General features: G+C 38.9%; 1 protein-coding gene across 5 annotated transcripts; it reads left to right on the top strand.

The window, feature by feature from the left end:
* Positions 1 to 83,096: 83,096 nt before the first annotated feature.
* Positions 83,097 to 240,740, top strand: ATP2B4 (ATPase plasma membrane Ca2+ transporting 4). 5 transcript variants are annotated; one of them, XM_087719995.1, is made up of 22 exons: positions 83,097 to 83,595; positions 162,580 to 163,150; positions 185,490 to 185,687; positions 192,644 to 192,901; positions 194,257 to 194,382; positions 195,344 to 195,469; positions 198,024 to 198,059; positions 200,180 to 200,341; positions 200,945 to 201,159; positions 202,988 to 203,230; positions 204,631 to 204,872; positions 205,932 to 206,166; positions 210,824 to 211,003; positions 211,928 to 212,015; positions 212,616 to 212,722; positions 213,440 to 213,631; positions 215,020 to 215,233; positions 221,334 to 221,545; positions 223,312 to 223,419; positions 224,567 to 224,749; positions 227,695 to 227,887; positions 235,114 to 235,281. In XM_087719995.1, exons 2-22 carry the CDS (start codon positions 162,955 to 162,957, stop codon positions 235,137 to 235,139), a joined length of 3,540 nt encoding a protein of 1,179 aa, XP_087576121.1. In that variant the 5' UTR covers positions 83,097 to 83,595; positions 162,580 to 162,954; the 3' UTR covers positions 235,140 to 235,281. The 5 variants fall into 5 exon arrangements, with proteins under 5 accessions (XP_087576121.1, XP_087576122.1, XP_087576123.1 ...); XM_087719997.1 differs by having other exon boundaries at positions 83,098 to 83,595; positions 227,695 to 227,784; positions 235,114 to 240,740; XM_087719996.1 differs by lacking the exon at positions 198,024 to 198,059.
* Positions 240,741 to 246,804: the final 6,064 nt, after the last annotated feature.

The raw sequence follows: 246,804 nt of genomic DNA on the forward strand, positions 1-246,804 counted from the left end.
TATTTTATGGTTGGTGTCTTATGTTATTGGGCTTTATGATTTTATTTCTGTGTTTATTACTCTAAGCCCCCAGGAGTAATGTTCAGAATCCAGCTGAGATAAGCACAATAAATATATTTTAATTGTATCTTCCTATAAATGAGCTTTCAGTTACTTAGCACCTTGAGTCCCAATTGTCTTTAAAAGCCATAGAAGAAGAACTGGCTCAAGGTATTTTCTTGCCTATGGTTAAGGACAAAAAGGCACTCTACCTCACTTCCAATATAGTATTGAACTCATAGAGAACAGAGGAATCTCACTTCAACATTGTCAGTAAACTATATTATTCATTATAGATGATGGTAGTAGTTTAGCTTAAAGGCCTCAGAGCAAATGGGAAACTGTGCCTACTGATCTTTCAGAATGTTTTCTTTTTTATTGCCAGCTATCTTGTGTACTACATGGAGAGAAAAGGGGGCATAAATTAAAACATAAAAGAATAAAATAATTTGCTGCTTGAGATACAGGCTTAATTCTCCCTAATGGAAAGTCCAGGTCATAGGTGGGCATCAAATAATGTAACAACCAGTTCACCCAGCACCAAAAATGTGAGAGTGCATGCGGGTGCTTCGCTCACGCATGTGGCCATACATGTGCATGTCTTCAAAAACAGGGCAATATAGGATGGAATAGGGCCGGTGGGCTGAACTGCCGGTTCACTCGAACTGGTCTGAACCAGCAGCTGCCCACCTCTGGGCCCGGTCTGCTATTGGCCAACATTAGAGGGAATAGTCTAAACCATTATAACAATGGAACCTATTTGTTTTCAGATCAGAAATCTGATTGCCACTATATCCCTGGTTGATCTAGGACAAATCTCTTTAAACTGGTTCTTTGTTAAAAGTTTATTCAAAACACCTTCTGAAACTGATCTCTGTAGAATAGGTTGTTATTACAGCCCTCCCTTGTCATGTTACCTAGCTTAATGAATTGAATTTTTAATGATGCACAGGAGAGAGGCAACAATTAGAGCTTTCCAGTTTGATGCACCCCAAAAGATTCTGTTAGATTTATTAAATCCATAAAAGCAAGACTGTGCAAGGGCTGCGTTCTCAACTAGAATACTTAATCATTGCTATAAAAACTGTGTGTGAGAGAGAAAGGTGGGATTAGCTTTGCTTTTTATCACAACTCTCCTTAAAAACCAATCCCAAAGTAATAAATACATGAAAATTAGTATAGATATAAATTTTAAATTGACAAAAGAAAATTTATTTGCTGATGCTTGTAACTATACTTACATTTTGTGCTCCTAGATGGCAACAAAAATCACATCTTCATATCCTCCACCTCTCCTCCTCCTCTACCACCACCATCTGAAGGCCCAGCCCAGAGCTTCTTACAGGGTCTGGTGAACAAAAGGAATAAAAATACAGAGAATTGGAGGACAGTTTAACCTACAATATATAAACTGATTGATCCCCTGAACGAGGACACTCAATATTTATTCTGATAAGCATTAAAATTTTTGCATTCTTTTGAGATGAAAGACATTTAAAATTTGTAGCCAAAACTGAAATGAACTGTCTAACCTTTTTAAAAAGATACTGTAGTTCTAGCCTAAACCAACTATAATGTAGCTTGCTCAACTAATCGGAATCACTGTCCATTAAGTAAAAGGATAAAGGGGAAAGGAACGTTACAGCATTTTCTTCGCTGCAGTCCAGGTCTCATAAATTATGATGGCAATATGTCACAGTGAATTAACTGGGTAGTAACCCATTGCATGGAACTCAGTCTGGGTTTTCCAGTTAAGTTGAGAAAGTATGCTACACGGCAGAATATAGTCCTACCAAGGAGCTGTATACAAGCCTGCTTAATAAACCTGCCTGATGTCTGAATCGGCAATCTGTGTTCAACAGATACTCCATGACCAAAAGCAAATTTCACTAGCTACTGAGTGAATGATTGCTTTAAGACATGCTGATTCTTCAAACTGCCAGCTAAAGTAGGGCTTCCTTGACACTGATTTCATTGGAGCACCTCGATTTTATATTCCTTATATTTTCCCTCTGTGGCTGAATGTAAGGCAGTAAAGTATTTGGAGGTCTTTAGCCACTGATGTGTCAAAGTGTTCTCCACCCCACCTTAAGTTGGCAGAAGACATGTAATTTGTCATGGAATTGCTGATTCGAGGAGTTTTTGATGCTCTCTAAGCTTGGTTGTTTTCTTGCAGACATTTCATTGCCCAAACTGCGCAATATCATCAGTGCTAGTAAGGAGTAAGGCTTGCTCTCCATTTATATTCTAATGCTTGCCCTCTCCGTGGTTGTTGGTCCTTACTCTGCTAGTGAATCTTTGTTTCAAGACCCTGCTTTTAACTGATTTCCCTCTAAAGCATTTGGTGACAACACCCATCAGGACCGACTTACCTAGAGGCTTAGAAAGTGTCAGAAAATATTACTTTACCAGCAATACAGCTTCAAGTTGTCTGTAAGCTGAGGGTGAGATAAAGGAAGCATCATGGGAACATTACAGAAAAAATAAGTTGCCGAAACATCTTTGTGCTATAGTTATATGCAAGGGAGGGAAAAACAGAAGATAGGGCCTTTGGTAGAATTGGGGAACAACACTAGTTGTCCAATATAACAAATACAAAGTAAAATTAAAAATAATCATGAAATTGTAACTAAGGTGCTGCAAAACAACTCATTCATACACCAACAGGCATATACTAGGTTCTTTAAACTCTTCAGATAGAGTCAAGCCATTGCTATGTTGATATCACTCCTAGCATATCATTAGAGATCAATAAGATGTGACAATCATTCTCAGTGCCTATAAGCCCTTTATCCAAAAGACTCATGAGTCATGCACTGCTGCAAAATTACAGAATCATACTTTTGAAAGAGACCATTTAGGCCATTAAATCCACCAATACCCACACTTGATACAAGAATTCAAATTAAACAACTCCTAACAAATGTAATGGAAATGAATATAAGGACAATCAAATTAAACTTGGTAGTTTCTTCTTTTAAAAATCAGTTGGAAAGGCTGCAAGACACAGACATATTTTCTTCAAATTCTGCTGCTAATATGTTTGGGCAATTCAGCAATTACTACTCATAGTGTTTTAAGGTTGTCATGGAAATCAAAAAGCTTCTCATATGATTTCCTTTCCTTCAAAGAGAAGAAACTTTCTGTTGTCATTCTCTGGCTTATTTTAGTATTGCACTAACAGGAACTGTACAGTACTTTTATCTGTCTGCTGTCAGCTGTAAATACAACACACATAGGCATGCACAGGCATATGCTTACATGAGCTGTCTCTCTGAAGAAGGGAGGAAAAAAGAATAAAACATTTTGCTCAGGGAGAAGAGGAGAAATGAAACTGTATATTACAAAGAAATTGCATCTTCTTAGAAGTCTCATTCCATCAAGTTAAGATGATAGCTCTGTTCTATTATCCACATGCTTATTTGACAAATTCAGGAAAGTACAAAAAGTACAAAAGCATCCAGTGGAACTGTTGGCTTTTTAAAAAAGTTTCACCTTTGGACTACCTGACCTTCTCAAGCCATACCATGGATTGCTTTTTGAAAGTTCCCCTGAGGTTGTAGTGCTGATTGAATGGATCAATAATATCTCTTTGAGAGAGGAGGAGCCAATGTCATGATGAGACGACATGCAATCTCAATGCTCTGAGATCGCTGCCGATACATTTGCTTCTGGGTGGTCCAAACGGACCTAAACCGTCCCGCAGAGCCGGTGAATGGGAAGAATACGTCCTGCTGATCTCAGAGACATTGCAAAGTCCCTGATTGATCCAGGAGAAGTTCTTCTAGCTGGCGACAAAAGCACAGCCCCATGGCTGACAAAGTTGGGGCGGCTCTGAAACGGAAGGATACGAAAAGAGAAAGTGTTTTCAGCTGGTGAGGAATTTTTACCATTTTAAAAGAGACTGCCTATAAAAAACTTAAAGTTAATTTAAATTTGAGAACAGAAGAAATAAGCGGCGGAATTAAGCTTTGAATGGTTTTGGACAGTGGGTTATCTTACTTTTTAAATGCTATTTTCATGGATGGAATTTATGCAAGCCTTTTATAACGAATGGATTAAGTTTTCTTCTATCTTTTTATTATTATTATAATTTGCAACCTATGGACTAAAATTCTCCTTCTTCATTACTGCGTGTGTTTTTCCTTTTTTCTTCTCTATTTCATTCAAGAATTTGACTTTTTTAAACTTGGAATAAAAAAGATACAAAAGGCAACAAAGAAAATTGTAACAACAGAGGGAAAGATGACACTGCTACTCAGAGGCTGGAGGTTTGTGTATTGGAAACAAAACACTTTTACTTTCCTCGCTGATTATTCTGGCTTGGCACTTCAAGGTCTCACTGTTTTGTCTATAGAGAGTGATAAGAAAAGCATACAGATGTTCCTTTGATCTTTAACCAGAGAAAAGTAAAAATAAGACTTTATCGTGAATTTATGCTTAATCTTGTAAAAACGTTCCAAGCCAGAGCAGCAGTGTTTGTCAGCTGGAGATAATGGCACAATCTCAACAACAGAAAGAAACTTTAAGTTTGTGAAAGTTATTGTTAGAAATTCAGAAATTATCAAACACATTTGAGAGGACAGAGAAGAAGTTGGAAAATCTAGAGCATCTAACAGTAAAATATGATGAAGAAGTTGGAGATGTTTATCAAGTGGAAAAAGTGGAGGTTAGAGTCCTAGAAACCAAAGAGAAAAATGACAAGATGCAGGGTGGCAAGATACAGAAGAAGAAAAAATAAAAGAATTTATGGATTTAAAGAGAGAAATTTTATTAGCAACATCATTGAAAACACCACTGACAATTAAAGATAAGCTGATCAATGAAACAGAAGAAGGGCAACAAAATTACAGGAGAGACTTAATAAGCAATGAGTTGCAAAGTGGAGTCCATACAAATTTGATTAAGGAGATGATTAGAGGACTGATGCCACAAATGGCAGAAGACATGAGATTGTTTTGCTACTGGAAAGGTACAGGTTGATAGATGAAAGTGTATAATCTAAAACTAGTTAAACTTAGTGAAATTTAGTGACAATAGATATAGTTAAATAAATAATTGATAATGATAACAATGTATATATATGTATTGTTATGATAAGTAATAATTGGATATGAATATTGAATGGTACCTATGAAAGGAACATCAGACATTTTCTGGTTATATATAAAGGTTAATAAAAAAAGAACTAAGTTAAATTTAATTAAGTGTTGATTATTAAAGGGGGAAATGTTATGATAAAGGATACAGTCAAACAAAGGAGGGATAATGATTGTGTGTGTGTGTGTGTGTGTGTGTGTGTTATATTTGTGCTGATAAATAAATAATATCAGCACAAATATAACACAAATATAACAAAGGCAACAGTAAAAATATTGGGTTTCTGTCGTGATGGACTCTTGCGACGAGCCGATTGACAGATAATGGAAGCAGTTAGCTTCCTCCCATAATTGGGGCATACCAGGGGTTGTGACACTATATATGTGTGTGTGTGTGTGTGTGTGTGTGTGTGTAACATCTCTTTGAGAAGCATAGTCGTTGCCTCTCTAAAGTATAATTATTCATGTCTAAGATCTGCAATATTGTTGGCATCATTATATTTTTCCAGAAACAAATACTTTTTCTTCCTAGTATTTAGGTAAAGGTTCTCCTTGCACATATGTGCTACTCATTTCCAACTCTAGTGGGTGGTGCTCATCACTGTTTGAAAGCTGAAGAGTCAGCGCTGTCCGAAGAAGTCTCTGTGGTTCATATGGTCGGCATGACTAACACCAAATGTCCACAGAACACTGTTACCTTTCCACCAGAGGTGGGTTGCTGCCGGTTCAGCCCGGATCAGCTGAACCAATAGTAATGGTGATGGGAGTCTCCACCCGCCCACCCGGATGCTTCTGCACATGCATAGAAACATTGTGTAAGTGCATGCAGGAGCACGCCTGAACTGGTAGTAAAAAATTGGCAACCCATCTCTGCTTCCCACCAAAAGTGGTTCCTAATTTTTTTTTACTTGCATTTTTACATGCTTTCGAACTGCTAGGTTGGCAGAAACTGGGACAAGTAACAGGAGTTCAAACTGCTGAACTGCTGACCTTTCTGATCCACACGCTCAGCATTTTAGCCACTGAGCTACTGCGTCCCTTTTCCTAGTATTTACAATATATTAAAAGTTGGAGATTTGAAGAATACGTGGAAGATTATCTTTCTCTATAGCTATTCTGTGCTCTTTTGCCCAATACTGTATTATGTCCTATTCCATCCATTCTTGAGATAGTGGGAAACTATACCAATTGTTGTCCCGTTGCCAATTCCTATCTTGCCTCTATTGCCTGAATACACAGCCGCTGAAGGTTACTCAACTTCCCCCAGGCTAATGGATGACAAAGCCTAACAGATCTTGAGACTGTCTTTGGGTGAGGTCAGAATAAAAGAGGAGGAGAATACTCCTTTTATCACTGGCACAGTTAAGGATGACTCAAGCTTGTCTCACCCCTGGACTGAGGACAAAATGAAGACAACATTGTGGGGACAGAATAAAGAAAGAGAGATTGCCAGGGACTATTTGTGTCATGGTTATCCGCAAGTGGAGACCTAGCCCGGGGCAGCCAAAAGATTCGGTATGCTTAGTAAAAAGAAGCTCACAGTAGCTTATGCTGATTGATTTCCATGAACGTGTATATAAATGCATCTTCTAAATGTTATAATCCCACATACAGCACAGCAGGTTTGTACTTACATATTTTATAAATCATAATCCCCTCTTTCTTCTATGAATAATCAAGTGCAATAAAGCTTAATATAGGCGATGCGTTCAATCAGAAGCTAGTAGAACTATCAGCCTATGTTTTGCCCACCATTTTTCTGCTGAGGGAGAGAGGGGAAACTAATAAGAAATGCAACTGAAAGCCCAAGAGTGACTCTTCAAATCATTTTAAATGAAGGCATCTTGTTTGGGAGAAAAATTAATCACAGCTGTCATACAGATAAAATGGAGCTGTTCCATTTTACTATTTATTTTGTATTTCATTTTAAACATATCCTGCCTACAATTGTTTTAGGTTCCATTGAAGTTCTGAAGAATATTCTGTAGATCATTTGTTCAACCAGTTCCCCATTATCTTTTAGAACTAGAGACACCAAGAAAAAGCAATTCTAAAAGGGTGCTCTTTAGTGCAAAAGATCTCTTATTGTGTACTGAATATGTACATTTCAGCAAAACTGGGAAGGTGAGATTAATAAATTCCTTCCTTCTCACTCCAGAATTCTTTACACTACAACAATGGGCCAGGGTCAGTCATATTTTTCAATCTTTGGTTGTGAATGGGAAAGGTCTCTCGCTGCTTACCTATGTCCACCATCAAGATGTCAGGACTTTATTTTACTCTTCCAGTGGCAGCAGTCTATGACTCTTGGGCTAGAAGAAGGGCATGAGAGAAAGGCTGTGTTTCATAATATGCTTGTCTGCTTTTTCCAAAATCTGGAAAGGCTTTTTTTTAAATTGTTATATATATAGAATTTAAAAAGCATGGGAGATACAACAGAAACTTGAAGTTCTGTAAAAGCTATGGGCTTTTATAGGCATCCCTCCAACATGACCTTCTGACTATGCACCAAACCAGAAAAACTTGAGCCATTATATGTATGTCCATAAGGATATCATTAAAGGCTACTGAAAGATCAGGAGTTGAACTAATAAGAGGTTAATCAAGACTCTTTTAAATATATAATAAGAATCACTTCTGGCCCAGAGAAGCGCTAATTCAACTGTGGTAGATTTTAATATTGAAAAGACACTATTTAAAGAATCACATGGGAATCTCGAACTTCTAGACAGTGTATACATCTAAGGCTGCAGAAGATGAAACCTATCCAGACATCTTTATTACCATATATAATGTCCCAACTGAATCAGTTTCAGAAAATAGAATAGTTTCCCTTGATTCAGCTATCTATTGGTTGTTGAGTTAGCTGGAAAAATATTTGCTGCCTTCACTGCCAATTCTTCTCTTCCCTCTAAATGGTAAATGGTGGTGTCCTAATTTCAGTTTACAAAGCTATTGATTAAATCTTGTGGTGGTGTTGCTCCTTTTTTTCTGAATGCCATCAGCAAGCAAGGAAACCATTTACCTATGACAGTATTGCAAAATCTGTACTTAGCACAAGCTCACTGCCCAGGTGATTCCAAAGAGATGATTATCCAGTAAACCCATTTTACCATGCAGCTCCTCAAACCCTACAAGAAGCAGAATATCTATACCCAAGATACATTTCTATACCGAGTTACAGGCCAAAGTTTAGTACAGAAACTGCATTGGTCATGCTTGTAGATGACTAGAGAAAAGAAGATCAGAGGAGATGGCTTATCAGAGCTTTTGGGAGTGGGCAGCATATAAACAAAGTGCACAATAAATAATAAGCTTTTGGCTGAGCGTGATATTTTCATCCAGAGGAAAAGAAAGAATGGCACCAAAGGAAATTGACAGGGACCCAAGGCCAATGGGAACACCCACTCCATCCTGAAGTAGCCAATGGGCACCAGGCTCTTTTTATCCTGTCTGGGACATTTCATTTTTTAGAAGTGATAAAATAATGGGCAAAGGTATCAGATTTGAAACAGTTGAAACGGATTTAGATTTTTGATGCTATTTTAAGTGAGGGAGTTACTCATACCCAAAAACAATCAAAGCAACTTCATGGCAGAATAAAGAGGTTGACAAGACATGTTCATATACTGTGTTTAGGTGTTCATGGACAAATGTTCTCTCTCTCTCTCTCTCTCTCTCTCTCTCTCTCTCTCTCTCTCTCTCTCTCTCTCTCTCTCTCTCTCTCTCTCTCTCTCTCTCTCTCTCTCTCTCTCTCTCTCTCTCTCTCTCCCTCTCCCTCTCTCTCCCTCTCTCTCTCTCTCTCTCTCTCACTGCTGGTAGGATTATGAAGCATACTACTGTAGAATTAGATATAGTTTTGATTTACAGTATGTCTAATATGACATATAATAGTAAAAGCTGGAAATTTTTGATTAACTTGGATCTGAATCATGGGAATAAGTATACTAATTTGCCAGATTAATTCTACATGTATCAGTTTGCATCTGCAAATTTCTTTCATAGACCTGATTTGTAGGAGATCTAGTTAAATCAATGCAATACAATAGCAGAGTTGGAAGGGACCTTGGAGGTCTTCTAGTCCAACTCCCTGACTAGGAAGGAAAGTTTATACCATTTCAGACAAACGGCTATCCAACATCTTCTTAAAGATTTCCAGTGTTGGGGCATTCACAACTTCTAGAGGCAACTGTTCCACTCATTAATTGTTCTGTCAGGAAATTTCTCCTCAGCTCTAAATTGCTTCTCTCCTTGATTAGTTTCCATCCATTGTTTCTTGTCTGCCCTCAGGTGCTTTGGAGACTAGCTTGACTCCCTCTTTTTGTGGCAACCCCTGAGATATTGGAACACTGCTATCATGTCTCCCCTAGTCCTTCTTTTCATTAAACTAGACATACCCAGTTCCTGCAACCATTCTTCATATGTTTTAGTCTCCAGTCCCCTAATCATCTTTGTTGCTCTTCTCTGCACTCTTTCTAGAGTCTCCGCATCTTTTCTACATCGTGGCAACCAAAACTGAATGCAGTATTCCAAGTGTGGCCTTACCAGGGCATTATAAAGTTGTATTAACACTTCATGTGATCTTGATTCTATCCCTCTGTTTATGTAGCCTAGAACTGTGTTGGCTTTTTTGCAGCTGGTGCACACTCTGGCTCATATTTAAATGGTTGTCCACTAGGACTCCAAGATTCCTCTCACAGTTACTACTATTGAGCAAGGTACCACCTATACTGTACCTGTGCACTTTGTTTTTCTTGCCTAAATGTAGAACCTTATTTTTTTCACCATTGAATTTCATTTTATTAGATAGTGCCCAATGTTCCAGTTTGTCAAGATCCTCCTGTATCTTAAGCCTATCTTCTGGAGTGTTTGCTATTCCTGCCAGCTTGGTGCCATCTGCAAATTTTATGAGTTCTCCATTTATTCCCTCATCCAAATCATTGATGAAGATGTTTAAGAGTACTGGGCCTAAAACAGAGCCTTGGGGTACTCCACTGCATACTTCCCTCCATGTAGATGCAGTTCCATTGAGGACTACACTTTGAGTGCAGTTGGTCAGCTAGTTACCAATCCATCTGGTGGTGATGCTGTCTAACCCACATTCTTCTACTTTATCTAGTAGTAGGTTATGGTCTACCTTATCAAATGCCTTACTGAAGTCCAAGTAAACTATATCTTTAATTTTGTCATTTTCTCAAAGAATGCAATAAGATTAGTTTGGCATGATCTGTTTTGACAAACCCATGTTGGCTTTTGGCTATTACTTTGTTTACTTCTAGGTGTTCGCTAATTCGTTGCTTGATTATCTTTTCCAGAATCTTTCCTGGTATTGAGGTCAGGCTGATAGCTCTGTAGTTTCCTGGATTTTTTTTTCCTTTTTTGAAGATGGGAACCACATCAGCTCTTTTCCAGTCCTCTGGCAGTTCCCCGGTGCTCCAGGATCTCTGAAAGATATTGTTTAGTGGTTCTGAGATCTTGTCTGCCAGTTCCTTCAGAACCCTGGGGTATATCTCAGCATATAGCAGTGTTCCATTTTCCAATTGGGAAAGTATGAAGTAGGAACATGTGCATTCAGATATAACAAAATGTCTTCTATCTCAGAAAGCAAAGATAATCTCTGCAATAATTTCAGTGAATGGAACTGAAGGTATAAAATCATTTAAGGTCATGTTTTGTTTCTTGTTTTGTCTCATTCGTTGTTTTGCCAGTTGGGAAAAAAGACACTTGTGAAGAGATGTTCATTATGTAGACCAGTAATGTATATGTTTGAATTATCCCTACTTCTCTCATAAATTCTGAAAACATACTCACTATTATAGGTTTGGCTAATCTGCATTACAGCCTCAATATTATAGATTTGGCTAACTGTAGTATTCCTTGTCTCTTAGCTGCATTTCCTTTCCTTTAATTAAAAATATTTTTGTTGATATTATTGTTTAACAGAATTAAAAATGGTACAGATTTTGAATTAAAGAAGAAAAGTAATAATAAAGTAAAAAATTAGTAGAAATAGAAAAGAAAAAGGATTCTAAAGAAGTAGTTTCCAATCTTCTTGACAGTATTTATTGATACATTTAGATTTTATTCTCTCTAAGGTTAGGTTACATCATAATTTCTTTCTTACCATAAGATATCCTTTCTTACCTTCAAATCCATAAACCACATGTTAACTTTTCCTTTTTCAGAAAAAAAAAGTCCATAAGGGTGTTTCCAGTTACTAATAAATGTAGTTATTGATATTTCTCTGAACACACAAATTAACGTTGCCATCTCTATTTGTTCTGTTAGCTCTATTGGCTTCAATTCTTTTTGTCTTCTGGATCAGGGTTGTAACTGAGTTCCAGATATTTTGGGTTTTGAAGTAGCTGTGTGAGATCACCAGAAGGATCCCTGTGCATGAATAGCACCAATGGCTAAGCTCACTTTGCATCATCTGCCACTGAGTATTAGACTTTGGGCTTCTCTGTACTGGATCCAACTACGGGGGAAACACTACTGCACCAATACACATTTTCCTCTCCTACTTTCAAAATAATATTTTTCTACTTCTGTCAACTTCTGCTGCCTGCTGGGCTTATCTTTATACTAAGCCCCTGAATTTTGAATGGAATCCAATAAATTCTGAAGTGCAAGAATGCTTCTGGATCACATTTTTTCCTACTTTTCCAGAATAATACCAGCTGCATGTATTCCTTAATAATGATAATAATACTTGTCTTACATAAAGAATATTCTTGTGTTTTAACTGCTATTATCCACCCAAAGTGGTTGTACTATAAGATAGGTGGCCATATAAATTGAAATAAAAAATAATAATGATTCCGACCCCAGCAGGAAGATGTTTTAATGACTATTTTTTTATTTTTGTGATCCACCTTATTTTATCCTAAACTGTTGTATTAATAATTCAGTGGTGCACTGTTTCATCATTTTCCAGTTACCTTATTTAAGCTGACATGAGTACAGGAGAGGAGTAGTTTAAGTGTGTATGTGGATATAGTTTTAGTATCACTTCCCTGCCTGTTGACTGCAGAAATCAATATGGAAAAGTGGAAAAGTCAGTTGTTTGTGTCCAATAAATTCAGAAACACAGGAATTCAATCTCATTAAGTTCCACATCCCATGTTCTCATTAATTGATACCTCTATATTCCAGTGAAGAACATTAGTGTTATTAACTATCATCCCAGGAAAATTAGCAGCTATGTCACTATGCTGAAAAATATTTATAGTAGTAAATAATCTTTTTTAGAGAATGAAATAAGCTCATACCAAAAACAAAATCTATTCTTGTGCCAGTATAGCCTTTCATTCTGAATTAAATCTACAGATATAGTAAAAGAAGAATCTTAGCTATTCCATGTATGCTATAGCATGGCCACATAAACCTGAAATTTGTGTGTGTGTGTGTGTACATGTGCGTGCGTGTTGCATTTGTGCCTGATAAATGTAACAAGGCAACATAAAAAATGGCTTTCTGCCTGGATGGTTCCTAGGGTGAGCTGATAGACAGAAAAGGGAAGCAGTATGCTTCCTCCCATATTTGAGCATACCAGGGGTTGTGACACAATACACACACACATACGTGTGTGTGTTTGTGTGTGTGTGTGTGTGTGTGTGTGTGTGTGTGTGTGTGTGTGTGTGTGTATCTGATAAATAAATGAAAAATGGTTTTCTGCCTGGAAGACTCCTAAGGTGGAGCTGAAAGGCAAAAGGGAAGCAGGAGAGGAAGAGTATTGATATCTTTGAACTTTGATATTAGAGAATATGCATGAGAATACTATGGACAACCAAGGAAAAAACCATTGAATCAATGACTCAATGAATCATTGAACAAATGAACTCCAATCCATACCAATCCCTAAGGGAAAGGCTCTAATTGTTAAAAGCAGGTCATGTGAAACAAACCTTATTGCTTTCTTTGATAAAGTGAAAGCAATTAGGAATTGCTCTGGATACTGTGTACGTAGAGACTATATTTCTATTTGATAAAGAAGACCACAGCCTACCTCTTGGTAAGATAGAACAATGTAGACTGGACCATCACCAGGGAATATTATGACTTGCACTATTCTGATCTTTGTACACACATCATAGTATCTATAAATTGTTTCCAAGGCTGCTCTACCAAGTAATGGTCTGCCACATATTTCTTGCTTGATTCTTTGTTGTTAATGGTTGGTCCTAAAAAATAGAAGCCAATCCATCACTTTAATATCTTCATTGCCAATTCTAAGCCTGCTTGTTCTATTACTTTGGAAGAAGGTCAGTTGACTGCAGTAATTCAAGAAAGTGCACCAGCGTGCCTACCATTCCTGTCCTGTCCCCATTTATTCATACCCATTTCCTGTGTTCATGTCTATATTTATACTTATACCTGTTATCTCTTACATGTTTGACAAACTAAATAAGTAAACAAAATAAAGGCAGGAAAACAAATTTCATTCCAATATATATTTTGCCAATTTAGGGATATCTGGATAATTGTTTCACTCAGGCGTGGGCAAAGCCACACTACAACCAAGCTTTTCAGTCATTCCATTCCACACTGAGTTAATACATAATGCAATTTATTAACCAACATTATGAGTGAACCCCAAATGCTGTGACTTATTGCCAAACAATGATTGAAGTAGATTATAGCATAGCACGATCTGTGAACCCTACAATAATTATTACAAATTGTACTACCCTATAAATGTCATACAGAGAAAAGGATGCCTAAAAAAAGAATAGCATGATCCTGGGTTAACAACACCGTCGTCTCCAAAAAATCTCTAAGTGATACAGTACAAATTGTTGAAACCTGCCCTTCATAACACTGCAAATAATTTTTGATTGGTCATCTGAGAATGACATATTTTATACATTTTTTTAAAAAAAGATGCATAAAATATTGTGACTTATTGTTTGGCATTTGTTTATTCAATTCCAAGAACTGAAGGTAAGATCAGAGAACATTCTTAGTGAAAGGCACACAAATATACGTATAGTTGTCTCTGGGTGAATACTTTTCTCAGTGAGACAGACAAATAGCCAGATTCTTTCAAGGCAAATAAAATTAAGGAGCATAAAATAGAGACAAAATTTGCAGCTTTCATAATGGACCTGTCATCTTTCCAGGAATATATTGAGATTCTTAGCATGATCTGTCCAAATAAACACTGTTGCATTTACATATATTGATAATTTATTATCCCTTTATTGTTGTTCTGGCAGAGCACGACTAACACGATTTGCTGCTGAAGGTGAAAAATAAGATAGCAACCTTCCTTGTTCCATGTAGAAATGCCAATTGGATTGGTGATGGAATTTTACTGGCTGCATTTGTAATATTCTCTCATTATAATTTGTGAAACACAGTAAGAAGCAGCAGCAGCTAAAGCCATTGTGGCAGTTTAACAAAACAAATTGTAGGTACTGAGGCCAATTCCTGAGTTCTGCTCCTCTATTTATTATGCCATGCTAAGCCTTGTTTGCCTAACCATGGTTTATTCAAGAAATCATAATTGACTGGAATCACACAACACAAGGCATAAAACATGGTTTACAAACCATAAGGGCCAAATTCATATAAATCAATTAAACATCATGGTGGTTTGTCAGTGTGTGTGAACCCTGCTAATAAATAGTAATGGTCTAAATAATCCAAAATTTGTTAATTAGCATAAACATGATTTTAGTGTTTTATTGCCCGAAATAAAGCAAGGTTTCTTATTTGTAAAGGTACCACACTTCACATTAAGCAAAAGAAAAAAGAAAAAAAGAAACCACGTTACTGCTTAATGTTATGTGCAAGTTTGTTCTCTGAGAGCAAAACATAATTTTAGGTGGCATAGAGCAGGCACTTTAGGAGCAGCCTTATCCCAATAAAACAGCCAGGTTTTAGTACTATTTACTACGTGCTTTTCCAAGGAGTAAGCCTCCTCTAAGGAAACATGTTTAAGGCTGTATGGCATTTGTAAAATATTTTCCGCAAAATGCCAAAGTGATTAAATTTGCTTGTGCAACATCTTTCCTCACAACAGTCTTTCCAATTTCACATCCTTCAGATGCGTTAGGTCATAAATCCCAGTTAGTGAGCCCAACACTGTCGTCTTAATGTCGTATTCCCCCTCCCTTGGTTTACTGTGAGCCGCCCTGAGTCCCCTTAGGGAAAAGGGCGGCCTACAAATTTCAATAAAACCTAAACCTAAACCTAAACAGACTTTTGACTAAGACAATAGGAATCATAGTGTATATATGGAAAGCACCATATTGTCTTCCCCTACCTTTAAAAATCAATAGAATGAGTTTGTACTTTATGTTCTTGGATTGTACTCAGAATGTGTCAAAGTAGTTGTTTATCATTTTGCACATTTTATACAGCTCTTTCACAAATGTGAAATGTAGACAGAAGTTGAGAGGAAGAAGGAGTGTGGTTTAGTGATTAGATATGTGGCAAATAAACTATTGTTAGCCACATGTTTCTAGACTCTCAGTTTCTTGCTAGTGACTATATCGTGTAGAGCTGGGGAGAGTCCAAAACATCCTATTGTCCTGTCCTACGCTGAGCAAAGAGAGAGGCATCCTGTTGTCCTCTCCTAGGCTGAGCAGTAAACAAGGAGAAGACAATTTGCATGTTTCAATAGTTTTACAATCCTTTGACTATAAATCAGTTAGTTAACACTAGACCTGAGGGACTATTAATTAGGAAGAGAAAGATTTTTTTTCCCTGCAATTCATAACCAGAGCTAAGAAGTCAAGGTCTCTTGCAATCCAATAGTCTAGACACCAACTATCTACAGTATCCAGTTCAAAGATTTTAAATGCCATTTGCAGGGCAAGAACTCATAAGAAACCAGGAAAAAAAGGCTAGAAGAACACAGATTCAGAAGAGGGAAGTTATTTTGAATGAGGGAATGGATTCTAGAGTTTTGCTTGATGTAATTAAAAGAATTAACACCCTTTCCAGTGATGGGATTCAAAAATTTTACTACCGGTTCTGTAGGTGTGGCTTGGTGGGTGTGGCAGGGGAAGGATACTGCAAAATCCCCATTCTCTTCTGATCAGCTGGGATTCGGGAAGCAGAAAACGGGGGTGCAGCCAGCCAGAGGTGGCATTTACCGCTTCTCAGAACTACTCAAAATTTCCACTACTGGTTCTAGAACTGGTCAGAACTTGCTGAAAACTACCTTTGACCCCTTTCCTTTCAAAGAGTCATGCCAATCTCTATTGCTTAGCCCTCCTTAGATGGTAGTATAATTTAGGACTTGGCACTATACCAAAGTCAGGCTCTGACTCCTTGCTAAATGAAGCAGCTACCTGTGCTAAGCCTGGCTCAGTTCACTCCTGAGTGTAGACTAAGGGTCTCTGAAGCTTTCCTCTAGAACAGGATGTCTGTCACACTCATGTCATCACAGCAGCATCACGTGATGTATTGGGTTTTCCCCCCTCTGCTAAACCTGGCATGGGTGTGGCCAGTGTGTGATACATCTGGCCCATGGGCCAGGAGTTTCACAGCCCTGCTCTAGAACCTCAGAATCAGAGGCCATCCACAACACAATGGGCAATAATTTTCATTCACTTTGCTGAAATTCCCTGATAAAATTATTATGAATGATATTCAAGGTCAAATTATGACTGAGGCAGATTATTTTATCTTATAAAGAGATTATGGTTCACCTGTTCATTCTAAGGCTATTCTATAGGACAGAACAGAACAGGACAGATTATAGAATAATAGGATCCAGAGACGTCTCCAAATGTAAGTACCATCAAGGAAGAAAGGATTTATTTATTTAAAATATTTGCATAGCTGTTCATCTTAAAGCCAAACTTTGGGTGGTTTACAATCCAACCATCAAAACAACATATACAACTAAAACCCAAAACAAGAAAAACAAAACAATGTGGTACCACAGTTATTCCTGATGCAACCCTTCACATTCTCATCCTGCTCTGGTGTCATCCAATCCCAGTGCCTGGGGGAAGAATCAGTCTCAAGTGCTCTCTGGAAAGTTAAAAAGATGGAAGCCTATCAGATCATCAGGAACAGTGTTCCGTAGGGCAGAAGCTGCAATGGAAAAAACACATATCTGAAGGCTCACAAGCTGACAATGTTTAAGGGAAGGGACCTAGAATGTGTTTACTTTATCTGATTTGGTGGGATGGGCAGATACTCTCAGGAAGAGGCAATTCCTCAGGATCATAAGCTACCACAGCAAACCAAAATTACATCAAAATTACATATGTGCAGTGATGTCCAGATGCAAACTCACTCATATATATTTGCATACAAATATATATGTATGTAAGCATGTAAATAATATATTTTGCATCATGATGCAACTTTGTCACTTGCCCTATTTTTGCACCCCCATGGACACTTTTGGGGGTATGAATTAAATGCACAAACTATATATTACATGCAAAAAAATTATATCACATATTCCTTTTGTTTAATAATAGTAAGGATGTGCCTCGCAGTGAGATCCTAGGATGCAGAAGTTCTGATATTCTGCTCACTAGTGGCATTATACTTTAGATCTATGGGTCTTTGGTATGCTGACCTGGAAAAATACTTGCACTTAATTTTCCATTATATATAAAAACACCCAAGTTTCTCTATGTCATTGCTAGAGAATTAAACACACATGAACTCTTCACACCTTCTTGTACTATAGTGGCTTTCAAATACTTTCCATTGTTATAGGCTTATGCTCAGGTCAAACAAGCAAATATATGTCAGCAAGCATCTCTCACTTTACGGAATTTAATCAAAGCTGTGCAAAAGACTAGACTGGAAGCTACGTAGCTTCCTTACTGAGTTTTCATACTGATTAACTGGAAAGACATGTAACAGAAATATTTAACTGCTTCTTCATAAAAAAAATGGTGTGTGTGGGGGAGTTGAAACTCAAAGATCAAGTGTTTGAAGAAAGGAAAAGCAAACTAAATGGAAGGAAGGAAATTTGGGCCCAGAAATATGAGCTCTGAAAGGCAAAGAAAGGGGATCTGGTTTGCAAAAAATAAAAAGATAATTTTCTTCCTCCTGTATATGGGGCAGCACCAGAATACCACAAACAGCAGTCCTAGAACCAGCTGAAACCCTGAAACCCTTGGCAGCTGCCCCCCAAAACAATTCCAGAATTTGGTTCTCAATTATAATTATTGAATACATGAATGAACAACAATGTTAAATAATGTTAAATTGACATTTTTTACTAACTCCAACCAAATTTAGCCAAATAGTTAAATAATTTAAATCAAGTGAATAAATAAATTAAAACACACAGAGTGAAGCTTCTATGCTACTGTTCAAAATCAGCTGCAATCTCACGCTGAAAAAAAGCTGTATACTTCTGACGATTCCCTCAAAACAGAAGACTGTTTTCTCTCAAGAAGTGTACTCCCACAGATGTAACTTGTTGGGAGCCACATTGTTTACTAATGCCTCACAGGGCTGGTGTAACAAGAGGCACTGTGAGAGACAAATGTAAAGGCGGTTTCTATTTTCTCTCTTTCTGTGCCTCTCCCCCCACTCCGCCTCTTTATATTGGCAGCCTGTTCTCTCACACCATTCACCTCCTCTCACAAGAGCATTCTGCCAGAGAAGAGAACTTTTGATTGTTTTGAAAATGAGCCTATAGACTGCATAAATTAGGACAAGGGCTATAGGTTTCCTACCGTCCGCACATCTATCACACTCAATAATGTAATTCTAGCCCAATATGTTGGGCAGCCACCATGTTGAGGAGGGCTCCACTACAGACTCTAGAATGAGGTCATCCTGTATCTTCAGGCAGGGATTATTTCCACATGGCAAACTCACAAACAAAGGCATCTGATCAATATGGCCATTAGGACTGTACAGTGCTTGGGACTCTATCCCAAACACAAGCTATGGAGGGCCACAAACAGAGGGTGTGTATGTAGTTCCTTTTCCTGGGAATGTGCAATTGCTTTAAACAGTTAGAGGCCAGAGTTATGTTTGATATGCCCCTCCTCCTCCTTCATCTTCATTCTGAAGCATCTTTCTAGAATCAAGTCCAAAGTGCTTCATAGCTTCATTGATCATATCAGTAGTGCATTGAGGGAGGCAAGGATGGTTAAATGAAAAGCAATGGCAAATAAAGGATAAGGAAATGTGCCTTGCACACCGAATGAGTGATGTAGGATTCTCCTCTAGAAATGTTACTAAACATACATTTAAAGCCTCAGGAGATGGATATTTAATTTCTAAGGAAGGCAAAAAAGGGTGTTTAGTAAAATATCTGTTTAGGTGCATGAAGTCTGATTTAGAAATATTTTTATTACTTCAAGGTGAAATAAAGAAATGAAGGAAGATGAGAAATAAAGAAAAGAAGAGAAAGCAAATAAAGGGGTAAAGAGTAAAAGAAACACAAGCATAATATGTTACATATAGGAAATCATTCTGCCTAATTTTTAAAGACAAAATTAAATCTCAACCACATGAAATAATATTGATCACTCTTTCCATTACGTTAAGAGGCAACAGTTCAGATAGAAAAATTCAATGTATACTGCTGATCCGAAAATATTAATCTCAAGTTTCATTGTCTTTCAAAACAACAGTAAATATAATCTTGCTTCCTGCTCCTCCCCTGCTCTTTTCATTCAATTTTAAAAGTTCCCCTTGGATAGAAACTGGAAATCATAATCATTTGTTCTATTATTAAGATAGGCACCTTGTTTGCCAGTGTTAAATGTTCCCTTTTTCATTTTGGTGAAATTGAGAATTAATTTGGCAAATGAGGGAAGAATTTGTACTCCATTCACACAACAACAAGAAGATGGAAGTATTAGGCATTTATATGCTTCCTCTTGGCTATCTATATTTTACAGGACATTAAAAGATGAGCTTGATTTTAAAGTCAGCAACTTTTCTTGGGCTTCTAAGCATGGTCAAAGATACATGTTTGTTGATATCAAAAGATGCTTAGAAAAGCAAAAAGGGGCATACTTCTCTATGTGCATTTAGATGAAATGATTTTATTAATCTAGCTAAGATAGTTTCTACTATATGTAGAAACTAAACTGTGATGGAGCTAAATAAACAGATAGTCCACCTCTTCAAATTGTATAAACAGTAGAGGATCTCCAACAGCTTGATAAAGTATTATCCTGATTACTTTCAACTTGTCCAGAATTATGATATTCAAGTTCATGAGACTATGAGTAATTTTATTTGCACTATTTGATATAATTTAGTGTATTATCTTATAACCTGAATCTAAATATGTATGTATATCAAATAAAAGAATTGTAATGACAGTGTAGATAATATTTCTCAGCATCTCTAACAAATGTTTTCTTATTTATATTTGGTGGTGCTTACTGCAGGATTTCATTATTTGTAGAAGACTACAGCTTTACAAAATAGCAGGGATTTGAAATACTTCAATAATTGTATTGGAAGGGACCAGAACATTGGTTCATTGAGAATAGAACATCACAAGCCACTTCTACAGAGACAAGAAGTAGCCACAAAATTAAACTGATCCAATATTGATTTTTCATTTCTTTTTCATTTCACTTTTTCAAGATTACTTTTTATTCTATAGACTGGGATTATAACCAACATGCTCATTTAATTTTAAAAAAGGTTAGATTAATTAAGGGATTAAAGTGGGAATGACAGTCACAGGTGAATAAGTCTTTGGAACTTGGTGATATGAGAGAGGAAATGTAACAGATGCTTGATTCCCTTTTAGAAACAGAAGAAGTCAAGACGCATCACTGATCACATGTGCAGTTCCTTAGATTACATAGTGTTTAATCAAAATTATACATGCAATGATCCGTTTCTTGCTATCATCTATTACAGAGCAGACTTAGTTCTTGCAGAGCATCAGATAGAATAGTGCGTGGAATGGTTTTCCCTCACATGGAAGTAAGATGATTAGTGACTTACTCCAAAGAAGGAGTTGCCAGAGGATAATAGCTTTCTCGCCCTTTCTTTCATTGCTTAGACCATGTCTGGACTACTTAGCCTTGAGCTATGGTGTGGATGGAAATGAATAAGAAAAAAATGAAACACACTTTGAATAAGCATCCTTCATGCATTTGTTAAGAATGTTAAGTATGTCATCTAATCTCATAAGATTTCTTTGTATATTTTTATATAGTCAGGCTGCTGTTTATCTTTAAAATCATTACATACCCATTACAATTAGGTTCAACATTGAACCATTCTTTTTTTCTAATCCTGTCTTTTGTTTATATAAAAGAAGCTTGTTTTGGAAAGGATACATTAAGTAGAAGTTCCTTAAGTGAACTTGGGGTCATGAAGATTCCATGCACATCCTTCACAAAAGCAGCGCCTATAAGAGCATAATTTGCCTTTAGATTCAAGATAAGTATTGAAGTTTAAGACAAAGCTAGTTAGCCTTATCACCTGTAGAGTTTATTGAAGAAAATCTTGAAATAGCAAAAATAAAATGGAATTTTTATATACTTGTTCAATTTCCCAGTGTTTATTACTCTAGATATTGCAAACTTTGAATATTTCAGAAAGCTAATGCGTTCACTCCAGGGGTGGGTTCCTGCCAGTTCTAACCTCTTCTATAGAAGAAGTTCCACAAATCTACTGTGCCGTTTAAAACCGGTTCCAGCTCCCTCCCCCCTGCTCATCTGCACATCATCAAGATGAAGAGCGAGAGGAGGATTTCTGGGAGTTGAAGTCCACAAGTCTTAAAGCTGTCAAGTTTGAACATCCCTGGGGATTTTTTCTAAAGGGTTAGGGGTGCAAGGGTCTTGTAACTTGACAGCTTTAAGACTTGTGTGCTTCAAATGCCAGTTTCTGAGCCAACATTTTGGTTGCTAAGCAAGAGCGTTGTTAAGTGAGTTTCACCACATTTTACAAGTTGGCCACGCCCACCCAGTCACATGGCTGGCAAGCCACTCCCACTGGTCACATGGTCAGCAAGCCACTCCCACCAGTCACATGGCTGGCAAGCCACTCCCACAAAGCAGGCCACACCTACAGAAGATGTTCTAAAAAAAATTGAAACCCACCACTGGTTCACTCTACCTGAGAATTTTGGGTTATGTAGTCCAACATAATGGCACATTCCCAGGACAAGGCAAAATTGATATAATCTGTTAAAGACCTAGGAGTACTCTTTTCGAAAGACCTAAACCGCAGTGTAACAACATTGTCAAAAAAGCATTTAGAATGGTCAACCTTATTTTATGTACTTTTCTCTCTGGTAATGCTTTGCTGCTAACTAGGGCATATAAAACCTTTGCCAGACCTATACTTGAATACTGCTCACCAGCCTCAAACCCACACTGCATTTCAAACATTAAAACATTAGAGAGAGTCCAGAGGTATTTTACAAGAAGAGTACTCAACTCCTCTGCTAGTAATAACATTCTGTATACCACCTTGAAATTTTAGGCCTGGATAACCTTGAACTACACCATCTACATTCTGATATGAGCTTAGTGCACAAGATAATCTGCCATAACATCCTACCTGTTAATGACTACTTTTACTTCAACTGCAATAACACAAGGGCTATCAATAGATACAAACTAAATGTAATCCGTTCTAATCTTGATTGCAGGAAAAACAATTTCATCAATAGAATAGTAAATGTGTGGAACACTCTACCCGATCCTCCTGTTAGTTCCTCTAACCCCCATACCTTTTACATGAAGCTGTCTGCCATGGACCTTATGCATTTCTTAAGAGGTCCCTAAGGGGGCGTGCATAAGCGCACCAGTGTACCTACCATCCCTGTCCTACTGTCCCATTTATATGTACTCTTTTTATGTATTTATGGCTCTGTTTTGCTTATTTTTATCCATTTATTTGTGCCATTTTTTCATGTATTTTTCCTACTTGTTTCCTTGTACTTGTTGACAATTTAAAATAAATAAATACATAAATACATACATAAATAAAATAAATAAGTTGAAGAATGTTTCCAGTTGTCAATGAATACTTCTGCTGGGTCAGAACAAGGACCATCCAATCTAACATTCTATAACACATTGATATGCCAATGGGAAGGAGGACAAAAAAAGAACACAATAACTCTAGATTGGAGTATTTAAATATAACTTTGAATCTCTCTGTTCAATCATAAACCCACTGAATGAGCCTGATTTAATCTTCTGCTATCTCTTAGAAAGTCTTTTTCCACCATGAGTCAATGTTACCCATCCATCCTTGAGTCAATACTAAACTATCCTGGTTTGACATTTACTGCCTTCATTGGTAATCTCTATCTTGCCTCTTTTGCCTCTGTTCCCAATCACTGGCAGACACCCCCCCCCCAGTATAATGTCTGACTAAGCCTAGATTTTACATGCCTTTGGGCTGAAGTATTCTGATAATAGGAGAACTATTACTTTAAAACCAGGAAAGCTAAAACATGACCTAAGATTGTTTCACTCATGGTCTGGGGACAGGATATGCAATGCTATAATGGGAATAGTATATAGCATATAGTTTTGCCAGTGTCTGTGTGTGGGCAAATATTCTTAATTAAGTTCCACAGAATCCCATCCTAAAGAAACATTGGTGCCCTTTCTTCACAAGCTTATAAATGAATATATTGTATTTAATATACAAAATCTGCCAGTAAATTAATCAATAATATTTCTTCTAGCAATATTCCCTATTACTTGCTCTATAAACAAGGGAATTTGTTTAGAATAATTTATTTTCAGAATGTCTTTTAGTCGATAAACATGAAATAGTTTTCAGCCATTGTGACAAGGAATGGTAATAACCATGACTCCTTTTTCTAATCACGTTCTTACTTCTTTTTTCCACTCTTGTGCTCTCGGGTATCTAGTTTACCAACTTAAAAACAATATAAAACAAACACAGGTGTTTTCCTTATAATAAGGACAATTGCATTATTTTTACTCCCTCAAAATTAGTGCTCAACATTTCTTTTATTTCCAAATATTTATTGGAACATCTAAAATTACTTTATATTTTGTGTACTAATGGGGTAATACTTATTGTACTTTTCACAAGGGTGCTCAAAGAGAACGTCAGAATCTTTCTAAAATGGCACTGCAAGGGATTAAACAATCTGGCAGTTTGGATCAAACAACCAGGCCTTCTCTGGAGAGGTGCTAGTAAGCCATTGCATCCTAATTGAAGAAGCTGCTCAAGCTAGATAAAGGCTCCACACAGGGGAGAGATTTAAGCTCTAATCATGAAGGGAGGAAGGAGCCATTCTGTATCTGAAATAACCTGCCAGACACATACAGCCACTGCAATGTAATTAGTTGGCTTGGACATGTCAGACTCTATCTTCTCTTCCATTACACAGTCATCAAAAGTTTGAATTGGAAAGCATCTGATATAACTTCTAACCCAACCTCTTGCTTGCTGCAGGAAGCAATAAAATATCCTCAAAAAATTGGGTTCTCTAAGGTATACCTCTTCTACTTTCATTGTAATACAGGTGCTAAAGGGACACATGCTATCTAAGAATGTAGTGATAAGAACATCAAGTCTAGTTCATGGAAAGCCATTTTCCTACTCTGGCCAGACCTCATATCGCATATTGTATCCAGTTTTGGTACACTGTTCAAAAGGAAGAGTACAAATCGAAGGGGGTGGACTTATTCTGTATTGCCTTCCAGGAATAATCAATTAAAATTACAAGGACATACAGTAGATTCACATAGAAGTAAAATGAATTTTCTGATTGTACAGTATAAGCTGTTAGCCAGTGAAGAGACTGCCAAAAGACGTGGTGAATTTCCTTTCTTGAAGCTCTGGATTGTCATCTGTTACAGATGTTCTAATGCAGGGGTGTCAAACTCACATTTTTACATTGTCATCAAGTATCATATCACTACTTTTTCTCCCTTCACTAAAATAGGAGTTGGCATGGCCTCAAACCATATGAGTTCAACACTCCTGTTGTAATGAGTTATGCCCTATGTAGGGGGTTGTATTAGTTAGCTTTCAATCTCTAAAATAACTGACTACTCTACATTTCTATAATTCACTGTATTTATGCTACTACTACAGTCGTGGGCAGCCTACCAGTCTATGAAAGCCATTCCATTGCTTAATAGCTGGTTTTGTCAGGAAACACTTCCCAACATTCAGATTAAACATCACTTCACTTGTTCAAGTCTTGCCAACAGTTCCAATCCAAGTTCACCCCATCTTGCCTGTAGTTGCAGAATTCTATTTTAGGTCGCTGCAGAATTCTATTATATTTGTTCAGTTTTGTCTTCTGCAAGCCCAACTCCTTATATACGGTAGCTAGCATGAAGTGTCTTCATGATACCAACCCTGCCCTTTGCGTGTTTGTGTGTGACATGCAATACAAGTATGGCAGGGCAGAAGTTGTCTTGTGACTCACAATGCACATTAACATGATTAAGGACAGCCATGCTTATAGCATTTGATTTCCTCATAGAACATAGTTCCACAGCTCTTCTTTTTTTTAATCATGGCAGTTCTCCTCTGAACTTTGTTTAGCAACAAAGATGATTAGGGGACTGAAGGTTGAAACCTATAGAGAATGGTTGCTGGAATTCTTTAGTCTAAAGAAAAGAAGGACTAGGGATGACATGATAGCAGTGTTCCAATATCTCAGGGGTTGCTACAAAGAGGAGGGAGTCAAGCTATTCTCCAAAGCACCTGAGGCCAGAACAAGAAGCAATGGGTGGAAACTAATCCAGTAGAGAAGCAACCTAGAACTAAGAAGAAATTTCCTGACAGAACAATTAACCAGTGGAACAACTTGCCTCCAGAAGTTGTGAATTCTCCAACCCTGGAAGTTTTTAAGAAAAGATTGGACAACTGTTTGTCTGGAATGATATAGTGTTTCCTGCCTGAGTAGGGGATTGGACTAAAAGATCTGCAAGGTCCCTTCCAACTCTGTTATTCTATTCTATTTAACCTGTTCCACCAGTTACAATCCCCCGGAGCAGAATACTCTCTAACCATTTTTTCCCCAAATGTATCATAAAAGACTTTATTATACACTTTACTGAGATTAAATTATACTACATGCACAGCATCAAGTCTTGATCTGGGAAACTGGTGGTGACCTAGTCATAAAATTATAAAATTAGATTTGATCTTGACAAAAAAAAAACCATGTAAAATGAATCCTACATTTTTCACAGGTTTTTTTATTTTAAATGTGGACCCAAGTAGCCAATCTGGCCTTTCTTTTCTCCATTTCCCATTATTAATCTTAACTGCTTCAATTAACCACAAAGAAAATAGCTAAATAGTGGGTACGCCTGTCATGGAAATTATCAATGGAGCCTGAATAAATAATGATAAAGATAGAAATGCTGTTCAGAGAGAAAAAAAATCAGTCTGAGAAGAATTTAAAATGGGTAGTCTGGTACCATGCATTTATTTCCCTACTCCACCACTGTCATCATGATGATGTCCATACAATGCTGTAAACAACATTCTGACTTATTTGGGTGGGGGGAGTCATGTATTAATGGATGCTGTTCAGAGACACTTGCCTGCTGACACCTCCAGCAAGAGGGAGAAGTGAAAAATCATGCAATGTTTGTGTTTCACATTATTTTCCCCAAACTTGGGATCTGGGAGATGCTTGGATTTCAACTGCCAGAATTCACAGTAATGGCTCGTACCCAGAGGTCATTTAGGATCAAGAAGTTGATGTAGCATGTTACCCCAACCAAAGTTTTTTTCCTCTTCTTGGAATAAACTGTAGGGAGAGGGAGAGAGAGAAGTACTGTAAAGTCATAAAAATAACTTTTCCCCTTTGTTTCACATTCCACTGTTCTCTGCAGGGCAGGGCAGGGGCAGGAGAGCAAGTGATGAAATTCACATCATAATGCAAATCTTACAGTTTATGTTCTTTCATTCAATTTTTGGCACGCAAGTACAAAAGGGCAAGGTGTGCACTGTGATGTTATCGTGCATGTGTTGTCATTTTTCCATCACCTTGGCTATCTGCAGGTGCCTCTGCTAGTTAAGTAGCAGCCCCGGGTTTTTTTGTTTTGCTTTTAATGGTGGTAGACTTTAGATAGAATGACATTGTCTGGGACCCTGAAAAGCTGTTACCTGTCAAGAGAGATACCACTTGGCAGAATAATTGATTTGACTTCACTTTCAGTATTCATTGACTCTAGAGCTGGGGTCTGAATGGCAAAATGTTCCACTTATATTCCCAGTTTATACTGCATACTCAGTCATTTGGGAGAAAATCAGATTGAAATAATTTTCAAAATACTATTATGTTTTGGCTATTTATTGAGGGTAATTAGATTCAGGTTCTCATTATAATAACCCCCAAACTGGTTTACAATAAACATAACACAGAATAAAAGTAGATTAAGAAGTTTCACACCACCAGCATTTCCATCACCCAGTTCCTTAGAAATCAAATTTGAGGTTTGAAATAATTGATCATTATCATGCCTATATATTTGCAATTGTAATGCTCATGAAAAGCACCCATGACCCAATCAATAGTTAAGGTGTCCCCCCCCCCACATGTGTGCTAATCGTTCCTGACTCTAGGGGGAGATGCTCATCTCCATTTCAAAGCCAAAGAGCCAGCGCTGTCTGAAAACGTCTCTGTGGTCATGTGCCCATGACTAAACGCCAAATGTGCATGGAACACTGTTACCTTCCCACCAAAGGTGGTTCCTATTTTTCTACTTGCATTTTTACACACTTTTGAACTGCTAGGTTGGCAGAAGCTGGGACAAGTAACGGGAGCTCACTCCATTACGTAGCACTAGGGATTCAAAACGTCGAACTGCCGACCTTTCTGATCAACAGCTCAGCATCTTAGTCACTGAGCCACCATGTCCTCTTCCAATCAACACTTATTGACTAACAGAATGCTATCTATTGTCCCCTTACCTACTACAATGAATATCATTCCCCCCCCCCAAACTCCCACAATCACGGTATAACAAAAATGTAAATAAATGGCTACTGTCCTTTACTACAAAATATTTGATTTTCTATTCTTGGATCTGAGGACTAAGGATGTGATTTGGAGAAGCAATGCTGAAGGACACAGGGAGCAAAAAATGGAAATAGATCCATTGGAAGTTCCCCAAACCTTTCCACTAGCCAAGGTATGAACACACAGTTGCATTAAAAAGCTTCTGTGACTTGTGAAAGTAACACAATAGCATGTTAGCACTTATACAACAAAAAGATTTTTGCATTAGTTATGACCATAGATGTATATTGTTATAGTGGTTGAATTTGGGTGATGGGAATAAAGGCACATACATTTTAAACAATGTACCCACTTAGAGACCAGTTGCAGAAATAGCACAGGGAACCTCTCTTGGGGAAGAAGACAGAGACAAGTTTCATTGTAGCTGGAGTCGAGGTGGCACAGTGGTTAAATGCAGCACTGCAGGCTACTTCAGCTGACTGCAGTTCTGCACTTTGGCTGTTCAAATCTCACCGGCTCATGGTTGACTCAGCCTTCCATCCTTCCGAGGTGGGTAAAATGAAGACCCAGATTGTTGTTGGGGGCAATATGCTGACTCTGTAAACAGCTTAGAGAGGGCTGAAAGCCCTATGAAGCGGTATATAAGTCTAACTGCTATTGCTATTGCTATTGCTAGCTGTTGTGTAATGGCTAAGAACTAGGAGTAAAGCAAGAAAAAAAATCCTACTATGGAAGAACAAATCCTGGAAACTTCACAAATCAAAAGAAAAATTAGCTTAAAACCAATTCAATAAGCTGGAGCAAATTCAGAAATAGCTCACAAAAATAGATGACATTGTGGGAACAATCTAGTTTGAAGCTGAACAATCATTAAAACCACAGATGTGGGGTTTATAAGCACAAGGTGAGGGTTAGAAAGACCAAGGTCAGATGCAAATAGTCTGAGATCAGACGCTTCTGTTATAATAACACTATACAGATGTCAACCACATCTATAGTGTTATTATTTTCCTGAAAAATAACCAGTTCTCAATCCACTGAGTATATAGGCAGGAAACATAGATGTTAAGATTTCAGACTTGGGATATAAATACATATACACAAAAATACTCTATGTGTAATATTCTAATGGGTCTTTTCTGAAATTTAGAGTATAAAGCATTACTTGTTTGTTTTTATTTGTTTGTTTATATAAGTATGCCATTGTGCCTTTTTATCTTTAGCTTTCCATTTATATTTTTTGGTAGAATTTTGGATTGGGGTAAGGAGAAGTATTAACCAGAATGATTATCTGAAGAAAACTCTAATGGACAATCAAGTTTACAAACGTGATTTTGGTACACTGTGGCACACACATTTACTTCACAAGCTGTGTGCTAGAAATTAGTGCTAATGTCTGATCTAGATAGCTTGTCAGGGAAGATCCCAGGGAAGGCCAGGGATGCTTTGCAAGTTGACAGCTATGCATGATAGCCATAATTAGATACATAGAGATTCTATGCAGTTTTAAAACAGAATATGGAAGCATTGTGATTAGAAAGGAATCTCATTCTCTATTTTTTTTTTATAATGTGAAAATTCTTTAAATTCTGAAATGGCCCATTATTTTAAAACCCACCACTGATTATTGACTCCTAATAGCTCTGATGAGCTTCAAATCAAACAGTCCCAAGAGAAATACAGCTATATTAGTCCCCTTGCCTGGCCTGCTGCTGCTATTTTCATTATCTCACTTCTGCTCCTCTGTTTTGCTTCACACTGTTACCTGGAGACATAGCTAAAGCCTGGCCCCATAGTGAAGTGATAATGGAATTGAGCTGCCTCATGACACAGCTAGAGGGTGGATGATTATAACATGGAGTGCTTTCATACTGTTGGGTTAAAAATGCTCAAATAAAGAACAATCAATGGAGACTGCCTTCATTTCATTAATTAGGAATCGAATGGTAAGTGAGCCTCAATTCTTCGGTCAGGACTATTTATTCTACTCTGTTGATGAAACATCACATTATTTATTGGGAGTGAACATAAATCCCACACTTTTGATGTTGCTCAAACTGTTTTTTGTGTGTTTAATTTTTTTCTGAACAAGTAAAAAAATGACTCCTTGCTATATCTTTTGGAAGATATCAGCATCCAGGTGGGAGTTGTTAATTCAGACAAAGTGGAGGAGGGAGGGAAGGAGGGAAGGAGGGAAGGAGGGAGGGAGGGAGGGAGAGAGAGGGAGAGAGAGAGGGAGAGAGAGAGAGATTCCAGGAATCAAGGGAGTGCACACATGGATATCACATCTCTGGGTCTATAATAAGAAAAGATGCAACATAAATGATTACAATTAGCAATATGTTTTTCTTCATTGTTGGACCTCAAAAACATGCATTGCAGTCAAAACTATTTTTTTTATTTTTGTATAATTTCCTTATGATTTCTCTCTTGTGCCACATCTCCATTCTGAAACTGAACTGATTTGCCACACTGTTCTTGTGACATAATAAGCTGTGCCTTTTGTTTTCCTGCATTGTCCAATATAATTCTTCCAATTTTCTTTATGTTTTTCAATTGCTATCTCACTTACTTCTATGGTATGTCTTTTATTACCAACTAGCCAATAACCCAACGTTGCCCGAGTATTTATTTATTGAGGGAAAACATCTGGATCAAACGTAATTTCTAATGTTGGATTTTCCCCCTTACCAGAGGGAGAGCCCCCTTGTGGAGTACTGTCAAACTGTTACCATGGCAACTCCACTGCATTGTACAGTAGAAGCCGTTTTATGGCACTACAGTAGCAGCCATTTTAAAGCACAACAGGCTATATCTTAACAGAAACACACTGCGAGAGGTTTTAGGGGTGTCTTACCCCACAGTACTTGTTTCCAGAGAGTAAAATTCTGATCACATCTCTTGTCTTCCTCTATTACGCTTCCTTTACTATTTACAGTCCCAGTACTTTGGCAAGATATGCCTCCATTAATCAAACAATATCCAGCTAATGGCTTACAATGCAAACTATTTTCATATAAGTTTATGCCAGTAGTATTCTATCAGTGGAGAAGGAAATGTTGTTCCAAACAGCAAATGTCATTTCAGACATAGCAATGTATCTGTGCTGTATATTTGATGGAATGACCTCTGCTCTCACTAGAGGAGAATTTGGGTTTGCTTCTATCTCCCAGATCTTAGAGTCTTGCTGGCACAATCAGGTAAAGAGGACAAAATCCAAAATTACCCCTACCATTATTAGAGGTTTGGAAAGCAACAGAGATTCTTCCTGCTGGAATACACAAGGACCCTGGCAGGGTTTTCTCTTTTTTTCTGAGTAAAAGAAAAAGGGAGCAGAATGGGGCATTCAGTTACTGGCTGACAAGGAAATATTTATTGACTGCAGTGTTTTCTGTACAGTATTTGTTAGTCAAAAAGTCCTACTTTGGTTGGCTGGTGGTTCTCTGCAAACAACCTGGCAGCCTTCTTTAGGTTAAATCACTACACTATACTGTTTGAGTAGTGTAGATAAAGGAAGGTAGAGGAATTATTAGATGGCACCATAAACATTGGGTTAGTTGACAAGGCAGCCCATTCTCTGCAATGGTCCAATGACTGGTGAGGTGAGCCTGCAACAAACCAAAGCATTCTATCTGAAACAGAGAATAAGACACAGAGTAACATAAGAGGGGAAACTGTATTTCAGGAGTGGAATAAAGAAACACATATTGAGGTCACTTTGAAGTTGAAGGACTGATAGAACACAAGGTTTGTTGGTTGTTTCTTTCCTGGATACACAATTCCCGGCCTGTTCTGCTGAATAGACAACTGGGCAACACCAGGAGGGGCCCATGCAATTAATCCTAAAAATTAGGAAGGAGTTATGCTTCCCAATGTGATATGCAATCTAAAGAAGGGAACCCCAAAAGGAAAAAGAAATCACTGGAAGGGTTGCCCACACTGACTACCTGTCCCCTGCATGGATAAGAAAGGTGAGAAGCAAGGAAATAGTGCTGTTATGGCCATAGTTCAGACTGAGCATCAACTCAAACTTTTGCCAAAGTGCTGCAATCCAGACAGATATTTTTAAAGCCATCTTCAGAAACAACCAGAAGCAGCATAGGAAGGAGCCAATTTCAGCTGCCATGCAGAATTACCCCAAGTCACATTGTTTTATAGTATCCTTCAACCTAATTTATGATTGTGTCAGTTTGACAAAACATTCTGGGCCAGCTAGTATACAAGCAGTCTTTCAGAAGCCATTTGGATTCATATTTCCTTATTGAATGTAGACCATATTTCTTGAGGGGAAAAAAGATATTTTCCTGAATCATCCTCCAAGTGGTTGGGTACCTCGTAAAAATTCTCCTTTCAGAAACTCTGAATTTTTATCTCTGTTTCTTGTTACACACACACACACACACACACACACACACACACACACACACACCATGAGTCTGTCTTTCCATCATTTAAATGGCTAGACTTTATTTATGCATCCATCTTGGAGGTTGTGGCAAATTAGTATCTGGCTATATGTTCGTTATTTTGTTTCTAACAGAATTCATCATGCCTCCAGTCCATTTTATTCTCTCGTAGTTCTACCCTGCCTTCATTATACCTTTGCATTCTCCCCCTGACATGTATCCATCTTATTTTTCATTTGTCCAGATGTAGCTGGATGTCTTTGTGGACACATACTTTGTATTCTTCTTTTGAATATTGCAGTTCCCCAATTTGTCATCCCTTTGTGACTCTTTCAAGAATGGTGAGAAAAAGGAATAGTTTCATCACTTAGAAAAATTCCCATTGAAAGGAATATGTTTCATTCCATTCCTTTACTTTAGTACAATGAATTCACCAGGAGATTCTGTACAATCTGAAAATAGACAGCATCAAACTAGTTATAAAGTTAAGTGTTTGACAACAAGCATCTCAGCCATGTCATCAGCCTTGTCACTCTTCCTAAGTATAGATCAGCTGCCAACATGGACAGCCTGTGCTATCCTTGAAAGTTTTCCTGGAGTTTGTTGAAGAGTGCTGTTGCTCTCTGCACATGAGAATCACAAGACCTAGGATACTTATCCCCATTCCAGGCACTTCGAAGCCATATCTAGAATGACTAATACAACCACTAACAACAAACAGTGTTTTGTATACTGTACCCCTGAATTTCAATTCTTCCATCCAAGAAATATTCTTGCTTTCCTTTTGCTGTCCTTCCTCATAATTCTGAACCAGAAGATGGGGCAACATTTGCAGCAGAACAGATGTACGCCTGTGGAGCTTTATGGAGCCTTTAAATTGGGTGGTACTGATAATAAAAAGGATGGCAGTAGAAGCAGTAGAAGCATATATGTGCCAGTGAAGTAGCTTTCTCTACCTCCTTGCATTTCAGCACACTCAACGGAAAGGGGAAATTAATAGTTTATTTTTTAACAATAATTCTTAGAATAATCTTTTTCAAGTTCACTGAAGGGGAGCATTTAAGACTATTTCCCAGTTATCCTGTCCCAAATCACTATTTCTCAGCCCCTAAACATAAAACTGTGCTTTTTAAATTAAGAGCATTAATCTGGTTAGAGATTTGTGGATATAACCTATAGAAAATTCATCATATTTACTGTTCTGAATCAAATATAAACATGTTCCGCTTTAGAACAACTTTTATTTTAATGAAACTACACCCTAGAAGACAAGGCCTAAGTATAAGCAAAAAAATACAACCCAATGAACTGAAATCAAAGAGTTTATATGTCCAAAAAGTTAATTGGGGCAAGTATCTTTGTTCTTGGACTTTGGCTCTTGAAAATTTAGAAATGTTATTCCTCTATTCTATCCAAGATAGAAAAGTTAAGTTCTTGATAGGAAACATGGAGATCAGCATCTACAGGAAATCCTGGGAAAAGCAAACCAGATTCTCAGATAAATATTTGTATGTAAGACTTTTTGGCTATATTGAACATGGAAGTAACATTTCCATAAAACAGATGCAGCCTGAGCTGCATGTCATGGTACAGAGAACTACAATCTGTCTTAAACAGGAGGTGTTTGTTAAATAAGATGAAGACAAATGCTGTCACACACTTTCACACACTTTGGGTTTAAATCTTGTCTTTTGTATTCAGCAGCAACAGCCCAGCACTGGAATTCACATATTTGAACAGGAAAAAGCAAGAATAAAAGACAAAAATATTAACGAGGCAGTACTGTATTATTAATGAATGGCAGTCACACTCCTGGAGACTGTGACTTGGTTCTCTGGCAGTGTGAGACTACAAAAAATATTTATGTGATACCATTTCTCATGCTCATCTTTACGCACTTACAGATATATAAATGTTATCTCAATTGGGAGGAAAAGTAACACTATAAGATCTGGCCTGGTCCTTGGGGGTTCTATTAATTATCCTTGCTCTAGCCTTTTTTTTCTTGGATACATTTTTATGGGGATGGAGTGGGACACATACACTATATTGCCAAAAGTATTCGCTCACCCATCCACATAATCAGACTCAGTTGTGAGCGAATACTTTTGGCAATATAGTGTATTTCGTTGCATGTTATTAAATAAGAAAACATTGCAATATTCAGATAAGGCCGGTTAATGAAACCACTCAAGGAGATGCTCACTTTGAGACCTACGAGCACAAGGAGACCCAACCTCTCTCTTGCCTCTCTTCTTACCCCTGCCTTTAATTTTTTTTTTTTAAGTTGCATGAGGTTCCAGTAAGGACCATAGCAGTGGAGCAAGAAAGTAGAATGGAGGGAGGAAGGAAGAATCTCACACTAGTAAGCCCACCAAAGCAGGGCTGCAGAAATCTAAACAAACACTAGCAAAAAAAAAAATTAAATCCACTTTCTCTTTGCTGATAAGGTACACTGATACTATCTCTTCCACTGCTATTGCTACCCAGTCTGCTATTGACATCAGTCTCCTCTTCCATATCTTAAGGCATATATAGATGGCTAACTCGATGTGCCTTCTCTTAGTCTATGAGATGGCATAGAGTATGACAGGATAAGCTTGCTCTGGCCTGATGGATGGCTTGCACTCTGCTTCAGACATGAGGATGATGAGTGGTGCTCTCTTAGGGGACCGCTTTAGATGCAGTAAATCATGAATGCCTTTCTCCTCCCATCAAGAGTTCCACATCCAGTTGCCACTCACTGTCCTTCATGTAGTGGTGATATGGAGCCATCTTGACAGCTCTATATTTCTCACTGCTATCCTCCAGGTGGAAAGCTGCCCCAGCTTTGAAGCACCACTTGTCATGTAGATAGGAAGGCTTCCGTTGGGACATAATGGAAAATAATACTTTATAATGGATCAGAAGCGTCCAGAATCAGCTGGTCACAAACTAGTGATGAGAAGAAAGCTGCACCATGTGGTTATGGCGGAATGTTCAGGCAGATATTAAGAAGATATGTAGAATTAGGATTCCGGCAAGGAAGGTATAATTTATGGTGACTAAAGGACTAAGGAGATGGCGCTCGGAGCCAAAACTTCATGAGGCTCAAGACCACCTCTATGGCCTTGGAGAAAAAAACAAAGATGGCCCTCCTCCACCCTTTCTCTTGCACACTCTCAATTGTGGTGAGGGGAAGACTTGAGCTATATTAACCATCTGACAGTAAAAAAGATTTACTGCCTTTTGAGGAAGATTTTGTAATTTAGCTGCTGAAACTAAACAATCATGAAGAATTTAGCAGGAGTTGTGTGCTAATTCAGCAACAGCAGACATAGTAGAGTAGCTGAACTGCTCAGCTGTCTGTCCCTTGTCACATCAGGTAAAGCAGCTGTAGCTGCTTGCCTTGCAGATTTGGAAGCCATGATCTATCCAAAAATTAGAGCAGAAACTTATGCTGCCTAGAGGACATGCGTTTGGGGGAGAAAGTTCCTGTATGACAACCCTTTTCATTAACTCAGAACAATGTTCCCTGGTGCCAGCCTGGGGAATTCTGGGAGTTGAAGCCCACCCATCTTAAAGTTGTCAGGGTTGAGAGAGAGCAACCTAGAAAATCCACTTTGATAATATTTAAATATTCACTTTCATGGTAAGAAGTACAACTTTCTATCCTCAGTGGCAGACAGAAAATGTGGTGTTTTTAACATTCTCAGCTTCACTAGGTTCAGGTTTAAACATATTGGCCAATCTCAATCTCCCTAAAGCTCATCTTGCATTATATTATTAATGAAGATTTCATGCTGGAATTAATTGTACAAGTAGGTGAGTGCTAGCTGGGCCGACTAGCTATGCAGAATTAAACCAGAAGCATCAGAAAAGAAAATGGATTTCTGCTATCAAGACTTTGAAATTAAACTAATAAACCTGTCTGTGCCGAGTGCAACAAATAATGCAGATGACAAGAGCTGCAATAAGAAGAGGAGGAATAAAACTTAAATGGTTTTCAGAAACAGGACAGAACAATGCAAAGACAACTGATGGACTGAAAACAAAGCCCACCTGAAGGCGCTCTGCTTTGAACAACTCAGATTAGCAGTGAAAAGGAAGTACATGGGGGGGGAGAGAAGAGTTATGGATGGATTTTGAGTTCAGTTGTATAAAAGCATCCTGGCTTCACTGGGATTCGAGCTGAAAATATCACTACAATCACTGCTGTGCTTTAGTTGCTGACATTGTTAGCCCGGCCGGGATCATTTCCCACCATCTTTTCCTTCATAACTTGCGAACACGCAGGTTTTCTTCCTGCATCCACTTGTTAATAGCTGGAGATGCAAAGATTCTAAACAGAAATCTCCAAATGAAGAATGCCTATCAGACATTTGGTTAAAGGCAGGGGATATCATAAAAGGAATTTTAAAAATAATCTCTTTCCTACATAAGAATCAGAGAACAGGTTCAATATATAAAAGTACAGAGTGAGAAAATAAAATTGAATTCCAAGACATAAATGTCCTTAATGTCAGAGAACATAGCACCCTAAAGAGGATGCCAGACTGAGGACCCTTCTATTTTTTCTGGGGACTACATTGTTAGGGTCCTTCCAGAAAAGCCCATATTCATATGGTTGGAAAAGTATTGTAATTTCCAGTTTAGTTTGTATCCAGAACAATCCCAGTCAATTCCAATATCCAAATCTGAGATTGCATATACACTTCTCCAGGGGTGGGGTGGGCTTCAAAAATTTCAGCAACAGGTTGGTTGCTTAATGGGCATGGCCTAGTCGACCTCCTGCACCAAGGCAGGAGGGGTCGGGCATTTTCACCTTCCCCAGGCTCCGGAGGCTTTCCTCAAGCCTCTGGGAGGATGAAAACTTCCTCTCCTGGGCTCCGAAGGCCCTTCCGGAACTTCCAGGACAGTGGTGGGTTCCTATTGGTTCAGACCGGTAGTGGTTTGATGGCCTGAGTCTCTGGAACTGGCAGCGACACCGACCTGCCACATGGCTCCATCTTGTTTTTTGCTTCTGTGCACGCGCAGAGCAATTTTTTGGTACTGTGCATGTGCACAATGAGCACCATGTATGCGTGCACAAAGTGTCCATGAGCAAACTGCCAGTAGTGACTGCTGGCCCAACCCCTGTTCCAGGAGGCCTGTTTTTCCCCCTCCCCAAGCCTCTGCATGGGCCCTGCCCTTACCATGCATCCAAAATGTGCCACATGGAGACTTTTGGGAAGGGAAGGGCGGGATTTGGAAGTTCTCTGAACCGGCCATAACATTAGCTACAGGTTCTCCCGAACCCAGGCGAACCCATAGCAACCTGCCCTTCTCAGATCACTCATGACGTTATCTTTTAAACAATAATAAATATTAATCAGTTAACTGGAAAAAAAGGATAAAAGGAAGCAAACACACATACAATAGGAAAGAATTTACATTATATTTCTATATCAATGTAAATCAAAAGACAGAAAACTTTCCAGAGTCTCTGGAAACAAAGCTGTGGGTTATTAACATAGAAGACGCAAAAAAAATTGGGTTATTCTAGCTTTAACCTTTATTTTTATTTTATTTTTATTTTTTGATCATAGAACAACAGAATAAAAGTGGAAAATAGGATACCAGGTGATCTTTGCTTTATTCTGTTCGTTTAAGGAAACACTCCTTTGGCTGTAGGTGAGCTCCCCTTAATGGGTTGCTAGAAGTGGATTGCTTTCTTGGAGTTTAATTTCATGGAAATTTAAACTCCAAGTGATGTTACTGATGTTGCATAGTCTTTCTTAAACCAACCAGCGCTATACACTATGTGTTGAATAGACTTGCTATTCCTTGTAGAACAGTTACTGTTCCCAAGAACTGGTTTGGGCTGTGGTCATGTAAACATATTAAAATGTCTATATTCATTCAATAATTCATGAACATGCTGGAATGAGGCCATTCAGAAGAAAGGTGTGGAAGCAGTAACCTGCCCAATGCAATTACTCTGTTCCCCTGAAGAAATCCTACTGAAGTGACAGGAACAATGGCTGATGGATTGTGCTTTTTGCTATGTTTCAACTTAAACCTTAGGGTAGCTATTCATTTTGGTACATTTCAGCTGCACCGAACATCAACCGAAGTTTTAAACCCCAGTTTATAGTCCACAAAATTTTGCCAACATTTTGGATTTGAAGACCTCTTTGTCAAGATAAACTCACTAATGAAAGACTGCACTTGGTCCTCTCTTGGTAAGTACATACCAGTAGGTTTGGAGACTTCACAATCTGCCCTGATTCCTAACATATTTAAAAGTAGTTGTTTAAGATTAGAATATCAAAACTAATTAATGTATTGAAATCTGTCTTTTAGTTTCTGTGTTTCCACCTTATTCTTAAGGTGCTTGGAAAACCCTTTTTCTGGCCTCTTCAATTATAATGATATTTGGGAATGACCTTCGGAGACCAGGCAAAGAGAGGCTGCTTAGAGAATGGTCAGATAAGAGGAAGCATAACCCACAGCTGCATAGTGGCTGGAGCAAGAGACTGAGGAGAGACTCCCTAAATTATAGGGCTGTAACGGTGACAGTGGAAAAATTGTATTTTCAGACTTCCAAGATTCTGTTAGTATAGCTTTACTATAGAGTAAAATTACCTTCTCTGACCATGGGTTTTTTTTGGTCTATTTAGTAAGGTTGACATGAATATACATATTGTCCAAGATCTTTCCATCCCTCTATTGCTTCTGTGGTTGTTCTCCAGCCATTCAGCTTCCTAGTCTGAAGACCACAGAAGCAATAGAGGGATGGAAAGGTATTTTCCAAAGGCTGAACAGGCAGCAGCTTCAAAGTGCCACAGCCCATCAGAGAGACTGAAGCTTATATCTGCCTGGCCCTCTTCCATATTTCCATATCTAAAAACAGCAAAAACAGAGAGGGTACAGTCATGCAAAGTAAGGCATCTAACTCCAGAATCTACTCTATTTCCAAGAATGTTCCATCACCTCTAAAAAAGATTTTTAGAAAATAAAAAGAAGGAATTGGCATTGCTCAGTATGTGGTGTGCATGTATACCTACTAACCAGAATTTTTTTAAAAAAGGCAAAGATGCCTTGGAGAGAAATATTATGAATGGAAAGTGACTAGATAGAGTGGAGAAAAGCAATTTTACCAGTGTGTCTTCTTGAAAATTGATATTTGCGATTGATCATACTTAGCACATCAAGTGTGCTAAGGTATTCATTTTCTTTATGTTTCTGCAATACACTTAAAGTATCAAACTGACTCAAATCATTTTTTAATTCTGCTATAGCACCGTCCTGTTTTGTTCCTGGTGTCTATTCCTTTTCTCTAATATTTCTTCCTTGTAGTTTCCTCAGGGCAGGGATTTGTCCTGTACAAAATGCAAAAGATGCATGTCATAATAATAACTATCTTTGTCAGGATAATACTGCAAATGTATTTCATGGGTCTGATGAAATACCATCTGATGTAATGCTAATGCCACAAACATGGATGTTTTTCAAAGTGGTCTGAAGCAGAGGTGGTATTCAGCAGGTTCTGACTAGTTCTGGAGAACCGGGAGCGGAAATTTTGAGTAATTTGGAGAAGCGGTAAATACCACCTCTGACTGTCCCTGCCCCCATCTATTCTCTGCCTCCTGAGTCCCAGCTGATCAGGAGGTAATGGGGATTTTACAGTATCCTTCCCTGCCATGCCTACCAAGCCATCTCACTCCCACCAAGCCACACCCATAGAACCGGTAGTAAAAAAATTTGAATCCCACCACTGGTCTGGAGGTAAGATCAGCTTAGGGGTGGCAATCATGAGGACTCTATATTATCTTCAGGCTAGGGGCACCAAACATCAGTTGCAGGGGAATTGTTCCTGCTTGTAAGCATCCAGATATTAAGATACCTGGTTAATCACTGTGAGAAACAAAATGCTGTGCTATGCAACAGGTCTTTGCCTGCTTCAGCAATTATATTTTTATGTTCTTATTTAGAGCAGATGCCATCCTCATTGTCAAGCTATTTATTTACATTAGATCAATCAAGTTGTTTTGATCCGTCTGAAACAGAAATCTACCAAGCCTCTCTCCCTTTTCCTGGCATTAGGGAATTTTGGCTCTCAGGTAGGAAACTGTTGAGGGCTATTGCTTTCATGACCTAAGAATGATACCGTTTAACAATACTTTATATTATTATTAGCACTCTCTTAAGTCATGCCAGACAGCTCTTATTTATGGAACATTTCTTCACAGCAATCGCAAGATGTGTCAGTTCCACCTACAGTCTTCCAAAGCATCTGCAGTGATTAGCAAGGTGCTGATGGCATGCCTCAAATCTCTTCAAAGAAACAAATTAGATTCCCATCCAGTGCAGTTTCTTTCTCCCACCTAGGAGCACGCACACACACACCTCTTCGCCTGTGCAAGTGCATCAGAGAATCCACTTGCCAGTTTGCTGTTTCCTGTGGTTAATTTATTTTAGCAGTTTTATTTTGGGCAATATTTAATACTCAGCCATGCAAACATTTTCACTTCATTTAAAAGAAAGAATGAATTTTGAATACACTGGAGCTCCAGGAAAAAAAAAATCTTCATATGCATTATTTGCTATGATGGCATATATTTGTTTTTCCTTTCTATGAAAAATATCCAAAACAAGGACATGTTTGTAATTTTCTTCAAAATGAAATACATTTACATATTACCTGCATTTTATCCACTGATGTATCTATAATGTACACTCAGCGCAGATACGCACTACATAATTGCCTGAGCCAGATGTCCTTCTTTTATCTTTTACATTATTCTTGTTGACTCTGATTGCGGTGAGTCACAAATTCAAGAAATCTATGTTAGAAGAGCCCTGGCAAGCAGCAGAGAGAACCAATCTGTTTCAAGTGGCATTAAGGAGAGAGGGAGATTACAGGAGGACTCATTATGTTTAACGTTGGTCCTGCATTTGGCAAAACAGTTACTTATGAAGGAGGGGAAGTGCTCCTACTATATATGGACCTTTCAGAAAGATACTCAAAAACACTCAGCCAGTTTTTCTTGTTTCTATAGTACAAGAACTCTACAACTTACAATCGTTCATTTAGAGACCAAAGTTACAACAGCACTGGAAAAAAATGACTTATCGCCATTTTTCACACTTAGGACTGTTACAGCATCCCCCCAGTCACATCATCAAAAATTCAGACACTTGCCAACTAACTCATATTTATGACGGTTGTAGTGTCCCAGGGTCATGTGATTCCTTTTTGCAACCTTCTGACAAGCAAAGTCAACGAGGAAGCCAAATTCACTTAACAACCAGGTTACTAATTTAACATTGGCAAAGATTCACTTAACAGCTGTGGCAAGAAAGGTCATAAAATGGGACAAAACTCACTTAACAACTATCTCACTAGGCAACAGAAATTTGGGACTGAATTGTGGTCGTAAATCAAGGATTACCTGCATGACGTTCATATGGAAGATTTGTATTAAGTCTACAGGCCTCCATTAGCTTCAATAGCCTGAGCTATTCAAAGTTGCTCTAGGCTCCACATGAACTCTGGGTGCATCATTCTCTTCATCAGACTCAAATAAGCAGTAAGGCACAGATTATAAAAAGCTATTTTCTTTACTCCCTTTTATAGGTTGTGAGAGTTTATTTGGTGCAGTGCTGATCTAGAAACCAGGAGAATATGAGTTCTAGGCTTCCCTTTTGTTATTAGGTAAATGTAAAGATTCCCCTCACACATATGTGCTAGACATTCCTGACTCTAGGGGGTATGTGCTCTTCTCTGTTTCAAAGCCAAAAACCAGGGCTGTCCAAAGACATCTCCGTGGTCATGACTAAATGCCAAAGGTCCATGAAACGCTATTACCTTCCCACCAAAGGTGGTCCCTATTTTTCTACTGGCATTTTTTACATGCTTTTAAACTGCTAGGTTGGCAGAAGTTGGGACAAGTAATGGGAGCTCACTCCATTACGCAGCACTAGGGATTCGAACTGCTGAACTGCCGACCTTTCTGATCGACAAGCTCAGTGTCTTAGCCACTGAGCCACCACATCCCTTTTTGGTTATTAAAAGGATATTAAAAGTGACTTTGGGCCAGTCATTCCTTTTCAATTCAACACACCACAAAGAACTGTTGTTGTGGGAATATAAGAGGCAGGAGTATTGGATACATAAAGCCACAGGGCAACTCCACACAATGGCATAAATTGCCTGCCTCCCATGCTGCTCTTGGATGTTTGTTAAGCCAACTTCAAAAAATCCATTCTGGATTGGAGTGAGTTGGCACTGGGGATGGACTGGTGCTCAGTCTGGCCTATGTCCACCTCAAGACTTGATTGGTCATTCTGTTTCTCCTGCACAGGCTACCTCCTGTCTGAATCGGTCTACCTGTCTTTTCATTTAGGGGATTGTTCCCTTCTTACTAGTCCTGATGCCTGCTCTTTGCTTTCCCACACGGAGACATGCAAAGATGCCTCCTACTTCCCTGCCCTCCTTTAACATGGACTCTCTATTTTTTCTATATTCCTCCCTTATGTTGTCATAGCGGTTCTGATGCCTCAGTGATCAAAGAGACAGGAAACAAGCTGTTCTTTTGTTCCAAGTTCCTTTGTAGGTCTATGGAAACTTTGTAGGAAGAAAGTCGGTTTCAAAGAATCAAAGTAGCCATGTTCTTCTGTTGCAATTTAAATTGCAATTTAAAGATGTGTAAAAAATAAAGGTAAAGGAAGGGAAAGCTTTAGGGAAGCATGTAAAGAGAAGCATGAGCTCTTTGTGTTGAGGATACTGTAGTTCACTGACTATTTTTAAGACAACCACAAGAGTGTGTGTGTGTGTGTGTGTGTGTGTTTAAATTATCTGTAGACTAGTAAAGGACATAGTAGTTAGCAGTCCGGCCCAGCTACTGGAAGAGAGGGTTAGGATCAGGGCTAGCCACTTGGAGTGGGACTGCTACTGGAATACTTCAAGGAACCCTATAGATCAGGGGTATCAAGCTCGATTTCCATTGAGGACCGCATCAGAGTTGAGTTTGACCTCAGGGGGCTGGGGATGGCATGGCCAGCTCGACATCACACCTATGGTGGCCCCACAGCTCTCTGCCAATGAAAACAGACTCTAATGATCTAATGCAGGGGATCCAGCCCATGAGGTACTTAGATCTGGCCACCATGCAGGGCCACCATGGAAACAGCAAAGGACCAGCCCACTGTGCTTCTGCCCAAGCTCCTAGGCTCAGCCCTCCTGAGCTCCGTTTTCACAGGCAGAGGGTTGCAGGAGGCTGTGGCAGCCGAAAACAGAGCTTGGGAGCCTGTTTTCGCTGGCCAGTCCTTTGCTGTTTCCAGGGCAGCCCCGTGGGCCAGATCTAAGTACCCTGTGGGCTGGATCCAGCCCCTGGGACTTGATTTTGATACCCCTGTTAGAGATCATCATTTCTAAAGTAGATATCTGACTTTACAAGTGAACTTTCATACTTTTCCCTTTAGAAATTAGAACTCTGGCCCCTGTACAAAGTACTAGAGGAGCCATCTTGCTCATTACTAGAAAAACATTGAGATCTTTTGTTTCCTCCCTGGGGGAATTTTTTTTTTAAAAAATGGGATTGCTCACATTACAAAAAAGAAGAAATAGAATAAGAGATAAAGAAAGGGTTTTTTCAAATATTTATCAAATCCATTCTGCATTTATTGTTTAATTATTAAATAATTAACAATAATTATTATTAACAATTAAATAATAATTATTAGATTAGTATTCATTATTTGTGTAGGTGGGGGAAATTTCTTCTGTAGCCAATATAGTTGAATTCCAAAGAGCTATGTATTATTGTATGGATCACTCCAGTACTCCTGATAAAGTTGCAAAGAAAAACCAGAGGATTTTTCCTTATTTGCTTTTAAATTCGTCACAGATATATACCCTTTTGATCTCTTTTTTTCCCTGCTGTCTTCCCAACTTTGCCTTCATCTTGTCCCCAGCTCATGCGTGAGAGGCTTTAAAGCAGCCTTTCTCCTCCCTTTCCCAACATTATCCAAGGGCAGTATCATAGTATATAGAATTTGTACATTTTGCCAAACCAAAAATGAGGTTGCTGGGAGGGATTGCAACTAATCATCAGGATGGGTTAATGGGGAGAGGGACTTCCCAATAAAGCAGGAGATGCTCTCATCCTTTTAAAGACAGCTCAATAATCCCATATGCGTAAGCGAATACCAGATTTTGACAGATGGGTCTAGCTATTTATTAAAACGAGCTTCCAGTCACAGCAATGTGCTCAGGAGTGGATGATTTCCTGCTGACTGGTGACATTGAGAAAGTTGGAGGACAGCAAAGCCAGAGGGCCTAATCAATGACTTTGCTTAATATGTCCTGCATCCCCCAATTGAGGACATCATCAGAGGCAGGCAGGTTAGGGTTCAGCTGTGGAGGCAGGAAATTTTATGCCAACTTTATGTGGCTCAAGAGCCAGGCTAGCATTTATTGAGTCATAGTGAGAGGGCCCGGGAGCCATAGAAATAGGATAGGAATCAACAGTGGGGCAGGAAATTTCATGCCAGTACAATTTACTGCTGACTCAAAAAGGGTGGATAACATTTCAATTCAGTAGTGAGGAAAGATGTTAGATTAGTTATTTGTGAAATGTGTGTGCGTGTGTGTGTTTGTGTGTGTGTGCGAATACCCGCTACAGTACTTAGAATCACATCGCCTTAATCCAACACTTCCACTAACTTGAAGAGGCATCTAGGATGCCTATTGGAAGTGCTGAATTAAAGCTGAAAGCTGAAATAAGTAAATGAAGCTACTTTGCTTTGTTTTTAGAAGTAGGGGATCATTGCCCATCTGCTTCACTGAATTACCCATTGAAGGTAATCCACCCTGCTGAAGTTACAGAATCAAAAATGTGAATTGTTATTATGCACAAACTCTGCACAGCCAGTGTACTGTGTGCACCTGAAACATGAGCCTTGTCATTGAGAGAGAGAAAACTGCAAGTACTGGAAGATGGTAGCTAGAAATACTTGTTAGACTTTTCCAGCTTGATGCTTCTGTTCAAAGCCATAATAGAAGAATTCTGCCACTCTCATTTTTTACATAGTAATTATAAATGACTGAAAGGTATTCATATCGAGGGAAAGGAATCAGGGATATGGAATTCCACATAAAAATCCTACCATTTCTCAGTGTCTAAAATGGGAAGCAAGGGTGGGATTTTTCACTGAATAATCACCCTTTCTAATATAGCCTAGAGGAACGCAGTGGCTAAGATGCTGAGCTTGTCAGTCAGAAAGGTCAGCAATTTGGAAGTTCGAATCCCTAGTGCCACGTAACAGAGTGAGCACTCATTACTTGTCCCAGCTTCTGTCGACCTAGCAGTTCGAAAGCATGTAAAAATGCAAGTAGAAAAATAGGTATTACCTTTGGTGGGAAGGTAACAGCGTTCCATGCACCTTTGGCATTTAGTCATGCCGGCCACATGACCACAGAGACATCTTCAGATAATGCTGGCTCTTCGGCTTTAAAATGGAGATGAGCACCGCCCCCTAGAGTCAGGAACGACTAGCACATATGTGCTAGGGGAACCTTTACCTTTACCTAATATAGCTTTTCCATTACAATTGAAAAAATGAGATGGAACTACTGTTCCTGCTCCTGGGCGATATACTGTGTATGCTTTATGAGGGGGAGTATAGGGTGGTCTGCTAGGAGAATGGAAGGATTTAAGATTGTATGAAACCACAGCTTGACTTAGTCCTTGGAACCTCCATCTTGATTTCACCTGCCTTCAGAGCATCAGAGGCTGGTTAATGAAGTGGTGGGGTTTTCCACTTTACTTTGTGGTGGATTTCATCACTGGTGAAGGAGCCCTAGAACATCTACAACCTCTCAACAAAATTTTGCAGAGGGCAGAACTATCCCTTACTTCCTAGAATATTTCTGCAAGTAAATCCCAAGCAGTGACGTGTAAATCTAGAAAAATACCCCAGAGACAAGATGGGATTTTTAAGTAAAAGCATATTATGTGGTATTTATACAGATGGTACGTCTGTATGCCTATTTTTTAAACTAAAAGAAGATTGAAGGATGTTTTTTTTTCATTTTCTATTACCATAATCTTTCTGAGTATCTAAGCCACAGTTGCAAAGGTTCTTAAGCACTCTTCCATCTTTGAAGAATATCCACTAATCGAACTTAATTTTCTGAGGTATTTTCCCCCACTATACAATCAATTTAGCCTTGAGTATAAAAAAGTAAGTTCTCCACATTAAAAAGGGCTATTTTTCCCCTCACTATTATAACTACATTTCATCCAAATTATTTAAAATTGACTAACAGCTTTCCCACTGGCTCTCAGTCAATTAAAAAAATCCTGATACTTTAAAAATGAATAATTTGTTTCCTGGCTCTGTACCTGATAAGATTTATTATTTGGCAGGAAATCAAATGACCAGTTGATATTTGTAGTTTGTCGAACACCCACTGGCCATTAGTTGTTGTATGTTTTGATGAATAATTAAAAAGAATTGATTATTTATGAATTAAGGTTCCCTGCCTTCCAAGAATGCTTGGATGAATGCTTCTGTACCTACATTATCTAATTATATAATCATAGCAGCAATCACCTAGCAGCAGATAGGAGAAACTTAACTCAGATCTTGTTGAGAGTCACTTCCTAGTCATGAAACAATAGCACTTTGAATTACAAGCTCCACAAGTATTTCTTTATACAATGCATCGTAATGAATAATGAGCTGGCTTGTTTGCTTTTCTGTGTTTAAATAAGAAACTAGTCTGGGGCTGGGTAGTGAGGAAACTTCTCCAAGCACATCTATTTGATGCAAAGTACACGTAAATTTAGTATTCTGTTTTTAAAGCTTATCTTTCCATTGCTAATATTTATGCATTGCTAAATTTCTAATGCTTTTAGTAATTATTTGTTTTTTGTACAGAGTCCCAAGTGAACAAGAGCTCATTCACTTGTTTAATAAGAAGTTCTTCTCTGCCGAATACTTGTAGAAAGTCAACCTGTCTTCCTCCCTACCTTTTTTTAATAAAATATTGGGTCCCTCTTACTGAGCTCAGGAGAAAAGAACTCGCTTTATCAGAGGAAGGATGGAAATTATACACTGAAATTGAAGAAGAGCGCCGTAGAATATTTTACCCATATGAAGCCATATCTGCACAGGCAAACTAAACAGGAATGATTTGAAAGACAGCAGGAGAGGAGGCGGCATTCTAACAGTTCATTCACATAAGTAAGTCTTGCCAAGCATCCCTTTACATGCTTTGCTGAGCCCTAATTTACAGTATATATGAAAATTAGTTCATGTGAATGTGATATCAATCTATGTCCTGCTTTGATATGGCCAATTGATAAAAGCCACTATCCCTCTATCAACAAATATCAGCTACTATGCTGTATAAATCACTGGGTCGGGATTTTTTCTTGACAGACATTTTATATTTCATTAGTTTTTGTTAGATTCTGTAAAGTGGACAAATTTAATGCAATGCAAAGTATTTAAATGATTTAAATATTGTAGTTAGTAACTTTCGTCTTCTTTCACTCCAGTATTTCCTCTAGATCAGTGTTTCTCAACCATGGCAACTTGAAGATGTCTGGACTTCAATTCCCAGAATTAAATTCTGGGAGTTGAAGTCCAGACATCTTCAAGTTGCCAAGGTTGAGAAACACTGCAGATGGATACCAAAGGCTACACACAAAGCAGGGAACATTGGAACAGGTGACAAGCTGTCCAACAGTCTTCCCTGTGCACTCCTGCTTAAACCATTTCTCCATTTTGCATAATGATATATAATATGGCTTGCAATGACAGTGATGGTCTGGCCAATAGGAGGAGCAGAAATTCTATGGACTCTATTTTTCTTTGTTGTTTGACTTTGCAAATTACAGGTTTAACACAGATACTTGTACTTATTTTTTGTGTGTGGCAGGCTTAATAGTATCATTTTAAATTATTTTCCTCATCTGTCACTGTGATGCATCTATTTAAAGATAAAAGAATACTAAACAGGAATTTTTTTATCATATTGGTTCAGACGCCACTGGATTCTTCTGTAAGCATGAGTAATTCTGTTGTATATATTTAGAAGGGCATTGCTGCCTTGGTATAAGAAAGCTCTTCCCCAATTTACATTTTCTCTGTATGTAAGACTGTAGCCTTTCCAGTTCCCAAAGAGTATGGCTGTTGTCTGTGCTGGCTTGAAATTAGGGTTTTCATTGAGAGGTTGTTATCCAACTGTACCTAATGGATGGCCAGCAGTTTGACACCCTTGCTAGGCCATCCATTCCCATCTAGTGCAGCTGAGGTTGGCGGGAGTAGTGACTTAACATACTGATAAACACCACCCTACCTTTAGGGAAAGGAAGATTACACACCTTGCCAAACATTCTCCATCCATGCAAATTTGGGGAGGGGGCTTTTTTATGTTGTTTTTTAGCAGCAGTTGGTGTTCTCTTTGCCCCAGCATGCTATAATTTGGTAAACCAATCCTTAATAAGGCCTCTCCTTCATTCTCAGTCCACAGCAGAAATAGATCTGTTTTTTGGCAAGACAGGATAAACACATGGTTAAGCTTTGTCCAAATAGGGCGTCTCATTCCTCAGCAGCACTTGGTGCCTGATACAGAAGTCATAAAAGAAGCCCTCTTTTCAAGACAAGTCAAAAAGAAAGTTCTTCAAAGATGCATTTAGAAGGGGCAACACTCACATCTGTGCCATGTGCCCTCTTTTATAGAGAAAAAAACTTCTGTTTCCAAGTCCTTTCAATTATTTATTAAATTTACAAGAAATATAAATTATATATATAAATATTCTTATGTATAATATAAAGAATATATTAAGTTTTCTTAGTGTATCCAATTTAAAAATAAGATAGGAAAGCAATCAAGTCTTGGAGATAGACATTTATAATAGAATGTGATAGCAAATTGGGCAAGCCGCACATCATCAGACAATGATGAAATGGACTGTTTTCATTTAAATGATAATATTTATTAATGTTGATTTATAATGATCTCTCTCATTATAATTCCCCTGTTGTGAAATTCAATATTGGTCCTGTGGTTGAGTTTGCTATGGCATTGCCAGGACCAGATGATACCAATCTTTCCCCTTGGTCGCCCAATAACATCCTTATTCATTTTAAATATAAAAACAATATTTACCACCACCCCAAGCTAACACCTTCACCTCATAGTTTCAAAGTATATTAAATTTCTAATATTGTGTCAGTCTTGATCTTGGAGGCAAGATCAAGTGATGTATGATAGATGAGATCAGAACTGGCATTTTGAGAGTTTAGGAAGATGTGGGCATACTACTTGGTTTCTTTCCCAGCCATTGTTACTTCTATAAAGTACATTAAGAAAGCAATGCCATTTAGGCCCATAACTACTATTAGAACAGTTATAGTAACAGACTCTTGCAAGTCTGAATTTGCTCCCCGTCCTCCCTGACCTTATCTTGTGTGAATTATAGAGGGGCCTCTCTGAGACATTACCCAAATTAATTTCTTGCAATGAGTTCAAGATGTGATTTTCTGATCATTGACTTAGTAGCAGCTCTGTTGTTCAAGGCTATTCCTTTACAACAGCTGAAGACAATGACATTTCTGATTTACATGTACTGATAAGTGTCAGTACTAAGCTGTTGCTACCAACATTTAACAATTGTGCAATTTTAAACTGTTGTTTTATTTTTTTTATATCCCCCTCCCCCCTTTTACTGTAAGCTGCTCTGAGTCTCTTTTGAGAGTGGGTGGCATACAAAATTTAATAAATAAATAAATGAATAAATAAATAAATAAATAAAAGTATTATTATAAACACCCAACAATGTAGAGGTGAAGTAATCAATATGTATATCGGTAGAATAGTTATCAGGACTGGGAGTTTTTCCTGTATTCCTAGATTTAATAATAGCTATCATTCCTTGAAGAGATAACAAATTGGCTAGACAAAAAACTTGGTCATGAATTTCAGATTTTTTTTAACATGATTATTTTCTTCCATGGTAACTTTTGACTTAGTATTAAAAAGTCAAATATAAGCATAAATATATAAAAGTCTGATCTATTAAATCAAAATCATATTAGATTTTGCCTTGAGCATTGTTAATAAGAGAAAAATGTCAAATGCAGGTCATCAGGAACCAAAGTAGTTCAAATGAATACAGGTTTGTTGTATGCTAACACTCTATATGAATCTGAACTACTAATGGTCAAGGAGAATTGGTGGTAGATAAGAGTCAGCAGAATTCAAGGTAGACTGGACTTAGATCTCTTGTGAGTGCAAAGAGACACGAGACGGATGATGCATTTGACCCCTTCCTCGCTCTCAATCTGGTCCTCTCCTACAACATTATTTTACTATCATTATTTTGATGAAAAGGCCAAACATTTGCCAGGCCTTTTTCCTCGCTTCCAATAACTACTTTTTCATTTTAGTTGTTAATTTCTGTTAACACAAATTAAATTTAAAACTCTGTTTTAAAATATTTTGGGATTGATATTATTAGGCCCTACTTGTAACTTAAATATCGTCCAGCTATCACTGAGGTGTCTTTTTGTATTACTTTTACCTTGGCACAGCAGTGGTTGGATTACTCTTTAAAAAAAAACACCTAAGGTCATCCATGGGAAACATTCCAAATAAAAATTTGACAACTGTGGTGAAACCGGCTAGAGTGGAAGTTTCATTTTATTCTAGTTACTTATTTTTCAGGCTGTGTTGCTTTTAGCCTGAAGGGGAAAAAAGAATTGCCTTTCTACTGTCTGGCCAATTTTCATATGGACTATGCAGGGAATATTTGCACCTGAAATCTTTACCCAGGACTGAATATGAAATCCAAACCTATGATTGACAGTCACTGTGCATAGTTCCCAAGTGAGTTTTTCTTATTTCTGATCATTCATCCATTCATTTTTAATCAGGACAGAGTGACTCGCTGCTTTATAGCTGCTCCCCAATCATTTTAAGCCAGTGAGCATATTGGAATTTTTAGTATATGAGTTATCTCATAAAAGTCTGCAGATGAGAGCCAATCCCAAAATAGTTGTCATAGGGACAAAATAGCACTTTTCCAGAATATGTGCTACTGCCTCCTCTAGTATATGATGCTCCTCCTAGCTACTTTTCCTGTGATCTTTTCTGTAAACAAAATTGCACAGACCCACATTTATTCAACATTTTTTAATTGTTTAAAAAGCCTATGGGTCTTATAAAAATGATGGATGACAGAACTGGGAGTTCTCATTTTAAAAAAAATGTTTTAAAAAGTTTAAAAAAAATAGTTGCACCAATAGGAGTGTTTATAGTCATATAAGTATTCCTCAGCAATGTGTTTAGACACCAGCCTTAAAAATCAAAATTATAGGTTTACAGTTTTTCAATTTACTGCTTCAGATTATGATTACTGGTTTCTTTTTAAATTTTCATTTGTTTTAGAAGTACTTGCTTTAGACTGTTCTTGTTTCATATGTAATTGAACAGTCAAAATATTTTTGTTTTTTTAATTAACAATATTTAATAGGCTGCCTTCATCCAGAGGAATTCTGAGTGGTAAACTGTTATTCCAAAATACAATCATTAAAACAGAAGCAGAAGTAATAGCAGTGATGACAGCTGTTTTACTGAGTACTGTCCTTGTGGTTCACATCTTACAAGAGTTGTGTATCAGCATCAATTTTTCATATAAATATTGTAACACTGTAAGAGATAGGATATGTAAACCGTGACAATCAGATAGATTTCTCTACAGAATAGTCACATACGTAGCTCGTTTTGCTACATAGATCAGCAAAAAAGAATCACTTTAAATAATTCTTCCTGTTTTTCAGAGTGGAAATGCATATAAGAAGACATTAGCCACAGCAGCAGAATATCTTGAAGAGCATCTACAATTCACCAGCAAATAGGAACGGATGTCTGCAGGGCTATGACGCACATACAAAACAGGAGGAGCTTTGATTGCATGATTGTGGCCACCATCTTGATTCTTCCTTTTTTTTTTTTTACTATGTCCTGCAGGCAGCTGTAATGGGAAGATTCTAGGCAATTTAACCTATGTCATTCATTACAAATTATTTGGAAATTAGTTCCTAGGTTGTTTTTAATGAACAGATGCTTGCCATGTCTTCAATGGTTGAACTGGAGTCACAGCTGCCTTTAGTTTTCCCAGTCCTTCCCCCTTCCCCCCTCCCAACTTCCAAACCTCTTTCTTTGATACTGTGGCAAAGTTTAATGCTTGAATGAAGTTCAGTATCTGTTCTTCACATCAGATGGCTGGACAATTATATCTGCAACAAATTTTTAACTTCCTAGAACAGAACAGTTGCTATTAAGGCCTGTGAAGAACATTAGAAACCCTGCTCCCCTAAGTTACATTGTGACTCAAGCTCTTCCATTTTAAGAAAGACTAGATTATTATATCTGAAAAAGGATGACAGAATTTCAGAGAGTGCATCACTGCTTTATCAATCAGAGACATCTTTCAGGAGGGGAGGGGAATCAAAATGGATCCACATGTGAATGGATTATGTATACAATAACAAGTTCGCCCTATATTGAATTTTTCATGCCACACACAAATCATGGTTACAGACATGCAGCCTGGCTAAGAACTATTAATTGCTCAATTTATACATGGCCTAATCCTTTAAAGCGCTCATTATTAATCAGCTGTGAATTCTGTTTTTTAATTAGCACGCCTGCTTTGGCAAGAGCTCTGTTTATATCATATGATAACAAAATTGCCTCCACTTCACCCAGCTGATCTATTCTGCGAGAGCTTCAGTTAGTCCATTTTAGTCTTTATCAGTATCTAAAGACAGAGTTCTCAAAATCCTCAGCCAAGATTGTCTATGGTCACACATTGAATAGAATTTGAATACGGCTGGATGGCTCTAGGTTGGTCTTCTTTAAAGCGGAGATGTGGGTTGAAAAATATTTTGTACCTCAGACAAGTTTGACTACTTCAAATTAGTACATTTGAAAATATTTCAGGTATTCTAAAAAGATGAAGCTAAATGAAAACATACAACAGCCTATTGTCTGTTGTTTCTAACAATCCACTGAAATAATTTTCTCAAAGCTTCTATTTTCTTTATTGTTGAAACTTTGTAAAATAAGCTTTATATATATTCCACATCTTTGGATTCTGAGAGGTATAGGTTCACTTAAATAATAATCATGTACTGTCTAAAGGGTTTTTTAAAAAAAATACCTCCCCTCAAAAAAACCTACCGTATATTTGTTTTAAGCCTGTTTAAATTTGGCCCAATCCCATAGGATTGCAGTATCTCCTATTGCCACATTCTTTATTCAATGGAAATAGAACTCTGTATGGAAAAGTATTTATGGATGTTACTTTGCATGCACCATCAATCAGTAAAGTTGTGGTTCTATGGCTGTTTCTTTACATGCAGAAAACCCCAGATTTAGCCCAGTCTTATATCCTCAAAATGTGGACTCTTAGCATTTGTAGCCAATAGATATCTTCATCAAATTATGATTATTGGATTTTTTTTCTGGGCAGAGCACGTGAGTGATGGGAACTTAAACTCAGCACTGAGAAAAGACCCTCTTAAACTCAGTTTCCTCTCCTTCCTCTTCCAGAGATACATTCAGTTAACTGTTATAAATCAGCAGGCACTCTGACCTAATATATTCCATATTTGCTTCCTTTTTTGTTATTTCAAAGCTTCACAAAAGCAGTCATCAAACTTTTTTTAGAGGCGTTCTGACTTATTTTCCCAAGTGCCATCGATACTCTCCCAATCCAAACTCCCTCACAGGGATATTATCATAAAAGCCTGGTACTACTACATATAAGACCCTGAACTTCCAGAAGAAAGGTGGGATTTGTAACTTTTTGTTTCTTTCTGTCTGGAAATAGATTTCCTTTTCCTGATTGAATTGATGTGCTTTTCATAACAATGTCTAGCAAAAATTCAACAAGTAAAGTCTTTCCTAGCATGCATGCATGTGCAATGCATGTGATCGCTCTTCTGGAAAACTGCTGAATTACATTTAGAAACCAATAAGGTTGCCAGATGGTCATCAGTGGAAAATGCTGCCTATATTTAAAGGATTTAATGCTTTTATGCGTCATTTTCCACTGATGACTATCAGAAGACGAAATTCCTTAACTTCATCCTACTTCCTTTAGAGTAAAACTGCTTAGTCCAAGTTCCATTTATGTATATGTATATCTGACTTTAGTGACCAATGACTTAAGAAAGAAGATGTCAAATCTATATAGCCTTCTTTCCACCCCCAACATTTTAAGTTGGAAGGACCATAGGAAAGTGTTTTGTAATCGGGCTATTTGTCCACCTAGTCCAATCTTCTCTAGTTACTAATAGAGTTAAAAGATCTCAGAGTCATTTTTCACTAGTTAGCATTTCTTGCAGTGATGGGTTTCCAAAAATTTTGCTACTGGTTTGATGGGCGTGGCTAGGTGGGGGGGACATGTGACTGACTGGGCATGGCCAACTTGACGTCACTCAGTACATGACCCATCACCACGCTCACAGGAAAAGGTAGGAAAATTTTGAGAATTTCTACCTAGCTACCCCTGTCCTCCCTTTGCCAGTCACCCACATTTCACCCTTTAGCAGCCTTGGCCCTAGCCCTGCTGCCTTCCCCACCACTGCCTCTTTGTTTGGGCTGCTTACGTTCTGAAGCAGTTGGTCCAGACTCCAGAAGGCATGCTGACCAGAATTTTCGGTGGCCCTCAGCCAGCCACTGCTGCTGGGAAGCCTCTCAGCCGCCTCCTCTTTGAGAGCCGTTTTGTGCTGTGGCAGCTGGCCACAGGCTACCAAAAAGTACCAGAGGTCAGCAAAAAAGTTGCTGCCATCGTTGCCATGTTCTTTGTGCCCGGGCATCCCATTGCCTTGCAAGTCCAGCTTGGGGCGAGTGAGTAGCTAGCAAGTGGGCAGGGTGAGCGAGCAGTGACTGGGCAACTGGGCAACAGGTTTGGGGGCATAGGCATCCAGCCATCACTACCGGTTCGCCAACCTTGGCCAAATTTCCACCATCGGTTCATGCAACTGGTGTGAACCGGCTGAATACCATCTCTGATTTCTAGTTGGGGATCCAAACTGGAATTATCCTGGCCACTATTTTTGTTATATTTACAACTTTGTATTTCAGAACTGAGAAACCTGTAAAATTATGATGATATTGAGATGTCCTAAAAAAAAGGTGTTATCTTTCGAACTGTGAGATGAGCAGCATTTCAATTTAATAAATAAATAAATAAATATTGGTACAATATGAGTTTGGAAATTTTTCCTTAAGCCATGCAGTTTTCTACTTTTAAAAAGCAAAATGGCCTCATTGTTTTCTATCTGTCAGTCTTTCTGGCATTTCCAATGAACTTTGGAAGTACAGGTAGTCTTGGACTTAACAACAGTTCACTTAATGACTGTTCAAAGTTGCAATGGCACTGAAAAAAGTGACTTATGACCATTTTCCACACTTAGCACAGTAGCAGCATCCCCATGGTCAGGTTATTTATATTTGGATGCTTGACAACCGACTCACATTTATGACGGTTGCAGTGTCCTAGAGTCATATGATCCCCTTTTGCGACCTTCTGACTAGCAAAGTCAATGGGGAAGTCAGATTCACTTAACAGCCCTGTTACTAATTTAAGAACTGCAGTGATTCGCTTAGTAAATGTGGCAAGAAAAGTCGTAAAATGGGGCAAAACTCGCTTAACAAATTTCTCACTTAGCAACATAAATTTTGGGCTCAGTTGTGATCATAGGTTGAGGACTACCTGTATATACAAAACATTAAATCTCTTTCAGCTACTGAGTGACATGAAATTCTTCATAGAGGCAAATCACATTTCTGCCCTCCAATGCAAAACATCATATGGAGACAAATTGCAGCCACCATATAGAAGCTTAGTGTGTCATTCCATTTGAGATTCCAATGATAACAATTAAATGTTTCAATATTTGGAACTTAACATTTTTTAAAAAGATTGCAGGAGTTATGGAAGAAACAAAGCTGATTTGCTGCAAACAAATCCATAGTGTAAACTGCAGTGTAATCTTAAAATGCACTTTAATTTGATAATCTCTTGATATATCTTTAGAAACTGGTATACTTAATGGGAACATTTTTTCTCCTCATACATACACTTGGAGAATATGTCTAGAAAGATAATCTTATCAGAATCATGTAAATATCAGTTACACACAAGGTTGTCTTTTCAGTCATCTACGTATAGCCACACTTCATTTTACAAATACATCATTAGGTAATGCAAATACAAGCCATATATAATACCATTTTCACACAGTTGTGACACCTCCACTTGTTACTATGCTGTTTGCTTACCCTGTCACTCATCATGACATATCCATTCACATATACAGTATATGTATAAAGAATCGCAACATACCCAGATTCATTAAAATACATTTATTTACATAATGAATTACACAGACATTTTTGACATGGGAACAGATACATAAAATCAATCCTAGCCATTAGTGTTATAGATTTGCACCTGAATATTTGGAGGCTGGAGAGAAATATGTATCCCAATATTCAATCTTACCTTTGTGTATGATTTTCCATTCCTGGTTTAAGAACACAATAGTCTGTCTGGTATCTCTTTACCAGCAGTGGCTAAGCAGATGCCAGATGGAAACTTAATACAAGACATGAAGCATTCTATGTTGCAGATTTCTTCTATCAAAAGTTATAAAGGTAAAGATTTCCCCTGTCCAGTTGTTTTTAACTCTAGGACTTTCTTAGTTAAGGAAACCAGCATTATTCGAAGACATTTCCATGGCCATGTGGCCAGGATAACTATACATTGAGGTTCTTGGAATGCTATTAGTTTCCCACCAAAATGGTACCTATTTATCTACTTGATTTTGCATGCTTTAGAACTGCTAGGCAGGCAGGATCTAGGACAAGGATGGAAGCTTTCCCCATTGTGCAGTGGTGGGGTCTCGAACCCAAGCTATCAGCTTTCCCGCTGACAAACTCAGCATCTTCAACTGCTGCACCATGGTGTCCAACTCCAAAGTTATAGTCCTGCTAAAATTTGTGCTATTATACGATGAACATTTTAAGGAGTCATTGAAACACTTGTCCTCTTTCAATTTTACACCCACACACCAAGCTGGTGTTTATATCAGACAAAAATTGCCATTAGCACCCATGGCAATTTAACTCCCACTATAAGCATCAGGGTAAAATGTTGTGATCTTCCCTTGTGTATTGCAATTGCAATAAAGAGTTTAGAAAGTATAATACTTGTGACCCTGATCATGTTTGCACTGGGATTGGAATATTATATTTTGTGTTGCCTTGTACACATTTTTCTTATCACCCCAACCCAGCAATAAAGAGATAAAGAATAATTGCAGTTATTATGTGATTGCATATGTTCCAAAGTTGACTTCTGTTTTACTTTAGGAGTATTTTCTTCTTATCACCATAGCTTTCACGCCCCAACATGGGAGCTATTTTCTCAAAGAGGAACAAAGGTGAACAGATCAGAAATTTCTAAAGTAACTCATAATGCCAGAAAAATGAACCAATACTGTCATAAGCATAGATCTGTGATTGTTCCCCCTGGCATGACGGGAACATAACAGTGTCTTGCTGAATCCAGTACTGATACTTAATGAAGACACCAGAGAATTTATCTATAGTATTGAGCCCCTTTAGCTAAATAAAAGTGAAGATAACATTAACAGTCACCTATATTTTGAAATTTTTTTCATGTCATACACCTATTGGGGAAAAAAACCATTTCTTCAATGCATTGCCTTGTTAAAACCTTCATTCTGTTGGCCATCAGGTTCAATGGAAATAGTCAAATTTAGTGTAGGTATTTTCTTCTTTAAAGAAGAAAATTGCTCTTTTAACATGGAAAACTAGCATGCCACTAACTGATTAAACTGATACCCTCAGACTGTCATGTCTTTTAGTTATTACTTCTTGTTCCCATAATGTATCTCTCTCCCCCTCCCTCTCCCTCTCCCTTTCCTTCTGCCCCACACACAAACGTTGCATGGAAATGTCATATCAGGCTCCTTGTGGACTCCTGCAGCAAATCATATGACTGATCATTCTTTTCTACAGAATACAGTTAGATCAGATACTTGGACTTTCTATTTAAAAGTAATTTCCTAGTGAAGAAAGATTTCCTTCTTGAAAGAAAGAAAAGCATCACTGTCTAGAAATCCTTCTGTGAATTGCTTTATTATTCTTATTTTTCTGTGGACACATACAGTATTCTGCCACATAAAGCTAGTCCTGCAGAGACTACCCAAGCTTTTAGGGGGGATAGATTCCTTTGCGCAATAAGAGAAACAAAGATCGAGACATGCCGAATATCTCCCCAAAGTGAGGGTGGGCCATATTAATGGATTAAGAGCTGCAACTCTGAGTCTCCATCTTCTGAAAATAACAAACAGCTGTCTGGTGACACTAATATCCTCAAAAGTAAAAGGCAAGGGTTTTTTCTGCCCCTGTGCAGAAAAGCAAAGCTGTCCTGTAGAATTCTTGGGAGTTGATTTCCATCAGCCTGCCTCCTCATCCTGGTCTTGGTTGAAGGATAAATTGGACTGCAATGTCCATTGGACCTCAAACATCCATAAATAGAAGAGAAGAGAAGAACAGAGTTGGAAGGGACCTTGGAAGTCTTCTAGTCCCCCTGCTTAGGCAGGAAACCCTACACTACTTCAGGCAAATAGTTATCCAACATCTTCTTTAAAATTTCCCATGTTGGAAGATTTACAACTTCTGGAGGCAAGCTGTTCCACTGATTAATTGTTCTAACTGTCAGGAAATTTCTCCTCAGTTCTAGGTTGCTTCTCTCCTTGATTAGTTTCCACCCATTGCTTCTTGTTCTGCCCTTAGGTGCTTTGGAGAATAGTTTTACTCCTTCTTTGTGGCAACCCCTGAGATATTGGAACACTGTTATCATGTCTCTCCTAGTCCTTCTTTTCATTAAGCTAGACATACCCAGTTCCTGCAACCATTCCTCATATGTTTTAGCCTCCGTCATCTTTGTTGCTCTTCTCTGCACTCTTATCTATACACACACACACGCACACGCACACACAGTGTGAATTAACTACATGATAATAAAATTATGTTGTATCTTCAAAGTGATTTGATTGTTCTAGGTAAACAATATTTTGATCACAACAGCTTCCATCAAACAGAGCAGAGAACAGCAATGCCAGAAATTAGTCACTCAATTGAAGCCCATTTCTGGCTGCCTTCTTCCTGATTTGAAGCATGACCAAAAGAGTGTGTATAACTTCAAAGGGCACATCTGTCATACAAAAGTCTAGTTATATTATATCTAGTCCTTCCCCCATATTCAAAGGGGTTACAACCACAAAGAAGCAGAAAGAAGAATTCACCACCAGGAGAACAGGGTAAAATGAAACTGAATCAGAGGTGCACAAATGAAGAAGTCAAAGATAAGGAGAATCAGTGCTGAAATGTATTACAAGACAAAAGTGTTTTTTATGGCTTCTGTATAAAGAGTAATATATATAATAAGTGAGGCACTAATATTTAAGAGTCCTGGTGGTGCAGTGGCTAGAATGTGGTACTGCAGGCTACTTCTGCTGCCTGCTGCCTGCCTTCAATTTGGCAGTTCAAATCTCCCCAGGCTCAAGGTTGAATCAGCCTTCCATCCTTCTGAGGTGGGTAAAATGAGGACCCAGACTGTTGGGGGCATTATGCTGGCTCTGTCAACGGCTTAGAGAAGGCTGTAAATCATTGTAAAGCGGTATATGTCTAAGTCCTATTGCTATTGTTATCCTAATTGTGAGACAGCAGTTTTAAATTCAATATAGAACATATCATTCTCTAGATTAACAGCTTCTGTTCGAGGAAGGGAAACATCAGATATATTGACAATCATCTGCAAAGAACTCCATGCTTATTTGCCTTAAGGTTGCAATATTTGGTATATTTTAAGATATTAAAATTCCTGTGGGAGTTCCATGAACAACCAAGGAATAAGACAGTCAAATAGATCTTGCATACATTGAAACTAAAGGTACTAAAGGACATTATATTGCTACTGACCTCTCAGCAGCAGAGCTACATTTTTTAGTACATAAACAAGGATAGTGATCTAGAGTGACACAAGAAACTTGTAAGTGAAATGGGGAGAGGATTGGGCAGTAGAAAACAATACATGAAGGGGGTAAAAACCCACAGATCTTGGTGCAAGAAAGAGAGGAACATCAGTGATAATAGGCTCCAGAAGGAGGACATAAAGTAAAGACACCTGTATGTCTTAGAACAAGTGTCATTAAATAGAATAATTGCTCATTTGGACCCATTCTGGGAGGGTGCAAGAATATGTGAACAGAGGGAGTCCACAGTGGGCATTTTCAAAGGACTACCAGGCCTCAAAGGTCCAAGACTTGTTGTGAGAAAGAAGTTGCCTGTTGACTTGGATTCTGCAATCTGTTCCAAAAGTAGACTTCCTAAAAAGCTATTTGTATCCCAAAATATTCTGGGAAACAATGTTCTCAATAATTAGTAACAGATATTTTCTTGGCCAGAAGTCTCCCCACCAAGATATTGTCAGACCCTAACAAGCAGCCCCAGTTCTAATTAAAATAAAGCTAATTCTTTTCTTGGGTGATTTTTATTTTAGTCAGGTTTATCCCACTTTGTCATAATATGTGGCCTTCTTGTGCAGGTTTTAAGATTTAAAGACACAAGGGCTCTCCAGGACAGAAATATTTGTAATACCTGTAGTGGCCTCCATCCTTCATCTCTGAGTGTTTAAATAACAAGTGACATAACACAAAAAATATTTCCACTATGAGAATAGTAACCAGTTACCAGGGAAGGGAATATGATCCTCCTGTTTTATTTCAGTTTACAAAGCTTTCGTTGCCTGCTCTTGTGTGTTTAAATAATCCGCACTGTAAGGATTTTTTTAAAACTTTGCAAATCCATTTACAGTGAAATCATGTGCATAACTGCTTAGCTCTGGTCACCATTCTTCCAACACAATCCAAAAGAGCATGTGTCTAAATACCAACTATTGGAAACCAACAGCCATATAGAATAACAGAGTTGGAAGGGACCTTGGAGGTCTTCAGGTCCAATCCCCTGCTTAGGAAGGAAACCCTACACCACTTTAGACAAATGGATATCCAACATCTTCTTAAAAACTTCCAGTGTTGGAGCATTCACAACTTCTGGAGGCAAGTTGTTCCACTGATTAATTGTTCTGTCAGGAAATTTCTCTTTAGTTCTAAGTTGCTTCTCTCCTTGATTAGTTTCCATCCATTGCTTCTTGTTCTGCCCTCAGGTGTTTTGGAGAATAGCTTGACTCCCTCTCCTTTGTGGCAGCCCCTGAGATATTGGAACACTGCTATCATGTCTCCCCTAGTCCTTCTTTTCATTAAACTAAACATACCCAGTTCCTGCAACTGTTCTTCATATGTTTTAGTCTCCAGTTCCCTAATCATCTTTGTTGCTCTTCTCTGCACTCTTTCTAGAGTCTCCACATCTTTTTTACATCGTAGTGACCAAAACTGAATGCAGTATTCCAAGTGTGGCCTTACCAATGCATTATAAGTTGTATTAACACTTCACGTGATCTTGATTCTATCCCTCTGTTTATGTATATGAACTATTGTACCTATGTCCTGCACATGGGCTTCTATAAGACAATGTTAATCTTGTGGGATAAACTAAGTATAAGTATAATCTTTATAGTCATTGTACTTAAATACAACAAAATTAGTTCTAAACTACCGTAGATAGGAATGATAACCAGATGAGCTAATTCTATTTTATTGTAAAGATATATTGACCTAATCTTGCAAGTATGAATGTATGCTATCTCACCATTGCTTTGGCAGCATTACTTGACCCAGTCTCCCAAGGTTTTTCCCATGTGCCATTACAGGAATGTACCATTTGGAATACTGTTCAAGGGAATTCTATTTAATTCTCCCACTATTTAGGAAAATAGCTAAAATGCAATTCTTTTGTTGTGGCCTGCCAGCGGCCAACAGAGCTGGCAGCAGAGTCAGTAAGGAGGTTGAGGAGGAACAGGGATGAATCCTGGGGATTGAGGAAAGCTCAGATGAGTTCTCTGCATCAGAGGCAGAGACGGAGTTAGACAGCAGCAAAGGCAGAAGAACAGCTGGAACCTGTTCCCAGTGTGCGCATGCGCAGAGCTGTCAGAAGACAAAAACAACCAAGAAAGCAGGGTCAACTTAAGAGTAAAGGCACACCTTGGAGGTGATTGGCCCCTTCCAGAAAAAACAGAAGAGGAACGAACAGGGAGTGGGCTTTTGCAGGAAACAATTCGTTCATTCGGTCTCAAAAGTTCTGTGATTATAAGAGACTCTGTGCCAAGTTTTGCTTTGCCCTGTGTTTGGAAACTAGTTTGCCCTGTGTTTGGAAACTGGCAGCGTTCTAAATGAGATAAGGTGTGTGTGGATAAACATTCCTCTGAAAACTGTTTGCTAAAACCTTGCTGACTGTGAATGAAAGGAATCCACAGTTGTGTAAATAAAAGAGGTTTTGTCAGGACCAAGATTTTGCTTCTTGCTTTCTAAAGAAGCCTGGGTTAAAGAAGCCAAGTTTTTACTATTTTATTTCTTCTGATTTTAAAGTAATTTCAATTTAAATTGTAGTTATTGTGGTTTTATATTTTGTAAGCTACCGTGTATTCTCATGTAAGCTGAAAGGCAGGTGTGTGTATATGGTATTGTTATTGCTTTACTTATTTACTATTCTCAACTTACAGGGAAATGTGAAATTCCCTTTTTGATGGTTTGAATCAAAATAGAGAATAGGAAGTATTAGTCACTTCTGCTTCTTGCCCCCTACATACGGCATTATCTCCAGATCAGTCCAAAACCTACAAAATGTGATTCTGTAATAAATTTGGAAATTAAAGAATCTTATGTCACACAAATATGATAATTTCATCAAGTTCATTTTTTTTCCCAAGGAAGGAATTAATTGTAACAAATTGACCTCCAGAAAAACTTCTTTATTTGTAATGCAACTTTTTTTAAAAAGTTGACATGGAAAAACAAATATTTAATATTTAACATCTCTGCAACTTCTAAGAGGACTATAATCCATCTACTTTCAACAATTTATATAGGATCACAACCTCATTTTAAAAAAATAAAATTCTTAACAATTTTATCACATCTATAATAAGGCCAGTCAAAGCTGTACAACTTTTTCCTTTGCTTTTATGAAGACAATTGCATTATCTCTGAGTCTCACAAAATGAAGTCAGGCTGCCTCAAACAGGCAAATTTATAATTTTAGTTCCAATAGAAGTGTATAAAAAAGGCATACAGCTATTTTATTTACACCAGTAATACAGCCTTTTGATTAACTTTTAACAAGTGTTATACGTAATTTTACTTCTCCATTACTGATGATAGCTATAACAGAAAGCTGTGATGACACAAATGTTAATTTGTTTGCTAATATAAATGTTAAATCTGGTACCTTCCTGTAATTTCATTTACCCAGATATTTATGTACCCTCTGGTCTTCTAAAACTCAATGCCATGTTTGAACTATATGAACCTAAAGAACTAAACCGTATAACCGCCTTCCAATTCTTCTGCAATTTGGCAGAAAAGTCACTTAGAGTTGCTTGGGCAACATGAGTGGCCATATCAATCAATCAATCCATCCATCAATCAAACAAGCAAAAATATCCTATGCTGGTGGAGGGGGAGATTGGAGTGACAGATTTAACTTCTGAAATCTTATTATTTGGTTTCAATCAGGACGGAAGGCAAGAACAAGCCTGGTATCATTTTATGTGTGCATATTTTGTTATGACCAACTCTCTAAATAAAGTTAAATTACAAAAGCATACCTAATTCTTTTTTTTTAAGTGAGTTAAAAATAAAGTAATTACAGAAAAACATCCCCACCCACACTGAGATAACATGTGTGAGTCTGCCCTATAAAGTCAAGGGCAGCTCCGAATCTGGAACAAATTGATAGCAATAGCAATAGCAGTTTAGACTTATATACCGCTTCATAGGGCTTTCAGCCCTCTCTAAGCGGTTTACAGAGTCAGCATATTGCCCCCAACAGCAATCCGGGTCCTCATTTTACCCACCTCGGAAGGATGGAAGGCTGAGTCAACCTTGAGCCGGTGAGATTTGAACAGCCGAACTGCAGAATTGCAGTCAGCTGAAGTAGCCTGCAGTGCTGCATTTAACCACTGCGCCACCTTGGCTCTTGATCCCTCCTAGCACAACAATTATCAAATATAGCAGGGGGGGAAAAACCCAGATGCTCAAGGATCCCATAGTTGCCCTCACACATGAGGCTTTATGGTACTGGGATAAAAGAAGGGATGGAGAAAGCAATAAGATGGTTTGTTATGTGAACTTAGAGCCACAATAATATCCCTTCTGAAAAGGCCAGGTGCTAGATAGAAGCCAAATATGAGTTCTTGTCAGAGATACGATCTAGATATTGACAGAATAAGTGAACATTTTGATGATGGTGCAAAGTATTTCAGAGAGATTGTTCTGTGACTTCAAGATCTTTCCCAAGAGATGTGAGCAGACGCTAGAGAGACTTCTCTGCTCTTTGAATTCTGTAGAGCAGATTGTTTGCATACAGAAACTGTCAGCAGAGAGAAGCTGACTGACTGAGCCACACTTCATATTATTATTATCTTGGGGGCTGCTGCTGAGATAATCAGCTGTAATATCATTTAGATACCTCTCAAATAAGCATATACACTCTCTCATCACAAACACGATTCCCACACGCTATTTATTAAGAGCAAGGAAACATTTGTTGTGATTTGATCACTGTGACAAAGAAGTTTAAATGTGAATTTTAAAGAGAAATGCAAGGGTTCTGTTGGAAGAAATGTCCTTCTGGGTTCGGCTCCATGTGGGGAAAAAGACACTGGAGGCATGGAGGCTGCTTAGAAAGATGGTTTAATTTTTTAATGGTGGACAGGACCTCATGGCTTGAGGTCCTGGGGAAAAAGGTGATCACATGCTTCCAGGTGTTGGGTAAAAAAGGAGAAAGGATCGAGGGAGCGGCTTGCAGGGCTTTTTATAATCTGTTCAGCCCCACCTATCTGTTTCCTGTTCCTGTGCAAGAAATGTATTCTGATTGGTTGTCAGACTCACATTGGACCATGCAGAGGCAACTCTCTAGGCTGAGTTTTTAATCCAGGTTTGATTGAATTCTCAGATGCCATGTGGTCAGTTGGGGAAAAGGCCAATAATATCATGCCTTAATCCCATCCCCCTGGAGCTGAAGGGGAGAACTCTGTATTATGTAAAGGGACTAGCTCAGGCTTTAATTGCTCATGGACAAAGTGGGTGGGGCCAGGAAGCTGCAGAGAGAGTTACTTTGTCTTTTTGAAACATGTTTCTTCCTTTTCACATCCAGATAAATATTCTGCCTTTTCAATATTTCTTAGGGTATTTCATTTTTCTGGGAGAGGGCTGGGTGATAACTTCCTACAGTTCTTGACAGGGATGGTATTTACTTACCTTCCCTACAGGTTAGCAAATGTGAGCACACACGCACCACCTCCATGCATGTGCTAAACCTTCCGCGCATGCATTCTTCGCTAAAAGGGGGCCTAAATGGATGTTGTAGAGCCAGGCCGGAAGGAAAAAAGGAGGAGGAGGAGGAAGAAGTATTGTATATGTTTGCTGCCTTGAGTTATTTATAAAGTAACAAAGGCAGAATAAAACTCTAATAAAGAAAGTAATAGAGTCCCATACCATGAAGGTTTTATGGGTGATAACTAATACCTTGAATTGCACCTAAAAACCTATTGAGAAGCTAGCTAGCAAAGTCAAAATGTAAAATGGGTAGAGCAAGCCACGATCATAACTTTTGGGACAAAAGACCAGAGCATATCCATACCAGTTGCCAATATCCAGAGAAGCAGGGATTAACACTAGATAAATAATCAAGCAGAAAACAATACCCTAATCAAGAAACTATCCAGGAGAACCCGTCACCACCACCAAAACTAGCAGAATAAGCTACTGTATATAAACATGGAACAAACCCCACATCTACCTGCATGTATGATGTTACCCTGTTAGGTAATGAAACATCTACAAGCGAACAACCAAGCTCAGAGAGCATCAAGAATGTCACAGTTTGACCCAGAGGTTTATATATTTTCTTCTATTAGATAGGTGGCTATGAGAGATTTATAAACACTTCATATACTGAAAATATCTATGGCTTACAACAGATCAGCAGACTTCTTTATGTCCAATCAGAACTCATTTTTACAAAAACAACCCTATCTGATTTGTAACTTAGGGGCTGTTATTTCACGTTCATCAAAACATCTTTGCTATTTGAAATTAGCTTATTTGCACAGATTGTAAACTATCCTCATTCTACCTAATTGAAAAGTTCTGCGTTCATATAGTGCCAGAATGAATTCCATTTTCATCTCTCCCAACAAGGCAATGGACACGTCGTTTGCAGCTGCTTTCCGGCTGTTTATTTGGGTTTTATCACAGAATTCTTGCAATGGAATATACCTTGGAGAGGTACAAGGTCCCTTGCAACTCTGCATTCTGTTATGCTGATATGCACTAAAAATATTGGACATCTACCTTTTATGCATCTCTAAAACATTTTTTTTAAAAAAAAATAGTATCCTTTAATTAGAAATACCTGTGTCTTATCTTTCTGGTCTCTAGTTCCCTGCAAAGCAAGACTGGCCCTCTTTTTTCTGACAACTTTTCTGACAGTCATAGTCTATCTATATGGAGATGAGGAAAGGACAGCAATACCAAAGGGAAGAAATTTTTTTCCTTGTTTCATAAGCTGGCAGGCACATCACAAATGGCATCCTGTGGGTCTTTTGAAATTTGATTTGTGTGCATGAAGCTTGTCTTTTCTTTCTCTTTCTCTCTCTCTTTCTTTTTCTATGAAGAATCAAGGCTTTCATTTCAATATTTCTCGATGCAAGCCCGCCTCGCTTTTCCTCTAAGCAAGACTAGCTGTGCTTGCAAGCAAATGTTAGGTGAGCTGCAGCAACTGGCAACCTGTCACATGTGTCTCTTAGGAGGTATGGTTGTTATATCCTTTCACATCAAGAGTGTGATAGGTTTTTGTTTTCCCCCTCTCCTTCAAGATAATAACCAATAATGAAAACATTACCAGGCTGGAATAGAGCAGGAGAAGTGGGACATTTTGCGATTCTGGTTCTATTTGCTTTTGCTTTAATAGTAATGCTTGCTGTTTAAACTGTAATAGGAGGGCGTCAGCAGCTGTTATTTGCTCTCTATTTTGGCTTTAATGCATACTATCTTGCACAGTGTAAATAGTTATGTTGTTGCTTTCCAGAGCATGACACAATAAATAATCTTGGATTTCCAGTAAACCAAACTGTCTCCTCTAAATTAACATCTTTCTTTTTATTTTAACCCACACAATGGATACTTTCTCCCTACTACCTAATGGGGGCCAGAGGGTCACGCCTTGAACAATAAGCAGAAATGCCTGGGCGAAGAAAGAGTTCTCTTTCTCCATGTTCTTCAAATGATCTTTATTTTCTCCATTGTGCTGTCCTCCCCCGTGAAAAGAGTTGGGGAGGGGAACCCCTTCAAGAAGCAGTTTTACCAGGAGTTAAAGCAGATCATGTAGTATACAAATGTTCCCTAAAAGGAGTTTGTTTAGACTGGGCAAGAATGACAGTTCTAGAAGCAAAGTCAGGCCTAAAATAAAAAACAGAGGACTATACGTTTATGCAAATTAGTATATGCACTATACGTGATTGGATACAGCAGTCAGGATATAACACATGACAGGGATATCAAAATCAAGGCCCGGGGGCCAGATCTGGCCCACAGGGTGCTTAGATCGGGTCCATGGGGCTGCCCTGGAAACAGCAAAGGACCGGCCCTTGGTGCCTCTGTCAGTGAAAATGCCCACGACCCTCTCGAGCTCCGTTTTTATTGGCAAAAGGTTGCAGAGCTCTTGAGCCACCATATGTGATGTTGAGCTGGCCACGCCCAGCCTGGCCATGCCCATCCCAACCCCCTGAGGTCAAACACAACCCTGATGCAGGACTCAATGAAATTTGAGTTTGAAACCTCTGCCTTATGAGGTAAGTGAGACCATTATGGTGTAACTATGGCAATGAGGCAAGACTACACAGACCATGAGAATCTGAAACAACAAAGAGGAAGTGTTTCACGAACATAGCTTCTTTCTAGAGCAGGGCCGTACACGTCATGCGCTGGCCATGGCCACACCCTGTTTAGCAAAGGGGGAAAAAGTCATGATATGTAACAAGATGCCGCTGTGACAATGAGAGTTTGACACTCCTGATCACTGTTCAGTTTCCAGCATCTTTTCCCAGTTGATCAGTATTCCTTGGCCTTGCAAATATTTCATTGCAATGTTTTATTTTATAAACAGAAAGCATACAGGTAGTCCTTGACATACAATCATTTATTTAATCATTCAAAATACTAACAGCATTGAAAAAGCAATATAATTGGATCTTGCACTTATGACTGTTGCAGAATCGCCATTATCATGTGATCAAATTTCAGACGCTTGGAAACTGACATGTATTTACAACAGTTGCAATGTCACCATCTGATACATTCCCACTGGCTACCGAGAAGCAAAAACAATGAGGGAAGCTGGATTTACTTAACAACTGCAGATTCACTTAATAACTACAGTAATTTGCTTAACATCTGTGGGGGAAAAGGTTGTAAAATCAGGGGGTGACTCGCTTAAGAATCACCTTGCTTATCAAAAGAAATTCTGGTCCCAACTGTGGTAATAAATGGAGGATTATCTGTAGTTTCCCTGGGAAAGGGAGTAGTTGCCCAATCTGACACCTCACAGCTGTTTTCCTGGGAAAGATATATTTGGACTAGAAACTTTTAATTTGTACCGCCTCTCTATTTTTCTTCAACCAAGTCATCTATGTGTAGTAACATACAATAGAAGAGAGCCAGATTGGTATAGTGGTTCAGGCCTAGAAACCAGGAAACATTTGAGGGACTTTTGGTCAGTCACTTTCAGTCCAACCCACCTCACAGGATTATTGTTGTGAGGAAAATAGGAGGAGGAAGGAATATTATGTTTGTTGCTTTGAATTATGGTACTTATAAGAGCCATGGTGGTGCAGTGTTAGAATGAAGTATTGCAGGCAACTCTGCCCACTGCTAGCAGTTCGATTGTGACCGGTTCAAGGTGGACTCAGTCTTCTATCCTTCTGAGATCGGTGAAATGAAGGCCCAGATTATTGGAGGCAATAGGCTGACTCTGTAAACTGTTTAAGGAGGGCTGCTTAAGGAGGGCTGTAAACATTATGAAGCAGTGTATAAATCTAAGTGCGATTGCTATTACTATAAAATAGGGGTGTCAAACTCGCAACCCATGGGTTGGATATGTCACATGCTGGCCACGCCCAGTTTAGCTAAGGGGGGGAAAGTTGTGATATGTCATGTGACACCACCAAGACGGGGTGATTTTCTCACCCCTGCTATAAGGTGAAAAGGTAGGATTAAAAAGATCTAAATAAAAAAATAATCTTCCCCTCTTTTTAGACAGTGGGAGTCATCATGCTAGAATGTTTCAAATCCTCTGTTAAAAAAAACTTAGTGACTAACGTTAATGATTTGTAACATTCAAATAACATGTTTCTAATATGAATATTACATGTTTCATAAATAAAAGACAGAACTAAGCTTTGCCACAATTTTTGTATCACTATGTAGAAGAGAATGATCACAACATTGCCCAGGTATTATTTTTAACGATTCTGGTTATTTTACTAACTAGTTTCACCAGAAACATAATTAGGCATCAAAATTATTGGTACAGGATTGGAAAATACATTCCTAAATCTATTGCGGTTAGTAGTAGCGTATGTATGTGTAAGTAGTGATCAATGACTCCTTTTGTAGAATACTATTCATGTTTCTGTTGTGTGTTGTAAAAACAAATGCATGTATACTATACCATTAGATGAAAAGTAAAGTAAATTCCCTCTCAAGTCAAGGTAATTACACAGGAATATCCCTTTAGGTTTTTGGCAGAAATTTGTAGATATTTTGCCATTCCTGCATCTAAAGGCAGATTGAAGTTCCTCCCCAAATGGACTCTGGCCAAATTTGCAATTCAGCCATTGCTGTTGGAGAGTAAATGTTTATATTATTACCTAACTTGGTAAGTACACCCAAAACTCATGGACGGCAATTGCAATCTATATATGAAAATAGAAAAATGAGGAGGCATACGTATATTATCAGTTATTGAATTGGGAACCAAAAAAAGAGAAATTTTGTGAACAACCTGCCATCTGAGCATCTTACTACTTAAGATTAAACTGTGGATAATTTGTGGAAACTATTTCATCAGTTCTCCACATTCAGTTTTGCAACACAAAGGGGACAAAATACTTCATGTGACTGGAGTTAAGCCACCTACACTTATCCAAATACAGCATATTTCTCTCAATTGCTTATTCTCTGTGTGACCTGACCCCATCACTTCAGAAGAAGCAAAGCAGACCTGCTGCACTTTCTATTGACACTCACTGCTTTAAATCTCTCTCATCTGTCACCTATTGGCTAAAGAATACATAAGACCAAAGCAGAAAAAAGTGAGTCGGCTCTGTTTATTACAGATCAAGCCAATCACATTCACCTTGTTTTCCAGTGTGGATGTTATTTTTGGCAGATCCTGGTTGCAGAGAACTGCAGATGAAATTAATAATGAATAGCACTACTTCTCAAATAGATTTAGAAGCAAAGAAAACAGCTGTGGCTACCTCTTATCACACCATAGGTCCACTCTACATATAAACAAATCATTAATGAACTGATCATATAAACTGACTGGGATCAAATCATGGTATTCTAATTCAGAGTGTTCATTAGATGCTGGGCTGATCTGATCTGAGTGTTTTTGGAAGCTGGCTGTTAGAAAGTTTTGCAACTGTTAGCAAACTTTGAGTACCAGACTGATTATATGATACTGGACTATGTTATTTGGATTAACCCTTAACTGAAAGACGTTGATGGCTGACTGTCTTAACCGTGTATGACTTGGACTGTTTGATGGACTCTGATACCTCTATTTCCACAAAAGTAAAAGCCTATTTAAACTGCAGGGTCTCTGTATGCTGGTTTGTGTGTTCTCCAACACAACTCTCACAACACTTCGCTGAACGTACTCGCTCTCCCAACGGGGAGCTTACTTAACAGCAACGACAACAACCAGGGAACCAGTTTGGGGGCGTGGCAGGCCGCCATACACTACCAGTTCGCCCGAACCAATCCAAACTGGTAAGAACCCACTACTGCAGTGTACCTGGGATTAGTTCAGGCTATTGCAACTTCTGTTGGTTATGTTCAGCCATGAAGAACTTGTTTACAATACAGAGTTTAGGCTACTTCTCCTTTTGAGTCAAAAGCCTATGGCAAGTCACGTCTCAATCTACATTAGATCTGGGCAAATAACCTTTGCTTTGATATATGTGAATATAGCTGCTGCCCAATCAAGCAGTTTTTCATCCACATTTTAAAATGTGAAGTCAGATTGAAGTAAATATCAACGTGGAAATATGGTTTAAGTGCTATTGTTACTTACCATAAGAATAATAGAAGTAGTTTATAGTGGCCCATGGCCATAACATACTATACCATCTTTTACAAAATAAAAAAACCCATTGAGGCAGCTGTTTTTGATCTCCTGGAAATTGATATCAGAGGCAGCCTTTTCCCCTTTAAGGGTCATTTCCCTTTTAAGTGTTTCTAGGACCCATTTATGACCGTGTAAGCATGGAAAATTTCAACAGAAGCTCAGGAGTCCCTATAATTAACTTTTCTTTTGCAATGTGCAGATCTGGTGTCAGAGAAAAATCAGACATAAAAGAATGTCCCTTACATACTTTCTAAACATAAGAATCTTCTTACTATAAGAGATTATAGAAGATAAAAGCTTATTAGAAGTTCTGCAAGATTCCTCCACCAGGATTACATAGCTGCTATGTGAGAAGCCTAATTCATATCCTATAGATTTTAAAACCCCAAAATGAGTTTTCAGCATGTTGCATAATTATGTTTGCCTTGTCTCTCTACAGCCATATTCACATATTCAAGTCTTCTCATCCTTTGTCTGCCATCAAACATTCATGATTCCTTACGTTAAGTCTCTCTGTCTGGCTGTGTACCATTGATGTGCATGGAAGGAGATATCCTCTAATAGACTTGGTGAGCAGTGAAGCTGTGAGAAATAATTTAGAATCGACTAGGGAAGCATAATGCTTTTTAATTGCCATCAAGTACCATGTCACAAGCATGTATTATTGATACTGATTATCCCTATAAAGCACTTGCCTTTCTGTGTATTCAGCTTTGACATTTGATGTCTTACTGTGTCTCTTTCATTTTCTTCCTTTGCCTTCTACTGAGTTTTCGGATGGAGATCCCATTTCTTCCCACCCTGCTTACTGTTTCCCATTTTGCTTTTCTTTCTAATTGCATCATTTCATGATGCTTGCTTTTCTGTTTCTTCTCTGCCCAGGGCTCTTTCTTTCTTTTCCTAGTACAATTGTATTTCTCCACCCTCCTCTAACTTTGTACTCCTTTTTACTATAGCTATTTCGGTTCCTCTTTTACCCTCTTCTGACTTGCCTATTCCACATTACATGTTTGTATACAAAGGACAGCTAATCAATTGTGGACCACAAATAAATTGAAATTAACGAACAAATTCGACTATCCAGATAAAATAGACAGTAGGATTTATTCTGTGCCTGGGATGCAATATGGGGAAAAGAGATTGAAAATTAAGATATTTGTTTAAAAATAATCTGTTAATATAGAAAAAGGAGTTTGGGTAAGGCACAATGCTGCAAGGATGAATAAGCTTTTTTTTTTTACAACAGGAAGGAACATAAAATCCTTCTGTTATATAGTCTAACTGGGGGTCTAGCAAGGCAAAACATTACAAGCATTTTAATGTCTCTGGTTTCTATAATCTAATTAACAGATTTGGGAGATGGGTAGTTAAAAATAAGTGTCATACAAACTATAAGGAAAGTAATTATTCTTCCCTAGTCTGCAAACCTGGTAAGAATGCATGGACTAAATAGAAAAGCCAGCAGTGGTCCACCACCTTCTCAAGAGGCCATTATTGGATTTTCCATCCTAGATCACTGTCCAGATACAATCTTCCTTCTATAGGGAAGGTTGCAGAAAACAGCAGCTACAGAGGATTTTGGAGGAAATGAATTATTAGGATATATTTCAGCTGGATTTCAGACCTCCGTAAAACATGAAGACAGCACTGAGTGAATTTGTTGCATCAAAAGTTGACCTTTGGTAGAGTCAGGATGAGGATGGTGCATCCATCCTTGTGCTTCTTGATCTCTTGGGAGCTTTTGATACCATTGACTATGGTATGCCTCTAGACTGGCTTTGGTCTGTTTCGATTCAGTGTTGACTAGAGGGAAGAGATTGCCCCTAAATCTCCTCATGCCTCAGGGTTTGACACTCTCCCTTCCTTTATATTCAGTATTTGTCAATGACTGAATTTTAATTTTAATTCTTGGTTATCAGCTTGTGGTTTCTAGGTGTTGTCCCTTTTGTTGAATCTTTCTGAATCACATACTTTTTGCTAGTTATTGATATTTTCTATATGCAATACAACAATATGTCATTAAGCTGCTCTATTCTATCTATCTATCTATCTATCTATCTATCTATCTATCTATCTATCTATCTATCTATCACCATTTCTACTATAGTTAGTTTTTCCATTTGATTTTTATGAAATTTTATGAAATTCATCTTCAAATATGTTTATCCATTCAGCATTTTTATTACAGTCTTTTAAAATTTCCCACATATCTTTCCAAAATGGGATTGTTTTAATTTTGCTTCATTTTCCATTTTCAGAATTTGTTTTCCTATTTATATTTAGATAGATCACCTTTGGTCTGATTGAAATAGCAGATTTTGCTTAAATTGGATGATTTGTCTTCATTGCATTCAATTTTTCCAGCTATTGCTGTTACAAGGGCAACACAAGTCAACATCTATTTATTTATATAACACATATTTATGACTCCCCAATTTGTGATTTTTCCTCTTACATAAAATCTCCAAAAGCCCTAAAGACTTAGCCATCAAAAAATAAAAAGCAGTAAAAAGCATTATACTCTTAATTATTTTTAAAAAGTTGTTCAACACCCTGGGCAAGTGCTTGGGGGAAGAGTCAGGTTTTCAAGGCTATGCACCCATCTGATGTTGGCCACGGGATATAGAAGATCACGGCATGGTATAAAAGGAGTATGCATATGAATTAATGAATGAATTGAAAAACAGAAAAATAGCTGAGCTGTATATTTGGGAAGATAAGGCAAAGAGATAATATGAACAATTCATGTAATAGTCCAAAGAGAAAGGAACCATAAAGAAAAATGATGGGGTAAATCAGGAGTGTCAAATTTGCAGCATCACGCTGTCATCATGTGACATATCACAACTTTTTCCCCCTTCGCTAAACCGGGGGTAGATGTGCCCAGCATGTGACACAACTGGCCCACAGGCCACCAGTTTGAAACCGGTAGCCTGGGGTATATCCTTGGAAAAGAATTGAAACATTTATGTTACAAAGTGACAGAGAAATGATTAGGCTAGTTAAACTAATGAAAAGTAATTAAAAAAGGACTATTGGTGAAATGATGAAGTGAAAGCAGCTGTGGATGAGAAAAATGCATATAAGAGAATAATTGCTACCAAAAAAAATATGAATGGAACAAAATAATACATAATTTGTATAGATATAGTTGCAAAATATGTAGTCAAACACAGCAAGAAATGATTAATATTAAAAAGGCGAAATGTATAGTGATTTTGATGTAGAAAAAAGGCATTCCACCTGATAGATAAAGCAGCTCTAGCAGAATGAATTAAATTAAAAACGAGAAAATAATTTTGAATGGAAATGAACGGAAAGAATTGAATTTTTTTAGAGATCTCTATAGTAATGATGCCAGGTTGAAAAAGACTGTTAATGTCCAAGAAAACAATTGATGAAAATGTAATAAATACTGTCAGGCCTTTCATAATAGTAAGGCTATAAATATTGATGTTTTAGCCAGAGTTGTAGTTTACTTCTGGAGAGGCTGTCCAATCTGCTCAATATATTAATGAAGGCTACACTTATGTCTAATGGTTGTATTGTGGTGACCAAACCAGATGCTTCAAGCAATGCTTAATGTTTACTGCTGTACTTTTAAAAAGGCAGCTTTTCTCTAGGAAAGCCATTTGTAAGATCCTTCAAAGTCTGGATATGTCCGAACAGTTCATTCTTCCTGTACGGCAGTCATTCTGTTAGGTGAAGACCAATGTTTTCCTCGACCTTCTAACTCTCTCCATAGCATCCTTCTAATTTTCCACTGAACCAATACTCCATGTGAGGGGTAATGCACTCTTCCTGAAGATTTTACTTTTCTTTTATCCATCCCCACATGCTTCTTTTAAAGATCAGCTATAAAACACTGTGATTCAAAATCTATGTGCTGTTCCTTATACCCAGCAGTTGCTCTGATTACAGAAGTTGCACTGTGTTGGATCTGAAAAATAGATGGATTGTGAAAGCGAGAAGAACAAAACTTAGTAACTTTTACATTGATCTCTTAAAACTTTTGCAAAATGTTTCCTTTCTGAATTGTCAGCTCCACAGACATGTGTTTCCCAATTGCTCAGATAGGCATGGGACAACCCTGCAAAGGGAAGAGAGGGAACGCCACAGACCAGTCAGTTTTGTACCAGACTACGTAAGAAGCAAAAATCCTAATGATCACAACATGAAGACTTAATCAGAGATATCACGTCAATACAGGCAATCCTCAACTTACAACTGTTCATTTAGTGACCGTTTTCAAATTACAATGGCACTGAAAAAAGTGTCTTATGAACATTTTTCACAGTTACCTTTGCAGCATCTCCATGATCATGCATTAAAATTCAGATGCTTGACAACTGGTTCATATTTATGACCATTGTTGTGTCCCAAGGTCATGGGATCAGTTTTGTGACCTTCTGACAAGCAGTTAATGGGGAAGCCAGATTCGCTTAACAGTCGTGTTACTGACTTATCAACTGCAATGATTCACTTAACAACTGAGGCAAGAAAAGGTTGTAAAATGAGTCAAAGCTCACTTAACAAATGATATTTTTTGTGGACGTAAGTCAAGGACTACCTGTACACTGACAGAATACAAAATGCATAAATAGTGACTTCACTGCTGTTTGTTTGGAACTCAGGTCCCTTCCATACAAATATTTCTTAGCACTACCCACCCTGATCATAGCAAATAAAAATGCATTGCAAATAAACTGTTATTACTATCATCGCTATCCTGAGTTATTTCTGTCTGTCTTACTTTGTCTCAATCAATAAGCAGGTGCCAAGACAAAAGCTAAGTTTTGATTGAACCAAAATTAGGATTACCACAATTATAATTACTTTATTCAAATAGTTCATTTGCAATTGCTGGCATTCTAGTAGATTGCCTACTCTTCTTTAAAATGGGGTCCTCCAGAAATTTTGTCCTAAAATTCTCATTAGCTTCAAATAATAGGCATATGAATAAGAATAACAATACTATAGCTTAAAGATAACTCAAAGAGTGCAGAGAAGAGCAACAAAGATGATTAGGGAACTGAAGGCTAAAACATATGAAGAACAGTTGCTGGAACTGGGTATGTCTAGTTTAATGAAAAGGACTAGTGGTGACATGATAGCAATGATCCAATATCTCTGGGGTTGCCACAAAGAAGAGGGAGTCAAACTATTCTCCAAGGCACCTGAGAGTAGAACAAGAAGCAATGGATGGAAACTAATGAAGGAGAGAAGCAACTTAGAACTAAGGAGAAATTTCCTGACAGTTAGAACAATTAATCAGTGAAAAGACTTGCCTCCAGAAGTTGTGAATGCTCCAACAATGGAAGTTTTTAAGAAGAGACTAGACAACCATTTATCTGAAATGGTATAGAGTTTCCTGCCTAAGCAGTAAGTTGGACTAGAAGACCTCCAAGGTTTCTTCCAACTATCCTATCCTAACCCATCCCAGTAAATGTTCCTGTGGACTTAGTTTTGGGTGGTCTTCATATAGATTTAAATTCTACAGTAATTTTACAGTATATTTGCAGAATTTACACGCAACACCCCCAATATGGTGCAATGCAAAGCATGTTGTATAAAAAAAACATGCATTGCTATTACAATCATAAACCTCTGTTCTCATTCATTTTATTTTACAATTGTTTAGGTATGGATTGTTGTTGTAGCTGCAGTTGTCATCTAAAAAGCTAAAACAGCATTCCAGAAATTTGCATTAATTATGGTCATAAAGTAACATATGCAAACTTACCAAATTTACAAATACATAATTTTCCAGACTATATGTTGTAGTTTGCAACTAAAAAGTAAAATGAACAGGAAAAAAATATTCTAATACATAAATTAGGAGAAATTGTATCAAATCAGATTAAGGAAAACAGTATTTGATTAAGGGAAATGATGCAAATAGCACACACAAAATAAACAGTGTAAAATGTATAAAAATAGATTTTGATTTTTGAATTGTTTTAACAAAACTGCAAAAGTTACAGAAATAGGACAGCATGAACAAGAAGGAATGAGAAACCGGGACAATCCAAATGAACAGATTTATCTAGCATTATTTTGCAATGATGTAATATAAAATCTGCAAACCGATGGAATTTTTTTCCTGTATTTTCTTCAATGACTGTTCAAACAGCAGCTCTCCCAGTCTCCTCGGATACAGGGTTCATGCAATCTGGTGTGAAGGTTGCTGTCATGTGGCAGAGTTCAGAGTACTCCAATTCAAGTCCAAGTTCAAGTTCAATATGTGGTGCACATATTCAGATAAGTTGTTCTTAGCTGAACAAAAGGAACAACTACCGAGTTGAAAGAGCCAAAGGGGCAAACATAAAGTACAAAGAGATCCCACAGTGCCTAGTAGGAATAGCAATGAAATTATAAATTTATTATCATGAAAAAATGCTACAAGAATTAGAGTGATGAATCAAAGAAGGTCCTTTTGCCTGATGATACTCTTTCTATCATAATTCTATGTTAGAAAGTTACATCCTCTGATGCAATATTTTTCTTCTATGAAACTACAGTAAATTATCACTAATAACACATGAAAGTAATTAAAGCTGCCAAAAAATTACCAGCATCCTGCTCCAATGCTTTGAACAGCAGCCTGATTTAAAGGCACATGGGAATTGTAGTGTGCTTATCTTTCCTTGATTTTTGAAGAGCTAACAGTTATTAAAGGCTCAACAGCAAACCTTAGTAAATTTCTTCCCCTTACTCAAAAGCATTTCTAGTGGAGGCCCTTGAACAAGCTTAGTTTTTAATATTTTCATGAGATGCAGAAATCCAAAAGTTTTGGTCTTTTCTACAAGAGTTCCAAGAAAAGAAGCATGGCTGAAATTCTGCCTTATATAGTATCTTCAGGAGTTACAGTAGAAAGCAAAGCCATGGTCTCCTTCAATCAAAAGGATTCAAGGGGTCTTTTACTTTTCATAAGACCTTCCTTCCTTTCCCCTATTTCACAATATAACAATTCATAAGCAAGATGGCTTAATGGGTACACCACAACTGGTTGGGTTGATACAATGTATTAAACCATAAACCCTGGTTCACAAATTCTCTAACTGGATTTCCAGAATGTGTCAAGTTACAAACAAGGAAATCCTATTTTGACTGAGTGTGGTTATATAGACTCAGGCATGGTTTCAAATCTGCTTTGTTGTGTATCGGTTTGCTTCTATCATCAGCAATTTTTGAATCTATTTGGGAGTTAACATATATTTGCCATATATAATCTGTCCTTGGATACAGAACTGTACTTTCTTTCTAATGAATCATATGAAATGTGAATGCTTTCATATGAAATCCAGTCCCATTCTGCCTTAAGCGGAAAGATTGTGCTCAAACAAGTCACAAGACAGGAGTGGATAACCTTAGGCTCTATTTCATAAATTTGATTGACCTATTACAGATAATCAAAAGCACAGTTGAAACCAGCTTCTTTCTTAAAAGATGGAATTATAACCTGATTTACTTCTAATGCTAAACCATGGTTTGTTAAACCAGATTTGATTGCTTCACATAGATTAAGCCATAAACTATTATTCATATGCTATTATAGTTGTGTTGACAGAACATGCTATGTCACAAAGCCTGAGCTATGCATAAGCCAGATTTTAAAAAGTAAACATTTTTATTAAAGTTTGTGTGTGTGTGTGTGTGTGTGTGTGTGTGTGTGTGTGTGTGTGTATGTATGTAAAAGATAAACATGAAAATATATAAAGCAGAGTTAAGGGGAAAAACTTTAAAGGAAAAAGTGCAAAGAATAGTACAGTAACTATTTCCAATCTTCTTTGTAACAACAGTTACAAACTAAATTCATATCCCTCCTCCTTCTTTAAAATTACTTTATGTAGTTCCTTTCTCTTCCATATTTAATCATTTTAAGTCACAAACCCAAAACTCATTTTTCACTTCTTCTGTTTTCAACAAAAAATCCATAAAGGTTTTCCAATCTTCTGATCCGATCTATCTAATCAAACAAGTCAATTTTGCCATTTCTGTGAATTCCACCATATTCACAATCCAATGTTCCATTGTAGGCATTTCTCCATTGTTGAGCATGTAATACTGACTGCAATTACCATTATCAAAGCTAGCCTTCCTCAAATCTTTTCTCCCAAATCCCAATTTTAAAAAGCCTGGTTTCATTTCAAGTTTCTGGGTTGGATGGACACTGCATATACCTCTTCTTGTATTAGCACCATTACAGCTTATCACAATTTAGAGGGGAAAAATAGGTAGAAAAACTGTGAACCCTTTCAGGAGTTATTGATCTGATATAGTGCATATATTGATCTGATGTAGTGTATACATAAAACAAGTATACAATCCTTATAGCATACTCTGCCTTCCTTCTGGCCTAATCTTCACAAGGCTGTCACAATGTAACCTTTATGGATTTTCCATCTATGGATTGGAGAAAGCAATGTGTTTGCATATTTCCTTATTCTCTTCCCTTTTTAAACTTATAAGGAACTTTTTTCAGGCACAGCTATGCTTTGTTCTTTTGAAAAGGATCTTTGTTTCTTTGACATTTCTTCTTTCATTTCCCTCCATCATGGTACTCTAACTACCCATGATAATTACAGCCTCCAGTACAAGTAATCATTAAAAAGGATAGTTCAGATGAGTTTTTCAGGTGCTGCTTTGATTCAGTGGTCAGTTCTTACTCAGGTTTTCCTTCCATAGGATTCCACAATTCCTTTTTGGAAAAGAAGAATTAAAAAAAAATTGCAGCCTGGTGAAACATAAGCTGTGTTTATGTGTTATTCTAACTACGAGTAACACTGAGTAACACTGTTACTTAGCCACTGAGCCACTGCTGAGCTGAGCTTGTTGATCAGAAAGATTGGCAGTTCAGTGGTTCGAATGATTCAAATCGAATCCCTAGCGCTGCGTAACAGAGTGAGTCCCCATTACTTGTCCCAGCTTCTGCCAACCTAGCAGTTCAAAAGTACATAAAAATGCAAGTAGAAAAATAGGGACCACATTGGTAGGAAGGTAACAGCATTCCATGTACCTTTGGCGCTTAGTCATGCCGGCCACATGACCACAGTCTTCAGGCAGCACTGGCTCTTCAGCTTTAAAACAGAGATGAGCATCTTCCCCTAGAGTCGGGAACGACTAGCACATATGCGTGAAGGGAACCTTTACTTTAACCAATTAAGTTTACCGAATTAACCCAATTTTCAGGAGGTGTACAACCCGCTAACCATTCAACTACAAGAAACTAGACTATAAACTAGGCTAAAATATGATTCAGTACAAATTGTCTTTAAGTTTTGATAATTTCACTGGGAAGCACTTATGCAAGCCATTAACTTTGCCATTGAAATCAATGGTAAAGTTAATTTTATCTTGTCCCTTGATTACATCAGAGAAACCTGACCTTTTTAAATACATACTTACGGGAACTTATGCATAGGGTTTGACATGCTGACTCATTCAATTCATGGAGTTAATGTCTGTCCTCTCCATGACACAACCACAAGTTTTATAGTTTTGGTTTATGTTATTAAAGGAATCTTTTCATAAGCCACCTAGAATATTATAAAGTTAAGCTATATAGCTTTGTCAGCACCATGGCCATTTTTGTGCAGAACTAGGCCTATTGATAGGCAACATGGGACTCTCCTATTAGGAAGCTGATATTTTTCAGACTGTGTTGTCTTACTGAACTGGGGTATCATGTTAATGTTTGACTGCTGCTTCTGCTGGCTGGCTGGACTACATTAATTTTTTTTAAAAAAAGATAAAAGACTTCTTGATTACCCTTACCATTGAAATCAATGGGTTTCATATGCTGACTCATTCAATTCATGGAATTGGTGTCTGTCTTCCCCATGGCACAACTAAATAAAGCTATTTTATGCTTGTAAGAAAATAACCTTTTTCATAAGCCATGTAGAACATTATAAAGTTAGGCTTTGTCAACATCATGACCATTTTTGTGCTGCTTCTGCTGACTGACTGGACAATCTTAACAAAAAGAAGAAATAAAGATAAAGACTTGTTGATTTTACCCAGTTCCTGCTGACTCTACATGACTACTCCCTGTAGTTTTCTGTATTCCTAAATTACTGGATTTGGATCAATGGAGAACTTAATTGCATTTTAAAGCACAAGTTTATACTTTGAATTTTGCGCTTTATAATCAATGTAGCAATGATTCGATTATCAGATATGGCAAAGCTTATATATCTTTGTCTGCTGGGTGAGTTTTGGAAAAAAATAAAAAGAGGATAAAATATGGTCAGCTAGTGCCCTAGTAATAGGTTTCTGTCTAAGATGTCAAGAGAATAAATGTCACCCATGCCATTTCATAGTACAAGAATTTCTGAAAGAGCTGGAAGACAGAAATACTCAAACAGCATCTATTATAATCAACTGTAAATATGCACAGGTCTACCATAACACCTATTTCTGTCCAAAGTTTGGCGCTGCTGGTGGTTGCTAAGAAAGCTGCAGGAATGTGCCCATGCAGTCATCAGGTGGAGCCACCTTTGACTGCAGAGCGTTTTCATCTTTTTAATCTTATTGCTGTTAGAAACCCTGAAAGGAAAAATTGGTTGTGATTGGAAAAAGAAAAGTATTGAAAGCTTCACGTCTCCCTGCGTGTGTCTCTGCGGCCACCTCCTCAAGCAGCAATGTTTAATTCACTTCGCCTTTCGGATCCACACCCGAAGGGGGGAGGGAAGCCTTACACGCATGTTTTGCTCCGAATTTCTTTTTCTCTCGTGTTTCTCTTCCGCCTCCGCGGCACTCTTCTGGAAGCACCCTTTTCTCTTCCCCCTTAAAAAAAGGGCAAGTCCCAGGGCTGGGCCTGCTGCGTTTGAAACCACCTTAACAAAGCTCCTCCTTCTCTGGAGGCTGGGGGTGAATCTGGCAGGACTAGGCAGTGGTGTTACCATGACGAACATTTTCTTAAGCTTCCGCGGCTCAGAGCAGGAGGGACTCAACTCGCCGAGGGCTGGGTTTAAAAAGACAGGGGGGAAAGACGAGGAGAAGGAAACGAGGGACGCTCTTCGAGAGACCCTCGCTTTCCTTTGAATAAACATCGCCCAGTTTTAAGATCCCCGCTCGAGCCTTCTGTAGGAGAAGCCAGTCATTTTGCTCCTTCTCCAGTTCGCGGCTCGTTCTAAACTTCAGCAGGCGGTCGGCAGAATCGGAAACCGAGTAGCCCTCTTAAGGTTTCCCCTCCCCTTCCGCCCTCCCCTTATGGAAATCCAGGGGGGTTTCCCAGACTGTGGAAGCCAGAATTACAGGAGGTGGAGGGAAATCGGCGGGACTCGTCTCTGCCCGTGAGTCGCCACGATCGATCAAGAGCCGTTGCTCCGGTCGTTTGCTGGCTGCACGCTGTTCCCGAGGCCGCCGACTTGGAGCTGCGACTGGGTGGATTGTCTGCTTGTCTAGAAAGAGTCCTTTCGTGTCTGCTCGTCTCGCGCTCCCGGGACAACCGTAAATCAGGTATTTTGCTTTTTTTTTAAACACCTCCCCACCCCCAGCCACCCCAGTGACTGAGTTGGCTTTTTTGCTAGTCTGCTTTTTCGATCGAAGAAATAAGGCAGCAGGGCAGTGAAAAGTGTTGCAAGCGTTATCACCCACGCCTGTTTCTAGTGCTTGTTGGTAGAAAGCAAACTTGGGGGAGGGGGGACGGGGAAAAAGGGAAAGGCAGATTTGGGTGGAGTAGACGGGAATTTGGTTGGAATTCCTTTTCTTTTGCCGGTGAATCTAAAGGTGGCCGGAGGATTTTTCTCCAAATATCCTCGGCTCGGGTTTTCTTTTACTTGCGGGGTGGGGAGAGGGAGAAGGCTACATAGTTTTATGCCTATAATTAGCTTTCGAAAATTTAGGGTATTCCCTGCGTTTGGAGAAACGTAAAGCAGAACGATTGAAAACGTATGCAAGGATAAGGAATGCAAAACTGTTGGAAAATATCTTCGGACTTTCGCGCGTGTCTGAAGTTCGATCTATTTCGAGTAGGGTTTCATAGAACATTAAATGGTTGGTGGATCTTAGTCAGGAATTAAAATCAAGGGGAGGGGGAGGCAGACCACTAAATAGCTTGTTTTCTAGTGTTGCTATCCCCCCCACCCCCCAGTCTCTGTCGTGTTGAAACTTTTAAAAAACTGGTCTGGCTGTTGATCCTCGTTGCATGCTGAACCGCCGGACGGGAGGAATTGGTTGCCTCGAATAGACTGAGTCGCCCTGGCAAGTCTACACCCTCAGTATTACAACACTTCTCTGTTAGCGAAGGTGGTTGGGGAGGGGAAAAGGCAGCGGAGAATTCCCGAGGGGGAAGAAACCGTCTGGCTGGTGTGCGGATAAAATCGTTAAACGGGACGGGGCTGGTGAAAAGAGGAAAACGGAATCTACCCCGCGCAGCTTAGTTGCAAAACGTGAGGAGCTGCCCTGCCGGAGCTGTGTGGGACAGCACTTCGTCCAAGGGAAGACCCCGTTCCGCTTTTGAGCCTCGGGGTTGGTTTCAGCGCCAATGACGAAAAGAAAGCCAACTGGAAGGGCTGTGCAGTTCCAGCGTTTCTAGCGCGCTGTGTTCAGCCTCCTGGTCTTTAGCACACTAACCTGATTATTTACCGGTGGGGAGCACAGTACTGGGTCTGTGTGTCAAAGACCGTTTAGATTTCAATTGGAAAGGAAAGGGCGCGATCCGCCCTCTTCGGCGGTCAGCAGCGTCTCTTATTCTGCGCTGACAAACGGACTGGCTGGCCAGACGGACAGATGTAGAAGGAGGGAAGGGGAGGGGGGATAAGGAGGGAGCGTAGAAATGCCAGTTGATCAGTCGCCTCCGAGGGGCGCGGCGGGACGGAAAGACGACCCCTCCCTTTTCACTGTACTAGTCCTCGTCACGGTCTGCAGCCCCAACAAGGGGGATTTGTTATAAAACGGGAGTGTGGAGCCGAAGCCGTGTTGATTGCCTAAATAAAGATTGCGGATTCGGACGTCTAGGTTTTTTAAAAAAGAAAGATGATAAAAATGCGTATGCTAATTTCTGTCTGCAAAATGTTGAAGTAATGGCTAGGATTTATTTAAACTCCTTACAAGGCAAAGGCATCCAATCACCTAAATTTTCCCAACTAAAGCCAATTACTAAATCGCCCAGCTCCCCATTCCCATATCTTTCCCAAGAAGATTTCTGTTCAATTCATAGTTAATTCACTATGGCTTTGAGCAGGTGAGTAGAACAGGAAAATAATGGCTGGAAGGCTTTTTTTAATGAGCTATTTCTCCTCTCGATATGTATGAAGTTTTGTATCAAAAATGGAATTTCAAAAATTTGGCAGAATACTAATCCAGAAGAAAGCCAACAGCAAATTAGAAACACCTCCAATTCCCTTTTTGGATTCTCTTTGACTGAAGATCCCATCCACTTATGATTGATTAACATTAGTATATTGAATCAAAAGAATATGATGGGGAAAGTTTCAAAATTAGCAAGTGGTGAAAAAGTAAGCCTGGAAAATATGGAAAGGAAAGGAAATGAAGCCAGGGAAACCAGGAGCAAGAAAAGGACTCTGGATATTTTGGAATTCAAAAAAGATAGGGGTTTGGGTGGATCAAGAACTAGACAGCTTACAGGAGACTAAAGGAGAGATAGTCCTAGAGATGGGCATGTGGGAGTTTTCCTTACCAAACACAGGGCATATGGTACAGAACTACCAGTTGCTATTGTCTTGCTATGTATTGCACTTAGTTCTATGTAATTCTAAAACACCTAGTTCTTTCCCCATTACTCTGTCCTCCCATCATATATAGGGATTCAGTTTAAGAAAACAACTTCCATTAGCACCAACAAATTCACAGTTCCAGATGCTGATTTTGATTCTCCTTGTGAGCCCATGCACAACAGCGCCTCTTTCTGCAGCCATTCCAGAAATAGACGGGGGGGGGGGGTGGTGAGGGGGAAACAGATTTTCTGTTGGAAGGAGGAAAAGAGATGATTTCATGTTTGTAAGGACCCATCTATTCAAAAAAGGACTGCAGAGTCATGGTTGGAAACAACTTGGGGATATGCCTTCATAAATGTGAACAGTAAAGAAGAAGAGTGAGCTTGTGTAACTTGTTCTCCTGCTAATAAGCTTCCATCATTTGAAGGGACTATCTCTTCCACACCCTACCCTGCCCTGATCCATTCTTTTTTTCCAAAACATTGCTTCACTTTGCCTATGGTACATACATTTGTATCTCTTCTACATAAGCCTTATTCAAATTCTTGTTGTAGAATGAGGGTAGGAAGAAAGCAATGACAGCAGTATTCAGCTACCCTTTAACTACGTTGATGATCAGATTTAAGAAGTAAACTGTTCTTTGTTAAGCAATCCGGAATGCCCGCCTAAAATTCAAGGAGAATATAGTAGATTTAAACAATAAAGAATAAGAAAACATGCAAGGTTTATAATGTAAGCTGGGTTTCATTTATTTTTTATTTCTAATTGTTAAAAATGTGCATTCTGGTCTGGTGAACTGGTGTGATTTGATTTCATCACTAAAAAACCTCTACATTTGAGGGATAGGAGGCAGAGGAGGGATCTTCAAGGACATACTAGCGACTAGAGAAACAATTCTCTGCATGTTAAATGGTCCCTCTATGCCTGGAGTGTAGCCTATAAAACTTAATGAGGCTTATTTTTGTACTATTAGACATTGGGTGTGTGTGGAGTCTTGTTTCTAGGAGATGCTTTCCATCCTATGCCATTACTTTCCACTTCTTCCTCGCTGCCCCCCCTCCCTCCCTGAAGTTGACCCTAGGAGCTCTTTTGGGTAGCTGTGCAGAATCTCTGCAGTCTATCACATCTGATAACTGGGGCTGCTAAATGGCTTCAAAGCAGATGGGGCTACCCGAGTTCCTGCCTTCCCCCACTAGCACCAAGATAATCTTGTCTGGCTTCCTGCCAGTCCCCTGAGGGGAAAACAGAATCTCATTTGGGGGAAGCACCCATCTGTTAATGAATCACTGCTGGGGAATGGACTGGGTTGGTGGAATTGCTTCCTGTCCTCCCACTTGCTTTGGGGGTCTTCCTGCTCCTGCAGTCCTGGCATTTATTGCCCCTCCCTTCTTTCTGCTGCATGCCCAGTGTCCATAGGGCTGAGCTCAGCCTGCTGTATTTTAGTTGTGCACACCTTCAATAAAGTTCAGAAGAGAGGTGCAACACTTTAACCGCTTGAATTTATTCAGAAACATCAGTAGAAGACATCAAACATGTTTCCCTCTAAAAAGCTGGAAGGGGAATTTGTGGGAGTCTCTTGGCTTCTCTGGATATACAGTAGCTGCAGTCTGCTAACAGCTGCTTCAAATGGTGCAACCCTGACATATCTATCACCACTCCAAGGGGCAAGAAGGGAAAAAGGGCAGAAATTAGTTCTGTGTCTGTGTGTTCCTTTTCTAAAAACAACCCTAAAGATAAAAGGGGCTGCTTTTTGTGTCAGACTCAGGGTCAGTTTGAGTGATCTATAAATTAAATTTTAAGAAGTTGAATAAGAGGCTAATACATCTGGAGTTTGGAAGCATGAAGCTATAGCCGCAGTGGGTCTTTGGCTGAGAGGGGACAAGACAAAGCTGGGGCAGGGAAGGCAGTAAGAAGTTATAGTTGACTGTCTGCAAAAGGATTGAAACAAACCACAATGAAAGTATAGTAAGGGTTGGCCAAAAAGGAACTGATCAACTGGGGATGTTGGATCAGCAAGCAGTAGTATATTGGCAGTCTTAGAAGTTATCAGGATCTAAGAATGTGGTAATGTTGTTGATTTTCTTCTCAGTGGGGTTTTTAGCAGTTTCTTAGTTTGTATCAACCTGGCAGTTTGAAGAAGCATATCACACCTCAGTAGGCAACAGCATGAATCAGCCACAGCCATCCACGGACTTGAGTCTGGGGAAGAATGCTACACTCTTACAAATGCCTAGGATCTGAGGATTTTGAGCATATATAGAAGTAGTTTCTGAACATAACACAGCGCTATTCTGTGGGGTTATGTTAAGGTTTGAGCTAGCAACAAAGTTTTAAATTTTGTACATTGTTTTTTAATGGAAAATTGTATAAAGCTATAACTGAGGGGGCTTAGAACTCCTAAATCTGAGGTAGATCTCTAACATAAAGCCCTGCTTTTAGCCCTTTGGAGTTGTCGCTCACATTTAAAATATTAATTACAGTATTGACTTTGGTCAATTTTTATATCCAAATAGAGAAATTATCCTCATAACTTGGAATTCAAACCCAGATGCCCACTTTTTTTTTTTTGAGGGGGAAGAACTGTTCTGCTATTAGAAGAACTCTGGAAATTGTATAACTTCTAGAAGTAATCCTTCTGTTCCTTATCCTTAAGTAAAATCTGATTTAAATTATCAATGAAGATATCCTATATGTCAGTGTTTCTCAACCGTGACGACTTTAAGTCCTGTGGACTTCAACTCCCAGAATCCCCCAGCCAGCATAGCTTCTGGTGGTCATGTGACTGGGTGGGCATTCTGTTGGCCTTCCAAATAACATTAAATGCTGTTAGTTAGTGTTAGACACCCCCCCTTTTAACCAATTACTTCAAATGCTATGATTAAATATAGGTATCTGCCTTCCTTGCATCTTTTGGTATATTTCTCATGAGGAGGGATTTAGGTGTTACACTGCTAATTGTACTAATATAGAAAATACTACAGCCAAACAACCAACCAAACAACCATTGGTGTTTGCTTGTTTTTCTTAACAATTAGCTAGATAGTATTATTGCATTAAAAAGTAAGGACAGGCTGATTTGATACGCTGTGCTACCCAAATATGGTTTGTTTGCATTGGCCTTAGCACATTTTATGACCCCAGCCAGTTTTGGATTCCCCAGGTAAGTTTTGGCTTACCTGTAGTTAAGCAAATGATAATTCAGCATGATGTGTGCACCTGTAATCTACCTGTATGTTTTATAATTACTACCCCAATTTTATCATCCTGTTCCTGTTCTTTTGGACTACTGATGCTTATTTTGATGTTTATTTTTTATTTTTGAAGAGGATCACTTTGTCCCTAATGCAGTCCTTGAACACCAATACCATTTATTTTCTTACGTGTGAACCTTGTTCTTCCTCCAAAATCTCACAATAGTTCTCTGGTCTTGCAGCATTCTTGTAAGGAAATATTGGATGAAAAATAATGACTTGCCTAGGGCTACATGATAAAATTCAGTGATATTTTAGTGATTTTTGCAATAAGATAAACCATCTGTGACAAGCAATTCTTGAAGAGAGGCACTAGAATTTCAAAGAACGAGAAAAAAATAAAATGTCTGTTCATAGTTCAGAGATTTGATCATCCTCATCATTCAAAGATTAACAAGCTAGATGATATCATTATTATTATTACTGACTTGCTTTTGTCAAACAAAAAGCAACTGAATCAACTTTCACCTGCCTGGTATTTCAGGGAATTGGGCAGCTGGACTTCAACAGCACGGATGAACTACCAGTTGTAAGATGAGCTGCAGAAATGCTCTTTGCCTCACTACTATGTTGGCTTATTAAATCTGTTGTCGACTTGTGAGGCACATTAAAGGATTTATCCTCTTTGTCAGTGTAATAAATTTTGGTGCTAGTACTAAATATATCAGACTTTACTGTAATGAATTGGTTTTCTATCCGGCTAACTGCACTGGGTTAGAATTTTTAGATTTCTTTTGTCTTGTTGAGAGACAAACTTTTTAATCAGAATGTATACACACACATACACACACACATTTTTCAAAGCATTGTTTAATTCACTGTATAACTGTTCTATGAATATGTATGTTTGTAATAATTCTAAATGCTGGTAAGGATCTATGGAATGGAATGGAAACTTAATGATTTCCCAAATATTACTGAACTACAGCAATGTTCCAATATTTAAGGGACTACCAGAAAGAGTGGGTAAACCTAGTCTCCAAAGCAATGGATAGAAACTAATCAAGGAGATAACCAAGGATAAATTTCCTGAAAGTTAGATGAATTAATAAGTGGAACAATTTGCCTCCAGAAGTTACAGGTGCTCCAACATTGGAGATGTTTAAGAAGAGATTGGACAACCATCTGTCCTGGTATAAGTTTCCTGCTTGAGCATTCTCCTCCACCTATATAACAGGAAAATATTTAATTATTCTAGCAAGCATTTCAACTGACTGTCACCTTTGGCAATAAGGAATTTCAAGAAAGTGAATTAGAAAGATTTGCAGAAGAGAGGTGTTACTCTCCTCCAACATCCTTCTCCATTGAGGAAAGGGAAGGCTGTTTCTTTGTAGCTAAATTGGTGGGAAGCTCATCTGATGGAAAAAACAAGGATACTGTCCCATCACCATTCCCCCTGGCTTCTAGGTTGGATGTGCAGGAGACAAGCCCCTTGATGTATATCAAGGCTGTCAGAAGAGCAGGCAGCCTGCTGCTTTATTAGTCTCTGAACTTTCCTAGCAGTAAAAAATAGATAGTAGGAGGGAGTTTGGCGAATCTTTGCTTTGGGGGACTTTTTAATTGACATAACAAATGTGTGCTGGACTGTGATAAATGTATTTCTCCAATATGTCATTACCCAGATCAAAAGTGGGCCGTTAAAAATATATATGAAGGAATTGTGCTTAGGGAATTTGTGCTGCTCTTTCAGCTTTCTCAAAAGCACAGGAAGATTGTAAATGCATGATCTGTGGACCCTCTTTAAAATACATATGAGGGAAGCTCAAAGTCCTTAGTATGGAAGTTGTCTGAAATCTGCTTGTGCAACTTTATGACAGGAAGGACCCACCCTCCGCTCTGATTTTTTGAAGTGTAAAGAATGGGCTATAATATATAATGTTGCTCTTTATTTTTATGGCTACCAGTAAACATTAAATTCTGCATGAACAAAACTTTTCCCTAGGCAAATTACTTTATGTGGCAGGAAGCAGATGAGGTAAGACAGGCATTTGCTGGGTTTCTGAGTTGTCCTAGTGATTCTGAGACCATTTCAGGCACAAGATCAACTGTGAAATTTAGCAGAGAATATCCTTTTTTTTAGATGCCTCAAAGCTTTGATTGCTTTAGTTGCAGCAGAAGAACAGAGATAAATCCCTGGAAAATGAAATAAGAAGCCTAATGCTAATTTTCCAGGTGAGGAAATTCTATCTCCAAGCTGCTCAATGAAATGTAATGTAATATTCCTTTATTCTGGGGACATTGGCCCAGCAAAATCTCTCTCTCTATTTCCCTGCCATCATTTTATCAAAACATTTCACTAAAAACAAGCTTCAATACTCAGTCCTTCAAAGTAACTACCATATTTTTCAGAGTATAAGATGCACCAAGGTTTTGAAGAGGCAATTTTTTTAAAAAAAGTACGGTAGGTAGGTAGATAGAGGGATAGAGAGACAGAGAAAGAGAGAAAAATACAGTAGGTAGGTTGGGATAGAGAGAGAGAGTAGTTAGGTAGGTAGGTAGATAAAGGGGGGGAGAAATACAGTAGGTAGGGAGAGAGAGAAATAGAGAGAGAAATACAGTAGGTAGGAAGAGAGAGAGAGAGAGTAGGTATGTTGGTAGCTAGAGGGATAGAGAGAGAGAAATAAAGAGGGGGAGAGAGAGAGAGGTAGGGGGAGAGAGTGAGTAGGTAGGTAGGTACGTAGGTAGATAGGAAGGGGGAGAGAGAAAGAAATACAGTAGGTAGTTACGGACAGAGAGAGAGAAGGTAGGGAGAGAGAGAGAGAGAGTAGTTAGATAGGTAGATGTTTCCAGGTGTATTTATCCATGTGCTGGAGAAGGAAATCGCTGACAATCTGCAGCACCTAAGACTAAATACACAGAGTTGAAGTCTGTGTATTTGGGTAAGTTATATGTGTCTCCTTCCCAATGCTGTAGTCTCAACAAATGTTCTGCCTTTTGATTTGTTGTTGTTGTTGCTTGAGGAGTTAAAAGACAATTTGTCTCCCAAATATAGTTCTGAGCCTAACTGGAAGTTATTTTATTTAGTTATTCCTTTAAGTGCATGTAAAATATAACTAAACATATTTTGTAATTTGGACAACGCCATAAAATGTAAGCATAAAATGTAGAGCTTTGATGGCGAACCTGTGGCACACATGCCACAGGTGGCACGCAGCGCCCTTTCTGTGGGCATGTGAGTCGCCCTAGTTCAGCTCTACCATACATGCGCATGCACCTGCTGCTGCCAACTGGTCATTGGGTCTCTGGCACATGGGGCGTTTACAAGGGGCTTGCATGCGCATGCGTAGGGAGCAGGGGCGCATGTGTTGTGGAGCTGAACTAGGGCGACAGCTCATGCCTGCTTTGGGCACTCGCTCTGGAAAAGGTTAGCCATCAGTGCCCCAGAGTCACCAAATGGCAGTTTGTAGAGCAGTGATGACTAACCTTTTCTGGACTGAGTGCCTAAAGTGTGTACCCCCAAAATGCAATGCATGCATGTGCGGCCCACCCGCACATATCCCACCCCCTGCGCATGTACTCACGTCCCCCCTACATGCACCCCACTACCTCGTGCATGCGTGCCACACCCCTGCGCATGTGTGGCAGAGACTGCCATGCATGTGTAGAAGTGTGGCATGCATTCACGGGGGAGTGGGATGCATATGGGGTGTGTGTGCATGCGCGGGGGGTGGGACATGTGTGCGTGGGCCACACATGCAGAGCTGAACTGCGGCGAGAGCTCATGTGCCATCAGAAAGGGTGCTGCATGCCACCTCTGGCACACATGCCATGGGTTTGGCATCACGGTGATAGAGTATTATTATTAGACAAATGATATTGTTTTGTAACACTGGCAAAACTTCATATTTGCATAACTAGCCACTAGCCGATACTGTCTTTTTTTCAAGTAGGTACAGGACAACTCCACCCAGAAGAATGTAGTACTGGGTACCTAATTAAGCAGTATTATTAAAGTCAACTGGATTTGAATCTTTTTGGCTTTTATGTTGATTTATATGGTGGTGAGGTAATACTTAAAACAGTCTGGTATTACTGTGGTATTTTCAGTTCATTGAGTAAATTGTGCATTCCTAGAGCCCAGCGGTTGCAATCCAGCCCGAATGCAGTAAGTAGGTCCCTCTGTTTTTCCCAAGGGCCTGATAGCAGCATCATATTCTTGGATGTAAGAAGAAGAATCTCCAGGGTTACTGTTGTGATCAACTGTAGTCCATCATGTGACTACGTCAAAATAAAATCACAAATACCATCAAGTGATCTAGGACTGAGTGTTTTATATAATTCATAGTTCGACTCTTGGTCTGCGAGCCTTTTTCCTTTAGGTGAATCACAGCAGAGTTTGCCAGCTAATGACACAGCCTGCTGAGATGTGCCAGCTTCTGTCTATCATTTGTCTGATTGGCTATGATGGGCCTCTAATGGACGATATGTCCCTGAAGTGTTACAGTAATATTTATATTGTTGTATACTTCTGGCTCTAGAACTGAAGTGCTGCTATCTCTTAAGTGGATTGTGGGTCTTTCTTGGTTTAAATTCCCCCAAAATAAGGAGATTCTGGATAGGGGAAAAAAAACAATAGTTGTGGCTGATTTTAACAGAGTTAAGAGAGCCAGATTTGCTGTTATGAATAGAAGAGTTTCTCCTGCAGAGCAAACCAGCATCCTGTGGAAAATTCCTGGAGAAGGAAGTGGGTAGGTGGAAATTTTTGTCATTGCCTTTTCCATATGATACTTCTTAAGCTATTCCATGCAGGCCACCAATAGTCTGGAGCTTTCAGGTGGAACTGGCAAAATCACCAGCTTTACCCTCCTTTCAACACAACTGAATTCTGCTGATCTCATGTCTGAGACAAAAAGCAGATGTTGAGACAGCATCAACATCTGCTTTTTAATGAGTTGGGGTTCAGTCCGCCAAACATCTCTGCTTGATTACTATTATATTCTCTTAAGATAATTTGCAAAGTGATATATCTATCACAGATAAAAGCCTAAAGCCATGATGGCGAACCAGTGGCACGTGGCACCCTCTCTGTAGGCACACAAACTGTTAACCTAATTCAGCTCCACCATGCATGCGCGCACACCTCCCGCCGGCCAGCTGGTGATCAGGTCTTTACCGCAAAAACACGGGGCGCATGCGGCGGAGCTATATTTGCATGCATGAGGGGGACTCATGCACATGCATGGGATGTGTGTGGTGGTGTGAAGACAGGGCTCATGTGTGGGGGCAGGGCACATTCATGGGGGCTGCATGCACATTGCATCTTGGGGCTTTGGGTATCGCTCCCGAAAAGGTTAGCCATCACTGGCTTAAAGGATCTCTGGCCTCTACCATGTAGTACTTCTTTTGAAAACATGGTAACAAATATTGGATGAAGTAAATAGTGGTAGTTCTTTGGAAAATCATAGAAAGTCCAAAAGAAGAAAAATACTGTATTTTGTTGCCTGAAATGTCTCTCAGTATTCGAGGCATATTGACACTTTTTGGGATTGTTTCCTTTGAAGAAATACTTGCAAGATATATTACAGGATTGATATAAACTTACATTCCTTGTCAACTAAATTTGTTTATTCATAGAAGCAGTCTAAAAGTAAAATATGCACTTCCATTCAAGCATTTCTAGATATTTCTAGATATTCCAACATGCCCTTCCATTCAAGTATTTCTAGAAATTGATCACAGCTCGCCAATTGTATTATGTGTGCTTGTACTATTGACTTTTAGAGAAATGGAGTTGTAATATTTGATAAGTTTTCAGAAGAATGAAAAATACAAGACGTCATTGGATTAGAGGTTCTAAACATGGTGTTACAGACAATAACCTTAAAATGTTGCATTTTTTAGAGGAAAGTATTTTCTGAACATGAAAATCCAACAGATATGCAGGGACTCCTGTTTTTGGAAAAACAGGCCAAAAAAAGCCTCAAAAATGGGGTGAAAAAAGATGAACAAACAGGCGGGAGAAAGCCTCAAAAATAGGCCGAAAAAGCCTCAAAAATGGCCTGAATAAAAGCCTGAAAAGGGGGCATGCAGAGGCCAGAAAATGGCCAGCAGGTGGGCGGGGCTTCTGCAATATTCGATCTATAAGACGCACAGACATTTACACCCCCTTTTGGGAGACAAAAAAAGTCTGTCTTATAGTCCCAAAAATACGGTAGTCAATGGAGATAACTTTTTGGTCCCTGCCAAGATTCCAAGGTTAAACTAATAAAACAACTAATATTTTTTAATTAATAGCTATTGACTTTAATATCAGATATAATAAAATGTCCATGGGATTATAACCTTTTCTTGAAGGTTCTTGTGTCTTGTGCACAAAGACACATAGCCAGTCTTACTCTTACTTTATGCTGCTTCTGAAATAAATCTGAAAGATAAAAGATAGAAATTATGCTTTAGCTTTCATATGGAAAATGAAGAAAAGAAGACTCTGTGTGATGATAGAATAATAATGATGATGATGTTATAGCACATACTAGTATGACAGTGAGCATCTATATTATGACTCCTATTTTACATGTCCATAAAGACAAGCAAGGTGAATTTGCTTGCCTTGTGAATTTCACAAATTGACTTTGCAAAATGATTGCTGTAGAATGTTATCTAACTATGTATTTTAAATGCAATATGGAATACCTGTAAAAAGTATATAAAAAATGAATCCCTAAAATGCAAGTCTTAAAAGTATCCCCATTCAGATCAGCGTTAACATACTGGTTTGTAAATAAATTTTATTTTATTTGCTGCCCATCTTGTATCCAACATATCCAATGTCTGTAGGGGAGATATTGGTCAAGGATGCCTAAGTTCTTAACAGTTAAAAAGCAAACTTTAAAAGGTCTTGTTGAGAAATCTAGTGTGGTACATAAATAAGAAAGGTGGAGCATATTAAGAAAAATCATATATAGTTTCAGTCTTACAGAATGAGATATTCAATGCCAAGACTTCTGCAATAGCTTAAATGTAGTCATTGGTGCCTGTAGATTAGGAGCCAGATATCTTTTGGTTTTATAGGTACATATACATGTGTGATTTTCCTCATACAGAAGCTTTTTGTAAATTTTGTGATGATGCTAATGATCATATAAAAAACTCAAGCATTTAATCTCAGTTTTGGTTATCAGGACTTTTTCAGGAAGTAACATTTGAAAATATATCATTTTTAAATTAAAAGAATGAGAAAGAACAGATACATATTCCCTTGGTATGTGCCAGGAAGCGTACTCTTAACTTTACAAATCTTATCAATCTTATCTTTCTGGGTAGCTATATGATTGTTGCTTCACAACGCTCCCCCCTAGCAATTTGTTGTCTGCCAGTGAGACTTGGTTGTGAAAGCAGTGATGTTCACAGTATGAGTATTAGGAAGCTGACTGATAGCAGATATCAAAAATGGTAAGAAGCTTTTTAAATTTTAATCAATAAAATCCATTTGTATTCTTTTTCTTCGCCCTCCGTCCATCTTTTGAAAACTAGTTGCACTTTTAGAGAGGAGTTGGGACAGAATTTTCAACTAGTATAAATGTACCTTTACTTTCCAATTTCAGGTTTGTGTGAACTAATCCCTTGGTAATAAAATGTGCCTGGGATGTGTATTATCTAATCTGGAGGACCCTCAATGTACTGCTGTTGACATACATATTAATTAATTTGATGAGAGGGTTTTTGTGCCTTAACACATAAGGAAAAGGTTTTGACTATGAAAGCAGACCAATATTTATAACAGCTGATGGGCAAAGTGATGGTTCTTAAATATATTTCACATGGAACATTTGTGAATGATATGAAGATGGGATGAATTTTGAATGTCTGAGATGTCAGCTGGCTTTTCTGTATAGATTATTTCTTAGGAAAAAAGCTTTCAAAGAATGTAGCCCTTCAACTACAATCCTAAAGACCTATCATAACTAAATTGAAATTAAAATTGAAACATTTTGAAAAAAGCCCTAATACATTTTTGAAGATTTTCTTTCTAACTTTTGAAAACTTTATAAAGTTGTTAAAAATCCAAGGAGAAATCTATACTATCTTCCCAGGAATACAAATATTCAGAATTCCATTAGCATTTAAAACAGTTATAAAGCGATCTAAAGTGGATTTAAAAATAACAGGTTAATAGTTGGTCCCTGTACTCACGAATGATGATACCTGGCCTCTTTTATCTTGTGACTTTCAACATCTTCCTCATAGTTAGCCACTTCAGGTTAATTATCTTTAGGCAGAATAACTTCAGTAAAACCAGTTTGGTGGTAGTTGTCCATTTGTCCTGCAAAATAATTTGGCTGACTTTGTTTACAGAATTCACCTCTCACCTGATAGGAAGGCCTGTAGCAGTCACCAACTTCTCAGGTCCTATCTTCTTGGTAGAAATATTAGCCATTGTGCTTGTTGATAACAAGTTTGGTTGAAATATATGGAGAGAATGAGTCTATATACAGGTGAAACTCAAAAAATTAGAATATCGTGCAAAAGTTCATTTATTTCAGTAATGCAACTTAAAAGGTGAAACTAAAAATGAGATAAGACTCATTACATGCAAAGCAAGATAGTTCAAGCCATGATTTGTCATAATTGTGATGATTATGGCTTACAGCTCATGAAAACCCCAAATCCACAATCTCAGAAAATTAGAATATTGTGAAAAGGTGCAATATTCTAGGCTCAAAGTGTCCCACTCTAATCAGCTAATTAAGCCATAACACCTGCAAAGGGTTCCTGAGCCTTTAAATGGTCTCTCAGTCTGGTTCAGTAGGAATCACAATCATGGGAAAGACTGCTGACCTGACAGTTGTGCAGAAAACCATCATTGACACCCTCCATAAGGAGGGAAAGCATAAAAAGGTAATTGCAAAAGAAGTTGGATGTTCCCAAAGTGCTGTATCAAAGCACATTAATAGAAAGTTATGTGGAAGGGAAAAGTGTAGAAGAGAAAGGTGCACAAGCAGCAGGGATGACCATAGCCTGGAGAGGATTGTCAGGAAAAGGCCATTCAAAAGTGTTGGGGACTTTCACAAGGAGTGGACTGAGGCTGGAGTCAGTGCATCAAGAGCCACCACACACAGACGGATTCTGGACATGGGCTTCAAATGTCGTATTCCTCTTGTCAAGCCACTCCTGAACAACAAACAACGTCAGAAGTGTCTTACCTGGGCTAAAGAAAAACAGACCTGATCTGTTGCTCAGTATTCCAAAGTCCATTTTTCTGATGAGAGCAACTTTTGCATCTCATTTGGAAACCAAGGACCCAGAGTATGGAGGAAGAATGGAGAGGCACACACTGCAAGATGCTTGAAGTCCAGTGTGACGTTTCCACAGTCTGTGTTGATGTGGGGAGCCATGTCATCTGCTGGTGTTGGTCCACTGTGCTTCATTAAGTCCAGGGTCAATGCATCCGTCTACCAGGAGATTTTGGAGCACTTCATGCTTCCTTCCACAGACGAGCTTTATGGGGATGCTGACTTCATTTTCCAGCAGGACTTGGCACCTGTCTACACTACCAAAAGTACCAAAACCTGGTTCCATGACCGTGGGATTACTGTGCTTGATTGGCCAGCAAACTCACCTGACCTGAACCCCATAGAGAATCTATGGGGCATTGCCAAGAGAAAGATGAGAGACATGAGACTGAACAATGCAGAAAAGCTGAAGGCCGCTATTGAAGCATCCTGGTCTTCCATAACACCTCAGCAGTGTCACATGCCACGGCGCATTGAGGCAGTAATTGCTGCAAAAGGGGCCCAAACCAAGTATTGGGTACATATGCATGCTTATACTTTTCAGAGGTCCGATATTGTTGTATGTACAATCCTTGTTTTATTGATTGCATATAATATTCTAATTTTCTGAGATTGTGGATTTGGGGTTTTCATGAGCTGTAAGCCATAATCATCACAATTATGACAAATCACGGCTTGAACTATCTTGCTTTGCATGTAATGAGTCTATCTCATATATTAGTTTCAACTTTTAAGTTGCATTACTGAAATAAATGAACTTTTGTACGATATTCTAATTTTTCAAGTTTCACCTGTAGTATAACAAACTATATAGTAGTCTAATGTTGCTACTAATCTAGAGAGCTGAAGGAGTCTTTTTAGGCTGTAGTAGTATCTTCCATTGAAAATAGTGAAGACAGACTTGTGTGAGGCTGCATAATCAGTCTTTGTGTTTCTAATAAAATGAAGATTGCCAGCCTAGTTGGATGCCCTGCTTCTGGGGAGGAATGAAAATGCAGGAATCCAAACCAAGAAAACCCACATTTTAAACTTGGTGGATTATTAGTCTACTACCCGCCATCAGCGTCCCAATTCCTTTACCAGTTAAGGGGCTGGCAGAAATTGCAGACAAATATCTTTGCTGCCCGGTCATATTTCTTAATTGCCAATTGGAGTTGAGTGACTGCTAATTACATGGTTATACTATGCAGAGAAAGGAATAGAGATTCCTATCAGAAAATGAGAAGTCAGCCCCAACAATTTACATGAGGCATATTGTGTTGTATTTTCGTACCCTGCATAAATTTAAACAAAAATTTTTTGCTAATGTAAAACTAGCGTATTTATTATCCTATCAAGTGCTGTAGGAATTGATACCAGGTCATTCACTGTTTGGTTTTCCCATAATGAAGTCACCACTTCTTAAGGTATCATATGCCTCTTTCTCTCGGTTATTAGCAAACAAATTGCTGCATTGCTCATGTCTTCACATATTATTAGGGCACTGATCCCAGATTCAAAATGCTTTCTTCTATGCCATGCCCAAACTGGGAATATGTAGCAACTTTTTAAGTGTTCAGAGCGAGGGATACTTGCTGACTCATTCAGTTCTCATATCTAAAAATAAGCAATCTATCCTTAGGAGCCAAGAGTTACTCCCAGGCCAGCCTATGGACTTTCCCACCAATGGGTAGAGATAGTGTTAAAGCACCGCTGCAGGGTAAGAAAATAAGAAAGTGCTTTGACTGATGAAATCCTGTGGTTAGTGCATTTTCCTTTGTACCTGTTGATTAGCTGCCCATTGACTTTTCCGCACACAAGCACATTTTGCAATCTTTTTTAATTCATTCATTAACTCCTGGAGAGACTGCAGTACCTGGGACAATACAGGTTTTTGGTAAAAGATCAGCGAGGGTTTTTAAAAAACTTCTCTCTCTGAACTTTTTCTTTCTCTTCTTCAGTATTGAACTGAAGAAGCTTCTTGAATGAGAAGAGAAATGTCTTAAAGAAAAAACAGAAATTCCAATTGCTTTTTAAAAAGCACTTTTGAGACAACCCTGACTTGCATGACTGAGAAACTCCATAGATCTTTGAAGGTGATACTCATAGCTCCTGATACAGCTAAAACAGGAAGTTATTAAGTAGAGGCTCCCTGACTTCTTTCCGTGCATTAGGGAAAAAAGAGCAAAGCTTCTTTGTGTGGGGTTAAAAAGCTTGTTTATATTTTAGTTTAATAAGCGAAGATAAAATCATTAAGATGTAGCCACAGGTGTATCTGTTATTTGCAAGAATAGGCTTCTGCTATCTCTGAAGATGAAAAATGCTATCGTATGCAAGAATATTTAATATAGCCACACAAGCTCCTGGTTAAAATAGCTTGAGAAAGTTACCAACTCTTGTAAAATTGAATTACGGTAGGTTGTAAGATTAGCTTTGGTCATATAATTGTTGACATTCAAATGTTTTACTACTTTCCAAGGTTTTTTTTAAAGTGCTGTTGTAACTTCAGATGCTCACTAAATGAATTGTAGTAAGTTGAGGTATTTGTATTTCAAAGATAAGATTTTTCTATGGGGAACTACAGTCTCTTAGGGGTAATATGTCAGTAAGAGATGGGGTCTCACAACAAAAGTAGGCATCTCTTCTCCTCTCTGACTAGCCTCTTTCATTCCAATCCCAATAGATCAGGGGTGTCAAACCCGATCACATTGCAGGCTGTATCGTGACGTATTGTTTTTGCCCTTGTGGAGCTGGGGTGGGTATGGCCTGCGGGACTGTATGTGGCCTGCAGGCTGCGCATTTGATACCCCTGCAATAGAAGTCCCCAAAGGTGCTTTCCCAGGAGACAACTGGACTTTCTTGTTTTTTCTTTTGAAGACGTTTCACTTCTCATCCAAGAGCTCTGACAGGATAGTAGGGAATGGAATGATTCTGTCAGAGGTAAAGAAACTTCTTGGATGAGAAGCGAAACCTCCTGAAAGCGGGAGGACAACCATGACCTGGATGACTGAGAATCTCTACAGATTTCCTGCAATTGATGGTTTAAGAAGGGGGAAAAATGCTCATAATTTTGTCACAGGTTTATATTAAACAATATAAAGCACATAATGGCTTTCCCATTAGGCTGACGTCCATAAACCTTCCACAGCATTTATTCCTAAAAACTAATTTGCTGCATAAAAATAGAATGTGAGTATGCCACAGGAAGCAAAGCTCCTGCCTTATAAATGAATGGCTCCATCTTTCTTGCTAGCCATATCTGGGGCTGTTTGGTGTCATAATGGGATACCAAATTGGATGGGACTATTCAGTTTTAAGAGCTAGCTGTCTACCTTTTATACTTGTTCATTCATCAGTAATTATCTAGTAACTGTTCAGTATTTTAGTTTTGATCAACTATAAACAGAATTTTGTGGAACTCTGTATTAACTTCAACCATTAACTATTAAAATGTATGGTATAGTATTGTTACAATTGGTTGCTGTTTCACTGGAAATTCAAATAAAAGAATAGAGAAATATTTTGTACATCTTCCTTCTATTGTCCTACTGTACAGATTTATTCATTGTTGTCCAGTAATCAAGACAAACCCTGCATGGGATTAGTTTTGATCCATTTATTTGTACTTTACAACATGGGAAAACATGGGGGGGGGAATAAATGGGATATTTAACACATATCTATGTTCATAATACATTTTGGTTAAGTTGATAGTTATCAAAAATTGAGGTTTTATTTTTTTTGGAAGTTATGCTGAGTTTTCTCATATTTTAAACTCTGTATTGAAGATGGGTAAACATTTTTTTATTGGGATGCTTAGCCATTACCTTGTTGTCTGTTTCCACTTGTTAGTCTGTTTGCTGCTTCCAAAATAAGGTGCAGTGTGTGACTCAGCACAGAGATAAAGTCTGCTACGAAGAAGGGAGCAAGTTTCTGTTTCTACTGCTTTGCCAAATCTTATGTCAAAAAAGAGGCTTTTGGGACAACAGCATGAAATAAATGTTCTGTACCAATTCATGTGGATTAATATGTAATTTTGCTCACTGCATTTTTGAATGTGAGAATTAAGAAAAATAGGCCTAAGGTTTAGAATACATTTCAGGAAATGAAACAGTTCAATGGATACCTTTTATACCATAGTACTTGTGTTTTAACTTTGTGCATTTATATAAGCTATCCATTGAATCCCAAATCCTACTCTGAGGTTATGCAGCTCTTAGGATTGTATTTCACTTTTGATAGTAACCTGTGCCAGTAACCTAATGACCTGCTCCCATAACTAAACTCACCCTTTGGGACAGACTGTCTGACATGTTCCCTAGAACATAGGATATTTGAGAACCAAAAAACCTTCTTGTTGAAGGTCAGGTTTTTAAATCCACAGATCCCTGCTCTCCTATGAACTTGTAGTTACTAGGACATCTGCTGGATGACAAATAGAATTTAGCAGATGTCATTCAAAGCAGTTGAATAGTTTGCTTCATGGAAGCAATAAAACAATTGACATTCTTTTGAAAATATTCCTAGTACAGTAGTAGCTTTGTATTTAGGCTTAGGGTAATTTCTGAAATACCAATGTTCTCTCCAGGGTATGACCATGGGGAATTTCTTGTTTGTATCTCAGTCCATGGCATCTCTGTTTTGCATGAACTTACATAGGAAAAGTTCCCAGCAATGATGTTGTTTATTTCTACATTGTTAGAGCTTCATAGTAATGCTTTTATGAAAATATAGTTAAGATCATCCTTTATAAAGCATTAATAACTGACTATGAATGCTGATAAAATATTCTGCCAGTTGTATCTAGCATCTGATTTTCAAATTAAATGATGATGCCAAAAATCTATCAGTATTCATTTATGAGGAACCGTGCATTTAGATTACAATTTTACAATGGAAAGGCAGTGCCACACTATATTTACAGCCTTGGATAGATATGCTCTCTGCTTATGAAATGGCTATCAGCATAATGGAAAGACTAATCAATATTAATTCATGTGCTCAAACCTTAATGCTGTGTTTAAAAACTGAGCTGCTTTTATATGCTTTATATTTTTTCTGCTTTTTCTTCTTCCCCCCTCTTCTGATTTTGGTGTCTTGTTTCTTTATTTTTGTATATTAAAGTAAATGCTTATTTAAACAGCACACTTTTGTCCAATTTTCCCCCAGAACAACTGACTTGGATTGAGTTAATAATTAGTCTAAAGCAGGGATGTCAAATGCAAGGCCCAAGGGGCCGTATACGGCCCTCAGGGTGTTTAGATCTGGCCTGGAAACAGCAAAGGACCGGCCCTTGATGCCTCTGCTAGTGAAAATGCAGCTCCGTTTTCATTGACAGGGGGTTGCAGGAGGCTGTTGCAGCTGAAAACAAAAGTCACAAGGGCCATGGGCAGCACTCCCGAGCTCCATTTTCGCTGGCAGATGGTTGCAGGACGACATTGCAGCTAGAAACGGAAGTCAGAAACTGTTTTTCCTATCAGAACGCTTGGGCCACCACAGGTGCACCCGACATGAATGGCATTGAGCTGGCCATGTCCACCCTGGCCACACACCCAACCCGAGGTCAAACACAACCCTGATGCAGCCCTAAATGAAATCGAGTTTGACACTAGTAGGATACCTTAATTACTCAGGTCAGAGTCATTGGCAAGTGAATTGCTGGTGGGGGAGGTTGCATGGGTTGGTTGAGGGTCCGTGCTCCCTCTGTTTAGATTTAGATGTGGAGGGGTTCCTAGGCTGGTTGTCTGGTTGCTGGAATGACTTGTGAAGTGCCATGCTTCAATGAACTCTAGGCTCTCCACCTTTACATACTTAAGTGCACAGGAATAACAATGGAAGAGGATCTGCTGATTTATTTATGGGCTTTTTAACTGTATCTAGTAGGTCACCGTGTGAAAGAGAACACTGGCTAGATGTGGAATGGGACAGCTCACCACAGCCAACTTGCCATGGCCAACTCACCGCAAGGCAATTCAACAATTCAATTTAATTATTTAAAATAATTTTAAAAATATTTTAATTGTTGTCATTCACATTTCATTTTGTCCCTCCTTTCTTTAATTGTTCTATTCCACAATTTCTTTGATAATTAGTGTAACGCTTGTCCTATGGTGAATTGGTCATGGTGAGTTGTCCCATGGTGAGTTGACCTCAGTGACTTGGCCATGGTGGGTTGGCCATGGTGAGATGGCCACAGCAAGTTGTCCTAGATCAGGCTAGATGAGCCTTCACCTGATTTACCAGCAGTACTTTTATGTTTATCTTTTCATGCTTGTTTAGATCAAACAAAATTTTCATATCCACAATTCTTTATTGGACTTAATTTAATCCATTTTCATATTTTACTTCCTGCAGTTAGAAAGTGCAATGTGAAAGCTGATAGTGAAACAAAATATCCTGACAGTCTACCTTTAGTAAGCTGTTTTTGATGTAATTCCAACCCACCTTTAAAGCAAACCTACTCTTTTTCAAATATGGGTGGGACTGCTGCTGCATGAATGATGCCAGAAAAATTATATGTGGGTGTTCTAACAATGGAGCTTTATGATATGCTTGCCTGTGCCGTCTAATTAATCTTTACATCGCAAAGACTTTTGTAGCGTTTCTCTTTGAACACAGGAGTCATAATTTAGTTTTTTCTTCATATTTGCACTTTCTCCCACAGTGACTACATACTGTAGATCTTTCAGAAAGCAACAAAATACTTTGAGGGTAGTTCTTAGATTTCTCCCCCAGGAAATCATAATCAGCTTCATATGCAATCTATGTCATCATTGTCTTAGTTGCAGTATAAACCCCATGCAATTTAAAAATCAAGTGATGGCCTTTTATATTGGTAGTTAGGTCTTCTAAAAGAGATGGAATGATCACACTGTAAACCAGTGATGGTGAACCTTTGTGCACATGCACATGCCCAAACTGAAAGGTGTGTGCACGCGTGCATGCACAGACATGCATACATGCGCGGCAGAGACCCTAAGGCCAGCTGGCCGGTGGGAGGCAGGGCATCCCAACACTGGCAGCACAGCAAGAGATAAGATCTTTTTCTTGCATGAGCTTCTGTTTCATCATTTGCAGGGAAACAGAAGATTAGATTAGATTAGATTACTTTATTTGTATGCCGCCCTTTTCCCTGAGGGGACTCAGGGCGGCTCACAATTCAAGGGAAGGGAAGGACAAACAAGTTACAAACATGAAGACAATACATCGTTAAAAAGCGCAACAGTCATACTATTCGAGTGGGGTTGAAGTCTTTAGCCCCAGGCCTGTCGGGACAGCTAGGTTTTAAGGGCTACGCGGAAGGTCTGGAGGGTGGTGAGGGTACGAATCTCCACGGGGAGTTCGTTCCAAAGGGTCGGAGCAACCACCGAGAAGGCTCTCCTCTGGGTAGTTGCCAGTCGACATTGGCCGGCTGATGGGATTCGGAGGAGGCCTAATATATGGGATCTTATTGGCCTAGTGGAGGTAATTGGCAGTAGGCGGTCTCTCAAGTACCCAGATCCAATACCATGAAGGGCTTTGTAGGTGACAACTAGCACCTTGAAGCGCACCCGGAGATCAACAGGCAGCCAGTACAGCTCGCTGAAGCTCATGAAAGAAATGCCACGGAGATCTGACCTCCTGTGGTAATGATGTCTGTGCCAGCAGAGAGGGCTCTGTGTGCCACCTCTAACATGGGTGCTAAAGGTTCACAATCACAGCTATAGACTGTACTACAACACACTTTAACTGTTGCTCATATACAATTTTCCTATTCTAGTACAAAAGAACTACCACAACAAAGTTCACCCAAGCTTACTCATGAGGGTTCTAGTTTCTGTCATCTTTCTCACAATATGACTTCTGCTTTGATTTGACTCATTTATGACAGCTGGATTCTACTTCAAACCGGCTTAGACCAGATTGAACTTTTGCACCTTGATTTGGCCCAGGCAAGATCCCATTGATTCCCCCATTACATATTAATTAAAGGTAGAATAGAACAGCTCCTGTTCGTGCATATTCTGGTTTTCCCTTCCCCTTGTACATAGGTCATCCCCATTGTGTGTACACTGCATTCCACCCCAAGTCTCCCAAATCACTCTTGAATTCCATACTACTTAATTCTATCTGATCTGATCTTAATCCAACAGTCTAATAAATTCTATATCTGAGTTCCATATAGAGTCAGTATTTTGACATTTTTATTACTTCAAAGCCTATCATAAATGCTTTGTAGATTTACTGAGCTCAGAAACAGTTATTTTCCAGAGTGGGTTTGCAGGATGGTCCAGAGATGGTATTATCACAGCCAATTGGCCTCGAGACTGGGTTGAAGCTGAAGCCACGCCTCCGGGCTCCTCTCCTCTGACTCCAGTTTCAATCCAGTCTGGCCAAAGAGAGGTTGTAAATTCTTAACTCCTGATCTGATTAAACTTTTCTGGACCATCCTCAACTCAACTTGCTTCTTTCTCATAAGGAGACCCTTTCTTGACTTCCCAGTAAGTCCCTGCTTAAAGCCTCGGCTGACATTCGCCCTTCCCGTGCAAGTCAAAGAGATGAAACTAGGAGGCACAGGACCTTGGTGAGAACTTTCTCTAGAGCAGAGAGGTTGAGGGCTCTGCAGGGCAGGATCAGTTCCTCTCCCTCCAGGTCCAGGTCACCCTTAGGGGGCTCTTCCAGGCAGGAGTCTCCCCCTAGATCACCAGATTCCTTGAGGGAGTGTAGTGGGGGGGTGCCCATTCCCCTCCCCTTTCCATGGAGGATTTTGACCAGGTAGATAACCAGCCTGGGTTTCTATCCCTAGAGACTCAGCTGGGAGGTAGAGATCTGTCCAGGCCAACCCTAGCACCTACCCCCAGCCATAGTCAGGTGCCTGGGGCATCCAGCTGGGACCAGCTGGGTATGGAGGACCTGCCTGTGGGTCCAGTGAACCTCACTGAAAGAGCCATTGCATCTGCTGTGGCTGCAAGCATGCAGCACCAGGGTCCTCGCTTTGCCTCTCAGGGCAAGGTCACGGACCCCAGCAGGTCATTGACACCCTCCAGGGCTTAGGGTTCTCGATTAATTTCGAGAAGAGTACTCTCTCCCCATCCACCCGAATCCTACACCTGAGGGCGGTAATTGATTCCTGGTTGGGTCGAGTGTTTCTTTCTCCGGACCACAGGTCTAGCTTGTTGAAGTTAATTAACCAGATCCTGAAGGATCGTTGTGTTCCCATAGCCCTTCTTTCCAGCTTGCTGGGAAAGTTCATCTCATGCATTGAAGTGGTCCCGTGGGCACGACTACATGCGAGGACGCTCCAATGGAGGCTGCTGCCATATCAGAGGGCCGATTCCAGCAACTCGACAGTCAAGGTACCATTGACACTGCAGGTGCTGATGTCTCTCAAGTGGTGGATGTCCCCAGCTTTGCTCAAGGGCTGCGAATTCAGGGAACAAGAGCGCCTCATACTGACAACGGACACTAACCTGTTCAGTTGGGGGGGGGCGACCCTAGGCTCCCAGCTGGCACAGGGCCGGTGGTCAAAGAACAACCTTCCACACAACATAAATTGGCTGGAGCTTCGTGCAGTCTACCTTGCCCTACGATGGTTCCAAACCTCAGTAGAAGGTCATCACGTCCTTGTCTTAACAGACAACGTTGCAGCAAAGGTACACATCAATCAACAGGGGGGCACACAATCCAGGGCGTTGCACACCGAGGCGATGTTGTTGGGATACTAGGCGGAGAAACACCTGCACTCCATCTGAGCGGAACACATCACTGGTGTCAACAACCATCAGGCAGACTGGCTGAGCGGGGAGACGGTAGACAATGGAGAGTGGAGTCTGTCCAAGGAGCTCTTCCAGAGGATCTGCCAGAGGTTCGGGAGACCGGTGATGGACCTGTTCGCCACTCTGTCCAACGCTCAGCTGCCAGCTCAGGGAACGGAGGGGGTCAATGCCCTTCACTCCAAGTGGCCAGTCGGGCTGCTGTACACTTCCCCCCCCCCACCTCTCCTTCCCGACGTCATCCAGAAGGTAGTCAGAGAGCAGGCCAAAGTAATCCTAGTGCCCTCCTACTGGCCCAGGAGGGCTTGGTTCATGGACCTGCTGAGCCTGTCGGCAGGGAGACCATGGAGGATTCCCCGGAGGGAGGTGAGATTGCTACAGGGGAAGTTGGTCCATCCAGATCCACAGTGGCTCCAACTGGCTGTGTGGAGATTGAGCAGGAGTGCCTGAGAGGCGCCTCCTGTCCCCAAAAATTATCAGAACCATCAAGGCCTCCCGCAGACAGTCAACCAACAGGATTTACGATTCCACTTGGGAGACATTTGTCTCCTGGTGCCAGACTGCCCACGTGACCCCCTCCAGGGCCACGGTCCCTCAAGTCCTCAAGTCCTGAATTTCCTCCAGGAGTGTCTGGACAAGGGCCTGTCCCTAGCCACGGTTAGAAGACAGTTGGCGGCACTGGCCACAGTGCTACCTGGGGAGAGGCCCACTCCGTTACCTTGTTTGTCCTTAGTTAAGAGGTTCCTCAAGGGGATGGCCCACCTTCATCCACCACCAGTCCACAGGTTTCCTACATGGCACCTTCTCACGGTGCTACAGGCCCTTATGGCCAAGCCTTTTGAACCACTCCGGATGGTTAGTCGGAAGCTCCTCACTTGTAAGGTTGTGTTCCTGGTGGCTCTCACCTCGGCTAGTCAAGTCTTGGAGCTGGGAGCTCTCTCCTCCAGGGAGAATCTATGCACGTTTCACAATAATAGGGTAGTGCTACGCCTGGACCCAGCTTTTCTGCCAAAGGTAAACACAGTCTTCCACCAGGTGCAGGATGTGGTTCTTCCGGACTTCTGCCCAGACCCGACCAGGGAGCGGGAGCACAGTTGGCACCGTTTAGATGTAAGAAGGGCCTTACAGATTTACCTAAGGTGGATGGTGGAGTTTCGTAGGTCTGAGGCTTTGTTTGTGTCATTCCAACCCTCGTCGCTAGGGAAGAGGGTCTCCCCATCCACCATTAGCCGGTGGCTCCGTCTGGCCATTGTCCTTGCCTACGAGGCACAGAACTTGCCGGTTCTGGCCGGCATCACGACCCACTCCACTAGGAGTGTGGCCACCTCGGCAGCCTGGGCCTCCCAGGCCCCTATAGAAGACATCTGCAGGGCAGCAACATGGGCATCCCCGTTGCCCTTTATCCGGCACTACAGGCTAGATGCCTTCGCATCTTCCGATGCGGCGTTTGGCCGCAGGGTCCTGCAACAGGTCCTGTCGGATCAGTGAGGGCCCACCCTTTGGACGAAACTTGGGTATGTCCCATCTCTGGACCATCCTGCAAACCCAGTCTGGAAAATGACAGTTGGTCTTACCTGAACTGTTATTTTAAGAGGTGTTTGCTGGATGGGCCAGTTCCCACCCTAAGTTAGATAGACTTGGGGGTGGAGGTGTCTCCTTTGTGACTTGTTTTCAGGATTTTGGGAGCGCATACTGCATTGAAACGAGTCAGAGGAGAGGAGCCCAGAGGCATGGCTTCAACTTCAGCCCAGTCTCGAAGCCAATTAGCTGTGATAATACCATCTCTGGCCCATCCTGCAAACACCTCTTAAAATAACAGTTCAGGTAAGACCAACTGTCATTCTGCTCCTTTACCCTCATTTGTTTTGCAATTGTTATTTATGAAAGCTTAAATGCAGATGTGGGAAGTGGCAAATAATGCAGCTGCTATATTGTTGTTTGCCAAACTTCTGCTTCCACCCATAGCATTATTGCCAAAGTTTTGCCTCTAGTTACAGTCAAGCAAGGCCTGTTTTTTCAGATATTGTATAAAAAGAAACACCCTTGGATCTGAAAAAAAAAATGTGGGTTGTTTTTGTTTTTTTGGCTATGGGTTCACATATAAGAATGCAACACAAGTTCAGATGAGGGATATTTTAGTGTTGAGTAAGTAACCATAAGATTCTTGGCTTTGTGCCTTCTTTTTCTATCCCTCCTGTACCTCCTGTTCTTCTCTCTCTTTGTGTTGCATTTATTTTATTTTCTTCCTGGCATTCTGGCTTATATTAAACCTTCAAACTTAAGTAATATTATAGAGGTTCCATCAGAAACAGCATATATGTGTTAAATGCTGGAAAAAAGTAATTATTGCATTCATGGCTGTGGAGGTTTCCTTAAAGCATTGACTGTAACGACTGTAGCTGCATTCCTGGAACCACGAATTTGAAATGTAAATCTAAACAAATAGAAGATGTACTTCCCTGTGATGACTGTGAATGATTGGCCAATCTTGTAGTGAACATTTGTTAGCAGCTATCAAGTAAAGCAGGCGTAATCTCTTTTGGGCACACAAACGCCCCTTGCCTACATCTTCCATTTACATTTGTTCTTTTTCTCTAGTGTTTGGCTTCCTCTAGGCCTACCATCTGTAGTTGATCAGACTACATCATCTCCAGATGTAAGGCTGCTTCTTTTGACTGCCATCTGGGATCATGTTGCTAGTATGTGTGGCCACTTTGTGCTGCAGAAAACTCACATTTAGCAACACTGCCTGGAACTGAACCCACTCTGTCTTGGGAGGAGTTGATGTGAGAAAAATTGTTCACACAAACACCCACACCCCCTTCCCTTTATTTTCCTTCGGCTGTGCTGCTGTCTCAGGCAGCCAGCTATGCAGTCCTGATGTCATTGCAGTGTGCTGCAGTTGAACGTGTAATGCATCAAATCTCTGCAGAATGCACTGATTGGCTGCAGCGCATAGTGCCGTATGTATCAGTATGCTGTGGTCTTTTGCACACACAGATTCCCAGAAGGATTCTTCTCTGCAATAAAGTATAATTTCAAGAAGTGGGGTGCGTGCTGGCTTTGTAATGGCCCACTGAAGAAAAGATCCAGATTTAGCTGTTGGTTAGGGGTAGTCTTCTCTTACCAGAGGAGTCAAACTGTTATGATTGACATTGTCTTCCTGTTGTGGTTGTGAGGAAGGCAGCTGGATTTGAGGAAATCCTGTGACTCACATCTCTCGTTTATTTCAGCTTTGTGGCTGCTATGGGAATGAAGAATAGCTGTAATGTTTTGGTGCCTGTTGTTAGCATTCCCTACAGTTTTCAAAAGTTGAATCAAGCAGCAGGTCTGTTGCAAAGGAAACAAGCACACTCAAACAAATGCAACAAATGTTCGGTTGCCAAGGTGGCCTCTATCTGTGTTTTCCCTGTTGACTGCTGATTACTTTAAACAATCCACGTAACTATTTGCTAGAATCCCTTTCCATGATGGACCCTGTTCAATGTGTTTCTGGCCAATCTGGAGTATTCAGGGATTCACGAATAGTCAATGCCAGAATCTATTGGTATATGAACTGGATAAAGATTGCAGTTATGTCGATCTCCTTTCCAATACAATAGGCTAGGATAGGAGTCTGTGGGTGGGACTGGGCTGCAGCATGCCAGAAACTGGTCCATGTAAACAAGTGAAGCCCATCCATGGGATGCGAAACCACACCCCCTTCAGTCCGTGGAAAAACCTTTCTGTATGGAATCGGTCCCTAGTGCCCCAAAGGTTGGAGACCGCTGGAGATGGGATGATAATAAATAAGAACAGAGAAATAAATTGAAGATTACATAGGATATGTCCTGTGAAAACCGGCTGAAAGAATTTGGGATATTTATTCTGGAGAAAATCAGACTAAAAGGGTGGCCAAATATCAATGTTCATAACCTAAAGGATACATAAAGAAGATAGTAATGTGTTCTGACCCCACCTTCTCCGTACAGGAACGAAAGCCAAAACAGACGTACAAAAGAATGTTTTAATCAGTCCAGACTCTTGTTGGCTGCAAGCCCAAAATAAAGCTCTCAGGCAGCAATTAAACAAGCTGCTCATAGCAAACCACTTATCCAAGTTGGTTTCTCTGAATCATGAACGTGAATGAGAATGTTGACTCCTGCCACCAGGGCGTGGCACAAACAGTCTCTTTTATACTCAGGAGAAGATCTTAATCAGCATCAGCTAAGCACAATCATCTCCTACAATTACGCAGTTGTTCCTTCCGAGTAGCCCTTCGCCTGCATGCATCCTGAAACAACTCCCAAACTCCTGAACATTCCCTTTGATCCAATGCTCTGCCACCACCTGGTGGCCAACCAGTTTCTCCTCGCTCTGCTCGGAGTCGACACCCTGTCCAGGGTCCTCCACCTCCTCCAAGGCCAACTCATAAGACCCCTCGCTGTCGGAGCCCTCGCTGTCGGAGTCTGGTAGCAGCTCCAACCGGGCCACAACAGTAATGTATCTCAAAAAGATGCTTTTCAGCCGTGGCTGTCAGAAACATCTTTTCCCCTGATATCAGAATGGTTCCTTCTGTCTTCAGAAACATAGTCTTTGAAAATGGATGTTCCATCAGAATTCAGGAGCCAGAATATTATGACAGCTTCCTCTAGTGAGGAGTTTAAGATTTGGTCCATTGATCGTGATAATCCCCTTTTTTTCTATACTATTTTGTGTTATGGTTATTTTTGATAGTGCTGCATTTGATTGTTTTACATCTGGGTTTACAATGATTGGAATCATATGGTACTCATAGCTAGTTGCATTTGGAGTGGCTAATGAGGCTCATAAATAAAGATATAAATAATTTCATCGTAGCAGAAAATAGAACCAGAATAATGGATATATGTTAAGATTTTGTTTAAATAAAAAGGAGAACTTTCTGATGGTAAGAGATATAAAATAATGTAGTTCTTGTCTATTTTTGACATTTTTAGGAGAAGGCTGGATAGCTGCTTTTCAAGAATGGTTTAATTGGTTTTTTTGCACCATGTACCTTCTAGCAGCACAGTTTTATGATTCTGACATCCTTTCCAAATGAAGGCATTGTTGTATTTGTCTGAAACAAAGATTGCCCTTTTTTTCTCACCAAGTAGTTCCCTGTGAAACAGGAAGAAGAGTATCTTACAGTTCCAGATAGTGGAAAGTGCAAATAATAAAAGCAGATTCTATAGTTGAAACAGGGAGGGGGGAAAATCATAGTCCTCACTGTAAGGAAGATTCAGTCTGAAAAATCAAGATCCTTGCAAAGACTTATGAAGAATCTTTGAGTTGACTGATTTTGACATATGTAACATTTGTCAACACACAAAATAAATAAATGGACAAGCTTTCCAGTACAAATAGCTAACCCCTTACAGATGAAGGAGAAGATAATAATGAGGCTGACTGAACAAGACTAGAAGTCCTCAACATAGTTACTTGGGAGTAAGAACTATGAAATTCAGTGAGATTTACTATCAGTTAAGGATGGAGAGGTTTCTTTCTCCCTAGCCAAAACAAAAGTCTTGTATCAAGATTTTATTTTCTTGTGGCAAGGAAGAGGAAAAAACTCAGTTCAACATTTCAGTTATTTTTTCCCATATTTTCATCCAGTTATGCAAACTTAGCTGGAATAAACAGATTAATCTCAGCATACTTGCTTGGAATAAAAATGACTGACCTCAGTAGAATTTACTACAGAGAAAACATTCATGGTTTTATGCTTACTAAGCCTAAACCTCCCTCATACTTACTTTTCGTGTGTGTGTGTGTGTGTGTGTGTTTGTGTGTGTGTGTGTGTGTGTGTGTGTGTGTGTGTAAGAGAGAGAGAGAGAGACAGAGACAAAGAGATCACTAATAATAACACAACTCAGTTGAGATTTGAATTGCTGGATTTCTGGCACTTATTAGCCATTATAGCAGCAGTGGTCAATCTTTTTTACGTCAAAGTGAAATGCAGTATATAGACTATACAGTAAAGACTATGTGGCCAATTTCCCTAAGTTTTTGGCTTTGTGGGTGCAGGCAAACAGCATACTAGTTGTCAAATAGACACCACAGAGATATGTCCAAAGGTAGAACATTGGAAAATTTAATGGATTTCCAATCCCTCATATGATCCAAATGGTTTTTGAGAGGAAATTCCTTTCACTTAGCTGAAATTTGAGCAGCAAAGGATGACCAAATCAGAATTATTTTATTAGCATATAGTAAATTCAAATAAGAAGCAGGTGGATCTCTTAAAATACAGTAGGAATAATTAAAAAGAAATAATTAAATGAAGCCATAGTTTATCTGCAATTCGAGGTTCTGTATGTGTGTGAGAATTGCTATTTGTGCAATTATGTGATATATCTGTCTCATAAGATACGTGGTTTGCTGCGGAAAATTGGGGTTCAGTTGGGAGAGCCTAGCTTTCAGCTGCCAACTTGTCATGGTTTGATTTTAATGGCACACACTTATCAGATATACCCTATGGAAATTCACATCTTAAGTAAATTCCTGCCATGAAGCTATAAGGATATTATTTTAATATATCTTTTAATTATCTCTGAGAATTTGTTGTTGATTTGTGGAAAGATAGTCTGAGTTAGATAACCCCAAATGGCTGTTTTCTTTGTCAAGAAATGAGACAGCAGTGTTTTGCCTAGAACAAGTTCTTCCTTCCCATGGAATATCTGAGAACAGAACTTCCACAGATTGCATGTGACTGCTATTACCCTCTTTTTCCAACTGTGCTTCTGGTGGTTCAAAAATTGTTCTGGTGTCTTGATTGTGCTTTGAGACTATGCTGAAATGGGTGAACTTGTCTGAAGAATGCATTATGTTTCTTTTTACTGTCTGCTGGAGATTAGTGTAGAACACCAAATTTTTTAGATCTTTTTTCTTCTAGAATGACCACTTCTTTAAGATTGATGCGCCAGGAAAATCACCTTTTCAGTCTCTGGTTTTTATTTTGCTTTTCCTTGGCAAATTAATTCATTTTGGATCATTTGTTTGCCTGTCATCCCCTTGAGCAGCTGAACCACATCTTTTTCTTACTTTTGATGGTAAATGATAAATGGCTTTAAGTTTTTTGTTTTTCCTAAACACACAATTCAGAGATGATCCTGCTGGGTATGGAAATGGTCTCAAGAACACATCAATATGCTTTAGAATTACTCATTTAAATAGTAAAAAGAGGAGGATCGGAGAAGATTCAAATCCTATGTGACTTACTACAAATCAGCACTCAACTTTCTGTTCTACTAATCAAGAAGTTGTATGATGACCTGCAGCAAATTTTAATATATTTATTTGATTTATATCCCACTGTTATTTTGTGTGATTTAAGGTGCCACGTGTAATGCTTCCTCCTCTTATTTTCTCCGCACCTTTTATCTTGTGAGCTGAGAGCCAATGACTGGCCTAAAGGCATCCAACAGGAAGTCAGCAAAAAGGATTGTAAATCATTCTCCCATGACCATAGGATTCTACAACTGATCATAAATGTGAGCCAGTTGCCAAGTGCTCTAATTGTGATCATGTGACCACAAGGTGGTGAATACAGATTGTAAGTCAGTTTTTCCCAAGGCCACCAAAACTTTAAATTATCATTAAATATGTGGATAATATTTAATGCATATACGTCAAGGACTTTTTGTATCTTACCAAGCCACTTCAAAATATTTCTGTCATACAATCACTCACTTTTTAAAAATCAACCCATGTTAATTCAGCACCCATTCATTCTTTGTTTTTTATTTTTTTTATAACATGCACTAAAGGACCCTATTTCCAGGAATTCACTAACTTCTGTTTTTTCTACCTACCGGTAGTTACCACATCCATGTAAGAAGTTGCAAAAGTGCACACTTTTACATACACATTTTAATTTCACTTCACTTCACTTTCATTCATATTCATTCAACAGACCACTTAATTTCTTCTATCTTTCTAACAACATTTGCATGTCTTAAAATTTGTCCTTCTCAATTGCTGACTTTAATAAGCAGTCAGCCAAGGTATACGAAGTCATTTACTTGCTACTGTTTTTTTTTGTCATTTATGTAAACATTGTAATTCCACTTTCCCTCTTAAACAAAGCCACCTTAGTCTTTGATGCATTAATTTTCAGTATGAGACTTATTACATTGTATCATCTAGCTAATGTTCACTGGAAATCACCTCACTGCTTAATCAACAATATACTGAACATTATCCGTGTTTAAAATTACATATACACTTAGGTCTCCAACCAACACACTTCTGATGGCACCGCAATCGTTCCTCTCCATTTATCCATAAATAAAGTAATTAACCAAGTATGCATAAACTGAGAGTGTTCACTAAATGTTTGGTTTTATACATGCTTTACTTCCCTCATGTCACTTTTACTAAATGCAGCAACCAAATCTCTACTCCGTATTTGCATCAAACATGTCAAAATTCAAGATTGTTTGCTTTATTATACACTGTCTCTAAATCAACTAAAGTTCCTTTCTAACATCCAGACATGCCTCAATGGTTACTGAACCAGATAAACCAAAGATAATTGATGCTCCACCTCCTTCATGGGTTTCCTTGATTAAGGCTTTTTCGTAAGGTGTTTTGGCAAGATAAAAAGGTGTTGTCTATATTATCAGCCTTATTTGTAGCTATGCTACAAATTTAGCAGCATTTCATGTTAACACTAAGAGCAGTACCAATTGGTCTTGGCACATTTGCCAAGAAATTCAAGGAAAGGCCAATTTAACCACAAGTGTGCCTGCACTATTTCATAAAATAGTGTTACTATTTTATGAACCACTATTTACAACCACCATACTAGATTGCTCTTCCTTCCAATGAGGATACACGCTACATGCAGGAAAAGAAACACACTCAAGATGCATTTAATTACAAGTAACCATTTAAAAGTGAATAAATCAATCACCACCACCAAGAAAGAAAGAAAGAAAGAAAGAAAGAAAGAAAGAAAGAAAGAAAGAAAGAAAGAAAGAAAGAAAGAAAGAAAGAAAGAAAGAAAGAAATTGAGTGCCCCATGGAGATATAATTATTAAAACACAACATAGAAGCAGAACTGGGAAATTAAAAGGACAGTAAATAGAGTGACTTTGTTTTCCTTCCTGAAATAGTTATCAATTGGCCTAAACTGGGGGTTCTCCCTTCCTATGAGATAAAGATGGTTAACTGGACACTCTGTGGTAACTTCCCTAGCTGCAATATACTTATTCCAGGGGGATTCATTCAGGAATCTACTTTATTACTGCTTAAATGCCAGGCAAAAAATATCTTCTGTAGCCCCAAGCTATGTAAGGTTATATAATAGTTTCATAGGTGAATCATTTGCTCTTTCAAAAGAAATGTTTTCTTAGATTATACTTAAAAATAAAACTTCTCAAACCAATACCTAAAGCTTTTCAACTAAAAGCAGGAACATAAAGCATTTTCAGTCAGACTGAGGTAGCCTATATTAATAGCAAAGGAATGTTTCATTAAAAATCAAAGATAAAACCTACCTGAAGGATAATACTAGAAATTACCAAGTAAAATACCTGTTTCGAAGTAAATAACAGGAAACACAATATACTCAGAGCTGCCTAAATTAACATTTTCTTCTTTAGATTATTGGCTTTTAACACATTCACCCTGAGTGTTGCTTCTCTTGTACATTTTCATGATTGTTGAGAATTACCTCTCTCTCCCTGTTTTGGACTGATCTTCCAGGACTACCATAAACACAGCTCTCTAAGGATTCTAATTTAGTTCCCATCCCAGGCAGCATTCTTCTTATAAGTATTGCTTCTTCTGTGTATGTCTTTTTCTCTTGCCCTCCCTTTAATTAGCTGTCTTATTGCATGGAACAGTTTGCAGATATATATGGAAAAAAGCCTGCACTTCCCCAGGAGCAGGCCTTGCTGGGAAGGGAACTAACAGCAAGCCAGCTGGGTTTTTCCAGAAGACAATCCTTATCCCCACCCCTAATTTGCACCTGCTCTTTGTAATTCTATTTACCCCCTGTACAAAGTTCAGATGATAAATCTTTTTCTGAGCAGACCTGGCCTTGAAGAAAGAGAGATTGCAAATTGAAGCTCCTGTTTCAGTCTAGATAATCTCCAAAATTTGGTTTTGTTAACCAAAGCAGCCTTCATTGTGTTGGAATCTGGAGAGAAAAGCTCTGGGATTTCAGAATGATAAATCTGGGACTAAGGGTTTTTTTTTAAATGCCTGCATTTTTGTTTATTATATCCTGGGGAAATCTCAGGTAGGCATTAGGAATTCTATTTATATCATACACAGCAGTGATTCTCCTGTATGTGTGATGATCACCTTTAAGTCCATAAATAATGCAGCAAATCCCATCAGAGAATTTGGGTTTTTACAGCAAGCTATAAAAGCTTGCAAGTTTTTAATTAAAAGGCCTTGGTGCTAGTTTATATTTATTATTTATTTATTTATTTATTTATTTATTTATTTATTTATTTATTTATTTACGTACGTTATAGGCTTGCCCATCTCACCTGGAGGTGATTTTAGGCAGCTTACAATCAATAAAACACCCATGTAAAACATTAAAATAATAAATAGCCACATTAAAATTGTTTTAACATTGACAAAGACAGAAAAAAGTGAGCAAAATGCACATGGGGAGGAGGTGGGGTCTATCTTAGTTTAGTTGTCAAAATTCCCAATATATTGGCTGATTTTTAAAAGGTGGTCTGCTTCTTTTCATTAAATTATAGGCAAGAGGAATCAGAGGACACACACAATACAGTTCCCATCTAATGCTTTACATGTCAGGATTGCATGAATAGCAATTACAGTATCAGGCTTCCACTTCATATGTCCTCTGAAATATATATACTAGTAGAGTCGTCTTTCTTGAATATACAGATGTTCTCTTTTTTTTCTTGAATAATTATTATAGTGCCTTTCTATAAAGAAAATTTAAGTGTGAAACCACCTTAAGGCTGTTCCAGGAATGTTGATTCCCAGACCACTTTATGCCTAATTTTTTTCTCTTAAGATCTCCAGCAGACATAAAATCTGTAGACCAAAGAGAAGCATGGGAGTAGATAAAGAACCGTTTTGTACATCTATATAATTTTGGAGCTAGACGTGGTATGGCAGAAGCATACATTGCATGGAATATAGTGGGTTTGAGTTCTTTACTTATTCATGAAGGTTCAGTAGTGATTCAGGAAAAGCAGCAGGTTATTGTCTCTCCCAGTGGGATTTTGACTGGTGAACTCATTAACAATAAAATAATGCTTCCAAGGGTAATTGGACATTGATTATTCCAAGAAAGGAAAACATTTCAAGCTTATCAAAGCTATTGCCAAGGAAACATTTGATCGTGCAAGCATTTCAGAGAAAGTGCTGTGGAACTGCATTTTCCCAAGGCGTGTTTTCTCCTGTAAGCAAACAACTCAGAAGGAGTGCAAAGGCTGTGTGTCATTTTGTTTTCAGTCCAAAATACTTTTGCCATTATCAAATATGTGGTTATTTTTACCATCTTTATCCAAAATACAGATAATTATATAAATGGCTTATCTGGGCATGTCCACATGAGAATTCTTTTAAAAAAATAAGCTCTTTTAAGTATGATGAGTATTAGAAATTGAAGATGAATTCAGCTTTAGATACAGATATTATATGGTAGCTCTAGTTTTGTAATTGTTCTTATAGCCCCTTCTTACTCAGATTACTTCCCCATCCCTCCCTCAAAGCTTTTAATGTCATTGATCAGTTTATAGTATATCATAGAAGGCTTTAAAGCAATGAAACTTCTTCCTGTACAGCTGCCTCCTAAAACACTCACAGTCATGGCTGGCTTATACCTTTTAAGCAAGAGGAAAAGATAGAGGTGTTTTTTTTTTATCCCTAAGAAATCCAGAATAGGCATCAGTTCTCTTGCAGCCAAAAATAACTGTTGTGTTTGTAGTTTGGCAATAGCAATTCCATATGTTTGCCATCTTTCCTACTATTTTGCAGTGGTGTATATTCTTTTCTTGCTGCTGTTTAAGTTCTTGCTGCTGTTCAAAGCAGAATATGGAACAAAGTGTTTTGGAAAGTCTTCCTTACTCTCAAGTAGCATTGCCTTAAGAGGAATTCATTAAGAGTGGTTCACACAACACATAAATGGAATTATGCTGGTTATTCATGTGGATTCAAATAAAAATTCAATGCACTTTGAGGTAATATATAATTTCTATTTGAACACCACTGGTTACATGTAGTTCCTGGCAGTGCAGTATAATAATTTGGTGTAAGACTAGATTATTTCTGCTTCTGCCATGAAAAACACTTAGCTAGACAAGGCCAAGACAGAATAACTATTACCATGGTGAATGAAACATATCAGCAATATAACAGTATTTTTTGGAGTATAAGATGCACCAAGGTTTTGAAGAGGCAAATTTAAAAAAAAAAAAGGTTTTGCACTCTGCAGACCTCCCCAAAACGGTTCGTTTTTCGCAAAAACTGGCCTGTTTTTTTCTTCAAAAAAGGGGTCATGAATAGCCTTTAGGAGGCTTGTAGAGTGCTCCTGGGGGTGGGGGCACGAAAAACGTGCTGTTTTTGGGAGGTTTGCAGAGTGCAAAAACTTTTTTTCCCTTTCTGAAAGCTCTTTAACTGATTGATTAATCAAGTGCTGTGCCAGCAGAAACAAAGTCTTAGGTGCTGCAGATTGGCAGCGATTTCCTTCTCCAGAACATGGATAATACACCTGGAAACATCTATCTTATACTCAGAAAAATATGGTATATATTAATAAATTATATAAACCCTTTGAGTTTTATTGAGTGTAACTATTGCTGTATTTTTCTAAAGCAATGTATGGTATTATAGAGATATTTAATTTTTGTTGCTTGGCTGCAATTTTTAAAACATTCCAAAAGAATGGACTAGATTCCATTTCTGTAAAAGGATATAATGTGTACTGGTTCAGAAATCTACAACAATGTGCATTCTAAACATATTGCCAAGACATGTCCCCAAACATCTGCCCTGTGGGTGTGTTTTGACTGCATATTCCAGGATTCCCACTATGCAAGGCCACAAGTGAAAGAGAGATCCTGCTTTTTGGAGGGAGAGGAATTCCTGGTAGTCCATAATTATGTCATTACAGAAATGGCTGAATTGTCCATTTCCACAATGACATCATTCATTTGAAAGGCTTCCCCAATTGGAAGAGATGTTCATATGGCCCTGTGGGGTCTTTTACCAGGAATTTTACTGACAATAACCCAACTGCTGAGCTTGCTGCTGTCTGCTGAATGATCTGTGGTGGCCCAACTTACAAAAGAAGGAAATGTCTGGAAGTTCCATTTCTGTATTTTAAAGGGATATAAAATGTATATCTATGTCATTCCGTCCATCCCCAAATACTCACATACTATATTTCTTTTATAAATATTATATGTATTGTATTGTATGTCTATTTGTGTTTCATATGATGTAACAGAATATAGCACTAATGCATAAATATCACAAAAACAGTATATAAAATGTATATAAAAATACAAAATAACAGAACAGTTAATTATTTAAAAATACATAGGATAGGATAGGATAGGATAGAATGGAGTAGAATAGAATAGAATAACAGAGTTGGAAGGGACCTTGAAGGTCTTCTAGTCCAACACCCTGCTTAGGCAAGAAACCAGGGGTGAAATGCTACCAGTTTGGACCAGTTTGCCTGAACTGGAAGTAAAAAAAATGCTACCACTTTGGGCAAAGTAGTAGATTAGAAATCACGCGGCACAGCCAATTGTTGCACAGCTGATCGTCAGGTAGCATTTTTTTTACTACCGGTTCGCCCGAACTGGTAGCTCCGACGATCAGCTGTGTAACAATCTGGTTGGTTCAAATCCTGTTGAGCACTGTCCAGGTTTTCCTTGAGAGATCAAAGCCAGAGGGGCATTGTCCTGGATTAGACACTAAATTAAAAAGATCTGGGTTAGACATTACCTACTCCTGACACCAGGCTCTCTCAAAGTCAAAATCTTCTCTAATTGCTGACCAGGTTTCCATGGCAGGTTCCAAGATTTTAGTCTGAATACTTGATCATGACAATCCCTGTGTAATAATACTATTTAATAACAATAAGTAATAATCAGTTTATCTCACTTTTTTCCACTCTCTTAAGGCGTGGAAATATATAGATGTGGGGCAGGGAAATTAAATAGTAACGGTAGCCATTCAGAAGGCATCAATTTAATAGTAACTGATATTAGCCTTATAGTGTGATTAAGTTTGGTATCCACTGCTTTTGTGGGAGCTCTGTTTAACCATACAGAGCTGCAATACTCACCTGTCGAAAATACCAAATATATGTTGCCTGGGGTGCAATGTAGACTAGCTTCCCCATGTTGTAACCCCAGGCAACAAGACTTTGTCATGGCTAAACTATATACATATTCTGGCTACTAGGCCTCCCAAGGATCTCCCAGCAAGAAGCAGTAGCCTGAATAGTGAAAATAAAAACAATGTCTCTTCTTTTCTTTTTTTCTAAGAGCTGAACACAGAACTATTATTTAAGAAGTTTGCCCTGATTCCCCCGCAATACACTTAACTGAATGGTGGTGAATATTTAAAATGGATTTGGTAGTAAAAGCTAGGAAAAAGCAACAAGGCCTATGTTATCTTTTTATTTTTGTAGACGGTGCATTGGTGACTGTAATCAGGATGCACTTGTCTGCTCTGAGGGTTGCAAAATATGCTCTTTTGCCACATTTAAATCCATTTTGCAGGCCTGTATTTATTGGCTCATAAATAAGTGGCTCATTCCTGAAGCTAAAGGAGAGTGTTTTATCACAGCTTTGTTGCAGGGGCTGTTTGGACCATAGTTAATACTCAGACATCAGGATTTTGTGTGAATCAAATTGGAAAGAGGCTGAAGACAGGAATTTTTATGAAGTGGGGAGAGAGGAAAAGCTCAGGTTTTAAAGCAAAGGCAAACTGGGATCAGTTTCCTGTTCTAGTAGATAAACTGCAATTCAGGGATGCCAAACTCAATTTCATTGGGCACTGCATCAGGGTTGTGTTTGATCTCGGGGGTGGGGGGCAGAGGGCCCATGGCCAGGATGGACATGACCAGTATGAAGTCACTTGTGCTGTGTGTGTGTGTGGTGGCCCGAGCACTCTGCCATTGAAAATGGGCTCCTGAGCTCCGTTTTTGGCTGGGGTGGTCGCCTGCAACCCTCTGCCAGTGAAAACAGAGCTCAGGAGGGCCGCACATGGCCCTTGTGAGCTTCATTTTCACTGGCAGAGGCCCTGCAGGCTGGTCCTTCGCTGTTTCCAGGGTGGCCCTGCAGGCCAGATCTAAGCACCCAGCAGGCCGGATCCATGCCTTGAGTTTGACACCCTTGCTCCAATTGTATCTTTGTGTATTTATTTATTGCAATAATTTTAATGTGGTCTTCAATCAGAGAGATTTCTGAATAGGCATTACCTATTCTTGAGGTTACTACTAAAAGATATAACACTCAAGGAAACAATTATGGTGAAAAGAGAAGGAAAAAATGTTGAGGTAGCCTCTTGGAACAGTTTCTATGGTATAATAACTGAAGGAGGCCCAATGCCAACCTGTTTTTTAGAAGAATCCCAGAGTAGGCCTTCCTTTCTCTTGCTGCTACAGCCAGATGGAAATAATTCTTTTTTCCCCCAAGGAATTGAGGAACCAAACTCCACAGGGAGAAAACTGTTGCTAGCAAGAATTGTTGTAAGGGTTAAAAGACAGTTTCAGTCCTACTCCACCCACCTATGTAACACATTACATTTTCCATCCACTTTCCTTTGGAGAGCAAATTGCCATGTAGATTTTGCTAAAGGCTTGGATAAATAGGCAATGCTTGCCAGAATCTTTCCATGACACCGATGCTGCTTTTAGACAGTTCTGGTAGCCAGTTCTCAAATGTATGCCCATCGTAGAACGAGCCATAAATAATCTGTGTAACCAAAGTCAAATAGGTAAGTTGTAAAAGTCAAAATAGCCATTGTTATTTTAATCAAAGAAATAGGTTTGCATGGTAAAATATAGTTGTTTGGCTTTTCCTGAAGTTATGTTTCTTTGTTTTAAAGTTACAGAATTCTTCTAAAATGTAAAAGCTTCACTGCTGTCTGATTTCCCTAGTTGCCCTTTTCTTCTTCCTGGTTATTTTCTGTCCTCTATAGTGTTGCACAGATGAGTAATCCTGATACCCATGTGGTTGTTAATAATTTCAGGGCAGAACATGTGGCTACGTTTGGAAGGGCAGTATGTTTCCTTGGCTCGCTACCTTTGTGTGGTTGGAAAGTACTTTATGACAGACCAGCATTCCTCTGTCCTGCTGCTTCCACCAGATGTGCTGGGACTACTACTCTCCAACTCCTCCTTTAGTGTGGCATGGCCAGTGGCCATCTAGCTTGGAATGCAGCCCCTGCACATCTGGCAGGCACCAAGCTGTGAGAGACACAGATACTTTAAAATAGACATGACTGCAATTAAACTATGATGTCCTAGTCGGCAGCTGAATTATTTCTTTCTTGTATCTATTCTACAGGTGTATGTAGTATAATGCTGAAAGGAGGAGGATTAATATTTTGGAATCTCTTCAAAGAGACTGCACCAGCAATTTTATCCACTCACTCTGGAGTTTTACTCTGGAGAGAAATAAGATTTTGCCAAATGGTTTGACTTTAGCTTTCTTGTTAAATGGACTGTGAAGAATACCTGAATTGTAGTACTTTCTCCCATTCCTGATCTTTGTGTATTTTCTGTCAGTCTTCTTAAACTCTGTCATTCATGAACCACTTTTTGACATGATCCTGTGTTATATGGCTTCCTTAGTGACATGGATGGAAGTGATCCATTAACATTCTAGGAGACAAATACAAGAAATTTGTTAGACTCAAATGGTAGTGGTATCAGTTTGCAGGATGTTATATTATGGGAACTAATATTCTATTTCCAGATATTTGTGTGATATCATTTTCATATTATGAAATAAGAAATACTATTCAGTATTATTAACTTTGCAGATTTCATGTATATGAGATATTTAATTGACCATCACCATGTTGTAATTAGGAACTAAGAATAGCCAAAGGCAGGAATGGACCTTCTGGGACCCTAAGCCACATGCAAACCTTGCCTTTATTTGCTATGACCCTCAATAAAATTTCAAATGCTCTCTGTAAGTGGTTGATTCAGGCCTGAGGCAAGAACGATCTTTCTTTCTGCCAGCAGCTCACTGAGCTTGCAGTGAGAAGAAAGAAGGAAGGCATCTGCCGACCTACTTTTTGCTTTGGTTCTGTTAATTGCTGACATGTAGCTTCTGACAACTTAGTCAAAGAGGAGATAGCTGAAGAAGAGCACCCAGTAAGATATTGGCTTAAGAGTCCTATTGATTGTTCATCCAGGGTTGCTACCAGAAGATTCAGATCTTAACACCTCATACAATTCAGTCTTGCTGATTGCTTTAGAAAGCATGTTTGCACCAGACCTGTTTAGAATGTCAGACTAAATCATAGGCGAGGCTGTGGTTAAAGTAGGAGACCTCTAGCCAAACAGTTATAACAACCAGCTCTTGCCAGAATGCAAGCACCTCCTTTGAAAACATCTTTTATTTTTCGTTTGAGGAGGCATGCTTGAGAAATAAACCCACTAAAGGTGGGGCCAAGGGTGTGGCGCTAAACTGCCAGGTATGGGTTTTCATCCATGTGTTTGCATGGGCAAAATGGGTGGAGTTCACACTATTTGCCTCCTTGGCCTCTGCTGAATGTAACCCTACATGTATGTCAAGGTTTGTCTGTTTGTTGAGTTCAAAGACTCTTTGACTTGCTTCAGCTTTTTTCCCAGCACTATAATTATTAGGTTTCTTCATTCTGTTCTGAGCAATTTGTGTTCTGTCTTTGAGTGGTTGTTTAATTGGGGAGCTAGGAGAGAGGAAGGACAGTACTGTTAGTCTAATTTGGAGGTGACAGAAATAGTGGATACTTCTCTCTGTTGTTCTGGAACAAGAATAAAAGCCAGATCTCTTGAAAGGTGATTTCTGTAGAAAGCTTGGGAAAGTTCACTTCCCACACTGTATTCAATCTCTTTATTTACAAGGCATCAGATTTAAGAAGGCTGGAGTAAACAGTACTAGGTTAAATAAAGTAATAGCCTATTTGAAAAACCGAAGCAAAAAATTACACAGACCCTGATCAATTTGATTTTTTCATTTAATTTCCACTTTAAAAACAGCTCTGGAGGCTCCAAATTTTATTGGAGCAGCTGTGCTAGATCAAATGGATTTTATTTCCCCCATTATATTTTCTTAACTTAACTACATGCATTCTATATTATTTGCCCTTTGGGAAAATACAAGTGTCAGTCAGATGAATAACATTTTATGCAGGGGTAATTTGAACTGAATAAAAAGATGGGAAATGCAACTTAGTTAGATGTGAGAGTAAGTTAATTTTCCCTTTCTTTACCAGTTGTCATAAAAAAGGGCCTTCAGCACAGCTATTTTTAATTGAAAGAATCTGAATTCACTGGTAAACTCTGTATCTTGTATACCTTAGTGATTAGATTAAGGCTGTTTCATATATTCCTAAAAGGGTTTGTACTATATTCTAATTTCTGTAATGCATGAGATCAAGAATTTAATGACCATTTTTCCCCAACCTGATACCTGTCAGAGTAGTTGGAAGTATAACTCCCAAAATGCTTGGAGAATATCAAAATTTAAAAGCTAGCTTCTCTGGCCAGGAACAACAGCAGCCATAAGCAATTTAAACTTGATTAGAGAAAAAAACTCCCACAATCTGTTTTTCAATATTTTTTACTCGTGTCTTAGCTTGCTGTTACGGTAATAGGAGTTTGAGTTTGGTTGCTTTCACATAAATTCTGTTTTCTAAAATTGCTATCATTCTTTATCCATTCAGTTTTTAGGGAGAATACAGGTAATACCCTCTGACACAAATTTGGGGATGGTTTGTATTTTATTTTGTAAACTGAAAATGTTGTATATGTATATACAGTGACTCTTTCACTGTTCCTACTCCTGTTGCTAACTCTGTTGTTTCCGTACTTTGGAGAAGTAATTTGTGCAGTGTGATGCTTTAAACATATAGAAGTAGAATTTTAAATTGCACAGATTGGACAAGTAGAGTTCTTTTCTGCAAGTGTTTGTTCTCCAGTGTGATGGAACAGTGAGGAGAAAATAGATGGTACTGGGCCACTGTGTACTGTATGGTCTTATTGTTCCCATTGAATTCTAATTACCTAATTTTAATGACCAGAGTTTGTGACTTTATTCAAACTTTTCTCAGTGTTGGTTTCAATGTTTATAGTTTAGCCTGACTTTAAGTTTGTTTTTGCCTCACCATTCCTGACAGAAACTGGAATTCCAATACAACTGGTAGGCCAAATTTTAGCTATTCTTAATATAAAGATTTAATTGCAGGTTTCTTTTCATTTTTCCCTTTTTATTATTATTTGAAAATTATCCTACATTTATGATAACTGATTTCTATCAGATCCTTTATTTTCCACTTTTGAAGAAAACTGATACTGATTAATCAAGTTCATGATTAAAATAGTCAAATTCATGATTATTTTTATTAAAAGCAAGAAAATAGTTTGTAGTTCTTGGTCTTCATTCTTAAACAGTTCACTGTTTAATCTGTTACAGCAATGCAGTATTTTCAGCATTTACAACTATGTTACACTGGAAAGTTATAATCTTCATTAACTCCTTAGTTTGTTTTATTTTCCATTCTTTTTAAATGTTATTTTCTTTAATATTTAATAGAATTACAAAAAAGGCAAGAAAGTAAATTGAATCTAAAATCAGGAAATTTCTAATTAACTTCAGGAATATTTTTATATTACTATAACCACCGCTACTACAATACCATTTGGGGAAAGCACTGATATATGGAGTTCTTGTTTTAATTTTGCTTTGATGTAATATTAGAAGAGGAGCATCTCTGTGAGGGAGACAAGCTCCCGAATGCATCCCTAAAATCAATGGATGACATCTGATTTTATTTCCATTTATTTCCGTTCATTTTGGGGCGGAGTTGGGGAAACTATTGCTAATTTTTGGCAATTGTGTGTCAAATGTAGTGATATATTCAGGTGAGAATTTGGAGCCACATATTTAAAAAATGGAATTGGGAACCACAGATGTCTATCTGTTTCTTTTTTTAATATTGAACTGTATCTTTCAAGTGCCCACTTTTTCATTAATTGATAAAAGTAAGGGGAAGTGAAATCAGCTGTGCGGTTGTTTTTCTGTAGCAACCCCCCCCCCAAATCAGTTTGAAGAGTTCTTCTTAGAATTAAGATTCACTCCATCTATTATAGCCTACTAGAATCTATTCATGTTGGAATTCTTTCAAGGAGTATTTGGTGGTTGTGTCTCATCATCTATATTACTACTGTTAGGAGTAATTTTATTACTTTATGTATTTTGTACTATTAATTGACTGAGTGCTTCTGCTCTATTTCCCCCCTGCATTTTATACATGAGTTTTTTAAATTTTTGATTGTATCCTGTAGATGTTTTGAGGTAATAATAATTTGTCCAAAATAACCTATTTTTCAAGTACGCTGCTTGGAGAGTCCAAGCATGGGTTAATCTCAGCCAGTCTGCCCAGGACTGAATTGAAACTTTAGCCACGCCTCAGGTGTTGCCTTGACTTGCCAGATTTTCAATTCAGTCAAAGCCCAGTGGATGCGTTTTAGTTTCTGTCAGTTCTGGACAGACTGCTTGGACTCTCTAATTTAATTTCTGAAGTTCCTTTAGTATTTTTTCCCCATTTTTTTCTTCCACAGACAGCAGGAGCAATGAGCAGTACCTTTTAAAAATTCCCTTGTATAACTTTTTTACTCTTCTCTCTTCTTCCACGGTGACCCAGGCTCGCTTGGGCGCTGCGGAGGTCACAGGCGACTGCCGGTTGCAGCATGGGGTCGGAGTGCTGACGCCCACGTGATCACGCTGGTTTCCTTGCCTGCGCAATCCCTTTTTTTCCGGCAGGGCTCCTCATTGCCGCTGTCTGTGCTCGCTGGGGAGCTGGCTACTGGCTCGGAGTCTCAGCAGGCTTATTTCTTGCTTCCGGTGGCCATTTTGGATCATATTTTTGGTGCAGCCGCCATTTTGTTTTTCACTTTTTCCTGCGTTTCTTGCCTGCCGGTGCCATTTTACTGCCCTGCTCACAGCAGATCGCTGCAGCAGACCACTTGTGTGGACCTCCAATGGGGTCTTTGTTGGGATTTCCTCCCTGCGGTTTGAGACTTCCCTTGGCCTCAGTGGTCAGACTCGTGATTAGAGGATCTGCGCTGGTGCTGGGAGTGGGTAACTTGCACCAGATCTACTTAAGGCACTACCCCAGTGGTAGTGACAGGAGGTTGTACACAGTGAATTAGCATCTAGAAGACCTGCTGAAGCTGCCTCCAGTGGATGAGCCAGTGGCTGCGCTCACTTCTTCCTCAGTGCTTCCTCCCGATCTCCTGAAGGGCCTCAAAGCAGAGGACAAGAGAGCAGAGAAGGCCTGCCATAAAGCTCATCAGGTGGCCACTTGGGTGATTAAGATGTCCGCCTCTGCTTCTTTCCTCTCCAGGTTAAGACAGTTGTCCACTCCTCTGGCTAAGACAGTTGCTCACTAAGCTTCCGGCCGGAGATAGCAGACTTAGGCAGGATGTCAACAAAATTGTTGCGGCCACTGAATACACGGCGGACGCCACCTTGAATGCCGCAAAGTTCGCTTCTAGGGCCTTAGCTTCCAACGTTACCACCCATTGCCTTTTATGGCTTAGACATTGGAACATTGACATGAGGTCTAAGTGGAAGCTTGCTTCTGCCACGTTCAAAGGGGGTAAGCTTTTTGGGGAGGTGTTAGATCCAGTCCTCATAGAGAATAAGGACAAAAAGAAGGTTATGCCCTCAGTCACCAAAAAATCTCATCGCAAGGGATCCAATTTTTATAGGAAGCAGTCCTTTCAGGCTTCGGACCAGCCCTCCACATTGGGTACTTGCCAGAGGCCCTACCCCCATAATGCTGACAGGTCTCAGGACTGTCAGTCCTTTCGTGACAGAGGCCGCCAGCAGAGCTTCTCCAAGCGGCCCTTCTGTGGGGGGGTCTGGCTCCAGACCTTTCTGCCGTTATAAGTGACCATCAACAGATGGCTGCCATTGGCGGGCATCTCCAACTGTTCCATGCCCAATGGGAGCACACCATGTCAGACCAGTGGGTCCTCCAAACCATCCGCATAGGTCTGACACTGGAATTCATCTCGCCCCGCCTTGTCACTTCATCAGGTGTCCCACCCCCTCCTGTCCTGTAAAAAAGGCTCTCATGGAACAGGAGATCCTCCACTTCAGGGAGATCAGGGCAATAGAACCAGTTCCACCCGGTCACGAGGGGACAGGGTTTTATTCCATTCTATTCCTTGTCCCAAAGAATTTGGGGTGGGGTGGTGGGGCATATTAGATTTTAAAAAAAGCTAAACCACCACATAGCATACAAAAAATTCAAGATGCAGTCCCTATAATCCATCCTGGGCTGTATCAGGCCAGGGGACCTATTAACGTCCATAGATCTGAAGGAGGCTTATCTACACATTCCCATCCGCAAGGCCAACCCCAGGTTTCTGAGGTTCTTTTATGCAGGCCAGCGCTTCCAGTACAGGGCTCTGCCATTTGGCCTGTAATCGGCCCCAAGAACTTTCACAAAGATCCTTGCAGTGGTAGCGGCCTCCCTCAGATTGCGCCCAGTGCGCCTCCAATGTTACTGGACGACATTCTCATCCAGTCATCATCCCGCCAGCAAGCGACGCTAGACTTGTATTACACTATGGCAACCCTTTGAGACCACGGGTTCTATGTCAACCTAGAAAAGAGTAATATGTAATCGACCACCAGGTTACAGCACCTTGGCGCCATCATAGACACTGTTGCATGTCAGGTCTCCCTGTCTCCCGACCGAATGACAAGCCTCAGGTCCCTTGTGCACCAAGTTCACCAGTCACGACTCATTCCGATCGTACAGCTGTCCCAACTGTTGGCCAAAATGATATCCTGTCTGTCCATTGTACCTTGGACCAGACTTCACTCTCGTCAGCTTCAGTGGCACCTCTTGCCACACCAGAGGGCAAAACAATTCTTCAGCACTGATTCCAGTTCCCCCTCGAGTATATCAGTCCTTCGCTTGGTGGATGACGAAGGGCTCCTCCTTCAGTGAGCCAGACCATCTTATCATCATGACGGACGCCAGCCTGTTCGACTGGGGGGGCTCACCTTCACAACCAAATAGCACAAGACAGGTGGTTAGCGTCTGAACTCACACACAACATCAACTGGCTGGAGTTGAGGGCGGCGAGGCTGGCTCTGCGTCACTTTCAGAGCGACATCCAGGGTCACCATGTGATGATCCTCACAGACAATGTGGCAGCAAAAGCACACATAAACCGCCGGGGGGGGGCACTCGATCCAGATCTCTGATGGCGGAGGCCAAGTTCCTGGGAAGGTGGATGGAAAGACATATGTGCTCACTTCAGGCAGAGCACATATCCAGAGTGAACACCATCCAGGCGGATTGGCTAAGCAGGGCCACGGTCGATCACTAAGAGTGGCAACCTGAACTCGGACCTGTTCCATCGTCTGTCACAGAGGTTCGGCCAACCGGTAGTTGATCTGTTCGCTGTCCCGGAGAACACCCAAGGTTCTTCACAAGGTTTTACCCCCCGCAGGCGGAAGGGGTCTATGCCCTCCATTGCCCCTTCTACCCAGAGTGATTCGGAAGATCCTGGAGAAGGGAGCAGAAGTTCTACTCGTGGCTCCTATCTGGCCCAGGAGGACCTGGTTCACCGACCTTGTGAGTCTATCCATCAATCCACCTTGGTGAATTCCTCCGCATAAGGTCTCTCAGCCAGGGAGCTCTACAACATCCAGAGCCCCAGTTGCTACAACTAGCCTTTTGGCACTTGAAAAGGACCTCCTGAGCAGGGGCAGTCTTTCCATCAAAGTCATACACACCATTCAGGCGTCCAGAAGACCTGCTACGACCAGAATTTACAAATCCACCTGGAGATCTTTTGAAAGATGGTCGTCCATAGGTTCCCATGATGGGAACTCAAGGTAGTGTTACAGGCCCTGATATCCCCACCCCTTGAGCCTCTGCGTTCCGTCAGCCTGGAACATCTGACCTTTAAGACAGCTTTCTTAATTGCCATCATGTCTACGCAATGAATCTCGGAGTTGGCAGCTCTGTCAGTTAGGGAGGACTTGTATCTGATTCACCCTGACAGAGTGGTTCTTCATCTGGATCCAACTTTTATTCCCAAGATCAATTCCTGGTTTCACAGTGCCCAGGACTTCCGCTGGACTTTTATCCGCATCCCAGGCACCCGAGGGAAAGGAGATGGCAGATGCTTGATGTCCGCCGCACTTTTTGCAAGTACATCAAGCGCACAGCTGTTTTTCGGTGTTCTGAATCACTTTTCGTCTCTTTTCAGCCTGCTTCCCAAGGTCGTAAAGTCTCTTCATCTCTTCATCTACTAATGGTCGTTGGCTGCGGGCATTCATCTCCCTCGTTTACGTCTTACAATCCAGACCGGTGCCACGCCATATCACCGCACATTCTACATGGAGTGCAGGTACCACCGCGGCCTGGGCAGCCCAGGCCCCAATAGAGATTTGCAGAGTTGCTACTTGGATTTCCTTATCTCCTTTTGTTTGGAACTATAAATTGGACAAGTTTGCTTCTGTGGAGGGGGCTTTTGGAAGGTGAGTCCTACAGGGGATCCATAACAGTAGAGAAACCCTGGACTCTTCAACTTCCTGCCCTAGTGACATTTAGCTTAGACTCTCCAAGCAGCGTACTGGAAAATGACCATTGGCTTACCCGAAGGGTCGTTTTCAGTACGCTGTGAGGAGAGTCCAACCTCACTCTGGGGTCTTTTTCTGCTTTCGAAGACTATTTGGACCTGTTGTTTATGGATCGCCTTGGACTTCTTATCAACGTGCACAGTTCCACGCTTTTATTGACAATCTGGCAAATCAAAGCAACACCAGAGGCGTGGCTAAAGTTTCAATTCAGTCCTGGGCAGATTGGCTGAATTTAACCCATGCTTAGATTCTCCTCGCAGCATACTGAAAACGACCCTTCAGGTAAGCCAATGGTCAATTTGCAGGGCACCCTGTAGTTTCCTCTCTATTTAATTTCCAAACTGATCACAAGAGCTGTCCACAGAGCAAAACCAAGTTCAGAATGAACAAAGATGTAGAATATCCCGATTTCTTAAATCCTGTCAGGTCCTCCATAAAGGCTGTGTTCCATTCTTTGGAAAGAATTTAACCAGGCTGATTCTAAAACCAGAGTGCACCAAAATGGATTCCTTGCCAGGGGATTTGGCTCTTCTACTTGTGTTGCTACTAGGTGTAATTGTATGTCAACTCGTATTAATTGTACAAAAGGGGCCACTTTTTAAAAATACGGTTCCACCACAAAACCGCGTTCGACTAAAGGGCGCTCGACGAAACCACGTACCTGACGTCATCACAGCGCGACAACAGCACGGAGAAAAAAGCACGCTGTAAACGCTAAACCTAAAATTAACACCTAAACCTAACCCCCCTTAACCTAACCCTTAACCTAACGCTAAACCTAATCCTAACCCTGAACCTAACCCTAAACCTAACCCTTACCTTAACTTGAATCGGCTTGCTTTCAAAGCGCTATTTAAAGCGCCCTTCTTTCTCCGCGTTCGCTGTTGTCGCCCTGCTGATGACGTCAGCGACGCGGTTTAATCGGGCGCGCTTTAGTCGAGCGCGGTTTTGTCGTGCCACAAAAAATACTTCATGCAATCTTAGGCTTTTAGACTCGCATTACCTAGTGATGGAGAGGTGTGGAGGATGAAATGATAGCATAAATGGGGCTAATTTACAATGAATAGTAAGGCCTCAGTATGTGTTTATATCTCCATTTCCTGCTCTTCTTTAATGCATGCACACACACACACACATACAGACACACACACACATACACTCATTCAAGAAACTCAAATCGCCCAGGTACGCCTGGTGCGCCAGTTGCGACCCTACCTGAATCGGGAGGCCCTCACAACAGTCACTCGGGCCCTTGTGACCTCTAGGCTGGAATACTGCAACGTGCTCTACATGGGGCTGCCCTTGAGGAGCATCCGGCGACTTCAGCTAGTACAGAATGCAGCCGCGCGAGTGATTGCGGGTACACCCCGATTCACCCGCATTACACCTATCCTCCGCGAGCTGCGCTGGCTACCTGTCGATCTCCGGATGCGCTTCAAGGTGCTACTGATCACCCATAAAGCCCTGCATGGCAGTGGATCTGGATACTTGAGAGACCGCCTTCTGCCAATTACCTCCCTACGACCTATAAGATCCCATAGATTAGGCCTCCTCCGCATTCCATCGGCCAGCCAGTGTCGGCTGGCAACCACAAGGAGGAGGGCCTTCTCAGCAGTGGCCCCGACCCTTTGGAACGAGCTCCCCGTAGAGATTCGTACCCTCTCCACCGTCCAAGCCTTCCGCACAGCCCTGAAGAACTGGCTCGCCCGTCAGGCCTGGGGATAAGGATTCCTACCCCGCCCGAATGTTGTATGCATGTTGTTCATTATTTTATTATGTGTTGTAATCTCAAATGTTGTATTTCCCCCTTCCCTGGTTTTCTGTGAGCCGCCCTGAGTCCCCTCAGGGAAAAGGGCGGCCTACAAATGCAAATAAAACCTCAAACCTCAAATGCTTTCTTAGAATGTAAAACATCAGAACTGTTGTATTGTATATATAATGGAGGGTTCCCTATTTCAGAGAATGTATGGACTTAAAAAAAAGACAAGGATTGAGTTCATATATTATTCCAAGCTATAAGGTTGAGTGGAAATTAGTATGCATTGGAAACTACAACCCAAGCAGTGGTTATAAAAATCATGCCTAAGTCTGATACATGCATTTATAGAAAAATGTTCCTTCAGAAGGAGAAAGAGGGAAGTGGTTTTTGTATGGAGAAATGGATTTGTCTTGGGTAATAGATTTGAGTATGAAACCTTCTTCAGCATCCAGTCCATTTCCTCTTTTCTTCAGCCCATGTTACATCTGCCTGGTGGATATTATGAGCAATCTTGACCTACAGCTGGCATTAGGTCTTGATGGAATGGAAATAATTGCTCAGTTGGTTTTGGTTTACAAAATTAACTTCTCCACCCTGCTTCGTACACTCACTGGCAGTGTCATTTCCCCACTGTCCCCAGTTTCACTTGCAGCAGCACTTAAGACTGAGGCTTCAGATGATTTCAGATGATTTGTTGCAGATGCTTGAAGAAGCATACCAATGCCTTAGATGGAAACGTTTCCCCTAACAACCTTCCTAGAGGCTCCCCAGCTCTCTTATTCCCCCCCTTCTGTTTAATGTAGAGTGTACAGTGGTGTCTTAAAAACCTTGAGACAGAGACATTAGAAACACCTCTGAGTCACAGACAACAATAATCTAAGTTGTTTCTCTACACCTGAATAAAATGGCCTGTGTGCATTAGTTCTGACAGGATTCTCTGTATTTAAGCAAGTTTGGCTCCATTTTTGTAATTGCAGAATGCTTCGTGACCATGGAAAAATGGTTGGAGGTAGATTGTTTTCCCCTTAATGCCATATAATTTTAACTTGATACATGGAGAGCAGAATATAGATTTGCTTTTGTCCCTCTAGAAAACAGAATGCAAATGTGCATTCTGTTCTGATACCTGATGGATTCTCTTCAAGGGAATTTTTGTTATTATTTTTTAAAGGATTAAATTGAGGTACAGTTTTTTTAAAAATTGGAGAATAAATTTCATACATACGTGTCATAAGTTTATTCCCTTATTCCTTTTTATGTCTATGGATTTCTTAAGAAGCTTTTAACAATTTTAGTTCTAGAAACTTTTGCTTTTTTTTGGTCTTAAACTTGAATCCATTGCTTTTATAAAAATCCTGTTATAGATGGTTGGCTAGTTGCTATGTTTAAAAATGTGGCCTGGATAGTTTGTGATCTTCATCTGATTCATTCTGACAAGTCAAATGATAGACAAATTGGAACATATCTATATTTCAGCATAAATTGGGCAGTTCTGTTCTCATCAGAGATAGTTTTACCTGCACGATGTGTCTTTTGCGCTTTGTCCTTACAAATGTTGTGTATGGTTTTGGAAGTATCAGTGACAATGATATTTGTTTGTTTATTTGATTATATCCTTCATTGTTTTTACAAGTAAGGTGATGAACATATCCAACACACCTTCCCCCCCCCCTGTAAAACACTATGGAGCAGTATATAAGTCTTAAGTGCTATTTCTATATAACTAATGGTTAATGCACCAGGTTAGAAATTGAGAGACCATGAGTTCAAGTCCCTGCTTAGCCATGAAAGGTGACCTTGGGTCAATCACTCTCGCTCAGCCCAACTCATGTTACAAGATACCTTTCTTTGAACACATTATGCAAAGTCCTAGTTTTCGGGAGAAGACTCTAATGCTGGAAAAAATAGAAGGAAAAAGAAGAGGACACGCAGAAGTAAGGTGGATGGACTTGGTTATAATGGCAATGAGTGCAGTATTAGAAGAACTACGTTAGGGACAATTTACTATAGACAAAATCCTATGTGGTCATCAAGATTCAACCCTAACTTGATGGCACATAAGGGATCATTTGCATGCGTCATCAGAATATATTGTGTCATCTTCAATCTTGTCCATTTCATGAAATGAAAACCTATGGCTTTACATTTATTTATTTTAGCTTCAGGCCTTAAATATTGAGCAAATACCAATCTTATACAGTAATGTGCACAATTGTTCATTGGTACAAGCCACAGTGAATAGGTATTCTGGTTTGTATAGTTATTCACGTCTGCCTGAGGACTTATTTCCATGCCAATAGGCCATCATGAGAATAGTAATTCAGGGATTAGGTAAAGGTTCCCCTCACACATATATGCTAGTTGTTCCAGACTCTAGGGGGCGGTGCTCATCTCCGTTTCAAAGTAGAAGAACTAGCGCTGTCTGAAGAGGTCTCCGTGGTCATGTGGCCGGCAAGACTAAACCCCGAATGCACACCTGTTACCTTCCCCCCCCAAAGGTGGTCCCTATTTTTCTACTTGTATTTTTACATGCTTTCAAACTGTTAGGTTGGCAGAAGCTGGGACAAGTAACAGGAGCTCACTCCATTACATGGCACTAGGGATTCGAACCGCTGAACTGCTGACCTTTCGATTGACAAGCTTAGCATCTTAGTTACTGAGCAACCAAGGCCCTTTAATTCAGGGATTAGTAACTCACAAATTTAGGTTCCCAACTCTGAAAGGTTTACTGGGGAAACGTGGTCTGCTGGTGGAGATTCTGTCAAGATAAATCATATGAAACATTCCACCATTGCTTTTCCTACTTTCCCATCACCAGTAAACATTCTTAAAAAGAGCGAATGTTGCCTTTAAGTGTGCTTCCTATGGTAACAGCTCATGCTTCCCATTACCGCCTCTCAAGTTGCAGCTCGTCAGAAGAGCTTATGGCTGGCAGGGAGGTGTGTAGGAGTCAGTGCCATGTGGGAGGCTGGAGATTTTAATTTGATCTGTTTCCTAGCTGCCTTTGTTCCTCCCTCTTTCAGCATTTACTGTAGAAAGTAGTAGAGAGTGGTGACAGGTCTCAGATGCTGGGTATAAAAGAAAATGAAAAGACCAGTTGGTGTGCCTTCACATCAAAGCAGGTTGGGGAAAACTTACACAAGGCTTGCCGTTTCTCAAGCTTAAATAGGAAGAAGGATTTTCTGTAGCTTGTGGAAAATTGATCCAGAGAATCCAGATGGTTTTCCAGTATGCTGCTTGGAGATCACACCAGGCAGGTGGTCAGCGCCCGAACTGACACACAGCATCAACTGGCTGGAGTTGAGGGCAGCGAGGCTGGTTCTGTGTCATTTTCAGAGCATCATTCAGGGTCACCATGTGATGATCCTCACAGACAATGTGACAGCGAAAGCACACATAAATCACGAGGGGGGCACTCGATCCAAATCTCTGATGGTGGAGGCCGGGTTTCTGGGAAGGTGGGCGGAAAGACATCTGTGCTCAATTCAGGCAGAGCACATATCCAGAGTGAACAACATCCAGGCGGACTGGCTGACTAGGGACATGATCGACCATTCAGAGTGGCACCTGCACCCAGAACTATTCCACCTTCTGTCTCAGAGGTTTGGCCAGCCGATAGTTGACCTGTTTGCCACCTCAGAGAACGTCCACCTCCCAAGGTTCTTCATGAGGTTTTACCACCCGTAGGCAGAAGGGGTCAATGCCTTACATCACCCCTGGCCATCGGGATTCCTAAATGTCTTCCCTCCACTGCCTCTCCTGCCCAGAATGATCCGGAAGATCCTGGAAGGGAGAGCAGAAGTTCTACTCATGGCTTCCTTCTGGCCGCAGAGGACCTGATTCGCCGATCTGGTGAGTCTGTCCATCAACCCTCCTTGGCGGATTCCCCCGCAGGAGGTCTCTCAGCCAGGGAGCTCTACAACACCCAGAGCCCCAGTGGCTACAACTAGCCATATGGCACTTGAGAGGGAACTCCTGGGCAGGGGCAGTCTCTCTGTCAAAGTCATACACACCATTCAGGCTTCCAGAAGACCTGCTATAACTTGAATTTACAACTCCATCTGGAGATCCTTTGAGAGGTGGTGCGCCACACACGACATCACACCGACTGCTGCTACGGTCCCCCAGATTCTGGATTATTTACAGGATGGACTTGATCAAGGCCTGGCACCTAACACCCTCAGGCATCAGGTGGCTGCTCTATCCACAATCCTTGCACCTGACAGTCACTCATCACTTGGACGACACCCTGTCATCGGTAGCTTTCTGCAGGGTGCCACCAATCTGAGACCTCCGGTCATCTATCGGTAGCCATCATGGGAACTTGAGATGATTTTACGGGCTGTTATATCTGCACCCTTTGAGCCTCTATGTTCCACCAGCTTAAAACATCTCACCTTTAAGACAGTTTTCTTAATTGTTATCACGTCTGCTCGACGGATCTTGGAGTTGCAGCTCTATCGGTGAGAGAAGACTTGTGTCGGATTCATCCTGATAGAGTGGTCCTCCGTCTGGACCCGATATTATTACACTCTTACAATCCAGACGGGTGCCTCGTCATATTATTGCACATTCCATGAGTGCATCTACCACAGCGGCCTGGGCAACCCATGCGCCAATAGAAGAGATTTGCAAGGCAGCTACTTGGATTTCCTTATCTCCATTTGTTTGGAACTATAAATTGAACAAATTTGCTTCTGCAGAGAGGGCCTTTGGGAGGCGAGTCCTACAGGGGATCCATAATAGCGGAGAGTGACCCTGGACTTGTCTGCTTCTCGACCTAGTGACATTTAGCTTGCATATGTCCCATTGCTTGGACTCTCCAAGCAGCATATTGGAAAATGACCATTGGCTTACCTGAAGGGTTGTTTTCAGTACACTGCGAGGAGAGTCCAACCCCACCCTGGGGTCTTGCTCTGCTATCACAGTTTTTTTTGGATCTGTTGGGTTTTTTAGATTAGTTTGGGCTTCTTCTCAACACGTACTGTTCCACGCCTTCATTGAAAATCTGCCAAGTCAAGGCAACAGCAGAGCACGGCTAAAGTTTCAATTCTGCCCTGGGCAGATTGGCTGAGTTTAAACCATTGCTTGGACTCTCCTCGCAGCGTACTGAAATTGACCCTTCAGGTAAGCCAATGGTCATCCTTTCCCAACTTGATGTCTTCCAGATACATTGGATCTAAGCTACTACATATTATCTCTAGCCAGCGTGTATAATGGACACTGAAGTCCATCACATTTGTTAGGTCACAACTATAGAGTGTTCCAACTGCTTCCCTTGGTTGGCAGGACCCAAAGTTTTATATGCTCTATGAACCATTTCTATATGAAGGTCTATATTTACTGATGCTGTGCTATACTGAGCATCAGCATAATGTTGATCACTCTTATTAGGAGGGATTCAAAGTCACTTTTTGATATACAGGCTTAGATTTCTATCTATAGAAACCGGTTTCTTACTAATTAACGCTCAAATACGATGAATAAAGAAGAGAAGGGCAAAGTCCTTTTATTATCAGTTGCTAAATTGCAACACCTGCTTTCTTGAGCTTACAAAGCCTCTGATTCAAAATTTGCTTTTGTATGAACTCATTAAGTGACCGAAGCCAAGGCTACCTCTTACAGTCAATTTTTCCCACTGTTGTATTTTAACACTGAAATTCAGCCATGTGGTGGAGCATATACTTTGCTCCCTGTACTGTATGTACATATTTGCTAATTCCTACAGCCTGGTGTTGCTTGGTACCATTTTGACTGCAAATGCACCGAGAAGAAAGATTAGAAAACCTTGCCCATATTTACTGCTATAATCAAAAATGTACCTTCTGATAGCACTTAAAAATAGACAATCCAGTCTTCTCTCCCATGTAACAAGTTATTTGAAGTGGAACAGTGCTCAAATGGACATCCTTACAGGGTTGTTGTGAGAGAGGAGGAGTTAACAATTATTCTCATCGTGGTTAACAAGAGGCTTCCTCGAAATGCAATCAGAAGAGATTAGAGCTGACAGCTGCAACATAACCGGAGGGTGTCAGGTTTGAAAAGCCAAGTTAGAATAGTTTTTTTCTGTTTCTCTGCTGGAGTGTGAAACACACTCAATGGTTGCTATGATTCCCAAAGCAACAGCAGACAAGTCAAGAAAAAGAAAAACCAGTAGGTGACTTTCCTAGGCACTCAAAACAAATACTGGAAGAATGAACAGAGATACAAGGCACATACTACAAAGCCACCAAGATTGTTGCTTAAGCATTGCAGAATCCTGATTTTAGCTGGACTTCCAGGACTGAAACTCAGGTACAACATTTTTCCTTGTAATTTGCAGATAGTTCACTCCAAACAAGTTTACCTACCACATCATTTTATATCTTGGGTATTCCATTTACTTGTAGCCTTGCAGATGTCAGAATTGCAGCAGGTGTATCTCAAGTAAAAAGTAAAAATTCTGAAAACAAGACTCATCACTGCAGGAGATAAATTTTAGGAGAAATGTCAGTTGACTTGGCTTGCCGGTCTAAAATTGTCCTATGGACTCAGAGAACCATTTTCTTCAGAAGCCAGGAGCAATATTGGTTGTAATTTCATACATCAGAAGCACCCTTAAGTTGTGTAACTGCCTAATTCCAGATCAATTTCTCATCCATTTGAAAAATACTTTTAATTCTGTCCGGCGTTGCATTGCATTCTCTCAACAGAAGCTTTTGTATAGTTTTTCTTTTAACTTTTAATCCCAAATACCCCAGTGTGAATTTGAATCTTCATCATACAAATTACCGTATATGTTCTCCCATGGAGCAGTTGGTAGTTCAATATCCTTATTTCATTTCTCTTTCTCTCCCTCCCTCTCCCTTTCCCCTGTGTGTGTTGTGTGTGTGAGAGAGAGGGGGGAGGGAGGGAAGGAGAGAGAGAGAGAGAGATTTAACATTTAGACCAGACTCTGTAATGATAAAAATTGGGACTTTGTCCCAATTTAGAATTTAAAATTTCTATTTGGTATTGCTTTAACTTAACTATTCTTAAGGTCAAAAACTGTTTTCTTAATTTTGCTTTGACTGTCCTTTCTCTTACTTGATTGTTCCAGGAAATCTCATCAAATATAGGAAACTGTTCTCTTGGGAATTTCTTTGATGATTGCTTCAGTCTTTTTTCCTTCTGGTTTTTCCTTTTCTTTAACCAGATGAAACTGGTAGATAATAGAGATAAATGGTACTGTAGATCCTTTTAAGTGGATGGGTAAATATTTAACTCACTTCACTTCCTTGTTCATAATGAAACAGCCCTTAGTAGTAACTTCTAAGACAGGTAGCTCTTGATTAGCCTCTGTTCTGTATATCTGAGCTTTAACTTTCATTAACCTCTTTTGATGAGATGTAAGCAATGCAGAGCTTTGATGGCCTTCTCAAATCTTACCTGTGCTAAAATGATTAACTCATTTAGTCAGTAGCATAAAAGCAGTCAAAGCAAGGGTGCTTTCGGTCTTTAAAAAACCAAAACAAACCAAAGCTGTTTGTAGTCTGCTAGAAGGCAAACTTGTATGATTGATGAAAAAAAGTGCAAGAAGTGAATGGCAGGGAATGTGTGACTGAGATCAGATGAACCTACTGACCAAGTATCAGGAAGGTAGCATTTTGCTGCCATCTAGCATTAATCCAGATTTCTATAACCTAACATTAATACCACCTGCTGGCACCATTCTGCTTCAGTAAATTGGTCAGGCTACCACTGCCTTTCTTGAGCGTAGTTCTATATGCAAACCCCAGGGACTTAAGCTGCTCTGTTCTCTTAAATATAATCTTTAGCTCTTTAACTAAGGTTTAATGTTGGGGTAAGAGAACCTATAGGAGATGTCTACCTTGGACCCATAGACCTCTACTTATGTTTCTGTGTCTTGCTTATTGTAGGTTAGTGTTACTTACTGATATATGTATACACAGACTAAGCATACTGGAACAAGATGTACTTACACTGTGGAGTGACATGTTTCTCTAAGGAGAGATGTCTTTGTTATCTCAAGTCTGTAGGCAGTTGGAGTATGAGAAAAAGAGCTGTTTCTCTATTAAGTGAAAAATTTTGAATTTCAGACTAATCAAACTTTCTTTTTGCTCCAAACTCTCAGGCTCCAAGCTCCCACTCACCTGGGACACTAGTTCCCCTTGCCCCCTCCCCCTCTTTTTGAGGATGCTGAGCTTCCTCTGTGTGCCTCAATTCCCTTTTGTGCTGAGAACCCAATACAGCAGGCTATTATTAAAACGAATTTGCATGGTGATGTGAATAGGAAAAACCATCAGTTTCAGGTTTTTAGAAGGACACTTTCTCATTTGAATTATTGAGGGAAATGGCTTGGGGTTTGAAGAACACAATTAACATCTCTCCTTTCCCTTCACCAAATCTGAAATGTTTGGGCAGGATGGTCACTAGTTTATGGACTGTTATCAGATTACATACTTTTAATTGCAGTGGTGGCAGGATGGACTTGATGGTTGATGCACAAGGCCATGGAAACAGTTGCCATAAAATTCTGTATTACTGGAAGAATAGATTAGGAAAGGATTGCTTGTCCTTCTCCCTCTTTCAATTAACCTTCCAAGATAAATTTCTGTCTAAAGCTAATATGCAGCTTTATAAACTTACTGCTTAGGTCAGGGCTTCACCAGCTTAATAAGCTGTAAGAGGAAAAAAAAACATGCCAAGCAAAAAGTACATTGGATTGTTGAATTCTTCCAGTCTTCCTTATCTATTTTTTTAATGTATGCTCTGATTCATTGAATGCATAGATAAGTATTCCAGCTGCATTTAGAGATGAAGTTTCTGGATCATGAAAAAGAACAGATGGTCTTGATGTTGAGAGTCTGTCCTGAAACAGTAGTGTGGTGAGATCCTCCTACTGGGTATTGTGGAAGGAGTCCCCCCCCCAAAAAAAGTTTCAGTTAAATGATTTAAAAGTCTAGGTGTCCTTTTTAAAGTTAGAAAGCTAGGAAGATTTAATACAGGTGTTTGGCTTATGCAAATAGCTTGTCAGTCTTGTGAAATAGTCCAGACAGCAAGCATGCCCAGATAAACTAATTCTATTGTATTGTAAGAACACAACAATAGAATCTTGTAAGTCTGAAAATACAAATCTCCTCCCTTTTTCTTTATAACCCAGTAAATTAGGGAGGATTCCTGCTGAGATGTTTGCCACACCATTTTCTTGCTAGAGGCTCACAGCCTCTGGCTACAATTCTTCCCTCTGTCTCCCAAGGTCATTCTCGCATACCATTATACACCTGAAGCATGCTGAATGAAGTGTTAAAGGGTTTCATAAAAGATCCCCCTAAGGTATGTCAGCATCTCTCCATTGCAAGCTGAAAAGACAGCATTAAACTACAGAATGTGGCAATGTAATCCAATGGTAGAGCCCACTTGTTTTGAGCAAGGGAGTTCAAGTAAGGATTTTTATTAAATCTATCTAAAGATCTCAAAATTTAATCTGGAGCATTTTCTGCAAAACAAGTGCTTGATCTTTCAGCTACATCTCTTTTCCATTGTCAATAGCTCCCACTGTCTGTTAGAGATACCCTATTGCTGAGCATGGACATTCTGTGTTTATTTATCATGGCTAATATTATTCAGTGTATTTGTTCTTCAATTACTGATTGAGTGCTTTTTTAAAATCATTAATGCTAGTAGTTAATTACATAGACTAATTAATGCCTTATGTCAAGTAGTGCTTTGGTTGCTGATAGTGGTTACTTGTAGCTGAGAGTTTGCCTGTAGTGTTAGGTTTTTATCCAATGGGAATTGTAAAATTTCTTGTCAGTGTTGTTTTAAAATAATTAAATGAGTGCCAATTTCATGTCATCATCATTATTCATGTCAATTTTGTTGAGAAGACAAGCTTGGACACTGAGTCTCTGGAGTGAAATAGACATTAAATTAACATGCATTTCACTACTGAAGTGACATTGACAGAGATCTTCAAACCCTAAGGTTTATTATCTTCTGGAGGAATAATGTTTCTGGAGCATCCTTGATACTATTCAGTTTTGGATGATTTTATATTTAAGTTACTAGACTAGTTAACTGGTGAAAATCCTAGGTGCAGACAGAACCAATTATGTCCTTTTTTTTCTTTTGCTTGTTGCAGAAGTAACATCCAGTTTTAGCACATCCAAATTGTTGGATGTGCTAAAGCTTCTCCTTTTTGTTCTTCAAATCAAATTGGTGTTTCAGTGGGAGGTGCTTATTGATATAAAACCTTCCTTTAGCTATGACCAAATTCCCCATAGCTTGGGAAAAAGAGAAAGAGAACTGAGTGCTTTTTCCCGTAACAGTAGAATCAACAGTGCTATCTCCACATGGTGTTCTCGTATACAGAAATAACCCCCAGAGGTAGCACTTAACACATCTTTTCTCTCAGCTTTCTCTTTCTACCTCCAATCCCCTCGGCAGTTTCTTTGGCACTTGACTTCACATAATTCTCTCCCTTTCTCTTTTCTCTGACAAAATAACTTATGCAGAGGTGAGTCAACCTTGCTTGGGACTCAAATATGCCCTGGTGCCTAGTGCTAATTAAAAGGTGCAATGGGAGCCTTGTAATCATCCTGTACAAAACAGCACGATTTGCACAAGGGAGGAAGGTATCATTACCAAAAAGACTTTTTGGAAAGAAAAGAAGAAAATATGTGTATGTATGTACCATGTTTCCCCGAAAATAAGATAGGGTCTTATTTTCTTTTGATCCCTGAAATAAGCACTTGGCCCTATTTTCAGGGATGTCTTATTATTTTTGAGGTGCAGGAAGCGATGAGCGTGGTCACTTCATGGCTGCTGCTCCAGTGCAATATTTTTGGGGAGGGCTTATTTTCAGGGGAGGGCTTATTTATCCAGGGAGGTCTTATTTTGGGGGAAATAGGGTATGTATGTATGTATGTATGTATGTATGTATGTATGTATACTATATATGTTGGGAAAGTTTTCATTTAGCAAATTATTTCAAAATATATATACCATTCAATTCATTTTTCAGTGCCTTGATTCTTTTGAAGCCTTCCTTCTGTTTAAGCACATTAACAATCTTATCACATATTTGGAATAAACTAAATTACTAATGTATTTTAAACAGAAAATATCTTTAGATAGATTATTGTACTCCAAAAGCATTTTATTAAAATAAAAAATATGATTTAAATAAAAAAAATATGATTTAAATTATTAAGAAAATCATCAATTTTTATTCACCCTAGTTGGCACTATGTTAGAATACTTTGGCCTATGGCAACAGTAAAGATGGATCAGAAGAGGGAATTGTTTGCATAATTGTTTGCATACAGTTGAGAGTCAGCTCTAAATGGCAACCATGCATTAATCTTTGATCCCTAAGCTGAGGATTCATGGTACAAATACTGCAGAGTAGCCAATCTTTTCTCATTCTTGGCTAAGACTGCTGGTGTAAATATGCATCCTGGAATTACAAGAAGTGTAGCTCAATGTATCAGACGGAACTTGAATTGGGTAAGTTGCTCAAGAGACAGATTTTGTTTGTTTATATATTCATATAATAAAAATGATTAGGTATCTTGGAAAGAATTGGAGTCAGCTAAATCAATAATGTATAATTATCATCATTGTAATAAGGATTGACAGCAGAGCTAGGGAATGTTGGAATTTCTATACAGTGCTAAATTATAGTTCTGAGCATTTCTCCCCACTGACTATACTGAAGGGATTCAGCAGCATCTTCTTACCTTAATCTACAGTAAATACATATATATATGTTCTCTATCCCTGAAAAGTATTGTTATATGTGAACATTTGTAAACACATTTACAACCCCATGGTCTAATTGGTGGGCATATATGTACTTCTTCCTAGACCCGGGGAGAAGCTTCACCAGCATTGTTTAATATCCTTTTAAGGATATATCCTTAATATCCTTCTTTATATTAAGCTTACCATAGCAACAGAAAGCAAAGTATGTGGTTGCAGGTAGGTAAAGAAAACTTGCTTCAACCTAGATCAAGGGAGTCAAACTCAAGTGTTAGCGTTCCAAATATCATCCAAAACTAAATCAGAGTCCAAGGCAAAGTATTCCTCAAAGTTCCAATTCATTAAAGGAGACATATTGGCACATCTGTGGAAACCCGAATCTGAAAGCTTCCCAGGTTTTCCCGCCCAGTTGAAAGTTCATGATCTTGCCCCCACACCCACAAGTCCATCAGATGGTCCAATCTTCCACTGCCACGCTGGCAGTTCCACCCATCCAGTTCCGGTCAGGCTCAGAGGTGTAGAGAACAAAAGATGACCTTGGTTTCTAGAAAGGAATTTTTTATTTTGACAACAACACATTTTACTACTTACTATTCCCCCTCCCAATTCGCCACTAATGAAACAGCATAGTAGAAAAGAATATTAGTGTGGCAGGCCAAAGATCCTAAAAGAAACCGACTGCAGGCCTGATATCAAGGCACGTGGGCTGGATCTGAGATGCTTAGATCTGGCCCACGGGGCCACCCTGGAAACAGCAAAGGACCAACCCAGGGAGCCTCTGCCAGCAAAAATGGAACTCGGGAGGGCTGTGTGCGGCCCTCCCAGGCTCCATTTTTGGCCGCGACAGCCTCCTGCAGCAAAAACTGAGCTTGGAGCCCGCAAGCATCCCTCCCTCAAACTTCATTATCACTGGCAGAGGGCTGTAGCAAGCTGTCACAGCTGAAAATCGAGTGACATTGAGCTGGTCACACCCATCCCAGCCAGGGCTGCCCCAGCCCCCCAAGGTCAAACACAATCCTGATGCGACCCGCATTGAAATCGAGTTCAACACCCTTGACCTAGATGGTATGAAAGTTCTAGTTTTGGGGAAAAGGAAAGAAGAGGGCATTAAAACAAACTTTGTAGCTATGCATTGATGAGTGACAGGTTTCTCACAGCTGTTAGTATGTCTGGATGTGCCAGACGCCTTAGTGTGAGTTCTTGCAGCCAGATTCAAATGGAACTTCTGCTGTTCCTCAAGTCCCATTTGTATTTAGCTGTTGCCTTGTCACCAGGCTACTTCTAATTGTTATGCAATTTTTGTGTGAAAAGCCCTTCCCTCTTGGAATTTTCCAGAGACTTGAATGTAGATTACGTTATTTATGACAGTTGTAGGCAGAAGCGTCTTGCTGCAATTGCATTCAAAACAACATTCACATGCCAGCCGCATTCTTATTTGTTAGCCGCGTGGTATTCTAATTGTTTATAAATCCAGCTCAGGCTCAAAATCAGGAGGCAGCTGCCTGGGATCCCAGGATTATGTCAGATGTCTGTCCTGCATTACTCATATCAATATCATGTCTGATCTAGGAAGCCAGAATTTCCCACAGTACCTCTGGCGTAACACCATTCTGGAGAATAATGGAAAATTGAGATGTTTCCCAACAGTGTCTGGGAACTTTCATGATGCTTTAAGTGTTGCTTCTTACCTGGCATCCAGGTAAGATTAGAGAGCTGCTGCCACCACCAATAATGTACAGGAATTAGTGTCCCCAAAAAGTCCAATCTACTTTCCACACACTTTTATGTTTGCACCAATCATGGATGATGATAGATAGATAGATAGATAGATGATAGATAGATAGATAGATAGATAGATAGATAGATATAAAGAAAGAAAGAAAGAAAGAAAGAAAGAAAGAAAGAAAGAAAGAAAGAAAGAAAACTCCTGCTTTTGAAATTTGCTGCTTTTAAAATTAAGGTAACTCCTGCAAAAGGGTAGAGACATGAACAGGATTAATAATATTTCATCCTAGATTCTTCTTTGAGACCTTGCATTTTTGCTGAATCTCCTTGTTGAATATGGATACATCAAAGAGGGGGGGGGGGGGAATCTCATATGGCAGCTTTCGGTAGCAGTTGTGATCAGGAGAAGACCAAACTCTTAGAGCAACCTTCAGGTCGTAGTTCAGTTTCTGCTTCTGCATCTCAATAAGTGGCAGCCAGGTGGCTCAACAGGATGGCTGAGAATAAGTGTTGCATTTCGGAGGCTAGCAGGGGAAGGTAAGGCTGTTGAAGGATCCCATTATTGGCAAGCAAATGTCAAGGACACTAGACATGACTGCTGGGTAAGCAAAGGAAATTTTCGCTGCAACCCCCCTAGAATAATAATCTGCATCTGATTTTTTTGCTCTTCAGTCTCTGCTGCTTCTGCTTCCTTGAAGAGATCTGCTATAATCACTTCTGTCCTTGAGAAGGACTGCTTTTTTCCTGCTTAATTCAGCTAGGGGGTTACATTATTTGGTATGCAGCAGCATTTCAGCATATTGTGATAGACCTGGAAATATCTGACTTAGAGACAGATAAAGACCATGGCTTTTACCTCCATGGATATCCTGAAATGTGGAATGGCCCTGCCTTCCTTTCAAACTTTAATCACCACTTAATTACTACACCACCAATAAATGTTTTACCTTGAGGACTGGCCATCAGGTTACTTCTGAGGGAATAGAATTTACTGCCAACATTCATCTTGCTTCTCTCCATTTTCCTTTTCTACTAAAATGAACCAGTTTTGCTTTTTACAATTACCGATAGTCCTCAACTTACGACAGTTCATTTGGTGACTACTTGAAGTTACAATGGCACTGAAAAAAGTGACGTATGACCATTTTTCACACTTATGATCCCTTGTAGCATCCCCATGGCCACATGATTCTCATTTGGATGCTTGACAACTGGTTCAGATTTATGACCGTTGCAGTTTCTGTGGTTATGTGATTCCCTTTTGCGACCTTCTGATAAGCAAAGTCAATGGGGAATCCAGATTCACTTAACAACCATGTTATTAAATTAACAACTGCAGTGATTCACTTAACAAATGCGGCAAGGAAAATCATAAAATGGGGCAAAACTCACTGAAAAAAATTCTCATTTAGCAATATAAATTCTGGGCTCAATTGTGGTCGTAAGTTGAGGATTACCTCTATATCATTGGTTGAAAACATGGAGTCAAAGACTTTAAAAAGTGACTGGGCTCCATGGTGGCAATTTAGCTTTCTCAAGCCTTAAACAGCTCCAGTTTAAGTTTAAGGCTGCCTTCCTTAAAGGAAAGAGATGAAACAACTATCATCATTATAAAGCCCCATCTTCACTATTCTTTTGCAAGCCCCTCCTACTGTTGGGAAGATGTTACGCAATGTTATGATGACAAATCAAAAATCAAGACAAATCAGTATTCAGTGCATTCACTTTTCCAGTGGAAAGCAAGGCAGTGCATTGTCATGTAAGACTGTCCCTGGCAAAATCAAGGATGTGTACTCTTTCCATGTTAAAATAATTATTTAAAACTACAGACCAATGCAGGCATATCTAAAAAAACTCCCACTGAATATAGTAACTCTTTGGAGTTCAAACAGGGATAAGATTTTATTGTGAGGGGGGGGGGGGAAAGCTCTTTTAAGAAATCTTATCTGGAAATTGCATAAATAAGAAATAAGGAAGCTGCATGATAGGTTGGATCGTTCTATATACATGTTTGTTTATTTGGACATATCTGTATAGTTTCTCTGGCCCTCCATCCTATCCCAAATAGGTCAGGTGTACATGCTTGACCATGTGCAATTGTTTTGAAGTAATACCTTCAAGACATGAAGAATAACAACTCCCATCATTCCTAACCAGTTTGTCTATCATATTAAATTGAGTAGTCCTATTGTTGCTCCTTATAAATGAGCCAATACATGACTCCTTAATTGTGTATTTTAGATTATGTGTTTTAAATATTTTAATATGATTTACTGTAAAAATAATCCAGCTATATTTAATAATGGAAGCTGCTTTCCTTGCAAATGTTTCTGTTTCCTGATCACTTTGGAGAGCAAGAATGCTTAGCACAATTTTATTTTGCATTCCTGAACTGATGTTAGCATGAATGTAATAGAGAAAGGCTCTCTCTATCATAGATAATAAAAATGCAATTTGGAATATTGGCATGATCTAATTTCTGTCCAAAGAGATTGTGCCCTTCATAAAATACTCAGTTTAGAAATATAGGGGAGGGGTTAATGATTTCTGAGTCATATTGTGAAAGAAAAGCAGATAAAATAAGGTTAAATGTCTATTTTGCAGGATGCTAGCCTGCCAGTTTTCTTCTTAGTCCTTTCATATACGTAACATTAACTTGCAAATAAATCCAACATTAGATCTTCCTTCCAAATAAGTGGACACAGGATCAGGTTGCACTGAGACAAATGTGAAAAACCTATTTTTAAAAGGTTTGTGGAAAATTACACTAAACCAAACAATATCGTTGAAAAAATAACTGCTGCCTTAGATTCCCCCCCCCCAACGCACAAATAATTTCCACCCTTCATCCTCTAACTGGTATTTTCTTTTTCCAAATACATGTTAGAATAAGTATGCCAGTCTCCTAAACTGGGAATTTTTTTCTTTCTCAACTCTGTGCATAATTGCCTAGACTTGGGTCTCATCCATATCATTCATCTCCTGTGATAAACCCAAGATAGTGTCCTTTCTGTTGCTGCTTGCCTTTGGCTGCCTTGCATCTGCTGTTAGAAGGGCTTTCCCTCTTCCACTGAAATCATGATCTCTGCCTGGTGGGACAGAGGTGTAATGCAGCCGTTTATTATTCCAGGCAGGTTTGTCTGCAGCACTGCATCAGCCATCATTTTTCATCAGCTGTTTACTCCCCACTCCTCCTCCTCCTCCTCCTCTTCCCCTTTCTCCTTAAACCTCAGTTGTTCTTATTCTCTTCTAACCCCCCTCCTCTTTCTAACAACCCCACCCCCTTATTTCTCACTTGGTTAGACTCTGAAATTGTAAGGAGAAGAGTGGGTGAGGTGAGTGGGTGAACGTACTAGTTGGGGAGAGGCTTGGCTGCTAGTCTTACTATGGCAATAGGGCTTGGTAAGAATAAGGAAGAATTCGAGTGAAGAAATGGGGAAAATGGAAGAGCACATAGGGAGAAATGTTAATATTGTTGAAATCTGAACCTTACAAAGTTTTTTTGATGCACCTTCTCTTTTCATGTAGCATCATCATCCACTTTGTTTTTCTTTCACCATTTTTTCCATTTGAGTTAAGCCCATAACTTTAATTGTTAAGGCTTCTGCAGCTTTGATTTTGAAGCTTCTCCAGCCTTTGTTTGTGCTTGCTGCAGCCTCCTTTCACCTCAGTCCTGCAGCCATTTCTTCATGTTCATGTACAGCTCATACTCATAGATACATGCCTCCTGTTTACACTTTGCAAAACCATTTGAGAACAGTGCCTTCATTCTTACACTTTGCAAACTGGTCTCCACTGGTCTCCAAATTTCCTGATCTCTCCAAGTAGATCCTTTGAAAATCTTCTTGTCTACCCTGAACGTTGCAAAATTTCTGAAGAATATGATTTCAGCTACACGCTCCATTGCTGCAGACTGACAGCTGCAGTGATTGGTTAGCAGAGAGAGTGATTTGGGGGGGAAAGTGTCAAGCATGCTGTAGTTATCTGTTTTTCTAAAAGAAGATTGGTGACTATGGGGAAAGCTGCACATATCAAGCCTTGAAATGCCTTGAAATGTGTGCATCTTGCCAAATATTAACCGACTCCAGAAATCCCTAGTGCAGTGCCTGAGGATATCAAGCAACACCTTTTCCTTCCAAGGGGCTTCTCCAGGCCTACCAAAATCCTGCTCCTCTGTTTTGCGATCTTGCTTCATAATGAGAATGCTAGAATATTATCTGCTGTTGTTTGAAATTGTATGAGGGTGCCTAAGAATTAGAAAGATTGCCCACTTTGGGGCAAGTTTTGCTAGCTATGGTTTTCCAAAGATTCAGGTGAAGTGACTTTGGGCCATCTGCTGTATCTGATGTCTTCAGAAACCAGAGTGCCAGAAACTCAACCTGATGCATTGTGAATATAAAGAATATATATATTTACAATGTGGGATGATAATTCTTTGCCTTTAATGACAGCTTCTTCTCCTCAGAGGATCCAGAACTGTACTAGGTACCTTTAACGCAGAGCTGTCAAACTCCTAGCCCGGGGTCGGATGCATCATGCACTGGCCACGCCCATGCCCGGTTTAGCAAAGGGGAAAAAAGTCACAATGCATCACATGACGTTGCCGTGACAAGGTGAGTTCGACACCCTTGCTTTAGAGGATTCAAGTTAAAACAGATTTCAGAAGGAGTGACTGCAAGATTGACTTTCCTTTACAGAATAGTCTTTATCTCTTACGGTTTCCCAATTGTTCTTAACCTCCTTTCACTATAATAATTTCTCCTTTATTCCACTTTAGTAAATCCCCAATTACATATTAAAAAGCAACAAACCAAACACAAGGCAGAAGACATATGACAAAAAGTAATACCAATAAACATATAAAATTATACCCTTATGCTAAAATTGCAAGGTCATCATTTCTTTCCTATACATGGATGAGTTGAACTACTGATCCCAGAAGCTAGCAAGCTGTTACAGAAGAAATCTTGGTGAATTTCCACTGGAAAGAATGTACTGTTAGATAGATTATCATCTCTCCTTTCCTTCCTGCTTTTTAAAGACATGGCTGTTTCAAGACAGTGCCTACCAGCAATTTGAACGAGCACATGAACATCCAGAAGAAGTGATGGGCTCTAAATATTTATGCATTTTTTGATGGTAATATAACTATTTACTTGATGCAATTTAGTTTCTGTGTTGCCTGACTCCACAGTTTTCTAAGTTCTGTTATTCTTGGGTGTTCCTCATTCCATTGTAATACCTGTTTCCTGTGCTTCAGATAGTTTCTGCCTGATATGTTGAATGAGTGTGCTAACCTTTTAAATGTAAAAAAAAATTGGATTCCAGCCCATATATTACTTCAACACAATGCAATTCCAAGTTTGTTTTTCTTCTATAGGATTCAAAACTACTCAGTGTGTGATGACGAGGGATTCATTCTGAAATGCAGTTATGTCTCCCTCTGTATGGATGTTTGTGTACTGTGTATTTCTGCACCATATTCTATAAACTTACTATTCAGGATGTATATTTAGGATTTTTAAAAAGTGATTTCAAAAAAGTAAAAATCATCTTGGCATGCAAATTATGCAGAAATTGGTAACTGTTAATAGTAGTGTGTGTATCTGGTACCTTGTATTTTTGGTCACCAAAACATTTTAGGGGATTTCCAGAAAGTCACAAGGATTGGAGCTAACCTCACCTTGATGAGGTTCCAAACGGAGATGTCCTATCAGAAAAGATTTCTAATTCTGTCAGATGGAATTCCTTAGCAGACGCAACCCACAAGATGCCTCTCCTCTTGCATCTGATGGGATGGATAGAACAAGCAGGTTCAGCTACTCACTCTACTAGGTCAATAGACAAATCAATAGAACCAGATCAGTTCTTGAGGATTACCTATTAAAGGAAACCACAGAAACAGAACAAATCACCACTAATTGTCAAACCACTAAAAGACATTATTAAGCTATGGCCCATACTGGACACTGCACTTTCTTAGGCATTTAGCTCTATACCCATACTTGGATACAGAGACCTGAAGCAGATTTTCACAATTAACAAACAACAGGTTGCTAATATGGGAACCAGAGTCTGTAACAAACACTGATGTCTACTTCCCCCACATTTACACCACCACCACCACCACCATACATCTCAACTATTACATATATACATTTACTTTTGAGGCATTTTCACATGCTACTTCTTTAACATGATATACTGTATGTCATCATTTTCAAGCAATGGCCCTCCAGATTCTGCATAGGACAGATGAACTAAACTTTGCACAGAAGAAGTTTGCGATCAGGAGAACTTAAAACAAGGGCAAAGTAATATCATAGCACTTCCATTACAGATCTCAAAGTATCCATTAACAACATAATTGTATGAGAAACTGAACTCCCATATACAGTACATTAAGAGGTTTCAGGCTATTTCAGGATGTCTCAACAAGTATAGTTGTCATCTGTCTGACATGAAACCTGCATTTCCATAACTATTCCAACTTACCCTCCCTTTCCTCCTCATCACATGTCATTTGAAATTCTATAAAAGTTTAGCAATTCCATGCATTTGAGGAAACAGGTGCATTCACAAAAGCTCATGCCTAATAATAATTATAATCTCTGCAAAGGCACTACTTTCTGATGTTTGTAATAATGTCTGAAAAGATGCTATTTTCTGGAGATTGGTTACCATAGACTAATATGGTCCTCTACAGTATCTCTTTTCTCTAATGAAGATATGTTAAGAACAGGGTCCTCAAGAGCTTAGTGCCCCCTTAGGGACAAAAGTATTCTTAAAGGAAGAGCTTATTTGAGGAGTACTGCTGCTGCTTTGCAGCTTTCTGGCTCTGTTTAAAGATACAAGACAAATTCTATGACCTGATGATAAGGTCATAGAAAAATAATGGAAATTCCCCCATTATGGTCCTCTGGGGGAGTACTTTTCTGCAGTTTTCCTCTCTTCCTTGCCGTCTCTTGGGATTCCTTTCTGACAACTGATCTTAAACATTGCCATACTAGTTTAGAAGACCATTCCTAAAATCAAACTGAAGTGGATAACATTTTCTTCCCCTAGAGAGATTTTGTTTTTAATCTCCCTTCTTTCAACCTGTGGCCAGGAATCCCTGGAGCTCTACTTTGGAACAGGAAAAGCATCTTGCTGCTTGAATTGGGAAGTTAATGAGTGGCACCCTGCAGACTCCTCAAGGGGTAATTATGGACTCCACCATCACAATATTAATTAAGAGCTTTTTTCCCCCTTAACCTCTGAAGTCTTTTCAGAAGATGTTATTTACTATTAAAGAAGAAAAATTAGCAAAAGAAAAATACAATCTCTCACCGCTGCCCCCAACAAGCTGTTAAACAACAGGGGCTAGTTTAATTGGATCTAGCTTCTTAGCTTCTAAACTATTGAGAGCTTTAATGCCTTTGCACATAGATGGGTATTTGCTACTTCCTTGACATAGTTCAGGACTACATGTTATTAATTAAGTGGACAAATAAATGTGCAACTGTTACTCCAGCTCCTATATTAAATAAAATCTGTTCCACGGCTTCTTCATCTATTACCTCTTTTGCTTACCCCCATACATGTATGCTCTCCATCTCCATACTTGAAACCTGTCCAAGAGCAATTTGGATCAGGAAACAGAGAATGTCCTACTGGTAGGGAATGAATTCTTTTTGAAGATGAAAGAGTAATACAGACAGGTCAGGAAAGAGAGATTTGATGAAGACAAATTGAGCACTTCGATGACATATCTCAAAAATACAGTTGTAAGTATAGAATTCTCAATTGCTATAGCAATTTTTCGGTACTCATGCTTTCTTGGTTACCGCTTTCATCATAGGGGGAAATGATGTTCAGGGATGCTTTTATTTGACCGCATTGTATGCTGTTACAATTTTCTCCTCCATGCCTACACCAGTCAGGCAGCAATTCAGCAAATGCCAGCTCTGAGGCAGCAATTCATCTGGTGAAGTTTTCCTCAATACCTTTTCTTGAGTGTAGAATTGTATTTGGTGAGTTTATCTGTCAATATTAAAATTTCCTATGACAGGACAGGAAAGCTTTCCTGAGCAAGCTTCAGTGTATTTTGTAGGCAGAGAAGATAGTACCTTTTATTTTTTTCTCCTCCTTCCTCCAGTTTCAGTAACTGCTGCCTCAAGTTCTCCTATTTATACTAAGCATAACTATGCACAATGTACCCATAACCACCTACTTTGCTAGCATCCCATTTGGTCAGGTTTGAACTGAAATTGAAAAGCTACTGTGTATTTAGTGTAGATATATGGGTACAATTAGCCATTGCTCTTTGTGACAACTTAATGTATTCTGAGACAAGCCTACTGTCCATCTCTTGAATACATGTTTGCCTGCCTCTACCTATATCTCGGCATCCTCCTGCAGCTGAGACAGTTCAAAGGGTGGCTTCAAGTGCTACACTCTGAAAATTATTTCCCAATTAGGACCTCTGACTTCTGCAGCCACCTTTTTAAAGGGTTGATGGACTGATTGACCTAAAGAGTGCAAAACCTTTAAAGTGATCAGGTTGTGCCAGGCTTAACATGTGTAATTGAAAGTATAATTGAAAGAAATCAATTACACTAAGCAGGGAATTTCCTTCCCCAGTGATTGTTGCTTCCATGGAAGCTCTGTCTTCTTGTCTCCTCTCCTCATGTTATGTTCTTAAGGTAGTTTCCATTCAAATGAGCCGTGGTGGCACAGTGGTTAGAATGCAGTATTGCAGGCTACTTCTGCTGACTTCTGGCTGCCTGCATTTGGCAGTTCGAATCTCACTAGGCTCAAGATTGACTCAGCCTTCCATCCTTCCAAGGTGGGTAAAATGAGGACCCAAATTGTTGGGGGCAATATGCTGACTCTGTGAACCACTTAAAGAGAGCTGTAAAGCGCTATGAAGCAGTATATAAGACTAAATGCTATAGCTAAATACCCATAGCTAAACTTACCCATTGGCTGCATGCCCACAAATCAGTAGTCTACTACATAGTAGCCAAGAGATGCATGTAGTCCTTGATTTATAACCCCAACTGAGCCCAAAATTTCTGTTGCTAAGTGAGACATTTCTTGTGAATTTTGCTCCATTTTATGACCTTTCTTGCCACAGTTATTAAGTGAATCACTGCAGTTGTTGAATTAGTAAAACAGTAGTTAGGTGAATCTGGTTTCCCCACTGACTTTGCTTGTCAGAAGGTTGCAAAAGGGGATCACATGACCCCAGGACACCACAACCAACCATCAGAAAGAAGAACCACTTGCCAAACATCCGAATTTTGATCATGTGACCATGGAGATGCTGCAACGGTTGTAAGGGTGAAAAATGGTCCCAAGTCACTTTTTCCAGTGCTGTTGTAACTTTGAATGGTCACTAAATGAACTGTTGTAAGTCGAAGACTGCTTGTACAAAACTTCTAGTTCTTTGCTACCACCTACTGGTTGAGAGGTCACTCAAATCATAATTTGAATGAATAAAAAATGTCCAGTTGGTTAACAGTACACTTGGAAAGAAAGCAAAAAACCCTAGCTGTCAACTATTGAAACAACTATTGCCATGACACCACTAAAAGTGGATTAACCAGAATATTGTAGATACCAATTGTGGAAGAGGCTTTTTAAGTAGTAGTAGTAGTAGTAGATGTTGGGTTGGGCTGGGATTTCAGCCAGTTACAGCCCTTATAACGTTGTGCGTTAGAGCAATTGCTCTAACCATATGCGCAATTGCTCGGCATCCACTAAGTGTGTTCATGGTAAGGAAGGGTTGTGGGGCAGCAAAATTTAGAGTGAAATGATTCCCTGATAGCTTCATGTCAGGGGAAAGCAGACCAAAGCAACTATGTGGATGTGGCTTAATGGCTACGTATATAAATAAAGTTTGCCCTTAATTTTGCTTGCATTAAAATCCAAGTTAGTTGTTTTTCTGATAAAGCTTTCCTTCCTCAGAGAAACGTAGGAAAGTGTATCTAATTTTTTTTTTCTCCCCACACCCATATTATCTGTACAATGGGTTTCCTTGACTAAATTAATTGTCAGCTTGGGTGTCAGACCTAGTCTAACTTTCACCATTAAATCCTTTTACATACTTTTGAGAACTGAAAGTTGGATAGCAAAGACTGAGTGAACAGAATTCAGTTTGACTAAAGGATCACTAAGCTAAAAAGTGATTCAGTCCAATATGTAAATCAAGAATCAAGGTGTACATCTAAAGGGACAAAAAACATGGTTAATGCCCAAGTAGGGATCAATAAATCCAAATAAGCAAAATGAAGTTGAAAGCTCCAGGACAAAACACATGTCTAGCTGTCAGAAAAATTGTAATAAATAAATTAACTTACTGTGTATGCTTTTATGTTCCTGTCAGCTAAACCCATCCTGGATTCAGTCTGGACTTATTAGCATCCATGCCAGTGCCAACTCTTGGGAATGTTGCTGTTCCCAAGGAGCCCTCCTTATAAGTGTAATCTTTATTGTCATTGTACTTAACTACAACCCTCCCTTGCAATATAGCACTTCTGTATCATTCTTGGCTCTTTCGCCCTCAGTGTTATTGATCTAAATCTGAGGTTTAAAGATTGGGGTTTATTAGCTGAGGATCATGAAGTACAGAATCCATAGAACTGAAAGAGACGCAATTTGCGTGCATTGTTGGAATATGAATCCCAAATAAGTAAACTTCCCAGTCTTTTTCTATGCTTTTTATTACATCTTTCTTTTCCTGGTCATGACTATTTCTTATTATCATGGTTTCCAAACTGTGTGCAAGGGTGCCATAGGGCCTACAGTACACAGTTTGGAAACTGGTAGTGGTGCCGTGAGCCAACAACATTTGGGAAGCTCCATCTTATTCTAAAACAATTGCTCATTCAAATATAGAATTCTTTATTAGAATAGAATTCTTTATTGGCCAAGTGTGATTGGACACACAAGGAGTTTGTCTTTGGTGCATATGCTATCAGTGTACATAAGGAGAATAAAAATACATTCATGGTTAATGGAATGCATATTTTCAATAATAAATAGTCTGATGGAAAAAGTACAATTCAGATCAGAATCTTGGCACAAGAGAAAGGGTACGTATTTTCCATGTATTGGGGAGGAGGTGTTTCTCATTTGACAAAATACAATGAAAGAAAATTAAAATTCCTTTCCATGCGGTGTTCTAATTAAATACATGTATGACCCACAAATACAATTTGCAGATATTTCATAACCCAAAACATCTGGGGGTTTCCAAAGTGAATTCTATGGGTACCAGTGTGATCGCAAGCACCAGTACTTGTCCTATTTGCCTTTATAATTTTTAAAGTTGTTTTAATTTTTTTAAATAAACTCTGACACCACAAAACAGCAAAATGACAGCATTCAGCATTATTTTTATTTTTAAAAATGCATTTAGAACTGCTTTTTAAAATAAGAATATTTTGTCTTAGAAAAAATGGAGGTCTATTTGCAAACAAATGCTTTGTTTGGAAGCCTGCCTGTCTGCCCTCCCACCCAGCACAAAAATAAATTTGAAGGTAGTAAGTCAATTGAGTGCTGGAGACAGAACTCATTCCTCAACTCTTTGCCTTCAAGTTAGTCATTGTTTTATTTAGTCAGCTCCATGCTGACTGCCAGTTTCTGAATGGCCAAACTACTCTTATTTTGCAAGAGCAGATTGTTTATTTTCCTAAGTTCTAATGTGCCCACAAGTCCAAATGACCAATGAGACCTTATTTATATTTATTCAGCTCCATTGATACTTCAGTTTTGGCCAATAGTTAGCGCTACAGTATGAGCAGATTCCTGCAAACAGATGGAGTGTTATAGAGGGGTCCTTTTCTGTTGAGGAGTAAATGAGATACATTGACTCACAAGCTTTACTGTTATATAACCTCCACTAAACTCAGAATTCTGGATGCAGGAACAGGGTTGCTAGCAATCCTTGCCTTGTTATCAAGGCTGGAGGAGGATGAGACTAGGGAGCAAAACAGGGTGTCCTTTGAAGACTTCCTTATTATCCTTCCGGATTCCACCAACATCCATCTGTTATACTTTTCCTATTTCTATCCTATTGCAACTGGCGATTTTCTTAGGCATATTGTCATTTGCACTATTGGATGCTCTGGCACATAGTAGAACCTAGTTATTTGCTTCTGCTATGTCCCTTTGTCTGGTTCAAAATAGCAAATAATAGACTGTATCTAAATAACAGCATATTTTCTTTAACTCAGAATGCTTCAGAAGTTGTCATTTTCATTCTCTGTTTTAATGCAAACTTCCTCCTAAAAATCATAATGATGCTTGATTTCAAGGAAAGTACTATTGTGTAGTTTATAGATAGCTCAGGAAATTTGCAGGTTTGAAAGAAGAAAGTTGGATTACCCACACAAATACTGTACACACACTTCCAAAAGATGGACATGAGAAAACAGTAGCAAAGACAAGAAACCTACAGGCTTTCTGTTGGTAACTCAATAGCCCTCAGAACCATCGAAAATGGAGCTATCTATATCCAACAGCAAGATCCCTGATATGGGATGTGCAATTTTCTTGCTGTTTTTTAACTAGAAATGCTCTAGAACAGTGATGGCTAACCTTTTTGTCATCACGTGCCGAAAGCACTCGCATACCCATAATGCAATGTGCACGTGACCCGCCCCCTGTGTGACCGACTCTGTGCATGTGAGTATGACACCGCTGTGCATCTCGCCCCCCTGCATGCGTGCACAACCCCCATGCTCCCCCTGCATATGCAAGTGTGACCCCTCCCGCTACCCCTGCCCCTGTGTGACCTCTGCATGCATCATGACCCCTGCCTGCGCTCCCTCCGCGCATGCACATGTGACCTCCCATGTACCCCACCCTACACACACATGCACACAAAACTCCTGCACATGTGCCCTGCCCCCTGTGCATGCATGTGCATCTCCTGCATGTGTCCCAGCTCCGTGCATATGTGACAGATGGCTGGCGGGAGGTGCATGTGCGGTAGAGCGGAGCAGAGCTGGGACGATGGCTCCATGCCCACAGGGAGGGCTCTGTGTGCCACCTGTGGCATGCATGCCATAGGTTCGCCATCACAGCTCTAGCATAAGTTTTTCACTCTATCATGCTCTTCCAGAAAGTTTTCTCCAAATTGCCCTAACAGTGTTATTACTGTTATGGTATTCTATCTGTAAATGTGCTTTTGTGGGGGGGGGAAAAACCAATTCCTAACTGAAAAATATTTGCTGTTCTTAGTACGTGGGAAACTTAGATGAGCAGCCTGCATATTAAAAAGTTAATCTTTGCCATTATTGACCTGGGAATCTACTGTAGTCCTCTAGTGAACATTAGGCTAATTATGTTGCTAAGCCTTCATATCAATGGATCAGATGTAAATCTGTCTCCAATCAATGAAGTTTTTCGTTTGAAACAAAAATTCAGGGAGGAAGGAGACGTGATATCAAAATAGAAAATCATTATATAATGCATGGAACAAGTGAGTCAGAGAGCCCAGGCCAATTTAACTATAAATTGGACTTAATTTTAAGAATGATTTATTTATAAAAATTCTAGAGAGAATTGCTTCTTTGTTGGGAGAAAATATTTAACATTAGTTAGAAAGTTTACCCACTTCTGTCCAACCTCTGTGTGGCAGAGTAGTGATATTGTACAACTTGGGGAAATAGGTTAGTGAATGCAATACACAGTTACAATTTAAGGTAACAGATTTTTAAAATTCAAATAGCAGCTACTTGTAGGGGAGTTGATAATTGTCAGGGGAATTACAGATGGGTATGTAGGGGAGTTGATAACTGTCAGGGGAATTACAGGTGGGTATGTAGGGGAGATTTATCTTTTTCAGTTGTACTGTTATCCTAATGGAAACCATTCCCTATTATTTGTATTGGGATGCAAACTGGCTTTGAGAAAAATGGGTCTTTTCAATGCAAATAGCCTCAACTTCTTTGTGAGCACTATTTAAAAATCAAGTGTTAAGGGTGCAGATGAATTTAACATCATATCCATCATGGAGGAGACAGAGAGAGACTAAATGGATTGACTTAAAATGTGATTTATCCATCATTAAATGAATTAAAATGAAAGAGTCTTCTGCATGTAGTATGAAACATTATCTTACATATGCTGGCACAGGTTTTTGTTGGAATATTTAATATTTTGGATTGCATTATAAACTGAAATAAAAGCAGCAGTTGCAATTCTTCATATGGATAAAAGGATATAACACTTGACTAAATAGGGGTTAACTATTAAGGAATGTCTCCCCTGGTTACTTTAATAAAAGCCCTTTAAGTGGTCAATTTAGAAGCCTGCATTTTCCACCAGCTTGTTCTTTAAACATTGCTATCTTCCCAGCAATTTCATTCCCTGTTCTGATACTTTTGCTATTGCTTTTACATCTGCTGAACCCATGTGCACATTAGTTGTCTCTTGGGCCTCTTATTAACTATAATTTTTGCTTCAAATCCTTGTCTTGCAGTTTTGGTTGAAGACGGTATCCAGGGAACCCATTTCTCTCTCTGGGAGATGCCTGCTGGTTGTTGCTAAGGTTGCTTCCACAGTAACATGTGCATCTTGTTTACACCTTCATCGGAAGAAGTTGAACTTGGCTAGTATCACCTACGGAGCAAGAGAAGGAAGTGCTGGATCTGCAGTCTTACAATCTTGCACTAGATCCTTTTTCCTCTCCGAGGAGTTGTGTCTAATACCCTACCAAACACTGGACTGCATTTCATGTGGACCTCTAAAAGTTTCATTGCCTGCTCTTAGTAGAGGAAAGAGATCTAGAGGTGAAAAGGAGCACACAACTTTTTCTGGCCTGTTTCCTCACTGAGCCCACTCCCTTGTTGTCAAGATGACAAATAACTCTGCAGATCATCATCCTGGGAACTCTGTGGCAGAAGGCAGCTATGAAGGGGACTTTGGCTGCTCCGTTATGGACTTACGAAATCTTATGGAGCTTCGCAGTGCGGAGGCAGTGACCCGAATAAATGATACCTATGGGGGAGTGCATAATATTTGCAAGAGATTGAAGACTTCACCAGTCGAAGGTAAGGAGGTCATTACCTTGGTGGGAAAACAAGTAAGTCTTCCATGGATTATAAAGATTTGGTTGCATCTCTCCCCTCCCCTCCATGCAAGAATTTGTCATAAAGTGACTTTAATATTGTTTTCAAATGATTTCAAATGAACAAGGACTACTTGTAGCTCACAATGAAGAAATGTTGAATGAGCAGAGAGCAACCATGAGCCAGAATAGCTTTTTGGGGGGATTTCTATTTTTCTAAAAATGAACAGGAAATTCCAGAACTTCTGTACTGCATAGTAAGATTCTTCTCTTTGGTTGTTATTATTATTATTATTTTTGGCCAAACACAAAAGCTAGAGTGGAAAAATTCCAAAACTATAAAAGTTTGTTGGGAAACTTTTTAAAGTGTGATTCATCTTTTGATTCTGGCTTTTAATGTGGTGTTTTTACTGCTTTAAATTATTTATAGTGTTTATGGAAATTAAAAAAAAAACAGAGGAAATAGGACGAATAAATTTAAAAAAAGAGTTGGGTAGAGTAGTGGTTAATTTTTTGGTTTCTATCTAATCCAACAGAGATTAGAAGAAGAATACGTATTTCCTTCATTAATAAGTCACCACATACTAAAACGCTGAATTACAGGGTATATAGCCCTCCAAGGCAAACTGTAGGTGCTTCTGTGTAAAAATTCCCAGCTGTCCCTGCTCTACTTTAGAAGTAGAACAGGAAGTTTGTAAGTAAGAACTTTATTGTGTCTAAGTCTTCCTTCAAAGAAATCCATCTGTGGGCATATCTGGGACATAAAAATGTAATAAATGTTTTTTCCTCTTAAATATATTATGGTAGAGATGGGTATGTCTACTTTAATTTTGCTAATTTTTATCTTCTAAGGATCCCCAATGTGACTTCCATAGGTAGTATAGAAATCAAGCTGAAATTATTGATTTGAACAGCAATTCATTTCCTGAAAGAGTAAGCATGCTTCCAAAATGGAAACAAAGTAATTCAGCCACAGAAATTATAACTTCATAAATACGTTTTCTGAATATTTATATTGTGATTGTATATGTATGTGTGTGTGTAAGTGTGTAATGTAATTAAATTGTAAAGCAAATTGTGAAAAATGATGGGTGTTTTTGATAATGGTGTTTTGCTGTGCAGCTTTAAAATTATTTGTAAATCTAAAAGCAGTAATAAATAGCATGAAAGTCCTGTCAATTCTATAGCCATTTAATTGTGAATTCTTTGCATATTTTTTAACAATAACAGCCTAGAGAGATGTCTCCCCTCAGTGACCTAAGCTATACAAAACTAAATAGAAATAAGAGACACATAACCTAGAAGGGATACAAAGCCTTATCGCTGTTTTCCTTTTTCTAGTTTTGAAATCTTGTTTGTAAAAGTGCAATGTTAAGAGTTTTAGTTTTCTTTTCAGCCTCAGCCTCATAAATGAGGAAAGGCACTTTTAACAAGTATGTGATACACTGAAATCTCATTTTAATGGAGTAATTGGGGGTGGTGTGTCTTACTTCAGAAAGTCTATTGCAGGAATGTACATCGCACAAATATGACACAGATGCAGATTATATCATTTATGACATTTGCATCAATGTATGTCATTTGCATTGAACTGAAATCAAACAAAGTTTTCATGTATGTAAAAACTGTAAATAGCCACACTGAATCCACAGATTACAGGTGTAATTAAGATAAAGCCTGGTAGAACTGATTTGCTAGTATTCAAAGTGTTCAAAATAAGATTTTAGATCATTCAGAATTTCTCACCAAATTATAATTTATTGGATGGGAAAGTATGATCTGCCTCTGTTTTTATAGATCATTAACTCGTTCAGAATTTTTTAACATTACTTGATTAAAAGGAGGGATCTAATTACAATTGACCTATGTTTTAAGGGGGGGATGAAAGAATGATTGGATGAATGAAAATTTGTCCTTCAATTAGATTGATGTGGTGTTCTTTGGAGAAAAGGCATTAGTACTATAAAGAAAATGAGCCAGATCCAGTCATATAAGGCATAGCCAGTGTGGAATGGAACTGCATTAGGAACGGTGAGACACCAACTTCTGCCCTTTTCTCTGTGTGCAATTTGAAAACTTGCAGGTTATTATTAGCTCTCTTGTTTTGTAGTGTAAGCAGCAGATTAGCATATTTCACAGCTGCAATTGGGAACAGGAAGTGGCAAGGGAAAGACAATCCTAAGGTGTAATTAGAGAAGGAGGGCTGTCCTGGTGGAAATGCCAAATCTGGATCACTGAAGCATGTGTTTCCTATGCCAAGTATTGAGCATATACATCTGGGGGTAGACCACTGGTTGGGCTATGGTCCAACCTGGCTGTCTCATCAAGCCTGACTCATCCTTATTTTCCTCTCCATTCTGCTTTCAGAGATACCCCTTTTCACCTTCAGACCCACATGGCACTCAGGCCTAATGCAAGTGGTCTGGCAGTAACTACCTGGGAGTGGAGATTAGATTGGAAAACTGCTAGATGAAGTACTCATTGCTAAGCAGGGGTTGAATAATGATCAGGCCTTCCTGGTAACTTGGCATTCTTTCTCCTATCCCATGAAAAATTATCACAAAGCTGCCACTGTGCTGATGGTCTCTAGTGATTCAAGAGAATTAATTTTGGGCTGTCGTCAGATGCAATTTTATGGACCAGTTGTTTGAAGAATGTGGATGCTGAGCTGTATTGGTCCTCAAATTGGTTTAAAGCATGACCTAACAGATGCATGAAATTGAGATCATATCACTCCAAAATATGGATTGTTTAGTTGCCTTTCAGGCTCTGTGCATGTTATTCATCAATTTAAGCCTTTCAAATGGTTTTAGGGTTGTTTTACAATAAACAAATTTATGACAACATCCCCTCTACCCAACAAAATCACACTTGTTGACCGAAAGAACACCTTCCTGCATCCTTCCCACTGTGTTTCCTTTCTAGAAAGGATTCACCCTGATTTTTGGTGCTGATGGTCTCCTCCATCCAAAGGAGTTAAGATACAATTTGGCCTTTTAAAACTTAGTAAATCTGAAATTCTCCCTTAACACTAATATAATTTAATATGCTTTTATTATTTATATCTTTTAGTTTTTATGGTATACCAATAGGAGTGGTACTTGTCAAAAAGCTGTAAACAAATAGTAAATGGGTGGTAATTTAATACTGCAATTAACAATAGTGCCTTTATTAATTTAGTAATGAAATAATTTATATAAAAGCATAGGTTTAGCATGTTAGCAGTGTATGTTTAATTGTAAACGTGCTATTTCTTGAATGAGAAGATACAGTTTTGGAGAAAATGGATTGATAGTTAAAATACATATCCTCTCTCCCCAAAGTTTTTTTTCCTCTTAAAAGAATAATAAAAGCAAAGTTTCCAAATGGATTAAAAGTTGATTCACTGCAGAAATTTGTTTTCAATATTTGAATAATGACATATGATATATGAGCCAAAGTTCATATATCTTATTTCTGTCCTTATAGATAATGAGTTGCTCTCCATTATCATACCTACATATTTATGGTCATGGCAAAAAAACAAAACAAAACAACCCTTTGTCTGTAGTCTTATTCACGCAGCTCTTCAGACTTCTTTGCATCTGGGATGGGCTAAAATTAGTTAAAGTACTAAATGGGCTTTAAATCAGTTTGGGCAACTTGTAATCTCACTGCTATAACAGCTTTTGTTTTTATTTTATATAGTTCTTTGACAATTTCAAAAGTCCTTTGAAAGAGAGTCAGACTTCAGGAAAGTCTTTTCTCTAACAGTGCTGTGTGGAAAAAAAATAAGGGCAAAAAAGGGTCAAAAAGAAGAGAGAAAAAAGAAGAGCGCAGGAAAAGGAAAAAAAATGATACCCCCATTCATTTTTGCTCTCTGCTCAACTACTGTTTGTTTTCATCTGCCGTTGGCATATAATATAGTCTCCAGCAGGTTATTCCTGTAGAATGCAATCCCCGACCTTTAAGTTGAAAAGCAACTGACCCTTGTCTTTTGGAAAAGCCAGAATCCCTAGATACCTCGCTTTTTATTTGATTTTTTATTTGATTTTTCTAAGGCAACCCTCCAGGCATTTTAGAAGTAGAGATAAAAGATAATATGTTCAGTCATTATTCCTTTTTTTCCCCCAAAAAAGCTATCCAATTCCCAGTTTTCAATGTTTTGGTTTATGAAAGAAATCATACCTATAATTTACTTGAGTGTGTGTATTCTAACTGGAGCTTACTTGTATTATTTTAGGTATTTTTAGAAGAAAGTGAATGCTACTGCTGTAGGTTTTTGTGTACTGTATGCCCTAAAAAAGCAGCTAGCACAGGGAATTAATGATCTTTCTAAACTTGGTATCATATTTAAAAATATTTTGAATGATTCTGCCAATTCTTGCATTTAAAGGCCATCATTATTATCCCAATATCATAGGAAGTGGTGGTGTGGCTGAGAAGGGGTGTTATGCCTACATGCACCACACTTTGTTGAATATGCATTTTCCTGGGGAAAGAAAGAAACCATAATAGATCAGAGCACTCCAGATGCTCTTTAACACTCATAATCCCTAGCCAGTATGATTTAGCATTATGGAGGTTATAGTCCAGCAATATTTCAATAATACATCAATACTTGCAGTGTGGTCCAGTGTACTCTGCTGCACTGGGGTTTATGGTTTGTGAAGTTCAGTTGGCAGAGCAGCCATTTATGGCTTCTCACAGCTGTGCCTCTTCCCTGACATGTACTTCATCTCCAGTGCTGTGAATAAGCACTAAATCAGCCGTGGGGACATTGCTGTCTGGATAGAGCTCTCGAGATTAGCTATCTTGTGTACCAAATGGGAGACTTGGATGCTGCTCAGATGAATTGTATGGGAAGCCCAGAAACTTTCCTGTGAGTAATGAGGAAATTATTGAGTGCATTTTGCTGATTCAAACTGTCTGCGGAGACTTTCTGTCTTCCACTATTAAAATATAAGAGTTCTCTGTGGACAATTTACACTGCTGAATCCCAGCCAAGCAGTCTCTATTGCCAGGAATGCGAGTGCCCAGTTCTTACCTATTCCAGTTTTTCTTTTCTTGTCTTCTACTTAGCATTAAGCCCACTATAACCTTAAACAGAAGCAAAGCTTTCGACCTCTTAATTTGCCAAATTCCGGAGGCTGGATTTTTTATGCCTCAGATTTCTCCAAAGGAAGCGACATAGGAAAGCTGAAATGTTTAGGCAGTCAGCTCTTGAAGTTTACATATACAGTAAATGATCCAATAAATGCTTTTGCTTGCCCAGTGCCCTTTTCAAGAGAGAGATGGGGGATGAGGGAAGCTGTTAGAAGCTCAGAAATATTCTCCAGTGAATGAATAGAATGAATGGAGCTTCTGAAATACCACATAAGGTAGCATAGTGAACCAAATGACACCTAAGAGTGTGGAATTTCTCATTTTGTTCAAAGTTAACTTTTATTTCCATTGGCTTTAGTTTATTGCTAAACATGGGCGCCTCTCTGTATCGTCACATTGTTCTGTCCATTAAAAAAACTCCTCTTGTCTCAAGATAGGTTGATCTTTTTCCATTTTATAAATGCTCTTTTTTATAAAAAAAATCATGCATTTAAAATACAACTGGAATAATTGCAATGAGACTAAATCAAATAACAAAAAAATCAGTATAAAAATGAACAAAATAATCTGAAATGCTGGACTTTCATATAAGGAGAGAGAGATTTAAGATTCTTTTACAACAATAACAAATAATTCCTGGTATTGACTTTTATAGAAAATTAACATTATGTGGAAAGATTCCTCTTTGTGAGCCTGGCTGATTTTGAGAAATGGGATAGAAAAGAGAAGAGGCAAGTCAAAGATATTTGCTTCCATGGAGTAAAAGATGTGCCGTGAGTCATTTGACATGAAAAACTTTCTCATCTCCCTTGGGTGAAGCTAGTGTCAGCAAATAAAGCCATGATTCACCCGCTGGCAGTAATAGCTACTCTTCTTCCACTCCCCCGTTGCTTTATTGACCCCATTTCTATCTACTCCTATAACTCCATGCTGAGGGAAGGCCCATCTATCAAATGTCAGCTTACCTTTTACCTATTAGCAATACAGGATAATTTCTTATTGCAGAAGTGATAATTCTTTTCAAGAGGTTAAGATTGTTTCTGAAGGCCTGCCTAACCCTCACTGAATATCCTAGCCCCTAACTAGAGTGCTATTTACTACCAGGCTTGACTAAACTTGTGTGACAATTCAGTCTGGATATTGGGAGTTACATGAGTTGATTGCTCAGTTATGGGAGAGAAAATCTTCTATATATCAAAAGGTTTCACTTTCAAGCACAGTATATGTGCAAGAATAGGAGCAAATTCAGTCACGTACTGCCTTCATCCACAGCTGGAAATTATATAGAACTGTGGTATTCCTGAAAATTGCATTATTTGCACTTTCTGATTTTCAGCAGGAATCTAGAAGAAATAGATGATTAAGCCTCTGCTACCCAACCCCTCTGGAAACAGGGGAAAATTGTCAAATTTTAACCCTTGTCAACTCTGGTGGCATTATATTTCCTGGGTCCCTTAGCCACAAACATGCTGTTGCCAATAGTAAAAATACTAAATTTCCTACTGACATCCTGTATTATGGATGTACCATCTGGTTTAGTTGACAGTTAAATGCAGATCTTCTGGAATATGTGTAGGAGGGGAACTAACTTGTCCAGCGTAAAAATATTTTTTTTAATTCCACAGATTTATCCCCCTTCTCTCCATCTTTTTCATTTTACTCAAATTTAAAACCAGAAAGTTATTTCAACTTACTTATTGAGAAATGATAGTAGCTAAAGAAAGAGTGAGTCACCATACCATACAAAATTCTTAAATTGTACAGTATGTTCATATTTTACCTCTAACAACTTGGTTATAAGGAAAGGGTTTTTATAGAATTCCCAAAGAGTTTCTAGACTTACCACAATAAGGGCCACCAAGTCAGTGCTTTCATTTTTTTTTGTCTATGCATCATCAAAAGACATAATTATTTATATCTGTTTAACTGATCTTAGCAAAAGAAATTGTACTCTATATACAGGTGAAATGTGAAAAATTAGAATATCGTGCAAAAGTTCATTTATTTCAGTAAAGCAACTTAAATGGTGAAACTAATATATGAGATAGGCTTATTACATGCAAAGCAAGATAGTTCAAGCAGTGATTTGTCATAATTGTGATGATTATGGCTTACAGCTCATGAAAACCCCAAATCCATAATATCAGAAAATTAGAATATTGTGAAAAGGTGCAATATTCTAGGCTAAAAGTGTCCCGCTCTAATCAGCTAATTAAGCCATAACACCTGCAAAGGTTTCCTGAGCCTCTAAATGGTCTCTCAGTCTGGTTCAGTAGGAATCACAATGATGGGAAAGACTGCTGACCTGACAGTTGTGCAGAAAACCATCATTGACACCCTCCATAAGGAAGGAAAGCCTCAAAACGTAATTGCAAAAGAAGTTGGATGTTCCCAAAGTGCTGTATCAAAGCACATTAATAGAAAGTTATGTGGAAGGGAAAAGTGTGGTAGAAAAAGGTGCACAAGCAGCAGGGATGACCGCAGCCTGGAAAGGCCATTCAAAAGTGTTGGAGACTTTCACAAGGAGTGGACTGAGACTGGAGTCAGTGCATCAAGAGCCACCACACACAGACGGATCCTGGACATGAGCTTCAAATGTCGTATTCCTCTTGTCAAGCCGCTCCTGAACAACAAGCAACGTCAGAAGCGTCTTACCTGGGCTAAAGAAAAACAGACCTGATCTGTTGCTCAATAGTCCAAAGTCCTCTTTTCTGATGAGAGCAACTTTTGCATCTCATTTGGAAACCAAGGACCCAGAGTATGGAGGAAGAATGGAGAGGCACACACTGCAAGATGCTTGAAGTCCAGTGTGAAGTTTCCACAGTCTGTGTTGATTTGGGGAGCCATGTCATCTGCTGGTGTTGGTCCACTGTGCTTCATTAAGTCTAGGGTCAACGCATCCTTCTACCAGGAGATTTTGGAGCACTTCATGCTTCCTTCCGCAGATGAGCTTTATGGGGATGCTGACTTCAATTTCCAGCAGGACTTGGCACCTGCCCACATTGCCAAAAGAACCAAAACCATGGGATTACTGTGTTTGATTGGCCAGCAAACTCGCCTAACCTGAACCCCATAGAGAATCTATGTGGCACTGCCAAGAGAAAGATGAGAGACATGAGACCGAACAATGCAGAAGAGCTGAAGGCCTCTATTGAAGCATCCTCGTCTTCCATAACACCTCAGCAGTGCCACAGGCTGATAGCTTCCATGCCACGCCACATTGAGGCAGTAATTGCTGCAAAAGGGACCCAAACCAAGTTCTGAGTACATATGCATGCTTATACTTTTCAGAGGTCCGATATTGTTCTATGTACAATCCTTGTTTTATTGATTGCATGTAGTATTCTAATTTTCTATCATTGTGGATTTGGGGTTTTCATGAGCTGTAAGCCATAATCATCACAATTATGACAAATCGCGGCTTGAACTATCTTGCTTTGCATGTAATGAGTCTATCTCATATATTAGTTTCACCTTTTAAGTTGCATTACTGAAATAAATGAACTTTTGCACGATATTCTAATTTTTCGTGTTTCACCTGTAGAATTAAAATGATGTTATTTGGGAACTAATAAAATCATTAACAAACTAAACCTCATAAGGGAAAACACTGCTAACCATTTCTCTCTTGAAGCTGTCTTGCTTTCCCCAAAATGTACCTTCTTCCCAACTCCTCTACTTATTTCATATGCATGGTCCTCTCCCTTAGACCATTATTATTATTCCACTGTTTTAAAAAAGTCATGAAACTTAGTTTTTATATATGATAACCACAGCAAGATTAATATATGCAGAATGATGGAATGATCTGGCAATACTCAATGGAGATATGGTTGTTAAAATGATGGGACCTGTTAAGGTGATCAAGTTGACCTATTTGGTTAGAAAAAAGACATTTATTGCGGACTGGAACCCCCATATGACTTTTAGGATAAAAGAAAAAAATGAATTTATGATGTATGATTTTGATGATTAAAAAGGATAGATCAGCATTCCCCAATCTTTCTGATTTGGCAGTCCAGCACAGTGGGGGAGGGAAGAGAGGATGGTTTTGTGTGAGGAGCAGGTGCACACGAACAGCTTAATTTGTGTGAGTGGCAGGCGCAACCCCCCCACTGCAAGCAAGAATGGGGCTGCAAGCACCAGTGGCCACCGCTCACGCAGATGGGGCTACGAGCATCAGCGCCCGCCACTTGTGTGAGTTGGGCTGTCCACACGAACTGTCCCAATGCTCATGCAGCCCAGTTGCAAATAGGGCATGGCCTCGTAGTGTGCCATGACCCACAGGTTGGTGATCCCTGGGATAGATTATAGATAGTAGCCACAATGTAAGTTTAGAGAATATAAATCTATAGTTGTACTTAACTGCTATAAAATACTCAAAAGCCACTTCCTTTTTTCTATTTTTTACTTTTTTTCTTTTTGCACTATAGCTTTCTCTTTTATTTCCTTCTTTTTCTTTCTTTATTTTACTTTGCTTTAATTTTTTAGATAGATGGATGGACAGACGGACAGACAGACAGATATCTGTCTTTTTTGCAATATCTCTCTAATGTTTTCTCTGTTGATGCCTTGCAGGATTCCAAATCCAAAGCCATGGATTGTTAGTGCAGGTTACTGAATACGTTGCTAGCAATGTTTATTCCACACAATTCATAATAGGATTAATGTCATTGTTCCAGTTGTTATTCTCCCCTTTGTGTTGGTTTCTGCTTGTTTCTACAACCAGATAGGTAGACTACAAGCAACTGCACTCTAAATAACATAAACCATTATAAAAATAATAAATAAAAAAATGGAAGTAAGCGCTTCTGAAGTCTTCAGGGACAAGCATGAATACATCCGCTTCATAGTCACCATAATGAAAGTTACAGTGATTAGCAAAGGTAACCTCACCATAGGCTGTGCTTCCTGCCAGCGTTTGGCATACAGGCCAGGAATTATACTAGTTCAATACATTTAGAAGGTGTCTGTTTGAGATGGTGGTGGTATTTTTGCATTGCTTGACTCCTAGCCTGAAGCCCAACCATCATCAGTGTACATGCAGATGCTCCCTTGATGAATTCCAAGCTTCATGAAACACCTGAGTCTTTAAAGCCTTTTTTTATTCATTTTAAAAATGAATGGACAATTAGTATGCTGTAAAAACTTAAAGGATTTATGCACTGTGTATTTACTCTGAAGTCATTCTTGGGGGGAGAGATAAGAACTACAGTCCAGTGCTTTGGCTGGATCTTTGTCTCACTGTTCAGTCAAAAGACAGAAGGAAACTGACATCGATAATGTCATTCCGTACACTGGATAATGTATATGGAGATTCTCAGTCATCCAGGTTTTAAGACGTTTGGCTTGTTATTCAAAATAATGCACCCTCCAGTCAGAACTGAAGAAGCTTCTTGGATGAGAAGCAAAATATCTTCAAAGAAAAATAAGAAAGTCCAGTTGCCTCTTCAAAAAGCCACTTTAGGACTTACACTGGATAATTAACTGGCATAGAGAACAGCCAGCATTGTGGATCTGAGAGAAATGTGTGTGTGTGTGTGTGTGAGAAAGAGAGACAAAGAGAAGGAGAGAACCTCTAGCATACATTTATATTAAATACTTTTAGAACCCAGGGTTTGTGCCTCACAGACTTACAGGTGTTTTCTGTATTTCTGTTTTTATTTCATGAGATAAACGTTCACCAAGTTATCTTTGTGAAGAAACTTTTATTGGATACAAGCAAAAGGTTGTGAGCAGACAGTGGTAGAACCTGTTTTTGTATCTTAGCAGCAAAATGCATATAGATTACCTCCAGTGGGAATCCTCCTCCCTCCCCATTCTTACATAAGAAGTCATGTTATTGAGCTAAATCATCATTCTACAAACTTGGAATTATGTAGTATAATAAGAATGTTCAATTCCCAGATTTATCAGCAGTAGCATATTAGCTAGGGAATTCTGGGAGTTGAAATCTGGAAGGCTTACAGATTGAGAAAAAGCTATGTTGAGTAGCTTAAATAGGAATATACAAGTTTGTATCCTCCCAAAGATTTGAATCCTAAACTGCAGGCTCAATACCATTGAATTGAGAGTGCTTGAAAATAGAAAGCAGACAATCTTCCTGTAGAGTTTGCAAATGCTAATTCCAAGGTTATTTGTTATTGTTATACAAAACTATTGGATTATTCTTGCTGAGAAGGGAATTAAAGTAAAAGAGGAAAGATTGGCCCTATAAAGTCCTTTTGCAATATGACTCGATATATCCGTTAAAGTAAATGGAGAGAAAGAGAGTTTTGAGAGACTATATGACTTCACTGAACATGTTTCAACCTATTAGAAAAAGAAGGGAATGACAAGGCAAGACTGGGCTTGCCTTGCTTATGTTTATATGAATATAGCCCCAGAGAAGTTTACAAACAAATCTTTCATTCCAAATATTATGATGTTTCATCCTCTTTCCTCATCTGCTTCCAATCATCCTTGTTTTCTCAATGCTGCTAGATTTATTATTTTCCAATAAGAAAAAGAAAGTAAAAATAATAAGTAACCCCTGAAGTGATTCTTGTTAATAACATATAAGCTTAGGGACATGGAGAGTGGAAGCAAAGAAATGATTCCTCTGTCAGAAAATGCCTTCAAGAGAACAGAAGAGTGCTGCTGTCAAGTCCAGCATTTTTAGTCAAGTCCAGCATTCTGTTTCCATGGTAGCCAACCAGATGTTCATAAGAAGCTCACAGGAAGACAGGAGTGCAATAGCACTTTTTCCCATACATGCTTCCATAATTACTATTGCCTCTGGTGCTGAGACAATACATAGGCGTCATAATAGCCATAAGCAAACTTGTATAATCTTTTTTAGGGGAGGCAGAGTTAGAGGCTTCCTAAACCATGTATTAGACTATTCCATAGTTTCATGCTTTAGGAGAGCGTTTACCTTCCTTGAAGATTGCTACTCTGCCTCAGGGCCCTGGCAATGTCTTCTGATGGTTTAGTATCATAGTAAGTCTTTTTTGTAAATTCAGCATCTTTGTGCCTGCTTCACCCTTAGAATCCCGAAACACTGGGAAACATTCAATTTTTCCTTAAAAGAGCTTGCTTTGGATTAAAAGCAGAAATGTATTTTTCTCTCTCTCTCTGTATGTGTGTGTGTGTGTGTGTGTGTGTGTGTGTGTGTGTGTGTTTTGAGTCCAGCAGTTTTTAATAACTCAAGAAGGTTCTTCCTTCTCTTGCCCCTTCATGCATTGTGAGTGGGGGGGGGGTGATGTGGATCTCTGAGGAAAGTTTGACAAGTCTCCTGAATTTGTGTGGCTGTTGGGAATCCAGAGGCGTATTCCATCTATCACAGAAACTGACATGCAGGTGGTTGCTATGCAGAACCACTATTCTGACCTTTTCTGCCTGAGCAAGGCATTATGAGAGCTGCCAGGAATCAGGCTCTTGAATGTTTTAAGGATCAGTTCAAAGTTTTCATTGTTCTGACAGCAGAAAGTTGCAGTGATGACCTTGAGAGATCGAAACTTGTACAGCTTTAAGCTGCAGGGGGCTTGGTGGATAGAGCTGTGGATAAGTATGAATTGAGTATGTGTTGCCTTTTTTTTCTGCCAAGGTTTTTGTTTTCTTATCCCTGAACAAATCCATATACTATCTTGAGAAATATCAGTTCTGCCCAGAGGTATTTGAGTATTCATTAAAATTAGTTTGCTTGGTCTTCATAAATAAAAGCCACAGTGGTATATAATAATTAGTTTGTTGAGCTAGGATCATGGAAATTTAAAACTTAGTCTATCAAACAAAATTGTTGGACAGATGAATTACTGAGCTCATCATCCTGAAGAAGACTAAAATCTTTTTGTTTGTAGATTTTTGGGGTGGCAGTAAAATACTAAAGAAAAAAATATGGAATGTTATTTCTGAAGAAAACTCAGAACAAACCAGTTCTTTGAAACTGTCATTTCATTATAGTGAAATTACTTCAAAATATGGGTTGATTATAAAAAATTACAATGAAATCCTGATATCTAACCTCACATCCCACCCCGCCTTCACTTTTTGTTTGTGCATCATATTGGAAATGGTTTTATTTTGATGACATTCTACTAGGAAAACCAAAGAGAAAAAATTCCTGCGTGAAATGCTTTCAGCCGTAAGTCAAAGGACAGTATGAAAGCCAGTATTGTATGGAACTTTTAGTAATGTTTATTTCTAAAATGTTTCAGAGATTAGAAGAGTAGTGAATAGTTTGGAAGAAATATTTTTAGACTTCCTAAAGTTCCCAGTGACAAACTCACAAGTCTCTCAACTAGCCCGCGGCTATTGGGAGAGATTTTTGAGGCTTTTGTCTCTGGAGCTTGGTGGCAGAGAGCTCTCCGGCAAACAACGCCTCATGGCAACGGCCGTTGGAGACACCGCTCTGCGCTGCTACATCTGCTGGGCTATGCGCCCCCCTTGTGCCGCAACCGCTCCAGCCGCATCCAAAAGCCGCCAAGGACCGCCAGCAGCCCAGAGCAGCCGCCAGCAGCACCGCTGCCGGGAAGCGCTGCACGCCGCCACTGCACGCTGCTGCCGTTCCTCAGCGCTCCCGCCCATCGGAAGGCTGCAGCTGCTCCTCTTGGGCTCCGCAGCCTCCCCGCAGGGCCTTCGCCGCCCTCACTTGCCTTGCGGTCTCGGCTACCTCATGGCGCCTGGACAATAGGCTCGGTAGCCTCAGTGGCCATTTTGTTTTGGCACGAAAATCTCCGGTGGCCAATTTGAAGTTCAACAAGTCATGAGTACAGGCCATGGCCTCTTCTCCTGCCCCTGAGCCACAATTGCCTCTATCTACCAAAGAGACCCCTTTTGCTGGGACCTGCAAACACAAACCAGCCCCAGAAACATCCCCCACGGAACCCTCGTCAAAGGCTCCCAAGGAGTCACAGAAGAATAATACCAAGCCACAGGCCAGGGATAGTGCCACCCAGGCTCCTCCCTGCAAGGCCAGGGCCAAGGCTAATCACACTGAATCCCATCTTTTTCATCCCCAAAGGGCTTCTCAGACCAGTCCTCCACCTGACTTGTCCTCTGAGTCGGAGGATGATCTCTCTCCTGCAGCTTCCATCATTCTGCTGGAGCAGTGTTTTTCAACCACTGTGCCGCGGCACACTAGTGTGCCGTGACATAGTGTAAGGTGTGCTGTGGGAAAAACACTTTATATATAGTCAATATAGGCACAGAGTTAATTTTTTTTTAACATTTTCTAATGGTGGTGTGCCTCGTGATTTTTTTCATGAAAAAAGTGTGCCTTTGCACAAAAAGGTTGAAAAACACTGTGCTGGAGGATGCCAGGGGCCCAGGTGACTTCGCCTGCAGTGGGGATGAATCTGAGGGGGGCAGGAGCATCACTCCAGATGAAGATCCCCTCTATCGGGGGGGATTCCCCTCCCCCCACCACTGCCGCCACCGCTCTTACTCTCCTGGTATGGCAGACATAATTTCTGAGGCCATTGAATGCGGCATAGCAGCGGCCCTTAAACACAGATCTTCTAACCACTCTAGCCTTCACAGGACTGCTTCTTCCTTGGGTTCCAGGCACTGGGATGGTGATCTCTCGGCTTCATCATTGCATGAGCTCCCTGGCACTTCCAACCAGCCTTCGGTTTTTGGCGAAGAAGAATGCCCGGCAAGGGATTCAGATCTCTCGGAAGACGAGGGACTTCCTCCTGATCCCCCCTGCATTTGTCGGTTTGTTCAAACCTGCTGTCTTTCGTTCTCTCCTTTTTAAGGCCAGAAAAATCACTGGCATCCCTTCTCTTAAAGCACCTCAAGGGACAGAGACTGACAAGATAGATACTTCATCCAGCCTAAGGTCGAAAAGGAGGTGATTCAGTCACCCAGACTATTCATAGATGTGGTCCAGAACCAGTGGGCATCACCAGGTACAGGTCCTCTCCCCAATAATTGGCCTTTCTTCCCCCAACACTGCCTCAGCAGCTCCTGAGGAGGCTCTTCGCCCCGAGGACAAGAGAAAAGAGCAAACGCTAGTCAGTCACCAGGTCTTGGCTTGGGCCATTAGTGCGGGTACCTCTGCCTCCTTCTTTAGTTGCTCTGCCCTCTTATGGCTGAGGCAACTCCAGGCTAGGCTCCCAGCCGGGAATTCCAGGGCTCGCAGGAACATTAACAAAATAAAAGCGGCCCTAGAATACACAGCAGATGCTTTCTTGGGCGCGGCTAGGTTTGCATCCAAGGCCATGGCATCCTCCATTTCCATCGGTCGTCTGCTTTGGCTAAAGCAGTGGCAGGCAGAAGCCCGGGCCAAGTAGTTTCCTCCTCTCCCTATTCTTCATCCTTTCTCTTCGGAGCCCCATTGGACCCCCTATTGGTGGAGTCCAAGGATAAGCAGAAGGTCTTGCAGCCGACCACTAAGAAGCAGGAGGGCCGAAGCCAATCCTTTTATCGCAGACAGCACTTTTGGGGTCAGGACGGGGGTTCCTCCAACTCCCGTCCACAGGGTCAGGCTCCTCCCAGACAGGGCCCCTTCTTTAATAACAGGTCAGGCAGAAACAGCCAGAGATTCCAGCCCAGAAAGTCATTCAGGGACACTACCAACCAATCCTTCAAGAGGCAGAAGTGACTGCCTGAAAGATCTCCCCATAGGGGGTCGGCTGTTGACCTTTGCAATTGTTGGGACAACATCACCAACGACACATGGGTCAGGGCCACAATCAGATTTGGCCTTCTCTTGGATTTACGCTCCAGCTCTCCAAACCACTTTCCCCCTTTTCCAGGGATCCTCAAAAGAGGCTCCTAGTGGAGCAGGCCATCCATCACCTGCTCCTCATACGGGCCATTCAACCTCCAGGCCAGGTGGGATGGGGGTTCTACTCTCATCTCTTTATCGTGCCAAAGTCTTCGGGGGGCTGGAGAGCAGTCCTCGATCTCAAATTCTTGAATAGGTTCATCAGGTACAGGAAGTTCAAAATGCACTCTCTCTTGTCAATTCTAAAGAGTGTGGGCAGGCACGATCTCCTAACCTCAGTGGACCCCACGGAGGTTTACCTCCATGTACCCATTCACAAGCAACACAGACGATTTCTCCGATTCGTCTATGCGGGCCGTCACTTCCAGTATTGCGCCCTTCCCTTCAGGCTATCATCAGCCCCAAGGGTCTTCACCAAGATCCTGTCAGTTGTAGCAGCTCACCTCCGTGCCAAGCCCATTCGGATCTTTTGTTACTTGGACGACATCCTCCTGTTGTCTAGGTCATGCACCCAGGCCCTGTGGGATCTACAAGACACCTTGCAGGAACTTCAGGAGGTGGGGTTCTCCATCAATCAGGAGAAAAGCCATCTGACCCCTACCTCTTGTCTAGTCCACTTGGGGGCTCTCATCGACTCCACCCAGGGGAAAGTCTTCCTGTCTCGGGAGAGACAGCTCAGCCTCGGGGAATTAGCCTTAGAGGTACAAAGGAAGCGGCAACCCCCCCCCCCACTTCTCTAGCTGTCTCAACTGCTGGAGAAGATGGTCTCTTGTTTCTCCATCATTTCTTGGGCGCGGTTTTACAGTCGTTCTCTCCAATGGTTTCTTCTGCCATTCCAAAAGACCAACAGCAGCTGTTCCCCAGCAACAGTCAGGTCCTTCTGTCTCTGGATTGGTGGATCTCCCCAGCCATCTCTCAGGGATCCCTTTTCAGGGAACCTCCTTGCCTCGTAGTCATGACACGAGCCTGACGGGTTGGGGCACTCATCTGGAGGATCAGATAGCTCAGGGTCTCTGGTCCGACTCCGACCTCTCCCACAGTATGAATTGGCTAGAATTGAGGGCCATTTCCTTCAGTTCCAATCTTCAGTTCGCAACACACATGTGCTCATTCGGACAGACATCATGACAGCCAGGGCGCATGTCAACCGCCAGGGGGGACGAGAGCTGTTTCTCTCATGGAGTCCGCCTTTCACCTAGGGATCTGGAAGCCAACTTTCTCTCTCTCCATGCTGAACACATCTCGGGCTTCAACAACTCCAGGGCGGACTGGTTGAGCTGTACAACAATCAACCCTGCGGAGTGGACCCTCAACCATCGCATCTTCAAACAGCTGTCGACCAGGTACGGGACCCCAGCCCTAGATCTCTTCGCAACAGCATCCAACAAACATCTGCCCAAGTATCTGTCTCACTACACGACACTACACGGAAGAGATGGATGCCTTGAAGTGCAGGTGGCCCCGCGGTCTCCTGTACGCCTTCCCTCCCTCCCCCCTGATACAGAAGGTCATTCAGAAAATGATAAGTGGATCCAGAGTGGTGTCTTCCCCAATACCGTCCCTTCTTCATCAGGGTTCCATCCAACACCCCGACCTATCTTGGCTCCGCCTAACCGCATGGAGGCTGAGCAGGAGGTCTTGAGGGTGACTAACCTTTCTGAGACTTTAATCCAAACCATTCAGGCTTCCCAAACGCCCAGCCACTCATAGGATCTACGAACCTACTGCCACCGGTAGCCTCCCACCATCCAGTGCGATCCCACAGAGTTGGCCTCCTCAGAGTGCCGTCAGCCAGACAGTGTCGGCTAGCGACCCCCAGGGGGAGAGCCTTCTCTGTGGGAGCGGCTTTCCTCTGGAATGAGCTGCTCCCGGAGCTTCGTATAATCCCTGACCTCCGGTCCTTCCGACGCGCCCTAAAAAGTTGGTTTTTCCAGCAAGCCAGCCTGACCTGAACAAAACAAAATAAATTATTGATCATTGTTAATTTTAATCGAATTTTTTAAAAAATGTTATTGTTAATCCGAATTGGATTTGTTTGGGATATTCTATTTAATTCTTTTTAACTTTTGTAATATGTGTTTTTTTTAATGTTGTATGCCACCCTGAGTCCTTGGGAGAAGGGCGGCATATAAATCCAATAAACCAAACCAAACCAATCAACATGGCAGACTTTCAGCACATGGTGGCTCTCTAAAGTTGTCTCTCCCCTGGAGGCTTCGGTTTCCCAGGTTTTGGAGTTCCTGCAACAGGGACTAAACAAAGGGCTTATGCCTAACACCTTGCGGAGGCAGGTTTCGGTTCTGTCCTTGGTTCTCTCTCTTCACCGAAATGAGCCTCTCTGTAGTTTGTAGTTTTTGTAGTTTTATTAGAATTTGTAGGCCGCCCTTTTCCCTGAGGGGACTCAGGGCGGCTCACATAAAACTAGGAAGGGGGGGATACAGACAACAAAATAGAGACATATACTAAAAATAGTAGGCAACATCCATACAACATTCGGGAGGGGCAACTATCCTTATCCCCAGGCCTGACGGGCGAGCCAGTTCTTCAGGGCTGTGCGGAAGGCTTGGACGGTGGAGAGGGTACGAATCTCCACAGGGAGCTCGTTCCAAAGGGCCGGGGCTACTGCTGAGAAGGCCCTCCTCCTTGTGGTTGCCAGCCGACACTGGCTGGCCGATGGAATACGGAGGAGGCCTAATCTATGTGATCTTATTGGTCGCAGGGATGTAATTGCCACTCTCATGTATGATGCTTCATTAAGGGCATGTCTAACCTCTGCCCTCCTGTCATCCACCGCTTCCCCTCGTGGGATCTCACCAGGGTCCTAGACTCCCCCACTGGACCACCATTCGAGCCTCTTAGGTCGGCCTCCCTGCATCACCTCACATTGAAGACAACCTTCTTGGTGGCTATCACGTCGGCACGACGCATCTCAGAATTGGCAGCTCTTTCCATCCATTCTGACCTGTGTGCCTTTCACTTAGACCGTGTGGTCCTTTGGATTGATCCCACCTTTGTCCCCTAGGTCAATTCGGCCTTTCATCGGTCCCTGGACCTCACCCTACCAAACTTTTGCCCTAATCCCTCTAATAGTCTCGAGCGCAAATGGCACAAGTTAGACATCAGAAGGGCTCTTAAGATCTATATTGCCAAGACGACCGTCTTCAGACGCACTGAGGCGCTCTTCATCTCTTTCCATTCCACATATAGGGGGCTAAAGGCTTCACCATTGATGGTTGGGCGCTGGATCCGATCAGCTATAACCAGGGCTTACGTGGCAAACCACCTCTCCCCTCCATTCAACATCAGGGCGCATTCCACATGAAGCGCAGCTACATCTGCAGCATGAACAAGGCAGGCCTCTGTGGAAGAGATCTGCAAGGTGGCCACTTAGGTGACCCCTAATTCTTTTATCTGCCATTATAAGATGGACAGATACACATCGGCGGATGCGGCATTTGGACGGTGAATCCTCCAGCAAGTTCTCCCTTCTTCAAGCTCCTAGCCCAGTCTCAATCCCCCCCAGGGACAAGCCCAGCTCTGATACGTCCCATGCTTGACCGCTGTCTCCATCAACGTTGTTGGTTCTTACCTGATATGCCCCTGCTCTAGGCAGGTGGAGACAGCGGTTATCCCCACCCTTGGATCCTGGCCTAGTGACGGTGGGCATTATGGAGCTAAGGGGGGAATTTTGTTTTATTTTTTTCGGAGGATTGAAAGCAGTCAACTAATGCTCAGTAGCCTACTTATCTCCTTCATCACAAAAGTGGGAGGACACTCCCCTGAGGCAATGACATCACTTTGGTAGACTCAGTTCTATTGGTTACTGACTGAGTTAACCCATGCATGACCGCTGTCTCCACCTGCCTAGAGAAGGGCATATCAGGTAAGAACCAACGCCCCATTCTCAATCTGGTTATATAAATGTAGCAAAATAAATAATTGCAAGTTTTGAATGTATGTTAGCTTACTATATAGCACATAAATGCAGATTGTCCAATTTCAAAAATGTATAGGTTGGTGGTAAGTGTTTATAATATTGCTTGACCAAATAAGGTGATGAAATTTGAAGAGGGACAGGAGTTGTTTTACCCTTTGGCTGTTCCCATTCTTTCATTATATGCTGAAGAAAGTTTTTCATGTTTATTTGGTGGCCATGAAATTGGCTGACTTTACATGCAGTTCTATCAACTTTTCCCTGTACCTTGCTGATGAACTAGAGTGAGCATCCAACTTTATACAAAGCCAGTCACTGTTTACCTTCAAATGTGACAATTTATTGTCTCCATTTCACCCTACCCCCATATTCCATACTAGACCATAATATCATTTGCCTATGGTACAGTATGGGAATCAGCTAACTTTTGGGATGGCATTGCTCTTCTGATGAAGTCGTCTATGAATCATAAAAGAAAGAAAAATGCAGACCTTTTCTGACACAGATATATAAAGTTATAAAAGTCAGGGATGAATTTTGGGGATCTCATAATCTTTACATAGACAACTCTCAACATTGTATATAAATGCTTTCATCTAAATATATCATTTTTGGTGTAATTTGCTTTTTTTGACTCACAAAACCATAAATAAATATGAGCATATCCCATTATAGCTTATCACGATGTGAGAATTTTCAGTATAGTGATTTGATCACCTGTGTTATTGTTTTGAGCATAATTTGAGGAAAAGCAGCCATTTATTTAAATAAAATGTATGTGGGTTGCCCATCTAACAAGTGATCTTGGGCAGCAAATAAAATTAAATTAGACTGTGTTGGCATTTCTCTGATTTTTATGAACTGCTTTGATAACATTGTGAGATACTATTCAATAAAAATACAGAGTAAGCCCTATTATAGGCAGCTGTTTCTATCCCTCAAGCAGTCAAAATATCAATCTCTTGGGGAAAACTCTTAATGTAACCCGGACAAAAACAATGTTTAAATACATTATTTTACTTACTTAAATTATTTCACCTATTCTTACAGCATTTGTTAGAGAACATACGTAGGAATTTTTAAGGTGCAGGCGTACTTTTTTAATATTTTAAAACACCATGTCCCATAAATGAAATCACTTATTCAAATAAAGCAATTTGAATTTCTCCACATTGCTTTTATGCTGGTGTCTTAATTCATTTTATGCCAACTTTCCCAGAATGATATATTTCCCCACAAGTGGGGAAAAGACAGGTTGATAATACTTTAAACAGCTGTGTGAAAATCGGCATAAAACCCAAAAGACAGCTGCAGAGATCACTATCAATCTGTTCAGCTGTCATTTAGGGCAGTTGACTTTGGCCTTAGATATTCTGAAAAGTTAAAATAAATTGAGAAGAATATTAAAAGAGTTTCTCCAGAATGTAGACCATGATAATTTTTCTCGGGCTGATGCCCTTGTGATTTCTGCACGACCTTGAGAAATTTACATATGTTTTCTAGCATTTTCTTCACAGTCATATGAACTGAATCTTGTTTTGTGTAACAGTGGCTTTAATTGGGTACAACTTTAAATTGTCTGTGAAGGTTGTGAGTTGAAAGTGGTAGTAACTGCTTGTAAATCTTAGCATTAAATTTATAGGGGAAATCAACATCCCCCTCTGTGATATGCGGAGTTCAGTTCTCAGACTTGCAATATTCTATTGTCCTCTCCTCTCCTACCCTAAAGGTCTCCTTGCTTGAGCAGGGGGTTGAACTAGAAGACCTCCAAGGTTCCTTCCAACTCTTGTGTTCTGTACTAGCAATGGCCATGTTAGTTAAGGAATTCTGAGTGTTGAAATCCCAAGAAGGATATCCAGACTGAGGAAAGTTGGGTCATGCTTGGGTTCTCTAACAATGTTGTGCACTAGAAATATCTGGCAGGCATAGGTAGTCTTCCTGCTTATAGTTTTAATAATGCTGTGTGGATTATTTAGTCACTCTTGCTGAAGTGGAATTGTTCTCACTTGCTGAAAGTGAGAAAATAAAACAGATTGGCCCTAGTGAAGTCTGGTGAAACTTTTGATTTATTGATTCCTATGGGGATGACCCATTGTCTTTTTGTAGAATGCCTTTCTAGTAAATGGAGAAAAATAGCAACAGTAGCAGCAGCAGAAATTGGGAGTGCCCATTTTTCATAGCACATATCTGGTTCTCTATCTGTATAGTCTTAAACTAATGCAGCATGGGGAAGATGGTTCGCAGCATATCATAGTAGTGATGTTCTCCATGACAGAGCTAAATATTGAAAATAGAGAGAAATATTCAATGTCAGAGTCACTTAGGATCTTCAGAGCTAAGGTGCATGTTTTTACCTTTTTGTTTCAGTTTTCATTCTGTTCCCCCGGTTTTCAGGTTATTTTAGAGAGCATTCTTCTATGAGATTTATTTCCAGGCAGAATTTAGTAACAAAGAACACTATGTTTTCACTTGCAGGAAATTATTAAGTTGTAGAAATAATGGACAACATGGAAGATGCCTTAGAGAAAGAGATCAAAGAGATTTCATTTTCTTGATGTAATGTTTAATTTCCTTTTTTCTTGCTTGCAGGCTTGTCTGGGAATCCAGCAGATCTAGAAAAAAGAAGACAAGCATTTGGCCAAAATTTCATCCCACCCAAAAAGGCCAAAACTTTCCTGCAGTTAGTTTGGGAAGCATTGCAGGATGTCACGTTAATCATCTTGGAAATTGCAGCCATAATTTCTTTGGGTCTCTCTTTCTATCATCCTCCTGATGGCGACAATGAAAGTAAGTGAACTGCATTTTCTCAATAAGCATTAGCAAAGAGTTGGACAGATAGAGGTAACTCTGCTGTGATCCAGGAAGACTGTTGTGCATCCCTGCATAAGTTGAAAAAGCAAAAACATGTTCAACTAGTTCACTATTTCTGACAAATTATTAGAGCAGGTTGCTCAATGACTTCAGTGCTTGAAATTACATACGCTATGAGAAAAGATTGGGAGGCAGAGAAGGTCAAGGCTAAGGAATGCCAGACCAATCTCTCCTATAGCTTAAAAATGGGGTCCAGGCAAGCTGAAATATGTTTCTTCTTTATCTGAGGGCTTGCTGCTTCTGAATGGATGATTCATCTTGTGACAATAAAGTAAATCACATTTCATATAAACAATATTTTTGAGAATGAAAGACTATTGCCTGTTTCCTAGTATGTCTCTGAGAATATTGTGTGTGCTGAATTTTCGTTAGCTGAATGGTTTAATATTCTTTAATTCTTTGTTCTTTCACCTTGATGACTATAAAATATAGATTTTGTCTCTTCCCCTGCTTCCCGCGCCCCAGTTGAATTTGTTCCTGGCAGTATCAAAGATTTTTTTTGTCCACTTTTAGCTGGTGTACAATGCTGAATTCAGGCTGAGGGTAACATAACCCCTGATCCAAAAACATGGTCATTTGCTGATTTGTCTCAAGCTTCACAAAGCCAGGAAATTGGATGCTGATAGGCATGTCCCATGATTAGAAGTATTAGAAGATGTATAAAAGCAAGATATTCTATGTCATTCTGACCCTTCTTGATTCTATAAAGGAAATTCATGTTTTCTATGATGAGGCTTCCCTCTCTTAGCTTTGATGGTTTAGCCAACATGGATTAGCCTTAACTCAAGTCTTAAATTAACAATTGTTTTTGAGGAAGAGGAAGATTATTAATATTCATCTGAAAAATTCCTGTTCTTGCAGAGAACATAACTTTTCTGTTTGAAAAGAAAAATTATCATTAACTTCATCCATCATTACCAATGTATCAATATGCTTCCCTTCTTAGGTTTTATGATGATAGTAATGATTTTTTTCATGGTGAATGCTTTCAGATTTGTTTGAAATTTGTGTTTCTTATACAATTACTAGTATTCTGGTAACTATATTTGGTTATTACAGTGAATCAAAAGAACAGGAAAAATATTCGTAATTGAAATAAGCAAAATTCAAATAGGGACCAAAGTTTTGAAATATCTAGAAGCTTCTTTATGCTAAATTATAATAAAAAGGAAAGATCCTGGGTTGTTTATTTAAACTTCCTTCTCTGTGTTTATAATGAAAGTTTTAAACTGCAAATGAAGACTGCAATTATATTCTGATTACCCATTAAAAGAAATAAAACTTACATAATCTAGTTCTACTGTAGGCTGTTTCTGATTCATTTGCTTATAAGCATCCTGGCACTGGAATACAGCATGGAGGTCTTTGCCAGTAACTTTTCAATTGCTACTCAGAATTTTACAAAAGAAATGAAGAGTTGCCTTCCTTTACAAGTCTGAATAAAGTACATTTGTTGGCATATTACCTACGGTACTAACATTTGATTGAAATAGATCATATACTTGACTAAAAATGGCTTAAAAAGTTGACTCACCCAAGCAGTGTTTGTGTCAGTTTGAAATAAGGTTAAATTGTAGAGTGCATAAAATAATAAATGCCAAGTTTATAATAATTTCATTTTCATAAGGAATAGAAATGTAAGACATTTCAGCTTTTTATGGTTTTTGGAAACCACCTTAACTAAAGTTATATTGATGCACCCATTAAAAGGCATAAAACAAGCCAAGTCCCAGGAAGTAAATAATGCCATTTTGTTAATTAAAAAGTAAGACAATATTATTTGCAATGATTTAGGGTTTCATTTTTGAGTTTATAATGTGCAGTGTTTCAAAACTTAATAAAATATCAGACTATATTCCAGTGCTGATCTACTGAAAAAGAGTATTTCAATATTATGTGAGTGTCATTCAAAGTCATAAAGCAGGAAGATAGACTTTTGGCTGGTGACTATTGATCATACAGTTGAAAATTCTATGATCATGTTGATATTCAAATAATCACCTGGACTTAGGTAAGGATCAATGGCAAGATATGCCACTGTAATAGGCATAAAGAGGAAAATACATAAGAGATTACAAACCAATTCTCTAAGCCATGTAATTTTCAAACTTGGCAACTTTTGGATGTCTGGACTTGAATTCCCAGAATTCTGGCTGCGGAATTCTGGGAATTGAGGTCCACATATTTTAAAGTTGACAAGTCTGAAAAACATTGCTCTAAGTCTAAACCATTCATCAAAGAAACAAAGGGGAATATTTGCTCCTTGATTGTGTCAGTATTGCTGCTATGAATTGATGGTTGAAACTAAAAAGTACTTCATGGTATACAATGAAAACTAAAGAAGGACAACTGAAGGAAATGCTTTGCCCAGTCTAGTGATTTTTAAGATATCCAGAAGCATCTTGCTTTGAGAAGATCAGATCCCTTACTACTGTATCAACTTTTAACAGGGGATTTCTTTAAAACTAAAACAGGCTAATGCTTCTTGGAGAAGACATCTCTGTGGCTAATTTTGACATGGTGAATAACCCAGCATTTATTTATTTTTTTGCTGTCACTGAAATTTGTTTGTTTCAGTTGCCTATGGAAAATGTGTATTGGAAGTCCTAGTTTTACTACTGTAACCCATTCCACCCATCAAAGGAGATGATGGATGTAAATCCTTGGAGCTGTAAACTGAGCATTAGCCTAAAGAGAAAAGTAAGGAGCCTAAAGAGAAAAGTAAGATAATGTAATACCAAAGGCAGGACCAAACGTTTTGTACATACAAAGTTAGACAGGCAAACATTTGGTCACTAGGTTATTAATATAAATACGTTAGCTGTGTTTTTTCATCATTTCATAAGTATAACCTATTTCAAAACATTTCATTTTCCATTCTAAGTTTGCAATGTTTATTTTGATAATATGGATGAGGCACCTTAATTTAACATTACTGAGGGGCCATTTTCTTATTCACTGATCACTTAAGATGAGATAAATTGTGTAAATTCGCTTGATTAATTTAGCCCATTATCTTGTGATTAGAAATGATTGAGCTGAAAGTTTGATATAGTAGAAAAGTCAAGGTTTAAAAGAAGAACAATTTGTCGGTTTCTGTTTCTCTCTGACATAGAACTGTCACATTACCAGTCTCACTCCAAAAAGGTAGTCCTGTATCCTTTTTTAAAAAAAAAAAACTATTCTAGTAGTCCCAAAGGTGCTTTTTGAAGAGGCAACTGGACTTTGTGTATGAGAAGCGAAACATTTAAAAAAAAACAACCCAGAAAGTCCAGTTGCCTCTTCAAAAACCACCTTTGGGACAACCATGACTTGGATGACTGAGTATCTCCATAGGCATCTATGCTAGCAGCTTTTACAACTATGCTACAGCCTTTACAGTTTTGTGGAATAGTTGTATTTTATATGGAATTGGCTTTTTATGAAGTCACCTGATAACTCATTTCATGAATTAACAGAATCTGTGGGAGCAATTCTGGATCTCACTAGATCCAGGTTAAATTCTGAATGAATTTAACTTTGCAAATTATCTCCCCCCCCTCCCCCGCATCCCCACCCTATTGGAAGAAAAAGGTTGTGGTATTATTCCTCCACCAGCAGACTGCTAGGCAGTTGTCCTTGTCTGTAGTTTTATTTTGTTTTTGTTCTCTTTTCTCGGGAAGCATTCTTTTTTCTCTTCTCTTCATGGAGTTGAATAATATGCACAACAGTGACTTTGATTAGCTGCTTTTCTTTTGTTAGCTCCCACTTCTCATTTAGGAGTTTCTGATTTTTCTGCTTGCCTTTTTCTGTTGTGGTGTACTGGTTACTTCAGCAACGTCAGTGACTCCAAAATCTGTTTCCAGAGCTCAGTATTCTATACTTATGTTAAATAGCCCTTTGCATTGTGCATTACTTTGCTCTCATTGCATTAAATTTCATTTGACATTTTGCTGCTGCCATTTAGGGTTTTTTTTTAAAGACCAAACCTGTTCAAACTTAGACTGTTATGCTAAATGTTTCCAATATTTTTGCTTGGAACTTGAAAATTGCATTTCTTTTGCCAAATTAATTTAATAAATTGTGGCATGCCCTGCTGAATACATTTTTAATTGGAATAGCAGGTCATTTTATCTATAAAAAATCTGAATGGAAAAACAGGTGACAAATTAGGCACTTAGCTGTTTGCTCTCACTTTACACTGCTGTAACTCATGGAAAGCGGAGTTAATTTGTATTCTATTCATCTTCTTAAAATGCTATAAGTCTGACTTGTTTACATATTCAGATTTGTTTGTTTATAAATATTATGAACATATGAAATGGTTTCAGGATACCCTTATCCCACAGACAAATACCAGTATTCCCTAAGCTATCCTATCTTATCACAAATAGAATATTTTTGTTTGATGTGCCAAGCTATAATAACTGCCAATGTGTTGCAATTTTCAATTAGTTCTTCTAATTGGCTGATTATGTGCCATCAGATTGATGACAGTTTTTAGTGATCGCATGGGGTAGACCTTCAGAATGATCTGTCGTCAATTGAGACCTTCAGAACTTCCAGTGGTACACCAATTGAATCCATCCACCTTACTGCTGGCCTTCTTCTCTTCCTTTGATTTGTATTTCTCTCATTTGATTTGTACTCCTTTCACAGAAGGATTTGGATGCATTTCTTTTTCTTGGAATTATTTATTTCAGATAACTTGGCCCTCTCAAAAAAGATAATTTGACTCTTTATCTTCAGTGTGGTTTTATTTAAAAAAATTGTATGGTTTATCTGTAAAGTCATTCTATAAATAGAGTGTGTTAATTCTCTCTAAATCACTTCAGTTTTCACTATTTTTTTAAAATTGAAATAACTCATTGTCTTCCAGTTGCACAAAGACTTCTACAATCTTAAACACATAAACAGAGACAGAAATTAAACATTGTAGATTATTTTAGTTGATTTTTGTTTGAATATAATTAGTATTGAGCCATATATATAACAGTAATCTCTCAGCCCAAGGAACTTAAACCCTTCCAAAATCAAGCAGGTATGCTTAAAATTTATACATGCCTTGAATTAATTCTGAAAGTATAACTATATTAGGCAGCAGGAATTAAAAAAACAGAAACAAAGCAAATTCCTTGGCATGAGGAAAAGGAAATTCTTATCTGTGATAGCTCTGTTATAAGGCTTTAAGAAACAAATAAATTACAATAATTCCAGATTGATTCTAGCCATCATTCAATATACTTAAATTTCTCATGTGGAAAAAGGTTGGGTGCTTCATTTTCTCTGCATTTTAAAATATTTGATATAGCTAATTTATTGCTAGAGAAGCAATAGAATTTTTTCTTAGAATAATTCCTCAGCACATTCCTTCTGTAAAAGCCAGTATTATGAGTATTTTAGTGTGTATGAGTGTGTGTGTGTGTCTGTGTGTGTGTGTGTGTGTGTGTGTGTAAACTTTTGGCTATCCATGGTTGTTAGATTGGAACATGCACACCACAAAGAAAAGGGCCACCATATTTTCAAGATGCTACAAATACAGGAGAGCCTCACAGTGGCAGAATCAGATAGTAGTTTTTTTAGATGCCTGGGAAAACAAAAGGTTGGTAAAGTTTGTGGGAGAGCAAGTAATTCTTTAATGCCCTGTTTTGTTGTCCACTAAGTTTTATAAAGCTTAAAATAGTCTGAAAATTGTATTAAAATATTCCAGGTGGTAGCAAAACAAACCAGCTTATGTTACCTAACTTTAGAGCTAAGAGGTTTCTCTTTCTTTCAGTGTCATTTTTAAAAACCTTCCTTATACTTGCTCACTGAAACACTAGATTCTTCCGGTTGTCCCTTTTTGGATCAAAGAACTTATGACAATGATTTGACTTCGAGGGTCATTCTGTTTTGCTTATTTCAGGACACTTTACATTGAACCCAGAAGCCCACTGCTAACCAAGACATCTTACATAGTAATGATGTTACATGAGAATACAGAGGTCTTCAACTGCTCTGGACCAGAGCCACCTTCTTCCATGTAGGACCATATTACTGGCCTACGTAGCCTTTGTGGGGCTTTTTTCTTTTTCTTTTTGAGGAAATATTCTTCCTTATCATGCTACATAGAACCATTCGCCGTTGAGATGCCTACTGTATGAAATTATCTTTTTTATTGAGATCAAATGGATTCACAATATGGTCAAGAATTAAAAGCCTGGTTTGTTCAGGTGTATGCACTTCATTATTAGCGACCCTATTTTTATACAATACATCATGGTTATGATTTGTAATTATATTTATTGTATTACTGGAATTTTTTGAATGATTTCATTTGAAAATTGCTTTGGGCCTAATTCTAAAAAAACAACCATTTCAGAGCGAGACTATCTCTGGAATGCAACAGTTTGACATGTTTATGTTTCTTAGATATCTCTGAAGGTGTTATTAACATACTTTGATATCTTTGATTCTTCATCAATGCCTGTTATTTCAATGAATTAATTCTCCTTTAATCATGAAGCTGATAATAGATTGATGGGTTGTTATTCTCCAATCATTGTGGCAGAAAACTAAGAATATAATTTTATGATTACCTTCAGTAGTTGAAGCCTATTGTGCCTAGTTAAGTTTGTTCACAGATAAATATGTATCTCTGGAATCTTTACAAAAGAATTTATATTCTTTTTTTCATTTTGGGTTTTGGATGCAATACACTAGTAAACAAAAATGTTGCCTTCTTTGTATTTAATATTGTCTGTATAATTCATTATGGAATCTAACAAGTATGAGCCTGTCTAAAATACTTATTCTGTGATTCTCCAAGTAGCAAATGGCAGTGGGTATTACACAGTATTATTTCAATATAATATTATTTTAAACCATTCTTTTCCCCCTTTATCTCTTGGAAGTGTGTGGACAAGCAAAGGGCAGTGCAGAAGATGAAGGCGAGGCTCAAGCTGGCTGGATTGAGGGAGCAGCTATCCTCTTCTCAGTTATTATTGTGGTGTTGGTCACAGCCTTCAATGACTGGAGCAAAGAGAAACAATTCCGGGGTTTACAGAGTCGCATTGAGCAGGAGCAGAAATTTACTGTCATCCGTAAGGGACAGGTGATCCAAATTCCTGTAGCTGAGATTGTGGTTGGGGACATTGCTCAAATCAAATATGGTGAGTAACTATAAATTTTCCAGAATATTTTTCTCATGTATTGAAATTATCACTATGATTACAGTGTTATCACTGTGCAGTTAAAACCAAAGAGACATACAAACATTAGGACATAGATGCTGCTTCTAGGTTTGTCGATTATCATTCACAAGCCATGTGAACTATCTTTGCTACCCATGGAAATATCTCATGCTCATCCAAGCTCCTTGCTTCCTGCTGGGAAAAATATGATGAGAGGGATGATGTGGTACAACCTATGTGAGTCAAGATATCATGTATGTTGTCTACGTTAAGAAATTGCTGTGCTCCTATTTTCTTTCCTTCTGCACTCCTATGCATAGAAAGCCAGCTTCAGTCCTTATTTCCTCAATTTTCTGCTGCTGTTCAACACTTCACTAAAATGGGACGAGAAGATCAGCAGTGTAGTTCATATGCAGCTTGATAAAGTCACCATTATTCCACGATGCACCATACTGACCTTCCAGCATAATTCTCCTTCAGGAAATGTAAGGTGTTTAGGACATGCAACTGCCTGGAAGAGGAACATGGGTTCAGCATCAGGATGTACCATGATGACTCTTGAGAAAAAGCCAAGGAGCAAAAAAAAGTTATTTTTTTATAAAAGAAACATTTTTATTTATTTATTTTTAAATGGTTCACATGAACAAAATTCAACCAGTTATATAATTCTCTTGGGCCGAAAGAATGTATCCTCTCTTGTGAAAAAGAGATTGGTTAGTAGTGATGCTGAAGAATTGGCATATGAGAAAGAATACAAACGGGAAAGAAGAATTTTGCACTTTGGAGAACCTTATAGTACTAGTTCAAATGAAACTTGTATGGAAAAAAATAAACATTGAATATGATTTTATTAATTACATGAATGATTGTATTACCCTCTTTCAAAGCCTTCATAATATATTTGCTTATCTGAATTTCCCCTTTGTTTGTGGAATTGCAATTATGACTCACGGCTGAAGGATGGATGAATTGTCCTCGATTCCTAATGGAATTCTTATATGCAAAGGGAATAATGCTTAGCAGGAACACAGCCTGTGGAAACTCAATTTATCTCTCTTCCTCAGTGCAATTGGAATTAAACTTTATTTTTTTCCAAAGCAAACTACTTGAGTTACAGGCAAGACACTTTTTTTTCCTATTGCCAAATTCAGCAAAATTGATGCTGTCTAAACACATTGCATTTCCAGTAATGACCGTATGCCCATTTCTGTCATCAGTGAAGCTTTAAAAAAAAAAAGTTACAGAAGTTAAGTTCACTTTGGTTTGATGGATTTTTGAAGCTTTGATTTGGTGGAGAAAACTTTGGTGACCTGTTGCTTTTCTGACATTTTCAGGAGACCTGTTGCCAGCAGATGGCATTTTGATCCAGGGAAATGATTTGAAAATTGATGAGAGCTCTCTGACTGGGGAATCTGACCACGTGAAGAAATCTTTGGATAAAGACCCTATGCTGCTTTCTGGTAAGTCTCTCAGGTTATAGGAAGTTGAACTTCATTTATAATTCAGGTCTCTGAGCCTTTTGGCATCTAGGTGCAAATATAGCCAATATGCTGATAATTTCCCTTACAAAAATGCCAGTAGTTGTATAGTAAAGAAGCTGTTGTATTATTCTCTAGGACAGTGATGGTGAACCTTTTTGGCACCGAGTGCCCAAACCAAAACGCACATGCATGCGCATGTCCTGGAGTGCTGAAAACCCAAAGACCAGCTGGCACATGCCTGTTTTTTGGCCATTTATGGCCGTTTTTGGGGCCGAAACCAGAAGAGCAGCTGGCAACAGCGCACGTCCCCACAGAAAGGGTTCTGCATGCCACCTGTGGCACGTGTGCCAATAGGTTCGCCATCACAGCTCTAGGATAAGCAGGCAATATTTGGGAAATATTCACATTTATTTTGTTTTTTACAGGGATCTTTGAACCACCTCATGCACAAGCTTCATTTAGCTTTTTGAATATGAAGCTGTAGAATACTTGATTCTCTGTAGCTTCTACTTCTCCTTGTAGAAATAGCACAACAAAATTCAAGAATGCTTTAGTAAAAGAATTAGTAGTGGCACAACAAGTAGCACAACAAAATTCAAGAATGCTTTAATAAAAGAATTAGTCTTATCCAAATCTTGTGGCCCAATGGGATTCAGCATTTCATACTTCTTTAAAAAATGAAAGTGATTCAATGTATATCATTGCATATATTCTCTTGCATGTATTATATGAACTATGAATATTGAAGCTAGCACAAACAGGAACTTCATGCATGCATACACATTGATATGAACAAGTAAGTGATCTAGAAATTAAATTTCATCTCCCAGATATGATATGAACATCTTTTAGGTTATATTTTGGAATTAATTATATAGTTTTACCCATTGGCTCTTTTTTTTCTTTTTCTTTCCCATGCTTCACCTGTTCTTCTTATTAGGCACTCATGTAATGGAGGGCTCTGGTCGAATGGTGGTGACTGCTGTGGGTGTCAACTCACAGACTGGAATAATTTTTACTCTTTTGGGTGCTGGAGAAGGGGATGAGGAAAAAAAGGTCAAGAAAGGTAAGATTCATAAGCCGTTCGTTATGTTGGTAGCATGAAGTTGCTTAGTGACATTGGAAGTTTTTGAGTTTTATAAGGAAAAAAAACAGAAGGTTTATACATCTTATTGTAAACTCAACATGTAATCAGTACTATGCATGCCAGAGATTAGAGGGTCAATGATCATGCTGACAGATCACTAAGTAGCTCAGTATTGCCAAGAAATGGAGACAATAGAAGATTGCTATCTAAAAGTTGGTTTTGGAAACAATGTGCAGGTTTTTGTCTATTGAGTCATCATCTTCATCAAGCACAGATGAATTTTGGAAAAGGCAAGTGGGCCTGAAATAAACCGTTGTGGTGCCTAGTACTTGTGTATAGGGTGTTTGACAACATGCACTTTTCCAAAATATCTCATTATATTGCCTCCCGCATCCTTTCTTTTTAATATCGAGTCTGCTTTCTATGACAAGCATTCAATTGACATAAGGTTATTTGCTTCTCTGCTACTGTTTAAGGATGCCTTTTTTGTTTGTATTGGTTTTGTGGTACTGCTACAAATCTTAGAAGAAAAATCCTGCTGATACATCTTTTACGTTGATACTTTTTTGTCTACCTACAAATAGGCACTTGGCAGAAACAGGTTTGCTCATAGCAGATAGCAACGATGAGTATCCGTGGCCCTTCAAGTGTAACTTGCTCACTATACACCATAGGTTTCTCATTCCAGAATAGAATTATTAAGACCATAGCTAAGATCAATTGATTATGTAACCATGATCATATTATAGCTCTGCACGTCAAGTTTACTTGGGGTCAAATAGTGGTGTAGAGAACTCTTGCTTTTGTGTCCTGCTTGGATGTTTCCGGTTCTGGTTTCTTCTTGAATCTCTGAAGTTTCTGGCAACATGTTTTCGATGGTGCATATATCTTTAGTGGAACTTTATTTAAAATAAAGTGAATGTATCAGGAGAATGATAAAATTCCTTCTCCAAAAGATTGTACACTCAAAAGATAAGTACACATTTCTCTAGGTCATTGTTTAAATCAGGTCTCTTGAAAAATTTACTTCAGAAGACGTATATTGTGCGGACATTCTATTATTTTCTCCCTCAACCTAGCATTGATTTTGGCCAATGTGGAGTGGTTTCCATGGTCCATGTGACTATATTTTTACTAAAAGAGGAATCATTATTGCACCCGCTACTTAATGCAAACTTATTCATACTTAGAACAATCCCCTTAAATGTGTCGTTCATATTTCCATATTGTGAAATAAGCTCATGCTGAGCAACGATGACTGGAGAATGGTAAATATGATCAGTGTTTATTACAAAATAGTTAATCTGAACCCAAACAATTTTAACAGCCTGTACTGGACTAGTTGGCCTCTATTAATTCACAAAGCATTGTGCACAGTAGCTTATCCAAATAAGGCTTTGAAGCTTTTTTTGCTTTCAACCGAAGACCAAGAAAGCAGAACTTTGGTATGTGGTTTATGAAAATAGAAATCTACTTGCTAGTCTGATTTGCTCATAGCATAAGAGGCATCTTGGCCACCCAAGGGATAAGCAAAAATGAACTGCTGATAGATTCTCCAACATCACCCCACTGAAACAGTGTTAAAAGGACAGGACTTAATGAGGCTAAGATTGAGGAAGAATGGTGGTGCACTTTTGCAAGTAGCCAGATGAGGTCATTCTGTCTACCCCTGTAAGCAGAATTTTTTATTTTAATACACAAATGAGAGAAAGGGAAAACATTTGGACGGTAGCCTCTCTTTTATCTTTTCCTTTGGGAGTGGGTGTCGATGGGGACACAGCTGCCATCCAAGATGACTCTAACCCAGACCTCAGCAGAAATAGGGGTGATATGTTCTCCTTGAGGCCAAAGAATAAATCTGCAGGTAGAACATTCTAGGCATTAATAATAAATGAGTGTTTTCTTGAAGTCCCCTGCCTTTCCTTTTGATATGGATTGAAATAGAGAATTCATCATGGCAGCAACAGGGAGCATGAGGTTCAAGGGAATAGATCCCTATCTTTCTATTCCCCTATTCCACATGGCTCCACAAAGCTAGGTGTATCTCACTCCTAACAGATTCTGTGAACTATATGAGTATATGTTATACTGTTAAGCTTAGTGTGATAGAAAAAAACATGTAGTCCCCACACAGTTGAAAAGGTTTAACTTAGTGGAGTTCAATGTAAGAATTAATCCTTAATATTTAGTGCTGATAGCTCAGTCATAATATATTCTGCCACTTTGAACAGCAAATATTCCATTGATTCAAATTGTTGTTCCTATACTTGCTTGTTTTCAGTAGAATGAGCACAAGAATTGAAAAGAGGGGATTCATAATGGCAATTAGTTGGAGAAACATTGAACTTCTCTGGGCCTTTTGCATTTGTCAGTCCAAATGACAGTTCTGTCAAGTTGTAGTTTACCTCTCCCTATCTGGCAACCTGTCCATAAGAGCACTGAGTTCCCACATAAAGGTGCCCTCACCATCAGGGACATCAGAGTCAAGAATCATGCGCTCAGTGCTCCACCCTTTCTCTCTTTGTCTAAACAGGTAAAAAAACCGGAGCCCCTGAAAATCGCAACAAAGGTAACCAGCCTCTCCATCCTTTGAACCAGCACCACACTAACTACTAAGCATTCCTCCTTCCTTCTTCCCATGAGTCTGTGCTCTTTGTCGCTACGGCGGGAATCTCGCCTTGTTGTTCTGGAAGAGAGTGTCATGATTACCACAATGCTAACCACCCACCATACTTTTTTCTGTCCGTTGTATAGCCCTCCTTGCTTGGGAGAATTCCATATCTTCATCCAGTTGAGTGCTGACTTTTAGAGCTGATGCTATGAGGTTTATGCCTGGTATCTGCATATGTACCTCACACACTATACTATATTAGGCCACTATACTGTGGTTTTTAAAAAAACACACACAAAAAAAGTAAAGCTTTGTGGAAATCTCTTAGTTAAATATGCATGAAGGACTATTTGATATGAAGTAAGTTCCTATATAATTGGGGTAATTACTTACTTCCCAAGATGTCGTTGATTGGTTTTTCTATCTCCAGTCCCAAACCTGATCTTTAAAAAAAAAAAAGGAATCCGACACTTGTGGTGGGTCCAGCATATGTGCTCATTGCACTCTGTTCTTCTCATGGGCTTTTGAATCAAAGTGAGTGTTTATTTTCTGATATGTATCACCCCCTGTTCTTTCCAGGCTATGGTGAAGAAGCCCATTTCTGTACCTGTCTGTTCTCCTTCTTGCACTTTGCCTTTCTCTTTTTCTTCCTTTTCTCCACAGTTTTGAGTTTTCCCTCCTTCTGACCTTGAAATCTTGGATTATTTTGGCATTGATTATCCTCTTCCTTGCCCTTTCCCATCATGTCCATAAATCCTAACTGTGCAAATCAGTTATTAAGTAGTCCTGCCCACATTTTTCTGACCCCACATAATATTGGGAATTGATGGCGTTTTGCCTTTATTTATTGATGAGAAATTTATATTTCAGACTGCATAAAATAATTCCCAGTGCATACAAATACCCAAATGACCAATAAATAATTGAAAGAAGTGCATAATATAAAAACCTACATCATTTGATTTTAGCTTTTTAAAGCTCTTATTAATTCTGGGATTTGGGGATTGAATCTCTGATTTTAGTAGGTAAATAAATTGCTGCAGTTATGCTGATATGCACCAGTTGAGGATCTGCCAACTATATTTTTAGAGATTCCAAATATATTAAGAATGGAGTCACAGGACTTAGAAGAGATGGGTGAAGGGGAGGTTGAATGGACTAACTGATTCATTTCTCATTGACTGACCCAGTCCTAACCTCTTTATAATTAACCTTCCTCTCCTCTTACTACTCCCCACTTTCAAGATATGATACCTACAGTAGTTTTAAAATATATAGTATGAAGAATTTGATCAGAGAATAATCCTTACAGCTTTTGGAATTCATTTCTAGAATATACCTTTGAAATCACAATTTTGAGAAATAATATATTGTACTTACTTACTTTAGTTTTTTTATATAAAAGACCTCCCTCCCCCTCTATTAAGAGTGGAGAAATTTGGATAGCTTATATGCTTCTTTTGCATTAATATCTCAAACCATAAACCATCACAAAGCCTGAACAGATGCTCATTTTCACTTTCTCATCTATGTAGGCAGATGTGCTAAATGTAGCTTAGTTGGTTATGGTTGCCTTTCAAATCAACAACAGTGTCTTTGTTCAATAAAAAATCCTAGGTTTAGCCATGCCATCAGAATTTAGAACATTGTAGCTGCTCGCAGATTAGGTTTTTCACTTTTACTACCTCAGTGAAAGGAAAACTGACAAATACATATTACAGAAATGCTAATAGAGGAGATGCCTTGCATAGGGACTTGAGGCACTCAGGAAGCCAATCCCCAAAACCTTATCAAGGCTGTCCTTCCTTCCAGGTATAGGCAACTGTTGAAACATATTCAATTAAGGGGGGATTTTCACAAGCTGTTTCAGTCACCAGTTCCACAGGAATGTGGAGCAGAACTGCCTGATTTTCTAGGTTTCCAAATTACCAAGTTTCCGTGAGTGCTGTTGGGGTTCCCATGTGCTGGGATTCTTTCTCTCTTACTCTCTGCCATTTTTCTTGTTCTTTCTGTTGCATCTGAAGTGTTTTTACGACTGTTCTTCTCATTCACTGCATGTTTTTTCATCCTGGATTCAGCCAAAACTCAGGATGGAGTGGCCCTGGAGATCCAACCACTGAAAAGCCAAGAAGGGGTGGAAAATGAGGAGAAAGAGAAGAAAAAGGTGAAGATTCCAAAGAAGGAGAAATCAGTGTTGCAGGGAAAGCTCACTCGCTTGGCCGTTCAGATTGGAAAAGCAGGTGAGTACATCAAATGGCTTAGCGATTGTCTACTAAGACTAGATCCAGATGATATGATATCATTGGTATGGTGTGGGGTACTATGATATGGTATGATGTGGTGTATTGTGTAGTGTATTGTGTGGGGTGGGGTAGAGTGTGGGGTGGGATGGTAAGAGTCTAGAAAGCCAGAAATGAATGAATCAGCAGATTTGCAATCTGAGTTCAAATACCACAAGGCGTAGGTTCTACACAGTTTTTCAGTATTGTTCCAATCCAATACTTCCCTAATGTATTTTTGCTGCATATGAATCAAACTCGGCTTTAGTTCATGTGGCATAACTCTCCAGGGCTCCTGATGGAAATATTTTTCCAGTTTTGTTGCCTTCTCAGGTAACATATTAAGCTTAGAATATCTAGATGAATGGCATGAACTTTGGTAAAGTATGTACACAAAACTGATATTTCCAATGATATCTGGAAGCATACAGGTTACCTGTTTTAATAAAATAACCTTACCCCAGAACTGCTGCCTTACTTCCAGTTATATCCATAATGCAGTCAATACTGTAATCTGTTGGAAATAGCCCTTTGTCACATTTTTTTTCTCTTCCTCCTCCTCAGGATTGATTATGTCAGCAATCACAGTTATTATTTTGGTGCTATATTTTGTGATCGACACTTTTGGGATTCAAGGAAGATCATGGATGGCTGAATGTACTCCCATTTATATCCAGTACTTTGTCAAGTTCTTCATTATTGGTGTCACTGTGCTAGTAGTAGCTGTTCCTGAAGGCTTGCCCCTGGCTGTCACTATTTCTTTGGCCTATTCTGTGAAGGTGAGAATAGGAACTCCACAGGAAATTCTAAGGCTTTTGGATCTAGACATGAAAGGAAGGTTGGATGGGCTGGGATGCACTGTTAAATTACTGTACTTGGTTTTTACTGTGAAAAAGCTAGGTTTGGATGTGGGATAAGAGACATAAAATGCAATGGAATACATTTGTGTTCATTTGTAAATTTATTCTGCCCCGTTTCTTCATTGAGATGCATTTTTTAAAACAAGTAAATGTGTATCTTTGTGAGCAGATGGCAACAACAGTCTGTGATATCTTGTTTGAAAATTAAGCAGGTTGGGCTTGTCTAGAATAAGAACCTGGCCAATATCTTAATCATTAAAAGGGATATACAAATAACCCTACAAGAGAGTGACATGGAAAATTTTCCTATATTAGATTTACAAAAGAGGCTTGTTAAAGCTTGGATGAGTTTGTGAGAAGAAGAAGAAAAGAAAAAAAGAAATCAAGTATTACAGTATTGTTTGAAGAGACTAAAGGTCCAGATTGTTAAAAGTAAAATTAATGAATATATAGTTGATTTATTTTATCAAATTTAAGATTGATGATTGGTCGTTATCTCTGGTAACTCTTAATGTATTTTTGCTGATCATGACTTAAATTATGAGATTTTGAAGGATTTTTTTTTACAGGTAAGATATGGGAAGAATAGATTATTTGCTGTATTTTAAGAGAAAGTGATAAGTTACTAAAATTGTTATAAAATAAAGGGGAAACACATTTCTTTATATATTTCTTTTCTTTACTGTTTTCTTATTTTTCTTCCTTTTCCATTTTGTCTATTTTTTCTGCATCTTTTTTTAATTTTTTTAATTTTTACTGTTATAGTTGTTATTTGTAATAAAATTACTATTAAAAATTTAAAACATAGAATTTGGATCAGAGAATTCCAGGTCTATAGATAAGACTCAGAAGTTGAAAAGTTGAAAAACATTTCTATAGTGTTATTGAGAACATGTGGTTGCATCATCAGTAGATAAACTCAACTTGATAATGGATTTATATTTTTACTTAACGTATTTTTCGGAGTATAAGATCCACCTTTTCCCCCCCAAAAGAGGGTGAAAATCTGGGTGCGTCTTATACACTGTATACAGCATTTTTGGCCTCCCGAAGCCCCATCCTGTGCATCCCATTTTTCCCAAAAATGGATGCGCAGAGGGTTTGGGAGGCCTGTAGCATGCTCCTGGGGGCTGGAAAGGGCAAAAATGAATGAAAAGGGGCTTGTTTTTTAAAAATAATGGGTGTGGTTTTGCCCACCCAAACCCCCAGGAGCACTCTGCAGGCCTTCCAAACTCTCTGCACGCCCCATTTTTTTGCAAAAAATGGGCCCATTTTCGTGAAAAACAGGCCATTTTTTGCTTATTTTGCCCCCCCCCCCCGCAGCCCCCCTCCCAGTGTCACATTTTTGCTCTCCCCAGCTCCCAGGAGCACTTGGCAGGCCTCCCAAACTCTCTGCATGACCCATTTTTCACAATAAATATTTAATTCAAATGTTATATCTGCTTCTTTCACTTATTGGATCACAGGCCTTTTCTAGATTCAAAGAGTTAGAAACAAAGATTTGTATCCATATATTCTTCTGTTTGTTAATTTTACCATGGTATATAATAGGGGATGGAAAATTTCTAGGTGCATTGTTGAAAGTTGTGTCTATGGGTTTGTTCTGTTTTTTTTTTAAATCATTCATTTTATTAATTTCTTTTCTGATCTGTACATTTTCATGCTAATTTGATTACCAATCTTCTCTGTGCCACTGAGTAGTTTGACACTGTTTCAGTATTATTTTTTTTATGTTTTGCTTACACAGAAAATGATGAAAGATAACAATCTGGTTCGGCATCTGGATGCTTGTGAGACAATGGGAAATGCCACCGCTATTTGCTCAGATAAGACTGGGACCCTCACCATGAACCGGATGACTGTGGTGCAAGCTTATGTGGGAGACACCCACTACCGACAGATTCCTGACTCAGACGCTATTCTCCCCAAGGTCCTGGACATTATTGTCAATGGTGTTTCAATAAATTCAGCCTATACCTCTAAAATCTTGGTAAGTTCCAGTTTATTTGGGGGTTAACACTTAATATGTTTTATCCAGTCTGGGATAAAACAATCATGGTTATGTTTCATCTAGTTACACATGCTTACTAAAAACTTTGGATGCTGGCCTTGGAGCCCTTGAGAAAGCCTTTTTTAATATGACAGAAGAGGAAAATTATTAATGCTTAGGAAATATTGAGACCCAATTTGCTGTAGTGGTCAGGTTGCTAGCCTGGAAGCAGGAGAGAGTGAGTTCTAGACCTACTTTACACATGAAAAATGGCTGGTGCTTCAGACTGTGCATGGGTGCAATTTTTGCTCATGCATGATCTCTGGAAAAGACTTATTAAAGTACAAGTAAATGTAATGTTCTTACCCATGTGGCTCTTCCCTCTTAGATATATCAGTATACAGCCCTAAAATCATCAGCCATCTTGTTAACTTACTGTTCCTTTTTAAAATGTAATTTAACATCGTTTTCTTTTCTCTTTGAAAGTTTATTTCTTAATGTTCAATACCTGCCACAAATTCTGTTGCATTTATGTTATTTTCTAATAAAACTGTTTGGAGTTGGATGTAAACAATGTGAGGTGTTAAATGCCTCTTTTGTTTAAAAAGACATTCAGGGGAGTTTCTGTTTTATTAGGATTGTGATAAGAGTGAGGGGGGAATTTAGCTTCCCCCTTGCTTTAATATTGAGAAGAAGCGGTCTTCTGAATCAGATTTTTATATTGGAATTGATGTTAAGGCTGATATAACATAACCATGTAATTCATTTGACTTTGGAGAGGTGTCCTTTTTTTTACCTCAAGATAGCATGGCGATTGATTTAGAATCATAGCATCCTAGAGTTGAAAAGGAACTTTTGATAGCAGTGCTCTATTCAATGTAGGAATTCAAGAATCCATGACTGTTGGCTTCTTCAACTTAGCTTGCCAAATGCTCTATGCTTCATACATTATTATTCTATTTCTTAAGTTGGTATATTTTGAAATGTGAACTAGCATCTTTAATATCCTAATTACTCATGCTCCAGTTAAAAAGAAAACATTAATAAATAATTAATGATCATAAACACCTTTCAATATTCATGGGAAAAATCAAGTATGGAGGAATAGTGAAAGAGCTTAAATTCTATTTTCTGGGTCTTCACATCTGCCCAAGGAATGCTAGTGGAAGAAACCCATAGCATTCATGTCCTTTTGTAGGCTCCAGTTGGAATCTGGTTACCTGCTAAGTAGCGTTCTAAACCAACAAGCTTGCTTACATTAATTATCTTAATCAGATATTTTGTCTAAGCTCTATCTCATCACAACATAAAACTGCCCACTGAAGTACAGATTAAATAATTGTGACTGTGGTCCAAGACGTTACTATATTTCTCTTGTCATATTTGGTTTGGGATTTTAGCCACCAGAGAAAGAAGGAGGACTCCCACGTCAAGTCGGAAACAAGACAGAGTGTGCACTACTGGGCTTTGTTCTGGACTTGAAGCAGGATTATCAAGCTGTCCGTAATGAAGTGCCTGAAGAAAAGCTCTATAAGGTCTACACCTTCAATTCTTCCCGGAAATCTATGAGTACAGTGCTAAAAAACCAGGATGGGAGTTTTCGCATGTACAGCAAAGGAGCCTCTGAGATCATCCTACGCAAGTAATTTTCCTCTCGATGCTGGTATTATTCATGCTTATTGGCACATTATTTTTAATAATAAGCATCCATGAGATGGTTACAGTAGTAGAGAAGTACTTTTTCTAAATGGGAAATTTGAAAAAATTTATGAATATTTAGTGTGAAAAATCTGAAAGAATCTATGGTAGTATGCACAGAAAGGAAAACCTATTAGATTTTCTATTTTATTTTCAGTTAGAATTCTATTAGCATATTTTCCCTCTTGTGTGTTTCTAGTTCTCTACAAAAGGTTTAATAGGCTTAATTCAGACTCTTCACCTGATTCCTTCAGATGTTTCACTCAGGAAAACTTTCAACTAAATAAATTGAGAAATGGTTGAAACAACAAATAACTGATGAAACATCTTTAATTGGATTTATTATTGTGTTAAACTTTTGTAATTATAGACTACAGATTGAAAGGATGTTGCACAATTCTCTTCCATTTCTGAATCTTTTTTTTTTTTTAATCTTTAGTCATTATGACTAAAATGTAAGATGCAGTCATATATTTCACCTGCATTTGAGATATCTTGGAGTCAACCCTTTTCATCTGCCAGGATTGTCTTCCCAAATTTCTCAAGTGAATGAGAAATTGAATTAAAAGAGTTGTTTTTAAAACTTTCCCAGGGTAGCCAGCATGAACTCTGGAATATTCCAATGCTTTTTCCCAACTCATTGATGAGGAAAAATCAAAGTCTTTCCTTCCAGTATAAATTAGCAGCTGGGAGAAGTTTTATTTAAAGTTACAGATTTGTAGGTGTAAGGATTCAGTTAGCTGTTCAAGAGTTAAATCCCTTGTATTTCCGTATGCACACATTTCCACACATTCTTTGTAGAAATCCATTTTGATCACCTTTCTTGACCCTCCATTTTTAAAGAATTCACACAATTAATAATTACCTGAAAATTAATGTGTCTAATATATTCCTTAAGACACACATCCTGTTGATAGGTTATATACAAATAATGTAAGCTTTTGTTTGTAAAGTATTAACATATTTTTTGAAATACGTACTTAATCCTTTTGTTTTAACACAGGTGCACAAAACTTTTGGATAAAAATGGGGAAATTCGATTATTTAAAGTGAAAGACCGGGATGAGATGGTGAAAAAAGTGATTGAACCAATGGCTTGTCAGGGGCTGCGTACTATTTGTCTGGCTTACCGGGATTTCCCTGCTGGTGTTGAACCTGACTGGGATGCTGAAAATGAGATTTTGTCTGACCTTACTTGCATCACTGTTGTTGGCATTGAGGATCCTGTTCGTCCAGAGGTACCAGGATAAATTTCTTTCCTGCGTGCACATAATACATTGAATATTAAGTTAGCTTTCTTCCAGTTGGCTAGAAATTATAGGAATTGAAGTCCACCAAACACAGATGGTATAAAATGGCGATGTTGTTCTAATTATAATTTTATTCTATGCATGTTCATTCTTTTTTTCTTTCTGCTGTATCCAGTTTTGTTTCCTTGCTGACTACTCACCCGTGTTTTGCTCCCTTAGGTGATTTTGGCATTGTACCTATTATCTTATTTTTTCCAGTCCCTTCTCTTTGACTTGCTCTGCTTTTTTATTATTGTCTTTCACCTTTTATTTTCCTGCAGGTTATTGGCTCGTGCTTTTAAGCTTTATTTTGTTTTTTCATTGCTTTGGATTTACTTTTTTATGCAACTTTGATTTTTTTTTCTTGAGCTACCTGATCTTTTTGGTTGTTCCCTATTCCTATTCATGTATCAATGAATGCCTTTAGAGGATGTTCCATACCCTTTCCATCTCTACTTTCTGCTCATTCTCCACCAGCAGCTAAAGATCGTGTCACTCAGTTACAGAGACTTTGTGTTAAAATAATACAATAGCAGAGTTGGAAGGTACCTTGGAGATCTTCTAGTCCAACCCCCTGCCTAGGCAGGAAGCTCTGTACTGTTTCAGACAAATGGCTATCCAACATCTTCTTAAAGACTCCCAGTGTTGGGGCATTCACAACTTCTGGAGGCAAGCTGTTCCACTGATTAATTGTTCTAACTGTCAGGAAATTTCTCCTCAGTTCTAAGTTGCTTCTCTCCTTGATTAGTTTTCACCCATTGCTTCTTGTTCTACCCTCAGGTTTAACTCCCTCTTCTTTATGGCAATCCTTGAGATATTGTTCATTAATAACATCCCTGTGTTATCAGTAATGTTGCTGCTTGTGGGAAGAGGCCTGCAGAACTGCAGAAATGCAGTTCTGTTCTAGTTGTGCTCTTCCATACCTACCTAGATAGTGGAAAGGTCCAACATTTTCTTTCATAGATTTGCAGGAACAAAGACTAATCTACTCTTCTTGAATTTCACCCTGTTTTGCAATTGTTGTAGGTACTGGAAACTGTCAGGAAAAGATGTGCAAATGTCTAAAAAAGGAAAAAGATAACTGCTTCTTTAAAAATTATGCATTCTGTGTTTTAGAGAACACCAGATATATCTGCCCTAAAAATGGCAACTATAATTTACAAATTCCTCTTTAAAGCAGCCAAATATATTCTAGAAAGAAATTATGGTTACTGAGGAAAATTGATTATCTTTTTTTACTTAATCCTTCCCAGGCTCTGTTTTCTCTCACAATTTGCTATAGGGGTGACAAGCAGACAACTCACGTAACACAATAAACCCTCCTATGACTACTACTTGATTACATTTCATTACTGGCTCCCTGTATGCTGCTCCCATAATTAGATGCTGAAGTATCTGGGATTGCAAAGGGCTTCACAGATGCCTTGCATGCACTAGTCTGGAGGCGGTGATTCAATTGGCGGATTTCTTAATGATGTTTCTCTTCTCAGTCAGTCCCAGTATTACTATCACTCTGTGTATGGTTTGATCTGTATGAATTAACATAAGGAGTGATGATGTGATGCAGTCAAGAGGTGGAAATTAATCTATTTCTATATACCATCCCATAACAGGAGAGAGATAAAATGGTCCCCTAACAGGGTCGCGGTGGCTCAGTGGCTAAGACGCTGAACTTGTCAATCAGAAAGGTCAGCAGTTTGGCGGTTCAAATCCCTAGCACCACATAACGGAGTGAGCTCCTGTTACTTGCCCCAGCTTCTGCCAACCTAGCAGTTTGAAAGCATGTAAAAATGCAAGTAGAAAAATAGGAACCACCTTTGGTGGGAAGGTAACAGTGTTCTGTGCGCCTTCAGCATTTAGTCATGCTGGCCACATGACCACAGAGAGGTCTTCGGACAGCTTTGGCTCTTTGGCTTTGAAACAGAGATGAGCACCACCCCCTAGAGTCGTGAATGACTAGCAACTTTACCTTTTAACAGCATTGTATCTTTGAAGAAAGGCAAGAAGGATGTCTGTTCTAGAAATCATTTAGCACAAATATTTTGCCTGGCTGTTTATGTTGAGAATCCACAATCCAGCATGCATATTGCATTGCACTGAAATACATGTGCGTTGCCCAGGTGTCACGGAATTGTTAGTTATGGCAGGGCAGAGTAGTGGGCAGGAGAACAAGTTTCACAGGCCCATTAAGAAAAATGTAAAGCAATTTAATGTTTGGGCATTTTCTATTATTACATCTATATAGTGCCATTCAAAATAATCTGCAACTAGCAGATTATCATGTTTGTAGTTCCTATTGTAATTCTTCTCACTTCTTAATGGAAATATTTGACCTTCCATTGCTAGGTTCAAAGTCCCTGCAAATCACACAATAGTTTATACTGTCTTTAAACAATTATAGACATGATTTCTTTTCACAAATTGTTATGAGATTTACATTAGGACTCTCAGTAAATACAGAATATTTTCCTTTTTAAAAGCAAGAAATGTCTGACCATTGTGTCATGTTTGCATTATCATATTAACTACTTTAAGAATCTGGTGGAGCTCATTTAAAATTAGTAAGAGGTAATGGCTGCCCCCAAAGAGTTCCATGAAGGGCAACTGGAACCTGGCTCTCCCTGGTTCTTCTTAAACACTTGACCAGCTAATTTATGCCATTGTGGTTTAAACATAATTGTTCAGGTAAGTGGAATTGCTAATCAAGTATTGTAGAGTAGGGTGCTCTTACTTGGTATGTCAGCTTCTGAACTCTCCTTTCTCCACATCTGGTTTTCAATTTCTTCTCACCAGACATTAGTGCTCTTTTAATTGTTCTTCTAAATGTTTTGTGTTTCTGCAAACCCAGATAGTCCTTTTTTAACCATCTTGGTTGTCCCTTCTTGTAAACAGATAACGATGCCATGGCTCCATGATTGAAGAATACATTTATCATTACAATATAAGTTATTGGAGCCGTGGTGGTGCAGTAGTTAGAATGCAGTACTGCAGGCTACTTTTGCTGATCGCCGGCTACCAGCAGTTCAGCAGCGAATGTCACCGGCTCAAGGTTGACTCAGCCTTCCACCCTTCCGAGGTCGGTAAAATGAGGACCCAGATTGTTGGGGGCAATATGCTGACTCTGTAAACCACTTTAGAGAGGGCTGTAAAGCACTGTGACACGGTATATAAGTCTAAGTGCTATTGCTATTACAGTTTTCTCTCATTATTATTTCAGACTCATGGATTTTTTGCCTGCTTCATGGTCCCTTGTTTATAGATACTGGGGTTTTTTTTTTTTTGAGAAACGTTTTCCTTATTTTTTATTTTAACATACATATAATATAATCCAAAGCATACCTATACATCTTAACAAACATTTTTTGAATATTCAATAGAATATCAATTCTTTTTGCCATTAAGCCTCTTCAATTTTTATTTGTTCTTCTGCTTTCCATACACCATATTATAGTCTATTTCATCTTCAGCTCTCCTTCTCTTCTCCTCCATACCTTCTTCTTCCCTCTACTCACTTTCTCTCCTCTACTTTCCCTTGCTCTCTCCCTCTCCTCTCTTTCCACACCTTCCCTCTCTCCTGCTCTTTCCCTCCCTTCTACTTCCCTCTCTCCTGTCCTTTCTCCTTCTTTCCCTCTCTTTATCTCCCTCCCATTCTCTATTTTATGTGGTGTATTTCCACCTTTTAGCAAACCCCATTTAATATCAATAGAATTGATAATTATATTCCCAACGAAAGTAGGGAAAAAATCTTTTCCATATTGCTAGTTTTTCTTTTTAACGGTATACCTTTATACGAATTCCAATTGTTTCCTCTCTCTCCCCCACCCGCATAGCAACCTCTTTTTTGGACGCAGTGCAAGACGGATTCAAACTTCCCACTATCTTCAACATGCTGTTACATATTTTTACATCATTAAGCACCCCTATTTTGTTTCATCTTGTTATTTTAACAATACATTATTAGATGTATTTATATATTTTCCCTCCATTTTCCCCCCTTGTCTGATAACTTTTTCAACTAATATTTTTCTTATTTGTAACCCGGCATAATCATTTCACCTTCCATTATTGATACATATCAGCTGGCCTACTATCTTTATTCACCTTAGTTAATTTACCTTTAATTTTTTTTTCTTATAATCCTTTCTATATCATACACACATATTATATTTCAGTGTAATATTTAATTAATTAAGTTCAGAATAGTATATGCTTTGCAAACATTCTCCATCTCCTCCCACCTTCTCATCTACCAATTTATTATTTTCCCTTCCATTTATTTTTAAAAAATCTTAAATCCCAATCTCTGAACTTTCATCATAACCTCTTCAGGATTTCCTTTTGTCTCCTCAGCCTATTTTCCCTTTTTTCTTTTCTTATTATATTTTCCCCCATCATGCTGCCTGTCTGTTCCATTCTTTTCTTTCCTTTTCCATTTTTTGTTTTTTTATTGGGACATGTTCTTCCCTCTTCTTTATGTCCCTATTAAGTCCAATGAGATCCTTTATCTGCTTATTATTTCTCTCATTCTTTCTTGCTTTTTCTATCATTGGGTATTCAACTTTATTTCTTTCCATAATAGGTTTTGTTTTTCATGGTTTACCAATAGGTACCTGAGGCCATTCAGAAATGCCAGCGTGCTGGTATTACTGTCAGGATGGTTACAGGTGACAACATCAACACAGCACGTGCCATTGCAACTAAGTGTGGGATCTTGCTGCCTGGAGAGGACTTCCTGTGCTTGGAAGGGAAGGAATTCAATCGGCTCATCCGCAATGAGAAAGGAGAGGTAATATGAAGAAGGGATCAAAGCCGATCAAGTTTCTGTCAAAGCTGAGATCTCCACCAAAACATGTTACCAAATGGGGCAGGAGAGAAAAATATTTAAAATTTGGAGAATAATCACAGTACCACTATTTTATTTTATTTCATTGTATTTAAATATAAATGAAAATAACTTTGTTTACTTTGACACCTCCTTTTACATGTGATCCCTGATTTTGTTTTAAGTGATGTATTCATTCTAACGTGATGGCAAAGTGCATCCCTAAAAAAATGGAAATTCGTCATCTTAAGAAGAGTTTTAGTATATGGCAAAGAAGATAATTTTATGTAATTCAAAAAAAAATCTACTACTGATTTTAAGGAATAGATCCAGAATATGAGTCTATTAACTATTTTTGGAGAGTGTTCAAGTGTTCAAAAAATGAAAAGATCAAGCACTATGTTTTTGTATTTCCAGATTTAAAAATAAGCTTAAGGACCGAATTCATTTTTACATTGTAGTTTATAATTATTAAACAGTTCTTTTTTTCCCTTTTTTTCCCTTGCCAATTAAATAGTTTTCTTTTTATTTTTGTCATGTCTAGTTTATTTTAATATATCAAGGTTTTATTTCTTTGCTGTTCTTTTTTCAGTTATGGTTGCAGGTTTTTTAAAATTTCATTTAATTTCATATTTAATTAAATTGGAAAAATGATAGATTCATTCACTTTGTGGCCTCTGTGGAACCATGAATCTTTGGAATTTAAAGCAGATTGGCCATCATAGAAAGAGATTATGAACCTTAATAGATAGTATTGTTAGGTATACAGAAGGCTTCTTTGCCCATCTCTCTAAAGTTGCAAGTATCTGCTATGGCCTGACTGGTTCAAAAAGGTAGGTAGCCTTTCAGAGCTAACCTAACTTGTCCTATTGGGGTTTTGCTCTGCAGGTGGAGCAAGAACAACTGGATAAAGTCTGGCCGAAACTTCGAGTCTTAGCACGTTCTTCACCAACTGATAAACACACCCTTGTGAAAGGTATGGTCAACCAAAGAGATAGCATTTGTTTTCAAAGATGATGTCAGAAGATAAGTGAAGGGAGAGAGGTTTGAAGGCAACTAAGCAAAAACTTAAGTGAACAGATACATTGCATTTACAGAGTCAGATTTGCTAAATTGACATCTATTCATGTTTTGGCATGTATGATCCAGCTCTAAAATAAAATATCTACACAGTGAAAACTGCTTAACAATGAAAAATAAAACTAGATTTAAAAAATTGAATAATTTTTTTTTAAAAAGCAGCAAATCATAAACAAAGAAAACAAATATTTGTTAAACACCAGTCTGAGCAATACAATTCCATCCATATTTGACAGCAGAATCTTGGCAAGGGAATATGCTATATTAACTACTTAGAAGCAGGAAATTCCGCAGTCTGGGCATGGTAACAATGTCTCATCAATTTGTCTTAGTGGACAAGATATTAAATTCTTGGAAAACTATTCAATCCTTTAGATATCATAGCTCTAGGTTGGTCAAAGCGTTACATGATAATCATGTAAATTGTTTCTAGAATTTTGCCAGTAAACCTAGTGGGTCTGTGCTTATCCTCTACTAATCTTAGGCTGATTTTCAGGAATTATCGACAGTACTGTTGGGGAACGGAGGCAGGTGGTAGCTGTAACTGGAGATGGCACCAATGATGGCCCAGCCTTGAAGAAAGCAGATGTCGGATTTGCTATGGTATGAGCTAATATTCTAGAGACTACATTGCACACAAAAAAGAAGCAGATAATTATGTGTTTGTGGGTATTTTTGCATGATGGAACTAATAACTGATAACACTGGCTGGCTAGCTAAAAGAAACCTGCATCATTGTATATATGTTAAGGTTCTTTTCAATGTGTTCTGTTTTGTTTTAGCTTTTTTAGTCAGAAATCTTGCAGCCCAAGACAAAATTTCACCATCCCTGGGCTCAGTAGGACACAGCAGGCAAGCATTAGGGAAAATTGGTCGCTACAGGGAACCTACTTAATGCTTTTGAGATTTGCTGGCCTGTTCTAACAGGCATAGATTTTCTAGTCACTGACTGCCACCATGTGTCTGTAACTGAGTTTTGCAATAAGCCTAACAGCCTCCTTAATCAGCTGCTTTGGTTCTTCACCAACAAGTCCAAGCAAAGAGGCAATGACTAGCTTTTCTTCAGAGTTTTTGATCTGAAAAGAAAAAAAAGTTAAGCTAGCTACAGACTAGGTATTTTAATCATCAAAGAGCCTTGTGTTGGTTCATTTGGATCTTTCAAATAAATGAGACGTTCCATATAATTTACACAGCAGTGTCACATCTGATGAAGTGACATTTAACATTTTGTGGGTGCAAGTCTTAAAATTGAACATTAAAAAATGTAATGCTTTCTTTCTGACTAATTGTCTTCCCTCCACCTGCTCTTTATTTTCTCAGGGCATTGCTGGCACAGATGTAGCTAAGGAGGCTTCAGACATCATCCTGACAGATGATAATTTTACAAGCATTGTTAAGGCAGTAATGTGGGGCCGCAATGTGTATGACAGCATTTCCAAATTCCTGCAGTTTCAGCTGACAGTCAATGTAGTAGCTGTGATTGTGGCATTTACGGGGGCTTGCATCACACAGGTAAAAGAGTTGGGACTTTTATTAATGAATTAGAGCTGATCTAGATTCCATTAGAGGATTTCAAATATGACAATCAAAACTTTGTCTTGATGCACATAAAGGTAAAATGTTCAAAGATAAGAGAATTAGATTAAAAAGAACTATACTTTACAGAAGGAAACCAAAATTCTATTCATTTAGCTTTTGTAACAATAGCCAGTTAGATAACCCAGGTGGGTCACAGATAATGTTAGGGTATAATGAACTACTATGGCTAATGATTATAAATAATTTATTTATATTTTCATCAGGAGATTGCATCAGTTCTTTTTGCATAACACTTATGCAAAGACTTCTACAGTACTAGAATTAGAGAATTGGTACTCCCCTTTATTCAGTTGAAATTAGAAATGTGAACAACTTGAAGAAGAGGGTTCAAACTGCACAAGAGATGCTTGTTGTCTCTGACATACTGTAACACTAAACCACGGGTGGGTTCCTGCCAGTTTTAACCTCTTCTATAGAAGAGGTTCCACAAATCTACAGTGCCGTTTAGAACTGGTTCCAGCTCCCTCCCCCTGCCCGTCCGCACATCATCAAGGTAAAGAGCGAGAGGAGGAATTCTGGGAGTTGAAATCCACAAGTCTTAAAGCTGTCAAGTTTGAACACCCCTGGTTTTTTTTTCTAAGGGGTTAGGGGTGCAAGGGTCTTGTAACTTGACAGCTTTAAGACTTGTATGCTTCAAATGCCAGAGTTTCTGAGCCAATATTTTGGTTGCTAAGCAAGAGTGTTGTTAAGTGAGTTTCACCACATTTTACAAGTTGATCATGCCCCCCCCAGTCACATGGCTGGCAAGCCACTCCTATCCAGACACATGGCCGGCAAGCCACTCCCACCCAGTCACATGGCCGGCAAGCCACTCCCACAAAGCCACACCTACAGAAGAGGTTCAAAAATTTTTGAAACCCAACCACTGCACTAAACTAAAATATTTAATCATTGTATTAAAAGTAGTAATATTGGACTGCAAATGCTAGTATTCCTGGATTGTCATAGTAACCCAGATGTATGAATTCAGCACCAGTTAACTCCCAAGTTAAAGAACATGGGGAAAGGGAAGAATAGCCATGAACTATGCTTGCAGTATATTAGCCGCAGTGGCACAGTGGTTAGAATGCAGTACTGCAGGCTACTTCTGCTGACTGCTGGCTGACTGCAATTTGGCAGTTCAAATCTCACCAGGCTCAGGGTTGACTCAACCTTCCATCCTTCCAAGGTGAGTAAAATTGTTAGGGGCAATATGCTGACTCTGTAAACTGCTTAGAGAAGGCTGTAAAAGCACTGTGAAGCATTATATAAGTTTAAGTGCTATTGCTATTAGTTTTTTAAAGGTTTTTTTTCCTTTGTAGGATTCACCTCTGAAGGCCGTCCAAATGTTGTGGGTGAACTTAATCATGGACACCTTTGCCTCGTTAGCTCTTGCCACAGAACCCCCTTCAGAGTCTTTGCTCCTGCGTAGGCCATATGGTCGCAACAAGCCACTGATTTCCCGAACCATGATGAAGAACATTCTGGGACATGCCGTGTACCAGCTCACCATTATTTTCACATTACTTTTTGCAGGTGAGACTATAGGGAAGTGTGTAGAACAGCTAGGTATATCACAGAAGTGAGTACACCCCCTCACATTTTGTAAATATTTAAATGTATCTTTTCATGTGACAACACTGAAGAAATGACACTTGGCCACAATGTAAGGTAGTGGGTATACAGCTTGTATAAGTGTAAATGTGCTCTCCTCAAAATAACACAACATACAGCCATTAATATCTAAACCTCTGGCAAGATATACTTAAATATTTACAAAATGTGAGGAGGTGTACTCATTTTTGTGATATATTGTAGGTAATCTGGGATCATTTTTTTCTGTTGTTGGATTGAAAAGGCTAAAAGATCTGGGCTGCAAAAATCCATTTGACCATTAAGCTGTAAAAAGGGAAAGAAAACTGTTTGCTATCATCCTGTATCCTGGATTCTGCAACCCAAATCTGCGGACCTAGTTATATTCTATCTGTTTGCTCTTCCAAAATAGTTTAAAAAAACAATTTAAAAAATCTCCACAATAGTTCTAATGTCTGAGTCAGTTTAATGTCAGGTTCCAAATAATAGACACATAGCAAGCAAAACTCCAAGGCAGGTAGATTCCTCAAAGAATAGCTTATATCATATTGCCACAGTTCTGGTGAAAACTGACTCTGAAGGTTTCCACAGTTTTCACCTAATTAAAAGAATAAAATTTCCCTCAACCCCAAACAATCAGTCACATGGTCCAATAAAGACATTTGTCTGGTTGCCTGGTGACATCACTACTCCTTCCTCAGGCTAGGTGTGAGAATGTCCTTGGTTTCCAAGAGAAAGTATTTTATTTTGATTACAAAACCCCAGTTATCTCTAATCCCCCTCCCTCTCCTTCAGCTCCAGTGTGGCAACACTGAAGCTCCAAGATCACTTGGTCAGGTCAGCCTCAGGGTTGACACCTCAGCTAATTAATTCAATTTATGGCACCTGTTTCCTCTTCTAGTGCTTTTGAGAAAATGAAAAAAAAGGTCATGTAGTTGTTTTTCATATTTGATTTGATGGGAAATAGCCACCATATCTATGCCAAGAACTAGGTAAAGATGCTTTAAGATTCAGAGGGTACACCTGATTGACTTCTGTCATCTTTCATTAGACATATTTTAATATCTCAATAATGCTGAATACAGATTTCATGTTCTTGAAGGGCAATTAGTAATTATCGATAAATAGTATAATACCACTTAAATTGTCATGAGTGCAAGCAGAAGAAAATTGTTTTTTGATTATCAGTACTGCTTACTTAGTGATGAAGTTTACTGCCTATTCCCTTATTGTATCTGATTAACAGAATACAGAATTTATATTAATATTCAGCACCAGCTGTAGAAGCTTACAGTTGTTTAAAGTATCAGCCAAAACAGTAGGTATCAATTTAATTAGTATGGATGAAATTAAATTGTAGTATGTTTATGATAGGAATAGTCAAATTACAAAATGGAAAGAAAATCTGCAAAATTAAATTCAGAAGGATCAAGCTTTATGTTGCACTTGGTGGCAACGAGAAGGCTGAAGGGGTTCCTCCAGATTAATTTGACTCCATGCAAACTGGATGTTCCTCATCCTATTGTGTGTTTTTAGAACTCGGTACAGCTTCAGTTGTGAACCACTAATAGCTTCCAGTGAAAAATATTTCATTCTAACTAGAAGTGTTACATTTGCATTGTTAAACTGAATTCTTCCATTGATCAGTAAACCAGATTCATAAGGAAGAAAACCTCTGGATTACTCTGTTTGCTTTTTTCCTAGTAGAGGCTCACCTGCTGCAGAACCAGCAGAACAACAGCAGTTGCAGTCTGCCTGCTGTTGAAGTCTAAGACCTTTACTATGACTCTAAGGCAGAGTCTGTGTGTACATTTCTTGGGTTTTGTGGCTGAGAAATACATATATTTATAGCTCATCATTTCCATTTTTAAAGCTGTTTTGTTTTAGTAATGAAGGTTTTCAAATAATTATCTACAAACTTTAATTGAAGCATAAAGAAAGGCAATCTCATTAAGGAAACAGTCTATTTTTCCAGCAGCCTCTTACGTAATTCTAACATTGCTTAAATGAGGAGCCAATTGTACACAGAGAGTGAATTAATATAAACTGTATTCTTTTTTTTACCGGTTTTGTTTGAATATATTAATTAGTGAGGTTGAGACTTGGGACTGTAAAATTTGGCAAGACTAGGCTGGCAGAAGACAGGAGAAAGAAGTTGGAAGGAAAGCTTAAGAGCAAGACAACATCAAAACAAAAGACTTGTTTGAAAGAGAAGCAAGGAATTGAGCATAGCAAAAAAGCACACTTTCTAGTTATACTAATTGCCTAGTTATACTGTATTACATTAAATTATAAACAATTGTCAACAATAATTTTATTTTTTAATTTTGCTTTAATAAGTAGAAAAATAAAAAGGTTTATTTTCTTAATGATATTTCTAATAATAATATTGTCCAACTGTCTGATAAATTATCAGATATTATTCAACTGAAGTAGGACCATACTGTATATTTCCTGTAACAAAACTTTAAATTTCCATGGTGATTTGTGAATATTTGGGTACTACTCATTATTTTGATTCTATTAAATATCTGTCAAGGAAACATTCTTCATTAAAAGTACCAGTATTTTTTTTAATCTTTAAGGAAACTATGAATGTTTAAAAATGAACAATACATCAATGTTCAAACTAGTAAAATAAATCAGTATCAATGTACTATGTTCTTATTTTGCATTATTATAATCTATTTTATTGTATTTAATTATTGCTGTTACTATAATACTACATTATTATATTTTCTATTGTTGAATCTCAGTCTATCATGATTGACATGTAATGTAATTCGAGAAAATGAATAAATGAATAACACTTAATAGGTATGATAATTAACCAGTGATAAGGACAGAGTACTTGAAGGATCTCTGGAAGAATCCACTTTTCTGTCATTTCCAGGAGGACATCAAAGACCAATTTAGCTTCATCGGAGGTTATTCCAGAGAATTGGTACTATGATATAAAAACAGCACTTTCTGGCCTCAGCCTCCCCTTACCTCACAACATGGGGCACCACTAGCAGCTTTTTTAAAGATAGTCCCCTCAGACAGGTCAACTCTGGTTGGAGTGGGCAATCTTGGTGCCAATCCACATAAAAGCTTTCTACGTCAACATTAGTACTTTCAGTAATGCAGGAACAGTAGAGTCATGGAAATAAGCATAATCACAGTAGCCAGGCTGCTGCAATTTCTGGGAGCTTTTCAAAAGCAACCACATGTAGAGTGCATTACAGAAGACCAGTTGAGGCAAAAGAGGCAAGAGTTACTGTAGCAAGATCCTCCCTATTCCAGGCAATATGAGTAGCTGAGCAAAGACAGCCTCTCTTTGGCCACCCAGCAATAGCCATGGACATAGTAGGAAAACTCTTGTGGAATGGACTTGCTTCCTCAGCATCAAGACCATCTCTTGAAGAGATAATGAAGAACCAACAGAGAACAGTCACAAACAAACAGCAACTCCATATTGCATTCCATTTAAGCTGTGGTAACACAGTGGTTAGAGTGCAGTACTACAGGCTAACTCTGTCCACTGCAGGAGTTCAATCCTAATTGGTTCAAGGTTCACTCAGCCTACTATCCTTCCAAGATCAGTAAAATGAAGATCTGGATTGTTGGAGGCAATATGTTGACATTTGTAAGCCACTCAGAAAGTGCCGTAAAACACTATATAATGGTATATAAGTCTAAGTGCTATTGCTGTTCTTTAGTTCAACTTCAGCTTGTTTCCCAAACTGCCAAATGATCTCTCCTATTGGTTTCAAATGGATACTAAATGATAGAGAGAGATGACTGATCCCTGCAGTACCACGCAAAGGAGTAGGTCACCTGTCGTCATTATACTTCCAGACCACTTTCCCCTGTCTACCCTTGAAGTAGGAGTGGAAATACTGAAAAGCAGTGCCTTCAGCAGTCCCCACCTCCTTCAAGCAGTGCAAGAGTGTACGGTGGTATCCAGAGTCACTTGGAAATCTTAATAGATTTGAGCTGGGATAATAATTAATCCAGTCTCTGTCCCATCCAACTGCTCCAGTCTCTAGTAGACTGAGCAACTGAAACCTGCCGAATACTCATCCATCTTTCCTCTAAAGGATTGGAACCTAGTCAATAGTTTTCAAACATTGCTGAATCCAAAGAGCGCCCCTTTTGTCTCATGCCTTCTTCATGATTGCTAGCATCCTCCCCTGCCAAACAGAAGAGTCCAGATGATGATATACACTTTTCTCTTGTATATGGCTGGGGAGATACAGGTTCAAGTACATTAGCAGCCATGGAGAGAGTCTGTCTCTCTCCCTCCCCCTACCAAATGTGGCTGATGTTGTGGGAATGAAAACAGAGGATGATACAGGATAAAAAAACCAGAAAGATGCTGCAAGCTCCTACTGAAAAAGATGAAATATGAAAGTAACAAAAACTCTTAGTAACAGGGCTTGATGAAGGGACTTCGGGGAAAACTATGGCATCCTGAAGACAGCATCACTTTTTGCAGCCCTGACAACCATGGCAGAACAATGAGCCAGCAAACAAATTGGCACCTTGAAATTCCACCTCAGATAAAGAGAAGAACCTGGGATCACTCTTAAGTGCTTCGAACAGATGCTCCCCATGAGGAGACTGTAAGACAGCAGTCTCCTTTCAATGGGTTCTTAATTGCTCTAGGAGCTGAGAGAAAGTCAATTTTGCTCAAGACATACTAATTCAGTGCTCAAGCAAACACTGAATTTGCCCACTTCCTCTCTTAATCACTTCAGGAAACTACTTGTTAACAGCTTTTTGGAAATTAAAAGCCTTTACAACAGACAGTTTTCATCACACTGAGTGATTCTTCTGTCCTTGAGAAAAGAAGATATATGTAGGTTTAAGAACTTTAAAACATTTTTTTCACTCTGAAATAAACAGCAAAGGGGTAGTAAAACAACTTTGAAAAGTTTTAAATGGACAAAGGGGACAGATGTATTGGAAATAAGATTTAGAAACTAATTATAAGAATCCTTCCTTGTGGGTTGTTTAAAATTCTATTAAAAATATATGAAGATTTTGAACCTAAGGATTCCTTAGGGACATATTAGAGAATGGAGAAAAGTATTTTGACTTTGGAAGAATTCAAGGATATTTAGCATCCATGTACTTAAAGAAATCTCTAAAAATTCTCTGCTATTATTATAACAATGAATTTAAAAGAGTTAGAAGACAAGTAACAACTGAGAACCAGGCTGCTTTGGCTATAGATTTAAAAATGACAAATACATGAATGATATGGGAAAAGATGTTACCCAAGACTTACAAATGAAACTGGCTGATTGCTTAGTAATTAAAAGGGATATACCAATAATACATCAAAAGAGCGACTTGAACAACTTTCATATCTTGGTCTTGCAAAAGGTGTGCTATACTAATGAAAGAGTTGCTGAGAAAAGGCAGAAAATAAAAAGAAATAAGCTTTTGGGTCACTATTTAAAGGGAATAAGCATCAAGAACTTTCAAAGTAAAAAGAAGGAATATAAAATTGCCTTACAGGTAGTCCTTGACTTAGGATAATTTAATAATCATTTGAAGTTATGATGGCACTTGAAAAAATCACGAGTCTTCACATTTATGACTGTTGCAGCATCCCTGCAGTCAAATGATCAAAATTCAACTAGCTTGACAACTAGGATGTATTTATGACAGTTGCAATATCCTGTGGTCACATGATCACCATTTATGATTTTTCCAGCTGGCTTCCAACAAGCAAAGTCCACGGGGGAAATTAGATTCATTTAACAACTGTCTGATTCACTTAATCACCATGGCAATTTGCTTAACAACCAGGCAAAAAAGTTGTAAAATCGGTTTTTTAATCTTTGTATTTTTAAGCTTTAATTTAAAAATATTTAAAGAGAGTCCTTGATGATGAAAATTATGCCTTTCAGGGTCATGGACTGCAAAATACTTGTTGCACGTTCTGTTCCAGTGTTTATCTGTGCTGTATTTTACTCTGTAATTGTATCATAAAGGATATCTGTAGATGGAAAGAATGTGTTCATGTGCTGTTCTAACTCTTTTTCTACAGGTGAAATTTTTTTTGATATTGACAGTGGCCGGTATGTCCCCCTCCACTCCCCACCCACTGAGCATTACACAATTGTCTTCAACACTTTCGTCATGATGCAACTGTTCAATGAAATCAATGCTCGCAAAATTCATGGGGAAAGAAATGTATTTGAGGCCATCTTCAGGAATCCAATTTTCTGTACAGTGGTGCTAGGAACCTTTGTTGCCCAGGTAAATGAAATGGGCTTGGGTGGGATTGCAGGAAAGGAGAGATTGTGAAATGGAAATGTTGTCTGTCATTCTCCCACTAAACATACTCTAAATTGTAATGTTTACTGAATGTCATGGCAACTTTATACAAGGCTGGTTGGGGAATTATGGGAGTTGAAGTCTACACATTTTAAAGTTGCCAAGGTTGAGAAACACTGACTTACAGTGTATGGTCTTAGGAAAGGCTGCATTTTGGTGATTTTCTGAAAATAATCAGGATGGGGGGGCAGTCTAGCATGTTCTAAACAAGTGGCAGCAGGACTGATAAGATTCATCCCTTTGGGTAATAGAAAGGCTAATCCCTCATGAAAAGAACTTTCTCTTTTGCATCTTATTGGATGACCAAAACTGTTTACTACTCCACTTATGTGTAAGAAGAATATACAAGTGTCTTGGTTATGTTTCCTCTTGAAATGCTGGATCAAATTACTGGGCTGGTATGAGGGGGAAAAACAAAGCAGAAAGGAAAAGAAACTTAAAAAAAATCTTAAGATCAGGGGAATGGGAAAATTTGTTCTTATCTGGAACCCAATATTGATTCCCCTCCCCCTTTTTTCCCTTTTCTTTCATGGCTATGGTAAGCAATAATCACAGTAAGTTTGGATCAAAAATACAGTAGAATTCGTTTGGTTTATCAGACCTGGCCTTATTCATTCTCTACTGGAAGCCATTACAATAAATTCCCTGAGTGGATCTGCCACTTCCACTTTCATGTTTAGTTTGGACGTGAAAGACACTAATTCTCTTGTTGACCACAGATTGATCAATTATTATAATGCCATCCTAAGTTTGCTTCTTAGGATGCAGCTTCTGATACATAGCAATATAGCTAAATGTTCTTATAGCAAATATTCCTATAAGATGAACTTCCAATTTATAACTTTGGCGTGTCTGAATTTTCTAACAGTTTTTGCTTCTTTGTTTATTTGTTATTACTTAACCTGTTAAGTGTATTGCATTTTTTTTTCTTACATGACAAAGGATTTTATTTCGGAGCTCTGTGAGTTGACAAAACCTCCATCCCACTAGATGGTAGCATTTATTAAAAGAGTCTGTCTGTCAACAAATACAGTCCAAAAATTATCTCATGTCTAAGAATGTACATTTATGTACCCTTTCCTCTCATAACCTCATTTGAAGTTGCGAATTGCAGCCATCTTTTCACTCTTTTAGGTCAGGAGTGTAAAACTGGATTTCTTTGAGGGATGGATCAGCATTGTAGTTGTCATCTACGGGCCAGCCAGGGAGGGTGGAAAATGGGACAGACCACAATTGGGATGGACTCCTCCTGCAACACTTTGCCAGCCAAAACAGGGTACCTTGTTTTTGGCCTGGACAGCCTTTTGCAGCACTCTGCTGCCTAAAATGGGGCACGCAGCTCCCCATGCCCCATTTTCACTAGCAGAGGCACCACGAGTTCATTCTTTGCTATTTCCAAGCCAACCCTGCAGGCCAGATCTAATCACCCCGCAGGCCTAATCCGGCCTGCAGCCTTAGAGTTTGACACCCCTACTTTACTGCTTTACATTAACAATATTGCCTGAAGGCTTGCAATTTTTAGAGTCAGCAGGCTTATTATAATGCAGATGTTTTCTTTCATTTCAATTCCTTTTCCATAAATAGGTTCCACCATTCACCCACTAGAATTATGAGTATGCGTTTCAGTTTACTGCTTTGGATCGTGGTTTAGTCTTTCCCATTGTTCTCTTTTTTACCCAATATTTCAGATTATTATTGTGGAGTTTGGTGGTAAACCATTTAGTTGCTCTGGACTTACCTTGAGTCAGTGGTTTTGGTGTATTTTCATTGGTGTAGGAGAGCTGCTTTGGGGACAGGTAAGAAAATGAATATTCCACATTTATTTAAATAACTACTGTAGTTTGTTCCTGCATATTGTTTAGTTATGTGTTAATTGTTGCCAATCTCATTTCTCTGCAAAAATACAAAAAGGATTTTTACTTTTCGGTAAAGTAACAATATTATCAACTAAGTTGCCAACATAACCAAATTCAATGTGAGATTGTAACATTTTATTTTTCATTTTACTCATAATTTTCTATACCTTTTTATATTAAAATACAAATTTTAATGTTTTGTGGCATATTTTTTAAAGTTGAGAAGTATATCATAGAATTAGGTGATGTATAAAAGTGGAAGGATAAGCTGTTCCAAGTTATCTGTTACTTACTTATTTGAGCCAAGGTGGCGCAGTGGTTAAATGCAGCACTGCAGGCTACTGCTAGATCAGCAGTTCAGCGGTTCAAATCTCACCGGCTCAGGGTTGACTCAGCCTTCCATCCTTCCGAGGTGGGTAAAATGAGGACCCAGATTGTTGGGGGCAATATGCTGACTCTCTGTAAACCGCTTAGAGAGGCCTGAAAGGCCTATGAAGCGGTATATAAGTCTACTGCTATTGCTATTACAAGATAAAATTGGGGTCACTTTGTATAAATATGCGAATTGATTCATATCCTCAAATATTCCAATTGAATCACTATGGGGAGTTTTTCAATTGAGAATAAATTCACCAGTAATTCTGGAAAGTCATATGCCATTAGATTCTCAATAAGAAAGCATGATTTGCTTTTATTCATCACCCCTATGCTTCCATCATTTCTCTTGAGGAAAAAATATTGTTTTTCTTCTAAGCCTGTACGTTTGTATTTCTTTTGAAGTTGAAATCCTTTACAGAAACAAATATACATGGAACAGCCTTCTAGCCAGTTTCAAAGATGTTACAAATGTGTTTGCTATTTCGTGGGACACTTTGAGACCCTAAAGGAGTCCAAAAGGCAGACTAGAAATGATTTAGAAAGTATTTTTTTTAAAAAAAAATCAATCAAATTGAGGATGGCATGTTGCAAATGCAGAGAACTGTTGAGAATCATCATCTGACTAGATATTCAGGCTTATTGAACAATACAGTCAAAGCCGCCACAGAAGAGTTCAGAAGAATTAATCCTGAGCATTCCATTTCTATAGTTGATCAGCAGTGTTCCAACAAATCAACTGAAGTTCCTGAAAGAGGCTGGTCACGGGATTACCAAAGAAGATATTGCAGAAGAAGAGTTGAATGAAGGCGTAGATGAAATTGACCATGGTGAAATGGAGCTTCGGCGTGGACAGATCCTGTGGTTCCGTGGGCTGAACAGAATACAGACTCAGGTATGGCACAATTTTTTGTCTCCCTTATGCAGTGCAGCTTGCAGTAGTGCCGTTGCTTTGCTTTAAGTGAGACCAGTCTAAGGGACACACTTTGGAAGAATATGACATCCCTGTTGCTGAAGCAATTGAGATCTATTAGCCATATGGTTCAAACTAGCAGCATTTGTGCAACTGGAGTTAACTGGGTGCATTCAGCTGAGGACTGCTTCTAGGACTCTGTCCTTGCATTGGAGGAAGTTCTACCTAAACCTGCCTCACAACAGATCTATTCCAAGAGATAAGCAAGGGTACGTAGTCATGCTAGTTTTTATGAGATGCTAATGCAAGGCTGACAGTAAAGACAATATGCCACTTAGATTTTTTTTTTTTGCTCAGCCATTATCCAGCCTTCAAATTTTAGAAAGGAAGGTGATGTTCCTGTTTCTGCCTACCAAAGGATGTTCTAGGACTACATAGTTCCGCTATGTAAATTAAGCTATGTTCTCCTATTCTCCACCTAGAGAGATTACTGGTATAATAAACAAAAAGAAGCATGGGAAAGAGAGCAATTTTAGGATTGAGATGCATTGAGTTTTATGACTAGAAATCCCAAAAGCTAAATTAACGTTATCTTCTCCTTGATAAAATTATAATTTGTTGCACAGTCATTATTATTATTATTATTATTATTATTATTATTATTATTATTATGTTAATCTTTGGTGAGCTTCACAGCCTTTGGGGCTGGTTGGTAGCTCAACAGCTCGAGTCCTAACCAAGGACCTAGGAATTGTTAAGGTAACGTCGGAGGATATAAGCTGTCCCAAGTAGGGTGGTTTTTTGTAGAATCAGAATGTTCAAGTCTGATAAATGTAAAATTTCCAAATAGCGAGGTAGCCATTATTATTATTATTATTATTATTATTATTATTATTATTATTATTATTATTGTTGTTGAAAGCTTCCCCACTCCAAATGATTCTAAAGAGAATATGCCATTCATTACTGTAGGTCACTGTTTCTCACTCGTGGCAACTTTAAGATACATGGACTTCCACTCCCAGAATTCTCTCTGATTGGCTAGGGAGTTGAAGTCCATACATCTTAAGGTTGCCATGGTTGAGAAATACTCCTGTAGGAGTTTATTTCCAGAGTAGAAAATGAGGTCCTAAAAGAAGGAATATTGTCTTAAAGGTACTTATGCCTGGGAATTTTAATGTATGTCATCTTGAAAATGGGTCTTTGTACAATGCATTGATTAAAATAAAACAAAATGTACGATTATGGGTACAAATGAAAAGCAAAAGATGTATTTGAGGGCAATGAATCCACTGAAAATATCTTAGGCTGCATGTGTTTACTGAACTCTGGTACTGTCTTTTATTAGCAAGGCAAAGTCACATTTGCATGTCACTCTCTGCCTGAGATATGCCACAGGGGTAGTTGTGAGACCTGAAGTGCACAAAATGCTTTCAAGAGCAGAACAACAGAATGCTTGAACACATAGCTTGGTTTAGTACGTTAAGCTGATTTGCTCAAAATCTTTGGAAGGAGAACCATTCAGAAGTATATACCCTCCTCTTTCTATTCCAGACTCACCTGTGGATGGTAGGTACAAATAGATATAAATCGGAATTTATAAAACTGAGTTAGTTTCTTATGATGGTGGTATAAAAAATGCAGGGGGGGGAGGAGAAACTTTATCAAGCTAATAAGGAGGAAGAAAGGGTGACCCTGTCCACTTTGTGAAAGAATCAGTCCATTGATGGACCTTTCCATAGCCACTGACTTAAAAACACTGCCAGCTATGCCAAATACTAAAAATTACACATCTTGGGGGGTGGTTGTGGTGATTGTTATTAATAATACAGCATGCAAACCAGTCTTGAATCTGAAAAACAAAGCTTACAGAATTGCAGTTTTCCCAAAATAGTTTACATTTATCTCTCTTTCTCTCTCTCATCCTCCCCAAGAAAAATAGCTGGGATTCTTTTTTTTACTGTTTACATGATTGAATTACAGAATGCACTATGTTTTCCCTCCTTACTTTCCAATCGAAACAAAACCGTTTGCTAGTAACCTAGAACACCAGGGGTTGTATCAAGACAGCAGCATTTCTGTGCCTGCATTTGCCAAATCTGGAATAATAAGGTGGAAAAAAACTTCTACTATGAAACCCCTGCATGCTTATATGTATTTGCTGCTTTGGGATGACTTGGTCAGCTGCAATTAATTCTGCTTGGTTACTATATTACTCATTTCCTAACATTAGTTAAAAAAGAAATGTCTCACGATGATTCCAGAGTTTGTACGTTAGAGATAAACTTAGCACACACCACTTTTCTATTGCTTGTTTTGAGCTGACATTGATATCTTTTAAGAACATTTGCATTAGAACAAACATTTGGAAATGTGTTATCTCACTGATGTTTCTAGATGTGCATGCTGCACTTTTGCATCATACAGCACTTTGCTTCCATGCACATTTTCTCCACGACGCACTGTACTTGCAGAGTATCTTTATTTCAAGTTCTTTTGCCCTGCTGCTTCACTCTGCGTAATAATTCTGTAGGCACATGTATGTAGTTACATTCTCTTAAAAGCCTAAATGTATTCCTAGGGTTTTTTACAGAAATAAGATGAGCAATCGCAGAAATGTTTTCTCCCCCCCCCCCCAAAAAAATCATATTTACATATACAAACAGCTAGACTCAAGTAGACAGCAGGTTGAATTGGGAATCGGAAGGAAAAAAAAGACTGGAATCTCTTTGCTTAACCGCTTTCCCTTTAGATTAACTGCTGAAACTGTGTGGGATGTACTGGGTTTCTCCATTTTCCCCTTCCACTTTTGTTCCTTATGGTATGTATCTGTATCCTTTGTCTGTCAGCTTCCCCTTCCATTATCCTATTTCATTTTCCTCTTTTGATTGTGGGACAAAGATATCTCACTCTCTGATTCTTTGCAGATGGACGTAGTTTACACATTCCAGACCGGCGCCTCCTCTTTACAGGGAGCCCTCAGGAGACAGCCTTCCATCGTGAGCCAACACCACGATGTAAAAAATGTTTCTAGCCCAACCCATGTAGCTCTTTCCTCCGTCAATTCCACTCCCACCACTTCTGCTGCTGCTGCTGCTGCTGCATCTCCTCCTGCGGGCAGTGAGTGATAGTCTATTCAATGCATGACTTCCTAATAACCACCAAAGGCACTCGCACAAAGCTAACCAAGCCTGTTCTTTTTCCCTTTTCTTTTAACCTATAATTGGATTCATGGTTTCTTATCTTGAGAATTGGGAGGAAGTACGAGGGGGGGGGAACAATTTTCTTTCTATTTCTCTGTGTGTGTTTAACTTTTTTTAAAAAAAAAATCTTGCATCCTTAACATTGTTTTAAAATTTCTTTTCATTCTTTCTCTGCCTTTTGTCCTTCCCTATTGCAACTCTTTTCCTTCCTGCAGGACTGAATTAGAATTCCCATATTCCCTGTAGGAATTTTTAAAAGCCTGATGTCTTTCTTAGAGGTAAAGATGGAACATATAATAAAGGGAATAACCACCACAGATTTGAAAATATGAAAACAAAGGGTGCAATAGCAGGCTTAGCTTTTTGGTATTCATATTATTCCATAATGGGAAGCAAGTTTGCCACTGAAGAAGCAGTCTTCTGCATGTTTTACTAACTTAACATTTACCCTTTCTGAACTCTCTGGAAATTATTTCTGAATAAATGTGCAACATAACATTTTCTGAAAGCTTTATCTTACACCCCTAAAAGCCATTGGACATTTCCTTACACCTTAAACTCCCCTTCCACGCAAGCATCTCAACCATAACTAGGTGGAGAAAAACAGTATATGCCACAAAGCAGATAAACATTTGTGTAGAATTTTTTAACAAATTGATTTAGCTAAAACACTGAATTTATCACATGATTTATGCCATTTAATTTTTTTTTGTTTTCTAGTTTGGGGTGTATTGATTATTTATAAAACTTTCTGTATACCATCTCAAGATCACCATTTTTACATTCAGTTTCTAGTTTTAAGTTCTCGACAGAGTCATATGATGAATTTCTACATTTTGTTTTGTGCTTCTACATAATTAAGCAGTTTAATGGTCCAGAAATTAAAATTTCTATGTATTGAAGCAGTAATTATTTGTCCAAGAAAAGATGGGAGGCCTACAACATGTCTTGCAAAATAATACTTGTAAAAAAGATTTTACAAATTTTTCCCATTTTAATTAAGTGCTGCTTTGTATGTCTTCATAGAACTGGCAGTCAGTTGTGTTTTGCTATTCAACAAATAGTATTCTTTCTTTCTCCACAAAAAACAAGTATTAAGAACAAGTATTGCATCTATGGTCATACATTTTTCCACTGTTTTTTTTAAATTCTGTTCAGTATGTGTTTTCAATGCAACATGCATTCGTTTACCTCACTTTTCTTAAGAATTCAAGGGAATTTTTTTAAAAATGATTTATATCATGCATTTAATGTATATTCCTATTTTTCATTTGTATACAAGTATTATTTCTGGAGGAGCACACCCCTGCCATTTGTTTCTCTGATTGTGCCTCCAAAGAAAGAAGTAATTTATTAAAAATTATATATTCATTTTTAAATTTTATGCACATTTAAGGAACCGCACATATTTTTATGACTCATAGAAGCATTAATTTGTGTCTCAAGAAGAAATCTTATTTAAATGGGAATATAATTTCCCACTACATACTAATTATGTCAAATACTATGTTTTTCTCTTTATGCACTGTCTATGCAGTTGTCTCAATCTTTTTTGCTGCCCTTACAAAGATACCTGTCCATGCCTCCTTCATCTGTCTACCCCTCCTTCCTTCCTTCTCTCTTCTACAGTCCTTAAAACAATTGCAGTGTACTCGAAGGATGACTTAGAAAAACAGTAAATTGCAATAGGGAGTATATCTTGCTCATGGCAGTTTATAATTAAGGATCATTTTCTGATAAGATTCTGAAGGAACTAATGTCCTTAGATTTTCAGAGGAGAACTAAATAGCCTATGGCCTATTCAGGGGTGGGTTCCTGCCAGTTCTAACCTCTTCTATAGAAGAGGTTCCACAAATCTACAGTGCCATTTAGAACCGGTTCCAGCTCCCTCCCCCCGCCCGTCCAAACATCATCAAGATGAAGAGGAGGAATTCTGGGAGTTGAAGTCCACAAGTCTTAGACCTGTCAAGTTTGAACACCCTTTGGGTTTTTTATAAAGGGTTAGGGGTGCAAGAGTCTTGTAACTTGACAGCTTTAAGACTTGCATGCTTCAAATGCCAGTTTCTAAGCCAACATTTTGGTTGCTAAGCAAGAGCGTTGTTAAGTGAGTTTCACCACATTTTACAATTTGGCCACGGCCACCCAGTCACATGGCTGACAAGCTACTCCCACCCGGTCACATGTCCAGCAAGCCACTCCCACCCGGTCACATGGCCGGCAAGTCACTCCCACAAAGCAGGTCACACCTACAGAAGAGGTTCTAAAATTTTTGAAACCCACCACTCGGCCTATTCCACTCAAAAGAAAATGAAAAATGCATCTGTTTTTATTTTCTGTCTACTAATGAAACAGACATGAGCAGATAGTTGTGGAACTAATGTATACTTTTCTTCCTTTTGATGAGGGATCAGACGTGTTGAAAAGTACAAGTCTCTTTTGCAGAAACTTTATTATTTGGAAGACTCTTTTGAGGATATGAATAATTGAAGACATGCTTTATTTCTTCTTTACCTATAGTATGTTTGGTCTTGACACAAATGATGTAGATTTCTAAAAACTGTGTACTATTTCAGTGCCCTAAGATATCATTAATAACATGAAGCAGTGTAGGTGGCCTACTCATGCTCCACTCTTTCAAATTTTATCCCATAGGGAGAAGAAGAGGGGAAAGATGCTTGGCATGACTGATGATGTAAGGGGAGATCTTTGTAGGAGTCAGGTGTAGTGCTTTAGTAAAAAAAACAAGAGGTTGTATGACCCTTTCCTCCTGCCATCAGTTACCTCAGGTGGGGAAGTCTCAGTGCCTGAGTTCTCTCATAACTAAGTGGGCCCATCTGAGTAGATTCCACTGAGACTAGGAAAGCTCTGGTGATCCCCTTGAATAGTATTTTTTTTTCAAATTCTTTATCTTCATGGGACCCTTTTCATATAGTCTCCCCCAAAATAACCAGTAAACATTGCACTTGCCATGGAATCCCAGAAGTAGTTTAAGTATATTCCGTATTTTTGGAGTATAAGGCGCACCTTTCCCCCCCACTAAAAGAGCGTGGAAATGTTGGTGCGTCTTATACATTGAATAAGCCATTTTTGGCCTCCTGAAGCCCTGCCCCGCATCCCATTTTTGTGAAAAATGGGGAAAAAACAGACCGTTTTTCACCAAAACGGGGGTGTTTTTGCGTTCCCCCACCCCTCAGAAACACTCTGCAGGCTTCAGCAGGTCTGGAGGAAGGGACAAATGCCCCCATTTTGGTGAAAAACAGCATTTTTGCCTTACCTCAGCCCTGCTGAAGCCTGCAGAGTGCTGCTGGGGGCCGGGGAAGACAAAAACTTTTTTTCTTCCTTACCTCTTCGAAATCTTGGTGCGTCTTACACATCTTATAGTCCAAAAAATACAGTATTCAATCAATCAGTCAATCAATTTCTATAGTCACCTATCTCAGTCAATGACTCTAAGCAGTTTGCAATATGTTATCATTTAGGGAAGTTTTTTTTAGTATTTCAGAAGATTTAAATTTTATTGAAAGTGAGTTTCATAGAAGCTTTTGTTCCTTTGTAACTTCTCAGGCTTTTCAAAAGGATCTCCCAACTCTTTGGGATAAATATTTGCAAACGTTTCTCCTAATTGAAACAAACAAAACTGTCCAGTCTATTGGCAATTGAATTGACTGATTGAGAATAAAAACGGTTGCCTAAAAGCAAAACTGTTATATGAATTAACGCCTATAAGTAACTTAGCTTTTCTACTTCTGTTGAACCCATTCACTAGTTTGGAATCAACATAGAGAAAATATGCCTGAGGGGGGGAAGTGGGGGGGAAACCTTTTATAGATGACTATGGATCCTGATCTCGATTAAAGATATTGTAGAGTTACGGTAGCAGGCAATATATTCAGATTCTAGTAGGATACCGTAGTCTCATGGTATTTGTTGGTGTCTTCTAAAAGGGCCATGCTGTTTTCTAATCTCTTGCAGTATTTATATAAGGTGAGAAAAATACACTAAGGAGGCAATGCTGGGCCTTCTCCAAAGATATTTACTCAAAACAATCTTTTCATGGGCATCAGAATAAATCTGACATTTTCCAATAATCTTTATTGGGGAAAATCCCATGAGATAGGTTGGGCAGAGAGAGTGTTTCCCAAATCACCCAGTGCTGCTCAAGACCAAATTCAGTACCTCAACCATCCTACTTTATTGGCTTTCAAGACCCTTATGTGTGTATGAGTAGAAAAATGCTTACATGATTTCCTCCCATCTGTAATCCTGATTCAGATTGGAGAGAGCTGAACATTCAAATTACCTTTAAAAAAAGCCAACAGGCGAAAAGAGGCTCCAGAGGCCCTACAGAAGCCCAAAAAGAGCCCGTTTCCAGAAGGCCCATTTTTCACCCTCCAGAGGCTCCGGAGGCTTCCCTGAGTCACCAAGAGGGCCAAAAGCAGGCCTGTTTTCGAACTTCCGGCAGGCCTGTGTTTCACCCTCCGGAGGCTTCCCTGAGCCTTCAGGAGGGCAAAACAGTCTCCCATGGGCTCCGGAGGCCTTCCAGAGGCCAGAAACAGGCCTGTTTTTGCATTTCTGAAACTTCCAGTAGGCCCGTTTTTTGCTCTCCAGAGGTTTCTCCAAGCCTCCAGGAGGGTGAAAACAGCCTCCTCCGGAGGCCAGAAAGAGGCCCACTTTTGGACTTCTGGGAGGCCTGTTGTTTGCCCTCCCAGAGCCTCCGCACCAGCCCTGCACTTACCTAGTATGATGAACAGGCCACGTGGAGACTCCGGGGAGGGGAGGAGTGGGTGGGGCCAGCCAGTCCTTGCAATAATCGGTTCTGTGAATAGGATGAAAAACTAACATCTGGTTCACCCAAACGGGTCGAACCAGCTGAATCCCGCCCCTGTCCTTAAGGCCTGAGTATTTGAAATACTGCTTGTACTGTTTCAGTACAAACCTGTCTATCATAAAGATGCCCAGGGAGGTTCCTTCTAAATATGCCTCTGCTGGCAGAGGTCTATTCATCTGGCATGCTCTTAGACAGCACAAGCCATTCTTGGAAGTTGTGTTTGTTCTCTTTCTTTATAAGACTATTCAAAATGCCTATTTCATCCACTCTTCTTTTTAAAACTTATTTTAATTTGCATTTTATTAGTAGCTGTTTCAGATGCTCAAAACAAGATTAGGAAGCTGGAGAATGAAGAAATAAACAACAAAGAAGCACCCTGCTGGAGGAATTCTCCTCCCCCACCCCCTTTATTTTCTTTCTGCACTGTAATTGCATTCCCTCCAAGATTTTTGTCATAATCACAGTGCTTTAAATCTAGCTGGTAGACAAGAGAGCTGCAAAAAGAAAGCAGTGGATAGAACAGGCCTTAAGCATTGTCCTATCACCAGCAGCTTTACCCCATCATGTGTTACTGGAAGTTGCTTTCTGGTATCATTGTTTCAGAGAAGCGTTAAGAACTAATATCATGTTTCCCCGAAAATAAGACAGGGTCTTATTTTCTTTTGACCCCTGAAATAAGTGCTTGGCCTTATTTTCAGGGCAGTCTTATTATTTTTGAGGTGCAGGAGACGGCAAGTGTGGTCACCTCATGACTGCTGCTGTGTTGCAATATTTTTGGGGAGGGCTTATTTTAGTGCATGCGCTCAAAAGCCCAATTGGGTTTGTTATTCGGGGAGGGCTTATTTTCAGGGAAACAAGGTATAAGTCATCCCAGTAAATGTAGCAAGAGGGGGAAAATCCCATTGTGTTCCTTTAAAATGCCATTTTCAAAATACTGTGGAGTTCTTTAAATAAATCTTTATGTTATACTATTGAAAATATTTGTTCCCACCCACCTATCTACTTCTGAGAACTGAAGAGGGATTTTAGGTGTTGCTACTATGTATTTATTGTTAGGAATAATTGGATATAAAATAGATTTTTTTTCCCTATAGATATGCTTGAACAGTTATTTGAATTTGAGATTCATTACACCATTTTGTTTATTTTAGCTCATCAGTGCATAAAATGTGGATTGTATTAAGATGCACTATTTTAATTTGCTTTGGGGATATGTTTTGCATAGAAGTCTCAGTGGAATGCTGATAGTATTGCCTATATTTAATGTATGTACGTATGTGCTTAATATGAACAATAGCAAGCTTTGATCATCATGTTTGATACGTTGATTTGTTTGAGCGTCATTTTCGCAGCAACATGATTCATCTCGCAGAGGGAAGATGTCTGAATCCCAATTTCAATACTGCTTTTTTGGTATGCATATATGATTTATATTATTTCTGTGACCGAAGAAACTGTGATCAGAAGAAGGAATGGAAGGACAGAAATGTCTTAAGTCTGAGTCAGACACTATCAAAATAACCAAAGAATTATTAAGACCATGGGATTTTGTGACCTCATTTATTTCTATCTTTCCTAAATCTCAGCTGTTAGAAACTCAACCCTGAGGGCATGAGTTGCCTTACTCTTACCTTTGAACATTACTGTCACAAGCTAAGAGAAGTGATGGGCTCTTTCCCAGAGCAGCAGTGAGTGCTAGAATAAGCTGTCTATTAACTGCTCTTGGAAATGAGTGCCAGTTTCCAAACACAAGAGTGCCTAGCCTGGGTTCCAGTTTAATAGCCTCCTTACTACTGCATGCTCACTGATATGTTCATCATTCTGCTTGGATTTGCTATGGTACACGGTCTTGACCATTTTTGTGTGCAACACATTTCAGCCAATTAAATCTTTATAAGTTTGGGAATTTAAAAACAGCACCATCTTTTGCCACCCCAATTTTGCCTTGAAGCAAATCTGCACTTTGAGAATGTGTATGTTTTAATTGCTTTTGAGCTGCTCCGTATGGATAGTTTTGTTGAAAGACAACTGTGCTTTGAATGTCCTTGCATTTCAAAATTACTGTTAGAAATGTGACATGTCTTTTCTTGCAGCTCCTGAAGCCTTCTCATAGTTGGTTGCCCCATCACATGTACAGTGCCTGACTTTCATATTGATATTTCTTTTTGTTCAAAACAATTATTGCGGCTTCTGTTGGTTTTGTTATATTTATTACACTCTTCCTCCCCCTGAAATCCTTAAAGACTGCCTCTTGCTATCACTCACTTTTGTGTTTGCTTGTTTTTATTTTCATCCCTCATCCTCCTGTGGTATAGATCAAGGTGGTGAATGCGTTCCGTAGCTCCTTGTATGAAGGCCTCCAGAAACCCGAATCCAGAAGCTCCATTCATAACTTCATGACTCATCCAGAGTTCATCCTCGAGGAAGACGAGCCTCAGACCCCATTCCTCGATGGCACTGATGAAGACTTGGAAGCTGAAGAACTTAAAAAGCAAAGTGAAGAGAGCCCAGGGGAGTCCTCACCCCTCAACAAAAATAACAATGCAATGGACAGCAATATAGCTGAGGACACCATGCCAGAGCCAGAAAGCCCTTTACACAGCTTGGAAACATCAGTTTGATCTCTGAACTTTGACCTTCCTGCTTCCCCTTTCTCTAGGCAACATAGGCACCAATATCTGACTATACACTGCAGCTACTTTGGCCAATTTCCTCTCCATCCTCTTTATGATTTCTTGGCTGCAGAAATCATGGTATCACCTGGGTAGAGTTGTATTTTCAACAAATTGCTTGGCAGAGGTGCCTCCCTCATGAAAGAAATCACCAGTGTGATCATCATCTTCTCAAATTGGGTATCACATGTCTGTAGTAGTAAATTTTTCTCCTTGCTCAAGTTATATGCTTAAATAGAGAAGCTCTAGTTACCCTTTAAAAGTTTGGTGTATAGCATCTATGGCACAGTTGCAAGATATTTCCTTAATTTTGTTAATAGAATCAGAATCCTAGATGCTTTTATATGTCCTTGGGAAGATGACAATGAGTGTCATAGGAATGTTATTAAAGGGGGGGGGGGGTTTAATCTGAGTAAGTTAGATGTGAACCCAGTCTTACACAGAGCAAGCTGGGGAAGATCTAGTATCCATTCTTATACTATTTTGCTTCTATTATCTCTTTGTTTCCAGGGTAGTATCAGTCACAAAAGATAAGGAGGAATATATAGACAGTCTTAAAATATATATTTTTAAAAAGGAATAAAGCTAATCATAAGGAGATACAACAGTGTCGTATATCATGAGAGAATTAAATGTTAAGGGATTTGGTTTTTAATGAAAAATTACTTTTTATGATTTCAGATCAAAATATTTTGGAATTATATATTAGCCGAGATATGTTTATGTACTACATTTTATTTGTTTAATTGGAATTTCATCATTCTGAACATCAGGTGAATATGTCATCAGTATGGTGAACATCTCAACCCCTCTGATTCCAAACAAGATGGAACAAGTATTGGCTTGTTACTTCTGCCTAATTTTTATTTGGATTATTAGAAGCATCCAGTTCTTTGGAGAGTGCAAGCTATAAATGCCAGCTCTAATAAGAGTCTGTCAGTTCTTACCCTTTTTTAATGCATTTTGAATGCTGAAGAGTGAAAAAGTAACAGGAAAATGTCTTGGCTACAAATACCTACACAGAATGTTTGTGTGTATGGAAAATGTAAATGAATCAGTTCTGTACATTTGGGACATACTGTGTATGTAGTATTGAGGCGCAAAGCACTTTCCTTAATTGATAAGAATAAGATTCTCCCTGTTTCTTGTTAAACATGCTTGCTGGTCTTATCTTGATACAGTTACCATATTGAGATGCCGGTCTGGTGGGAGGTCACTGTTTCACCCTTACAGATCATAGCCATATGGGCAGTGAATAGGATGTCCTGCTGAAACTGCTTGTATCGAATTTCTGCACGAGTAGTGGGGCATCTAACCAAACATGCACTAATCTAGTCCCTTATGTTAGTTCACAGTGCTTTTTTGGAAAGTACTACCTGGAAGCAAAGAGAACCTAACTGTTCCTACTTCTTTTGAAAGTTTTATTGTCTGATCATCTTCCCAGGATTCAAATGTATGCAATTTTTTGCTGGAATTGGGTTTTTTTTCAAACTGCTTTTCCCTTTCCCTTTGGAAGAATGCACAGCAGAAACTCCTGTGCCTTGTCTAAGCACTGCCCAAAGCACTGCCTGTCATATTTGAGTCCAGTACTTTGCTAAGAGAGAAGTGTTCCTTAAGCAAACACAAAACGAACCAAGAAGGAAAGTCTCTTGATTTCGACCCTTTAAGCCCAAATCCTTCTAGCTGTTTGATTGGTCATTGAATTTCATCCTGAGTTCAAAGTAGACTGATGAAGATTCTTTTTCCATAGCTGTTCTTTTCCAGGGTTGCTGTAAAGAGGACTTGTATGCTGGGCTCAGCAAACTGCCATTATCTGGGGAAAACGTTCCACCCTCTGAATTGCAACTAAGGCCCTAAGTCATTCTCACCCTCCTTCCAGATACATCATTTCATTCCTTTCATCTGAACTATATAGATTGGGAGGACTTAGGGGTGGGGGGGGAGCTCCATTTCTTGTTGTGCAACCTATCAGCTAAGGGGAAGGGCGCCCCTTTTCATTTCATTTCATTCTGTTCAAAATATTGCAATGCTTCGAGGTCATTTTTCTATTTTAACTACTTGCAAAAACAAAAGGGGGGTTTAGGCACCTGTGTGAATATTTGTGAATTATTTGGGGGAGGGATTACTGATTTTATTTTTATGTTTGGATGATTTTTTTTAATTCAAACAGTTTTTTGAAGATGAAGAAACTCACTCCAACTATCTGTAATTGACAGATTGCAGTGAGCTATCTGGCCTACATTTTTACCCATTTTTTTTCCTTTTTTCTGTCTAGTTTCCTCAGGGGACAGAGGATAATTATATAAATATTATGCAAAAAATATATAGTTTTCTTTAGATCAGAAACGTATATTTTTAAGTCAGCCATATGTATTTTGTTTAAAAGAAACAAAGCTGTGAGTTACGTAACTGCAGTGGAATGTAGTCACATGGCTGGCAGTGGAAAATGAATGTTTGGTCAGACTCTTGTCAGCTTCCTTTCTCTGAACAGCCATCTTTGTAATAAAGTCAGTTGTGTTATACAAAACTGTTTTTTATATAAATTATGTTGATATGGAAATTTGCTTAAAGTATAAGCGTTTTACCGTGCATACATTTTTAAATGTAAAATAGTTAAGTTTTTCCTAATTTAGTTTTGGTTATAAAATTGGCTGAATTTATTCAAGAGCTGTAGAATATGCCGCCACAAGAGAGGACTTAAAATGAAAGCAAGGAGTCCACTTTGCAAATTTATGGATGCGCAAACTCGCCCATTGGCCACCTTGCTGGTTCCGTTAATACTTTTGATCCTCTGCCTAAGGAAAAAGAGGGATTTCTTTTCAATTAAATCCTTCCTTATGTCAAAATAGTTGAACAGTTCTGTCCAAAGTTGACTGCATCAGCCATCTGAGAAAAGGCAAGTAAACCCAGTTCAGCAAAGATCAACTCTTCAGTACAAAGTGCACACTTTATTTTATGTTATGTTGTGTTATTTTATTTTTACCCTACGCAGCATTCTTCTGGATGTAGCTAGCATCCAAATAAAGTGGTTCCTGCGCACAACTCCATTTATCAGTATAGTCTATCCTTGCTGGATGGTGTTAGGTTATAATTTCTTACAACAGAAAGTATGCCGTTAGAAACAAAACTATATTTGCAGGAAGCAAATGATAATGGGAGGGGGAAATAATTCATGATTGTGCCATGCCAGATGGAAGATGAAGTAGTATCCTCTTGTGCACATTATTATGCTTGGGATGTTTTATTTTTTAAAAAATGAACTGGGCCCTAGAGCAGTTTTTCATCTGTTTCTTAATATATTCTTTTTGTTAAACAAATTGGCACATTGGTACCAAAGACATTACATTATTTCCTAGGTGCAGTGAAAAATATCCATTTTCAGGAGTTAAAACTGTGCAATTGGTTCTTTTTATTCTATAGCACAGGGATCTAGTTTAATTTTTTTAAGTTTTGTGCAATACGTTTTAGGAAAATATTATTTAAAAAGGCATTTCTAAGAGGAAAACAAATCTAATTGTAATTTTAGCCATGGGCAATCTAAATGAAGATTTATACCATAACCACCTTTTTTTGGTAATATTTGAGCAGTAGTATAAAACACATTCATGTAGCTTTTGATCTAAGGACCGACACGAACACCCATTATAACCAGGCTGCAAGCAAATCCACTAAAGATCTCCAATAATTTCAATTCAATGACCGCATATTTAATTTTTAATGGATCAGTATTTGCTGAGCACTCCTAGTTCAGCATTTGTTTTCTGACCCACCATAGTTCTTGATGAGATTACAATAATTGTTGGGATGGTTATAACCCTAAGAACAGGCACAGCTTTAAAATGTACAGGAAGGCAATTACAGCTTCTAGATATGTCATGGAAATCTTTTATGAATAAGCTTCACCAGACTCTATAACTCTTTACGAAGGTCTTGATGGAGGATTCATGGACATCTAGTTCTACCACTAAAGAGAGGAAATAAATAGAACTCTCAGTTCAGTCCATGATGCTTTTAGAATTGCTTCAATATTAAAAGTGATATAGCTGCACACTAATACTCTATTCTACTTAACTTTTTGTTGTGCTTTGTAGCTGCCGATATTCCTAGTAACCAAAAACAAAAGGAGTCCAGTCTACAGATTCATGTGCCCTTTAAACCCATGGCTAAGACTACTTGTTCAGGTTTTTTTCTGCCCATAAATAAATACATATATAGTATTAACATAAGTACTGTATATGTGTTTATTTAAATCTCTTGAAAAGCATGCAGATAAGAATTTTAAGTTTCCCCTTTTTCAATAACTAGTATAATAAGCAATGGTATTTTTGTATTAAAAAAAGAAAAAAGACAAAACAAAAGACTGAATATTATATGGTATGCATGACAAAATGGTTCTTAAAAAGTGTGGTTTCAAAGCAATATGTACCCTGGTGTGTTTGCCATATTCTAGAGTCTAGCTTAAAGTGCACCTGATCTGTAATAGCATTTTGATATTATTTAATCTCTGTAAAATGTTTTGCATGTATTTATATGGTTCTTGGGATTTTTTTTTCTTTTTAGTTGTTCGGTAAAGAATAAAGAGAGGGATGGGGTTGGCATGATTGACAAAGCTTTTTCTGTAACATTTGAAACTTTAAGTATAGATAATGCTCTGATTGGAAACAGTGCAAGGAAATTAAGCTAATATGTAAGGTGCAACAGAAAGGGAAAGGGTTTGGAACTAATAAAGCTTGTTTTGCTGTTAAGCAGAATCAGTGCACAAGTGCATTGAGAGAATAAACTGTGCCCACATGTAATCGTGATGTCTTCAATATGTGTTCCATCAGTTTATAAAGTCACTGATCATCTACTGAAGCTGCAATAGTATGAATTATTATAAAATGTTAGCTTGGACCAAATTCATAGTGTGAAAATTATACATTTTTTAAAAAGTGACATGATTTTTTTTTTAAAAAAAAAATTGCACAAAATAGTAATGTGTCAGTTTTGCTATCTCTTGCGTAAGGTCCAGAAAAAGCTACCAAATTCTAGCCAAGGCTAAGTATCTATGCCAATGACACATGCAAAAATCCAAATGAATATTTTAAACTGGAAAAGGCAGAATGCTTTGCAATTTTAAATTTAAATTTAAAATATTGCCAGTTCATACTTTTAGCATGAATTCTTTCCATGGCTGAACTTCTTCTTGTTTCTGGCAATATATTATGTGAATATATAACATTATCATATCCAGAATGGGTATAGATGATTAAAAAGAATTACTTAGTGAACATTGTCATGGTTTTTACTGTCCTGATGCACAATATGGTTACATTGAGACAAAGCTTCAATGTGATATTTTCTAAAAGTGTAATGTTTATATGAGATCTTTAAAACATAATTAAAATAATTAAAATGTTACGGATAATAATGAGGAAGGACATAAAAAATAAAGACAGAATTCAGTGTATGTAAAAAGAGAGAAATTCTACTTGGAGGAGCACCATATATGAGAAAGTTAAAATTCAGTGAGCTTGTTACTACGGTAGTAACCCCTAACCCATCCTCATCAGTATTTTGTCCACATTGATTGCATATTAGAAACTTCTTTTATTTTTTAAAATTGGGAAGTCTCATTCAAATAGAGGACCAGTTAAGATTTTTTTTAAAAAAAACAGACAAAAATAGTACAAATAGTCACAATAGCAATCTAGCCAGGGAATCTGAGAGCCTTTAAAAGTTGAACAACAGTTACTGCTTTTGTACTGAATATGGGAAATCATAATATTTCCGAAAATTTAGTGGTTCTTGTCTCACAAAGTTTTGTGTTGTTTTATTTAAATGTGTATGTGGGAAAAACATTTGCCAAGGTAGGTTCATCAGGTTTTTTTTTTAAAGAAAAGTCTTCAACCATGCTGTACATTTTGGAAAGCAAAATTGGGATAAATAATTCAGCATACCATTTGCTTCCTGAAACCACTTAGGTGTATGAGCTTAAATATGCTGCTTTCAATAGAATCTTGTGTGATTTGGCTGGTTTGGTTTGGTTTGAGAGGTTTAGGCTGCCCCTTAAACCAAAGCAGCATGATTAAAAACACAACCAGTCAAATGAATCAGATAACATAACACAGAAGTCTGCTCTTTTTGAAACTAGGAAAGCAATTTCTAAATAGGGCAAAATATTTATAGAAATTGCAAAAGTTTCTAGTGATTTCCAGAGGATCCTGAGTTTCTTCCCATACATGTTATCCATTTCTGAAAAACTCTGAATAAAACTAAATACAGCATGGCATATAAATGTCACTAAAGTTATCTTTACTTCCAAAATAACCCAGTAAATTTAAACATGATGTAGTTATTCAAACTGGCTGCATTGCTATGCATTCCTAGGTGTCTTTTCTATGCTGCCACATACGAAACCAAATTAAAATTCACGTGACATTCATCTGTTATCTGTAGTGAACATGTTCTGTGGTTATTCGTTTCTATGTCATTGGTGCTCTTTTACATGCCATAGTTTTATCAGATGTGAAAGCTGCCATTTTTGTGCCTTCCAACCAGCCCACCGCTGCCTAGGTATGCTGCTGATCTGTCTTCTGCAGATTTCATAACACTACCTATTTGCAATTACTGTTACTTGAATTGCACGATTAAAAAAATATATCAAGATATTGGGGTCCCAACCAATCCTAGGAATACCATATTTGGACTCAGATTTCTGAGAGAGGGAAAGAAATAGATGTATTCTTGAATAACACTATATGGATAAATGGATATATACTAATCAACCTCTTAAGTTTTACATGTTTGGTAGCATTACAGATACAATTTGGCTTCTTTACCGTTCTCAACAAATACGGAGATTTTCTGCATTATCAGAGCCTTCTATATCAGAATAGGCACTCTGAATTACTATTCTGAAGAAATCAGATTTCTAAGAAGAGCCTCTTAGAGTTAGCCTAAGCAATTTCTATCAAATGGATGAGAGGCTGATCATGATTGGAAGGGCAGAGCTACTTCTCATCCCATCCTGCCTTGTCTAGATGTCATGTATTCCCAAATGCCTGAAAAGGGCCATTGAAAGATAAAGTATATGCAGACAGGTCACAAATAGACATCTATTTTAAAAGAATAACAAAGTTGGAAGATACCTTGGAGGTCTTCTAGCCCAACCCCCTGTTCAAATAAGAGACCCTGTACCATTTCAGACAAATGACTGTCCAATCTTAAAAACCTCCAGTGATGGACCACTCATAACTTCTAGAAGCAAGCCATTCCACTGGTTAATTGTTCTATCAGGAAATTTCTCCTTATTTCTAAGTTGTTTCACTCCTTGATTAATTTCCATCATGCCTCTAATACTCTAAAATATTAATGTGGAAGAGGTTATGTGTTTTTTAAAACTTTGTGAGTTGGTATTGAAAAACAGCAAAATGCAGGAGTGAAAGAAGAGATCTGAGGAGATAGTAAGTAAATATCCAAATCATATTAGATGCCAATGTATGTTTTTTGAGTTAATTGGTTTCAGCAGACAAAACTAAACATAGATCCAATTAAGTAAAACTGCAATATCTTCACTGTTGCAGAATCATTTCTCATCCTTTGAGAAAACAAAATCATTTCTTGTTTATTTTTTGGCTAATTTGTTAGCTGCTTTTGGGCCTTGCCATTAGCTAAACTCAACTTTCCAACCTGTTTCATTGATTAGCTGATGTAAATTTTTAGAAAATGGTATTGTAATGCCTTGTTCAGGCTATTAATTTGCCTACTTTTAAACAAAAATTGGACCAAGCAGATCGTTGCACTGCCTCAATTTGTGACATAAATAATTACAAATAAAGTGAAACTGAGCAAAGCCTCAATAGATATCAGTGCCAAGTATTTGTTGCCTCTGTCCTTGAAGTCTGTCATTGTCTTTTGGCCCTTCACAGTGTATCACTGGCAAATCCAGACTGAACTTGTGAGGCCATCCATTTCTGGGCAAGCATTTTTTAATATTGTAAATAAAAAGATACAAAAAATGAAGCCCATTTCTTTCTGACTTCCTGGTATGTTCCTGGTTTCTGGATGTATCCAATGCTGCTCTGGTGGCTGATTCTTCTCCTTAATTCTTTGTTCCAAAAATGTGCATATTTGTGGTTCAGTTTGGGATGTGAGGAGTCTCATTCCAAATTGCAGGATAGTACTATGTGTATCTAGTATGTACTTTCACCATGTTTTTCCCTTAACCTAGTTTTCTTTAGACTTCAGCTGGCTCCACTTACTAGATGGGCTCGTAAGGAATCCCTTTTAAATTGGATTGTTTATCTTTCATGCTAAAAGGCAAGAAAAGATTCTTTACTAGATGGAGTTATTAAAAGAGCATTAAAAAAGAACAAGCGTCAAATGGTTTTGGAAATGGTTTCAGTGCCAAAACTAAGTACATAGGTACTTGCTCTAGTTACTTCAGCTCACAAAATTCTAAACAATGGTCATACCGGCCAGCAATTTTGAGAATTAAAATCCACACCTCAGGATGGGGGTCAGGTTGGGGAAAGCTAGAATAGAGTTATATTAGAAATCTGTTTAATATTTTATTTATAATGCAAGGATTAGTTGAAGCAAGGTGGTGGGCCTCCAAAAAACATTCAGTGGAAGGTTAACATACAAGCACAAAATGAAGAATTTATCAGTGCCTAATGTGGAAGGAAATACTTCAATCGTCCCAGTATATTCTTACAATGTGAGAAAGGGAACTTCAAGTGCTGCTATTATATACAGAACTCCAAGTGAGGATAGACTTAAGAGTTAAATCAGGAAAAACTATGCTTATGAGAGTTGAACAATGATCTAGATAATAGACCAACTCTATGATCCTCAATACAGCTGGAGGTGGTCCCACACAGGCTGAAAAACCCAGTAACCTTACCCTTGCAACTCAAGAAGTGGGAGCACAGCAGCAGGGCAGAAATTCATTTAGGATATACAGCTACACATGTAGTCTTGTTTTCAGGGCCTAGAAGTCTCTGAAGTGCTCTGAATCTAATTTAGCTAGTATATTTTTTATCTCAACTTGGGCAACATAAAATTGCATTCAGTGGTGAAATGAACAATTACCTGCAATCTACTTTGCTGACACTACATTTTTTATATATATCCTATAAATTGGCTTGTGCCATGCCTTGTGTTATTCTCCCAGAATAAACTTTTTGAAATTGTAATAGCCCCAGCTTGTCACCTCACAGGCCTCCGGCCATCAAAGGGTAGAAAGGGAGGGAGTAGTGTAGGATAAATGGGCAATAAACTGTGTGTATCTGATGGGAATTGGGGGGGGGGGGAGGGAATGATAGGTGATGAAGACCAGAGCAGCTCTGCACCAGTTCGCACTGGAATCCAAGACCAGGCACCCTGAGAAAGAATGCTTATTACCTCAAAACATCTCGGCAGTCTTGGCTGAAGACGGACTGGTTGGGAGGATGGGGGGAAGGGAAACATTTCTGTATCTTGAGTGTACGAAATCCAGATCTAGTAGCCTGACCTAACTGCAGCCAACATCTTTTTCATGAAAAAAACCTTTCGCTTCAACCCATTGGAGTGGAGGATCTTTCCTAACGAATCAGTATGGGATGATTCTGACAACATTTCCCATTGTTGTGTGGCCTCCACAGCCTACAAAAATTGTGAGAACTGCGTGTGCTTTCAAGGTTACTGAATGTTGGTGGACACTGGTGTATCAAAAAAAATGTGTCAAAGATTTGCCATTTGGATATATCTGCAGCTTAATTCTGGTTTTATCTCTTACAATACTTGTTCTCCAAGCATGTCACTTAGGGGCTGTCAGTATTGGCGAACCTTTTCAGCACCATGCACGTGGGGGAGTGCCAGAAACCAGAAGAGCAGCTCCCCAGCACACACACACACAGAAGCATTAAAAACCAGAAGAGCAGTTTCCCAATTTGCATGTGCACGCTAAGAAGCTGAGCTTCCAGTTTCCGGCATGCACACTGGTCACTTGGTCTTGATTTCTGGTGCATATACATGCACAAAGACCAGCTGACCAGCTCGCATGTGCGCACCGGAAACCGGAAGAGCAGCAGGTGATGGCTGGCATGCCAAGACATGGTTTTGCATGTCGCTTTCAGCACACATACCATAGGTTCACTGTCACAGGGCTAGGTGCTCCTCTGGTATATAGGAATAGAATTATATAGATATCCTCGCTTTATCATCTTTGTAAATAACTCAAGGCGGAGAAAGGTTTACATTCACAAACTGTTCAGCATGAAACAGAAAATGAAATAATGGACATGAAACATAAGTCCGGCGCTTGTAACCTGTACAGAATATTTCACAAGACAAAAGCTCATACTGAAAAAGTTACAACTGGCTGCAAAATTCAACTGCCTTGAAAAAGCAGCCTCATGTAACGTGAAAGATGTTTACAAGAACATTCCTGATGCTAAAGTTGTTGAGTAGTTAAATTAAAACCACACCAAGTTAAGATCTAACAGCATGCCAAAATTACCCTAGTGCATTTGTTTTAACTAGTGGCTAGGAAAAGAAACTTAGGTGGTTATACAAAAAAAGAATGTTACATAAACATTTCAACATGGAAAATAAAGAGATGTTAGTGCTTTTTGAATATTTTTTTAAGTATAATAAAAAAACACATTTTAAACCAGAAGCTAACAGACTAGAAAATAAGAAAAAAAATGATCAAAGAAAAGCAAAAGATGCAAAAAAAGGGGGTGGTGGAATAAAATGAAGAATAAAGTGGCATTCAATATTCTTCACAGCAGTTTTAAGTAAAATGTTATCCTCTCTAAAGTTATACTTTATTTCTACATTTTACCCTGTCCAAACACAAGTTTATTTTTTCATTTTTATACAAAATATCCTAAGAGTCTTTCAGTCAGCAATAAATGTAATCTTTTATCACCTTTTAGTTGAATAATCCCATAATTTGTTTGAATATTATCTGGAAATGCCAGATCTTTCTCCTCAATTGGTTTAGAGGTGAAAGTTGTAACTCATTGGTACAAAATCCCAGTGTTACTCAAATACTGAAGTGCCACTTTACATGAACAATATTGCATTTTAAATACATATTCAGTTTAATACTTTGCCTTTTTTTTCTTCATCCAGGCTTCTACAACCACATAGTGTAAAAATATGAAGTGAGAATTGTTTGGGATTAATGTAAATTAAAAGTACTCTAAAAACATGGAATATCTGATACATGTAAAAGGCAGAACACGTTTTGGCCTTTGTAGGTTAGTGATGCAAGCTGACTTTACTGAATGACAAGAAAGTGGAAAGAAGGGCATAACCCTCTAATAAATTATTTCCTTTCTGCTTTTGGATAAAGAGGTGAAG

Source organism: Thamnophis sirtalis, unplaced genomic scaffold (genome assembly GCF_051295495.1).
Source record: "Thamnophis sirtalis isolate CommonGarterSnake01/CBP01778 unplaced genomic scaffold, rThaSir2_p1.2 scaffold_7, whole genome shotgun sequence".
NCBI lineage: Eukaryota > Metazoa > Chordata > Lepidosauria > Squamata > Natricidae > Thamnophis > Thamnophis sirtalis.

Excerpts from the sequence above, each read along its gene's own strand:
- ATP2B4 (XM_087719997.1), top strand. The coding sequence starts at position 162,955 with ATGACAAATAACTCTGCAGATCATCATCCTGGGAACTCTGTGGCAGAA. Across the intron at positions 185,688-192,643 it reads TCCTGATGGCGACAATGAAA|TGTGTGGACAAGCAAAGGGC; the intron begins GTAAGTGAACTG and ends ATCTCTTGGAAG. Across the intron at positions 213,632-215,019 it reads CGGGGGCTTGCATCACACAG|GATTCACCTCTGAAGGCCGT; the intron begins GTAAAAGAGTTG and ends TTTCCTTTGTAG.